The sequence below is a fragment of the Podarcis filfolensis genome (genome assembly GCF_964270895.1).
Source record: "Podarcis filfolensis genome assembly, chromosome: 12".
In the NCBI taxonomy this organism is placed as follows: Eukaryota; Metazoa; Chordata; class Lepidosauria; order Squamata; family Lacertidae; genus Podarcis; species Podarcis filfolensis.
Window position 1 is genome coordinate 55990041 of NC_139614.1, and position 274947 is coordinate 56264987.

Genomic DNA, 274947 nt, shown 5'->3' on the forward strand with positions numbered 1-274947 from the left:
ATCATTTCCCTGAAAGCAAAGCAAGGTTCTAATCTTCACGGTTCTAAATATAATCTTATTTTTTTTAATATAAAAAAGAAAGCGCCTAAGATTCCAGTCCTCATGATTCCAAATACAAGGCAGCTTTAAACAGGAACACGAATATCAAATATTAAATATGAATATATTTTTTTCACTTTTAAAAATCCAGTTTGGAGGAGACTCTTGAGAGTCCCATGGACTGCAAGAAGATCCAATCTCTCCATTCTGAAGGAAATCAGCCCTGAGTGCTCACTGGAAGGACAGATCCTGAAGCTGAGGCTCCAGTACTTTGGCCACCTCATGAGAAGAGAAGACTCCCTGGAGAAGACCCTGATGTTGGGAAAGATGGAGGGCACAAGGAGAAGGGGCCGACAGAGGACGAGATGGTTGGACAGTGTTCTCGAAGCTACCAGCATGAGTTTGACCAAACTGCAGGAGGCAGTGGAAGACAGGGGTGTCTGGCATGCTCTGGTCCAGGGGGTCACGAAGAGGCGGACACGACTAAACAACAACAACATGATGTAAGAGATTGTACTAGAGACAACAAACACAAATCCAGCTTGATTTCAGATTAAACGTCAGAATCGTCACAACAATTTACAGTGATTTCATCTTCATTCGTTTTTCCGGATTTTTTCGTTAAGCCACTGAATAAACTGCCACTCTGTGTGTTACAAAGCTACTATTGTCACTCAAAAGTTAAAAAAAACTATGCCAGGTTGTGCCTGCTTGCTTGTGTGATATATACGTAAGGGCAGGCTAACAGATAATGAGTGATGTCTTCCATCTAGCTCCGTGTGGGACCTTGTTGTAGCAGCCACCCAAGACTGCAATGGGCATCACTTGGAAGGGCAGTTCAATAAAGGCATTTCTTAAAGAAACTGGTCGGTTTGATAAGATAACCCACTCTAAAATGCACTGCTTTCAAGGATGGCTACCAAGGGGGAATTGGGTGTTCTAATTAGTTGCATGTCCCTTCTAGAGTCTATCCAGAAGAGTCAATCCCTTAGTTGACATGTACTCAATATCAAAGCAGAGCTCAGATTTGGAAAAGAATAATTGTCTAAAACATCTTGATAGGCTGCTTTCCAGAGTTGGTTATGACCCAATTCCATATATATATATATATATATATATTAATAATTTTTATTAACAGGCCAATCACATCACATTATCCATATCACATTGATTCCAAATTATACACCCAAATTTAAATTTTTTTGGGGGGGGATACCCATACATCAAGCTCAGCTCGAGTCCAAAACTATCACTTGTCTTACTGCATTAATTAGACAGTTCTGTCCAGTTTGATCCGGATAGTCCTTTGTTACTTCCTTTCTCTTCTTGTTGTTATCATAAGTTCCTTTCTTTGCGATCTCTGATGGTTTTCACAAGCAGGTTAGAAGCTGGCATTCTATGTGGGTTTTGTACTCTTCCAAAAATCATATCAATCCGGGACAGCCTCCATAACGCTTCCATAAACAAAATTAATCTCCGATCTGTCCTTTATTTTTCTCAGGCTTACCGAATAAATCAAATGATTCTGGGGGTTCTGTCAGGTCAAACTTACATTCCAACATTCCTTCTCATTCAAACAATCCTGAATCTCCTCCCCCAGTCCTTCTTCCTCCGGCAAACCTGTCATGGCAAGACGCCATTTTTAAACTGCGTCATAAGTAATTTTCCTCTTTTCTCACCGTTCTCCAGTCTTCTTTCCTGTTATGCTCCGTCCCACATAGTTCTTAAAATCCTGCCTGTGATTCATAGAAACGCGACGATCTTGTTTCTATCTGACCCAATTCCGTATAACACAGTGCAAGAAAATGCTCAGTAGGTGTTATGAGAATTGCAAGGTCTAAGATATAAAATAAATGTACCAGGCAAACACATACATAAATATATAAACCACATGTCTGAAACAGTACAGGAAAATAATCCTGAAGCCATGTGATTCTCCCAAATTGACCTCAAATATTTCTCTGAAAGGAGGAAGGAAATTGGAAAACCTCCCCATTGCCTCTTTGCTCACAAATCCTGTCTTAATGGGGTATCTGTATATGAATAGGGTGAGCCTGTGACCTGGATTCAGGAACTGAGTATTTACCATCACCAAAGAATGGCCAGACTGCTCAAGTAATACAATCAGTGACCATTATCAGGTACCCTGGCAAACAGGATTTCTGCTGTAGACCGCCTCCTCTGCTGTTGACCACCTCCTTCTGTGATGTATGTATGACATTTTAGTTGGGTGGTCTTGGGCTCCAGGGTGGGCAATTTCAAAAGTCTATATAAGAGCTTGCACACCAATGTTCTGGTTTCCTCCTCCCTCCTGCATGTGGTGAGGACCCTGTTCCAACAGTTTAATAAAGATCAGGCTTCCTAGCTGCTTTGCTTCTCAATATTCCCTGGTTGGCCTCTGTTATTTTCTCCTACTGATAGTGTGATTGGAATTTTGAAGTCTTAAATATAAATTAAATGTTCATAAGTGTACCAACCAAGCATGTATATAGATCAGCACAGGAATACCGACCTGAAACCATTTTGATTCCCAAACTGACCAGATGTTTTCTCTGCAAGGTCAAAGGAAAATGGAAAAGCCTCCCCATTGTCTTTCCTTCACAAATCCTGTCTTAAGGGTATGTCTGTGTATGAATAGGGTGTGAGCCTGTGACCTGGCTCAGGAACTAAGTACAGTATTTGTCATTACAAAAGACTGGCCAGGCTCCCCAGGGTATCCAGTCAAGTGACCATTATTAGGTAACCTGCCAGACAGGAGAAAAACAACACACTCAGATTTCTGTTGTAGACCGCCCTTCCGTGATGTAGGTATGATGTGTCTGGGGGAGGGGGTCTTGAGCTACGCCCCTTCTGTGATGTATGTATGATGTTTCTGAGGGTGGTCTTGAACTCCAGGGCGGGCAATTTAAAATGTCTATATAAGGGCAGACACACCTGGGTTCTGGGTCCTCCTCCTTTCCTGCATGTGAGGGGAGCACCTGTTGCAACAGATCAATAAAGATCAGGCTTACTAGCTGCTTTGCTTCTCAATATTCTCTGGTTGGCCTGTGTTATTTTCTCCTATCAATAGGGAACCTACGTAAGGACTCTATATGGGCTCTTGGATATCCCATAAGGGAAAGGGAGCAGTTTTTTTCTTATAACAGTAGGCATAGTAACAATTTTTAAAATATACTTTTAACTGAGTGCTGTCTGCTCTTGCCTTAATTGTTGGCTGCCTGCATTCTGCAAGCTGCTGGGTTTTGCTTTAAGCAGAATCTGCTGCTGTTCACGTACCGATAGAGCCTGAGGTTGCAGGTTGCACAAGGCCAGCAATGCATTAAGCCTCTTTAGGGAAGAGAAAACAAATCTAATCTCTCCATCCCTGTTTCAACTCTACCATAATTATAAAAAAAAATTCTTTTCTGAGTCATAATAATGGTGCAGCCCAGACAGCACTGCCTCTTCCTTCCACCAATTCATATGACTGCCTTTTTTCTTTTTTCTTTTTTTTACAGAATTAGATAAATTTAAGCCTTCAAAGGTGAGGCATGTTATATATCAAAAATGATAATGACTGGGAGAAAAAAAGTATGGTGAATCAACAGATTCCAATTTGTCGTAAAGAATTTCTTCTATCTGGAATGATCTCTTCTCTGAAACCTCAACCCTAGTTCTAGGCAGGGCAAAGCACAGCCACCAATGGCCCTCTTCTCCGTAATTTTTTCCCTCTTTTAAAGCCATCCAAACAATTTAAAATACAGGTTAATATGCAATTTAAAATGCAGCCTCATTTTAAAAGTAGCCCATGGATCAAAACCAAAAGGGGAGGGAAAACATAAGGGTCAGACCGAGTCCAAACCAAAGGCCAGGCGGAACAGCTCTGTCTTGCAGGCCCTGCGGAAAGATTTCAAGTCCCGCAGAGCCCTGGTCTCTTGTGACAGAGCGTTCCACCAAGTCAGGGCCAGTACTGAAAAGGCCCTGGCCCTAGTTGAGACCAATCAACTTGCGACTTGGGACCTCCAAAGTGTTGTATGATGTTTTAGTTGGGTGGTCTTGGGCTCCAGGGTGGGCAATTTCAAAAGTCTATATAAGAGCTTGCACACCAATGTTCTGGTTTCCTCCTCCCTCCTGCATGTGGTGAGGACCCTGTTCCAACAGTTTAATAAAGATCAGGCTTCCTAGCTGCTTTGCTTCTCAGTATTCCCTGGTTGGCCTCTGTTATTTTCTCCTACTGATAGTGTGATTGGAATTTTGAAGTCTTAGATATAAATTAAATGTTCATAAGTGTACCAACCAAGCATGTATATAGATCAGCACAGGAATACCGACCTGAAACCATTTTGATTCCCAAACTGACCAGATGTTTTCTCTGCAAGGTCAAAGGAAAATGGAAAAGCCTCCCCATTGTCTTTTCCTTCACAAATCCTGTCTTAAGGGTTCCAAAGTGTTGTCATTTGTGGACCTCCGCGGGGCATACCAGGAGAAGCGGTCCCATAGTTACGTCATACACTTCACACCCAGCTTCTCCTAGGTTTAGCTGTCTGACAATAACAGGTGGGGTTGGAGCCCTGTAGCAACTCTGAGTGTACACATCATTCCTGTCTTCCCACACTTCATTACTGAAGATGTGGGAGGTCATCAATCACAGCTGTCAATATACTTTCCTGCAGCAGGTCAGAGACAGAATGTCAACACCGGGTGTCAAATTATGGAATAATATTTATATCCCGCCCATCTGGCTGTGTTTCCCCAGCCACTCTGGGTGGCTTACAACATATCTAAAAACATAATAAAAACATCAGTCCTTAAAAACTTCCCCAAACAAGGCTGGCTTCAGATGTCTTCTAAAAGTCAGATAGTTGTTTATTTCCTTGACATCTGATGGGAGGGCCTTCCACAGGGCGGGCGCCACTACCAAGAAGGCCCTATATCTGGTTCGCTGCAGCTTCACTTTTCACAGGGAGGGAGCCTTCAGGAGGCTCTCAGAAGAAGACCTCAGTGTCTGGGCAGAACAATGGGGATGGAGACACTCCATCAGGTACACTGGGCCAAGGCCGTTTAGGGCTTGAAAGGTCAGCAGCAACACTTTGAATTCTGCTCGGAAATGTACTGGGAGCCAGTGAAGATCCTTTAGGACCAGTGTTATATGGTGCCGGCGGCCACTCCCAGGCACCAGTCTAGCTGCCGCATTCTGGATTAGCTGGTTTCTGAGTCACCTTCAAATGTAAGCCCCCATAGAGCGCATTGCAGTAGTCCAAGCAGGAGATAATCAGAGCATGCACCGCCCCGGCGAGACAGTCTGTGGGCAGGTAGGGTCTCAGCCTGCGTACCAGATGGAGCTGGTAAACAGCTGCCCTGGACACAGAATTGACCTGCACCTCCATGGACAGCTTTGAGTCCAAAATGACTCCCAGGCTGCACACCTGGTCTTTCAGGGGTACGGTTACCCCATTCAGGACCAGGGAGTCCCACACATCCACCCGCCCACTGTCCCCCAAGAACAGTACTTCTGTCTTTGTCAGGATTAAACCTCAACCCATCCACCAACTGTATCCAGACCCTCACACAGGACCATCACTGCCTTCACTGGTTCTGATTTGAAGGAGAGGTAGAGCTGGGTATCATCTGCATATTGGCGGGCACCCAGCCTAAAGCCCCTGATGATCTGTCCCAGCAGCTTCATGAAGATGTTAAAAAGCTTGGGGGAGAGGACAGAGCCCTGAGGCACCCCACAAGTGAGAGCCTAGGGGTCTGAACACTCACCCCCAACACCTCTTTCTGGACACAGCCCGGGAGGAACTCTGTACTTGGCCCTTGGGAGACTCTCAAGCTGGGCTCCACATCCCCAAGCGAGACCCCTCACTTGTTCTGCTTCGAGTCCTCTAGTGCTTCTGTATGGTGATAACCGTTGGGACGTGGGTGGCGCTGTGGGTTAAACCACAGAACCTAGGACTTGCTGATCAGAAGGTCGGCGGTTCGAATCCCCGCAACGGGGTGAGCTCCCGTTGCTTGGTCCCTGCTCCTGCCAACCTAGCAGTTCGAAAGCACGTCAAAGTGCAAGTAGATAAATAGGTACCGCTCCGGCGGGAAGGTAAATGGTGTTTCCGTGCGCTGCTCTGGTTCGCCAGAAGCGGCTTAGTCATGCTGGCCACATGACCCGAAAGCTGTACGCCGGCTCCCTCGGCCAGTAAAGTGAGATGAGTGCCACAACCCCAGAGTCGGCCACGACTGGACCTAATGGTCAGGGGTCCCTTTACCTTTATGGTGATAACCATAAAATTGTAGAGTTGGAAGGGATACCAAGGGTCTTGACCAAAGATTATTCATGTATGCCACGACTGCTGCTAGAATCTTGATAGCCCAAAAATGGAAAACACAGGTATTACCAACCGTGAAGGAGTGGCAGACGGAGATGGTCGAATATGCGGAATTAGCAAAGCTGACCTAGAAGGATCCGCAATCAGGAGGAAACAAAGTTTCAAAAAGAATGGAGTAAATTTATGGAGTATATAAGTGAGAACTGTAGAAAACTGAAGATGTTAGCAGGGCTGAAATAAATCTTATGACATGGACTAGATATTACCAAGGAACTGTGGATTAGAGACTGGAATAAGAAAACCTGCTGAAGGGAGGGAGGGAAGTCAATGCTCGGTAGAGCGGAAATAATAATAATGATGATAATAATTTATTATTTATACCCCACCCATCCGGCTGGGCCTCCCCAGCCACTCTGGGCAGCCTCCAACAAAACACCAAAATACAATAACCTATTAAACATTAAAAGCTTCCCTAAACAGAGCTGCCTTCAGATGTCTTCTAAAAGTTTGGTAGTTATTTTTCTCTTTGGCATCTGGTGGGAGGGCGTTCCACAGGGCGGGCGCCACCACCGAGAAGGCCCTCTGCCTGGTTCCCTGCCTGTAACTTGGCTTCTCTCAGCAAGGGAACCGCCAGAAGGCCCTCAGAGCTGGACCTCAGTGTCTGGGCAAAACGATGGAGGTGGAGACGCTCCTTCAGGTATACTGGACCGAGGCCGGAAAATAGATGTAAAAGGATATGAAATATCAGTGTATCACCTAGCAGTTCAAAAGCACGCCAGTGCAAGTAGATAAATAGGTACCGCTCCTGCGGGAAGGTAAACGGCGTTTCCGTGCGTTGCTCTGGCGAAGCCAGAAGTGGCTTAGTCATGCTGGCCACGTGACCCGGAAGCTGTACGCCGGCTCCCTTGGCCAATAAAGTGAGATGAGCACCGCAACCCCAGTCGGTCACGACTGGACCTAATGGTCAGGGGTCCCTTTACCCTTTATGAAATGAAAACCTAATAAAAAGCATATTAAAAAAAAGGAAGGGATACCAAGGGTCATCTATTCCAACCCGCTGCAATACAATGCCTCTTGCTTGGATGGAGTGTGACTCTTACCTCTTATTCTCTTATTCTCTCTCTTTCTCTGTACCTCTGGCAGCTGGCTTTACACAGCTGGAATGGAGCCTCCTTTGCAAAGGCAACAGTCACACCCATTCCACTTTGCCTCTGATGCCGCTCACCTCTGGATTATGGTCCCCAGAAAATGGCTCAGCTTTCAAATGGTCCCCTGCTCCTGCTTCAGCAGAACCACTGCCCACTTATCAGTATTTTTTAATCAGTGGGGGGGCCTGTCTTCCATCGCTGCCTGGCTCTTCAGCTTCACTCTCTGGCTCCCAGGACCCAGAAGACAGGCACAGTAAGGAGATCTGAGACTGCCCTATTTGCTCCACTTGGCAGAGATCTTTAACTTAACGCTCCTCGCCGAAGGAAACACAGCAATCTGCCACCAGTGACTGATAGTCGGGGCAGGGATGTCTCCCCCTTCCTGTCTTTTGAGATGGATTCTTGGAGAAAAGGTCACTGCTGACTGGAGAGAGTTATTAAGCCCTGTCCCTATAAATGGGGAAATTAAGGAGATTAGAGCTGTTAGGACAGCAGTGGACAGCAGCATCCCAACATTGCAACATTGCAAATCCAAACTAAATAGGAGAGAATAGGTTTGGCTCAAACAAGCATGAAACCTGCAACTGGTCTTGAATTGCGTGTTTATTCAGCTGTCAAAAACCCCGCTGGTTTAAGGCCAGAGTTAAAGCTGTCTCACAATTCCGCTGGGTTAAGGTGGAGGCCTTAACAGACACACCCCCGCAATCAGAAACGGTGATGGGCAATGTCAGAGATTCCCCATGCTTTCAGGCCCAAATCCAGACGAGGAGAATGGAGTGCCTGGGATGAGCAGAGGTGTCCCTTGCTGTGCTGGTCCTCTTTCTTAAGCCAGGGATTGGGAACCGCCAGTCTGGGGGCCACACTGGGCCCCTGCAAGGCTCCTAATATGGCTTGCAAGGCTGTTTTCCCAAACTTCTGTTTCCCCTGACTTCTGATGCAACGTCAAGTACAGGTCAGGTTACAGTGACTTGGTCGCATGACCAAGTTACCCATGGGAAAATTGATGGTGATCCTTGCAGAAAGTCACTTTGAGCTCCCTGCCTTAAATACAAGGGGTACTCTGGTGCCCCTTTAATCAGACTGTGTGGCTTGGCTCACTTCCCTGAGTTATCTCATCTGCACACAAGTCATTTCCTGCCTTCCGTCCGTGGTATACTTGAAGGCTGGGTTGTGTTGGTATCTTGGGCGACCTGACAGACTGCGAAGATGGGAACAGCACCTGTACACAACTGAACACGGAGCGTTTTCAGTCGCCTTGGCCTCCTGACCTGCTTTGCTATCTTTTGACACCCGCTCGAGAGCCGGCGAACCTACTGAAACCACCTGGCACAACACCAAGGCTGGCTGGAGCACCAGGTTTTTTTAGTGACAGGCCCCAAACTACCGCAGAGCTGGTTTCAGTCGTTTCCTTGTTTTCGACATTGTCCGCAGAACAGCTCAGAACAAATTTAAGATCAGACAGAGGACTGCAGTGGTGGTGGGAAGCCAGTGCCCTGTTCTTCCCCGGATCAAACCCCAACAGAACACCACAGTGACTGAAATGTCACTGCAAAAGCCACCTCTGCATGGGAGAATCCTTCTGTCCCTCTCTCGATGCCTTGAGATCTTCCTGAGGACAGAGCCACTCCTTCTCCATCGCCCCTGAACCAAGCTTCCCCCAACCCTCACAGCACAGCCGCCGACATCCCGCGAGCAAAAAACACGACATTCCTGTCCTGGATCTTGTACTGGTAAATGCGCAGGAGGTCCCGCTCCGCTTTCCTCTCCCATGAACTCCGCTGGATGATCGATAACTGGAGCAACGAAAGAGAAAATGGGGGGGGGGGAGGAGAGAGCACTTATTTATTGCTTTTATATATATTAAAAAATGTGTTCTGCTAGATTACTAAACTTACAGGTGAAACTCAAAAAATTAGAATATCATGGAAAAGTTCATTTATTTCAGTAATTCAACATAAAAGGTGAAACTGATATAAGAGATAGACTCATGACATGCAAAGCGAGATATGTCAAGCCTTTATCTGTTAACACTGCGATGATCATGGCGTACAGCTAATGAAAACCCAATCTACCCACTCTGGAAGAATGGCAGATGAAAGTGATAAACTATATGGAATTGGCAGAAATGACTGGCAGAATCCGAGACCAGGGAGAAGAGTCGGTGGAAGAAGATTGGAAGAAATTTAAAGATTATCTACAGAAACATTGTAAAATTAATGAATGTTAAAATGATGTCGGAATGAAATGAAGCGGTTTTAGCAACAATGTTAAAAAGGAATATGTAAAAAAAAGGATTGTTAATAGATGAAAATATAAAGTTATAATATGTTAAGATAAAGAATTAAGATAAAAACAAAGAGGGAAAGGATTTCCTGAATTAACCATTCGAAATGGAATACAAAAAAGGGAGGTGTGAGGCGGTCAGGGAAACAAGTAAATGAAAGGCAAGACATTGAAAGATGGATTTATTTTTAATTGTTTCTTTTTTTTATTCTGTATTTTGTATTTTTTGTTTTCTTTTTTCTATTTTCTTATCACTTTTGTAACTTCTTTTGAAATTTTAATAAAATATCATTTAAAAAAAAAAAAAGCAAATCAGTCTGCCATATCTCCCAGCCTCTGCAGACGCCGGACGGACATGGCAGGAGGAGATGGCTTGTCCGCACCCAAGCGAACATTATTTATATACAAAGCAGCCTAGGCCACTTTGGCCAGGACCTCCCATCGCTCCACCTGCCCAGATGAGGGCATAGGTGAGAAAAACCCAAATCGTAGAGACAGCTCCCCTTTCTAGGCTCAGAGCTAGGGCTGGGTGATGTATCGCTATATCGTCCAAAACCGATTTGAAGTTCATATCACGATTGGTTTCGTAAGTTTTGACCTGGCAATCTATCACGAATCATGATGTGTGTTTGTGTGCTCTGCAAAAACCAGACCAGGGTTATCTCATGGAACTTTGAAGTGTCAGGCATAGCTCTAATGGCTTTAGCCCAAACGTAGCAGAGTTTTCCTGCACAGCGAAGAAGCTAGTTGAGGTGGAAATGACTAGTCAGCTAGACTCAGAATAACTATTTACAGGATTTATTAAAAGGAAAAATAAAACCAGCAGAGTTTCTGCATACAAAACAAAGCAAAATAAATCCTTTCTCTCTCTCTCTCTCTCTCTTAACCATACACAGCACTCCTACTCCTAACACACCCCTAACACACCAAACTGTGCTAGCAATCCCTAGATAACAGAGTTGAGTGCTGGTCGTTAACCAATCAGAGTAAGTAGTTTCTAGGTCAAGCTGACCTTGGCTTTCTGCCAAGAGTAAATTGACACGGCCTTGAGTTAATTGTGTGAAGCCAGAATCTGTAAGTTTCCCATGAGAACCAATTAACAGAAACTGAACATATCTTGACGATGAAGGTGGTGTTTGCAGGCCTTTCATCTTCATATTTGCTTCAACACACTCACCTGACCATGAACATCCTTGCAGTAGCCAGTCGCCAGTCCTTCTGCCCATAGGATCCGATTGCTCTGATGACGGACAGCCTTCACAAGCAGCTCGTTCTCCTCATCCTCTGAGTCGGCGCTGCTGTGCAGCATCACAACCAAGTTCCCCTGAGAGCCAGAAAGCACCACAACAGTTTCAGCTCCAATTTTAGATCAGGAGGTGCCGATAAGACACCCGTCCCCAGTCTCGTAACTACGTTGTATCTGCACTGAGTTGAATTTTGAATTTTTGAAGCTAAGAGGCAGATTACTATTCTATTTATATATACCCCACATTTCCCCTCAGACCAGCACTCAAGGCAGCTACAGTGGTACCTCGGGTTAAGAACTTAATTCGTTCTGGAGGTCCGTTCTTAACCTGAAACTGTTCTTAACCTGAGGTACCACTTTAGCTAATGGGGCCTCCTGCAAATTAAAACAACAGAGGTAAAATTTTAAAAAGCTAAATATACGTCCTCTTTAGGCTCCAGAGAGGGTCTCCTCATGAGTCACAAGGACTCTCCAGCTCTCTCCCACCATTTCTGGGTTTGAATGAAATTATTTACAGTGGTACCTCAGTTTACAAACTTAGTCCGTTCCGGAAGTCCATTCTTAAACTGAAACCCTTCTTAAACGGAGGCACGTGTTCCCTAATGAGGCTTGCCGCCGCCAGTACCCTTCCACCGTTCAGATTCTGTTCTTAGACCGAGGTAAAGTTCTCAAAAAAAAAGAGAAAAAGGTAAAGGTAAAGGACCCCTGATAATTAAGTCCAGTCACAGACAACTCTGGGGTTGTGCGCTCATCTCACTCTATAGGCCAAGGGAGCCGGCGTTTGTCTGCAGACAGTTCTTCCGGGTCATGTGGCCAGCATGACTAAGCTGCTTCTGGTGCAAAGGAACACCAAAACCAGAGCAGCACATGAAAATGCCATTTACCTTCCCACCACAGCGGTACCTACTTATCTACTTGCACTGGTGTGCTTTCGAACTGCTAGGTTGGCAGGAGCAGGGACCGAGCGACAGAAGCTCATCCCATCACGGGGATTCGAACCGCCGACCTTCTGATTGGCAAGCCCAACAGGCTCAGTGGTTTAGACCACAGCGCCACCCGTGTCCCAAAAACTGGGACACCATTTCCGGTTTTGCAGAGTTCATAAACTGAATAGTTCGTCAACAGGACTGTCCTTAAACCGAGGTACCACTGTATTCACCTACTTCCTGGCGCCGCACATGTACGTGATTGCACACAAGGAGAACGTGCGAAAGGGCTTGGCGGTGCCTGTATTAAGCACTTTGGAAATAGTTTTTGAAAGCCAAAGAAAGGGCTGCAAAGGAACAGGATTTCCTTCCGAGCCCTGCCTATGCTGGAGTGACAACAGCCGCTCGTTTTAGGGCAGGCACCTGTCAAAAGGGAAAGCAACCTGCGAAGCAATCACAGTACCTTAAGTTGAGCGTTCACCGTGACTCTGCAGTAATGGATGAAGTCGAGAATGTCCGTCAACCTCACACCCAGGCCCAGCAAGATGCCAAGGTTGTCCACGAGCAGAACTGGGCATTTCCACGAGTCTCCGCCAGCGGCAGGGCTCAAGGCACTCCGGACAAACTCATAAAGGGCTTTCAGGTTTGAGCCGTCACCACTGCCAGGGACAGACGGAGGAGAGGAGAGGTCTAAGTCCCTGGAAGATCACATCCACAACATCCCACCGCAAGCAAGAGACATCACCTCCAAACACATACCTATGTAACAGGTGCCAGGAAACAACTTCTCCCCACTCAATGAAATATACTATCAAAGGCTTAGGCTGCAATCCGGGGTTTTTTCCTTTTCTTTGGCAACAATTATTTATTGGTTTTCACATATTACATTACAATACAAATGTACCAAAGCCAACACATTTCCTCCCCATCCCCCCATACATTTACATTTATATTTCCTCAATCCATCATATTATTCTTTTCTCCTTCCTCCCACTTCCCTCATCCGTCACTCGATTTCCTCCACATTATACAATTTTTTAGCAGACAAAGATACCTTGCTCAGCGAAGTTCTGCCTGACTCCTTCCCTTCCCCAGGGCTACAACTGTTTTGCACAAAGATACGGCAACTTGGGCTTTCAGAGGATCTCCTGGGCGTTGTGGCTTTCCCAGTCGCCAAGACCATGTTAAAAACTAGGCTCTGGGACATAGATCGCCAGGAACTAATCTCAGCTGCGGAAAAAAACATGCTCCCCTCTTTATTTTCGACTCTCTTGGGCGCAGGAATTTAATCTCAATTATTTACAATTTTTGTTTAATCCGCAAGAAAGAAGGGCTTTTTCACTGGCTAGGTTCAATTCTAATCCTTCTAACCTCCTTTGGGGTAGGTTTGCGGGTTTGGCAGAAGGAGATAGGATCTGCCCATGTGATGCCCACCTGGTGGAAACTCTAGCTCACATGGCCCTTAAATGCAAAATGTACGATGATCTCCGCCAATAGTTTCAAGACCATCTATGTATTCCAACATGGAAACCAGAGATGGAGGTCATGCACTTCTTATTACAAGAGAGAGACCAGGAGCTCACCAAGACAGTAGCTAAGTTCCTCTATCTGATTTTTTGTCGTCAAAGCATGCTACAGGATCCTGCCCTTGCTGGAAACCCACAGAGATGAGGCGGATTGCTCGCCTCTTCTGCCCTTTGGTGGGTGACTGTGCTGTTGGGGTGGTGACGAGATTGCACTGGCCCATCTATTCTGAATGTTCTTATGTGATGCCAATAAAGGTTACTTGACTTGGCATTATAAAATTTACAATAATCTTTGCATTCTACAGTCTTCTCAAATCATCTATATGTTCTTATTATCTTTCCTTACTAATTTTTCTTCCATCCAGTACTTCACATTTTAATCTAGGCATATTAGCGTATCTTTTTTTGAGCAATATTTTGCCATATATTCATCAGAACATTTCCACTCCTTTTTTTAAGGAGTTAGGCTGCAATCCTAACCCTACTTAAGTCAGACTTACTTCTGAGTAGATCTGGTTATGGCAGTGATGCAAGTTACCTGAGGAACTGGAAAGGGCTGGCTTCACCCGTCTGTTCTTGATGCTGCTGCCCAAACAATATGTCGTTTGACAATTTCAGCCCTTCCAAGAACACAAGCTGGCCTCGTTCTTTGGCTGCAGCCAAGCTGACTCCCTGGAAAGCAATATTTGCAGGTGGAGAAGTGCAAGCATTGCAATTTTGCAAACAGGTGCCAGGCACATTTGAACGTCTCTCCTGCAGGTTTTTGGCTAGGGCGGCCTGCCTGCCAAAACCAACAAGCAGGAACATTCATCATCTCCCGTTCCACGTGGAGGCTGGCCCAGGAGTCCCTCACAACCCAGTTTCAAGTCCTTTTCATTGTTTATCAATGCAGACAGCTATGGGAATCCTTGGGAGAGACAGCAGACGCACAATCGCCCTCGATTGTGAGAAACCTCTGCACCAGTTCCTGTGTGTTGAAGAGTCACCAGAAACAGGATGTTGGAGTAGACGGGCCCCCTCTGGCGTGATCCAGCTGCCAGGCTCTTTCTTATGTACTTAAATTTATTTGGTCATAAATTATACCAAAATGAAGGAAATGGTCCTTCCTGATAAGAAGCATCTTCATAGATGGTGCTTAGTTGGAGACAGGACTGAGCAACGCTCTAGCTGCTTCCCAAAGTTTGTGGTACCTGCCCTGGAGAGGGCAGGGGGATTACTTAAGGGTATGCTAAGAGGCAAGGGGGGATGTGGGTGGCACTGTGGGTTAAACCACAGAGCCTAGAACTTGCCGATCAGAAGATCGGTGGTTCGAATCCCCGCGACGGGGTGAGCTCCCGTTGCTCGGTCCCTGCTCCTGCCAACCTAGTGGTTCAAAAGCACGTCAAAGGACAAGTAGATAAATAGGTACCACTCCGGCGGGAAGGTAAACGGCCTTTCCGTGCGCTGCTCTGGTTCGCCAGAAGCGGCTTAGTCCTGCTGGCCACATGACCTGGAAGCTGTACGCCAGCTCCCTTGGCCAATAAAGCGAGATGAGCGCCGCAACCCCAGAGTCGGTCACGACTGGACCTAATGGTCAGGGGTCCGGTTACCTTTAAGAGGCAAGGGGGCAGTGGTGTGGGGCTGGAGGTGGTCTTCTCCAAGTGCATTGATCGCTTTTCTATGACTGACCAGCTTAAAGTCTCAAGCAAAACACCTTCCACACTCTGCATTTCAAGTTCCGCTGCATTTCAAGTTCGCTATTTCCTTAGGTTACATTTATTTGCAACGATTCTGAGTTGTCAGAAGATAGCCGATTATGGGTAACAGCTATTGATTTTCTCCTAAATCCTTAACCGTACATCTGTGGCAGGTGAAGGTTTGTGTGTGTTTGTTAAGCAGTTGTACAGAAATACATTGTGCTATAAAGTCCCTTATGTTTCCGTTGTCTTTGTCAGACAACGGAAACATAAGGGGCTTTATAGCACAAAACATCACCTTGCTGACAAAGGTCCGTATAGTTCAAGCTATGGTTTTCCCAGTAGTGATGTATGGAAGTGAGAGCTGGACCATAAAGAAGGCTGATCGCAGAAGAATTGATGCTTTTGAATTCTGGTGCTGGAGGAGACTCTTGAGAGTCCCATGGACTGCAAGAAGATCAAACCTCTCCATTCTGAAGGAAATCAGCCCTGAGTGCTCACTGGAAGGACAGATCCTGAAGCTGAGGCTCCAAGACTTTGGCCACCTCATGAGAAGAGAAGATTCCCTGGAAAAGACCCTGATGTTGGGAAAGATGGAGGGCACAAGGAGAAGGGGCCGACAGAGGATGAGATGGTAGGACACTGTTCTCGAAGCTACCAGCATGAGTTTGACGAAACTGCGGGAGGCAGTGGAAGACAGGAGTGCCTGGCGTGCTCTGGTCCATGGGGTCATGAAGAGTCGGACACGATTAAACAACTAAACAACAACAACATGTTTCCGTTAGTCAGAATGCATGAAAATGCTTTTCATGCAATCCTATTTGCTGAACTTAATTGTGTTGTTATCGTCCTTAGTGGGTTGTGTAAACTGCTATTTTATAGGGTAGGGGCCCCTGGGGATGAGTTTATGGAACCAAGGGGATAGCAGCCTGCAAAGGTTTGAGAGCCGCTGGATTAAGATTCTGATGATGAAGATGTTGAGAGAGTCAGAACTTACAGGGTTAAGAAGTTCTGAGTGACGCCTCACATTCTTAGAGGCGTGTTTAGAACACTGACTGAAGTGGGAGTGGTCAGTATCTCTGAGAGAGAGAGAGAGAGAGACACACGCAGTGTGAGTCTAGCCGCACACAAGATGAGTGCGCTGTCACCGGGAGAGTAACGATTTGTTGTTTTGTACGAGATTAAAGCTACTTGTAAGATAAGGAAGACACCGAGCGTCTGCCTGAGTTATTGCTGCACACAAGGCTGCTTGCTTCTGACGCTGTGTTAATCTCTGCTAACTGGAGCTGTTGCCCGGAGGGTTCAGCAGAGTCACGCCACGGAAGCGTGTGGACTCCATGGGGCAAGCGAAGCTGCCAGTAAAGGTCCCCAAAGAAGAAGCCTTGGTATTAATTTTAATTCTGTATATTGCTGGTAATCGTGAGCAGTAGAGCTGCTGTATTTCCCTTAACAGTTTCCCTTTTGGCCCCCCTCGGCCTGATCCAACAGCCAGGTAGATTACCCCTGGAGGCCTGTCTCTGGCTTCCCCCACCTTCCAAAGTGAGATCTGTTGCTGCCAGAAACAGAAAGGCAGGACTGGGATGTTTTAATTAATACAATAAAATCAGCCTGGCTTACCAGCTTTTGGGCCACTATGTTGTAGTGGCTGAAGGACTGCAGAAGGCCCACGAAACAGACTTTGCAGCCAGCTAGAAAGACAAAAAAGGACACAAGGTGTTTTGCTGTTATGATGCTCTCACCATCAAGGCGATTACAACACAAAAAACGGCAGGAAGCAAACTGTTGCTCTGAAAATGCCCTTTCCCATTGTCATTTTCGTCATCACCTTTCAAGGCTTTCCCATCCTGCTAAGAAATGACAAAACCAGATTCACTGCAGATTCATTGCATTCACTGACTTTACCTGCCCAAATGGACAGTGGAAGGAAGGCAAAGGACTCTCCTTCACTGGAGGTCTTGAAACAGATGTTGGATGGCCATCTGTCAGGGATTCTCTAGTTGTGGTTCCTACATTGCAGGGGGTTGGACTAGATGACCCTCGGGGGCCCTTCCAACTTGACAATTCTGTGATGATTCTATCTGAAGTTAGGTGGGTCCCAACTAGTGACACAGTCTTCTCAGATGCAGCACTGCGTTTGCTAGAAGGCTCTTCTCACACTAACTGTGCAGCTTTCTGGCAGAAGGAAAAGACTATATATATATATATATATATATATTCAGTCCTTCCAGCACAGAATATAAACAGGCTGACTGCAGAGATTTCATCCACTCTTCTGAATCCTCCAGGCCACTGCTCTGCTTTGTGTTTATTTTCATTTAATTTTTACATTCACAGGTCTATCTTGTTGACGGTTTTATTCCCCCATTTACATAAATAAATAAATGAATGAACACATTCCAGAATTCTCCCCCTCAAACAGGTGTACAGATCACATACACACATGCTACGGTTCTTCTAAAGACGTTTGCATCCCATTTTGCCAATGTTTGGTTTTATGTAAGAAATATGGGGTGGTTGTTTTTTTAAAATCACCAGATTGATGTTGCTGCATACCTTTCAAATAAAAGGAAAGGAAATGGTGAAGCAGGAAGCTGGCGTCTGTCTTGTCAGCACACAGCAAGGTCAGCTTGCCCTGGAAAACGAAAAAATAGGGAGAGTTAAAAATGAAACGATCACATGAGACAACAGTGTGATGCAGCAGCAAAAAAACCTAATGCAAGTCTAGACTGCATCAACAGAGGTCTAGTGTTCAGAACAAGGGAAGTAACAGTATCGCTCTATTCTGCCTTGGCTGGACACCACTTGGAGTCCTGTATCCAGTTCTGGGCTCCCCAGTTTCAAAAGAATATTGACACGCTAGAATATGTGCAGAGGACGACGATCAAGATGACCAAGGGTCTGGAAACCAAGCATTATGACCTCACTGGGTCACGTCGGAGATTAAATGAGGGTGGGGAGAGAACTACCTATACCACCTTGAGCTCCTTGGAGGGGAAAAAATATGGGTGTGTATATATGTAGATATATATACAGTGGTACTTCGGATTAAGTACTTAATTCGTTCTGGAGGCCCGTTCTTAACCTGAAACTGTTCTTAACCTGAAGCACCACTTTAGCTAATGGGGCCTCCTGCTGCTGCCACGCCACTGGAGCGCAATTTCTGTTCCCATCCTTATTATTTCTGTTCTCATCCTTATCATCCACTTATTATTTAGGGGAAGTGCGTGGAACAGGTCTCGGTGTTTCGATTTCTGGGAATGGAGTTGAGAGACGACCTAACCTGGGGAGAGAACAGCAAAGACCTGGTGAAGAGAGCACAGCAGAGGTTATATTTTCTGAGAATCCTCCGGAAAAACAATCTCTCAAAGGACCTGTTGATGGCATTTTAGCACTGTGCTGTGGAGAGTATATTAACTTATGGTCTGTGCGTGTGGTTTGGGAGCTGCACGGTCAGGGGAAAACCAATGCTGTCCAGGGTTGTAAAGACTGCAGAGAGAATAATTGGGTGCACTCTTCCCACCTTGGATCAAATCTACGCTTCCAGGTGCCGTAAGAAAGCGGCAGAGATAGTGCAGGATAGTGCGCACCCCGGAAATGATCTCTTTCAGCTTCTGCCTTCTGGAAGAAGGTCCAGGGTTATAAAGACCAGGACTAGCCGCCTGAGAAACAATATCTAGCCAAATGCAATTCTGGTTCTAAACGCAGCATAAGGGGTTTCTATAGTAGAGTGTATTTTAAAATGGGGTTTTAGAGTTTTTAGGGGTTTTTGAATGTTTTATGTAGTTTTATGTAGTTTTTATGTACTTTTGTGGTAGTTTTATGCAGTTTTTATGTAGTTTTATGTAGTTTTTTCAATTTCATTGTCCTGCATGGGACAGTGACAATAAAGATATATCTATCTATCTATTCTGAAGCAAAGTTCTTAACCCGAGGTACTATTTCTGGGTTAGAGTCTATAACCTGAAGCGTATGTAACCTGAAGCGTATGTAACCCGAGGTACCACTGTAGTTCTAACTACATCAATGTTTAATTGTTTTTAATGGTTATTTTTCTCTGTGTTTCTAGCTGTTTTTTATCCATAAGCCACCGTCCCTATCATGGGAAAAAGTCGAAGAACAAATAAATATATAATAATAATAGTAATAATAATGCTAATATCAATGCAGTATACTAATTTAACTAATATTAACAAGAATAAATAGAAATCAGGGATGAAAAACAATAATTTTATATATTGCGTGTCTTTGTTTCTAATTTGATCCTTTTACACAGTTTTGTATGTATTGTGGTATTTTCTGCATTGTGACTTGCCATTATTTTTCTTGATTATACTTTAGTAATTATTATAATTGTGAATTTCTGTTTAGTCATTATTTGCTGATATTCTGGGAGTTGGTTTTGTAGTGTACCATTATATCCAAAAGAATTACTGAATGTTACATTATTTGATACAAATCACCCATTTCAAAGTTATGTTTTTATTATGACTTGTTTGCATTTAATCTGATTTCTGTAAGGTGTGGTAACACTGCTGTCTTATTTTGCTGTTTCTTCCATTTTGTAATCCACCTTGTGTATAGAAAAGCGGGAGACACATTAGAAGCCAAAACACCTGGAAGTTTCCAGGGCTCCAGAAAGAGGCTTCACTAGGGGGTTACAGATAGGTAGCCGTGTTGGTCTGCCATAGTCAAAACAAAACAAAATTTTTCCTTCCAGTAGCACCTTAAAGACCAACTAAGTTAGTTCTTGGTATGAGCTTTCGTGTGCATGCACACTTCTTCAGATACACTGAAACAGAAGTTGCCAGATCCTTCTATATAGTGAGAAGGTGGGGAGGGGTATTACTCAGAAGGGTGGTGGGAATGGGTGATTGGCAGATAGCTGTGATGAGCCTGTTGACGACTCTTAACGATTGCAATAGGTCTTACAGGAAAAAGCAAGGGGTGAGAAGGTGAAAAATGGCTTTGTCATGTATAATGAGATAAGAATCCAATGTCTTTGTTCAGACCAGGTCTCTCCATGGTTTTAAGTTTGGTAATGAGTTGCAATTCAGCAGCTTCTCTTTCCAGTCTATTTCTGAAATTCCTTTGTAGTAATCCAGCTACTTTGAGATCTTGTATAGAATGTCCTGGGAGATTGAAGTGTTCTCCTACTGGTTTCTCTGTCTTGTGATTCTTGATGTCCGATTTATGTCCGTTTATACATCACAGCTATCTGCCAATCACCCATTCCCACCACCCTTCTGAGTAATACCCCTCCCCACCTTCTCACTATATAGAAGGATCTGGCAACTTCTGTTTCAGTGTATCTGAAGAAGTGTGCATGCACACGAAAGCTCATACCAAGAACTAACTTAGTTGGTCTTTAAGGTGCTACTGGAAGAAAAAAAAATTTTGTTTGTTTTCACTAGGGGGGAAAGGCCTGGAAGGCCAAGGGTGGGAAGGACTACGAATCCCAGCATGCTTCGCTCCCAAACCGCGCACGCGCGTTGCATCCTGGGAGCCCTAGCCCCCCCCCACACACACAACCCAACAGCCCTCCGCCCACCGCTCCACGGGGGCCGGAGACTTCCAGGCGGCGGCCCCTCACCTGCTCCGGCTTCTCGACGGAGGCTCCGAGCAGCTCGTTCAGCTCGGCGAACATCGCGTCGGTCTCTTTCTCTCGCAGTACGGCGTCCGCCGAGGGTCGAAAGAGGCGCCGCTGCTTCGCGCCCGCGAGGCCTGCAGGGCCGCCGCAGTGCGCATGCGCTCATCGGCCTCCGATCAGCTCTCGCGGCCGCCCTCTGCCGTCGACTTGTCAAGAGGCGCCATGCGCATGCGCCCCCTGGGTCTCGGCTCCGCTCTCGCTGCCGCCGCCTGCCGTCCGCTTGAAAGCGGCGCGGGCGGGCGCGAGGTCGCAGAATGGAGCGGGCGGGCAGGGAATTAAACCTCTCGCAACGCTGACAGCTGAATGCTGGGAGATAAAATAATATCATGGATAGAATCACAGCGTTGGAAGGGATCCCCAGGGGTCATCTAGCCCAACCCGCTGCAATGCCTGGATATTTGCAGATGGTCTTCCCTAGGAGCTGTTGGAAGGAGACGATAGATGCATGTTTTTTGCAGTACTGTATGGGGAAATACTGTAAGGGACGCGGGTGGCATTGTGGGTTAAACCACAGAGCCTAGGACTTGCCGATCAGAAGGTCAACAGTTCGAATCCCCATGACGGGGTGAGCTCCCGTTGCTCGGTCCCTGCTCCTGCCAACCTAGCAGTTCGAAAGCACGTCAAAGTGCAAGTAGATAAATAGGTACCGCTCCAGCGGGAAGGTAAACGGTGTTTCCGTGCGCTGCTCTGGTTCGCCAGAAGCGGCTTAGTCATTCTGGCCACATGATCCAGAAGCTGTACGCTGGCTCCCTTGGCCAATAAAGGGAGATGAGCGCCGCAACCCCAGAGTCGGACGCGACTGGACCTAATGGTCAGGGATCCCTTTACCTTTACCTGTGGGAAAATTTAGTGATGTATGGAAGTGAGAGCTGGACCATAAAGAAGGCTGATCGCTGAAGAAGTGATACTTTTGAATTATGGTGCTGGAGGAGACTCTTGAGAGTCCCATGGACTGCAAGAAGATCCAACCTCTCCATTCTGAAGGAAATCAGCCCTGAGTGCTCACTGGAAGGACAGATCCTGAAGCTGAGGCTCCAATACTTTGGCCACCTCAGGAGAAGAGAAGACTCCCTGGAAAAGACCCTGATGTTGGGAAAGATGGAGGGCACAAGGAGAAGGGGACGACAGAGGATGAGATGGTGGGACAGTGTTCTCAAAGCTACCAGCATGAGTTTGACCAAACTGCGGGAGGCAGCGGAAGACAGGAGGGCCTGGCATGCTCTGGTCCAGGGGGTCACGAAGAGTCGGACACGACTAAATGACTAAACAACAACAAATGGGGAAATTGCAGACATAAATTTGGCAAACGACAAAGAGGACTGGGAAGCCCAAAGGCTTCTGTTTCATTTGCTATGAAGACGAGCGGATCACCGGCTTTTCTGTATTTAGATCCCACCTCTTTCTCCAATGGTTTCTGCCCTTTCCTCATTTACACAATAACCCTGTGAGGTGGGTCATGCTGAGAGGGAGCAACTGGCCCTCAAGGTCACCCAGGGAGCTCCATGACCCAAGTTGGGCTTTGAACCCTGGTTTCTCCCAGGCCCTAGTCCAACACTCTAACCACTACACTACCACTGTCGCTGCAACTCCCAACATCCTCTGCCGATTCAGCCCCAATTGGGGCTGGGGAATGAAATAAAAATGAAATTAAAAAAAATTAAGGTCTTTTATATAAAAATTAAGGTCTTCTATATCTTAAAATATATATAAGATGTCCCAAACTGACCAAATGTTTTCTCTACAAGGTTAAAGGAAAATGGAAAAGCCTCCCCATTGTCTTTTCCGTCACAAATCCTGTCTTAAGGGTATGTCTGTGTTTGAATAGGGCGAGCCTGTGACCTGGCTCAGGAACTAAGTATTTATCATTACAAAAGACTGGCCAGGCTCCCCAGGGTATCCAATCAAGTAAGCATTAACAGGTAACCTGCCAGACAGGAGATAAACAACGCACTCAGATTTCTGTTGTAGACCGCCTCTTCTGTGATGTAGGTATGATGTTTCTGGGGGTGGTCTTGGACTCCAGGGCAGGCAATTTAAAATGTCTATATAAGGGCAGGCACACCTGGGTTCTGGGTCCTCCTCTGCATGAGAGGTGAGCACCCTGTTGCAACAGATCAAGAAAGATCAGGCTTACTAGCTGCTTTGCTTCTCAATATTCTCTGGTTGGCCTCTGTTATTTTCTCCGACCGATGGAGAACCTACAAAGTAAGCCTCAACAGCAGGGGGTCAGTGGCTTCTCTACGTGCTTCATCGTAAAAGGGACATCTAAAAAAATATGTGTTCAGGGCTTCCTAAATCCCCCAATGGACAGGCGCAAATTCTGTGGTCATATGGGACTTTTTTAAAGGATCCATTCCAAGACCGGCGAGGGCAGAGCTGAGCTTCTGGCAAGTGTAAAAGCACTTCTTGCATTTTTAGATGCAAGAAAAAAGAGATTTCCTGCTGGTGCGGCTATATAGCTCTCGAAGGGAGAAAGGCCCCTTTGATCCTGCTATGGGTCCGAGAGAGAGAAAAACAGAGTTAAGTTTGTGCTCCCTGTTTTTGCATCCTTCATTCTTCTGCCAGCTTCTCTTTCTCTCTCTCTCTCTCTCACACACAAAACCCCAGACATGACTCCCTTTCCTTGGCCAACTAACCAAGCATTGAAATTTAATAGCCTTGCCATTTAAAAGTGATTAAACTTTCTGATTACAATGCAGGCCTCCCTGGTGCTGAGTGGCAAGTCCATTCATCGGATGCAAAGCAGGAACTGATGAGTGCAAACGGTCTGGGAGCACAGAGAGGGGGGCACCGTGGTCCGTCCCAGCAAGCCCCCCACCACAGGGGCACCCGCATCCCATTCGTGCCCTGGCCTCCCCAAAATGTGGTGGACCTCCAACACACGGGGCTAATTTTACGAGGCTGCAGTTTTGCTTCTGCAATTCCAAGTCTTTGGGATATCAACTGCAGAGTCCCATGTGCACAACCATGGGACGCAGGTGGCGCTGTGGGTTAAACCACAGAGCCTAGGACGGGACACAGGTGGCACTGTGGGTTAAACCACAGAGCCTAGGACTTGCCAATCACAAGGTTGGCGGTTCGAATCCCCGTGACGGGGTGAGCTCCCGTTGCTCGGTCCCTGCTCCTGCCCACCTAGCAGTTCGAAAGCACGTCAAAGTGCAAGTAGATAAATAGGTACCGCTCTGGCGGGAAGGTAAACGACGGTTCCATGCGCTGCTCTGATTCGCCAGAAGCAGCTTAGTCATGCTGGCCACATGACCCGGAAGCTGTACACCGGCTCCCTGGGCCAATAAAGCGAGATGAGCGCCACAACCCCAGAGTCGGCCACAACTGGACCTAATGGTCAGCTTTACCTTTACCTATGTGCACAACCATCCATACATAGCTGTCAACTTTTCCCTTTTCGTGCGATGAATCCTATTCGGAATAAGTAAATTTCCCTTAAAAAAAGGAAAACGTTGACAGCTATGCATCCATAAGTTGTTGTTGTTGTATATGCTGCTTTCCCCCCAGACCAGGACTCCAGGCGTCTTAGACAAAATGAAATGCAAAAAGATAAACATCCTATAAAAGGTACTTGTTTTAAAAGTAGTCAAACTCTAGTGGAATTAAAAGAATGGCAGATTAAGTTGATGGGTTATGCCGAAATGGCAAAAATGACCGGAAGAATCAGAAATCAGGAAAAACAAAATTTGAATAAAGAATAGGGGAGATTCATGACAGTCATACTTCACGTTACAGGTGCTTCAGGTTTTTGGGATATGGATGCAGCAAAACCCGGAAGTACTGGAATGGGTTACTTCTGGGTTTCGGCGCTCGCATAGAAACACTAACTCGCGCTTTGCACATGTGCAGAAGCACCGAATCGCAACCTGTGCGTGTGCAGACCCGGTGCTGCAGGTTGCGGACATGCCTTCTGCACGGATCACGTTCGCAACCCGAGCGTCCACTGTATTTATCTTAAAAACCATTGTAAACAGTTAAAATCATTAGTAGGACTGGAATAACACTTGTAGTTTAATGGTGAATTTTGGATATGATGGAGATGTAAAAGATTTGGATGATTATAAAAGATGCAGGAGGAAACGATTAATAATAGGACCTACTCCTATATGTCCTGCCTGAGGGTAGAAGATTAAAGAGGTGATGCCCGGGTGTGAATCGTCCCTGAGAATCGTCTCCTAAGGCAACGATCCCTTGTGATGTTATCTAGCGGGCTCCGGGGTCAGCCCATGATATCATTCGCTGTGTTCACCACCCTCTGTAAAGACTTTCTGTCCGTGGCTGTCAAGCCAACGTACCACACAGTGATACAATACGAGAGGATGCTTTCTATGGTGGACCGGTAGAAGGAGGTCATCAATTGTTGTTTAACACTGTTCTTTCGCAAGACCCTGAGGAAATGGAGTCTCTGTTGGGCCTTCCTAACCACCTGAGTTATATTGTATTTTCAAGTGAGGTCTTCACTAAGGTAAACTCCCAGGAATTTAAAGGAAGAGACTGTCCCCATACAACCCCCCTGATATACCGTATTTTTCGCCCCATAGGACGCACCGGCCCATAGGACGCACCAAGTTTTTTGGGGGGGAAATAAAGAAAAAAAATTTATTTCCCCCCCCCCAGGCGCTTGTGGGGCCGGCTGTCCCTGGAGCTTGCGGGGCAGGCAGCGGGGAGAAGCGCTCTTCTCCCCGCCGCCCGCCTGCAGACCAGGTCCGGGGACAGCGGGAAGACGCGCTGCGCCTCCCCACTGTCCCCGGAGCTTGCGGGGCTGGCAGCGGGGAAAAGCGCTCTTCTCCCCGCCGCCCGCCTGCAGACCAGGTCCATGGACAGCGGGAAGACGTGCTGCGCCTCCCTGCTGTCCCCGGAGCTTGCGGGGCTGGTGGCGGGGAGAAGCACGCGTCTCCCCGCCGTCAGCCTCCAAACCACATCGGGAGACAGTGGGATGCCGGCGTTCCGCCTCCCCACTGTCCCCTGACCTTGTGGGGCTGGCGCTGCGGCTCTCCTGAAGCCTGGAGAGGGAGAGGGGTCGGTGCACACTGACCCCTCTCGCTCTCCAGGCTTCAGCGAAAGCCTGCATTCGCCCCATAGGACGCACACACATTTCCCCTTCATTTTTGGAGGGGAAAAAGTGCGTCCTATAGGGCGAAAAATACGGTACAACAGGGCTAGTTCCCCTCTCTTCCTCAGAAAGTCCAACACCATCTCCTTTGTCTTGCTAATATTTAGGTGCAAGTTATTCTCTAATCACCATGTAGATACCATGTAGATTTGGAGTCTCTTGCTCTTCAGCTGAGCTCCTCCTCCTTATTATTATTTTTATTATTATTTATACCTTGCCTTTTCCCCCCTGACAGGAACTCAAGGTAGCTTGCAGATAAAAATAATAACCGCTAAAAACACAGACAAATCAATCATTACATAACTATTAAACTTTGATAAAAATTAAAAACTCTATCTCATATTTCAGGACAATGGTATTCAAATTATGTTATGTACAATGGAACTTCAAGGAAAGCACTGCTTAAGGTTTGGGGAGGCAGTGTGGTGTAGTGGTTTGAGTACTGGACTAGGACCTGGGAGGGCAGGGTTCAAATCCCCAGTCGTACATGAAGCATGGACCTTGCCAACAAAGGTCCGTATAGTTAAAGCTATGGTTTTCCCAGCAGTGATACATGCAAGTGAGAGCTGGACCATCAAGAAGTGATGCTTTTGAATTCTGGTGCTGGAGTAGACTCTTGAGAGTCCCAAGGACTGCAAGAAGATCAAACCTCTCCATTCTGAAGGAAATCAGCCCTGAGTGCTCACTGGAAGGACAGATCCTGAAGCTGAGGCTCCAATACTTTGGCCACCTCATGAGAAGAGAAGACTCCCTGGAAAAGACCCTGATGTTGGGAAAGATGGAGGGCACAAGGAGAAGGGAACGACAAAGGACAAGATGGTTGGACAGTGTTCTCGAAGCTACCAGCATGAGTTTGACCAAACTGCGGGAGGCAGTGGAAGACAGGAGGGCCTGGCGTGCTCTGGTCCAGGGGGTCACGAAGAGGCGGACACGACTAAAGGACTAAACAGCAACAACATGAAGCGCACTGGGTGACCTCCAGGGCCAGTTGCTGCCTCTTAGCCAAACCGTTTTTCTTCTTGTAAATAAAGAGAGAGAAAGAAAAAGAGAAACAGAACCTATGTAGAAAGGAAAATAAAGTGGGGAGGGGGTAAAACCCAAAACACTATATTTTACAAGGCTGTTATTTTCTTAACCTATTACAGTATTTATAAGAATGGATTCCAAATATTGAATTTGTCCAAGGCAAGTTTGCAATTATATGCAAGTTTTTCATATGTTGTGAGTTTGTATAGGTCTCCAATTCAATCATAGAAGAGAGCCTCATTTTTATTTTTCCAATTCAGCAGTATCAGTCTTTTCTGCCATGGTAAGTCCACTCACATTGTCCTTTTGTAAGGTTCCATGTGCTGGGTATATAATTCAAAAGGATATTTTGCTCTGTAAATGTAAGATTATTCCATGCAGTACTGTTGATGGTTTCAGTCACCTTCTGCCAAGAATCTTTCAGTAAAGGACAATGGAAAAAAACACCCATATGTTTTAGAGAAGCATTGTTCGTATTGCATCTCCAACAGGTAGTTGCAAGGTCGTTGTGGATATTAAATGAGATGCAGGCGAACCACGTCCCCCACCTGGAACTCCATGGAGAAAAATGATGGGGTGTAAATGCAATTAATAATAATCATCATCAAAATCAATTTCAATTAATTGATTGTGACTTTATGTAAACTGTGTTACTTCTATTGTTGTTAGCTGCTCTGAGCCTGGCTTCAGCTGGGGAGGGCGGGATATTAATAATAATAATTATTATTATTATTATTATTATTATTATTATTATTATTATTATTATTACAGTATTGAAAGTGGGGTCTTGTCTAAGCACCTGGATGCTATTCTGAGCAAAAATCATCCCGAACGCACCGCACAAAGGATGTCTCTCGGTGGGGGGCCCTGGGATAGTCAAGTCTTTGGCCCAGTAACCTGATCCAGATTCTCAGAAGCGACAAAACCGCAGCCAGACGAAGGAGCAGCAAAGAAATGGGTCAAGCTGTCTGGAAGCTCAAAGGGCAGCAGCAACTGTTGCGAAAAGCTCTTTCTCTCCCTTGGACACGTCACAAAAGCCTGGAAGGTGGCGGCCGAAGCCGCCAGAAAAGACAGCCCCAAAAGAGGCCTCTTTCTCTCCCTCCCCTTTTGTCAGGAGCAAGGAAAAGAGGGCAGCTTTCGAGCCCAAACCCTCCAAGATTTCTCAGTTGAAAATAGGGACGTCCTAAGGAAAAGCAAGGGTGGCGCTGTGGGTTAAACCACAGAGCCTAGGACTTGCTGATCAGAAGGTCGGTGGTTCAAATTCCTGCGAGGGGGTAAGCTCCTGTTGTTCAGTCCCTGCTCCTGCCCACCTAGCAGTTCAAAAGCACGTCAAAGTGCAAGTAGATAAATAGGTACCACTCCGGCGGGAAGGTAAACGGGGTTTCTGTGCACTGCTCTGGTTCACCAGAAGCAGCTTAGTCCTGCTGGCCACATGACCCGGAAGCTGTACACCGGCTCCCTTGGCCAATAAAGTGAGATGAGCGCCGCAACCCCAGAGTCGGCTAGACCTAATGGTCAGGGGTCCCTTTACCTTGACCTTTAAGGAAAAGCGAGACATTCCAGGATCAAATCAGACTGTCTCGCTAGGTGGTGCATGCTCTGGTTTTCTCCCACTTGGACTACTGCAATGCGCTCTCCGTGGGGCTACCTTTGAAGGTGACCCAGAAACTACAATCCAGAATGCGGCAGCTAGACTGGTGACTGGGAGCGGCCGTCAAGACCACATAACACCGGTCTTGAAAGACTCACATTGGCTCCCAGTACGTTTCTGAGCACAATTCAACGTGTTGGTGCTGACCTCTAAAGCTGTAAACCAGGGGTCAGCAAACTTTTTCAGCAGCGGGCCGGTCCACTGTCCCTCAGACCTTGTGGGGGGCCAGACTATATTTTTTTGGGGAATGAACAAATTCCTATGCCCCACAAATAACCCAGAGATGCATTTTAAATAAAAGCACACATTCTACTCATGTAAAAACACACTGATTCCTGGACCGTCCATGGACCGGATTGAGAAGGCCCTCGGACCTTAGTTTGCCTACCCATCAGCCCAGTATACCAGAAGGAGCGTCTCCACCCTCATCATTCAGCCCGGACACTGAGGTCTAGCTCTGAGGGCCTTCTGGCGGTTCCCTCCCTGCAAAATTACAGGGAACCAGGCAAAGGGCCTTCTCGGTGGTGGTGCCCACCCTGTGGAATGCCCTCCTGTCAGATGTCAAGGAAATAAAACAACGACCTGACTTTCAGAAGACACCTGAAGGCAGCCCTGTTTAGGGAAATTTTTAACGTCTGATGTTTTATCGCTTTTTAATTATTATAATTAATTCTGTTGGGAGCAGCCCAGAGTGGCTGGGGAAACCCAGCCAGATGGCAGGGTGTAAATAATAAATTATTATTTATTATTATTATTAATCTGCAATGACTTCTGTAAATCCAGGGCTGTCCCTGGAAAATAGGGACACCTGGAGGGTCTGTACCCAGCCAAGAATCTGAAAGAACCTTTGCTTGTCTGTTATTCTTCCAAATGCTGATATCCTAGGGGTTACTTGAGGAGAAGCCTGCCCTGTAGCTAAATCCTGTGCCCTACATTCAATCTGTCTTCCTCCCTGCCCAATATTGCTGCTCATCCGTTTCTCTGGCTGCTAAGATTGATTCTTCCAATAATGGGTTCTCCAGAGCAGGGTCAGCAAAAGGGGAATCCCTTTACGAGGGGCTGGGGTCAGGCCCCCATTTCTAAGTAACTGGGGAGATGGAGGAATAGGGCTTCAGCCACCAAGAATGGCTGCCTATTCGCTTGGACGAGGGAGGAGGTCCGGAAAGGCTAAGGTTCAAGAATGGGCCACCGAAATGATAAAAGGGATGGCGCGACTCCTCAACGAACAAAGAATGGTTGCCGCATTCGGGACTTTTCAGTTTAGAGGACAGGTGAGTAAAAAGGGAGAAGCTTATAAATGATGGAGGTGCAGGTCAATTCTGTGTCCAGGGTGGCTGTCTACCAGCTCCATCTGGTATGCAGGATGAGACCCTGCCTGCCCGCAGACTGGTGCACGCTCTGGTTATCTCCCGCTTGGACTACTGCAATGTGTTCTACGTGGGGCTACCTTTGAAGGTGACCCGGAAACTGCAACTAATCCAGAATGCGGCAGCTAGACTGGAGACTGGGAGCGGCCGCCGAGACCACATAACACCGGTTTTGAAAAACCTACATTGGCTCCCAGTACATTTCTGAGCACAATTCAAAGTGTTGGTGCTGACCTTTAAAGCCCTAAACGGCCTCGGCCCAGTATACCTGAAGGAGCGTCTCCACCCCCATCGTTCTGCCTGGACACTGAGGTCCAGCGCCGAGGGCCTTCTGGCGGTTCCCTCACTGCGAGAAGCCAAGTTACAGGGAACCAGGCAGAGGGCCTTTTCAGTAGTGGCACCTGTTCTGTGGAACACCCTCCCACCAGATATCAAAGAGATGAACAACTACCAGACTTTTAGAAGACATCTGAAGGCAGCCCTGTTTAGGGAAGCTTTTAATGTTTAACAGACCACTGTATTTTAATACTCTATTGGAAGCCGCCCAGAGTGGCTAGGGAAACCCAGCCAGATGGGCGGGGTATAAATAAGAAATTCTATTCTATTCTATTCTATGGGAGAAAGTGGATGAGGTTTCTCTGCCTCTCTGATAACACTGGAACTCACGTGCAGCCAAGGAAGCTGAACGTTGGACGATTCGGGATGGATAAAAGAAAGCGCTTCTTTAACGCCAAGCACAATTAAACTGCAGAACTCCTTTCCACAGGAGACAGCAACCTGGATGGCTTTAAAAGATAATTATAGACACATTCAAAGACGAGAGGGCTATCAATGGCTCCTACCCATGAGTAGGCCTGGGTGATATATTCATATATCGCCAAGGACCTGTTGAAGAGGCAGACCACGATGATGGCTTCACTCAGCGGTATATTGCAGGTGAAACCACTGTCCTCCTGCTGCCAGCGGCCAGCATGCCAAGGGAGGAACAAGGTGCAGCCAAGCGCTGGAAGCTGAGGGACTCTGGCATGGTGGCATTTGGGAGCGGTGGGCGAAGCCGCCATCACACTCTGGGTGAGGAGCGCAAAAACGCCCCTTCCTCCAGCTTTGCAAAAAGGGATTATCTTCTTAGCGCTGTGGCGTAACGCTCCTGTGAGAAAATTCCACATCTATTTTTCCTCTGCAGCTGACGCCTTTGCAGCAGGGACAAAGCCTGTTAAGGAGGTTATTTCAGAGTAAATAAATGCAAGGTCCTCTGCTATAGCTGCAGTGGGAGGGAGCTGTCCAGGGTCCTGATTCCAGCATTCCTCTCTCAGGCCAGGAGTGGGGAGAGTCTGGGAAGTTCAGGTATTGCAGAACTACGACTCCCATCACGCTGACCACTGGCAATGCTGGCTGGGCGCTCATGGGAGTTGGGGTCCAGCAACATTTGGAAGGCCGCACGTGCCCCACCCGTGACTCAGGGTTAGTTTCCTACACTAAGAGGTAAAGGTAAAGGGACCCCTGACCGTTAGGTCCAGTCGTGACCGACTCTGGGGTTGCGGTGCTCATCTCGCTTTATTGGCCAAGGGAGTCGGCGTACAGCTTCCGGGTCATGTGGCCAGCAGGACTAAGCCGCTTCTGGCGAACCAGAGCAGCGCACGGATACGTCGTTTACCTTCCTGCTGGAGCGGTACCTATTTATCTACTTGCACTTTGACGTGCTTTGGAACTGCCAGGTTGGCAGGAGCAGGGACCGAGCAACGGGAGCTCACCTTGTCGCGGGGATTCAATCCGCCAACCTTCTGATCGGCAAGTCCTAGGTTTAGACCACAGTGCCACCTGCGTCCCTACACTACCTGCATGCAAAAGGTCCCGGGTTCAAACTCAGAACTTCCTAGTACGGCTGGGAATGCCCTCTGCAGGAAAGCTGCCGACCAGTGCAGACAATACTGACCTATTTCCCCCTGCTAAGTCAAAGCAGGCTGGCAAGTGATGCCGTTTTCAACCTTACGATGCTGTTTTTCAGTACACGAACTCCACGTCCACCGCCAGGCTGCATATACTTGGTTTTTTTTCTTCCCAGGGGAAAAAAAATAACACAGCAAGCAAAACGAGTATTTACTGGAAAAGCAGAAGGAGGCGGTCCTGTCTGTGTTATGCAAATCGTGCTAATTTGCATAAGCGCTTCATGCCGCCTTGCAAAATATCGTTTGCTAGCAAAAACGAAGAAGGGGAGAGTTAGGCTGGGAACTGAAGAAGCGCCATTCACCTCCCACCCCGCTGACAACGGAACTTTTCGCACTCCTGAGATTTCAGCAGGCGCAGCTGGATCTGCCCTTGAGGGCTAGAAACTTGGGGGTGTTTTGTTGTTTTCAAAACAAGAGAAGCAGTTTCTGGAAACTAACAGGGTGGGTTTGGAAGGTGCAATCACTGGAATACTCACAGAGACCCCAGCCATTCCCATACATGACAATGATGCAAATTAAAAAATGCATGATATTTTAGTGTATTTTTGATCTTTGTTGGAAGCCGCCCAGAGTGGCTGGGGAAATAATAATTATTATTATTGTTGATGAAGCAGGAAACTGGGCGTCTTAACTCCTCATGCCAGCTGCTACGCATCAGTTTGGAGATGGTAGCGATTTGTGACTGGACTACACTTGGGATCTTGATTCAGAGAAAACCAGTCCCACCTACAAGCCCCAATGAAATCAGAGCAACATAAGAAGATATTTAAATTTTAAATTCTTAAATTTGAAACTTTAAATTCCTAGGAGTTTATCTCAGTGAAGACCTTACTGGGAAAATCAATACAACCCAGGTGGTTAAGAAAGCCCAACAGAGACTCAGAGTATTGCGAAAGAACGATGTCAATCAACATTTGATGATCTCCTCCTACCGGTCCACAATAGAAAGTGTCCTTTCCTACTGCATCACGGTGTGGGATGCTGGTTTGACATCAACGGATAGGAAGAGCCTACAGAGGGTGGTGAATACAGCACAAGATATTATGGGCTGTCCCGTGAATCCGCTGGATGAAATAGCGGAAGAACGTTGCCTCAGGAAAGTGAGGAAAATTCTCAGGGATGATTCACACCCTGGCCGGCACTTTCTTGATCTCCTGCCCTCAGGCAGAAGATATAGAAGCAGGATTAGTCGCACCAACAGGGTAAAGAACAGCTTCTATCCATGGGCTGTTAGGCTGCCGAATGAAAAAATAACAATAGGGCAACTGACTTTTGGGTTTGGTGGGTGTGCATCAGTAAATGAGGGGAATTAAGACTAAGAGAGCTGAGTGGGGGGTGCTCGTGTAATCTCACTGTATACAAGTTGTACAAGTGACAATAACTTTTTTAAACAATACACTTAGTGAAGAAGGGCTTTGTCCACAATCTTCCAACATTCAGCTTCATTGCTGTTATCAGAGAGGGAGAAAAACCTTTCTCCATGCCAGGCATAATTTTATAAATTTCTATCCTGTCGCCTCTTCCTCGCCGTTTCTCTAAATTAAAAAGTCCCAAACGCTGCAACCATTCTTCATAGGGGATTGAGCTCCATCCCCTCAATCATTTTGCCTGTGTTTTCCTGAACTTTTCCCAACTCTGCGATATCCTTTAGGAGGTGAGGTAGCTGCACTGGTCCTGAAAGACCTACATTGGCTCCCAGTACGTTTCTGAGCACAATTCAAAGTGTTGGTGCTGACCTTTAAAGCCCTAAGCAGCCGCAGTCCAGTATACCTAAAGGAGCGTCTCCACCTCCATCATTCTGCCCGGACACTGAGGTCCAGCTCTGAGGGCCTTCTGGCAGTTCCCTCGCTGCGGGAAGTGAGGTTACAGGGAACCAGGCAGAGGGCCTTCTCGGTGGTGGCGCCCGCCCTGTGGAACGCCCTCCCAGCAGCTGTCAAGGCAATAAACAACTATTTTACTTTTAAAAGACAACTGAAGGCGGCCCTGTTTATGGAAGTTTTTAATGTCTGATGCTGTATTGTTTTTAATATTCGGTTGGAAGCCATCCAGAGTGGCTGGGGAAACCCAGCCAGATGGGCAGGGTATAAATAAATTATTATTATTATTATTATTATTATTATTATTATTATTATTATTACTGGTCAACGGCTGCAGCTGTTGACTAAGCAATGGCCCGGTGACATGTGGGGGGCAATAGCGTTCTTTCCTTCCAAACCTGTAACATTTCCGAAATCGCTTCCTCAACCTGAGCATCTTCAACTGTGGTCCTGGTGCGCACACCCCCTTTTCCCCACATCTCAGTATTTGCAGGTCACCTGTCGCTGTTAGGGCCTACCTTTCTCGCCTCCCCAAATCCTGGGAGTTGGAAGGGACCTCCAAAGGTCATCCAAACCAACCCCCTTTAATGTAGGAATCGTGCCTGGCCGTTTCCAAAGCGGCTGCCCCTCCAAATCCTGACCCCCCCATCACACCCCCCCCCCACACACACGCAGGAAGAGACGCACGGCAGCAGCTTAACTTTAAAAAAATGTTTTGTATTTTTTTAATTATTATTATTATTTCAAGGTCTTTTAATTTTTTTCACATTTTCAAACTCGTTTCTCCAAAAAAGGCTGGGTAAAATACAAAAAAAAGTCAGTCGAGTCACAGCAAAGGTTTAGAAATCACAGCAGTGAGAGGGGAGATTTGGGAAGGACGGAGGGGGGGGGAGGGAAGATTCAGGAGTGAGGCTAACCCAGGCATTATATAGACGGCAACGGAACACACAACCCAACACACACAATTCATTTGGGGGGGCACACACTTGATAGAGGAAGAGTTTCGTCTTCTTGTGTATTCTTTATTATTACCCTTGTTTTTCCCGCTGTACAAAAACACATCAAAGCATGCTATGAAGTCGTCGGGGAAGGGGAAAGCAAAGAGAATGAACGATTACGAGAAATGAGCTTTGTACAAAGAGGGGGCGACCCTCATGCTCTTAAATGTTTTATTCCGCCTTATTTCCGTTTCCCCCCTCCCTCCTCATTTCCTCTCTCTCTCTTTCTCTCTTTCTCTCTTTCTTTCTTTCTCTCTCTCTTTCTTTCTTTCTCTCTCCTTTCTTTCTCTCCTTCTGGCCTCTCATGTCAGGTTGTTCTGCAAGCAGTTCACCTCCGAGTCGTCCGGTTCCCCTTTGCCGTTGTCCAGTTTGGGCGACATGGAGTTCTGGATGTTGAAGGACTCCTCGTCTTTCAGGCACGACTTCAAGGGGTCTTGAAGCTTGTGGGGGGCATTGGGGTCGTCCTAAATTGGGGGGGGGGGGGCGGTCGGGAAGGGAGGGAGGGAGCAAGGAAGCGTGAGAGAGAAAAGGGAGTCAGCGCTGGAAGCAGCGATGGCAACAGAGATCTCAACAAGGAAGGCCTAGCATGGGCAAAGGAAGCTTGGGGTCAGATCCTGGCGCAAAGGCCGCTAGCTGGCTGAATCCTATGCTTTGAGGTAAGAAATCACAAGCTCCTGAATCGTACAACAGTAGAGCTGGGAGGGACCCGTGAGGTCATCCATTCCAGCCCCCTGGGCTTAATCCCCAGAGATTTGGCAAGATCCCTGCCCCTGATCCTGGAGAGTCAATCAGCGCAGAGAATAATGAATTGGATGGATCCATGCCCCGACTGGGTAGTAAGGCATCTTATGAGGTTCTTATTCAAACCAGACCTCCATGAGAACTAGAATCTTGTTTTTGGAGCTGGGCCCTAGTGTAGTGATCAGGTGGGATTACTATGAGGAATTATAACAAATATAGAGTAAGCCACCTGTGTCAGCAATGAAAGCACTGCACTGACTGGGTTTAAACTATTTTGATATGATTTCTGATCAATCCACACCTCTGCATCCCTGTTCCATTTCTCTTGCTTGAGCAGTCATGTACACTGCCAGTTGCTTCGCCAGGCAGGCATCCTGGGGCATCAAAGACAGTGGGCAGTTTCTTTGATGTAGCTTTTTCTGATATGTTAATCTTAGGGCCAGAAAACAGATCTCACCTGAAGGTGATATTGATCGCTGTACTCCTGGCCATCCTTACCATGTATATTGCTTGTTTATCACTTCCCGGGGTTGCCAAATGCACTCTTTTGTAGTTCTGCTTTATTTACCCCATGCTTAATTAGTTTTGGTAGTTTAACTTTGTCCCCACGTGGGGTTTGTTGAAATGCTCAGAGGAAATCTGATTGGTTCTTACGAACACTCTGTAAAAAGCTCTTTTGTGAATAAAACGACCTGGGCCAAGGGGTGGAGGGACAGAGATTATTATACACACCCTTCCCAGAGTCTTGCTGGTTCAAGCCTCTGTGTGTATTCTTATTAATCAGAGTTCAATCCTTCCTTTACTTTGGGAACGCCTCACCTTAGCTCACTGGGAGAGCACCTCCTTTGAATCCCAGGTTTAGTCCCAAAAGGCACCTCCTGTTAGGGCTGGGAAAGACACCCTGATGAGTTGATGGAGGGCAGCTGCCGGTCAGTGTGGGAAGTCGCTAGCTGGACCAATGGTCTGATTCTCTGTGCTCCTGGCTATGGAAGAGATCTCCACACGGAGAGGTTTTCCAGGCACCCTAATCTGGAATGCGCTGAGCAAAGATCTTTCTGCAAGCCCGTGCCTTTTTAACCAATTCAGCTGCCACTCCTCCCAGTTTTAAATCAAATTTTAAGCCCTAGGTTTTAAGTTTCAAGTTCTTTCGTTAATTTGCAACGGTTTTCCCTTGCATTTTAAGGTTGCTGGGTTTTCTCCTCCCCGATCCAATCAGGGGACTCCGGTTACGTGGGGCGACTATAGAAATGTAGTAAAAAGCAAACACAACAACGTGGTATCAACTACGCTTCTGAGGACAGCATCGGGATTCTGGCAATTAACTCCAGGATAGTTTAGAGTACCAGGGCGCTGATCTCAAATACATTATTTTTTTTTAACTGGGTTACTGTGCATTTTAAATAAGGCTGCTTTAATTCTCCAACGGCATTGTTCCTGGACGTTTTAATTCTGTTTGGATTTTGTGACGGATTTCAGTCGTAAAATTCCTTTGGGAGCCAACTTGGCAGATAAGTATATATATTAATACAGTGGACTCTCGGAACGTAACTTCCGGGTTGAGAACGCGGCAACCCCGGAAGGATATACTTCTGGGTTTCGCCACACGCGCATGCGCAGAAGTGCACTGTTCAGGTTGGCGGGCGTTGCTGCCTCCTGCGGAAGGGAGTTCCCTGGTTTAACGGCGCACTGCGTGTGAAAGTCCATGCCGACGACGTTTTGTATATGCTGCGTTTTTATTGTAGCGCAGTTTGAATACCACAGGATTCAAACCAAAATACAATTTAAAAACCCAATATATATAAGAAAGCTGGTGGATCATGAATTGGGACCTCCTGCTACATGAGCCAGCAGCAACTCCCTGGCAAATGCACATAGGATTGTGGTATTAATTTTTTTCTCTCTCTCTCTATCTATATCTGTCTGTCTATCATCTATCTATCTATCTATCTATCATCATCTATCTATCTATCATCTATCTATCTATCTATCTATCTACCTATCTATCATCTATCTCTATCATCTATCTATTTACAGTATATATATCTGTCTGTCTATCTATATCTATCATCTATATCTGTCTTTCTGTCTGTCTATCTATCTAACTATCTCTCTATCTATCTATCTATCATCTATCTATCTATCCAACTATCATCTATCTATATCTGTCTTTCTGTCTCTCTCTCTCTCTCTGTCTGTCTATCTATCTATCTATCTATCTATCATCTATCTATCTATCTATATCTATTTACAGTATATCTGTCTGTCTGTCTGTCTATCTATCTGGACTGAAAAGTCCTCAGAGATATGTGTTTGTGTGTGCTTTTTAATGAACGGCGGAATATTAAATGCCTACAATAAGAATACAAAAATAATGAAATAAATACCGTAAAACCCCCAGCTAAGGAGGTCTGTCTGTTGACACTCCCAGAGTGTCCCTGATGCTCTCTGCACATGCTCTGTGGCATTCCCATCTCCCCCCACCTCCCCCCACAGGCAGCACTGGAGAGAGGAAGCAGCAAGCGCATAGCAGCCTCGTGCCCCCCCCGAGACCCCCGTGGCCAGACGTGGGTGTGGGCATGTGGTTGTCGGCACGCAGACAAGCAGGGTCCAAGCCCCCGTGAGGATGGACACAAGGGAGGCGGGGGGGGGGGTTGCGGTAACATGGAAGGGAAGGAGGGGCAGGGAGCACATTCATCGGGGAAGCATCGCTCAGGCAAGCAACAGCAGGCTGCAGGCTTGACAGTCCCAAGGGCCGGATCAAGAGATTTTGGGAGCCACATTCGGCAACACCGCCTCCGCCCCCAATCGCTAATCATGCGCATTGCCAGGGCAAACAGTTGCTTTGCTGAAAGGCGCAAGACCTCCCTCGTTTCCTGCTTCTCGAAATATTTGCCGTGATTCCTCCTCTGCAGGGGGCTGGACTAGATGACCGCTGGGGGCCCCTTATGATATTTCAATTCTACGCGGCTGCCCCAAAGCTACTGGACATCCAGCGGGGCATGTTGGGCGGTCATTGTTCTGACTGGCTGACTTTCAGGTAAAGGCATATAGGATGGCAGCATTAATTTGTATAGTTGTTTTTTTAAAAAAAATCTGGATAAAAGTGCATTTTATGCAAATGTGGTTGACTTTCCCAAAGGCCCTGGAAGAGGATAGGCAGGCAGGCTCAGTGCACCGGATGAACAGAAGGGGTGCAGATAAACGCAGCCATGTGGGGGAACAGCGGCACAGCTCCTACATGGATCGGCCCCACCACTAGAGGGCGGCAGAGAGCTGCCCTTTTTAAAAGGATATAAAGGTAAAGGTAAAGGGACCCCTGACCATTAGGTCCAGTCGTGACCGACTCTGGGGTTGCGGCGCTCATCTCACTTTATTGGCCGAGGGAGCCGGCGTACAGCTTCCGGGTCATGTGGCCAGCATGACTGAGCCGCTTCTGGCGAACCAGAGCAGCGCACGGAAACGCCGTTTACCTTCCTGCTGGAGCAGTACCTGTTTATCTACTTGCACTGGTGTGCTTTCGAACTGCTAGGTTGGCAGGAGCAGGGACCGAGCAACGGGAGCTCACTCTGTCGCGGGAATCAAACCGCCGACCTTCTGATCGGCAAGCCCTAGGCTCTGTGGTTTAACCCACAGCGCCACCCACGTCCTTAAAAAGATATATTCTGCAGAAAATGATCAGTTGGGTTGCAGCAACTCCCTATGAGGGGAAAGGTTGCATTTTCAGCTTGGAGGAGGAAAGGCAAGTATAACGGAGGATGTGGCAGAAGTTTATACAGTGTGCGTAGAGGAGGATTAATTTCTCCCCCCTCCCTCTTTCATAATGGAAAAACTCGTGGGCATTCAAGGAACCTGAATGTTGGAAAGGGCAGAATTTTCACATGCAGTGCGCCGTTAAACTAGGGAACTCCTTTCCGCAGGAGACAGCGACACCCACCAACGGGGACTAGATAAATCCACAGAAAAAGGACGGCAGAGATGCTTTTGAACACATCCAGCTGCCTGGATTCACAAGTGAGGAGTGTGCAAGTATCGAACTCAGGTCCCTGCTTTGTGGAGCTCCCACTGTGCCGCTGGGATAACTGGCCACTTCTTAGGAACTTACGGGGTTCCTGCCAGGGTGTTTCCTGGAGGAACCTACAGGTGAAACTCGAAAAATTTGAATATCATGGAAAAGTTCCTTGATTTCCACAATTCAACTTGAAAGGTGAAACTGATATATGAGATAGACTCATGACATGCAAAGCGAGATATGTCAAGCCTTGATTTGTTATCGTTGCGATAATGCACAGCTTATGAAAACCCCAAATTAACCATCTCAGAAATTAGAATATTCAAGGAAATCAGCAAAACAAGGATTGCAAATTGAGCAAGATTTGGACCTCTGAGAAGTAGAAGCAGATCTCGCTTTGCAGGTCATGAGTCGATCTCATATATTAGTTTCACCTTTCAAGTTGAATTACAGAAATCAAGGAACTTTTCCACGATATTCTAATTTTTCGAGTTTCACCTGTACTGAGCCACTGGCTCTTCTGACATCTGTATGGAACTTCCTGCTCCAGGGGCAGTCTATCTCAATCCCTAGGTTCTGTGGGGCATTTGGACCCTGGGAAAACAGGGTGTCAAGATAGGTGGGCCTCTGGTCGAAGCCAGCCGCGCTGTTTTGGAGTTATCTCTGGTTGGGGGCAGCCAGACCCGCCCCCAACTTCGCTATTCCACCAGTGCAGGCGCCGGCAATTTCGCTCGCTGGTGTTGCTCTGAGCGAGCTCTGGGGCAGGCAGTGGGGCGGGAGACGAGGGTGGGGGGCAGGAGGCATGCAGCAAGGGGGGGAGACGTGAAGAAGACGAGTTACCTGACAGATAATGTTATCATAGTAAGCCAATGCACGAGCATGAGGGGAGAGGTTGGAGGGAGTGTCACAAAATTTCCTTACATTTGGGTGCGAGCCCTCCGCAATTGTGGACAGCGAGAAGTTGTCGTTGTGGAGCTCAGAGGGGGTTCGGTATCTGCCGGTGGCGGGGAGAAGAAGAGGGGGGAAAAACAGGAAGCAGAGAGAGGAAAGAAAGGAGAGAATCCGGAGGTCAGAAAGAGTAATCACAGATTTGGAAGGGAACCCAGAGGTCATCTAGGTCAACCCCCCATCCCCGCGATGTAGGACTCTCAACAAAGGCAGGACACAACTCGGTTGTCGAGCTGGCAGCAAACCATAGCAATCTTTCCAGGGAACTTTGAGCACCTGCTACGCTGTTCAAACACGATTACGGCCCCCAGTACGTTTCCGAGCACAATTTAAGTGTTGGTGCTGACCTTTAAAGCCCTAAACGGCCTCGGTCCAGGATACCTGAAGGAGCGTCTCCACCCCGATCATTCAGCCCGGACGCCAGGGTCCAGTGCCAAGGGCCTTCTGGCGGTTCCCTCACTGCAAGAAGGCAAGTTACAGGAAACCAGGCAGAGGGCCTTCTTGGTGGTGGCGCCCGCACTGTGCAATGCCCCCCCCCAGATGTCAAGGCAATAAACAGCTATTTTACTTTTAAAAGACAACTGAAGGCGGCCCTGATTAGGGAAGTTTTTAATGTCTGATGCTGTATTGTTTTTAATATTCGGTTGGAAGCCGTCCAGAGTGGCTGGGGTATAAATAAATTATTATTATTATTATTATTATTATTATTATTATTATTATTATTATACATGGAAGTGAATGGCATAGAGTTGCACAAATAGAGGGCAGCTCCTGCAACCACTCTCTTTTCTGCACACCCAACTGTACTCCCCCCCCCAAAAAAAAAGCCTTCTCCAAAAATGAACCAATCTAACCGTTCGTTCCACAATGTTTCCCACGGGAAAAACCAGAGGTCACCCACATTCACTTTGCAGAGCAATGGCTCACCACCAGAACAGGTGAAGCGCTGGGAAGAGGTTGCCTCTGAGCAGTTGCAGAGTGCCTTTCACGCAGCAATCTCTGGCCAAATTTGAACTTGCGGAGGAGAACTTCCCAGGAGGGAAGTTTCCTGCCTAAACCTCCTGACTGATTTTTGCTTAAAACTGATTTTTGCCTCATTTTTGCTTAAAACGATTAACATTCGCGGAATCCACAGAGTCAGAAGGGACCGACAATGTTGTGGCATCCCTGAGACCACCCATCTTTTTATTTTTCTTATTGTGGAGCTGGAATGATATTAATTATGACATCTTGCTCATCATTTCTTATGACAATAACGCAGGGGGCAGAAAACCCTCTTCGATAATGAATTTATTGATTGCCCATTCATTTTTTAAAAAATCACAACAACAATTAAAACAAATCAAAACAATTAAAAAACAAATTTAAAAATTGCAACAAAAAGACATAAAGTTGTGCAGTAGAAAATATACAGGGGAAAAGTTTGACCTTTTTCTGTTAGGCAAAGATCAGAAGACGACCCGGATGGTCGCCAGATTCTGTGTACAGATCTGCAGGCGCAGACCATCACCCGACCCAAACGAGTTCGTTAAGAAAATCCCCAAACTCGGTTCCATGGGTGACTCCGGGTCAGCTCCAAGCGGTAGTTTTAAGTGTCTATACGCTAATCGCATTTATAAATTTTAAGTTTATTGTTGTACATTATTTTAATTGTTTGTTTTCCTTCTGTGACTGTACCCAAGTGTGTTTTATAAGCTGGTCTCCGACCGGAATAAATTATCTAAGCTAAGCTATACAGGAAAGTGAGAAACAGATGCCAGTTAACAACTGTGGGAAGCTCAAGGGCCACATTCTCTGCCATATAACCTTCTGGGGGCCACATTCCAACGGCGGAGCAAAAGTGCTGTGGTTCCTGCATTTCAGCGGGGGTTGGACTAGATGCCCCCAGGGTCCCTTTGCAATTCAACCGTTTTACGATTCCACGGCCTCATTCGCAAGGGGGGCGCGGTGTGCTTGGTGCCAGGAAGACGCAATCTGCCAACTTTTTGCGCCATGCTGCTGGAGAGGGGGAGGCGGCCTATAGGAAGGAAGTTGAGCAGTTGGGGGAGTGGTGCAGGAAAAACAACTTACTCCTTAACTTAAAGAAAACAAAAGAGATCATTGTGGACTTTAGGAAATGTAAATTGAATATTCAGCCACTCATTATTGAGGGGAAGTGCGTGGAACAGGTCTCAGTGTTTTGATTTCTGGGAATGGAGTTGAGAGATGACTTAACCTGGGGAGAAAACAGCAAAGACCTGACGAAGAGAGCACAGCAGAGGTTATATTTTCTGAGAATCCTCTGGAAAAACAATCTCTCAAAGGACCTGCTGATGGCATTTTACCATTGCACTGTGGAGAGCGTATTAACTTATGGTCTGTGTGTGTGGTTTGGGAGCTGCACGGCCAGGGAAAAAACAATGCTATCCAGGGTTGTAAAGACTGCGGAGAGAATAATTGGGTGCACTCTTCCCACCTTGGATCAAATCTACGCTTCCAGGTGCCATAAGAAAGCGGCAGAGATAGTGCAGGATAGTGCGCACCCCAGAAATGATCTCTTTCAGCTTCTGCCTTCTGGAAGAAGGTACAGGGTTATAAAGACCAGGACTAGCCGCCTGAGAAACAGTTTCTATGCAAATGCAATTCTGGTTCTAAACGCGGCATAAAGGGTCTCTATAGTATAGTGTATTTTAAAATGGGGTTTCAGTGTTTTTAGGGGTTTTTGAATGTTTTATGTAGGTTTTCAATTTCATTGTTCTGCACGGGACAATGACAATAAAGATATTGTATATTGTATATCGTATCTCCCCAAAGGAAATTGTGCTGCTTCTCCCCAGCGCTGCCCCCCCACTCTCAGATGACCTCTGCCCCCCCCAAGATGCCGATGGAGGGAATCTTTCCCTTCGAAGACCCCCACCCCCGCCATACAAAGCTATCCCCCTCCCCACTGATGGACAATACGGCCATCTGCTGTTGCCAAGCTCAGGCGCCCCCATGCAGAGCGCCAGCTGCTCACCGCGCCCCCCCACAAAGCTCTTTAAGGGAGCTGGAGGGAAGAAAGGGGGGCCTTGTGGCTGCGCACTCAGGCGGCTTTGTTTTTTTTAAAAGGGGGGGGGGAACCAAGCTCATTTGCAAAAGAAAAAGCAGCGCATAGGAATGCAAGCCGCTCCCATGACCTCTGGCAGAAAGGGGCGCTCGGGAAGAGGGGTGGGGGCAGTTCCCAGGCTCCGTCCTTCCCCCCCCCCAATGTGTTGTTGCTAAGAATCCAGGGACCCATCTCTGCACATATTAAGCTTGGGGACCCCCGCCCTGCCTGGACAGGACCCAGCTGAATCACACATCACAGGGACGCAGTGTGGATGTCAAGGACCCAGAGAGAAGGGGCGAATAGCTGTCAGCTTTTCCCTTTTCTCGCGAGGAATCCTATTCAGAATAAGGGAATTTGCCTTTAAAAAAAGGGACACATTGACAGCTATGAAGGGGCGTCCCGTTCCAGAGCAATGTCTAGGCAACACGATGACCGTAAACATACGTAATAAACAATCTTTATAGAATTCCTTCAAATCACAAAAAGTTCAGAATGAAATCTTTAGTCTCAAAGTTTCTGGAAATCTTTAAATGAAGCGAGGTACCAGACTTTGTACGGTGGAAGACAAGCTGTGAAGCGTTGTGTATTCAACAACGATGTCTAACACTGAACAGTGATTCCGGATATTGACTACTGTTTCGTAGAATTCTTCGTCAGTATGGTGGGAGGATATAGAATTGCTTCATAAACCCATCTTATTTCGAATGAGTGTATGTAAATGAAAATATCAAATGCTGCAACTACATTATTACATGAGCACTGTTCCACAGCATTTGATACTTTCATTTATATACATTCATTCGAAATCATTCATTCATTCATTGTTAAATACACAAAGCTTGTCTTCCACCGTACAAAGTACAGAGACTTTGAGACTAAAGATTTCATTTTGAACTTTTTATGATTTGAAGGAATTCTATAAAGATTTTATAAACTTCCCCAAACAGGGCTGCCTTCCGATGTCTTTTAAAGATAAGATAGCTGCTTATATCCTTCACATCTGAAGGGAGGGCGTTCCATAGAGCAGGTGCCACCACCGAGAAGGCCCTCTGTCTGGTTCTCTGTAACCTCACTTCTCGCAATGAGGGAACCGCCAGAAGGCCCTCGGAGCTGGACCTCAGTGTCCGGGCAGAACGATGGGGGTGGAGACGCTCCTTCAGGTATACTGGACCGTTTAGGGCTTTAAAGGTCAGCACCAACACTATGAATTGTGCTTGGAAACGTACTGGGAGCCAATGCAGATCTCTCAGGACCGGTGTTATGTGGTCTCAGCGGCCGCTCCCAGGCACCAGTCTAGCTGCCGTGTTCTGGATTAATTGCAGTTTCCGGGTCACCTTCAAAGGTAGCCCCACGTAGAGCGCATTGCAGTAGTCCATTGAATTGGGTCCACAATGGCTAGAAACCGGCTTCTAAAGCAGGATTCAAGCAGAGGCGCCCTCAAAATGTTGCATTTTTGCATGGAAGACATTGCACCGTGGGTTTTTGGTCCTGCTACAAAATCGCAGCATGCAAACGGCCTCGGTGCTAAGTAGCTAAGCGGAACCTCCATATCCAAGAAGAGTCTATCTCTGGTTGCCTGGCGCTGAGCACAAAGCGGAGGGGGCCAGCCTCCCTCAAGTGGGAGACAACTGCATAGCCACTGCTACAGAAAGCGCATTGGGTCAGAAAGACTTGGGTGCTTGCAGCTTGGGTGGCGATTATTAGATTCTGCCATGACAGGGAGGTTTGAAAAATGGCTCATCGCAGCCAGAAGTGAGAGGTCAGCTGGGATTCTCAGAGAGGGGGAGAGAGAGGGGGGCCCCCAGTTTTTTGTTTGATGCAAACTCACTCTATCATTTTGCATCTTCCCAACAGGATACCACCGGGAGACTTTTGTTTCCCGGTGCCTGGGATGCAGTCATTCCCAGCGGCAATAACCACAAATGGCGTTGCCTTGGCGAAAAACAGCGATGCCCATGACATGCAAAAAAGCCCCGTATTTTGGAGTTGTGCTACTGAAGACGTAAGGGAAGAGCTCAAAGTGCATTCAATGCCCAGAAGCTGCTGGCAACTACCTTTGCTCTCCCCCTCCCATGGCCCCCACCCCACACCCCCACAGGTCTTGCCAGACAGTGCAAAGCACTCCTTGGTAATTACTGATGGCACTTTTGCAAAACAGCAATTAACCGCTCATTAGGGAGCTGGCCTGCTCAGACCCAGGAGGGGAAAGAGAGGAGAGCCAGGAGCTGGGATACAAAGCGGTAACCTTAGCCGAGAAACAGCGCAGGAGCTCTCCCTCCTTCCCATCCTCCAGATGCTAAGTGGGGTTATGCAGGGTGAGCAGGCCTGCGCTCGCAGCCCCAACTGACCGGCAGGCAGCAGTTTCCAGCCTTCAGGTTTAGCTCTACGTTGAGCATGAAGAAGAACAGGGACCTGTGACAGGCTACAACTTGTGGGCATCCAATGAGGACGAGGGCTGGAAGATTTCCTTAAGGTCCATGAATAACCATAGTTTAGAGGTCCCGGGCCCTAAGGAAGTCAGACTATCCTCCACCAGGGCCGGGGCCTTCTCAGTGGTGGCTCTGACCTGGTGGAATGCTCTGCCCCATGAGATCAGGGCCCTGAAGGATTTAACTTCCTCCGGCAGGGCCTGTAAGACAGAACTATTCTGTCTGGCTTTCAATTTGAACTTAGCCTGATCTTTTATTCCCCTTCCTCCCCTCCCTCTCCCCTTTTTATGAAGATTACCTGCTCTGGGATCCCACAGCTAATTCTCCCCTGGTCTCCTCGCTGGCCCAAATAGGATTAATTTAGCCAGCTAGCCCTGGTGATCATCTAATGTTTATTGGATGGATTTCCCCCCTAAATTGATTTTAGATTTTTGAATGTGTTGTTATTCACATTTTATACTGTATTTTATGCTGTTTTTATTGCATCAATTAAGTGTTTTAAATTTGTTGTTAGCCGCCCTGAGCCCGGTTTTCTGAACCAGGAAGGGCGGGGTATAAATAATAATAATTCAGGGTGGATGGAAGCAAGTTCTGCTGCATGCAAGCCCACGGTTAACCTATGGAACTCGCTGCCACAGGAGGCAGGGATGGCCACCTAACCTAGATTGCGTAAAAAGAGGATCGGGCAAATTCGTGGAGGAGGAAAAGGCTATTGGCGATGGAGGCTCGGCTCTGCTTCCACGTTCGGAGGCAACACTGCTTCTGAATCCGAGTTCCTGGAAACCACAGGAGGGGAGGGGGCTCTTGGGTTCGGGACTGGCTGGACGCAGAGGAGGGAGGGGAGGCACCAGCTGGAGAACCCCCAAGGGAAGAAGGCTCAGAGCCTGGGGAGTGGTGGTGGGACAACAATGGGTGGTCACAAGGGGAGGACTGGGAAGAGGATGTGTTGGAGTCTGAAGAGGCGACAGGGTTTAGTGAGCGGGGAGAGTCTGTGGCAGAGAGCAGTCCAGACTCAGAGGCAGAAGCAGGAGAGGAGGGAGGCCAAGAGGCAGAGATGAGCCTGGTTGGCAAAGAACCTGCGGCGCCAGCTTGTATGTTTATGTTCTGACAGTTCCCTCACCTGCAGGCAAAAGCAGTCCAGCCCAGAAAGAATTCTGCCCCACAACTGCATGAAGTGCGTAGCCCAGCGAAGTACCACCCCCTGGAGGACAATGGGATTCCCTGGGGGATTCCCTAAGAGGCAAGGGGGAAAGAGATGGCTGCGGAAAGTGGGGATTGAAGACTCTTGCTAACTTCTCCGCATTGGCTCCCCGTCTGTGGGATGCTCTCCCCAGGAAAGTTCGCCTGGTGCCTTCATTATACACCTTTAGGCGCCAGGCAAAAACATTCCTTTTTAACCAGGCCTTTGGTTGACCTGATCAACATCCCATACCCTTTTAAAATGTGGCTCTTTTGTGTGTGGGGGGGGGGTATAATTGAGTTATAGGGACGCGGGTGGCGCTGTGGGGTTAAACCACAAAGTCTAGGATCAGAAGGTCAGCGGTTCGAATCCCCGCGACGGGGTGAGCTCCCGTTGCTCGGGCCCTGCTCCTGCCAACCTAGCAGTTTGAAAGCACGTCAAAGTGCAAGTAGATCAATAGGTACCGCTCCGGCAGGAAGGTAAACGGCATTTCCATGCGCTGCTCTGGTTCGCCAGAAGCGGCTTAGTCATGCTGGCCACATGACCCGGAAGTTGTACGCCGGCTCCCTCGGCCAGTAAAGCGAGATGAGCGCCGCAACCCCAGAGTCGGCCACAACTGGACCTAATGGTCAGGGGTCCCTTTACCTTTACTTTATAATTGGGTTATTGCTTTTATTTTTATTTTATATACTGTGATCCTTTTATGTGAAGCGCCCTGAGACCTCTGGGTATAGGGCGGTATATAAATTCAAGAAATAATAATAATAATAATAAACAAGACATTGGGAAACTGGACTCGCTGCATCAAGCCCATCCGTCACGCTGGGAATTAACTAAGCAGTGAAGACGTTACTAAATGTGGCATTTAGGACTCTTGCTAGAGGACTTTGAGAAGCTGGCATCACGGATCAAGTTCACCAGGCTTGGCGGAGTAATTAAACTAAATAGTTTTAATTGGGTTTTCAGCGAATGCGCAATTAATGGTTGCTGTTTCGAATTTTATAGTCGTCTTATCTTCCTTAGTGGGTCATGCAAACTGCTATTCTGATAAATTCTTTTTTTATATAACGGGGGGGGGCAGTTCTGAAAAATGCCGCTGTGTGCATTTTCCAGAATGGGCTCCCCCTCCCCTTCCACTCTGTTTCACCTCTTTCTCTGATGTCACCTGGGAAATTTACAGCCCTGCGGAAGAGGCGAACTGACAGGCGCTCCATCCCGGGCACACACAACACTTGGCGTTTCTCCCAGCCGGAAAACTCCCGCCCCGTAAATCACAGGATGGGGACGGGAGCAGGGATACCACAAAGCCTGTCGTTGATGGAGGATCGTAATAAGGAAAGCCTGCCAGATCAGGCTGAAGGGGGCGCACCCAGTCCAGCATTCTGCTCTCACAGTGGCCAACCAGATGGGAAACCTGCAAGCGGGATCTGAGCGCAAGAGCAACTGGAATCCAAATAATAATAATAATAATAATAATAATAATAATAATAATAATTATTATTATTATTATTATTATTATTATTATTTATTTATACCCCACCCATCTGGCTGAGTCTCCCCAGCCACTCTGGGCGGCTCCCAGTCGAGTGTTAAAAACAATACAGCATTAAATATTAAAAACTTCCCTAAACAGGGCTGCCTTCAGATGTCTTTTAAAGAGAAGATAGCTGCTTATTTCCTTCACATCTGAAGGGAGGGCGTTCCACAGGGCGGGTGCCACCACCGAGAAGGCCCTCTGCCTGGTTCCCTGTAACCTCACTTCTCGCAGCGAGGGAACCGCCAGAAGGCCCTCGGCGCTGGACCTAAGTGTCTGGGCTGAACGATGGGGGTGGAGACGCTCCTTCAGGTATACAGGACCGAGGCCATTTAGGGCTTTAAATTGCTGTCTCTAACCACAGACACAGAGTATAGCTATCCTGGCTAGGAGCCCTCAATAGCCCTCTCCTCCATGATGATAAACATGTGTTGCTCCGCCCACTTTTGCCCCAGGCCCCGCCTACTGCTAGCATGCGGCCCTTGCGAGGTGGTCCAGAGACGAGTGTGGCCCTCAGGGGAAAAAAAGCCAACACACACACACACACACACGGCACCTCTGCAATAAAAGGACGGAGACAAAACCTTTTCCAGGAACGTCCGTCTCCCTACTCTTCCTTGCCAGTCAGCGATCACACCATTTAAAGATGGAGTTAGCTCTTCACTAGCAAAACCCCAAATTGGCTGAGTGTGCGGCTGAGCAAAGCAGCTCATTCCCAGGAGCCTTCCTCCGTGAAAATCAGTTGCCGAGTCCCGACCTCCTCTCCGGGGATTTCCCAAGCGATCTGAGACTGCGCCTGCATGAGGCCAAACTCTCCTCCACCCTGTTCATGCCTCTCTTGGTTCTGGGAGACAAGGCAGGAGGAGAGCTTGTCACAGCAGCAGGAGGAGACACCCTAAGCTTCTTCACCAGCCAGACCCATCTCTGCCTCTTAGCCTCCCTCCTCTCCTGCCTCAGCCTCCAATTCTGGACTGATCTGCCACAGACTCTCCCCGCTCACTAAACCCTGTCACCTCTTCAGATTCCAAAACCTCCTCTTCTCCCTCATAGTTGTTCCACCACCCTTCCCTGGGCTCTGCGCCTTCTTCCCCTGGGGGGTGTTCCCCAGCTGGTTCCTCCCCCCATTCCTCTGCGTCTAACCCGCCCACGACATTTGACACCCACCCACCCAAAAACCCGCCCGCCCAGCCCCGCCGCCACTCACTTGGTCTTGCGCAATTTGCTGTTTTCGGTTTTGAGCAGGTAGAGTTTCTTGGCGAAGAAGACGGTCATCATGAAGAGAAGGAGGACCACCAGGGCGGCCGAGCCCACGGCGATGCACATCACCTGGAAGTCGGTGATGATGGACTCGCAGCGGATGCCTTTGTGCCAGATGTAGTCCTGGGTGTTGCACCTGCGGGGCGAGAGGCAAAGCGAGGTCTCCTCAGCAAAGGGGTAGCCTGGGAAAGGCACCCACCCCAATAATAATAATAATAATAATAATAATATCTGGACTGCCTCGCCAGAGTGGTGCATGCTCTGGTTATCTGCCACTTGGACTACTGCCATGCGCTCTACGTGGGGCAACCTTTGAAGGTGACCCGGAAATTGCAATTAATCCAGAATGCGGCAGCTAGACTGGGGACTGGGAGCAGCCGCTGAGACCACATAACACCGGTCTTGAAAGGCGTACATTGGCTCCCAGTACGTTTCTGAGCACAATTCAAAGTGTTAGTGCTGACATTTCAAGCCCTAAACGGCCTCGGTCCAGTAGACCTGAAGGAGCGTCTCCACCCCCATCGTTCAGCCCGGACACTGAGATCCAGCGCCGAGGGCCTTCTGGCAGTTCCCTCCCTGCGAGAAGCCAGGTTACAGGGAACCAGGCAGAGGGCCTTCTCGGTAGTGGCACCCACCCTGTGGAACGCCCTCCCACCAGATGTCAAAAGGAACAACAACTACTAGACTTTTAGAAGACATCTGAAGGCAGCCCTGTTTGGGGAAGCTTTTAATGTTTGATTCATTACTGTATTTAAATATTTTGCTGAAAGCCACCCAGAGTGGCTGGGGAAGCCCAGCCAGATGGGTGGGTATAAATAAAATTATTATTATTATTATTATTATTATTATTATTATTAATTTCTTACAACCTGCCTGCCTGACTGGGCTGCCCCAGCCACTCTGGGTGGCTTCCACCAAAAATGCAAATAAAAAAGCAGAAAACCCAAACATTTAAAAGCTTCCCAAAGCAGGGCTGTGTTCAGATGCCTACAAAATTTTTTATAGTTCTTTAATTCTTTGACATTTGCCGGGAGGGCATTCCACCGGGCGGGCCTCCCCTGCTTTCCCCGCACTGGATCTTGACCACCAACCCAGCTCAACTCAAGTGGAGAAGCCTACCCACAAAGGCCAAAAGTGGAGCTTCCACGGATAGGGGCAGGATACCTTAGGAAAAGATAACCGCATGTCACCAGCTTGTCTGCTTCCCTGGTACATCCCTTGTCAGAGAAGGCGCCGATTTCAAGTGCTCAGAGCCCTTCTTGTTAAAGGGATAATGATTCAGAAAACCCTACGACGGTCCTGCAAGGTAGGGCAGTATCATTGTCCCTGCAATGCAGATGGCAGCCAGAAGAAGGGGCTTGAGGACGAAAGGGACAGATTCGTGACTCTTCGATAAACGCGGGGATTTACTCCCCTGAAAGGCCCATTATAATAATAATAATTTATTACTTGTACCCTGCCCATCTGGCGGGGTTTCCCCAGCCACTCTGGGCGGCTTCCACAAAGACCAAAAACACATTAAGATGTCACACATTAAAACTTCCCCAAACAGGGCTGCCTTCAGATGTCTTCTGAATGTCAGGTAGCTGTTTATTTCCTTGACATCTGGTGGGAGGGCGTTCCACAGGGTGGGCGCCACCACCGAGAAGGCCCTCTGCCTGGTTCCCTGTAACTTGGCCTCTCGCAGTGAGGGAACCGCCAGAAGGCCCTCCGCGCTGGACCTCAGTGTCTGGGCTGAACGATGGGGGTGGAGACGCTCCTTCAGGTATACAGGACCGAGGCCGTTTAGGGCTTGAAAGGTCAGCACCAACACTTTGAATTGTGCTCGGAAATGTACTGGGAGCCAATGTAGGTCTTTCAAGACTGGTGTTATGTGGTCTCGGCGGCCGCCCCCGGTCACCAGTCTAGCTGCCGCATTCTGGATTAGTTGGTGCCAACACTGGGTTCGAAAGCTATGCCTAGTTCAGCTCAGCCGCACAAACAGGTCATCAATGTGGGACTAGGCTCATATGCGAACCAGCCCCACACTGCAGCAGCAACCTATTTGCTTGTTTCGTCAAATTCATACGCCGCTTGAATGCCAAAATAAAACCCTCGAAAGAGGTTGACAAAAAGGATAGAACCATAAGAAAACTACAGTCATACCTCGGGTTACAGACGCTTCAGGTTGCGTTTTTTCGAGTTACGGATGCGCTGAAACCCGGAAGTACCGGAATGGGTTACTTCTCGGTTTCGGCGGCCGCACACGCGCAGAAGCGCTAAATCGCGCTTTGTGCATGCGCAGAAGCGCCAAATCGCAACCCGCACGTGTGCAGACACACCCCTGCTGGTTGCGAACGCTGCTGGTTGCGAACGTGCCTCCCACACGGATCACGTTCACAACCCAAGTGTCCACTGTACTAAGTAAAATTAGGAATGGTAATTTCAGACGTCGAAAAGTTAAAATTACAATTAAGGCTTGCACCAGCTTTCTAAACCTCTGAATGTTTTTATCAGGTGCAGAAGAATCCACAAGTGCAGGTGCTTGCTTAATATCAACAGGCAGGGAGTTCCACAGTCTAAGTGCCGCCACAGTCAAATATTGAGCTCTTACAAATATCGAATGGGACTTCTTCAGCGCCTGCCAGTTCCAGCAATCGAAGCCGGTTCATGTGGGGTGAGGCAATCTTGCGGGTAAACTGGTCCCAAATTGTTCAGGGCTTTATATACTGATAGCAGCACCCTGAACCTTGCCCGGTAACAAGCTGGAATCCAGGGCAGGTATCTGAGCACAGGTGAGATAGGCTGCCAAGGCCTCACTCCTGTCAGCAATCAGGCTGCAGCATTCTGTGCTAACTTGCAGCTGTGAATCGAGAGAAAGGGAAGACCCCAAGTACAGCGCCTTGCGCAATAATGTTAGGGCGGCCTCAGCTGCTGCACCACACAGAGGACCCTGGCTGGTGTTGCTTGGACTACAACTCCCATCATGCAGGGTGGATAAAAATTAATGATTTTATATATATGATTTTTAAAATTTAAATCGAATTTTTAAAAAAATTAATAAATTGGATTTTTAAAATAAAATGCTTTTGGAGGAAAAATCTTTCTAAATATAGTTTTCTGTTTAAGTTAGTCCAAATGCTATTCATCAGGAAATAAGGATTTGTTTTAAGTTTTTCACGTGTGCTAAAACTCAGTCTGAGTTAAAAAACATAAATCGTTTAACCACACCAGTTAACAAACATGGCTACATATGCTATAATGTTATTGTTTTAGTTAAATAAATGGTTTAAATTGTTACCAAGGAAATGATTATTTTTCTTCTTCCAATAAAGTACAGCAGGAAAGTTGTCCAAATATAAACAGCAATTAAACCGCACACTAATTTCATAATTATCAGTGTATTTCTAACAGTATAACCAGATCAGTAATTTTTGATATAACTGTAAAAACTATTCTGAAAAATTATTATTCCAGAAATGAAACTTTCATCTGGCTGTAAATATTAAGATTATACCAGCAAGAATGAGTCCTTCTGTAAAAAAAGAGATTTAAATCAAGTCTTACTGACCAGTGATTTAAATCGTTATTTGATTTAAATCAAATCCACCCTGCTACCATGTGTGTGTCCGAGTCTCTTAACGGAAGAGGAATGAGGGCAGGGAGAGAGAGTGGGCCCCCAGATGTTGCTGAACTACAACTCCCATCAGCCCCCATGCCCAATGGATGATGGGATTTGTAGTTCTGCAACACCCAGAGGAGGGACGTGGGTGGCGCTGTGGGTTAAACCACAGAGCCTAGGACTTGCCAACCAGAAGGTCAGCGGTTCGAATCCCCATGACGGGGTGAGCTTCCGTTGTTCGGTCCCTGCTCCTGCCAACCTATCAGTTCGAAAGCACCTCAAAGTGCAAGTAGATAAATAGGTAGCGCTCCAGCGGGAAGGTAAACGGTGTTTCCGTGCGCTGCTCTGGTTCGCCAGAAGCGGCTTAGTCATGCTGGCCATGTGACCCGGAAGCTGTACGCCAGCTCCCTCAGTCACTAAAGCGAGATGAGCGTCACAACCCCAGAGTCGGCCACGACTGGGCCTAATGGTCAGGGGTCCCCTTACCTTTAACACCCAGAGGGCCAAAAACTGCCCACCACCGACTTCTTTATTTCTCATGCTTCACACTCCCAGTATGGCTAATGATAATTTTACAAAATGCAGTACAAAAACAAAGTTTAAAACCCCGCCCCCCCACAATGCAGAATAAAACACTGTCATGCAATTCATGCAGATTTTGCAACGGCATCCAAGGCTTGCTGGGAAAAAGGATTTAGCTGGAAATGCTCATCCCATCAGCAGAGAAGGACCTAGAAACACACAGGGAACCCGCAGGTGTGTGTTTCAGCCTTAGCAACCTGCAACTCTGGCATTGCTGGGGTTGGACTAGATGACCCCCTTGGTCCCTCCAAAACTAGACAATTGTACGGCTTTATGAATGCACAGCACACACCACACCCGCTGAACCGAAATCCCTTCTCCTGCCTAGAGGTACAGGTCCGGAACATCAGAATCAATGAGCAGCGAGCCAGGATCCGAACTCGCCTCCCATTTGTGCTTCAGGATTTTTGCTGGATCCGCAAAGGGGTGCATCTCCCGCAGAGGACCCCTACCCAAGCTCTGCTCTCGGTGCACCCTGTGACTCGCACCCAGAATGCCATCTCTGGAAACAGCACGCCTTCTTCCCGCCACCGCTGTCTGTCAGAGCTGATTAGTGACTCAGGGAGAGCGTCCCGTCAGCGTGGCTCTGACCTAATTCCAGCTCAGCTGAGCAGGCAGGGTGCTGTGGGGGCAGGGAGCACCCGGGAAATCCCTCCCCCTTCTCCGCTCAGCAGGCAGCAGCCGAGACGCCTTCAGGCTGCCTCTCGCAACCTTGGGTCGGGCAGAGGGCGCGGGGCTGAGACAGCATCGGACCTGCCTCCCAGGGTCGTCGTAAACAAAGGACTCGGGGCACACCTTTCGGAGACCAAAGAGCATCGCCCTGTGAGCCCAGGGTTCGAATCCCGACTCGGTGTGTGACCTTGGGGGGCCAGTCCCTGCCTCGCAGGGTTATTGTTGGGGGGCATTGAACGAGGAGGGAGGGGAACCACACGTGCCACCGTGAGCTACTCAGAGAAAAAGGCGGAATGCAATAAATGTATAGGAAAAGCGGGGGGGGGGGCGAAATGGAAAAACAGGAGTTCGGGGGCAGGAAGAGGGAATGGCATGGGATATTTTTCAAGAGCCCGTGGTTGATGGGATAACTCAGCGCTGCAACACTTCGTTGCAGTTCTCGAAAATACAGTGGTACCTCGGGTTAAGTACTTAATTCGTTCCGGAGGTCCGTTCTTAACCTGAAACTGCTCTTAACCTGAAGCACCACTTTAGCTAATGGGGCCTCCTGCTGCCGCCGCGTCGCTGGAGCACGATTTCATCCTGAAGCAAAGTTCTTAACCTGAGGTACTATTTCTGGGTGAGTGGAGTCTGTAACCTGAAGTATATGTAACCTGAAGCGTATGTAACTTGAGGTATCACTGTACAGTAGAACCTTGGCTTACGTTACTAAACTTCGGGTTGCAAAAGCAGCAAACCCGGAAGTATTTCCCCGGGTTTCGCCGCTCGTGCATGCGCAAAAGCGCTCTGTGCGCATATGCGCAGAAGAGGCACCTCTGGTTGTGGAAACCTCAGCATCCGACTGGAGCTCCGGATTGGATCCCGTCCGCAACCGGAGTACCACTGTACTGTCTGTATCTGTCACCGATGGGCAAACTGCAGTCAGGATGATAGGCGGTGTAGTCCAATAACATCTGGAGGGCCACAGGTGCCCCATTTCTGCTTCAGGTCGATGAGGCCGTTCCCTAAAGCTCCATCACAGTCCAGTGTGACCCCAAACCCCACGTTACTGCATTGCAAGGGGTTGGAACAGATGACCTTTGGAGCTCCCTTCCCACTCTATAATTCTCCGATAACTCAGGATATGGGAGTCAGCAAACAGGAGCAGATTCCCACTTGGGGGTGCCGGATGAGATCTCCCAGATTTAGCCCGCATGCCAAGAGGGATGTGCCCCTTTTCTTCCACATTAAGTGGCTAACTGGCTCTCGGTGGAGTACAGGGTCAGATTTAAGGTGCTGGTTTTGACCTTTAAAGCCCTTCACGGCCTAGGACCCTCGTACCTACGGGGCCGCCTCTCCCGGTATGCCCCATGGAGGACCTTAAGGTCCATAAATAGCAACACCCTAGAGGTCCCGGGCCCTAAGGAAGTTAGATTGGCTTCAACCAGAGCCAGGGCCTTTTCAGTGATGGCTCCGGCCTGGTGGAACGCTCTGTCTCTTGAGACCAGGGCCCTGCGGGATCTGATTTCTTTCCACAGGGCCTGTAAGACAAGAGTTGTTCCGCCTGGCCTTTGGCTTGGAGCCAATTTGATTCCCTCCCCCTCTTTCTTTACTCCTTTCTCCTCCTGTGAAGAGGCTGCATTTTAGTGCTTTAATGTTTCAATATTTTAATGTTGTATTTTAATCTTGTTTTTAAGTTGTATTCATTCAACTTGTTTTTATTATTGCTTGCTAGCCGCCCTGAGCCCGGCCTTGGCTGGGGAGGGTGGGGTATAAATAAAAATTATTATTATTATTATTATTATTATTATTATTATTACCTCCCATTCAGTCCTATGGAGAAAAAGTGCAAGGCGTGTGACCTCTGCTGCAATGAAGGCTGAGCCAATCCTTCTCCTCGGCTCCCCTACCTCCCTGCTCTAAGATGCTCTCCTAGTTGGGAACCTTGCAAGGCAGCACATGACTTGCACATCAATCTCACCACGTTGGGTTTCTGGTTCATGAGGCCATAAAGCAGGCCACCTGCCCCTCTGGCACAGTTGCCATCCAAAATACGGAGCCTCGAGGTTCCTGGTACAACCAGAGAGGTTGCTAGAGCCATAAAAAAGGAACTTGAGCATTCTAAATAAAGATTAAACTTTGGAACTCCTTGCTGATTGACATCTATCAGGCACCTTCGCTGGACTCTTTTCCGCACACGTTAGAAACATTCTAGTTTAGACAGGTCCACCCAGATATTTAGAAAGGTGGCGCGAGTTTTAATCTGTTTTTGGTCCATTGCTACTTTCAATTATTGCGGCCGTTTTTCCTTATGGATAATTTTATCCCTTCATCTTTCTTGAGGGTTTTGCTTTCATACAACCAGGCAGCATACAAATCTGATGAAATAAATAAATAAAGCCCAAACTCCCTGCATTTAGAAAACTAGCTCAACAGGGAGCGGTCTAGGCTTACACCATCGTGCCTGATGCACTGGTCTTCTTACTTGAAGGGGAGCTTTGTGTGTTTTCACACAGGGGGGCGTTCGGTTAACAGCACTCACCCATTTGAACTATGAACTGGTACCATCCACTCTGACCAGCTCTGAATTCGAACCCCTCACCCTGTCACATGCGGAGACCAAGCTGAAGCCAGTGCAGTTTTGGGTGGCGGATGAATCTATGCTTCAAATCCAGGCTCAGCCTGGCTCATCCCAGACCTTTTAAGGCTACTACTCCCAGTGGAAGAAGACTCAAATTTCAGGGGCACCCCGGGTGTCGCTAAAATCCCCCCTTGCCTTTCATGCTCCCTTCCACGTCCCAGTTGTGGCGCCCCCTGCAGCGCAGCCACAGCTGCCTCTGCTGCTCCCACCTCACCTGCCAAGGAAGCCCCGCCCACTTCCAGGTAGCGCCTCACCTGCAGAAGGCCCCCAGGTTCTCCACCAGGTAGCACTGGCCCCCGTTGTGGCAGTAACTGGGGAACGTGTCGCACATGGATTTGCAGGAGTTGTTGTGCCGGACAAAACCACTACGGCATTCGGTGCCGTTCTCCACGACGCCCAACAGGCTGAGGTCCCGGCCAACTTCCGCCGGACGGGGTCTGGGGGTGGCCCTGCCGCCACCCCCCGTGATGACAAAAGTCTGCAGAGGTGGGACGACGTAGCGGCGGCTGGTGGGCTCCGCTTCCTGGACGGCGGTGTGGATCTTGGGCGTAGCCTGCGTGGGGATCCGAAAGCCGTTCTCGTCCTCCAGATCCCTGGCCAGCCCTCCTCCGCCATCTTCCTCCTCCTCCTCTTCCTCCGGCTCGTCCAGGTCTTCCTCATCCCCGTCGGTGTAGAAGGAAGTCGTGGGGTAGAAATCGGACTCGTCGAAGGGCGTGAAGTCATCGTAGAGGTCGTGCAGGGACCACGACATCCCTTTGTCGTCCACCGGTTTCCGCTTGGTGGAGTCCAGGCCGGCCCCGCCTAGCCTCTCCCCGTCAAACAGGTCATAGTAATCGATGTCGATGATCTCGGAGGCCAAAGGGTCCTGCGACGGCTTCGGGGAGGCCTTGACTGGAGGCGTGACGGCTGTCCGCGGGGTCTCGGCGCCCGGCCAGCTCCGGTCGGTGCGGCCTTGCGCGCCCTCGGCCGGCGAGCTGCTGGAAGACTCCACCCACAGCTCCAGAGGCTCCTCCTTCTGGGCGGAGTCTTGCTCTGGGACCGCCCCGCCCTCCTCGGGGGCTGGGACGTCAGCCCTCGTGGGAGACGCCAGCACTGCCACCCCAAACGTGTTGAGGAGGAGGTCCGTCTCGGCCGAACTGTGGCCCAGGCCTGCGGAAGAGCTGGCCTCTGGGGCAAACCTGGGGGTCGTGGTCCGTTCCGCCAACTCCCCTTGATCCGGGGAGGCCTTGGCGGGCTGGTCCCCGCTACCGGCTTCCTCTTGGCTTTCTTGGGTGGCGCGGGGGCTCCCCGCTGCCCCGTCCTTCCCGTCAAGTAACTTCCAGGCCCCCTCCTGCCCCTGCGCCGGCTGGGCAAATCCGGTTCCACCCGACAACGCTTCAAGGGGGCCCTTGCCGTCGCGTCCCCCCAAAAAGGGCTGGCTGAGAGTCCCCCCGGGGCAGCCCAGACAGAGGCCCGACACGTTTTTCTCCTCCATCTCTCCAGAAAAGTACCTCACCGTGACGCTTGCCCCTGGGGGGCTGCCAGCAGCTGGGATGTCAGAAGCGACGGCATCTCCTCCATCGCCGCCTGGGAGAACGGCAGGTGGCTTGAGTTGAGATTCCTTCGCTCCCGCTGCCTGTGAGGCTTTGGTGGTAGAGGCGTTCCCTCCTCGCCAGGCACTGGGTCTCGGTGGTGAGGGATTCTCCTTCCTCGGAGGCGGCGCTCTGCTCACAGCGGCCGGCCTGCTCTGCCAGGGGGCTCCTCGGACGTCAGTGGCGTTGGGGGATCTTGCAGGTTGCTCAGAGGCTGCAGGCAAGAAAGGTAGAAGCACTTGTGAGTGGGGAAGAACACAAGCAGGGAGAGGCGGTCCTTTCTGTGCACACAGAGGCGTTGCTAAGCTCCCTCCCCAAAATAAGAACCCATAAAGAGCCCTGCAGGATCAGGCCCAGCCAGCATCCTGGCCTCATAACCTGATACATAGAATCATAGAAAAGTCAGAAGGGACCTCGTGTGTCATCTAGTCCAATGCTGGAATCTTTCGCCCCACGTGCAGCTCGAACCCACGGCCCTGAGGTTAAGAGACTCATGCTCGGACAACTGAGCTATAAACTGCATCAGGGCAGAACAGGGCAGTTGTCTCAATGCAAAGCCCGCAAGCAGGACCCGAGCACAAGAGCACAGCCATTGTGGGCTGTTAGCCCTCGATGGCTTTAACCTCCATGAATCTGCCCAGTCCTATCTCAAAGTCACCTAGATTGGCCATCAGTGCCTCTTGTGGAAGGGAGTTCCACAGATCAACTCAGCACTGCGTGAAGAAGGACTTTATTCTATCTGCCCTGAATCTTCCAACATTCAGCTTCTCTGCTTTTCCAAACCCCAGAACCTCTTACGGACAATTCCAGTGCACCGAATGGTACTTTCCCTATTATATATATACGTATTCTTCCTTGCCGCGGTGTCAAAAATAGCAGCGGTCTCGGCTCGCGGCTCATTCCCACACATTCTGGCTGCCTGATTCAGCTTTTCTCCTTCCCCCTCTTTCCCAGTGTAGTAGAGCAGAATTAATCACTTGGAAGGTGGGGGGGGGGGGGAGAAGAAGCTGGCTGGTTGTAGCGAGGAGAGGGGTGTAAATATGGGAAATGTCTTTGGCGCTAACAGTCGCCTCGGGGTTTTTATTTACCAAATCGGTGGACCTCTCCCTGCAAGGAAGGAAGGAAGGCAGCCTGATCAACCTTCGGGAGAAATCCATCCATCCATCCATGGGCAAAGGGGTGGGCTCCCTCAGACAAGACCCCCACCCACCCACCCAGTGTTCTAATTTTGGCTTCCCTGAGAAAGATCTCAGGGTTTTTTCCGAGGCTTAAGACAAAAGCGAACAGAAAAAGGAAGGCGGAATGCAAGAGAAGCCAATGCAAAACAGAAAATAAGCGGTTCTAGAGGTAGGAAACACCCCTCCTCAAACCAGGGAAAAAATAAATACAAGGAGGAGGGTGTCTGTTTGGTTTTTGAGCATCCAGGACTGGGGGTGTGACTGAAGAAGAGGACTGCAGGCAAAACCAGCTGGAGAAGAGGGATGGAGAGATCCCAAAAGGGTGGACAGCACCTCCATGCCTACACACAGACGCACACACCTCAAGTCAGCACCTGTCTGATCCTGCCAGGCAGCTGAGGTCTTGCAGGGGAAACAATTCATTTTGCATTCCCCCCCTCTGGAAGGAAGGTCTGACTGAGTCACTGGTTTCTGTGGCCTTCTGACCTGAAAATCCATAGATTTACACATCTGAACCTGGCAGCAGCAGCAGGCAGGGTAATTCTCACTCCCTTCCAAGCGTCTGGGGTTTATTTACGACAGGACACGGTCAGCGGGGGACTATTCAGATAGATCTCTTCCACCATCGAGCAAGACCCGCATTTTTAAAGAAATAAAGGGACTCTCTTTTTGCATTCATTCGATCTTCGACAGATTTTTTTTTTTTTGAGAGGGGGGTGCAGCCAAGAAAGGCACAGGGGGTCTTCGATGTTGCACCACCACCCCTGACTCGTCTGCAACGGAATCACCAGGACGTGATCCGGTGCGATTCCGCATTTCGTTGCGATCTCCCGCCGCTGCCGCCGCCCGCCCCTCCCCCTGCCCTCCAGCTCTCCATTCGCCACAGCCTCCTTTTTGGGGGGGCACGGACACACACACCCCAAAATACATTTGCAGGGGAGGGGAAGCAGGGCGAGGAGAGTGTGTGGATTTTGTAACACGTGTCTTGCATTACAACTAACGCCGCCACCAAATCACTCAACAGACATCCCCGAAAGCATCCTACAAAATGAGGGGTGGGAGGGGGAGAGGAGAAAAAGGATGGGTGGGAATCATTTTTTTGGGGGGGAAGGGTCTTCTCTTCCCACCCCAATGTGGCCATTTTGCACCCCCCAGCCCTAACCGCCCCCCACCCACTTCTTGAAAAGGCTCCCCCAGTTTCCTTAACCATTGCCAAATAATAATAATAATGCGCCCTCCTTATTTTTTGCGCGAGGGGAGTGGTCGGGGGGTGGGGGAGAGATCAGACTGTCTGGGTTGGGGGGGCGGTTCCCCCGTTGCAAATTCCACCCCCCACCCAAAAATACACCCCCAAATATTTGCAATCCAGAAAATACCCAGGTAGAGAAAAAGGGTGGAATCTGGAGATGGGTGTGTGTGTGTTGGCGTCTCCATCCCACCCCCCAATTCCCCTCGCCCCCACCTACCCGCGAGGAGGCCCGCCAGCGCCATCAGGCCGGCGGCGGCGAAGGCGAGCCAGGCGCGCCCCATGCTCCGTGCACCCTCGGCCGCGTCCCGCCCTCGGCAGGAGGCTCCGCGCGCTGCTCCGGCTGCCGCTCAGCGCCGGCGGACGCCCCGCCGCATGGCGCGCCCAGCCGCGCCCCCCGAGATCAGCGCCCAGACGCCGCCGCCGCCGCCGCCCAGCCGGCCCGAGGAGGAGGAGGATGCCGCCGCCGCCGCCGCTGCCCCATCGTCCCCCGGCCGCCGCCGCCGCCGCCTCCAGCCCCAGATCCAGCGGCACGAGCAGCAGCAGAAGCGCCAGCCCCGCCTCGCCGCGCGCAGCGCCAGGAGCCGCGGAGCAGGAGGAGGAGAGAGGGAGGAGGAGGCGCTTCTGCAAGGAGGATTACGGTGCCCGCGGGGGGGGGGGGGGGAGACAGACACACACAGACTCACACGCACACACATGCACACGGGCGCGGAGGCGCGGGCGCGGGCGCGCGCAGCACCCCCCTGCCCAGATGCAGCTGCTGCGCTCTTGCAGTTGCAGGACGCACCGGGCGCTGCTGCAATGCATGCGCGCCCCTGGGCACGGTTTAGAGCTGGGGTGGGGGTGGGATGTACGGAAGGCAATTGGGGGAGACGGAGGCTGGAAGCGTTGGAGGGGGGTGGTTGCGCGAAAGGGGGCGCAAACCGGCGAGGGGGCGGCCAGAGGGAGGACCGTGGAATCGGAGAGGCGGAAAGGGACCCCCAGTCATCTAGTATTTGCAGTCCCGTGCAATGCAGGAATCCCAGCTAAAGATGGAAATTGGGAAGAACTGGAATGAGAACGGGAGAGGAGCCCACGGCGGATCAGGCCCCTGGCCTGTCTGGTCCCTGGCGCCGTCCTCCTGCCATGGCCACCTGCGGGAAGCCGAGCAGCAGGATTCGAACACAAGAGCAGCTTCCCTGCTGGGGTTTCCAGCAATTTGGAAGCACGGAACCGTCGAATTGCAAAATACCCCCAAGGGTCATCTAGTCCAACCCCGTAGAATGCAGGAATCTCAGCTAAAGCATCCGTGACAGGTGGCCACCCAACCGCTGCATAAAAACCTTCAAGGAAGGAGAGTCCACAAGGAGCGTGTTCCACTGTCAAACCGCTCCTGCCATGACAAAGTTCTTCCTGAGGTTTAGTCAGCAGAATCTCCTTTCTTGTGACTTGAAGCCTTGGGTTTAGGTCCTGCCCTCCCGAGCAGGAGGAAAGGACGGGGTCTTGCTTTGCTGCAAGGGGTGGAGGGATGCATGGAGGAAGGCCAGTGGGGTATGCATGTAAGAAGAAACTTGCAGGGTCAGGCCAACGGCCCCTGTAGTCCAGTGGCCAGCCAGAGGCTTGTGGGAAACCCTCAAGCAGCCATCTCCTCTCCGCTCCTGTGGTTGCCATTAGTAATATTAGTAATATTAGTAGTATTAGTGGCATTCATTAGTGTTGCTGCCTCTGACTGTGGAAACTAGTTGTAAAAGGTAAAGGTAAAGGTAAAGGGACCCCTGACCATTAGGTCCAGTCGTGGCCGACTCTGGGGTTGCGGCGCTCATCTCGCTTTATTGGCCGAGGGAGCCGGCGTACAGCTTCCGGGTCATGTGGCCAGCAGGACTAAGTCGCTTCTGGCAAACCAGAGCAGCGCACGGAAACGTCGTTTACCTTCCCGCCGGAATGGTACCTATTTATCTACTTGCACTTTGACGTGCTTTCGAACTGCTAGGTTGGCAGGAGCAGGGACCGAACAAAGGGAGCTCACCCCGTCGCGGGGATTCGAACTGCCAACCTTCCGATCGGCAAGTCCTAGGCTCTGTGGTTTAACCCACAGCGCCACTCACGTCCTGGAAACTAGTTGTATGTGTGTGCAAATACCATGCTCTGTTGTCCCTGGGTGTGCGCCACGGCTCACACACAGTTCACACACCTCTCCAAATCAAGTGTGAGAAGCTCGCCTCTGTGAAGGACTTCCTTGTATCTGACTTTTCATTTTTGGAGACGCATTGTCGCCCAGAGCAATTCCTAGGTGCATCCGCTTCTGACAAGTCACACACGCGCATCAAATACCATGCTATGTGCAGGATGTATTGCAACATCTTCCCTTCCAAATTTCCTTTCCATTCGCGTCTAGACCAGGGGTCAGCAAACTTTTTCAGCAGGGGGCCGGTCCACTGTCCCTCAGAGCTTGTGGGGGGCCGGACTATATTTTGAAGGGGGAAAAATTAACGAATTCCTATACCCCACAAATAACCCAGAGATGCAGTTTAAATAAAAGCACCCATTCTACTCATGGAAGAACACCAGGCAGGCCCCACAAATAACCCAGAGATGCATTTTAAATAAAAGGACACATTCTACTCATGTAAAAACATGCAGATTCCTGGACCGTCCGTGGGCCAGATTTAGAAGGCGATTGGGCCGGATTCGGTCCCTGGGCCTTAGTTTGCCTACCCATGGTCTAGACACTGCACAGCGGACCAGCCTTTGCTCTGGGGGCATATGGGGCACAGGCAAGTGCCCACGACACGTGTGCCAGCTTCAAGAAACCTCTCCTGCCAAGCTTCTGCTAGCTACGTTAGCAACTCCTCGCTGTTTTCTGCCCGATACAGAAAACAGGGTCAGAATTATTATTTCCCATGAATCTGGGGCAGCTGCTCCCCTCCCGTCCTCCCCTCGCCAGGGCCTGCTGCTCAGCCAACAACATCCATGTGGGCTTTTGCTGCTTTCCCCCACGCCCTCCAGCCAGGGTGAGCATTGATCTGAAATTCATTGTCTGGGAGTTGAGCCAAGGAGAAGGGTTAAAGCTCATATACAGTGGTACCTTGGTTCTCGATTGGCTTGGCTCCTGAACAAATCGGCTCAAACCCAGAAGTGAGTGTTCCGGTTTGCGAACGTTTTTCGGAAGCCGAACGTCCGACGCTTGCAGGAAGCTCCCGCAGCCAATCGGAAGCCGTGCCTTGGTTTTTGAACGGTTCCAGGAGTTGAACGGACTCCCGGAACGGATTAAGTTTGACAACCAAGACACCACTTTATAGGGAGGGGAGTCTGCTGGTATTCAGGGACCAGGAGGACACACAGACAGCAACCCTTAAGCTAAAACACAGTTTCCCATGATGGGAATCTGGTTGGCCACTGTGGGAACAGGATGCTGTACCAGATAGGCCACGGGCCTCATCCAGCAGGGTCTTCACATGTTCTATTCAGAGGAGCAGTGAGCTGCGCAAGGCAAGGGCGCCCTGAGAAGGAAGAGTTTCTGTTCGCAGCTAGTCTAAGATCCAGCAGGGTCTGAGATGGGCAGGAGGCATTTTGACCATGTTGCCTCTGGCTCCCGAGTGCTTCAGGCCAGCTGACCCAGGGGACAGCAAACTTTTTCAGCAGGGGGCCGGTCCACTGTCCCTCAGACCTTGAGGGGGGCCAGACTATATTTTTTTTGGGAATGAACAAATTCCTAACCCTATACAGTCATACCTTGGGTTACAGATGCTTCAGGTTGCGTGTTTTTGGGTTACGGACGCGCCGGAAGTACTGGAATGGGTTTCTTCTCGGTTTCAGTGCTTGCGCATGCGCAGAAGCACTAAATCACACTTTGTGCATGCACAGAAGCGCCGAATCACGATCCACCCGTGTGCAGACGCAGCGCTGCGGGTTGGGAACATGCCTCCCGCACGGATCACATTCGCAACCTGAGCGTCCACTGTATTTTGGAAAAAAAAGAATGAATTCCTATGCCCCGCAAATAACCCAGAGATGCATTTTAAATAAAAGGACACATTCTACTCATGTAAAAACATGCTGATTCCCAGACTGCCTGCGGGCCGGATTTAGAAGGCGATTGGGCCATATCCATGCTCTTACCTGTGTGCTAAAGCCTCATTTCTGGCTCAGCTGCACTCTCTCTTCCTTGCTTGCTAGGCATGGCCTCGGGAAGCCCTCTAGAGACCCGCCAGAACGGATCCTCCTCGATAATTAACGAGCTCATTGAAACACTAGCCCTGCGGCGGAGGCAGCACTCTGATTTCCGGCTGCTGCTTCCAGCTGTGAACTCTCTCCACAAGGTGCCAACCACCTTGGCTGCTGCACTCAAGAACCAGGTTCTCCTCTAGAACATGCGCAGAGGGCAACCAAAGATGGATCATTCTGACGGTGAGAGCTGTTCAACAGCAGGACAGACTCCCTCGGGAGGTGATGGACTCTCCATCGATGGTTTCATGGGGGGTGGTTCTCTGCCAGGGATTCTTTAGCTGTGATTCCTGCATTGCATTGGGTTGGACTTGATGATCCTTGGGAGTTCTTGACAATTCTACGAACCAAGCAGGTGTAGAAGCTATTCCAGGCTAAGAAAAGAAAGCAGGGCAATCCTGGAAACATTTACGGAAACATCCCAATTTCTTCCGAACACCAGAATTGCGGCGCAACACTATTTTCCAGCGTTTACTCAGGTGGCAAGGGGAACAATTCTTCCTTTGCCACTCTCTTCCTTTAAATTGCTCCTGGTGTTTGCAGAGAGGGCCCACAGCTCAGGGACACCTGCTGGGCATGCAGAAGGTTCCAGGCTCAGTCCCGAACAGAATCTCCAATTAAAAGGGTCAGGTAAACAGCAGGGGTGAGGAAGACCCTCTCCTGTACCAGGAGAGCCACTGATGGTCAGAGGGGTTGATATTGGGCAAGATGGACCAGTAGCCAGGGGGCAGCAAACTATGCTCCCAGAGCACCTAATGGCCCAGGGAATCAACAGATCCCAGATGTCTTAATAGTTCAGGAATTGCTTTGCTGAAGGGGATCAAAGCACCATCCAGGCCAGCGTTCTCATTCCTCAGCTGTGTCCCGGAAGTCCACAAGCCAGTTGTCAAAGATGGGTCAAAGAGTGAGCCAGCACACCATTCAAAGTTGGAGTCAACTATTAGTAAAATCACAATCTTCACAGACTTGACTGTCAGGCCTAATGAGTGCGGCAGCTCATCCCCGTTAGGGTCTTGTCCCATGAATCAGCTGTGAGACTGAAAGCCCCTGCCTTCCGACAACCGTCTTAAGTCCCATCTGCTCCAGGGATTTTTCCAGGCAATCTGAGACTGCACCTGTGTGCAGCCTGTCACTAGTCCGCCTGTTTCAGCCCTCTCCTGGTCCTGGGAGATGTGGGGAAGGGAGCTTGTCACAGCAGGAGGGGAAGACACCCCATGCTTCTTAACCAATCTGCCTCATCTCTGCCTCTTGGTGTCCCGTCTCAGAATCAGCATCAGATTCTGGACTTCTCTCTGCCATACTCTTCCTAATCATTAAGCAGTTACCTCTTCAGCTTCTGACACCACCTCTTCCCAGTCTTCTCCCTTTGACCACTCATCATCATCCTCCCACAAATCCCTTAGCTCTGTGCCTTTCCCCCTTGGGGATTCCCCAGCTGGTTCCTTCCACTGTTTCTCTGCCGGTCCACGACATCGGGTCTTAGGTTTGGTTTGCCCCAACTCTGGTAAAGGTGTAACGTAGGGATGGGCACCTTGTGGCAAACTCATGAAGCCTCCGGCGAAGGAACTGTCCTGAGCCCTTGAAAAGCGGAGGAAGAAGATGGCAGAGGCACAATGGGCAGTGCTGTTCCTAGAGAGCTGGGCAAGGGCTGATCTGGAAGGGGAGAGCCAAGAGGCTGCCTCGCTCCTGTGAATACCAGATCAGATGGCCCCCACTTGCTGCTTCCCCTCCCTCCCTCCCTCTTGCTCAACAGTGCATTGTCCCGAGCACTGGGACTCAACTCTTTCAAGGCAAAGGATTAGTTCTGTCCGAGAGCTGAGGTGCTCAGCATCTTAATGAACGAGGCCAAACAGAGTTCCAAGTGGAGGAAGAGACTGGGCCCTTTTAAGCGTGATGCTGCTTCCCTTTCTCTCTCTGCACATCCTTCTGAACAGCTGCCCTATTTATAGCAACCATTTGTAGAAGCAAGTTGGAGGCTCTCGTTTGCCCTGGGCCCTTGTATTACCCAACCACTTCCTCTCCAAACGTCACCCCTCCTCACCCAACGCTCCGTCTCAAATCACATCATGGTCTGCAGCAGAAGAGCTGAACACCAAAGACCTTTCTTGCTCGCTTCCATCCTCATCAGCCCCTGGCCAAGAGACTATCATCTAGCACTTACATCACATGAAAATGCTCTTTCCACCATCTTCCCCCTGCAACTTTTTATCCATTAAAATGCACTGTGCGTGTCGTTAACTATGCCTGATGGGAAGGGCAGATGGGTAAAGGGGTGCAACTCCCCAGTTCAATGTTCTCCTGGAGTATTCTGTTTATTTTAATATTTATTAAATTTCTAAAGCGCCCTTCATCCGAGGATCATGGGGCGGTCTGCAATAAACAAACACAAAGACATAGTAACAAACCAAAGCTATACCCCCTCTAGTTTAAAAGGCCCATCGATTGTTTAATTAGCCGAAGGCGGAAGAGGAATGTTTTTGCCTGTGTAACCAAGGAGCCAGGGTCAAGGAGCGAGGTGGACGGCACCTTCTGTCCATTCATCCCAGAGAGCATTTGAATGGAGGGCAGTCATTCATTCAAACCCATAGCAAGAATCCAAACCAAACCACTTCTGAGCTTGGTTCTGGCTAATGAACACACGGAGCACAGATGTGTTTTGTTTTTAAAAAAACCTGCATTTTTATTTCACAAAATTTAAGTGGCTGAGTTGCAAGAAACGAAGGTCTCCCCACTCCCACTCCCCACATACAGGACCAGACTAGAAGGGGGGGGGGGAACAAACCAACAAATAAAAGGTCATCACTCCCACCCACAACCCACCCACTTGTGTACAGAAACACCGTCGTGTTAACAATTCATATTATGCTGCAGGACACAAGTCAACAGTAGAGTAGAAAAAGAAGAAGACAAGTTTCTCCATCTAGAACCTTGACATTTGAAGTGGATCTCGCTAAAAACAACCTGAGGTTATTAGTCTAAAGAGGACCATGTTTGGAATCTCGATTCCACGCTGCTCCGAAGACAATGGGGTCCAAAGGGGGCGGGGAAACACGGCAGCGGGGGAGACGTGGGAAGCACTTTCCTTTCTGGGGGTGTGTGTGTTTTGGGGGGGGGGGACGCAGAGGAAGAGCTTCGGCCAGAAGGCAGGGCCTTTTCTTTTCCTGAGAAGGGGATGGCGTTATCCCCTAGGTGTCCTAAGTGAGAGGGTTGAGAGCAGGAGTCCGGATGGCCAAAACAAAGTTGTTGTTCTCCTCATCCCCAAGACTCCATGCCCAGAGCTTCCAGGCAGCAGGGTGAGGAAGGAAGGGGCAAGCGTTGCTTCTGTGGCCAAAGAGCTGGAATCAGACCAACCTCTACTGGCAACCCTTATTTGTGTACGGTGGTATTAGGAGGGGCACTAACCGTAGAGGAGCAGTGAGGCCTCACTTGGAAAACTGGTACACTGCCCCCCCCCCTGGAATGGCCCCTCCCCAGCCCAGTGGGGTGCAAGACTACCCATTTCCCTGGCATTGTTCTCAATCAAAGCCAAAGTTGCTCATTTACACAAGAACTCCTTTGCAAGTTGCAGGAACAAGAGGAAGAAAGACTGGCAACGGGATAGGGACGCAACGCCCACAATCTGGGCAAGGAGCAGGATACGGAGCAGCCCAAGTTGTAGGTTGAGGGCCAGCTAACCTGCAGCCTTCTATATGATGCTGGGACTACAACTCCCATCAGCTGCCGCCATCACGGGCAACGGTCAAGGGTGATGGAGTTTCAATTCCAGCAACATCCAGAGATCACAGCTGCCCCCAATTGTGGCTGTAGGTGGACAGGTTCCCTTGCTCCCTGCGCAGCCCCCCGGGGTTCAAGTGTTCCCAGCAAAGAGCTGGAAGATAAGCAAGCAGGGAGTGTGCAATGTACCTACGTGTGCTTGCAAATAAGGAAGATGTCAGTGATGTTTCAGAGCTCCTATTCGGACCGTTCCAGAAAGGAAACGTGTTTCCTTAATCTGCTCCCCTCAGCCCACCCCACGGCTGCCTGCAAGAGGTAGTTGGGGTAAGCACACACTCACACCCCGGCTGCTCCAGCACAATCCTGTAAGCTTGCGCTTTGCTATCTAAGGGGGTTTGATTGCTTGCTCGTTTTGAAAGAGGAACACCGCGATATATGCTCCAAGGATACAGGGGAGGGAAAGGAAGCAGGCTTCATTTACTCCTCCCTCCGCTACTGTAGTGACCTGTTTGATATGAAAACGAGAGGGGAGGGGGGGAGAATGGGATGCATCGACCCCACTCCCCTGGCGCTGAAAGGCTGGAGTGGGAAAAGCGAACATCGCTGCAGAGAGCACCCCGCCAATTGATCTGGCTCCCGGCTCTTCTCGGGCGAGATCGATATTTCCTTTTAATAATATCGCCAGGCAATCCCCAGGGCTCGACAAGCTTCCTGAATAATTGCCCACCTGCAGCGCCTGTGGTCAGCGTGAACCGAGAAGCCGAGGCCAAGGGGAGAGGCAGGCTGCTTTCCCCACCGCCCTGGCCGCAAAACGCTTCTACTCTTGTGACCGAGGAGCGGCGGCAACGCGATGCTTCGCCTCCCACAACGAAGGGACCCAACGAGCTTCTGGTTACGCTGCATCTCCTACCTGGGAAGGTAAAGAGGACCCAGAGGCTCAACATGCGAAGTAACAAGTTGGAGCGCTGTCGGCTCTGGCTGTGTTCCGGCAGAAAAGGAAGGCACAAACCGTCACCAAAACTGCGTGGGGGAACAGGTCTGGGTGTGGGCGCATAGGGGGCAAGGGCAGAGGCCAGGGAAGGAAGGAGCAGGAAACTGAGGAATGGTGTTTTTGGTTGCTACTGTCACAGCTTGAGAGACGCCTTGTTGCCGGACCGATCAGGGAGCCGCAGAGGCTGTTGCTGCTCCCGCAGGAGGTGGGGTCGCCCCGTCAACTGGAGGCTGCGGCTGTGGCTGCGGCGGCTGCTGTTGCTGCTGCGGATCTGCAGAGGAATGGGTGTGAAACCGAGAATTAAAAGCTTGGCAGGGACATTCCTCACTCCCTAAAACTGCCTGCCCTTCCAGGAGTCCAAATGGCAGTGCTTTCAGCTCCAGGATAGCACCACCCTCTGGCTGGGAGATGGCGCTGACCACCTCCCTGTCTTGCAGTGACACTCTCCTGGACCAGAATTGGGAGATCGCTTGCTGGGTTTTTCAACGTGAACATCTGACCCGTCTATCTATCAAGTTAAGAATTGGGGGAATTCCTCTCCCAGCCCCCACTCCCGGTGTCCAGAGGAGAGTCTTTATAGCTGGGATGTCCTCTCAGGAACAGATCCCTTTGGCTTGCAGCCTTCCAATTTAGGAAATCAGAGACCCCTCGTGTCCAACGGCTGAATCGGACAAGGAGGCTGCTGTGGCCTGATAAATCTCCTCTAGAGGAGACTGCCCCTCCAAGGCTGACCCACTGACCCTCTCACCAAGTGAACCAGTGACCCATGATCCTGCATTGAAGGGGGTTGGAATAGATGACCCTCAGGATCCCTCCCAACACTGCAATTCTATGAACTTCCTCTCTGGTCCTGTGGAGCACCAGATCAGGCATAATTAATAATAATAATAATAATAATAATAATAATAATAATAATAATAATAATTTATTATTTATACCCTGCCCTTCTGGTTGGCTTCCCCAGCCACTCTGGGCGGCTTCCAACAAAATATTAAAATACTGTAATGCATCACACATTAAAAGCTTCCCTAAACAGGGCTGCCTTCAGATGTCTTCTAAAAGTCTGGTAGTTGTTGTTTCTCTTTGACATCTGGTGGGAGGGTGTTCCACAGGGCGGGCGCCACCACCGAGAAGGCCCTTGGAGCTGGACCTCAGTGTCCGGGCAGAACGATGGATTGGCCTGACCCAGCAAAAGCAGTTCTGAGGGTGGTGGGCTGGGTGGTGTTGGGGGAAGAGACCCTTGGTGTCATAGGACTAGAGTGAGGTGAAGGAGAACTGCCTCTGTCTACAAAGATCATTCAACCACAATGACGAAGTAGTCAGAAGACGGACTGCTCTTGCTCTCTGTATGGGCAGACCAGTGATGTTGCACAGCAGCCCCACATGGGGCAGGAAAATCCCGGCAATGCACTCTGTGATTCTGTGGCAGTCTGGGAGCTGGGGTTGGGGAATGGGAAGGGGCGTGCAGTGGGGAAACACAGGTGACCTGTTCTACTTACACAAGCCGTTCGGAGAAGCCAGGGCCCCCCGGGCTCCCACGATATTTCCTGCCGCACCGGACGGGGGAGCGCTGCTGCTGCTGGCTTGGTGAGCGCTGGCCGATCCGCTTGGCATTGCCCGACCTGGCAAAGGCTGCCCGGGGATCATGGAGCCTTGCCCCAGGATCTGAGCTGTGGGAGGGAAGGTTGGTGATTAATGGGGGTGGGCATTCAGTGGTGGTGAAGAAAAGCAGCCACGACACAGCTCTGGACACCTATGCATGTCGCAAGCACCTCACGGGGATCTTTCAAGCAGATTGGCAAACACAAACAGAAAGGGGGGAAGAAAACCCACACAAGCTGTAAATTCACTGACCCCACCTTGAGCTTTGGGGAGCCCAGATGATGCTGGTTGCAGCACGATCCAGGAGGTGAAATCCCAGCACCCCACAGCTCCAAAAGTAACTTACTTTTCCTTCCAAAAAGGAGTTAAGATTCTACGGCCCACCCACAGGCACTGACGGTCAGCAATCACTCTTGCGGGCAGACGGGCTGGGCTTGCTCAGTAATTTCCCCCCAGTCCCACCCACAGGCCCCTCGACAGCCACTCCCTTCTGCTCGCATCCTGGTGCTGAAGATGGTAGAGGTAATGGAAGTTGCTTCTTACTGTGAACTTCTCGTTCCTTGGAGGTTTTTAACAATAATTTAATAATAATAATAATAATAATAAAAATAATAAAAATAATAATAATAATTTATTATTTATACCCCGCCCATCCGGCTGGGTTTCCCCAGCCACTCTGGGCGGCTTCCAACAGATTAAAAACAGAATAAAACATCAGACGTTAAAAACTTCCCTAAACAGGTCTGCCTTCAGATGTCTTCTAAAAGTCAGATAGTTGTAGTTTAAAGGTCACCTTCAAAGGTAGCCCCACGTAGAGCGCATTGCAGTAGTCCAAGCAGGAGATAACAATAGAGCATGCACCACTCTGGCGAAAAAAGTCTGCGGGCAGGTAGGGCAGGTAAACAGCTGCCCTGGACACAGACTTGACCTACACCTCCATGGACAGCTGTGAGTCCAAAATGAGTCCTAGGCTGCGTACCTGGTCCTTCAGGGGCACAGTGACCCCAATCAGGACCAGGGAGTCCTCCACACCCGCCTGCCTCCTCTTTCCCCAAAACAGTACTTCTGTCTTGTCAGGATTCAACCTCAATCTGTTAGCCACCATCCATCCAAGCAGAGGCTGGGTGGCCGCCTGTCATGGGTGCTTCAGCTGAGATTCCTGCATTGCAGGGGGTTGGACTAGATGACCCTTGGGGAACTCCTTCCAATTCTGCAATTCTATGCTTCTGCTTGGACCAGAGGACATTCAGCTGATGGGATGGTTCCTCCCTCTGGACTGAGGAGGCAGAGTCTTCCCAAGTCTTTCACCGCCAATTAAACAATTATTACAGAGGAAGAAGGCCACCATGCTATCCTGACCAGAGGCAGGGAAGATCTGGAGGATGGGGTGGCTCCTTAAAGGCTTGGGAAGACCCTTGGCTATTCCAGCCCATGGGAGGCATCGCCCTGTGACCCGAATGCCCTCCAGCCCACTCTGGCAAACCTCATCCCTGAAGGCAGATACACCAGCTGCCCAAAGTGCCAACAAATGCCTGCAGTTCAGTCAAGAGAGTGGCCCTGAGAGAGCAAACAGGTCAGGTACAACAGCAACAACAACAACAATTTATTTATACCCCGCCCATCTGGCTGAGTTTCCCCAGCCACTCTGGGCGGCTCCCAATCAAGTGCTAAAAACAATACAGCATTAAATATTAAAAACTTCCCTAAACAGGGCTGCCTTCAGATGTCTTTTAAAGATAAGATAGCTGCTTATTTCCTTCACATCTGAAGGGAGGGCGTTCCACAGGGCAGGGGCCACCACCGAGAAGGCCCTCTGTCTGGTTTCCTGTAACCTCACTTCTCGCAGGGAGGGAGCCGCCAGAAGGCCCTCGGCGCTGGACCTAAGTGTCTGGGCTGAACGATGGGGGTGGAAACGCTCCTTCAGGTATACAGGAATGTTTAGTGGCTCCAGCCCTGGCAGTTCCATTTAGGGCAGCGGGGAAGGCTTCTGGGCAAAAAGCCGAAAAGAGGAGTGCAAAAAAAAAAAAAAAAAAAAAAAGTCCCTCACCTCAAGACAGCTTGCAGTTGAATCACCAGATGGAGGCAAGACAAGGGGGTATGGGGAGAGATGGAGGTGCTGAACTGGGACAATTCCCTGTTTACTGGTATGGAGACTTTGCCTCTCTTAGGAACGACACTTCACAGAAGCAGCAGGACTCAAGGAGCGTTTGGAAGAAAGAGTGTGGCAATCCTAGAGTGGAGAATGGGTGGGTTCTTTTTGGGGAACAGTATTACCAGCCCCAACCCGTGGCTGCGGGGGACCGTTCCGCATTATCTCTCACAAACAATGAATTTACTTTTCAGAGACAGCAAGAAGTGAAGTGGCCTTTTCCTTGCGGCAGCTGCTGCTCAGTGAGGGGACTCATGGATGAAGCCGTCTTGGGAGAGAGCAAGGGCCACACAGCCAAATTATTTCTCATTTTGTGTGTGGGGTGGAAGTTGGTGAGCAATGATGGGCTGCAGCTGTTCATAAATTTAAACTTGGGATTAAAGAGGGTCCTTATCCTGGCCGTCTCCAGGAAACTGAGGGAGGAGAGGGGAGTGCAATTGCACAACACACACACACACACACACACACACACACACAAGCACTTTGGCCTCTCCAGCCAAGAAAGCCCATTAAAAATGTGTTACACAGCAGTGGTGGGAACTGAGGCCAAGGAAATTCCTAGCTCAGCAGATAAGGTGAAGGCTGCTGTGTGCCAAGTTATTGACTGCCACTCTTAACACCCACTTACAGCCTGTTACTGCGACAGATTTATTAGCATCTTGTTAGCATCAAGAACTACTTTTTTTTCTTCATTAAAAAAACTCCAACCCTTTCCAGACACACAAACGCTAGCGGTTTCTTTTTACAGGAAGAAACCCTATGTCTGGTACCTCGACTGCAAGTTAGGCAGAGATCACATTCAACTGCTCTGGATCCAGAAAACTCAACACCTCCCTGCAGGTGAGAGTGCCCGAAATAGAGGGCCCATAGGCCAGTTCAGGACCAGATGAATAAAGGATTCGCAGCCTGGAACTGATGAGGTCCAGCCGAGCTCTCCATCTTCCTTAGACCTTAGGATCTTTGTGCTGTGCCGGCCTGGCACACTTCCAAAGTACCAGCCTATCCTTATCAACTTTTGGTCACAAGTCCACCTTTCTGTCCAGCACCCAAGACCAGCTCTCCATAAACTCCACGCCAATGGAACCCAAATCCTTCCTGAGGGACATAAATTGCTCTGTAGACATGGTTCCAGTTTTAGGACGATTTTGTTCCATGCAAAAGACTGGAGTAATGATACTGGATGGGAGGACCGAGAGTACAAACCTTATGAGAATGGGCCCGGGGTGTGTGTGTGTGTGTGTGTGCGCGCGTGCATGTAGCAAGCAGGGAGAGCAGCAGCAGAAAGGAGAGAGAATTGGCTTCCCCATGCGTGGTGACCTACTGGGAGTTTGTACTAAAGGCGTCACAGTGATAAGGCATTTGCAGCGCAATGCTACTAAGAAACCTCACTGGCTGCACCTTTTGATATTTAGCAAAGGTGAGCTGAAACTTATGGCAGCTTCTCCATTTGGGAGTTATCTTCTGCAATCATTAGCAAAAGAAGCACTTTCTCTTTTTTTTAAAAAAAGCTGCCTGTACCCCTGAAACCAATTTCCCCACCACCAAAGCCCTCCAAATCCTAGCAGGCCTCATGGTTCAAGAGAGTAAAGTGAATTCAGTCCTCCACAATTCCTGCTTCTGTAAAAGGGAACTGGGAATCCGCTAACACCTTCAGGCTGGCAACCATGACATGCCACGTTTATGCTGAAGTCTCCTATTTGCATGATTTATTCAAAGACACCACACAGGTTCCTGGGTGGTAGGATATATCTATAACAATTTATTGAATACCATTCCCCTCTCTCCCCTCCAGTAACAGGGTTCAGAAACCGGGACTGTTCAGGCTCTTCAGTCTTGAGACAGCCAAACATATGAGCAAAAAACTCTGGCATGACTGCAGCACAACAGATGGGGGAAAAACCTCCAAACCCTGCCTGGGCAAAGGGTTCTCAGAAGAGTCTTCCAACCAGAGAGGAGAGACTGCAAAACCCATCCATGCACACATGGATGTGCACACAGCCTCCGGCGAGCACACTCTCCACACGCAGCTATGGCATTTCTGCCATTCCCTTAAAGAGCAGCAGCAGCAGCAACAACCAACCAGAAGCTCTCCCCGTGCAAAAGCTCCTCTACTCATCGGCCTGACCTGAGGAGACTTGCTCCCCCTTCCAAAGGAGAAACAGGGACTGCCCACAAGGCTTTTGCTGCTGGGGTCTCCCTTCGATGCTCCAGAGCACCTGACCAGGTGAAAGCAGAGCAGAGCATGGGACGACACCGCAGAAGATTTGCAGGGAACCCCCTCTCCCTGCCATGTTCAGCTGGAAGTTACCGCATTTTTCGCCCTATAGGACGCACCGTCCCATAAGGCGCACCTAGTTTTTTGGGGGGAAATAAAGGGGAAAAATTATTTCCCCTCCAGGCGCAGGGCTGGGGCGGGTGAGGCCCGAGCTTCCCCCGACCCCAGCCCCCAAACAGGCAGTTCTCTGCAAGCCGTGGGAGCCCAGCGCTGGCTCCCGCTGCTTGCGGAGAGGTCCGCGAAGCCTGGAGAGTGAGAGGGGTCAGTGCCCACCGACCCCTCTCGCTCTCCAGGCTTCAGCGAAAGCCTGCATTCGCCCCATAGGATGCACACACATTTCCCCTTAATTTTTGGAGGGGAAAAAGTGCGTCCTATAGGGCGAAAAATACGGTACCCAGCTTGGCTCACTCCCCTCCTCACAATGGGAGCAAAGAGTGCAGTTTTACTGCTGCTGATTCTGCCTTCTGCCTGTCTGCCTCCAGTTCCCTCTCTCATGAGATCTGAGGAACAGAGACCAGTAATAATAATAATAATAATAATAATAATAATAATAATAAAAATAAAATTATTTATGCCCTGCCCATCTGACTGGGTTGTCCCAGCCACTCTGGGAGGCTTCCAACATAATATAAAAACACAGCGAAACAACAAGCATGAGAAACAGGACTGCCTTCAGAGGTCTTTGGGAAGTCACATACAGTGGTACCTCGGGTTAAGTACTTAATTCGTTCCGGAGGTCCGTTCTTAACCTGAAACTGTTCTTAACCTGAAGCAGCACTTTAGCTAATGGGGCCTCCTGCTGCCGCTGCGCTGCTGCCACCCAATTTCTTATCCTGAAGCAAAGTTCTTAACCTGAGGTAATATTTCTGGGTTAGTGGAGTCTGTAACCTGAAGCGTATGTAACCTGAAGCGTATGTAACCCGAGGTACTACTGTAATTGGTTCTCTCTGACATATGAGGGGAAGGCAATCCATGGGGAGGGCGCCAATATGAAAAAAGCCCTCTGCCTGGTTCCCTGTAGCTTCCCTTCTCGCAGTGAGGGCACTGCCAAGTTTGCAGCCTGCCACAGGCGAATAGCAACCTCCCCCAATCAAAACCCAAACCAACTGGGGCAAAACATGCAGACATTAAGATCAGGGGTTAGCAGGAGACATTTGCCCCTATCATTTGCTCCTTCACTGGAGGTTTATAGGCAGAGGTTGGATAGCCATCGGCCGTGGATGCTTTATCTGAGATTCCTACATTGCAGGGGTTGGACTAGATGACCATGGGGGTCCCCTTCCATCTCTACGATTCTATGCAGGAGCTGTTTGATGAAGAAAATCCAGGTGGAGAGACTTGTCCCCAGGTATAGATGCTGATCATAGCCTGCCCTTAACTGGCTAAAAATGACTGCTTAGCCTCTGTGAAATTTCACCTGCTCGCTCCAGAGCCGAGGCTACCGCAGGCTAAGTTCTGCTGCAAGCAAATAGAAAAAGCAATGGTGGGCTCACTCCGGCCCTCTCTTCCTCAAGTGCATGAGGAGCGTTGTGGCAGGACTGCATGGCAGTTTGGCAACCACAGAGTTCGTCGCTCTGCTCATCTGGGAATTACCGTGAGGAAATAATGGAAGGAAGGTCAATAATCCCGCGGTCTTCATGGAGCCCTGCCTCTGATCGCTCAGATTCTGATCTTCAGGCTGAAAGAGGCATTTTGCTCTCGAAAGGCTCACGTTTCCCTTCGCTCGCCACTTTCATCCTCCCTCTCTTCCCTACAGTACATAAATAGCCACAGCCACCAGAATGGTCAAGTCTACTCCTTGAAACCCAACCGCATCCAATAAACAGGGAGCACAGGCAATTGAGTTTCTTCAGCCACAAAATGCTTCCCCATCTGCCCTGGTTAGATTTGCACAGGCCTGTTAAGCCTGAGATTTCTCCAGCAGAATCAAGGCACTAATGTAAGTAATTAAAAAAGGGGGGGGGAGGAGGACGACGGCAGGTGGAAAGAATCTACTTAATCCAGCTCACACTAAGCTGGGCTTTTGGGGAAGAGGGCTGCACAGGTAACCCATCCCGCATTAAAAACTCAGAAAAATAACCCAGTTGCCAAATGGCACCTTAAACCTAAGTTTTGGTTGCCACAGCAGAATGGCCACTGTTCCACCCCAACCGGTGGAATATATTTATTGTTATTCATTTCATTTCTATACCGCTTTATATTTTTAAAAAATCTCAAAGCTGTTTACAATACACCCAAACATCAAACAAAACAATCCAGGATAAAACAAATTCAAGCTTCAAGGAAAATATTTCGGATCCTTCGAGTGGCATTTGGCTTTCCCCATATTTATTCATCTGGTGCAGGGTCTGACCGTTTGAAATGAGCTGTCGGAACTCAAGATTCTGGGTTGGCACTTTGACTTGGATCTTGGCTGTATCCCATGAGGCACATCTGTATTTGTAAACCCCACATTGCCTCCAATAGTTATTCCAGGCAAATTCCAAAATGTTTCAGTGCACAAGTCTAGTTCATCCTCAATTGTCCTTTTCTCCCCGCAAGTTAGAAATGTTTCAGGTCTGAATTACTGAACTCCTCTTCCCAAAGACCCCGTCATCCAACTGGACTGAGTTCTTCTTCTGCCAAGCTTATATACAGTGGTACCTCAGGTTACATACGCTTCAGGTTACAGACTCCGCTAACCCAGAAATAGTGCTTCAGGTTAAGAACTTTGCTTCAGGATGAGAACAGAAATCGTACTCTGGCGGCGCGGCGGCGGCAAGAGGCCCCATTAGCTAAAGTGGTGCTTCAGGTGAAGAACAGATTCAGGTTAAGAACGCACCTCCGGAACGAATTAAGTACTTAACCCGAGGTACCACTGTATTTGCTCCAGGTAATGTAGTATAGTAAGCCAAGGTTTTTATTAACCTGGCAGATGCTAGACCACTGAGTGCTATTAACCTTATTCTGAAATAGCTACCTTCAAATACAAAATCATCATCACCATCAAGCTAGTTCTTGGATAATATTTAGATATAGGCTTTGGACTTGCAACAGTTGTTTGGCCTCCGCTTTCTTGGTGAATGTTATTAGCATTTCTCGTGAGACATTTTCAGAGTGAGTGCTTCAGTGGTGAGGGTGGGAATTAAGCTCTTGGCCTCACCCAGGGGATAATAATCATGGTCCTACCTTACAAGAATGTTGTAAGGATCACCCGTGCTGCGAAGGGTCTGAATGAGCCATTTAAAAGGTATTTGCCCTGCCCTGCCCCATGATCAGCTGAGGAGGGAAAAGCCTTCTGTGCTTCCATTGGCAAACTGCACCCGCTTTCTGCCTGCCCGTTTCTAAGCCTGCATTGTATTTCCCAAGAAAATGGCTTCCCACTAACATTATTCTTGCAGCGGAGACGCGGTGATCTGTTAAGGCAAGAGATGCTCACGGGCGACTCTCTGATCGCGGCAGCTTTCAGGCTGACAAATAATGTAGCTGAGACCATCCAGGGCGGGGTGGGGGAGCCTGTTTCAAAAGTGGATTAAGCATTTTGGGCATTCCGGTCAGCAGGAAAAGAGGGGGGGGGACATGCAGAACACAAAATGCTGCTCTTTGGGAGTAAGAGGAAAATACGGCTTGAAACTCAGAGGCAATGGCGGGGGGAGTGAAAGACAGTGATGTGTGACCTACATAAGGAAAGGGAAAAGCTTAAAGGGGGAGGGGGGGAGGCAGATGTTTCAGGAGGGAAGGTAGGTTCACTACTGTGAGAGGCAGCCTACTGAAAAAGCCTTGTACGTTTAGGTCTCTTCCTCCTCCTCCTCCTCCTCCCTCGGCCGGCAAAGTCACGCTGTGTGGCATCAGGCTCACATATGTTGCATGACACAGGCGTGTGCTTTGGGCTGTGCAGGGAAGCTTGAGTCTGGACAGGCCCCCGGGGGCTGTCCTGACACATTTATCGACTGCTCCTCCTCTGCTAATGGCGACCGATCACATTTTGTTAAGTGGAGAGTCTAGCATCAGCCTTTCGGGCTCTCCGAGTGGTCCTGGCTAAGGGGAGGCATGGGATGGAATTCATTTATTCCAAACATTTCTGTGCTGCCTTCTCAGCTTACAATTTTTTTATTTTAAAAAAGCTTGTTAGTGTTGCATAAATTTATGTATAGGTTGGGTGGGTGGGGGGGGTTGACCCTCCAGGAGATATCATGCACATGCAGCCCACTACCAAAACCAGCACAATCACTTTTGTGACTTTTGTGATTTGTCCCCACAAAACACCCCATCGCAGTTTCTTCCCATCTATTCAAAGGGCCTTTGCTGCATGATACCAAATGTAAGAATTCACTGATAAATGTATCTATGTACTGGCTCACTGGGAAAACTTCAGAAATTCATATAGACCTGTGAGCTCAGCTACTCAGCAGCCCCTCTGCCTGAGTGATAATTCCTGGCATCCTGATACCTGAGTGCCAGACAGGTAGCCATAACAAACCCAGATGAAGACAAAAGGGTGTGATTAACTTGGCTGGGAAACAGGGAAATGTAAAGATCTCCTTTCTTACACTTGAAGGGTGTTTGGTGGAGGGCAAGGAGAACCATGGGGCAGGGTCCAGGATGCTCAGATTACTGCCCCTTTCATGATGTAACCGTGATGTATGAGTGATGTAGTTTGGGGGTTGTAACATGGGGATTAGCAGCTAATAAATGTTTGGGGCTCTTTTGTTTGGGGCTTCCATCTTGTTCCACCGTGTGGCAGGTGGGAGTCCTGTCGCGACAGTCTTCAATAAAGACCAAGCCTACTGGCTGCTGTTTTGCTCTGGTATTCCTGGCTGGTGTCCTTGTTTTTTTTGTCCAAGGGAGCCCTCCGATTTCTCCATTAGCATTAGGATGAATTTATATTAAGCCAGAGCACTAAGGGCTTTTCCTGGGATCTCAAAATATGCCACATCGTGTTCTTTTGCTAGCCCTGACAAGTCCCCCTTCTAAGGTAAGCCCCCAACCCCACATTACGGGGTTTTTTTTGGGTGAGGAGGAAGGCTAAGGGGTTATCACTTATAGAGACGCACTTGCAGGTTGAGAGCTGCCAACAACTCCGTCCTATCCCCAAAATGGATGACGGTCTAAGGTTGAGCAGGAAGTAGTGGCTGTGTTGCCTGACTGCCACTTAAGAAAAATAAGAGTGCCAGTGTGGTTTAATGGTTAGAGCACCAGGATTCGAATCCCTGCCCACTCAGCCAAGAAGCTCACTGGGTGACCTTAGGCTATTCACCGTCTCTTGGCCTCTTGGCCTAACGCACACCACAGGGCTCTTGTGAGGATAAAATGGGGGAGAAGAAGTATGCACAGCACCTTCAGCTCCTTAGAAAGTGGGATATAAATGTAATAAATACATTTGTTATTAAATCAGCTGAATGCAAGAGGAGCTCTCTACAGTGTGCAGGATGTGTCTAGCAGAGAGAGCATGGAAACCAGTCCCTTCTGTGGGGCAACGCAGTGCCATTAAGCGTGCTTGCGCACACACCCGAAAAATTATGAATGGGTTCCATAAAGCTGGACTGAGAGTCTTAATACCACTAGGCAAGCGCTGGAATCTGCCCTTCCTGCCGCATGTCTTCCCCAGGAGACCCAAAGAATCGCAAAGCCAGGCACTGAATAATTAAGCACGGTAGCTAATTTAGCATCAACTCTCCAGCTCCCCATTCCTCCTGCCGCGAACATTTCCATCACTTCTCTCCAGCGTGATAATTCACTCTACGCCGGTCGGAGAGACGGCAGCCCCCCCCCCAAAAAAAACACCAGCCTAATGCACCGAGAGGGTTATTTTCTGGGTTAAGACCAATTTGGACACCAAGCAAGTGTCCAGGGAGCTTCTTCCGAACACATCAAGCAGCGGGCAACTTAGTTTTTCAAGGCCAACACTGCCCAGACATAAAGCAAACTAAGTGGCACGCCAGGACTGAACTGGCTACCTTCAAATATTTATGGCTCCTAAATAAAATATCTCTGTCAGGAGGCACCAAGCAATGAAACTCGCTCAAGTGTTTTCTGCAGGCATAAAAGGCCTGCACAGCTCAATGTAGTTAAATCATTTTTTGGCATCCGCAGGAGGAAACAACCCCTGTTTGACTCCCTTTACTGCCAGTTCCAGCACAGGCAGTCTTTTTGCCTAGCCAGGTTTCAAATCCAGCGGGGCTATGTAGCGACTGCTAGGGCCCAGCTTGTGGAAGCCGCCCTGGGCACTGGGCAGGCTCAAGTGGTGGCACTGAATATTCAGGCTGGAGCACCTCAAGACTCTTCGCAAAGGATGGTTCAGCTTAAGTCCAACGGCACGTAGACGAGTTTCTCTCCAGGGAACGAGCTTTGAACCAGCAGCTACCCAACAGAATAACGAGGTCTGGATTTGAAAGGGATTACATGAACCGTAAGAAAAGTCACAAGGGCGCGGGAGAAGCAGCTCAGCCAGCCCTGGAGGTCTCAATTTGTGGGCGCTACTTTTCAGCGCTACGTTAAGGTGCTGCAAGCAGGTGTGTTGCCTCCACCTGCCTTACGGCTTTTGCTACCTCTCAATTTCTGATTCATACGAAGGATTCCCCCCCCCCCCATGCCTGTTCTTCATCCGGTGAGGCGAAGGACGACATAGAAACATTTTAAACAAAACGCTCTGGACTGTAAACCACAGCTATGCACTCCCCCTTTCTTCTTGGCCAGTAAGCATTTTATGGGCCCCTTATCTTTTCTCTAGACCTGCCTGTCACTTCAGCAAGAGACTTCGAGCCCCACGCTTCCCTGCATGCTCTGCCGGATTAGTGGTTCTGCTTTTTTACGTGTCACCAGGGGGCAAAGGCAAGCCTGCCAGGGAACGGTTGCCGGGGGTGGGGGTAAGAGGCGCGCAACCTTTCCCAGGCCACTGTGACGGAGCCAAGGAAGGAGGTCAAGCTGGTTGGTGGCCTCTGTGTGTGCTTTCTGCCTTGGGGGCTCCTCCTCCTCTTCCTTTCACAGAGAAGTCGTTTGGGGATGGTTGCAGAGGCTTCGCAAGCCTGCCTATCCCTCCACGCTGCCAGGATCACTCTTGCAGAAATCCAACAGGCAGGCAGGCAAGCAAGCAAGTGCAAGCTGTAGCTTTCCTTTTGCAGATGAACAGGTGACACACAAATTCACCCTGCACAGACTAACTGGGGCACGGAGCGCACACCTGGTGAGCTGGAGGTCAAGGGAACTGCAGGCGGAGACAAAGCAGGAGAGCAAGGTGGGAGTCTGAGGACCAGTTGCTCAGAGTGCGGAAAAACAGAGCACAACGGATACAGGCAACAAGCATTTTACGCAAGGGTTGCGTTCTGAGGCACCACTCGTTTTAAGTGAAATTGTGTGTACTGGGACCACCACTGAAAAAGCCTGCAAAGACCCTCCAAGCCTCCTCCCTCAAACTCGCCACAGGCCTCGATTGCCAGTGCGAGGGCTCCTGGCATTGCACCTGCAAAGGCTCATGGGATTGCTAGGTGTCGTTCGTGCACAGCTTTCACCTTTTCTGCGCTCTCTTGGGACTGTTTTCGCCTTTTTCCTAGTCACTTCCGGGTTCACGGCAATGCACACGTGTGCAGTCATGCACATACTGAACGCACGTAAAATGGTCATTGCCTGTACTGAGTAAGAACCACCTGCTGGATCAGGTCAATGGCCCATCTAGTCTAGCATCCTGTTCTCACAGTGGCCAACCAGATGCCTCTGGGAAACCTCTCCCCTCCTGTGTCTTCCCGTAATGCTTCCTCTGGGAGGAGTGTGAGAGGACTCCAGTACAATTCACGGGTGTTCAGGGTGGTCTCCTTAATCCATGGTTGTACTGGAGGCCTACCGTGTGTCGTGCAGAGAACCACTGTTTAGCAGACAGATTCAAAACTTGCTGTGTCACAATAAACCATGGGTTACAAGCGCATTTGGTCACTGAGTGGAAGTTCCCCAAGAGACACTTGGTGTTTTTCAATAGCACCGGATGCTCCCCTCTCTCCTGTGTGTCCTGCAGCAACATTGTGCGGCTTTTGCTGCTGGTCGGGGTTTTGGAAGGGTAGGTTGAGATGCTGCAGCAGTCTTGCATTGGGTGTGTGGGGATAATACAGCGGTTGGTTTTAGATTCTGTGTTTCCCCCCCGTATATTTATGTAAACCACCCTGGGATCCTTGGGTGAAGTGTGGGCAGCAAGGACTAAAAAGAAACAAAAGTATGAGTCCCGGAGCAGCCCTGCTGGAGCTGGGCACCTGCCTAGCCTTGGGTATTTGGTTTCCAACACTGGCTAGTCACAGTACCTCTAGGGCAGCAGAGGTGGTGAGATTCTACTCAGATATCGTGGTCTAACATGTTTGAGGCTAGGACAGAAATCTCTGCTGGCTGGTCACATATATGGAGTTGTACATGCCGGAGTTGTACAACTGGGCAGTGGGAGGTAGAACCAGATAATAAACAACAACAACAACAAGCCCAGACAAGTTTACAGAAGGAAAAAAAAGGACTGTGGTGCTGCCTGCCTTTGATAGCTTCAAATAATGTCTAACACAGGGTGACTTAACTGCCTGTTCAGAGGTCTGATCTGAGACACACACACACATTTTTCTGATCTCCCAAGGGCTTGCTGATTTTGGCAGTGGCAGTGAACATAATAATAAATAAAGGAGACACAGTGCTGGGATGTGCAGAGTGTGTGCAACTGATGTGTACCACCAGAAAGAGCCTGAATGTGACCGGGTGGGGGTGGGTTTCTGACCAAACCCTCTATTGATTGGCAGCCCGCAGAGGACTGGCCAAGAGTGAATGTGGCCCTTGAGCATAACATAAAATAATAAAAGTAGAATATGATAAAAACATACTATAATATAATAAAATAGGTTATCCACCCCAGATCTAATAGGGTCCTTGCGACATTATCAATCTTCATGGGGAAGATTGTGACGGTTTGTGAAGCTGAGGAGAACACTTGTGCTTTCTCTATTGCGCAAGCATTTTGTACGGGGCTGGAATTAAAATCAGCTGCCCTAATTTTTTGTCCTCCAGTTATTTTGGACTACAATTCCCATCAGCTCCAGCCTGCATGGGGAAGGGTCAAGGATGACGCGAGTTGTACTTTAAACTAGGGGGCTCCAGGTTAAACTGGAGGTCACTGCAGGCTTGCCCACGGAGAGAGGTTTCCTGCCTCCCTCCTATACAGCAAAGAGCGCTGAAGCCCCCACACAATGGGGCAACCTTTGTTGCTCATTCCTTTGACATTGCTGTGAGGAAGATGCTCATCCCTGCCACTCATTTGGACAACCACAGACTACCATGAAGTCTGTGCCAGTCATTCAGGGGAAGGAGGCTGTTAACAGGTCATTTTCCCAACCATGCCTTCATTTCAGGTTTTAATTAGTTTTGCTAGAGGACTCGCATTTGATAAGAGGCACAGACTTCTGGGGTACTGGAGCAAAAGAGGTTGAGCAAAATAAATCCATCCGGCTTCAATTGCTCATGTTTTCTGGCACCGCAGGCCTACAAGCACAGCACCACTGATGAGAACGGACAGGTCTGGATTTCTAACAACACATAACAGTTTACCCAGAAAGTATCGTGTACCTGACAAGCTGCCTCTTCTGCTTGCACCTCCCCATCTGTTGTTGCTCCATCGGAACAGCCTTGCCATGGTGTTCTTTGCTGCTTCCTTTCCCCATTTTAACTACTTCACTGCACCATCCTTCTCCTGATCCCATACTTCAAACTACTGTAAAATCTACTCCTGCCTTCCCTACTCATGGATCTGTTCGTGTTTCTTCCCAGAGAACAAACTTCTTTAGGATCTTGAGGTTCGCAACTTCTTCCCAGAAGAGCATGCCTATGTTCAGGGCGAAGAAGCCCAGGCATCTGTTACGCAAGGGTCTAGTCCAACCGCCCCCCCAAACAGTAATTTAGATTAGGGTTTCCCAAACTTAGATCTCCAGCTGTTTTTGAACAACAATTCCCATCATCCCCGACCATGGGTCGTGCTAACTAGGGATGACAGAACTTGTAGTCCTGGAGACCAAAGTTTGGGAAACCCTGATTTAGATGAACATACCAACTATCAGCAACACTGATCCACTAAGTATTTTATCAAGGAAACAGTAGTGGTGAGGAGAGAGCGAGCGAGCGAGAGACTGCACTCCAGAAACCGAAGGTAGCATGAACTACACTCCTTTAGATGCTTTTGGCTTCTCAAGCAGTTTTTGGCGCACACACAATTGGCACATTAGAGCTGCTTGTCTTAAGTTACTTTCAGGAGGTTATGTGCTGTTTAATCCTCTCCTGAGAGGTTATGGGAAAAGGTTCATCTCAAGGTGATGCCTTGGGTTCAGTATTTTAAGATGGGGCTTGGATTTGAAGAAGTCTCCCTAGAGTACTTTCCACAGGGCGTCGTGAGGCACTGGTGCTAGCACATGTGTATCACGCCATGTCTAGTGTGGGGCAGCTGAGCAGACAGAACAAGCAGCCCCTGTTTAGAATGGCATTGCCCCCCCCCTCCAGGGCACTGTAATCTGATGGAAGGCTTGCCTTCTTTCATTCATCGGCCTCCAGAGTGCTGATGGATTGACAGGTGTGGAGAAGCGTGATCAAGTGGGGCTCTTACAAAAGGCCAGGAAATGGAAGATATAACATGAGGAGATGAAAAGCGGTCATGATGAAATTACACAAAACGGTAGTGTGCAAAGCCAGCTATGAGGAAAGGGGCTCTCTCACTCTCTCACACCGTTATCCAGATCGGAATAACCCTTTTTCGATAACAAAGTGTGGGGAAACGGCACGAGAGGTACTTAAGATCCAGAATTGCAGGACCTGTATATCATAAAGTGGCCTGATGTTTCCCAGCGCTCCAAAACCCAGGGCTCGGAGTGATGTGTGCCCCTTGCAGAGCAAACAATGTATTCTGGGACCATTACTCGGCTTCTTGAGAACACCTAGCTTTCAAATTAAAAGCAAACCCCTACACTTCTACACATGGATGTGTCCCAAGCGTGAAGGCACATTGCTCCCTCTCAGCTATTTCTTTGTGCCCCTTTTTTGCCATAAAGCTATGAATTTCTGGCAGCGGGAGTCTGCAGAAACGCTGCAGTCGTAATAAGCATACTTACCTGCTGAACCCGGCACATCTCCACAGTCCAGCCTCAGACCCATTTCCAAACTTCCACCAAAAGCACAAAGGGGTGTGTGTGTTTCCCAGCCCTTACCTGGCTGCGGTGGATGAGGAGGGGGCATCTGGTGGTGCATCATGGGATACGGAGGAGGCTGCTGGTGAGACAACAAGCCCGGGTGGCTGGGTGTCCCGAGAGGGTTCATGCCAGGGCCGCTGGAATGCTGGTGGGACTGCTGGACGTTCTGGCTGTGCTGCTGCTGCTGCTCCATTTGCTGGCGGGCACGGAGCTCCGCGTACTTCAGCTGCTCCATGTGGAAGTTCTGGCGCTCCGTCAGCAGCTGTTGCCTCTGCTGCTCCAGCTGATGGGGGAAAGGGAGAGATTCACAGCTGTGTATCGACTGAAAAGCCAAGCTATAAAAAATCCCTTGTGCTTTTCCTTCCGCATACAAGTCTGTACAGTACAGCATTCCTTGATACTCGGGTTAAAGATGCGGAACCCAAACCTTTCCAGGCCACCACCCCCTGAACTAAACCAACACATCCATTATGGAAAACGACACCGCCAAGGCTCAACTAGATCTTGATCGCCACCATCCCCATTTCTGGACTAATGCCCTTTTAAAGCCATCACCTCACCCTGAGGGGGTATATTCTGTAAATTGTGCAATTAGAACTTCAATTTTCTTTTTTTATTGTGTCGCAAAAGCTTTATCAGATAGAATTTTAGAGTTCGAAGGGATCCTGAGGATAATCTAGTCCAACGTCCCGAAATGCAGGACTATGCAGCTATCCCTTATGGGGATTGAACCTGCAACCTTGGTGTAGTCATCACCACACTAACCAACTGAGCTATCCACCTCATTTTATGCTGTAAACAGCATTGCCAAACGTCTTCTCTGCTTTCTTTTGGACTGCGTCCGTGGGGCTGGGGTGGGTGGGTCTTGTCGTCTGGGCAGCCCAGGACCTCCAGACACACTGCCCAGGCTTGCGCCCTGGAGAAGTCACTTCGGTGCTGCTAAGGCAGCAAAAACCCAATGTGGGAGGCTGCAGTTATGAGTTACCAGTCTCTGCACCCACAGCGGGCGCTGTTATTCTCCAGCAGCTTGACTTCAGTGCTGGAGGCGTACTAAGTTATCTCTTGAGACAGACAGGTGTCAACAAGAGGTATTTAATATGAAAGGTTTTAATTCATAAAGCATTTATAGATTACATTTCATATAAAATATTTAAACGCTATAAAACACCACTTGTTCCATCCTGAATCTGCTGCCAATTTCATTGGATGTGTCCAAGTGCAAGTATTATAGAAAGGAGGGGGGACTATTTGCTTCTTCCATACCTCTCACAAGTTTTATAACATTCCCCATTGGCGATCTCCCCCCCCCCCCCGCCCCGGACTAAAAAGCCCTCAACACGTTAGCCTTGATAGATAAGATGTTCTCCAAACCCTTGGCCATTTTGCTTGCCCCTTTCTGCCCCCAGTCCTGCTCTGAAACAGTCTTTTTGAAACAGGGCGGTCAGAACATTAAGTATAAAGAAACAGTAATCCTGCCCCCAGGTACCGTATTTTTCCCTCTATAACACGCAGATTTTTTCTCCTAAAAAGGAAGGGGAAATGTCTGTGCGTGTTATTGAGCGAATGTGTGGTCCCTGGAGCCAAATGGCAAAAAAAATCAGGCAAAAATCAAATCGAGCGTCTCGGAGAAGGGAAACCTGAAAAGAGGAAGTGGCTGCTTTCCTGCATTCTGCCTCAGGGTCTTACTGCCCACCTTCCTCTGTTTCCTTGCTGTGTTTGCTCAAACGGAACAAAGAGCAGGGAAAGCCCCTCCCCTCCAGGCAAGCAGAGGGGAAAGCAGAGAGAGAGAGAGAGAGAGAGAGAGAGAGAGAGAGAGAGAGAGAGAGAGAGCTGGCTGGCTTGGGTGGGTAGGTGAGGGAAAACTTTTGCCTTCCTTTCCTCCCTCCCGTTATACCCCTCTCCTGCATTCTTAGCCAGCTGCTTCTCTGCACACCCCTCTCGTGCTCCTTGTCCATTCTGTATTTTTCCTTCCTTCCCCACTTAAAATGTGGTTAAAAAGCATGGATCCACATGGATCCTCAGGATCTTTGCATTGGGTCACCCCAAATTCACCATCAGATCACATAGCATGTCCATGGCTACAGCCTGCCCCCCAAAAATCACACACGCACTGTTGCCTGGGGCTGCAATGGTGCAAAAATGTGGTTAAAAAGCATGGATCCACATGGATCCTCAGGATCTTTGCATTGGGTCACCCCAAATTCACCATCAGAGCACATAGCATGTCCATGGCTACAGCCTGCCCCCCCCAAAATCACACACCCACTGTTGCCTGGGGCTGCAATGGTGCAAAAACGTGGTTACAAAGCATGGATCCACAGGGATTCTCAGGATTTTTGCATTGGGTCACCCCAAATTCACCATCAGATCACATGTCTGTGGCCACAGCATGAAGCACAAAAATGATACATCCACCGTTTCATTCAGAATGTTTTTTCCCTTGTTTTCCTCCTCTAAAAACGATGTGCGTGTTATGGTCAGGTGCGTGTTATCGAGCGAAAAATACGGTATTCATTTGTGAGAAGCGGGGGCCCATTGTGCTGTGTCCGGCAGGCAGGTGCCGGCCCCCAAAGTAGGAAGCATCCTGGATTTCAATCCATATTGAGGATTAGAACAGGATAATTTGCCTGGCGCATTTCCCCTGCACTCCCATGTTCTCACTGCACCATGTGCTGAAAACCCATTTCAACCATGCAGGACACCATTCTTCTGGGAGAGTGCTCACAGCTGCCTTCCAGTACTTGGGGTGGTGGGGCGGCCTCTGCAGCAAGCAACAACTATGATGCATTTTATTTGTGCTAATACGCCTTCCTTTCTCCTCGGATAAACAAGACACATATTTCCAAGGATTCACCAGTGATAATAATGGTGTGTGGGTAGAAAAAAACACACGATTCAATAGCTGGGGGGCAATTTCACAGCTGAAACTGCTCCGAGAGGAAGGCTTAATAAAGCAACATTGTTGTGGCAGCTCTCTGCGATGGAAACACACACACACGCCTCTCCTTCCAACCGCGGCTCTTTGGAGCTACAGCACTGCCAAAATTGGCCACCTCATTCTTCCCTAGTGGGGCAAATAGCTAGCTAGCAACAGGCAGCAGCTCTTTATGGGTCATACAAAAAGCAAAGGCAGCCATGTGGGTTCATAAGGGGGGGGGACGACCCCCAAAAGGATACAACCTCTACCAGTACGTTCTCCAAGCAGTTTTGCCATGTGCAATCACTGTGGCAGGCAGGGGGTGGGGGAGGAAGAAACTGCAATTGCCACAGGTGCATGCATGCGTTTAGCGGGCAGCGTATTCAAGGTGCTGTACAAAACATGCGAGTCAAGCTCTTGAACAGAATTTTAAGAGAGAGAATTTTAGCAAGCCAGTGTTTCACAGCAGACAAGAGTGTTGGGAATAGAGTGTCAGGGTTTCAAAACCCCACTCAGCCATGAAGCTTGGGCGAGTCCCTGCCTCTTAGCCTAACCTACCTCACGGGGTTGTTGTGGGGATTAAATGAGGGGGCGGGGAACCATGTCCGCCGCCTGGAGCTCCTTGGAGGGAAAGGTGGGATAAAAATGCAGCAGGAAAGAAAATAAATTTTATGCCGCAGGAGTTGAATGGAGGAGACAATAAGAGAGGCTGGGAAAGGAGAAGCACGGATGAAGTGACTGGTGGCCAGCAGGAAGGAGGAGGCTAAGAAGAAGTTGGTTTGCTACAGTCTGAGAGGCGACACAGAACACAGCACATAAAGACATAGCAGAGGCAGAGCAGCCTTTCAGCCCCAAAGCCCTGAACGCCTCTCGGTCAGAGGCAGGAAACTTGCCCACATCCCCACGTCAGGGGCCACCTACAAGTAAATTACCTGGTGCAAATGACTCCAGGTGACCTGCCTTTGCCTGCAGTTTGAAACCAAGCTTCCGGGGCAAAGTTGTGCGGACAGCACCGCCCAGGCACTGCGCAAAGAGCTTTGCAGGCACAGACAACCAGGTGATCTGCAGTGCCTGCAAAGTCCTTCCTGTCCAAGTCCCGCCTTTGCCATCGACGGTGACAGGTGTAGGCAGGTAGGGCTTGCTTGGCCATGACAGCCCCATGGGTCAAAAGGGGAGGCCTGATGGGTCCACACAGCCCCGCAGGCTGGAGGTTGCCCGTCACCAGCTGTTTAATCAAGAACTGACTTGTCAACCTTCTTGGGAAGATAGCACCAAGACAGGACGCTCCTCATATTGACATTTTAACTGCAAATTCATCTCAGCACACTAGCCTTTGGCTTCCAGTTTTTGAGGTCACGTAGAAAACGATTAGACGAAAATCACACCGAGATCAAGCTCTGCACGGCACTCAGCGCATGACGGCAAAAGCTGGGCAGGAGCAGAGATTCTGCTCAAAGTAGTGACAGTAATCAAAGGGAGCAATCCAATTGGGCCAGGGAGGGCTGACAGTGAGCGAGGCTTTCAGGATCTGTAATTGGGAAAGGTTGCCTTGAAGCGGGCTTTATATGACAAGAATCAGGCTGCCTAACCCAAAGCTGCAGCAGAAGCCACAAATGCTACATGCCAAGCCAAGGATACCCAGATGTGGCAACTAGGTATTCGCATGCAAATGCCAAACGGAAAGCACAAACGCCTGCATCTGTTTGGTTTATACATCTGCTGTTTCCCCCCCAAAAAATATTGAGTATTATTATTTTGGGAAGGTATGACCAATGAAAGGAAGGAGGAAGGTCCAGAAAAAGAGTGTGTCATGTGGGAAGACAGATACCACCCGGGGTTTTCTGATACTTAATGAAAATAGGAAATAAATCAGGATCTGAGGTTGTAAAATTCTGCACGAGGTCCTGAATTCAGCTCACACACTCTGCATCTCCAAATGGTGGGAGGGAGGTGGGGCAGGTTCAGCCTGTTGTGCAGCCTCTCAAATAACAGCCAGTGGGACTCTGCTGCACAGTGTGCACTGGAATTCGGTCTCGGTTCATATTCACTGGGTGGCTTTACCCAAGTTGTAACTTCATTGTTTAAAATGGTATGTTGCAAGTGGAAAATTTTTAATCTTGGCACCAGGCACACAAGTGAAAATGCTGCTCCAGGAATCAGGAACGAACACCCCCACCCCCCACATGTCACTGTCAACTGTACGTCGTAATACACTCTGTCACAATTTCTGGATTAACAAGTGCTCTTGACTCAGAATACAATTTGGGCTGACAGCCCTAAAACGGCTTCGGTTTACAAATTAGATCATATTATGCACAAACCTGTTGACTCCCCCCCTCTGCTCCCCACTTCGAAACAACGAGGAAACAGGCTTTATTGTGATATGAGAGGTTTTGGGCAACTGACCCACAGGAAAAGACTAAAAGCTGCATTTTTTTTTTTTAATCGCTGGGAGCTTCTCGGAGGGAAATTTACAAATGAGAAAGTCTGCTTGGAAAGAGACAGAATATCAGATGCCTGAAGATGGAGTGAGAATGGCTGATGCAACAGAGGATTTTCCTTAAAGATATGGGAACCCAGGGAGAATCTCCCCCTTAGCAACAGCTCTTACCTTATCTGCCAATCAGCAGCGGGGTCTGTGAGCTGGTGGGGAGGAGCAAGGCAGAGATGCTCAGCAGAAGAGCTGAAGATACAGATTTTTATTTTTTGGTGTTGGGGAGTGGAAGATACAACACACCTCCTCACACGGGGCTGAGCCAGAAAGATGCAGCCTGTCTTGGCAATCTGGTACGTCAGGTGATAAATGCCAGCAGGAAAATGCAGTGGCAGAGCACTGCATTTTTTCATGCAGGAGGACCCAAACTCCCACATCTCCAGGTAAGGCTGATGTACTGCCAGGAATCAGGGAGAGCCAGTGCCAGTCATTATAGAGAAATTCTGATCAGCACCATGGCAGCAGGGGGAATGTGTTAAAGACTCCCTTCCCCACAGCCCACAATCCTAACCTGGCTTGGGTCCCCCTCATGCTGGCTATCTAAGCTGTTAAAAACCACAACCACCACACCGGCTAGGTAGTTGAGTGTCTCCCTAAAGGAGGGGAAAAGCTGACGGATGAGGGCAGAAGAACCTAGAAGGTATTACGCATCAGAATCCGGACGACACATATCCTTTAAGCGTTCCAATCGTCGAAAATAATTCTCCCTGCTCTCTGACAAGACAGCTGCCGCACCCACTGCTAATTTTCCCAGTCCAGGACAAAATGACAAGCGGGAGAAGCTCAGGATGTCCTGAGAGGGGGTGGGGCAGACAGTTGCTGGTTTTTGGTTCAGAATGATTACCATGCTCCAAGCCCACTTGCAGGTTTCCCACAGGCACCTAGTTAGTCACTGTGAGAACAGGATGCTGGGCTCGTCTTAAGTTCTTAACCGCCCCATTCAGTGCGAAACCAGGGGAGCAAGCTGTCATCATCCAGGCAGGCCCCCGCAGCAGTCAAGCAGAATTACCTGGCGGACCTATTAATGCCAACATCCTCTCAACATGGAGGGGGATGTCCCTAAGAGAACACAAGCTCCACCTTGCCTATTCCTTCCCTTGCATGAAACCCAAGGCCCCAATTCACTTGGCCTCCAGACCCCTTGATCAGGAAGAAAACAAGATGCAAATGTAAGGGGTTGTGTGATGAGAAAGAGAACAAGCCCTACACAGAATGGACAGGGGTTACCCATTTGGGGCTGATGGGAGCCATAGTCCTACATCTAAAGGGCACCAGGTTCGCAAATGCCGTCACAGAAACTGAGCTGAAGAGTATGTCACAGAATCGCAGCGTTGGAAGGTACACCATCTAGTCCAAACCCCTGCTCTGTGGGTCTGCTCTGCCCATACAGAGGGCAAGAGCAGTCCATCTTCTGACTTCTTCTTGAAGCAAATCAAAACACTGCAATTGACCTGGATTTTGAAGCCTGGGCTAAGCTCCTAGGTGGACGGTGCTTTATTGCACGATGTTCCAATTTAACTAGTTATACGCTTCCTCTCTAACTTTTACTGCAATGCAGAGGTGCTGTCCAAGACAGCTGTCGGATGTAAGAAGAGCCTATGCAGGTGCCCAAGGATTCCACCCATTAGCATCAGCCTTGCTTTGCCCTGAGTTACACCCTTTTGCAGTCTCACCAAGGTCCAATCCTAGACAACGCTCCTGCAACTTTTAAAGGGAATCTAATTAGGCTGGCATTTGAGGGTCCTGTGAGGGGTGGTGGAAGGAACTGCTAATGAGATATCCCAACACACACACACACACACACACACACACACACACACACAGCCAAGTGATCCAAGGGAAAGTGACAAGAGGCAAACCAACTGAATTCTGGGTGTTCAGAACCTGTTTAAGCAGCAGCCTGACCAAGGAGAAGGCCGTCTAGGAACCAAATCAGCACACTCCATTTTGAAGGAACTATCCTCAGGTACTCAGTGTCCCCAACCGTTCTCCAATTTTTCTTGCATCGGACAGGAAAAAACCAAGTCCACAGTGGTGCAGAACTGAGATAAGTAATCACTCCATAAATGCATATGGAATGAAACTTTCAAAACCATATGAAGAGTAGACCTGTACAGATGTGCGTTATCCAAAAGCAAGGAGGCATCATCAATGCACAGGAGAGATGCAGCATTTAAATGCTGATGAAAAGCTTAAACTGACACAGCCCCCAAAGTACCAACGCCGCTGAGCTTTCAGGGGGCACCATATAAAAAATAAACATGCCCCCTCCCCAACCAGTCTTACCGCCTCTTTCTCTCTGTCCATGATTGTTTCCAGCTCCTCAAAATGACGGAGTTTGATCTCCAGTTTCTTCATCTGTGTTTCCACCAGGAGGGCGACCAAGGACTTGATCTTCCTTTCCTCAACAGCAGCTAGATGCTGGGAGGAAAAACACAAACACACACACCTTACCTACATGCAGGAGAAACAATAGCAACCCCCCCCCCCAGCTTTTTCATTTGCACAAAACATTTTCTGACTTCTAACCTGGTAACAGTTCATTTTCCTCTAAGATTTCAGGGGCCTTATCAAACATACGGCATCAAAGTCCTTTGAAAATGTGAACTAAAGCTGGTGCTGAGACTGCATGAGGCAATAAGTGAGGTCTGAAGGTGCAATGGTAGCTTATTTTTATGCTATCTACAGTATCTGCTCGGGAATCTGTTTAATGCCAAGATTTATCAGAGGGCCAAAGTAGCCCGATATATCCTCCTCTGCCGCTCGCATGGAGTATTAACCCGTAGACTACTGAAATTGGAACGGTACAACTACTTTACGTAGGAGCTCATTAAAGGTAAAGGTAAAGGGACCCCTGATCATTAGGGCCAGTCATGGCCGACTCTGGGGTTGCAGTGCTCATCTTGCTTTATTGGCCGAGGGAGCCGGCGTACAGCTTCCGGGTCATGTGGCCAGCATGACTAAGCCGCTTCTGGCGAACCAGAGCAGTGCACGGAAACGCCGTTTACCTTCCCGCCAGAGCGGTACCTATTTATCTACTTGCACTTTGACGTGCTTTCGAACTGCTAGGTTGGCAGGAGCAGGGACTGAGCAACGGGAGCTCACTGCATCGCAGGGATTTGAACCGCCGACCTTCTGATCGGCAAGTCCTAGGCTCTGTGGTTTAACCCATTACAACAACCTATAACAAAGTAGTATGTTAAAATTTCCACTCATGTAATAACTTCATTTACTCCAATGTTTCTATAACACATCTTGAAAGACTGTTCAAGATTGGCTTTGACACTGAAGTTATGATTGTGGGAACCTCTGGGACAGCTGTCAAGCTGATCTGGCACTACTAAGAGTGCATTTTGATACATGGGACTGAGTCATACCCAAGACACAAACATGGCTGGCTAACAGGTCGCAACAATTCCCAGATTTTTCATGCAAACCAGGAGGGCGATTGGTTCATCTACTAAGGGCCTACTGGATCAGGCCAATGGCCAATCTAGTTTAGCATCCTGCTCAAACAGTGGCTGGTACCTGTAAGAAGCCGACCAGGAGGACCTGAGCACACCAACATCCTCTCCACTTGGAAGAGAAAAGCAGAATACGGTTGCCCCACGATCCAGCTTTGGAAAGCACCGAACTGCCAGTAATGACTCCCTCTTTTATGAGCGGAGGATGCCTATGTCTCCATGGAATTCAAACTGACCACACTGATTGGTAGCAACTCTCTAAGCCTCACTTAAAAACGCCAAGGACTGAACCTTGGGACATTCTGCATACAAATCAGATCTTCTACCACTGAGCTACAGGCCCTTCCCAAATTAGCCAGACACCTTTTCTCTACTCACACCTTAAAGAAAAGGAGGCTTGGCTTAGCTAAGGCAGAAAAGCCACCCCTCCTGTTTGCAGAATATTCATCCTTACTCGGTTTTGTATTGCTTGCTTTAATGACACCTATCAGTTTGTGATGGATGGGACACTTGCAGCAACGTATGTTATACAAGAGCCCTCTGCTCAGGCTGTAAGTCTCAAACACTCGGAGACGGTACAAGTCAGGCTGTGGGAGTATCTATGCTTGAAGGGGAAGGACCTCTCCACTAAGACGTATGACGGCCCCAAATTTCTTGAACATGCTATTTTGCCATTGATTTCTCCATTCGTTGGGTATATTTCTTTCCGTTTCATTCTTTAACAAGAGACGCGTCATACTACCATTCTGTGAAGATATCACTGTTCAAGATGGAAGTGATAGGCAAATAAGGCACAAGCCTTCTTTTTAAAGAAGAAGAACCAAAGAAGCGGGCAGGGGGAATCATGGGGGAGAGCCTTGCTAAAGAGGGTCTCTGTGTGCTAGCCTGGAAACCGGAAAACTGAGAACAGAGCAGGAGAAAAACATCTATTTTGCGCCAAGTGCCGAAGGCCAGAAAAATGAGGAAATTCCTCCTCCGGTTCTGTAAGATCCACACAAGGGCTTCCTTCAGCCACACTTTCTAAGTTCTGTTTTCAAATGTGTTAACCTCCCAAGGAATCGGTAATAGGCTTATGAGGAAAGGAATGCCTGGCTGAGTTCTTGAATCTTCTCACCACCAAAAGAAATAGCCCATCAAAAGCTGAAAAAGAAGCTGACAAACTTTGTGGATAGGCTCTCTCACTGTGCCTTTTAGTAAGCCCACAATGGCAGCCTCAAACCCATTCACAGGGAAACAAATTTCATTTAATGATAACATTCATACAGCTGAAGCTGAGGAGCACAGAAAGTGCATTTTAAAAAGGCATGAGAAGCAGAAACAAGCTCTATTGGTGCCTTTGCAAACAATGGGGTCATTTTAAAAGCGTTCCCTGAACAGCACCGGAAACCAGATGCAGTGGAAATCTGTGCCCGACAAACCTTGGCTTTGGTGGCAGCCGAGGCGAGGGCAGCAGCTGCAGCCGTTGCCACGTTCCCTTCAGAGATTTCGTGCTCCACTCTCTTCTTCCCAGCGTCGCCCTCCTTGTCTTTGCATACATCAAGGTTCTCCTTGTTCTCGTCTGCTTCCTTCTCATCTAAACAAAAACACTCCCTAGTTAGTCTTGCACATCCCTTTAGCGCAGCTGATGCCACCATCTCGCTCCTGATTATTTGTGCAGCGCTCAAACTTCTAGCATAAAATAAGACCATGAAGTACTTTCAGCTTCACTCTCGGAAAGACACCACTAGTTGGGAAAAGCTGTCATCTTGGGTGCCCTCCTTAGAACAGCCGAGAAAATAGACACCTCTGGCTTGGCCCGCCCCAAGAAGGACGTGGTGTGCTCAGTGCACCCATTCAGAATGTCCCCTTCCATTTGAGAAAGAGAAATATTGGTTTTCGAGTTTAAAGTCAAGGGACTGCTGCAGTGAGACAGCTTCCTAACAGCACCCAGAACCAGCTCACTGGATATACTGGCCTATCCATGATTTGCGAAATAATCATTTGACCGTCACCTTTCTCTTGTTACCAGGCTAATGATGCTGCTTTGGGCAAGGGGTTCCTCTAGCTCACCTTCTCCACCCCCCCCAACTATGCAAATCAACACTAAAGGTAAGAGAAATTATTAAAAACCTATCCCCGGCCCAACTATTTAAATTTCAAAAAAGCAGACTCAATTGTTCTAAAGGACATAAATGTTTTCATGATTTAAATTATCGAGTTTCTGTCAACTGAAAGGCAGAGAAGACAGCAAGATACTTAAAAAGTGGGCACAGCCTGCCCACCTATTCTTTCCGATTAAGGCTGAACCAACGGCTTAGCAAGAGGAAATCACACACCCAATTCCTATTAGGCAGGGCTGCTTCAGCTCAGCATTTGTTACCCAAAGTGTACAACCAAGTTGAAAAGAATTCCTGCCTGATGCATGAAAGGATTTCAAATCAAGATTTAGTGCCTGAGCCAGGCTTGTGAGATAAAGCCTGAATATGGACTACTGCATTCTATCCAAAGCAGACATGTTACGGTGGGGTAGGGGTTGTCGATGTTTATTCGCCCACGGACACATTCGCAAACTGGAGAAAATGTGGGGATCTCCATGGGAGCACAGGCCACAGCCGTAATCACTTGTGCACTGCAACCACTCTCTCCCCTGGCAGCTACTAGGCTGGGGAAAAAATATTTCTGCTTTTCTTCTAAACTAATCGGGGTATTTTCCTGGGGAGGGCAGCTGAGGCAGCTAGAGATAACCTTCACTTCCCAGCTCTAAACTCCAGGATGGTACGCCCCTGCTAATACACACACATAACGATTAGTCTTGAAAAAAGGCTTCCATTAAAGCCAAGAGATTTCTTCCCAAGCTAATTTCAGAGGCAGTGGTCACAGGGGCGCTAACTATTGCCTCCCCAGTTGTATCACCTCTGCAATAATTAGACTTGAAGAAGCTTTCTACTGGCTGCAAAAGGGTGTGTGTATGTGTGTGTCCACGTGTGCGGAGGACGGAAGGTGTAACCCTTTCCCCTCCAGCTGCAATTCCCCCCTCTTCTGCCCTAGAAATCACCCCTGAATTGGAAGGAGCTTCCAAACTGCAATAGGAATTCTTTCCCAAGCCTAACTTAAGTTCAGAAATAGGCTGTTTTCAGGATTCGTTTGTTACAGCCCTGGAGGGAGAGTTAAGCCTCCCCTTTTTACCAGCTATAACAGAAAGCCTTTTCAAGCCTTAATTTCACTGGCGCCGCGGGTAGGGAGCAAAGGGAAAGCCCTTGTGGGTGCCATGTTGGCAACTCATGCTATGGGGAATAATGCCTTCATTACAGCTTAATTTATGAGACATGCCTGGAACTACAGGGAAAGCACTTTAAAGCCTCTGTGCAGCTGGGAGAGCGAAGTTGCAGCTTCCTACCTGGCTTGGAGTCCTGGGAGACGTCGCCATCCTGCTCCTTTTCTGCGTTTTTCTCCTCGTCTCCTTCCTGTGCCTTGTTTCCATCTGAAAGTTCATGGTCCCCTTTGTTTTCAATCTAGAGCATATGAAAAGTGGGGGAGGCGCACTGTAATTAAACAGCCCAGGGAAACGAAATTTTAAGGTTTCCATGGGGGGGGGGGAATATTCCTCTTGACAACCATAGTTACTGAGCAGGAAACAAATAACTGCAGAAGTACAGACACAGCAGGCCATGAAAATAAGGATAGCTTTCCTGAAGAACATCGGTGCATTAGGAACACCGAGTGTTCACTTTAAAAATAGAAATAGCAAGGGATGTCATACCCCCCAAAAAGGAGGAGAAGGCAATTGTTTCCTTATTTAGAAATACTCTTGACCGATTCCAAAGCTCCAAACTAGAAAAGCCAGCTTAGAGTCTTCAGTGAATACTCTTGGCTTCAGTTTCTCTATGTGTTAAAAGGTAAAGGGACCCCTGACCATTAGGTCCAGTCGTGGATGACTCTGGGGTTGCGGCGCTCATCTCGCTTTACTGGCCGAGGGAGCCGGTGTACAGCCTCCGGGTCATGTGGCCAGCATGACTAAGCCGCTTCTGGCGAACCAGAGCAGCGCACGGAAACGCCGTTTACCTTCCTGCTGGAGTGGTACCTATTTATCTACTTGCACTTTGACGCACTTTCAAACTGCTAGGTGGGCAGGAGCAGGGACCGAGCAACGGGAGCTCACCCCGCCGCGGGGATTCAAACCGCCAACCTTCTGATCGGCAAGTCCTAGGCTCTGTGGTTTAACCCACAGCATACTGGACCTAAAACTCCAAATATTCCCTTCTAACAACAAAAGAGCATAGTGGGGAAAACAACATCCAATGAAATAAATCCCGTACTGGAAGTCCAAACTGGTGGATTTCATTGACTGCTTTAGCATGGTTTAACCCAGCCTTCGCCAACCTGGTGCTCCCCAGACGTTTTGTACTATAATTTCCATCAGTCCCAACTAGAGTGTAGGCTGACTGGGGCTGATGGGAGTTGTAGTCCAAAACATCTGCACGGCACCAGCTTGATGTAGGCTGATTTAGCTCAATATGCATAGGCACCTGTCTGCTCTGTAGCAGATGTAAACAAAAGAATCCTGTGTTTATTTTGGCATTCCTCAGATCTTCCTACTCAAGTCTCCTGCTTCAAGTTAGCAATATGTTTTAAAGGGATTACATATGTTTATATTTTAATGCTTGTGCAATTGGTTTTTATACCTGAAAACCGTTTAGAGGTGTTTTTTTTTAAAAAAAACAATGAACTGATGTATAAACTTTATGAAACAAATAAAAATAGAAGCCGATTTTTGCATTAAGCAGGACATAAATTAATAAATACATAATTTTAATTTAGGTAAAAAAACAAGATGTTTTCTTAAAACAAACTCTGAGCTTGTGAAGGTGGGACTTTATTTTCATTCAGAGGCTTCTGTATTATTATTAATAGTAATAATTCATACTCATGAAATGCTTGAAGCACTGCACAATTTTTTTAAAATGGCATTTGAAGCAGTCAGACCTTAACTTTTTCTGCCTGTGGTCCATCTGTCTCTGTCTCCATTTTCTCTTCTTCAGCTCCATCTGTAAGGCAGAATAATTAACACTTAATACAAAGCTGACCGTGTGGCAGCAGGAACAGTTATTGATAACCCATCAGACGACTAATGGAAGCCTCTTGTTTTGTTTTTCGGAGCACTTTCACAAAGCATCATCACATTGAACAAGGCGATCACAGCTCAATCCCTGCTGGCCATGGGTAATCAAACTTTCAAATCAGATCAGCATTACGAGTCATCCCGTCCCAGGAATCAATGCTCCTCTGCCCACCACCGGTCTGAGAATACACTGGCAGGCCTGTGCTACATATGCATATATATGTACAGTGGTACCTCAGGTTACATACGCTTCAGGTTACATACGCTTCAGGATACAGACTCCGCTAACCCAGAAATAGTACCTCGGATTAAGAAATTTGCTTCAGGATGAGAACAGAAATCACGCGGCAGCAGCAGGAGGCCCCATTAGCTAAAGTGGTGCTTCAGGTTAAGAACGGACCTCCGGAATGAATTAAGTACTTAACCCGAGGTACCACTGTATAGAGATTACTTTCACTTGCTTTCCAGAAGAGCAGATTGATTGGTCCACTGAATTATTATTTTTTTTAAAAAAAAAACTCCATTTCAGAGTAACGACCATCAAACCTAGAGGGGCTTACTTCTGAGCAGATCTGCATAGGAGAGGGAAATCTAATCTAAGGCAGACACAATGAAAACAGAAGCAGCAAAGCCTTTATTCCAGGTTACCTGATCCAGAACACTTTCGCCTCTGGCTCTGCCCCCAAACAGGAAAAGGATTGCCCATCCCTACTCTAGAGAGATGCTGTGACATGGATCCTGCTCTCAGAAGCCAGCCACTCGCATGTATGTGGCTCTCTGAAAATTAACTCTTCCCTGCGGTGGGTTAATTCTCCACAAGCTCCTCTAGCTCAATGGCAAGCATGGGTGCTGACATTTCTGGCGGATTGCTCCAATTATCATTTAGGCACGGAAATAACGTGTGGAACACTGCGATACGATCTTGCAAGAGTTCCTAAAACATGTGTTCCTAAACATCCGATTCCTGGAAGCCTGGGGTAAGCTACAGGGACCCATAATTATTCTTCCAAAGCATCAGGTTCCGGCTTCTGTTGGATGCAGAAACCCAAACTCTGGCAATGAGAATAGATTAAGCAAATTAAGTGCGTTTATGCACATTTTCTTAATTGCCATAATTTATGGGCCCAGGATTGAATGTCTTGGCGCAGGGTAAACAGTCCTAAGTAATTGCCACTCAACACCTCCACACAGCCTGTAAAACAAGTTAATTAGATATATAAAACTCTCACAGCGATCAATTAGAAGAGCGTCTCAAGGCAAAGACTTGTTAGTGGGTATTTTAGCAAAGCTTCCCTTTGCTTGTCCCACTGTGTTCATAAGGAGGTTTTATATTATGCTTGTAACAGAATATGAAGCGCCTGTGAAAACTTGCCCCCCATGCCCCCAGCCATTCCACTGGGGCCTCTGTGTCTTTTCAAGTTCTTAAAAAGTCTCCCTTTATATCCTTATTTCCACAGTTGCTCCAGCCAGCTGGCACTCCTCAGCAAGTGACTGCAGCTTGCTTTCCGTCTTCCCCAGGTGGCAACTGCTCACTCACTCAGTGGCTACTAAATCCTCTTGCACAAAACCACATGCCAAGACAGGACAACCCACACTGGACCGCGACGACACTCTGATCAAATACATCTCCTGTTTGCCGAGGCAATTCACTCTCAACTTTTGAGTGCTGTGCTTTTCTGCAAAGCCCTTCCTGAGGCTCTCTCGGTGCTGACTGACTCTCCGCTAAACTCTCATCCGTCTCAAAGCACTCCCTGCCTTCTGGATAAAGATCACGCAATTCTGCTTTAGCCCTGAAGGTTAAAAACCAAAGTACCTTGTCATCATTAGCCAATCCCCTACGGATCCACCCATCGCCGGCCTTCCTCAGCTGCAGAAGCACATCGCCTGTCCATCAGGGACAAGCTATTCCACCTGCCTTGCCCCATCCCCTACCTGAGGGAAGGTGGGGTTGTTGTTTTTTTGCTATTTGGATGTTCCCTATTTTATTGTTCGACATTGTTTCAGTGTTTACTAACATGAGGTCTTTGTCTGCCCTATTTACATTAGTGCGACTGTTTTGCTTAAATTGTGCTCTGTTTGCATTATCGTGAAATGTGGTTTTCATTTACTCTGCATGTTGTGAGCCACTTTGAGAATGCACCTGCCATGGGAAAGTGGCATGCAAGTGAAAACATGGCAACATGCACGAAGGAAGAGGAGCTTTGAGGGGTTGGACTAGATGACCCTTGGGTCCCTTCCAACTCTAAGATTCTATTATTCAACCCTCTAGCTGCCTTCACAGAAGGAGAGACGCCTGCTGCAAAAGGACCACCCCAAGGCCACTGCCTAGGGTTGCTTGGCAGCGCAGCTGGCTCCAAATATTCTACTTAGCCAAACAGGGTTGCCGCGCAAATAAAAAACCGCAAACCCCCACATATGCTGCCTTGGACAACTTGGGAGGATGTGTGCACAGGAGAGGCCCTGAAGTGAGGTTTTCAGCAACGGAAAACATCCGATCTGAGCAGATGTGGAGCTGCATCCACTGTAGCTCAAGCCTGCCATGCTCCATGGAAACAAATTTGCAGGCTATTCATTTCCCTTCCTAATAGAAAGCTGGAAGCTCATTGAAAGCCTCAGATATTGAACAGCCACTGGGAGCTCTGCATCCAGGAAAAAAATGGATTAGCATCTAGTCTTCCAGGATAGAACAAGCTAAGCTGCAAGGAAAGGAAGAAAATAAAAGATTTTGTGGCTCTGGGTGGGCACACTCAATAAATAAAACAGAGGGAGTGAGGAAGAGACAAAACCAATCCTGAAAAGGCTCATTTCAAAAAAATCCATTTCAAAAAATGGTTGGAAAGGCCAAAGTGTACAGCCATGTTTATCATAAGAATACAGTGGTACCTCTGGTTGCGAACAGGATCCGTTCCGGAGGCCTGTTCGCAACATGAGCAGAACACAACCTGCGTCTGCGTGGGTCGCAATTTGATGCTCCTGCGCATGTGTGTGACGTCATTTTGCGTGTCTGCACATGCGCGAGCGGCGAAACCCAGAAGTAACCCTTTCCGGTACTTCCGGGTTGCCACGGGACGCACCCTTAAGATGCTCAACCTGAAGCAAACGTAACATGAGGTATGACTGTAGATGATTGAGTCTTTCTTCTGCTATGATATACCAGAAGACTGGTGTGCTCTTTTCAGGAGAGAAGGGTCGCTTATTACCAGCTATTCTGTACTGAAGAAGATTTACAGCCAGAGTGGGCAACCGGGAAATGCTCCCGAGACTTGGGAAGTTTGCAACCTTCCCAGGGCATTTTTCCAGGGTGGCGGCAGCAGCAGCAGAGCGCAACCCTGAGATGCTGCATTTGAAGCCTCCAGCAAGTCCTAAGAACCAGTGAACGATGCGAGTGAGGATTTCTCAACTCTTTCAACACGAAGACATGGGAATGACAAAATATTTCGCTTAACCTTAGGGTTTCTTCATGCCTTATGCAGTGGCATTTTCTCAGCTACCTGCACATTTGCCGTGGGTGTGCATTACATACTCACTTGGTACATGTAAATGTGTGGTGTGACCTGCGGTCTACGCTGCTCATTATGGCTCTGCAAAATGATTCAGGGATGGGCGCTGGGACTACCAGCTAAAACTGCCAACGCAGTTGCTCATGCTGCAGTTTTACGGCTCAGCTATAGCAATTCCTACTGAGGGATCACCCTTCCCCCCAAGGAAGCGCTTTTAGCACTCTAGAGCAATAATGTTTTAAATCCAACCCTTCTGGTTTTAGCTGCCCAAATATATAAGCAGTATTTTCGGCAGGCATATACCATGCAACTTTGCTGTTGCACATTTGTAAACCGCCCCCCCCCCCCGCAAAAAAAAACACAGGCTTGGCGGAGGGCTTCTTCGCCTTGCACCCTCTGGTGAAAAGCTGTTTCAGAGCAGAGGCGCTGCAGACCGTCGAGTGACCCAATTCAATTTTGCCAAGCCACTCCCCCACAGAGAGCCATCTGCTCCTGCCCTAATTTATTCCATTAGTCACAGATCAATACAAATCACATTAACTGGCTAACGTTAACTGCAAAAATCCAGTTCATTTCTCTCATTCAGAAATAATCTGCACCTCACGTTTTATTCTCTGGGCCAAGGAAAGGCTTCAAATTCTATTATCTGCCGCTAGCGAGCGAAAGGGAAAACACGTGGCTTCTTACTTATGTCTCTGCTGTCCTTGCTGTAATTTTGCATGCTGTACACCCATTTACTGTATTTTTAATGGAAGCGGGGTCTCTAAATATTTCAAAAAGTAAATATTCAGCACTCAATACTAAAGAGCCCTATTCAGGTGCTTGTTCCTCCATCTGATGTTCATCACGTGGAGAACACAGTGGGGGGTGAGGGCGCTTGCCCTGCCATATTCATAGTTGCCCCTGATGAGCTGGAGGATGGCTGTCTGTAAGAGATAACCAATTATACAACCTTCCATAGACATCTGAAGGCAGCCTTGTATCGGGAAGCTTTTAATGTCTGCTGTATTGTGTGCTCTTTTATGTTTTGTTGGAAGCTGCCCAGAGTGGCTGGCGCAACCCAGTCATATGTGCTGGGTACAAGGATAAATTATTATTATTATTGATATTATCATCATCATCTCCACTTAAAAGCACAGAACTCAGCACAGCCAGGAAAAATCAAAACCTCGCCCTGGTCTGGTTCTCTGGGAGGAAGTTCCAGATCTATTGGAGCAGAGTATTAGCTAGGCAGCCATGAAGCTAATCACAACCTCAGGTGTTCACCTGAAACCTATAAGGCCTTGAGATTTGAGTTCAAGTGTCAATGCTTGACATTACTGCAGCTTGACTGAAATTCCCTGTTCTCACAGACTGGGGCAACGTGTGGTACTGTTGTTGTTATCGTATGTAATTGTAGGAAGGAAGATTACTGTAAACTGTGTGGATGCTGAAGGTTGATGGGTATAGGAGGAAGAGAAGAGCAGGAATCTAGGAAAATTAGTTTCAATAGACAAAATTGGTGAGACACTATGGTTCAGGAGGGCACAAAGTAACTGAATGTCCGTCAGCCGAACTGCGTGCTCCTCTGTATCTTGACTGGCACTGCCTGCAGAAACGTTAAAAGTAGGTAACATAACCTACAAACATTACAGTGTGCTGCAGACTAAGCACTGTGGCATTTTGGTCTTAGCAGGAGGCTGAATCAAAGGATGTATTCACCATGGTGCTCAGTAATTATATTTTGACAAAGCTGTAAAATTCTGCTTTATTGTGTATGCAGAAAATGGAAGGAACCATGCCCTAATTACTCTCAAGTCTCACACCAGAAGCAATATCTCTCACTCAAGGACTGCTTTCCATTGTGTTGTACAATCTGCTTAAATGTAGGAATTATCAAGATGACCCCTAATTTACTGTTTCCTGAACTTGCGCCTGCCACATACGGATCTATGCTGGTGTGGCATTTCGATCATTATTCCAAATGGGGAGAATAATGTTCAATCTCCAAGCATAAAACCAAACGTCTCATATTGTAAATGACTTTCTGGGAAATAAATAAGGCAGTCCAAAGCACTTTTGACACACTTTTGACACCCCACAGATTCTCAAGCATTGTATCAGGCATAATTCCAACTCCCCCATCAAGATCAAACATTTCATTTTTCTTGAGTTCATGAACGATGCAGGCAATAATGATTACAGAGTACGAGCTGTCATGTGACTCTCAGAGTCACAATTACATATTGGTTTTCTTCATCCCTCAATGACCAAAAATACGGTGGCTGATGTGAACAACCCAATCTCTAATTCTGCCTGCTTCCCCTACCCCAAAATAAAGCAAGTCGTGTTCTACTATACCTTTTCCTTTAGTTATGATTGCCTTTGGTTGACATAAACACAATAAAACACCACAAACTGGCTTATAAGTATAAAATCAAATTTACTAGAATAATAGCTAGAATAGAGATAGACTTGTGGCCATTCAAACAACAAACATACTAAGGTGCCATGTGCAAGACAAAGCCTGGAGATACTGTAAACATGGAGTGGATAAATGCACAACTCTATCTTAACTAGTTACATGTGCAGTAAATGTTATACAGACTGGATAAATGAACCATTCAACAAGTAGCGTAAGTCCAATCACAGAATGGCAACCCCGTGCTGCCACAATGGCAAGGGTAGCACACTGGAGAATATGACAAAGTTTTTCAACTCTGTTTTTCAAAGATTGAACTGGATGAGAAAAATGGAATTGAGAATTATCCTCAGTTGAGGTTATTGTCCCCAGGGTGGTGGCTTTGATTTGCCTTCCCGTGATTGATCTGTGTATACGGCTTTGTGTTTCCAACTCAAGACCCATTGAAGAACATCTCATCCAGTTCAATCTTTGAAAAACCAGCCTTGAAAAACTTTTTTCATATTCTCCAGTGTGCTACCCTTGCCGTTAGTATGTTTATTGTTTGAATGGTTACAAGTCTATCTCTATTCTAGCTATTCTAGTAAATTTGGTTCTATACTTATAAGCCAGTTTGTGGTGCTGTTGTTTTGTTGTATTATTATTACTGTCACCACATTTGATGCTTTGTGTATATACTTGACCTAAACACAAATCAGAGATAAGCATGATGGACAGGAGCACCAGACGGCAAACCCTAAGGACATACCAAGTTTCTCTGGCTCATCTGGAGCCGTTCCGGCAATGCAGCTGCTCTCTAGTCCATAAGTGGGATCCACTTTTCCAGAGACTCTGGCTGCCTCCTGCACCTTCTTGACATGGGCCTCAACCAGTTCCAGTGGGACTTCCTCTCGGACCCTGGAAAATTCCTCTGTAAAAAAAGTAAAAACGACAAAGCTTAGAATTTTGTTTTTAGGTGGGAGGGTTTTCAAAGTCATGTACCAATAGAACAGGTAACTCTGTAAGACAGCGGTTCTCAACCTGTGGGTCCCCAGATGTTGTTGGACTACAACTCCCACCATCCCTGAGCTCTGGCCTTGCTAGCTAGGGGTGATGGGAGTTGTAGTTCAACAACACCTGGGGACCCACAGTTTGAGAAAGGCTGCTTTAAGATGACCCTGCTGGATGATCTGATTGCACATTTTACACTATTGTAGTTACTCCTGTTTATTGGACCATTTAGCAAGGGAGATGTGAGTCACAAAGCCAAGAGCGGAGTGGGAGAAGGGGACAAAGGGAGCTGACAGCAGGACAGGCCAATGAATAGCAGAACAAAGGGAGATGTGGCAAGAGACTCGGGCAAGGCAGACAAGAGGACCCCAAAATTAATGGCCAAAAAGCTCAAAGCACAAAGCAGCACCAGCCTTGAGAGAGGAGCCATGAAAAAAGAGACATAAAAAGGAAGGTAATTTTAGCACCAGTACTTTGAATTGACTGATCAGGGAAGATGACATGCAGAGAAGCCTTTTGGGGAAGCTGCCTGCAGAATGGATAAGGCAATTTCCAAGTTATTTTAAAAACGCATTACTCTCACACAGTAAACTCTAATGCACATATTGCCATTGTGCGGCAATTAATAATACAAGGGCTGTTTTGTTCAGAAATCTTGAGAGCATCTTGGACAGCATCTCAGGAAGATGAAATCAAGGATGGGAGCAGACAGCAGAACCTGAAGCATTTGTAATAGGTTAGCAAGGCCCTTTTGAAGTTATGCGTTGAGCTACACAAACGACAAATTAATGCTTGGCGTTTAGGTACCACTTGGCTTAGGCGGTGCTTTACTAACATTAACCAATTAAAGGTAAGTGACAGCAGGCAGCAGACTGCAGGAAAGATGAAAGCAGGCTTCAATTTGCTTCTCTGGGCAGGTTTGCCAGCCTGTGTGCAGACTGTCGTGGCCACCCCCCCCAAACCCCCCCCCCTTATTTATACCAGCATCTTCCCAGGCAGTCCTTAAGTAGTTTTGGTGAATTTACGACAGATCAACCAAGGAGACGGTGGAGGATTTTCTTTAAGGCTAAGTCAGCGCCAAGCATGAAATTAAGACCTTCTCAGACAAGATTGAACTGGAAAGGGGGTGGGGAGGGAAGGTGATCCATACCTAAAGCTGCTTTAGCTGCAGCAGACGCCACCCGGGGATCCACGACAGATGCCAGAAAAGCCACGGTGCTCATCACAGGGTTTCCAGACTGGCTGAAAGGCACAGGCTGGTAAGCCAAAGGGCCCAGCGAGGCATCAGAGTTCTCCAAGTAAGGATCCTCAATGGGAAGCCTCAGGAAATGGAGGATGCACTCATCCTGAGTGCGGCTTCCGACATGCTCAGAAACTTTATTCCAGTCATCTTTGTACATCTCCAACGCCTTAAAAAACAAAGGGGGGAAATCAACTTTTAAAGAGACGCAACGCAAAAGTAGTTGGTTCACAAATTTGGTATACCATGAGAACAGCAGGAACTAAACATTTGTTCAGATAATATAAACAATTTGTGGTCCTATTGAGATTAGAAGAAGGTGTCAGTAAGCTGTGGGGAGGTTTGGCTACATGTGACCACTCTTTTAAAAGAAATACCGTATTTTTCGCCTTTTTCCCCTCCAAAAATGAAGGGGAAATGTGTGTGCGTCCTATGGGGCGAATGCAGGCTTTCGCTGAAGCCTGGAGAGCGAGAGGGGTCGGTGCGCACCGACCCCTCTCGCTCTCCAGGCTTCGTGCAGGTCTCTGCAAGCCGTGGGAGCCCGGCGCTGGGCTCCCGCAGCTTGCGGAGAGTTGCCTGCATGCTGAAGCCTGGGCGCGCTGAGCTCAGCGTGCCCAGGCTTCACGCAGCTCTCTGCAAGGCCGGGAGCCCGGCGCCGGGCTCCCACGGCTTGCGGAGAGTTACCTGTTCTGGGGGCTGGGGTCGGGGGAAGCTCGGGCTTCCCCCGCCCCAGCCCCGCGCCTGGGGGGGGAAAAATAATTTTCCCCCTTTATTTTCCTCCCCCCAAACTAGGTACTCCTTATGGGACAGTGCGTCCTATAGGGCGAAAAATACGGTATTTTGATAGATTTTTGTGAACGCCTTTCCATGGAGGTAAATAATAGCAAATGTGTGTAAAAAGAACAAATTTGAAGAGCTGGGAAATTCTAAGAATGTTTATTTCAGAGAAGTTGAGTTACCAGACCGGCAAGGCAAGCGTCAAAAGTGATTACACTGGACCAAAACTACATACATTCTGCAACTTGTTTGACAGCAGGATCCTCCTATTGTATGAGATAAATGGGAGCCTTTTTTCAGTATAGCAAGCAGTAAGAGAAAGGCCAGAACATTGGAGACAAGCATTTATGGTGTAAGCTTGCCCTGAAGTACCATCCTCCAGTCTTTGGTACCGCTGGGCCATCACTGCTATTTCTGAACTCTCCTAGTGGCAAAAAATGTCCAAGCAGCAGCCACTCTTGGGGATCTTTTACCACCCCTTCCTTCTACAACACTGACTCTGAAACATGAAGAGAAGGTAGCCAAGCGCTGTCATTTAGATCCTCTGACCTCAGAAACATGCCTAAAACTTCTGCTGCATTATTGGTATGGTATCTTCGATTCAGGTTCCCCACCCATATATTTCCCTGAACACAGAAACAAAATTCAGCAAAGTAAGGGCTACACCAGCCTAGCATTTCAGCTTTGGATCTGAGAGTTGCTACTTCAAAACAGCTTGGCAACCAGCATGTGGCTTTACCTTCTCTAGAGTGAGGCCAAGTGGTGTCCATCATCGTGGCTGTTGCTAATCCGACTCCAAACTCTCTCCTCCTTCCCTGGCCACCTCCAATCCCACAACCTGCCCCTTGACCTTAGCCTCACTGGTCTTTGCACCAATTTCGCTACTATAATCTTTCCTATCACCTTTCAAATGCATTGCAAGTCTCACCTGCCATGTCTCTTCCTTTGAGCAACTCAGGTCTCTGCAAGCTTTACTGCCTTCCATCTCTCTTTACCCATCTCCAACCTGCTTTACAATTACCTCTAATCTACTAGTCCATGCTACAGCGTCGTCTCTTGCCAAGATTATTATTATTGACATATTCTTTGTGTCCTTCCTTCCTGTAGTCCCTTTCTCTTGGCTTGATTCATATTGGCTCATCTAAATTGTCCCCACCCCAACCTGACATGACTCCACTCTCATGTAAACCATCATCTGAAGGCGTAGGCTTTCAGATTGTTCTCTTTTATTTGCTGGCTTCTAAGCTTTGTGTGGCCGAATTATCTCTTCCAGCTTGTGTTTTCTCCAAATTTTGGAACTATGGCAGCTAGAATAAGTTGTAGAATTTAATATAAGTATCTAGAGGAAGGCAGAATTCGTAGATGGAGGTATCCTGTTTCTACTTCCCATCTGAATGCAACAGATTTGCTTCTAGAGCATGTTGAAAAGGAAAAGGGAACTGATTGTCCTTAAGGCAAGGGAGGGTACCAAGGAGAATAGTGTAGTGCAAACACTTTGATTTTTATGGAAATATTGCACAAAATGATTACAAATTTTTAAAAAAGGAAAGGCAGTATACCTGTCAAATGTACTGGAGGGTACAAATAAAAAAAAAGGGGACTTCAACGGGTTCTCTTTCTCTGGAGAGAAACATGACCTCCAAGTCTTCTCTCCCATATGGATTGTAGGAACCCAAAAATTTATATGAAAGCAGCTGCTGACAATTTGATTACCTGAGCTTTCCTACATCAGCCATCGTGTCAACTGTTCTACAAAATCTAATGTCACCTTGCTCATTCCACGTGGAAACAGCCAGACTTGTATTGCTATCACAAGACGCAATTCAAGTTCCAGGGACTAGAAGTCCATAATAAAGACATCCTGGTTTTGCAACAGGAACAAATAAGGCATATATCTGTGTGCTGTATGTTACTGGCACAAGTTCCTGTGAGATTTATTTGCTGCATTTGGAATTTGGTGTTCTCTTCTGGGAAGGCCGGGGCAGGGAATGCTTTTATAACATGTGGTAGCAAAATGTACGCTTAGTCAGCAGCTGCAGCCAATCCCAATTTCTTCACCAATACACCCGCAGGATACAAATGTTAGAGAACATGTTTGTTGCCATTATGTTTTACACCTACACTACACAATGTGCGAAGCAGCTCTAAGAAGGAAGAAATGTGTGAATGGAGCTAAAAAACAACTGACACTGTAAATGCAAAGAGTCAGGGACTAGGAGAAGCAGCTAGGAAAGAACTGGCTTCTGTGCCAAATCACATTTTCTATTTTAACAACTACAGATACAACATGTTCTTGGGTTTAGTCAGTAACCAGGAGAGCCTGAAAGGCAAAGGATGCTGGAGAGGTCACAAACTGAGTAGGGGGCTTCCAAGAATCTGCTCCACCTGGATTCCACTCTGTGCTGCACTAATTCTAACCGGGCACATAAATGTTTTCCCCTATGGCAACCTTGATTTCCGCTTGTTTCAGCTGTCTTACTGCTTAGAAGAAAGCCAATAACATTTCCTTTTGTGTTCTGTGGAATTTAACATGTATGTAACACAACTTCATTTATCTGGCTGCTGAGATCTGACAGTGATTAACCTGCAGGGAGGGGAAAAACCGACTCCGCGCCAAAGAGATACAGGGCCGGCAGGCAAGGGACAACTTGGATATTTATTTTTTTGAAGCTTGTGACATATGCACTTCCTCAAAGGCACTCTAAGAATTTATAAAGGACGTGCTTCATCTATTGGAGGTTGAAACACAAACTGATATCCGCTTCGCTGCTTTATCTGGATGTTAAAATGTGTGAGAGAAAGGGGGAAAAAGCAGTTGTGTCTAGAGAGCTAAATTATAGTACAGACGCTGGGCTCTCTCCCTGTCAAAAATGAATTAGCAAGATGGTTCTCCTATGAATTAGCTGCTCAGAAGCTTTCTTGCAGTCTTGCATAGCAACAGTTCAGTTTTACCCAAGGCGCCACTGATATCATTGTCACCTCCTTTCAAATATGGAAGTATAAGATCAACTGACACCTCTGGGCTGCAAATAAGCCACATTACTGTATCTTTCTGGAAATCGCTGTTCCGGGCTAGTCGCACTATTAACGGGAATGAAAAGTGTAAGATATGCTGCCGCTGCAAATAACCTTATCAACACGACTGATTTACACAATCAGACACCGTAAGGTGCATTAAATGACATTATTTTATACACTGCATCCCAGTGCTGATAAGCAATGCAGTGTCAAACTCATCATCCTGAAGTAACACAGATGTTTTCATGTAAAATGGACCTCTGTATGGAAGCAGAATTCTGTTATGCTGCCCCATCCAATGAAGAAGAAGAAGAAGAAGAAGAAGAAGAAGAAGAAGAGGAGGAGGAGGAGGAGGAGGAGGAGTTTGGATTTGATATCCCGCTTTATCACTACCCTAAGGAGTCTCAAAGCAGCTAACATTCTCCTTTCCCTTCCCCACAACAAACACTCTGTGAGGTGAGTGGGGCTGAGAGACTTCAGAGAAGTGTGACTAGCCCAAGGTCACCCAGTAGCTGCATGTGGAGGAGCGGGGAAGTGAACCCAGTTCACCAGATTACAAGTCTACCACTCTTAACCACTACACCACACTGACAGTGTTCCTGCTACGTATTCAAGAAATCAGGGAGAGACAGTGAGTGCACCATTTATAAGACAGAACCTGCCTCCCCCTTTTGCTAGTACTCTAACATCCACACTGCTATTAAGGGGGAAGCTTTACCTAGCTACCTTACCATGAGGGAACAGGTGGCATGTGGAGACAGCAATGGTGACTGTTTAGTTGCTCAGGTGGTTGTGTGTTCCCTCCCTACCCCACTCAGGTTCAAGTTATGCCACTAAACTCCTCTTCAGGAAAGGCTGGGGTGGTTTCCTACGCAAGAGGAGAAAGTCTATCCTGGCTGCTTTCCTGAAACCGAAGGAGATTTACTTGGCCTGCCAGAGCTATTGCAATTCCAACGTGGGCTAGGCAGAGAAAGACCAGACCTGCACGCTCTTGCCGATTAGACAACTTGATTTACTCAAGTAAGCACAAGGCATGCTTTGCCGCCAAGCAGGAAACCGCCTGCGCTGTCAGAAACCAGCGGCTACCGTTTCCCTCTCGTCTGGCAAGAGGGCTTCTGGCTTGCTCAGACACCAAAGTCAGCCAGCACTTCCACGTTTATATTAAGCCACGACATATGCGAGCACAGATCTTGAAAGCCTCCGTGTTGGAGCAACACAGGGGGAAATTAGGCGTGCTCAGAGAAACAGCACAGCTGGTGTTTACTACAAACCCAGTGCTGAACAATGAAAAATCTGCAAGGGTCGTAATACTGCACACGTGGCCCAGAAGAACTTGCACCCCACAAGAAGGTGACAGTGACGTCAGGCAGGATGCATGTGTGAGCTCCTGCCAGGGTGGGTGCTGCAAATATGCAGGGCGAGCCCCCACCCCGCAACAGCCAATGAACACACCTAACAGACTAGAACATCACATGACTAGAGCGACCCCTTGCAAGAGCTTCCAGCTCAGCCCTGCCTCTTTGGTCTGAGCAACACTCAGCTCACCACGGCTCGCTGTCCAGTATTTCCTGCCTCACTTTTTATCCGTGCCTCATCCTGTGCCTTTTTACTTAATGCCAGTTGACCTAGCAGTAGCCCAGTCTGACGCTTCTCCACAAATGCTTGGGGAATACAAGTCAGATACAAGCTTTTTCTTTTTCTGCTTTGCTCCGCCCCAAACTCAAAATGCTATTAAGCTCTGCTTTTCAAAAAGCGAGACAAAAGCACAGCACGGCTACAATTAACGTCAACAGGGGAAAGCGGGTGATATGGAGAAAATATTGACTGGAAATACCATGGAGACCTCCCATGCAAAGTATCAAGACACTCTTATTTTCAGACTAGGGCAGGCAGTGTGCAAGGTTTTGTTGCTGTTGTTGTTCCATCGCCCAATGATGGAGTGGACGGCCTGGGTAGGAACAGAATACTATGGTTCAGTTCAGCATTGACAGAAAACCATGGTTTCCTGCTATGTGAATGAACCATGGTGAGCTTTGAGCTTGTACATTACAGCTAGGAGCCATCAGCGTATTTTTTTTCTAATCCTCCTATATTTATAATACATTTATCTTAACATCCAAACTTGGGAAACCCATGGTTTGTTTAAATTTAGGTGAGAACAAATCAGGATCAAAACATAGAGAACTGTGGCTAGTTTAAACTCTGAAGCAGAATCCTCTAATTTCCCCTGACATATGGAAGACTGGGGGGGGGGGAGTGAACACAAAAGCCCAAGCAGGCTCATTCATGTAGACGGGAACGATGACTGCCTGTTGTGCCTGAGAACCAATGGAGGACGGCCTTTTCCTACCGGAGGCTGCCTGAAACATTTGCTCATCAGAGGCTCTCCTCCAGGTCCCCTATCACCTAAAGCGAGGTGGTGGGTGCCTAGGAAGAAGACTTTTCCCATCGTGGTGCCTTGCATTAGTAACACCTACTCCAGAGCAGATCACCTGATGCCACTTTTGATGCTTCTTCAGCACAAGGAAGAGGGTCTTTTTCAGCTGCCTAGCCATTGCAGCATATTTTAGAGCATGTTTTATTTTCGTTTTTATAGCTCTGCTGGATTTTATGAGTGCTACCCTTTTGCACTTTTAACGTTTTATATAGAGATTTCATTACAGTTTCTTCATATAAACTGTACATCACTCAGCAGCCTTTGCAATGAAGAACTGCCGATAGATAATATTAAACAAATTCCAGTATGTATGTAAGCAGCTTTGAGACACAACCTAAGGCTCTGTACAGCAAGATTACAAAGGCCTCATCGCATCTGGAAACCAAGCCTTATGAGGAACGGTTTAGGGAGGGAGGAATGGTTTAGGGAGGTGGGTATGTTTAAGCCTGGAGAAGGGCAGACTGAGAGGAGATATGATAGCTACCTTCAAATATCTAAAAGGCTGTCACATGGATGATGGAGCAAGCTTGTTTTCTCCTGCTCCAGAGGGTAGGACTCAAACCATTGAATTCAAATTAGAAAAAGGGAGATTCCAACTTATCTGAAGAGCTTTTAGATGGTAAACCTGATCGGCAGTGGAACAGACTCCCTCTGAAGGTAGCAGATTCTCCTTCATGGAAGGTTTTTAAGCCATCTGTCATGGGTGCCTTGCAGGGGGGTTAGACTAATGACCTTGGGGTCCTTTCCAAATCTACAATTCTATTTTTGTAAGATTCTTGCATCGACTCCTTTCAGGTTCATCCACAGCTTTGCAACAAAACACCATCAACAATTCTATAGCCATACAGCTGACAACCAAGGACTCATGTTTTACTTATTGCTTATTATTATACTATTATTTTTTTATTAAATTTATGTACCACCCTTCATCAACAGATCTCAGGGCAGTTTGGAATAAAATACAAGATAAAACACAATAATTAAACCAAAACCACAAAACAATAACACACACACCCCTTCCCACAGGCACATGTAAAAGTCTGTAGGATATTAATCAGCCAAATGCTTGGTTGAAGAGGAACGTTTTTGCCCGGCGCCTAAAAATATCTAATGAAGGTGCCAGGCGAACCTCCCTGGGGGAGAGCATTTCACAAATGGGGAGCCACTGCAGAAAAGGCTCCGCTCTCTACTCGACAGCCTTGTTCTATACAAGAAGTCACCCAGAAACATATTAACTCAATTTAAGTCAGAAACTAGGTACCAATTCAAATGTCACTCAGCAGCCTCCTTTTCTCTGCATCCCCACCATCACAATTCCCCAATTTCCCCCCACTCAAAATTTCTTACCTCAAGTAGCAGCAGGGTCTCTTGTTCTGTCCATTCTCGCCCAGCGCTAGCACTTTTGCTCTGTATGAAGGAGAAGGGAAACAGTTCACTCATGTACCCAGTGCACAGGTGAGTACGGCTATTATTGTCAAGAGGTGGGATTGGCAATTTGTTCCACCACAGATGTGTTACTTGTTGGAAGGGGCCTCTCTAAACACAGACAAGCCCTAGTGGCACATGCCATGTCAAAGGAGAACCTGATAAACTCTTGCAAGTTGCATCATCTGCATCATCATCATTTCATTATTTGTATGGCACCCATCAGCCACTCTGGGCGACTTCCATCAATCAATCAATCAATCAATCTACACACACACACAAAATAAAACATCAAACTTTAAAAACTTCCCTATATAGGGCTGCCTTCAGGTGTCTTCTAAAAGTCAAATAGTTGTTTATCTGTTTGACATCTGAGGGGAGGGCGTTCCACAGGGCAGGCGCCACTACTGAGAAAGATGACTGCTGCTCCTCGGGGCAGCCTGACTCAGCAGTTGAGGCAAGAATCCCAGAAGCAATCAACACTCGCTCAGTAGGAAATCTGATCAGAATAGAGGGTTAACTATTTCTAAGGTTACGGATCTGTGTAATGGAAGAAGCGCTGCATGCAGGCACTTTCCCTTTAAGACAATGTTCGAACAAGTGAGGGAAAGTGCAAGAGCTCTCCTTTTAGCAACAGCCTACAAAGGAGAATAGTCCCGTGGGGGAGGAAGGATTGCAGAGAAGGAAAGAAGGCAAAATGGCCCTCATACAACACCCTGCACTGATGCTAGGATATGGCTGCTAATTCAAATACCAAGAGTAGATTAGCCTACTATCAGCCCAATTCTCTGCAACTAAGAGTAACAGGAACGCACAACCTGCGTCAAATTTTAATAAATGCAACATGCCAGCAAAGACTGTGTTCAAGTGACTGAGACAAGCTCAGCTAAATAAATGGGCCCCATTACAGGGGAAGGCTAACATGCCTTGTCCCAACATCTGCTTGTTTCCCTCCTCCCAAATATGGCAATCAAAAGCAATGCTTAGAATGCCCATTAAATCTCCCAGAATTCTCTACAGGTGCTCATAAATATTTAGCATTCTAGGAAAATATCACCCCAGCCTTAAAATTAGCATCAATTCTTGTTGCTAAAAAAGCCAGAAAAAGGATCAATAGGGTGTGAGTGTGGGTGTGGGTGTGGGAGAGAGAGAGAGAAACAGCTGTTCTGAACCAAACATACAGCATTTATAAAGATTTGACTGTGTAGAAGTTCTGTGCATGGTACACAAACATCACAGGGGCACAAGTCTGAATATTTAATGATGGCCATGTATTTCTGTTGAGCTATCATAAGCAGAGGGCAACAAGGAAATTCCTGCATTGTAAGAACACCCCTGCAGGACCAGGCAAAGGCCCATCTAGCCAGGCACCTCCTTCTCAGTGGCTGGCCAGATAACCTAATGAGGATCCCTCAAGGAGGACTCAAGTGAAACAGCATTGTTCTGCAGCTGCTGGAATTCAGAGGCATACTGCCTCCGATACTGGTCCAAGTTGGTGGTCATTACTGCATCTTTTGGTAGCAAATCCCATAGTTGGAACATGTGCTCTGTGAAGAAGTACGTTTGACTTGAATCTCCCAACATTCAGGTGCCTCCAGGAACCCCACAAGCAGGAGATGAGTGCAAGAGCCCACGAATTACCCCCAGGAACCAGCAATCAGAGGAATGCTGCCTTACATAGTCTTGACTACTAAGTCGCTGATGGGCTGCCCAAGAAACAGAAAACGTAATCTCTGCAAGTTCTTAATGTCTGACACTGTATTGTTTTTAATATTCGGTTGGAAGCTGCCCAGAGTGGCTGGGGAAACCCAGCCAAATGGGCAGGGTATAAATATCAAATAATAATAATAATAATAATAATAATAATAATAATAATAATTATTATTATTATTATTATTATTATTACATATATATAACACAAGGGGGGGCAGGCAGGGGTCTGGAAAGGAAAGAGAATATCTAGTGCCTTGCCTTTGCCAATGTTTTCTTTGAGTATATGTCTGTACGAAGCCCAAAGTTCTGCAGGTCAGTAGGTTTATCCTTGTTTTTCTCGGGGAAATTCAACATCTGCTGAGCAGCTGGGATCTGGGTAAAGAAATGTAAAAAGGATGAGAGCAGGAGGGAGGATATGAAAGCATCAGAACAGTCATATTAATCAGCCTATGTTACTGGGGAAGTGCAAGTGGAATGCTGAAAATGTGCTATTTATAGTAGATACTACTACTACTACCACCACTACTTGAGAATGCTCAAGAGGAGAATTTCTCGCAATCTGTCAGATTAAGAAAAACAGCTATAGTATCCCTTCTATGATCCATCTGCAGGACCACATGGCAACTGTGAATCCCATCTAATGTTTGCAAATAGTTTTTTTGTTTTTGTTTTAAAGGGACAATTCTCTAAGGTGCTAAAAATCAGGGGTGAAACAGAATTATATAAAAGTTCTTAGCATTTGCCCCTCGGTGTCTGGATGGTATCAACTATTTTGGAAAGCTGTTTGCTTGCTACGCGTTTGGGCCCCTCTTAATGATATTGTGACCAAATTTCAAGTTCCCCAAGTGCAACAGGTTTTCCTCTATGTTTGGATACCACTGGCCACCATTTTGAACAAGGTGGCGGACTGAACCTTCCAAAACTGCACTGGTTTTTTTGGGTCGCTTAGAATTCCCGAGTAACACCAAGAAGGAGGCAGCTGGCCCTGCTACAATTCGTAGGGGGCAAAGGCGTTCCAAGATGGCAACGGATCTTTACCTGAGGTGTCCGAAGGTGAAGAGGCATGAGTCCCGAGGGAGTGTCGGCAAGCACATTGAAGTGTGGGGTGGGAGGAGGCCCCATGGCCATGGGTCGGCTTTCGGGATCCACTTGGTAATTAATAAGCCCCCACTGTTCCAAAAAGGCATGTACCCTAGGAGGTGACATTAAAAGAGCGAAAGTCTGAATGAAGGAAAAGTTATCAGAATGGGAAAGGCAGTGGGTCAGAAAGAGGGAACATTTCAGAATAGAAGGACTTATGTAACTTCAAGACCAGTAACTGGGGAGCTAGCCCTGAAGCATCTTACAATAGCTCCACACCCATCTTTTCCTTTTACTCTTGTTCAGCTCATTTCAGTTGGGCTTGGGGAAAACTTCCCAGAATGCTGCATGCATGCGTGTACACACACACCCCTCTGCCCCCTACATGGCACACAAAGCCCATTACTCGATGCAGCTCTCTCATCTTGCCTCAGGGCAGGCTCCCCATCTGCTGAAGGGTGAGAAAAACCCTCTTCACTTGCCTTTAGGCAAATTAAGAAGCGGTTATTGTGCCAGGCAATTGGTTTGAACTGAATTTTAACTCTCGCTCTTTTGACTGGTTTATGCAACACTGGGTTTTTTGTGGCTTTGTGCTTTATTACGTTGGTCTGGTTATATGCTCTTTTGGCATTGTTTAAATTCTGATTTTGATTTTATAAACATTTAAAATTAAAATAACCGAGGAAAGCAAAATTATTAAATGAGCATTCGATAGAGTAAATCTGGCATTTCATAAAATGCAACCCTTCTGCAGGCCAATAATAGTAATAATGTGTAGTCACTGGATTCTGAGATGGCTGACAGGAGGTTGTGGAAAGAATATCAGAAAACACAACACATATTGAGGAAGTTCTTTCCCAAATGCTTGACTGACACCAATAAGTACTCAGAACTGACATCATGGCTGGGAATGAGTGGCTTGATCACATCATGTGATCTCTACACCTTTCCAACCAGTCTCTACTGAATCTATATTAGGCTATCAGAGGTTTTTTTAACCTAGACCACAGAGATGGGGATGGTGCCTGGAGCACCTTGTAAAAAAGAAAGAAAAAGGCAGCATAGGATATAAGCAAGAATAGCTTCTTCCTTCCATTTCCCACACTGCCTTAGAAACACTCTGCGCATGGATACTCTCCAGGTCAGCTGACAGAAAAAGCAGCAGGTAAGAAAATGCATGGCTGCATTTGGGCATAGAGTACATGTTCTTTGTCTTTCAAGCATTAATCTGCTCATCCCTCAATATTTCCCCAGCCCTGAAGTTTTGAACAATGGGATTTTTAGCTTGAAAGGGATGATTTTAAAAAACCCACTTTGCTGAGTTTAAGATCCTGTTCCACCTGCAGCCAAATAGAGCAAGACTTACCGCATTACTGCACAAACGTCTCCAGTCAAGTTCCTTCTGCAGGCAGTGCTAGTCAAGTACTCTTGAGGGTTTAAGCGATACGTATCAATCATGAAATTGCGGTAAGCCAAGTATCTGAAAAGAAATCCACAGACATAATATGGACACACTTTCCCACTGTGCGTCACTTGAGAATGTGAGGGTCTCTTTAACAGAGAAGGCTATTACGACGCTGAATTACTTGCCCTTCACCCTAAGGTACTAGGGCAGGTTACGACGCAATACTAAAAACAATTTAAAGCAGCTTACAGTCACAAAGGTGGTCCCTAAAAATATGCACCTCAAGTGTCAAAAGCCAGGGTGAACAGATGCCTCTGTGGGGGTGGAGTTCCATAAGTTAGGGGCCACCATAGAGAAGGCCCTCCCAGGCTGCTGCCAACCCTCCTGACCCCCGAACTTCTGAGGGTGAAGAAACTACTACAGGGAAGGAGGCGGTTTTTCAGGTAATATTGACAATTTAACTATGTGGTTGATCATTAACAACCTGTCTGAGGACAGGTCTATCGAGAAGCAAAACAAACACCTTCAATCTCCTTTTCTGAATTGAACAGACACGCTGACCTATTTCAAACCAAACCAAACCAATTCCTGTTATGTTCAAAACCAAGGCCTGTTTTAGGAACTGAAGCAAAACAAAGGGAAATGAGGGCTTCAATGTGCAGCTTTTACGCCATGTCTCATCTACTTGGGTGTCCTCGGTTTACTAATAGGACACATACCTTTAGTTACAACCCAGGTGTCAGAAGAAGTTTTGAGTTTCAGTTCAGTGGAGCCTTACAGAGGGGCACCAAGGAGGGCGCCTCTGGGGCAGGAAGGTGCCGGCTATTCCAAGGCCACTTCCCTTATGCAGTAAGCCTGAGAGGGTTTCACACATGGAAGAGCAGCTGAGGAAGACCAACTGGGACATCAGCCTGCTTCCTTCCGCACTCTTCCATGGTGAACCGGGTGGGGGGTGGAGGCGAGAACAAAAAGCAGAAAAGAAAAGAAAAATTGGAGAGAGAGAACAGCAAACATTAAGAAGAGGGATACAGGATAGAAACTACGGAGCTCAGGAGGCAGAAAGCAGGAAAATATTATCCAACAGCTATTTTCATTATGTAAGGGAAATACATTTTCTCTTTATCTTGTTGGCCCACTTAATGATTCATCTTCTAAACACTTCATTTTCGCACAGAAAAAATAAACTAATGCAAAGTAAAGCCCAGGTGAGCTGTGTCTCTTTAGTACTTTCCTTGGTGCCTCCATCCCTTAAAAAGTGCAGGTTAAAACTACTCTCTTGGATGTAAGCCAGATGCCTGGCAGCAAAACCTCTCAGCACTGGCTCCCAGGGAGGCAGGCCTCTTTCTCCTGCATTACTGGATTTAAACAGCATCTCAGAACCTACAGCCTCTGGCAAAATATCTTTTATTTGGAGCTCCAACCTCCCCGCCCGGAGGGCCAGGCCAGGCACAAGAACCCAAAGCCATCCAACTATTGTTTGGGGGGGGAGAGGGGGAGGGAATCAGGCTTTGGAAGTGAACGCTTTTAAAAAAAAATTCATTCTTTATTGATTAAAAATTTACATATCTATACAAACATTATATGGTATCTCTTTACATATGAAGAAAAAGAAAATTATGTCGAGAATAGAAAATTTCCAAAGGAACAAAAAAGAGGAAAAGAAAAAAAGATATAACGAAGATACGAAGTATAAAAAAAATCGAAAGAGGAAAAGACAAGACAAGATTATTTACACAATAAAAGTGTTCATCAACATAATCCTTCCCATCCGTCTCATTTGGAAGTGAACCCTTGGAAACACAGAAGCACTGAGGAAGGCTGCTTGGTGTACAATAAGGAATGCCCATAGGTCTGTTACACAGGACAGAAGAGGAGACAGTTTGCAGGTATAAAAAAAAAACCAAAAACCCGTAATGATCATCCAAAGTGGAGGATAGGGGCAGATGCCCCCCCCCAACTCTTGTGTCAAGGAAAAGAAGCCTCATGGCTCCTGCTTCTATCAAAATTCCAAACCTCAGGAGTAGATTTTGATGGTGGGAGAAGGGGCAGGAGAGGACAAAAGAGGAAGCTCTCTTCTGCTCATGGGGGTCTGTTGGACCAGCAGAGCTGCAGCTGGATACGGCCCAAAACACGCAGAATTTCAGCATGGCATGAAATCCTTATGAAATTGACACAAACTCCGCGTTTCTCCAAACCCGTCTTTCCAACACCAACTTTGTATTTACTTCCATGTCCTTCTATTATGCTGGATGCAGACTGCACTCAGCCCTCAAAAAACTTACTTGCCTCTGAGTGCGTTGCTTCTAAAGACAGTGTCCGCAGTACACGGAAAGATCCAAGATGGATTCCTTGTGCTGTCTCAGACAGGCATGCATGCAGGAAAAGCAGCTTATGGTGTCAGGGAACTGCCTAGCTGAAGAGCAAGTCAAAAGCCCCATTGCAAGAGGTCAGAAATTGTTACATCTGCACCTGGCTGTAATGGCCCTGGGAATAACCGTTGTACCTGTTATAAGCAAAGAGGGGGACACAATACATGCTTACATTGTTCTGCTTTTACTTACATTTCTGGGGTCTTAGATTTGTTTTTCCCATTGAAGAATTCTGGAAGAGCACGGCGCTCGATTACATGAATACTGTGTCAGGAGGAAAAGTGGAATGTGGTCACTATAGAACATGCCCAGATTCACTCAACACTGATCACACACTATGAACTAAGCAGCCACGGCCAACAGCATGACATCTATCCAAGACAAGCACCTTTTCTATAAATATAGCTTTAAAACAGTTATTTAACCTTAAGAGTCTCCAGATCACTAATACCAAAGGAGGAGGGAATAACATTCTGAATCTACATTTGCAGGAAAATAAGTTTGGAACGAAATGTAGTATTGGTCACAACTGCAGGAACCCATAGCTTTCGGATTTGCTATTACAGCATCACTATCGACTTCAATATGTTACAGTCTTAGAATTGTAGGACAGTCACAATGTCCACAGTAAAGAGAAGTGCTTGCTTTACACATTATGGGCTGTAGCAAACAGCCATGTCAAAGCTAAGAAATAAAGAAAACAGGAGTTTCTTTTTTAAAAAAGCAAAAAAAACAAAAAACCACCAACTCAACATATATGGATCTTGAGGTTTCAGCTCTGCTCCCAATTCCTTTACTATACAGAGCACTCTTCTGCTTTATCTGCAACACACCACAATGTGCAGTGTTCTGGATATAATCCCTTTACCATCAATTGAATTATGAAATGGATTTTCTATTTCAGAGAACGATCGAAAGGCTAGTTCATTTATTGAAAGATTAGGTCGAAAATAATTGGGTAATGTGAATTTTCTTCCACAAATTGCTTTAATAGCCTCCAAGAGACTCTGCCATTAACAGAAGTTCCTGACTTGAAGGTCTTCAAATGCATTTACTTTAATTGTCCTCAACTGCCCCCTCTCCCATAACAGAGCTGCATATATAGAAGGCGTTTCTCGGGATTTAGGCCAGAGCTGAGTGTTAGGACCTTCTCCCCCAAGAGTGCTTGACCACTGACTTTTAACACACAGGAACAGAAAAGCAGGCCCTGCTGGATCAGACCGGCATCCAGTTTCCGACGGTGGCAAACCACATTCTCAGGGGAAGCCCAACAGCAGGACATGAAGGTAACAGACCTGAGCATCATTTACTGATGCTAGCTGTGTTAATTTTATTTATGGTACCCAAGTTTTTATTACAAACGTTACTGTCACATGTTTAAATTGATATAGTGCATTGGAGGCTTTCGGAGGAAAAGTGACTCAAAATTTGTTTTGAATTAAAGAAAAACCCTTCTTCTCTAGCACTAAAAGCTGTATATGGAAATGGTTAATTGAATTAGCAGGACAGGACAAATGGCGAAGGATACCTACACATCCTATGCTTCTGGAGGAATGTTATCTCTGACATGTTGTGCCTGACTTGGTTGAAACACAGGATTTAACGGCTGAGAGATTCACCACGGAAATGAAGGGAAACAGGTGGACATGGATGTAAAAATACCTCCTCCTTTTTGGCAACCAAATGACGCAAGTCTTGGAACGGCAATTATACCAGGCCAATTTGCATTCCGTTTAGAGGGTAGTGTCTAGCCTAGTTACAAGTGCTTGGGCATGCTTTGGATACGAAAACACTTTCCCCAGACAGCCATTAGACAAGCTGCGTCCACATACGTCAGAGCAAGGCACTTCAGGGCCGGAAGAATCAGACATGATTTTATTCATATCTACAACTGCATGAGGACGATGGGTCCCATAGCAGCAAGGAAGGAAAAAAATGCGGAACAAAAATGGGGGGGGGGTATTCAGTGTGCCACTCAGTTTTCTTTAAAGGAATTAGGAATAATTGGGTTCTTATTTTTATGTGTAAAAGCTGCCTTGAAGAGTACAAATAAATAAAAATATAATGATAATAATAATCACTTCAATGGGCAGTGAAGGTCTAACTCTGACATTCAGAAAGCCTACATGTGTACAAAATTAAGTGCAGTCTACTATGAGCCATAACGCAGAAGATTTAGCGTTTTATCGAACGCTACCTGAGTGGTGTTCAACTTACACAATGGGACTTTCACTTCCTTTCCTTTCCCCAAGCCCCTCCCTCCCCAGATCGGCTCTGAGGGTCAACAATCTTCCGGGGCAGATTTTGAGGGTGTGTAGGGGGGCTGCAGGGGAGTGGAGTGGGGGGAGGATGTTCCATTGTATGAGCAGCACAGCAGTGATGGATAAAACTCTCAGGTTCCAGGGCCTGACACCTATTACATATTCGGCAGCGATATGGATTTATCTACTGTTTTGGCTGAGAAAGTGACCTCAACGCACACATTTAGGACATGCTGCCTTCATTTAGGGAGGAGGGAAGAAGCGGATGGGTGCACCCCATTCTTTATTCCTGCACTTCAGAATCCATTCAAAGGGAACAGAAACAGCTCATCTTGCAACCCAAGCACAACATCTATCCAACCTGGTTTGAACATCTGTAGTGCCGAGCTCTACAAAGAGGTTTGTTTCACTTATTTAACAGCCCTTCCAGGCAGGAAGCTGCTAACAGCCAGTCTACAGGCTTAAACTGGTCATGGCCCACCCTACTGAGGCAGAAGGCAAGGTTAGTTTTAACTGGGCATACGATTCCTGGGTTACACCTGGGCCAAGTTATCTAGCATCCAGAACGGTTTGCAACAAATGGTGCATAGAGGCCAGTTTAGCTGAGATAGTTACAAAATGAAAATATGTGATGTAGAGTGGAAAGGAAGGTTAATGTCAAAGGCTGCAACTTTCAGATTGAGGTAGTTTTTACTGCTGTGTAACACATCACAGGAACATGAGGGCAGGCTAACGTGCTAGTGGCTGTCACACACTGGCTCCCTATACCCTAGAACGTACCAGTTATAGTCAAACCAGGATGCATAGCTGGGGATAATGATGTGATTTGTCTGTTCTGTGACATTGTCTTCTCCAGTATCTATCGAGCGGCTCTGGTCACCTTTGTTGGGATCTTCATCTTCCTGCAGGAGGAAAGATATAGAGTTGTTTGGGAGGTCAGCTATTGGCTGTGCAGACCACAAAAAAAGGTCAAAAGGCCATAGTGATGTCAGGGGGCAGCGGTGGGAAACGTTTTCTGGCCACAAGGCCAAATCTTGAAACTTCTCAACTGCTGGAGGGCCCAATTTGGCAAGCGTGCAGGGTTACCCACCTGACATCACAGTGACATCAGTTAAATCTGCACTTTAGTTCATTTTCACTCATTCTTCTCTAAACGAAGAGCTAGCAGTTTACCTTTCCTCCCGTGGCAACCGTCTCCTCATCCTGCTCATCTGCAAAATAAATGAGCAGAGAGAAATAAGCACAACGGCACAACTAACGATCCTTTACACCTCGTGCCTTCCAGATGTTTTGGACTACAACTCCCATCAGCCCCAGCATCCCACAGCCACGTTAGCTAAGGCTGCTGGGAGTTGCAGTCCAAAACCCTTGGGGGGCGCCTGGTCAAGGAAGGCTGCTTTACCATCATTGCGCCTTAACGGGGCAATAACTGCAGCAAGAACAAGAGCAGAAAAATATGCACAAGCCATTGCTAGAGAAGTCGTGTGACTTGGCAAACATTGAGCCTGTCACAGAAGAAAGAAAAGGAGCAAGGGTGTATTCCATAAGGGCTAGTAAATGGGCACTCGCTTAAGCAGCAGCCTTGTATTATTATTATCTGAAGGAGTATCTCCACCCCATCGTTCTACCCGGACACGGAGGTCCATCTCCGAGGGCCTTCTGGCGGTTCCCTCACTGCGAGAAGCCAAGTTACAGGGAACCAGACAGAGGACCTTCTCGGTAGTGGCACCCGTCCTGTAAAACACCCTCCCACCAAATGTCAAAGAGAACAACAACTACCAGACTTTTAGAAGACATCTGAAGGCAGCCCTGTTTAGGGAAGCTTTTAATGTTTGATGCATTACTATTTTAATATTTTGTTGGAAGCCGCCCAGAGTGGCTGGGGAAGCCCAGCCAGATGGGCGGGGTATAAATATTTTTTTTCAATTATTATTATTCTCCTCCTGCATTTGTTTATATCCCACCTTTTTCCCGGACTGGGAAAGGGACCTGTGGCATGGGACGCAGGGGGCCAACTCACCACCATCATGCCTGTTCCTGCTTTAGCTGGGAGTGGCCCTTCACCTGCCCATTGTAAGGCTCTGTGGCCCTGTGGGGAAGAGAGGAGGGATGCCCAGGGGAGTGTCTGCTGGGACCATCACTGGGCAACTGTTTTTCCACCTGCCTTGCTCCATTCCCCTGACCTTAATAAGATAAAGATGCTGCTTAAGTATCCTTGATTTCCCTTAACGTTTTTGTTGTGAATACCTTTTTGGTAAGAACACGGATGTGCCTTGTTTTAAAGCACTGTTGGAATATATTGAATTGGTATCATTTGTATTTGCATTTTTGTATTTCTATGTATCTGTTTTTTCCTGCAAACCACCTTGGGAGCCCTTGTTTGGAAAGCATAATATAAATAATCAGTGACGTAAAAAGCAAGTCAGAGGCTATTCAACTCCTGGCCTATAAAGCCCTACTTGGCCTTGATCCACCATGTCTCACTCCATATGAGACCATCTGCCCATTAAGACCCCTTAATAAGAGGTCCCTACTTGGGGTTCCTTCCCATCTAAAGGTAAGACAAGCTGGGTAGCCATAAAAGCTTTTCGCTGGTTACAGCTACAAATCTATCACTACCCTGCTTGGAAAAGCATGCTTCAACCTGCAGATATTTAGGGGAAATAATCTAAGACCTTATTTTATTTTTAACCCACGAAATTACAAACATTTTTGGGACTCACACTGTTTCAAATGCATTTAACAAATAGCCAGTTTCATTTGTGAGGCTGTGATTTGTAACTGTCAGAAAAATTGTGAAGGTTCAGTTAACACTAGTGGCATTGTCTCGAAGAAATGTGAGCTTCCCTGAACATTGTTTTAGTAGGGCAGGATATAAAAAGACTTGCCATGGCACTGTCAGCTATTTTAGTGAAGAATCACCCTTCCCCTACCTACAGAGATAATTTTAAATGCCTGGGGCAGTTTTAAAAATAATAATCGTCTGGCAGCCTTTTGGAGGCTTCTACCCTCTGCATCCTCCTTCAGAATGAGAGCCCTCCAGAGAGTAAGAATAAGCCTCTACAGAAAATTGCTCTTACACACACCCCTGGAACGGGCTGAGTTACAAAGCAAATATAGATGCCAGCCTCAAAGAAGAGGGGAAAATCCATCATTTTAAAAAACCAACCAAAGAACTTACCAAGGTCTGCTACTGTTCCTCCTTTCACCGGAGTGTTTTCACTATCTTTCTTTGGATTTACTGCAAAAATTAAACGAGATTGAGAACGTCAGGCTGTGCCTTCTCTGCAGTAACACTGCATGGGTTGTTACATTATGCAAAGGTAGCCTAGCCATCTTTTCACTCCCACTCAATCATATGGTTATGAACCACATTTTCTCATTATCTGGCTTTGCACACAATCAGCCCCCATCCCAAGCTAACAAGCTTCCTTTGTATTTGTTGGTGAATTACACTTGATAAATAAAGAACTCAAGGTTAGGCTGGGCAAGGTTAGGATGAAAGGTAATGAGCAGTTCATTAGGATCATCCAGTTATGTTTCTGGTTCTCATAAAAAAACCTCATGAGCAAAGACTAGGACTGGCTGCATGTAAGTGTTACGATATGGATGCAATGCTGCTGCAAAGTGCTAGTTTGAAAACAAAACATGGGAAATGTAAAGAGACTGAAGGTACATTCTTTCACCTTTGGTGGACGTGCCCAAGAATCAAGGCTTTCTGGGAGATGATATATAATGAAATGAAAAAGGTATTTAAATATACCTTCCTGAAGAAACCAGAGGCTTTCCTTCTGGGCATTGTTGGCCAATTGGTGCCAAAGAAGGACAGAACTTTTTTTATGTACTCTACAACAGCAGCAAGAATACTTATTGCAAAGTATTGGAAGACACAAGATTTACCCACTTTGGAAGAATGGCAGATGAAGGTGATGGACTATATGGGATTGGCAGAAATGACTGGCAGAATCCGAGACCAGGGAGAAGAGTCGGTGGAAGAAGATTGGAAGAAATTTAAAGACTATTTACAGAAATATTGTAAAATTAATGAATGTTAGAATGATGTTGGATAGAAATTAAGTGGTTTCCAGCTGTAATGCTTTAAGAGAATATGGAAAAAGGGTTATAAATAGGTAAAAACATAATTAAAATGATGTTGGATTGGAAATAAGTGGTATTAGCAACAAAGTTAATAAGAATATGCAAAAATGAATTGATAATGGATGAAAATACAGATTTATAAAATGTTAACTTATAGAGATAAGATAAATGAAAGAGGGTAAGGATTTGCTGATTTGATTATTTAAATGGGAATACAAGAAGGGGAGGTGTGAGGAGGTCAAAGAAACAAGCAAATGAGTTTTAAGTTACGAAAAATTGAATTGTTTTTAATTTTTCTTATTTTTTCTGTGTGTTTATTTTTATTTCTTTTTTCTCTCTTTTAATATGTGTTTTTGTATATTTGTTTTTGTAAAACTTTAATAAATATTTCTCAAAAAAAAAATGAAAACAAAACACGATGGGAATGTTGGGACTGTCCGTGGGAAACAGAGGGACAGTCATTTCACAGTGCGAAGCACCGGAATTAGCTCAGGGTGTAATATGAGCTGTACAGGAAGTACAGTAAGTGTTAGTCACTAGACTGTTGGAGCTTGAAGAGAGCAGCCATGTTTTTTGTAATGCTGCAAAGACAGAAATAAAGGCATGTAAATACGTTTCTGTCTATCTCCTTCCCCTGCCAGGGGGGGCAGGAAAGAGGGGGTGTGTTCTTCCCACGTTTGAGAAGAATCGCCTATCGAGACCTAGCCTGGATCTTGCTGGGGAATGCAGCCAGGGAGGTCAACAGGGAATCAAGCCGGGTGCCTGGGAGAGTTGTCAGCTTCTCCTGATAAAGTCTTGATTTTCGACAGTAAGTTGAAGCCAGATGACCAAGGCCTCCTGATCAAAGCCCAGCTGACTGACTTGCTACTCTACAAACAGCAATTTTGAAGGACGCTGTCCTACTACCTTAACACTTGATGGAAGAACCATCAAGCCTTTCTATTCAGACTTGCTAGAAGCAGTTATTTCGAAAAGCAGGTTCTTGCCTGGAACATCAAGTCACTCTTACAGTTGAGTCTTATTTTAACAGGTTTTTAAGACAGAGACCACTGAAAATCTTTCCCCAATAAAAAGAACCAAAAGAAATGGGCCAGTTGCTGGACCTGGCCAAAGAACCATCTAGTTCAGCACTGTGTTCTCACAATGGCCAAGCAGATCATCGCAAGCAGGAGCTGAGCGCAACAGCACTCTCTCCACCTCTGATTCCCAAAGAATCAGAGTTACTTATTTCATAGAAGCTAGAAGTTACTTATTTTATAAAACTGATACACTGCTTGATTATTAGAAAAACTCATGAATCGGTTTACGAAAGAGATAAAGCAATACAACTATCTATAAGAATTATTATTATTAATAATTACTTTCAAAAAGTTAAAATAACAACTAAAAACAGATTAAAATCTGCATATACATAAGCCACCATGATGAGTAGCCAATGATAATTATCCACCCTGAGACTGTGTAGGACTTCCAAGACACAACTGGGAGAAAGACCTTTGCTTCAACAATAGACCTTCATTGTTTTGTGGCTTGAGACTGAAGTGCCCACGCAATGGGGAGTTAAGTAAGCTGCACTGTAGACATCAGCACTGCCTTTGTGCCTTGCCGCTCCTTCGCCAGCCTAATGAAACACTTCTAAAATTTCATGCTCAAGGCCTGTCAAGTGGGAGACCTGCAAGTGCACAGCCGAGGTGTTAAAATAAAACACAGTAGGGAAAACAGAAGCCACTTCCTTGTTCCAGTTCTGCAGGAGACCAAGGAGAAGACTGGCCAATAAACGTTGGTGCAAGATTCCTGCACCTGGATTTGTGCATTCACAGCTTGCTACATTTAACTGTTTACTTTGCTGATCTGCCCACCGCAGTTCAGAAGAGGATGACAGGCACCACGCCTGCTGCAAGCCCAAGAGGGCACTGCTGTCAGCTTGCAGGCAAAACTGATTTGCGTTCTCGCAAGGGTCCTTTGTGAGTAACTGCGGCGAGCTATTATTCTTACACATTCTGGAAATTACTCTCTTGCTCAGTGCTGAAAATGTTACTTTTTGCCCATTGCTTCTCATGTTTCTGACAGTCATCTGTCTAGCACAGTCTCTGGTGCCTTGTCTACATCTTGTGCTAAACATGATGATGGTAGATAAGGAACAGAGCCTTCCAATAACCGATCAGGCAGTTCCAGCTCCAGATCAGCAGAGTATTATGGCAGTATATCTTTTAAGCACACATTTTGCTGAGGAAACACACTCCTCTTTCCAACAGCTAAAAATGTACACAAAGCCAGCTCTGAAGGGGTTTATTCAAGATCAAAATACAGACTAGATATTTTCGATGCGCCGAAGCAACGGAAACCAAATGCACTTCCACAATATATTCAGGGGAAAACAAACATTTATGTTGGCAGCTGGGGATTTATCCATTGGGAGGGAGGGAAAAGATATCTGGGTAGTAGAGCTGATCACATAACTGTGAGCCAATTACGGTCTGCAAACACAGACAAAGGAGGCAGTTTTAGAAGGAAGAAGGAGGAAGTTCTGGATAGGAGAAGAATGTCAGGCTTGCTTCGGGAGGAAGGAGAGACGAAAGAATGGAAGAATTGGCGGTTGAGCCACCTCTTTTGCAGGTCAACTCCAGCAGGGGCTTGAACATATTGCCTTAAGACTTTTAACATGAACAATCGTTTTCACAAAGGGAAGCAAAGATTGGCCTTTAATTCTTGGGGCAGGGGGGACCCTAAGAAAACAGGAAATTCCTAAATCATGCTCACATTACACTGAGTTCCGGATTGGACACACACTCTCTCCCTTCCGCTTTGAATGCAGGAGAGGTGCAAAGAGCTTCTCTCTGTGAGTAAGCCTGATGGGTGCGCCATTGGAGCAGTGTTCGAAACTCCCATTGTTCTAGGCGCATTTTGTGACAGGGAAATGTCATTAGCACGAGCAGTTTCTGAGCCCTGGGCGCAGTACCGCACCTAAGATTTCAGATTTAAACTGCAGAATGGAAGGAAAGGAGGAACTTTTTCTGCCTCCCCACTTCCAGCTACCCTCTGAAGACTGGAGAAGAGACCCTCTTAAGAATATTAGGGGGGTGGGCAGTGGAAGGACTAGACTATGTGAAAAATGAACGTAATATTCATTCGTTTTCAGCTCTGTATTCTTGTTATAAAAAAGTGCGGCTAGACATTCTGTTGTTGCACTCATAATCTCGATTTAAGGTGCCATTTAGCTCCTAGCTTTCATATCTGTTTCTAACACTGCGTTGGAGAGATATCTCTGCACGCATGGCAAGAATGTGTTGTGCTCTGCAAGAGCAGTCACTCAAACCCAGGTTTTATGCAAAAAGTCCAGTTCCGTTCCATCAAGATTACCCATCATCAGCATCAACAAACAAGACATGGCAAAAGCCATGGTACTGAGACATCTCAGTCACGGGGCAAGTATTTGGAACACTGTACCATTTTTAGGAAGTACCACTTCTTCTATGTTAGGCACAGGGGTTGGATCCTCCATGTCCTTGGTAAGATCTTCTTGCTCGTCTTCTTCCTTTTGCCCTCGTCTTTTCCCATATAGGCTTGCTTGCCTGTGACAAATTAAGCACAAGCAACAGGTCACCTAATGGTTTCCTAACAGATGGCTGCATCAGCTACATTCTGTACTACTGTGATACTGCATCTCAAAAGTATGGGCAGAGCCCATGTACCTGTAAGAAACTTCTGGGCAGTGATATTCACTAGGTGAATAGAAACCACAATATTTCTGGTAGGATGGCCATCTGTCATGGATGCTTTACTTGAGAATCCTGCTTAGCAGGGGGTTGGACTAAGGTACTGGGTACCTTGGGACGCGGGTGGCACTGTGGGTTAAACCACGGAGCCTAGGACTTGCCGATCAGAAGGTCGGCGGTTCGAATCCCCGCGACGGGGTGAGCTCCTGTTGCTCGGTCCCAGCTCCTGCCAACCTAGCAGTTCGAAAGCACATCAAAGTGCAAGTAGATAAATAGGTACCACTCCGGCGGGAAGATAAAGGGCGTTTCCGTGCGCTGCTCTGGTTCGCCAGAAGCGGCTTAGTCATGCTGGCCACATGACCCGGAAGCTGTACACCAGCTCCCTCGGCCAATAAAGCGAGATGAGCGCCGCAACCCCAGAGTCAGTCACGACTGGACCTAATGGTCAGGGGTCCCTTTACCTATATCTGGTACCTTAGGAGTACCTTCCAACTCCAACGAATTTCTAACGAATTTCTAATTAATATTCTGAAGCTAACAGTAATCATTTTGTAGTGGTGTGACTCTCTGGGACTAGATAGATACGCCTGGCAGAAATCAGTGATTGCAGGCAAATGCATTCTTCTCCATTTTTCCTGCTTGGCAGGGGGTTGGACTTGATGGCCCTTGTGGTCTCTTCCAACTCTATGATTCTATGATTTGTGGCATAGGGTTTCAGGAGATATGGAATTGGGGGTAAGTCTAATTGTAATAAGGAAAGGAGGGGTAGACAATTATGGCCTCCTTTCTTCCCAGCTTCTCTCCCCACCCACTGAGCCACATTTGAGCCTTTTTATTGCCGTCAGTCCAGAACGGACCATTAATCATTCATAATATAATCTTAAGTGGCAGATCTGGTGTGTATAACAGAGACGTGGTTTGAAGGCCCAAGAGAGTCTGTCTGAATCCAGCTATTCCTGATACAAGGTCACTGAAAAGGAAGTGTGGGGCCCTGCTAAGGAGATGGTCATGATTAGCAGGGACTCAGTCTAAGGCACAGCCCATTTTGCATGTGTACACATAGTACAGGAAATCAGGACAGAATAAGGACTCTGCTTCAACCCACCATGAACAAGCGAAGATTAATTCACTAGACTGGATCTTTAGTGAAGACCCCGGCTTTCAGAATTTCAGGAATTCATTTCTGGAGAAAGCTGTTATCCTAATCAACAATGCTTCCATTTTAAAAATTATATACACTATGCTGCTGTTCAACTGTTTTAATTTAAGCTACGTTGAGGGGTGTATGGCAGAAAAGTCACACATAAATTTCAAATATGAATAATGTGTGCAATAGCTTAGGCTCATACAAGGAAGAAAACAGTTGTCGTTTTTTACGTTCAACAACTGCACAGACAACTGTATTAAAGAACAGAGTTACATCAGGACAGACTTTGCCATATTGAAAAGTAAATTTGCTTATTAATGGTCTCCGCATGTCAACTGTGAGGCGCTCATTAGATTGGAAGTAATGACTGCGTCAAGTTTTCTTCTACTGGCAGGAGGTACATTCCCCTTGGATGATCAAGGAATGAAGCTCAATGTGCAGCATTAAACATTCATGGACTCAAGGAGACGGCATCTTAGCAGGCTGCTGTAAATGTGGAGTTGAGCCGAGCTGCTGGCTCATCTCCCTCTCCCTCAAATATTTCAGAAATAAATTATTGTAAACTGCAGGAGCTGCAGACTACTCACCCTTTCTTTCCGGCTTTCTTCCTCGATTCTGCTGGGGTGGGAGGAGGTGGCGGTGAAGGGGAGTGCCGCCGTTTTCTGGCACCTGTGGCTGCCTTCCTATCCCTCCGTTCAGGGCTATGGACTGGCTGTCACGAGCGGGGGAAAGGTCATCAGCGATAGGCATAACCTGTCCAGAACTAAGATGCACTCTGCTACCTACCAGGGCCTAGCACTGTCAGTTTTTGCTTAATCTTACCCTGTTAGTAAGATTTCAGGGAGAGGCTGCCAACTACTTAAGGGTACTACTACCCAGCCCTTCAAAGATGCACTGCAAAAATCCACTTAAGGAAACAAGGTAGGCTAAAACTTCAACATATGAACTGCTGCATGTAAAAACTGACACATCACACACACACACACACACACACACACACACACACACATACACACACCCCATGGAAAGAACTAGTCAAACGGATTCAAGCAAAGTTAACAGGTCTAAAAACCCCTCTTGGCTCCAGCAGACCAGAAGACGGGAAATAGATGGGCCTGTGGAAGGTCAACAGAACTGGTTCCCGGCTCCTCCCAAGCAAGCTTGTTCACTTGCCATTTCAAGGAAAATTTGAGTCATAGAGCTAAGTCCCACACTAATTTCAAGAAGAATACTGGCATTTCTTCGAGAACCAGACAATCGGCTTAGGTATAGCAGCACTGAGTAAAACGAAAGAACACCCAACTAATGCAGTTATTCTACATTACATCCATCATATGAAATAGGTAAGTCTTACTTCTTCGTTTTTCATATAGATACGCTGGCGAAAGCTGACCAACTTCTTGTTCTCATCTACTTCATAATCTTCTTCATTCATCCATTCATTGAATATATCTGTGTCCAAAATCCACTTAGCATGAACCTACAAAAGCAAGTGCGACAACACACATGCACAGAGTGCACTTCAGACAGGGAGGCTCCTCTCATTTTGAAAACAAATGTTTAAAAAATTATTGCAACCCACTTTATGAACAACTGCAGCAAGCAAGAAAGTCAGAACTCCTTACTTCCACATTAATTTTTATTTGTCAGAATTTGTAAACTGTTCTGCATTCAGATAATAGCCAAGTAGTACACAGGAACAGAACACAAAACAGATCACAAAAAGCACTGCAACACAAAAACCACCAAGAATGAAGAACTGCAAAAGAGAGACTAAAATAATGACAATAATTTTATTGTTTATATGCTGCCCGTCTGACTGGGTTGCCCCAGCAGTTCTGGGTGGCTTCCAACAATGTACAGTTGCCTTCCAGGGGTACAGAGACATGCTATTCATGTAGGTCTTAAATTGAGTCTGCAAAAGCAACCGTTGAAATAATCTTCAGTAGCAGAGCTGAGAAGCATTCCCATGGTGGAAGTTGGAGCCCACCAAAATCTGGGGTCCAACAAGTTAGCCATTCCCAGTATACAGGGTGTGTTCATGAGATTTAGTTTGGCCTTCACCAGCCTGGTGCCCTCCAGATATTTTGGTGGCTGTGCTGGCTGGGGCTCAAGAGGGATGTAGACCAAAACAGCCCAGCATACTCAGTTCATAGGCAGAGAGGGGTCAACAAAAGGCAGGTGGAAGCAGCACCCACCTCTGTACAACTTGCCAGCCCAAAACTTTAAAAAGCTGAAATTTAAAACGGGTTCTTTTGCTTTTGTTTCAACAAGGTTAGAGTTCAGGAGCATCTTATGTGGCACTAGAGCTCTGAGCCCAGTCTTTCCAGCCCACTGACACAGCTCTCCTCTGTTCCTTCACCTTAATTCTCATCACGTAATACTATTATTCTGCTGACTGCAGGAAAATGAATTAATGAATCCGGGAATAATGTTTCATGTTGTCACACAAGTACAGCAATTATCTGAAAAGAAGCAGTTCTATTGAAACAATTTCCTTATTTTTCTCTCTCAACGAATGAAAACAGCCTCCACTCACAACTACTGCACACAGGCCTCTAATCATTCTGAAAGCAGAAATAAGGCTGCCAGTGTTGTACTGCCTCGAAGTTCAACAGACTCCAGAAATTACGAACCTTGTCATCATTAGCATGAACTCCAAGCCTTTAATCAAACAGACCTCCTTTGCCCTAACAAGTTCTCATTTCCAGCACTAGGGCTTTTTAATGATACATTGGCCCTTAGAAACAAAAGGCCCTGGCAATACAATAACAAACATTTAATCTGGTTAATGAAATAGTTTACGAAGGACCATTCCTGTGCTGTGGCAATGGGATAACCTGTGCTAGGAGCTGAAGTCCAGGCAAACCCCTCCTGCCTTACTTTGGGGGCAGGAGAGATGAGAGCCACCCACTGAATTGCTTAAATAAATAAAAAATTCTCATTTAATTTTTAAACAATTTGCAGCATTGAAGAGCTCAATTCTAAACAGTTTCTTTCCTCAGTTTCAATATATTTATTTCATGAAATTTACATACAGCTCAATTGTAAAAAAATAAAAACACCTCAAAGCAGTTTACATGTATTTTTATTATTTTATAACGTAGTCTTAAAATATTGGTTTTGGGTTTTTTCATACAGTGGTACCTCGGGTTAAGTACTTAATTCGTTCCGGAGGCCCGTTCTTAACCTGAAACTGTTCTTAACCTGAAGCACCGCTTTAGCTAATGGGGCCTCCTGCTGCTGCCGGGCCGCCAGAGCACGATTTCTGTTCTCATCCTGAAGCAAAGTTCTTAACCCGAGGTACTATTTCTGGATTAGCGGAGTCTGTAACCTGAAGCGTATGTAACCCGAGGTACCACTGTACTATTTGTACACCACTTGAAGTGTTTATGTTTTTAAGGAACACCTTAGTAAGTAAATAAATAAAGGGAGCTTTTCCTGCTGCCATGGGAAGAATTATTTTGGTTTAGTAAGACAAGTGCTTTGTCTATTGATATTCTAGACTTACTGCTTGCCCTCTTTCGTACTTTGCATGTGTGAAACAACACGCTGCATTCTTTCAAATACCATTTCCCTCTGGGAACGGAAGGCTGTGAAATTACGTCAGCGCAATTTCGGGAAGAGCACACACTCACCTTCCAAGGCTTCTCTGGAATTGGAGGGTCTTCGATTTCGGCATCTATATCAGTAGCATGAACCCAAGTGTCATAGCTATAAAGGAAAATCAAAAGCAACAATGTGAACTCATCCCTCAGGTAGTTTCATTATGGTAGCACTGCCATAATAAAAGCACCCAGTGATTTTGCATCACACTCATTGTAAAAGGAAGGAAAGAAGGAAGGAAGGAAGGAAGGAAGGAAGGAAGAAAGAAAGAAAGAAAGCAAGCCTTTTAAAAGACATGGTATGCTGAAGCTGGGAAAATGTGTTGAAATAAGTGTAATGAAATAGCAGGTCTGGTGGCAAAACATATCTTTGGGCAAGGCAGTAGACACAGCAGTTGAGCAAAAGGAGCCCTCAGCTACCATTTCAATGGAACAGCTGCTCAACACCTTAAGGAGCCCAGCAATTATTCATTTCTACAAGAATTACGCCACTTAATATAATCTAATCCGATTAAAAGAAAAACACCACAACACAATTCAACATTTCCTAAAAACTATTAATCAAAACACGATAAAAACAAAGCAATTGCAAAGCAAAGGCTGCAACAGTTGACCCAAAATAACATAATGTGTGTTTATGAAAGGATGTGGACAGTGTAACAGATGGCAGTTTACAGCCAGTTATGAGGAAGGAATATATTATGGATTTTTGGTGTGGGTTAGTGTTTCTCAAGATCACCATATCTGCTTCTCTCAGAAGATGGTGCAGACATAATGTCAAAACATCACATGCAAATCCAAAATGTGGTTTATTGTACTGCCTGAACCAACAATCATGGGGGACAAAACTATGGCTTGCAAACAGCCGTCAAAACAGGATCTGAACCACAGTCTGACGACAGCCTGCATAGGATGGTTTAGGAAAATGGCAGTTTGTTATGTTGGACTGCACTGAGGGGCTGCTGTTTGGGAGAGCATCTATGAATTATCAAAGGAGGTAAGGGGAAAGGAAACCACACAAACTGGAGTTTGCCTGTCTATTTGGAAGAGAAAATATGGTTTGGGGTCTATTCTACGGTTAGGGAAAGCCATGGTTTGGTGTTACTTCTGAACCAATTCTGTATTATCAAGGTGAGGATATTTCATGTATCTAATGATGGGTGGTCTTTTATAAGGGTCACAGCAGCAGTGCTCTTGGACAAACATCTGTGCAGACAGCCACCTTGAATTTCAAATGGTAGGGACAGAATGTATCCCTCCCACCCGATAAGAAAGGGGCAATACTTTTGAAAAATGGGTGCTGGCACTTCAATCCTTGTCATTACCTGTCTGGGTAATAGCCCCAATGCACAAGAACTTGCTTGTCTTTCTTCATTACAGGTCTTAGCCACTCTTCTGCAAAAGGGAAAAATAAAATGCCATTAGGGTCAGAAAGTGATCCAGCTTTAACACCGTTCCAGTTTCACAAGCTTGAAAACATTCACTTTTGTCATCCCAAAGGGAAGAGTTCACAAGAGGCTGGGTTGGAGATTCATTTTCTTAATGGAATGTCCATCTACAAAGGGCTCACACTAAGCAGCAAAGGTAGAGTTGGAAGGTAACTGCTGCTCAGATTGGCTCAGTTCTCAGTATCTGGGTAAGAGCTTTGTCAGCGTGGAGCAAGGAGAAAAGCAGTAGTACAGGACAGAATAGGAGGGACATTTAGTGGTACCTCTGGTTACGAACTTACCGTATTTTTCGCCCCATAGGACGCAACTAGTTTTTTTTGGGGGGGGGAATAAAGGGGAAAAAAATTATTTCCCCCCCAGGCACGGGGCTGGCGCAGGGGAAGCCCGAGCTTCCCCCGACCCCAGCCCCAGAACAGCCTGCTATCTGCAAGCCTAGGGAGCTGCGCCGGTCTACCCAGGCTTGCGGAGAGCTGCGTGAAGCCCGGGCGTGCTCTTCAGCGCGCCCCAGGCTTTGGAATGCAGGCAGCTCTGCGCAACCTTTGGTTGCGCGGAGCTGTGTGAAGCCCAGGAGTGCAGGCAGCTCTGCGCAACCCTCGGGAGCCCGGTGCAGCTTCGCGCCGGGCTCCCGAGGGTTGCGCAGAGCTTCCTGAAGCCTGGAGAGCCAGAGGGGTTGGTGCACACCGACCCCTCTCGCTCTCCAGGCTTTAGCGAAAGCCTGCATTCTCCCCATAGGACACACACACATTTCCCCCTCATTTTTGGAGGGGAAAACGTGTGTCTATAGGGCGAAAAATACGGTAATTTGTTCCGGAGGTCTGTTCTTATCCTGAAACTGTTCTTAACATGAGGTACCATTAGCGAAAGTGCGTCTGGCGCGCGATTTCCACTCGCATCGCAGAGCAAAGTTCGCATCCCGGAGCAACTACTTCTGTGTTAGCGCTGCTCATAACCCGATGCATGCGCAACCAGAAGCGTTCGTATCCAGAGGTAACACTGTATTTTTATTTCCAACATTTATACACTGCCAAACAGCAGTGTTTGCCTGTAAACAATAAAGTGTAAAACAGGAACAGATGATGACATCCATATAGCAAAGTTCACACCAAAATTTTCCACTTCTTAAAACTCCAAACACATACAAAAGACTTAGGAAATCACTAAAAGATGGAAATGCCCTAACACAGGTGCCCTAACCAGGCAAGTCTCTCTGGGCAGGGCATTCCATAACCAGGGTGCCATCCCTGAAAATGTCTTCTCTAGCTGTACCCACTGCATCACATTTGGCAGGGGCATCCGAAGGAGGGCCTTAGAGGCTTCTGGTTCCGGTCTGCCTTAATGGAGGCAGCCCCCACAACAGTGGGAGAGCATAGGCCATGGAAAAACAAGAACAGAGGGTAAATCATTCCTGGAAATTTCCCCCAGGGATGCGGGGGAATGGACTTCACAGTCCATCTCGGTACATGGAATGCAGGGGTCAGTGAGGCGTGGAGTGCAAAAGCACCTCGCCTGGAGAAAACCCTCCAACGCCGCCATTAAGAAGCAGAGGTTCTCCTGTTAATTAGAGCTTAATTGGACTAAAGTGCAGGTGCGTGCTAGAAGAGATGAGATCACAAACTGCGGAACAAAACCAACTGCAAGGACTTTAAGGTCTGAACTTGAGATAAGACTTTATTCGGTGCAAAAGACGGTTGGGGGGGGAGGGGAGCCTATGATTTCTTTATTTGAAGTTTTCTTCTCTACATTTAAGATTCGGCAACCCTACTCTGAATGTTAGTTCAGATTATATTTGTACAAGCAAGGATGGAAGAAATTGGATTATAAATATGGAATATAACATCAAATTGAACCGTGTGTGTAAAAAAGACAAGAAAAAGGGAAGCAAGCTATTTTGAAAAAGGTTTACAGTAGAAACTTAGAGCTGACTATTCCCCATCCTTTATTATCTATGAAGTAAACTGAACAACGTTAAGAGGAATTTAATTCGGTAACACCTCAGTTCCCGCTGTATGGGATAGCTGGCTAGAACTGATGGGAGTTGTAGTCCAAAACACCTGGAGGGCACTGGGTTGGCAAAGGCCACTTTATTCTTATTGCAGCCCTGTGCACAATTGGAGCAAAGGCTTTGGTCCTCAAAAGGTCCCTGTAGATTTCATTACTCCAGTGAAACTATTAAATCTGAGCCCTATCTATTTACCATTAAAATTTCTAGAAGTTGGAGACTGTATACATGTTGCTTTTGCAGTGATGAGGGTTGCCACTAATGGTGCATCTCAACACTTCATCCCCACTCCTTCATCCTACTCAGCAAGTTACTAACAAGCTTTTAATTGCATTTGAGAAACGTTTTATTCTGGTTGTTCTACGGAGTTTTCACAATGTTAGCCGGTTTGAGGTTCCTGAAGGGACATAAAACGTAAATAAATAAGTTTGCTCCATCATTTCAAGGTCACGGGAGTTTAACATTAGTAAATGAGGCCCTGTGGATATTGAGTACAGTGGTACCTCGGGTTAAGTACTTAATTCGTTCCAGAGGTCCGTACTTAACCTGAAACTGTTCTTAACCTGAAGCACCACTTTAGCTAATGGGGCCTCCTGCTGCCGCCGCGCCGCTGGAGCACGATTTCTGTTCTCATCCTGTGAAGCAAAGTTCTTAACCTGAAGCACTATTTCTGGGTTACCGGAGTCTGTAACCTGAAGCGTATGTAACCCGAGGTACCACTGTATTGTTCCTTTGTGCAGCTTTGTATTTTGCAGATTTGTCTCGAGTATGGCATTTAAATGTCGCAACTCGGTGATAATCACACATTTCGCGGACAATTCTTAAACCTGCCTTTAACCCAAATATGTCAGCATCTTGTAGCTCAAACCTATTTCATGCAAATGGAGGAAACTGAACGTGCACAGCTTTACTTGGCCAATGCTTTTTTGACGACAATCTTGCAACCAAGGAGTGGCAGAGGACGGGATGCTGTGGGGAAGCAGAGATAACTGAGGCTCAGGCTGGCTGAGGGCTGACAGGTCATGGAGAGTTCAGAGAGAGGAGAGGAAAGACAGTCGCCGCATGCAGCCAGCTTCCAAAAGCGTAACACAATTCTTGGCATAATTCCTCCCTCTCTTGTTCCCTCCCACCGCCCACCCTGGACTTTCTCAGGCCGAGAACCAGGGCAAAAGCAGCATTCGCACACAGATCAGCTTCTGCTCCCCAAGTTTGCTCCCTTCATTATGACCTCTGCGCATCCTGCCAAACACTATTCCTCCCCTCCCCCTTTTTCTTTCCTTTTTGTAATCTGCACTCAGCCCAGCTCAAAAGGATCGTGCTTTCTTCCAGATAAAGGAAGCGGAGCACAGCTTTCAAGTGATACTTCATTCCCAGAAAGAGGAAACGCTATTTTTGAAGTGAGAAATCCTATCCTCCCCTGAGGGCGGAGCGGGCTGACACGGCAGAATTTCAAGGCCGAGCAGATCTCACAGGAGTCTAGACCGCTGCCTGAGTGCGCTTGTCATTGGAGAGAGGGGAGGCTGCACCAGCAGAGAAGCTCCTCTGCTGAAAGACTTAGAAAAATGTAAGCTCTTTTACAAACACCGCACGTTAGCACAGATTTGGCATGCAAATCTATTCTGCTCCCTCCCACAAGCAGTAGTTGGATGCCACCAACTTGAGTGGCTTCAACAGAGGGTTAGACCAATCCATGGGGAGCGACTCTGTTAATGGCTACTAGCCAGAATTAAGATGTTCTCCCAACATGGTCAGAGGCAGTGCTCCTCTGAATACCAGCTTTTGGGAAGCGCAAGTGGATAGAGGTGCTGCTGAGCTCCAGCCCTGCATTTCTTGTTTCCCAGAACAGGCATCTAGTTGGCCACTGTGAGAACAGGATACTAGAGTGGGGCTATTGGCCTGATCCAGGAGATTATTCTTACATTCTTCACTCATTTTAAGAAGGTGGTGTCAGACGCATGGCTCTCCTTCACCGGTGTTCAGTTGGATTGTTTTCATTTTAGAGCCAAAACTCTAGTTCATGGATAGGCAAACTAAGGCCCGGGGGCCGGATCCAGCCCAATCGCCTTCTAAATCCAGCCGGGAATCAGCATGTTTTTACATGAGTAGAATGTGTCCTTTTATTTAAAATGCATCTCTGGGTTATTTGTGGGGCATAGGAATTTGTTCATTCCCCCCCCCAATATAGTCTGGCCCCCCACAAGGTCTGAGGGACAGTGGACCGGCCCCCTGCTGAAAAAGTTTGCTGACCCCTGCGTCTAGTTGGTTAGCGATTCTTGCCTCCCTGTTTTTATTCTGGCTTGCTTTTATAATTATTGTATATTGTTATTATAAGTCTTGTATTTTTAGCCACTGCTGGTCTATGACTGTAATAAACTGATTGATTGAGGATTGGGGCAGCTCAACTGGTGGAGCATGAGACTCTTAAATCTCAGGGTCTTGGGTTCGAGCTCCACCTGGGGCAAAAGATTCCTGCATTGCAGAGGTTTGGACTAGATGATCCTTGTGATCCCTTCCAACTCTACAATTCTATTATTCTAAGAAGAGGGTTCCCCCCGCCCAAATAAAGATGACCGGGGGGGGGGGGGGAATGTTGACAGCAATGGGAAAAAATACATCAATACAGAGAAAGCTGCCCAGATCAACCAAGCATATCCAAAAGCAGGGTATAGCAGAAGAGCAAGTTTCCCTTTTCCACAGTGAGTGGGTTGAACAGAGAAAAGAACCTCTTCCCTTCCAATGCAAATATGTTCTGTCAAAAATACTCGGTGACCCACATAAGGACAACAGTGTAAACAAGCAGGCACATGTTCATACATGCTTTTTTCACGATGCCATTTCAGCAGCTCTGCTTTGCGCTTATGCAGAAGGAAAAGATGGATGGACCAGAACAAAAGGCTACTAGCACAAGAGGCTACTTTAGGGTAGCACCTGAATTTTTCTCAATTTTTTCCAACAGCTAAATAAAAATGATTCGCTGCACCCTTTAAACAATCTCAGATTCAATACAACGCAGCAGAAAACACATCACAATGAATTAAGCACACAGGAAAATTCAACAGACACCACTAGAATGCAAAACACACACAGCACGGATGATGAAGCCACTGTGTGCTCAAAGATCCGCACAGATGAATGCTGCCATCTAGTGTTGCTCCGAAACAGATTGGGATCGGTTCAGGGGATTGGAGTGGTGGTGGTTAGAATAACCCCATTGTCATAGAATTATAAGAGTTCGAAGGGGCCCTAAGGACCCCCTACTATGCAGAAATATGCAGCTGCCCCATCCAGGGATTCAACCTGCAAGCGTGGTGACATTATCACCACACTCTAACCAACTGAGCTATCCATGGATAGATTATGGAAAGACATGGTGCTCTTCATTGGTGATTCTGATGCCTGGGAATTGAGGATGGCTTGCTCTTAATGGACTTGCTTTTGATAGCTTACCATTCATGGTTTGCTCAAACAAACAAACAAACAAACAAACAAACAAACAAACCACAATCTGAGTTTGTACAACACAACCTGCAATGCTGTTGTGTTTCTGCCACATTTGCAAAGCAGCAGTGGGATGTTCAGAAGCAAGCTGTGGTTCAAAACAAAATGGTGGCTTAGCATGACACGCAAACCAGCTCACAATATGCAAGGCTCAGAACATCTAATGGGATTTCTCATGCTAATTATTAGTTGGAAAGGTGCTGCTCTGTGAATAGATACTTAAGTGATTCCACCCCCTTCTCCCTTATGGCCTTTTTTTCCTGACACCTCCTCTCAGATTGGTAAAGGGACCCCTGACCATTAGGTCCAGTCGTAACCGACTCTGGGGTTGCAGCACTCATCTTGCTTTATTGGCCGAGGGAGCCAGCGTACAGCTTCCGGGTCATGTGGCCAGCATGACTAAGCCGCTTCTGGCGAACCAGAGCAGCGCCCAGAAACGTCGTTTACCTTCCCGCTGGAGCGGTACCTATTTATCTACTTGCACTTTGACATGCTCTCGAACTGCTAGGTTGGCAGGAGCTAGGACCGAGCAATGGGAGCTCACCCCGTTGCGGGGATTCGAACCTCCGACCTTCTGATCGGCAAGTCCTAGGCTCTGTGATTTAACCCACAGCGCCACCCGCGTCCCTCTCAGATCAGTAATGTGCACCAAACTGTTCCTGGAAAACCCATCTTTACTGTGAGACCCCACACCTTACTTCTCATCCTAAATTGAAACAAAGCCTAAGTACATCTAATCACATTTGCTTAGATTCATTCTGCTTACCTTTGACATTTCTCTACACCAAGATAATCTCCTCTACTGTCAAAATTAAAATACCCTACCCCGTGTGGGACAGGGTATTGTATTATCCACCTGTATTCATTCGTTTTGTGGGCACTGACAGCATAAATGAAGTTATATACAAACCTCAGTACCCTGAAACCTATTAAGATATTTCTCTGTGGTATCCCAGGTAATGCTCAAAAACCATTTCCCCCATTCCAAGGTCTGTAGACTGAATGAAAAAAGCTATGTTGATCGAACTACCCATTAGGTTTCAGACATATCTCATTTCACTCTTTATAATGCATAATTGATGCTTTCCACTCTCCAGAACACCTCCTTAGTATTTTTTTAGAAATCTGTTTTTTTATCACAAAACTGATGGGATTGATACAAAATATTTCATTTACTTAGAATACTTCTATATCAGCTTTTGGTCCAAAGACCCTTGAGGTGAGTAGTAAGAAATGAATGAATGAATTTTACCTTCATCCAATGAGGTAGGAACAGGATAAATATGGTGGGTGGCTTTAGACTTCTCATCTGTGACTGTGCCCTAGGAAAGAACAAAAACAGGTATTGCATCAGAAATATGTAAAGGAATAAATGCATAAAGAATCACCTTCCTTTCCCAGCAACATGCCATATTTGGAGCCTGGATACAACATGACACTAGATGGCATTGGAATAGTGATCTATAGGCCCCATTTCCTCAACTGGACTCTGGGCATAGTAAGAGCACACCCATTTTGGTTTCTTACCAAGGAAAACCCCTAAAAATTCCAGCCGTTAGTGCAAGTGAAGTAGTCTAAACTGCTTCCTCTTTCTTTCAAGATACAGGAGAGTCATCTATTAATTCAAATAAACTACGAGCATCACCCAGCACTGATCCCACCATGAATCTGCACATTAGATTTCTTATACACCAGTTTATACATAGATTGTTTTGTAAGCATCATCATTTGCAATTCAGATTTCCTACCCCTTTTAAATGCAGATTTGTTTTAGAAGTTATAGGCAAATGTTTTCATTACTTGCGGGGGGGGGGGGGTCTAAGTTGCTATCCCCTCCAGCTAACAATGGAAACAAAAAACTCCTGTCTGCTGGGTTCTTTTTCAGCGGACTCTTATAAATATTATATCCTCTCATCAATATATAATAAATATAAACCAACTGCATTCTATTAGTATCATTTAAATCAACTTGACCTGACGTTGTTTTCAGCGATGTGGAAACCTGATGTCTTGCATGATGTTCTTTCTATACTTAATCAATAAGCTGTTTCTTATATTTAATAAAATTTAAGAGCATATTTTCTACCTCTGCCAGGGCCCATTTTAGTGAATGCCATAATTTTAGATTAAGTGGACATGCTGCCACCTGCCCTTGGTGTTAAGACAACTTAACATTAATACGCTGTAATCCACTGCTGATTTCACAAGCTATATAAACACTAAGCTGCTTTTAGCGAGAAGCACAATACACTTAAGTCTATTCTTAGATACCATTTTGGTTGTGAGTCCTAGAAGACCTGCTCCCTGCCTTGCAGGCCTTTTCCCACCTGGCTTGGGAGGGCGGGACTCTGACTGACCCCAGCTACACAAGCTGAGGCTGCTGAACAGACTCTTGTTCTAGTGTACTGTGGAAGGATTTTGCGGGAAGAGGGATGCTGCTGCTGCTGTTGTTACGTATTTTTATTTTAGATCTTATGGTTTTTGTGGGAATTGCTCCGCTTGGGTGTGTATTTTTTAACGTTCCATTTATTGTTTAGGATGCCTGATGATCGTCTTCCAAAGCAACTACTCTATTCCAAACTTTAAAATGGAAAGCGTAATGCTGGTGGTCAACAAAAGAGGTTTAAAGACTCTTTCAAGGCAAATCTTTAAAAAATGTAGTATAAACACTGACGACTGGGAAACACTGGCCTGTGAGCGCTCCAGTTGGAGAACAGCCTTTAGCAATGATGTCACGGGCTTTGAAGACACTCAAACTCAGGACAAAAGGGAGAAACGTGCCAAGAGGAAGGCACGCTTGGCAAATCCACACCGTGATCAACTCCCGCCCGGAACCAATGTCCCCACTGTGGAAGGGCGTGTGGATCTGGACGTGTGGATCCAGAATTGGCCTCCGCAGTCACTTACGGACTCGTTGTTAAAACCGTCTTTATGGAAGACAATCTTACTCGGCTACGAGGGATCACCAAAGGAAGACTGTTTAGGACTTCTTCTGTTACATTGCAATTACATGTTTTTTCATGTTGTAAGCAGGCTTGAGGATGGTCTGAACTGTGGAAGGGTGGCATACAAATGAAATTACATATGTATGTATATATGTATGTATTCTCAGCTTTCCCATCAACTATTTGGGTGAGAAGTTAATCTCCAATAGGAAAACTAAAGACTGCTGGCATGTTCCCCTCATTTCCTTTTGGAGTAGGGGAGAAGAGGGAGCAAAGAGCCTCTTCCAATTCACACAGCTAATCCCTGGTGTCATTAAGTCAAGGATTGAATATTGCCATTACGACAAAAAGCTGACCAGTGCTTGTTCCAGGTTTATGAGGCCAGTGGACAAATGTCCCCAGGAGCCCCTTTTCAGCTGTGGAGAAGAGAAGACAGCCATTGCAGTTGAAGTTCTTCCCTAGCTGTTCTCTCGGAGAGGAAGGGCTTAGGAGGAAAGCAGCTCCTACTCTACAGTCCAGAGTAATGTGGACCCCAGATTGGAAGGTAGCAAATAATGAAGATATTACTAATAGGCACCTCACACCAAGATTGTAGCCTTTCAATCTGACATCATGTTGCACCTGTGGACACGCCTATGATGCCAAAGAGGTTTTCACAGGGACAAGATACATGTAAAATGGAATTATTACAGTTATATTGAAGGTGAGCAGGAAATACATTTTAGTCACTTGACTCAAGTCTACATCACAAGCTGAAGTAAATCACCATCTCCTTCAGAAAGTTCTATTAGCTAGAGCAGACATGGAGAATCTGTGGCCCTGCAAATGTTGCTGATCTACAACTCCCATAATCCTTGGCCATTGGTCATGCTGTCTGGGGTTGATGGGTGTTGGAAATCCACCAACATCTGGAGGGCCAGTAGTTCGCCAGCCCGGAGATCAGAGTCTGAAATAATTATGTTCCTATGTGCTGAGTCCCTTTGCAATTATGCTAAAAAGATCAACATTTGACATGCAAAATGTATGATGTGCCTGATACCTGGTGACGTTTGACAATGTCCTTTAGCTTATTAGCCAACTTCAGTTCAATTTCTGGTACGAGGTAGATGGTTGGTCTGCTCAGACAGTTATTCTGGAAGAGAAAATAAAGGAAAGATCGTTTTATTAAAAACAAAAACCAGTAATAAAGAGATTACCGGCACAACTAAGGTAATCCATTTACACACAACCTGGAAATGGCAGGAGAGAGCTGGAGAGTCTTCATGGCTTGCAAGGGGACCATCCCTGGAGCCCAAAGAGGACATCTGTGAGGGCAGAGGAAGCCCCAAAGAGGTGCAGCTGGGCTTTGTTTAGGCTGCTCAGCCTTTGTGCCTAACAGCTGGTGAGAGCGGTAGCAGCAGTAGCTGCTTTCCCGCACATCCTCCAGCCGACTCCAGAGCTTCCATTCTAGTTGTGAATATTTTTGTATACAGTATTCTTTGTCTAGTGATGCGGGTGGCACTGTGGGTTAAACCACAGAGCCTAGGACTTGCCGATCAGAAGGTCGGCGGTTCCAATCCCCGCAACGGGGTGAACTCTCATTGCTCGGTCCCTGCTCCTGCCAACCTAGCAGTTTGAAAGCACGTCAAAGTGCAAGGAGATAAATAGGTACCGCTCTGGCGGGAAGGTAAATGGTGTTTCCGTGCGCTGCTCTGGTTCGCCAGAAGCGGCTTAGTCATGCTGGCCACATGACCCGGAAGCTGTACGCCGGCTCCCTCGGCCAGTAAAGCGAGATGAGCACCACAACCCCAGAGTCGGCCACGACTGGACCTAATTGTCAGGGGTCCCTTTACCTTTACCTATTCTTTGTCTGGATTGGAGACAGTGTGGCAGAGAGGGCATTTAAAGGATGCTCCCCACTTATGCGCACGGGTTCTGGAATATAATTTCTGTCTAGGTTTTTTTTGGGGGGGGGACACCTGCATGCACTATTTGAATAAATACTTCCTGTTTGTATGTTCTGAATCTCTGCCCAGCTTCACCAGAGAACCTCATTTGGTTCCAGCATCACGAGGAGGAGAAAAACTTCTCCATCTACTTTCCCCACACTGTGCTAGTATTCAGCTGTAGCTCAGTGCACAGAGACACTATAAGCAGCCAAGAGTTCAACTGAGAAACCAAAAGAATCAAGGATCAAGAGCATTAAGATGCACCAGGGCTAGTTTATTGCACACTAGGGCTCAGTCCATCACAATTAATATCTCATTATTCCCACAACCAGGAAAGCAACAGTATCTGCCGTGTTTGTTTAGAATTAAATGTATATTTAATGTCAAAATTTATGATAATAGCAAGCTTCCAAAAACAATACAACATGTAAGGTGCTTGGAATTTCCTATGTCTGAAGCCGCCTCCTGCATCATGTGTCAAACCATGTGTGAAATGGAGGGGCTTTTCAAATCAGTATCTCATAAAGAATGGGGATCTGCTGTCCCAAGTAAACATCCCATTAGATGTGCTTTATCATGAGAGAATCCAGAGTGGCTGGGGTAACTCAGTCAGATGTGTGGAATATAAATAATAATAATAATAATAATAATAATAATAATAATAATAATAGTTGTTGTTGTTGTTGATGATGATGATCTCTATGGATCCCAGCCAGTATCTTTTATAAGGCTAATTTCTGCTGGTAGAGATGGAAATGTTCACATTGCAGAAGCTCTGTCAAGGTCAACTCGAAGACAGCTACGTCTCAGGTATACACACAAAGTGGTTAGTTGAACAGAATACTGCTCTCAGCTAAGTTTGTGCTGGTGACATCCCAGCACATGAATGATCATCAAAGCCCAGCAGGTTTGCTGGTGAAGTATCAACAGCCGAAGAGAAAGTGAGCTATAGGATCACCATTTGTGGTTTTCTTTGTCCATGCCTCCTTTGTAGTACAGTTTGAAATGTAACTTATTATTTTGAGGTTCATTCATGTAAGGTCCTATTATAACCAAGCAGTATATAAATTGTTTACTAAATTAAGAAATGAATTTTGCAAGCATAACCAAGTGCGCTAGCATGGGCACCTAGACCTGGCACCTCTGCCATACGGCTCCAGGAAAATCATGTTTGCTCTGCTGCAGTATCCCAAACATGACTGATCTGCCTCACAGGGTTATTGTGAAGGTAGGCAAGACTGAAGAACTTTGTGCCAATTAATTGTTCTACAAGTGATAATCCTTCTTTATAAATTAAAATAATTGCTTCCTTTCCTGAATTCTTAATTACATACACATTTATTCCCTTATCCTCCTGCTAAACTTTATTTTTAATGGGACGATATGCCAGCAAGCTACAAATGCAATTTTTACATACGTTCACAGGTGGGTATGTGACCACATTCACAGCAAGCCTTAAAGCTAGAAATAAATTTCCACACAGAAGACCATAAATTAATCATTATTATTAACAGAATTCTTGCCTGCACCAATGTTTTTTCAATATTCATAAACATTTCGACATTTCGATCCATTCGGGAAGGGTTCTGCAAATCAAATCGGCGCCTGCAACAAAAAATATTTATATAGTACTTAGAATAGATAAAAACCTTTAGACATGTTTGGGATAATTCAAGACAGCATTGCATGGAATTAGGGCTATACAGCATCTGATAATTATAGTGATGGTCCTGTGCATTTAATAAGGCAACACCTTTTTCCATCAATTCCATCAGAAGTTCTGTCCATAAATACAGAAACGTTTCCTAGGGAACCTTTAGACTTAGGGCACTCCAAGGAACCCCAACTTAATGGGGTGGAGAGAGAGAAAGGAAGATGAGGCCAGACAAAAAACAAAGGCAGTGAGAACAACCACAATTATCTAGGATTTGGGGGAAGGGAGATACCCCAGAAAAATGCTATGCGTCAAAAGGAAAATAAGCAGCCATATAATGGAATTACAGCAGTCCATTATCTTCACCACAGACCATATGTGCAACAGGAGAAGCATGTATGCATACAAGTGTATGGACTAAACTGTTTCCTTTCCTCCTCTTCTACAAGCCTTGAAAATATCAAGAGTTGCATCGCTGGCTCAATCCAAAGCCTAATCCAGTGTTTTGTTTAAGGATAGTAGCCAGCTGGATTATTTTCAAAGTTACAGGGAAGAATGAGATCTAATGCTCTTGCCCCGTTTGCTCCGGGCATCTGTTTGTTCCTTTATTCTCACTCATCATGAAGTGAATGCCAGAATCTGAAACACTAACAAGGTCTGAAAGGAAATTTGAGCGGTCAAAAGAAAAACAAGCAACTATTTAAAAAATGCTATGCCACTCTGCTTCAGAAGTTCTCTAATGGCATGTAAAATCACCAGATAGGATCCACAGATAAGCATGAAGCTAGACAGAGAAAGCAAACTTTCCTCTGCCTCCGGAAGTTGCTACAACATGATTCACACACACCCTGCCCCCTGGACATGCCAGACCACCTGATCCCACAGAATCTATAGAACCTCTCTCTCTGTGTGTGTGTGTGTGTGTGTGTGTGTGTGTGTGTGTGTGTGTTAGGCCTCGGTCCAGTATACCTGAAGGAGCATCTCCACCTCCCTCGTTCTGCCTGGACACTGAGGTCCAGCACCGAGGGCCTTCTGGCGGTTCCCTCGCTGCAAGAAGCCAAGTTACAGGGAACCAGGCAGAGGGCCTTCTCGGTAGTGGCACCTGCCCTATGGAACGCCCTCCCACCAGATGTCAAAGAGAAAAATAACCACCAAACGTTTAGAAGAAATATGAAGGCAGCCCTGTTTAGGGAAGCTTTAAACGTTTAATAGGTTACTGTATTTTAATGTTTTGTTAGAAGCCGCCCAGAGTGGCTGGGGAAACCCAGCCAGATGGGCGTGGTATAAATAATAAATTATTATTATTATTAGTAGTAGTAGTATTACTACTACTACTACTATTGGAAAGTCAACTTTGCCATGCTTATCTATGGACCCAACCCACTATATTACAAAATAACAACATACAGGAAAGAATCAAGAGAGTAATTTTCCAATGAAAAACCTGATTTAACTACAAGTTCTTTGAAATAAAATCATTTTCATCTGTCCACCTAAAACTAATGCAGCGAGTGCCACATGCTCATGAGCAGGACTTGGGAATTCTGTGGAAAAGATGAAAAGAAAAAGACTCACCATCCTTGCTCATTTTTGTACTTATATGCAGCACCAAGAATGTGACATAGTGTTCCTCCAGCTTTGAAGTCCATGAAGCACTTTGCCTAAAACAGAGAAAATATCAAGGTGACATTCATACTCACAGTACAAGCCTCCCAAGGAACCAGTTGCAAAAAAAAATATCACATTATTTGAACAAAGTATTGGCAGGCTGAAACTCAAAGTACACACACCTCACTGGTCTCCTGCATCTCCCACCCACCCCCCACAATGTTAGAGATTTCAAGTTACATTTGGGTCCTGCATACTGTCCTTAAAGTTCATGTGAATCTAAAATATTAAAGAGTACACTGCTTGAAAATCTGCAGCATTGCAAATCTGTAGTGCAAAAATTGACAGGCCATGTGTTCCACAGAAACAACTCCCAGAGTGTATGTGAACAGTTATTTCACTCCTACCCTCCTAATTAATCGGCACAACCAAGTAGGAGCAAATGATACGAACCCAAACAAAGTCAGGGTCCTAGAGAATTACTCAGCACCAAATCAGGGCCCCTTGAGGTCTAGTCAGTCCTCTGTGTGTGACTATCCTAGCTATCCCTCTTGTCAGGGGTGTAGTGAAATATTCTACAATAAAATACCGTATTTTTCGCCCTATAGGACGCACCGTCCCATAAGGCGCACCTAGTTTTTTTTGGGGGGGGGGGAAATAAAGGAAAAAAAATTATTTTCCCCCCCCCAGGCGTGGGGCTGGGGAAGCCCGGGCTTCCCCCGACCCCAGCCCCCAGAACAGGCAACTCTCCGCAAGCAGTGGGAGCCCGGCGCCAGGCTCCTGCGCCTTGCGGAGAGCTGCGCAAAGCCTGGGCGTGCTGAGCTCAGCGCGCCCAGCCTTCGGCATGCAGGCAACTCTCCGCAAGCTGCGGGAGCCCAGCGTGGGCTCCCACGGCTTGCAGAGATCTGCATGAAGCCTGGAGAGCGAGAGGGGTCGGTGCGCACCGACTCCTCTCACTCTCCAGGCTTCAGCGAATGCCTGCATTCGCCCCATAGGACGCACACACATTTCCCCTTCATTTTTGGAGGGGAAAAAGTGCGTCCTATGGGGCGAAAAATATGGTACATGGTCTCTCAAGTTGCTCCAGTACTGTGGCCAACAAGAACTACATAAGGAGGGGTAATCAAGACTGATCTATTTAATTTAAATCATAAAGACAAAAAGATCAATTGAAATGCAAGCCATCACTGAATTTGCCATCTTGAAGTTCACAAAAGGAATTGTAACTCCAAGATGCTGGCAATTACCTATGAAATCCTAAATGGCTTGGACCAAGCACATATTTGGGTTCCATCTACTTATGTATTAAAGTCTCAAAACAAAGCCCAGATTTAATCCTGCAGTATTCTTAGTATATTGAACCCTGCAGGGTTGTTAGCAGATATAACAGCACAAGAATTACAAAGAGTGAAGGCTAAATTGGTCAACTTGTGTTTCTGACACCAAGTGAAACAGGAAGAATCCTTTTGCTTCTGGGTTCAAATACAGTGGTACCTCAGATTAAGTACTTAATTCGTTCCGGAGGTCCGTTCTTAACCTGAAACTGTTCTTAACCTGAAGCACCACTTTAGCTAATGGGGCCTCCTGCTGCCACCGCATGATTTCTGTTCTTATCCTGAAGCAAAGCTCTTAACCCGAGGTAGTATTTCTGGGTTAGCAGAGTCTGTAACCTGAAGCATATGTAACCCGAGGTACCACTGTACAGCCTCCCACTCTTAAGTGTTGGCAGCTTTTCAGAAGGCAGCTGTAGACCTATTTACTTTGAAGAATATGGCAAACACAACAGCTGAAGAAACATTACAAGAGCGTTTTAAATACTCACAGGGAACTTTGTAAAGGCAGGATTGGCAACATGTTTTCCGAAGGCATCTTCCTGAAACTGCAGCAGCTGCACCACAAGCCCAGCCAGTGTTTTATTGGTAGGAGCATCTGCTTGAACATACTGAAAAGCAAACATTTCCCAAATCAATCTTTGTCTTTTCACTCATCTGGAAAGTCACTCACAAGCTATAGCAATTTTAATGCCACAAATTCAAGGTTCATTTCTGCCATGTTGGTGACTTTTTAATCCTGACTTTTAAGAGTTATCCTGCAACACAAGTTAGTAGCTAGGCAGTCAAAGAGCAGCTGTCATTAGATTTAAATTTGCCAAGTTCACTTAAGCTGCTGTTAGTTTTCAATACATTAAATGCAAACCATCAATGGCAAGGCCAGTACTACTCCTGTGTTCAACACTACAGTATACTACTACTACTACTATTGCTGCTGCTGCTAGTACTACTACTACTACTAACAATAATAATAATAATAAATTATTTGTACTCTGCTCATCTTAGTGGGTTGCCCCAGCCACTCTGGGCATCTATGAAGCATTAAGGGCACCCTATTTATATCGCATGGACTTCTTATAAACAGCGTCCAACAGTGGACAAAGCTGATAACCATTTGCTACCCAAGATTAGGTTCACATTTTTGTCCACTGTTCAAATGCATGAGCTTGCATCAGTAAGATAAATGCACATTGGTATGAACATTTCACAAATTAAAGTGATCCTCAAAACCCTCTTTCCGTGGAGCCTTTGCTTGACACCCCGTCTTCATACCCAATTGCAACAAAGTCTGTGTATTGACATTTGTTCACCAGTATCCTGAACTGCCATTGCCTCTCTCACATCCCTTTCCTCTGTCATCTCGACTGTCAAATTTAAAAGCAGTCACTTCCTTTGCACAGCAACCCAGTTTTTTCACTTATGCTGTAAACCACCATGTGCACTGACGGATGTGTAAAAGAAATGGTATTTCACAGGAATTTGAAAGTTTGGTCTAGGTAGACGTTGCTTATGGTCCCCACTAAGCCTTAACCCTCCCCACATATCTAGTCTTGCATTATCACAGGCAATGTGGAATAATCACACACAGGTGAGTGGGCACTGGGCTGCCATCTGCTGGAGACAAAGAAGTGTTGTATTTATTTCTATCATGGGCATGAAGGAAGCCAAGCGAAGTGCCACCTTCACTGAAACTCTCTGGTATCTCCCTGAATTTCTGAGCTAGGAACAAAGGGAAATTCCCTCCTCTGCACTCTGCACAGAAGCAAAGTCAGTCTTACTAGTCTCCTTTTTCCTTCATAAAAAGAGTTCAGCCTCTGCCAACCACTTTATGAGAAAAAATAAAACTGCAGGTTAGTAATTTCTGTGGGCATATTGGCAAGGCTGCATGGGCCCTTTGGCAAGAGATGGGGAAGTGTATCACACCTGACACTGTTCAGCACTTCAGAGGCAAAGCGCTTGGGAGCTCTCAGTGATTCTGAGTGCCTCTTTGATCCCAGGTAAAAGCTGGAGTGTGATTTGTGCCTGGTATTTTTATACTGCAAGCATCTCCTAGTCTGATATCCCCTGGCATTAATTATTTACTTTACAACACTGTTGTTCGCTTGAATGTTATCTGCTGCCTGGTGTTTTGTTAGAGGTGGACCAGGGGAGTTAAGTGTCGAAGACAGGGAAGGTGAAAGAGACTGCCATCTTTCTGATGACAGGAGCTGGGTGGCTGTCTCAGGACTTCACAGCATCCATGTCAACCATGGGGCTGTCTTGGTACTCTAATGACATGTGTGCATTGAAGCAGCAGAACGGACAGCAAGAGCACAGGTGGCATCAACCTTCGACTCTAAATGAACATGGGTGAGAATGCACTACTACACTAACCATGTGGCAGTGATAGCAACAAAGAAAGCTTGCTTCTCTGTCATTGCTGTGTTTGCAAACAGCCATTCAGCAGAGCTTTTCTGAGTGATGAATGCCCTTTTGAAATCTGGCCCACAAAGCACTGTTCTGACATCTTTAGCAGCCTCCTCTAAGTTGTGCTGTCCTTTAAGGATAAAGGGGCTCAGGTTTGGACAAAGTTGGACACCACAGTTACAGCGCAGTTACTCCAGCAGAGTTCTCCAGAGCACTACCTGTTCAATCTATACAGCATCAGTTCAGGTTGTAGCCAGGGGGTGAGGATTACTGCAGCCAGGCTATACCGAACCAGGAATGGCCATAGTTGGTGAACCAGTAGATGTTAGAAATACCACTGATGCTACTTTGGCTTCCACACAAAGAAAGATCTAGGACTACTTCCAAGGTATGCACCTGGCCACTTCAAGGGGATTGCAACTCCATGCAGAACAGGCCTCTTACCCAATTCCTGGACATAAGAGCTACAAAGCCACCTGTTTTGTTGGGTTTAACTTCAGTTTTCTGGCCCCCAACCAAAGCATTCCTACCTCAAAGCAACGATCGAGCAGTTATACAGCCTTAACTGATTAAGGGAGAAACAGGAGCTGGGTGTCAACAGCATACTAAAGACTCTGTTCCAACCCTACCCTGATAACCACTCATACAGATGTCAAAAAGCATGGGGGTCAGGAAGGAGCCCCAGAACCACATAGCCGGCTTGCTATGGGCTCACACAGCAGTCCCCCACTGCCACTCTCTGGAAACTGCCATACGGATAAGACAGAACACAACCACCATATCACTCTGCCTTCAACACACAACCAGCAGTGCCACTCCAGATGAATACCATGGAGAACAGTATCAAAAGCCACTGAGAGAAAAACCAAGAGGGTCAATCCTCTCCCAGCACAGGTCATCAACCAAGGCTTCTTCATTGCAAAATTAGGCCTGAAACAAGACTGAGATGGGTCCAGGTAATCTGATTCTTCCAACCACGCATGGAGCTAGATGGCAACCATCCTCCCAAGCTCCATCCTCAAAAAGGGAATAATAAAGCCATCACATATCTCTGGGTCTAGGGAAACACGTAAATGTAGTTTTAATTCTGTATCTATGCCCTGGGTTCCTGCATTGGTAGTAATTATTTCCTCATCTATTACATTCATGCTTTTAAAGAACACTTCCAACAGTTTCATTCTCTAACCTCTGAGACTTCAATAATGCTTTTTACTGCTATGTTAATAATGTTTTAACTGTCTCAGAGATTATATGCTGCTATGAACGTTATCCCTTTTACTATGCCAAGACATCTCGTAAAAAGGGGAAACAAGCCCATATTTGAAGTTCCACATGGTACGTAATTTCTTGGCCACACACAGAGGACCTTGGACACACTTCACGGTTTCACCACCACCTCAGAAATTAATGCAAAGACAGGTTCAGCTAGACTTAAATGAAACTGATAGCCCTGTCAGCTCACACATCTAGGCCCAGAAGTCCTCTTAGGACAAAAGACCACACTGAGCATGTGCCCCAGAGACCTTTACAAATGGACAACCTCCCCCCGCTTTTGTTCCATCACACATTATCCCTCTGACCTCTTATAGCCCCCCCCCCCTGCAGAAAGGCTGAAAATAAAGAATAACAGCAACCTGATATTTGAAGCAGGGACAGCTTTAACATAACAAGCCCCACAACTGCAGGGTGAAGAGGCAGCTGGCCCTTTGTTAGCTCTTCCCAGGGAAAGCAAAGACCTTGCCTCTTCCGCACAGAGCCCGCCCCCTTCGCTTCACACAAGAGCTCCCATTCAGCTGGAAAAGGCTATCCTCTTTCCCCTAAACCCAGGTAGGTAACAGGACACCCTGGCCAAGTCTGAACCAATTTGCACAAGCCACTCCCCCTTTAAACTACCATTCTCAGGAGACAAGGAGCCCAGGATTACACTCCATTCAGTTCCTTTCTCTCTTAAGCCACACACACCCCTTCTATTTATTCATTTCTTGAATTTGCATGCTGCCCTTCATGCACAGGTCTCAGGGCAGTTTAGAGCATAAAAATACAAGATAAAAAAATACAGAATATATAGTGAAAACAAGAACAAACCAACGACCCTCCTCCCCTCCAATACTTATTCTGTATGTAAACATCTACATACAGAAGATAAACACAAACCACATGACCCGAAAAGGGTCACCCTTCCGCCGGCCAACAATTCAGCACCTGTTTACAGCAAAATGCAACCTGCAAGCGTGTTTACATGCACCCCTATCAGTCCCAAAGGAAGTTGGCTGGCTGCAGTCCTGCTGATCCACCCCTCAAATACTCTTTATAATGGGAAACAACCCTCCAGAAACAACCCCTCGCATCCCAGTGTCGCTCGCCTACACCTGGCCCCACCTGGCTTCCCTCCTCCTTATTCTGCACTCCCTTACTCGGGAGTAAACCCCGCTGACTTCAGCCGCCCTTCAAAGGCAGACCACCTCCCATCTTGGGGCTTTTGTTTTCTTTTTGGCACTCCAGCCGCCTCCCTTTGTCCTGCCCCGCTCTCCGCCAGCCCCGCCAGAGGGAGGCTCCCTCGGGCAGAGGGTCCGGTGCCAGGGGCGGGAGGGGGCGGCTTCCCCCCGAGGCCCCGCCTCCCTCCCTCCCTCGCCGAGGGAAGGCAAGGGGCCCGTGAGGAGAAAGAGAGCGGGCGGGCGGGGCCCCCCGAGGGGAAGAAGGCGAGGCCTCTTTCTCCTCAGGCGACGCCGCCGCCGGGAAGCCCCTCGCAGCGCCTGGGCCTCCTCACCTTCTTGCAGTGCTTGCCGAGCCAGGCCCGCGCGGCGTCCAGCTGAGAGACGGTGTCGGGGCTCTCCCAGAACTTCCCCGAGGGGCCGCCGTCCTTGCGCCGCGACGCCGACAACGGGGCGGCGGAGGAGGAGACCCCCGAGCCGGGCGCGCCCCCCAGGACGCCGCCCACCCCGCCGCCTGCAGGCACGGCCGCCGCCGCTGCTGCTGAGGCGGCCGCCGCCGCCGCCGCCGCCGCCGCCATTGTCCTTCCCGGCCTTCCGCGCCTCCTCCGCCGCCACCGCCGCCGGGGCCCGACGCCTCCCACTCGCTTGGCCCCGCGCATGCGCAGAGCCCGCGGGACGCCGCGGCGGCGGCTGCCACACCGCCGCCACTCTCCCGCGCGCACGCGCAGCGGACCAGCCTCCCACGCGCTCTTGCCTCACGCGGCGCCTTCCCCGCCCGCCCGCGCGCCGGACGCCGGCTCCTCGCGCTGGCTCAGGAGGCGGGAGTGCTGGCCGGGCGCATGCGCGCCAAGCGCCGTTTCTACGCCCTCTCCGCGCAGGCGCCAGGTGCGGGCGGGCCACGCCTCCCGGAGGATGTGCGCATGCGCGAGGCTGGGGCGATTTCCCCCCCCGCCCCATCTCTGCGCAGGCGTGCCGGGAAAAGCTGCGCGCCTGCGCGCTGAGGGGTCCTTGTTGTGGTCGCTGCGTGGCGGGAGCTGGAGCAGCAGGCGGGCAAAGCCGATCTGCCAGCCCGAGCCTGGCAGGAAGGAAGCAGCAGCAGCAGGGTTTGGCGGCAGGGATCCCCAGCAATTACTCGGATCTGTTGCGCCCAGCTGAATCTGCAGTTAATTGAGCGTGCAATTCTGCATTGTGCAGAAGGGGCAAAAACAACAGCAGGAGAGGGAGGCTGCAGGAGGCTGGCTCCATCAGCTTTGCCAAAAGCCCGGCTCCATCAGGCGTCTCTTGCCCCCGAGCTGCCAGCTGGTCAACACAGGAACAGTTACAGATAGGTAGCCGTGTTGGTCTGCCATAGTCAAAACAAAAAAATTTTTTTCCTTCCAGTAGCACCTTAAAGACCAACTAAGTTAGTTCTTGGTATGAGCTTTCGTGTGCATGTGTGTATCTGAAGAAGTGTGCATGCACACGAAAGCTCATACCAAGAACTAACTTAGTTGGTCTTTAAGGTGCTACTGGAAGGGAAAATTTTTTTTTGTTTTGAATACAGGAACAACTCGCGAGAAATGGGGGCCTGGGTGTTGTGTATTGAGTCAAAGGATTTTATATCTGTATTATTATTGTCTGTATTTGCATTAGGGTAAAGTAACTGCCTTTTGGTTCCAGAGGGTACAGCTACTATTGGTTCATTTAAGCTGCTGTATTTGGATCCTCTGTCTTATTGGTTTCCTCCAAAAGGCAGGACTGTGATTGCCTGATATTGTTCCCTCCAAAATGTATCCTTTCTAGCTAGTTCCCTGTCCCTATAAATGTAGCTCTCCCCTCCTCAGTTCTCAGTCTTGTTTGCTTTAATAAAGAAGTGTTACTACAGAACTGTCTCCAGCATATTATGTCAAGAGAGCTGAAATCTCAAACCCCACGTCACAACACTGGGAAAATCCGACAACAGGGCGATGAAACATTTCAAACAGAACAGAAGAAATTTATGTTGTACGCGGGAAAGATTTGTGTGAAATAGAGAAACCGGCAGAATCGAAATAAACCTCATAATGTGTAATATAAATACTTTCATTGGAATAATAAGTATAATGTAATTAAAGTAACCAATGGTAGCTGCAAATAATATATAGATAGACAACAATAATTGTATATATAGAAGGGCTTATTTATTTACAGACAATCTATGGACAAATGCGTAAGCAGAACAATATATAGAATGGATAAAGACAATGCGAAAAAATTAGAAGCGACATAAAGAGGTCAAGAAGGAAGGAGGGAAGTCAGCTCATAGGAGCAAACTATAAATGTATAATGTAATATAATATGTATTTGAAGTATGAAGTCTGGAAAACTAATAAAAGATTATATTTAAAAAAAGAAAAGAAATGGGTGCCTGGAGGGTGGTCGTACCCTGCCTTCCTTGTTCCTTGTCCTTTATGTGATGTGTTTTCTTAGATCATAAGCCCACGGGCAGAGACTGTCTGCGTTTTCATTGACTGCAGCCCTTTTGGCTGACAGCAGGGTACAAATGCTCGAAAGATACAAAATAATAGCGGAGTAACTCAGTGGTAAAGGACCCAATTCAATCATTAATAGCGTTTTCTGACAGGGCTGGGAATGTCCCCTGGAGAGCTGCTGGCAGTCACAGGCAACACAGAACTGGGTGGTTCAAAGGTCGGACTCCTTAAAAGGGAGTTTCCTATGCTGCTATGGCACTGAGAAGGCTAGAGCTGAATGTTAGAAGCTCTTGAAGCTGAGCCATAGCTCGGTGGTACTGCTTTGTATGGATAAAGTCCCAGGTTCAATCCCAAGCACAGGGCTGGGAAATAGCACCCACCTCAGAAATGCCAGAGTTGCTGTCAGTCAGTGGAGACGAAGCTGGATACAGCTTTTATGCTCCTAACTTTTAAGATAAAATAAAATAAAAAATTGCCCGGTAGCATCTTAGAGACCAACTAAGTTTGTTCTGGGTATAAGCTTTCATGTGCATGCACACTTCTTCAGATACCACGAAAGCTTATACCCAGAACAAACTTGGTTGGTCTCTAAGGTGCTACTGGACTATTTATTTATTTATTTTAACTGCGTCGGACCAACACGGTTACCTACCTGAATCTTTGTTTAAGACAGAACAATTCTATTGAAGACCTCATCTGCCAGACTCCCTTCTTAGCTGATTCTGCTTGAGTACAGAACTTAAGTGTTATAGGGAAGACAACGTTATCACTACTTGATTAATAAGAGACCACCAGGAATTAGCTTTGAAAAGGGAAAACACAGGAAAACAGCACTGCTGGTCAAAATACCTCAATCGTTTCATACTCCTGTCACTTTTCAGACACCTTTTTTCTCCTGCTCTGGAGAGTAGGACTTGAACCAATGGCTCAAAGTTATAAGAGATGCCAACTAAACAGGAAGAACTTTCTGACAGTAAGAGCTGTTCGACAGTGGAACGGACTCCCTCATTATTGAGGGGAAGTGTCTGGAACAGGTCTCGGTGTTTCGATTTCTGGGAATGGAGTTGAGAAAACAGTAAAGACCTGATGAAGAGAGCACAGCAGAGGTTATATTTTCTGAGAATCCTCTAGAAAAATAATCTCTCAAAGTACCCGTTGAAGGCATTTTACCATTGTACTGTTGAGAGAGTATTAACTTACGGTCTGTATGTGTGGTTTGGGAGCTGCACGGTCAGGGGAAAACCAATGCTGTCCAGGGTTGTAAAGACTGCAGAGAGCATAATTGGGTTCACTCTTCCCACCTTGGATCAAATCTACGCTTCCAGGTGCCCTGAGAAAGCTGCAGAGATAGCGCAGGATAGTGCACACCCTGGAAATCTCTTTCAGCTTCTGCCTTCTGGAAGAAGGTACAGGGTTATAAAGACTAGGACTAGCCGCCTGAGAAACAGTTTCTACCCAAATGCGATTTTGGTTTTAAACGCAGTGTAAGGTAGTCTCTAAGGGACGCGGGTGGCGCTCTGGGTTAAACCACAGAGACTAGGGCTTGCTGATCAGAAGGTCGACGGTTCGAATCCCCGCGATGGGGTGAGCTCCAGTTGCTCGGTCCCTGCTTCTGCCAACCTAGCACTTCGAAAGCACGTCAAAGTGCAAGTAGATAAATAGGTACCACTCCGGCGGGAAGGTAAATGGCGTTTCCGTGCGCTGCTCTGGTTCACCAGAAGTGGCTTAGTCATACTGGCCACATGACCCGGAAGCTGTATGTCGGCTCCCTCGGCCAATAAAGCGAGATGAGCGCCGCAACCCCAGAGTCGGCCACGACTGGACCTAATGGTCAGGGGTCCCTTTACCTTTACCTTTAAGGTAGTCTCTATGGGAGTACATTGTATTTAATTATGGGGTATCAGAGTTTTTAGGGGGCTAACCAGGCTGGAATAGCAGGCTTGTGGGTTTTTGAATGTCTGATGTAGATTTTTCAATTTTATTGTTCTGTATGGGACAATGACAATAAAGATTATTGTATCATATCGTGGACTCCCCTTCCTTGGAGATTTTTAAACAGAGGTTCTATGGTTCATGCTACTTCTCAGGCTGCAATCCTATACACACTTGTGAAGCCCTTTGAAGGTGGTACTGTCCTTCATTCGAGGTTTTGAAACACAGGCTGGATGACAATTTGTCAGGGATTCTTTATTTGCAATCCTTGGATTGCAGGGGTTGGACTAGATAGCCCTTTGGGGGGTGGATCCCTTCCAACTCTATCATTCTGTGACTTCAGAGCCAACATGTATAGGATTGCCTTGTCAGTCAACAACCATAATCCGGGTCAGTCAAGCCACAGTGGCTGCCCTGCCAGGGCCAATGTCAGAAAAAGTTTCTCTGGTAGTGAAGACAATGGAGTTGTGATGCAGGAAAAGCACTGTAAATTTCTACTGAGCTACAGCCTCACTGTATATATGCAAGCAGAGTAAAACCTTTGGGTAGTTCTAAGTATTCATGCCATGGTTGTTGTCCTGATGATTTTTGTAGTCTCTTTTTACTTGGATGTTGACATTTTAAAGCAGCCTTTCTCAAGGTTCAGTCCCCAGGTGTTGTTCGACTACAATTCCCATCATCCCTAGCTTGCAGAACCCATTGGCCAGCGATTATGGGAGTTGTAGATCAACATCACCGAGAAAGTTAGCAGTTAAGGATTAGCAGTTAAGGATGACTTCCAAGTTCTTGCAGTTGCCTCAGCACCACGGACTAACCTGAGCATGCTAAGGAGGCAGGGCTGAAACAAAAAATGTGGGCTGATGAGCAGAAAAGGAAACAGCAGCCATTCCATCAGCGTGTAAGAGGGAGATGGGGTTGCAGGGCTTCTTCCAGTGAAAAACATGCAGCTTTGGGGTCAGTCTTTAGCATTTCCATTCCAGTTGGTCATTGCAAGAACTCTGGAAGCGTGTCTTGCGTTCACTTCTGCTTCCAGCCGGAGGCACTAATGTTTTCAAATCCTGGTTGCTGGAAACCAGAGTGTGGGGAGCGTGTTCTCATACTCAAGTTCTGCTTGCGAGTTTCCCACAAGCTTCTGTTTAGCCACTGTGAGATCAGGATGCTGCACAAGAGAGCTACTGACCCGATCCAGCAGGTTCTTACGTCCCACCCTCTGGATGAAGGAAATCTCTGGTATTTGCAAACTGATTTGGGGGCTGTCATGGTACATGGGCGATCAAAGTCCCGGCTGTGGACGTAGGGACAGGGGGGCAAGATGGCGGGATGGGAGCAGGAAGCCAGGAGTCAGAAAGCCAGGAGTCCAAGGGTCAGAGAGCCAGGAGTCAAGAAGCCAAGGGTCCGAGGGTCAGGAAGCAAGGAGTCACAAAGTCAAGGGTCCGAGGATCAAGGAGCAAGAAGTCACGAAGTCAGGGGTCCGAGAATCAAAAAGCAAGGAGTCACGAGGTGAGGGGTCCGAGGATCAAGAAGCAAGGAGTCAAACGCACAAGGCAGGGAACGTGTTGCTGTGGCAAAGAGCCGAAGGGTAATGCTGACTTTATATCCCTTCCCGGCTCTTGCCACCAGGTGCTGTGAGTTACCAAGCGGCCTCACCTGTGTGGCCGTTCCTTGCCTCTTCAGAACAAACTTAGGAAGGCCCCAGTCCTGCAAAGTCCTATTGGTCACAGTGCCTGGCTCCTGCACGCACACCTGACAGGGGCTTTCTTTTGGCTGCAGAGTGGGGTGAAATGCTTTTAAATATGAAAGAGCTGCAAGCAAGATTAAAAATGCAGGAGGGCTGGGTAAGACAGGCTCTGTTCAAGGCTGCCTTTGGAAAGTGCTCAGAAACTTCCAACTTGCTCAAAGAGCTGCAGCCAGACTCTGGAATGGGGCTGGTTTCAGGGAGCAGACTGGCTAGAAGTCTGTTTCAGAGCACAACTCACAGTGCTGGTTATAACCGATAAAACCCTACATGGCTTAGGCCCAGGCTATGTCAAAGACCGAATTCTCCCGTACAAACCTGCCTGGGGCCCAGAGATCTTTCTTTGGTGAGTGAGGCTTCTCTCAGTCCAGCCACCATCACAAGCAGGTGACATGGGAAGAGGGTCCCTTCCTAGAGAAGTTAGACTGGCTCCCTCTGGCATACAAAGACCTTTTCATTCCAACAGGCCTTTAGGAACTGGCTGATTTAAAGGAAAAGGGCTAGTGCTGTGAGGTTTTTATTGTTAGTATCTGTATTTTTAATATAATTTATATACATGTCGTTTTAATTCTATTAGTCTTTAATTACTGTTCATTTCATAAAATTTATATCTTGCCTGTAAAAAGAAATCCTCAAAGTGGCTTAAAAAAGGATTAAACAATAAAAATCGATTAAAAATTGTAATACTTTAAAACATACAAAAGTTAAAAGATTAAAATTCACCTTTACTTTCTATCAATAATCTGTTTAATTTTCTGTTTTTAGCTTTTCTACTTTATCCCTCTTTTTATATTTTTCTCTGCAAGCTGCTTTGAGTCCTTAGGTCTTGGGGGGTGGGAAGCAGAATATAAATAAATGTAATAATAATGCCTGATATCATCTGTGTCCTTTCCACACCAATGTGTGTGTCTCACCTGGTATGAGGAGTTTTAAAATATTTACTTCTGTGAAATGGCGTTTACATGGGGGGTGTTTCACACCTGCTTTTTCCAGTAAATTATGCAACTCCACGGCTACGACAAGAGGAAGTTCTACCTGCTAGGCTACCTTTCTTTTGTTATTCTCATTGTTTGCTTTTCACAAGACCTGGAGAGGTTCTCACCAGAACTCTTGAAAACCTTTGCATGAAACATTTATGCTTGTTGACTTTTCTCAGCTGTGCTCAACCCAAGGCAAGATGACCCGAAAAACAAATGCAAGTTTATGCAAAGGAAAAGACTTCGCTGCTGTGTTTGTAAGAGCCACTAGCTTTATTTTTTTCTCCTGTTTTCACAGGATTTTTGCACAACATGCTGTGAAGTCATTCCTGGCACATGAGCCTTTCATGACTCAAGTTATAAACAGAGCACAAATATGAAAATGCCAAAATGACAGAAGGGAGTCTACATACAGAACGACACAAAGTGTGTGCCTACTAGACAGTGCTGGCGCTAGCTTCGCTAGATCCAAACTTTGGAGGGGGTGCAAGTATGATTGGGTGGATTTTGATGTTGTAAAAAAAAAAAAAAAAAAAAACCTTAGAGAAGTGAGACATTGCCAAACTCCTTGAAGTTGAAGTTGCTCTAACTTTGACAACCACCCTGCACTGTCTCCTTGAATGCTGCCTCCTCTAGGCAAACCTTCCGGTAGCAAGTTCACTGAGCTAATCCTGACGAAGCGTCACAAGTGAAATGCCATGGAATTCAAGAAAATGGATTGTAGGTTATTGAGTAGAATGGAAATCCCTTTCTACTGGAGGCGAAACTGAATCCTCGCCAGCTTTGTTTAAAGACACACACCTATTCCATCAGAAAACGGATTTCAAAAGGTAAATCAAACTACCTGGGTGATTAAAATATTATGAAGTTCAATCCCATTTTTTTATATGACCAGGACAAACAACAACAAAACAGCCACCCAAGACATCCAACCTGTCACGTTTTATTTCATGTGCTGGGAGATAAATTCGAACATCCCATACAATGAACAAGATTTACAATTTCTCTGAAGGAAATGTAAAAAAACAAACAAGCTTTATCATGATTTATTGTTTATTATTAGCAACAATAGCATTTCTGCAAGGCCAAGAAAACATGATTTGCATGTTAGAGAATCAGTGATTTCAGAACTACATTTAAAAATTAAAAACCATTATGAAAAATTTGTAGGGGAAGCATCTGTCCTCCCCTACAGGCATTTATTCAGCGCTCACACACACACACACACACACACACGCACCAACTACCCCTTGGTTATATCCCTTGCTGCCATCTGCGGCACCGGGACAAAGCCTGTGATCTGTGCGAGTGAGTTTCCACAATCGATACTTTACTCCTGCCCCCAAAAGTGGCATAAAAACCTCATGAGGGCTACATGTTCAACTGACTGGCACCCTTTCAAAGAAGTGTTGCCTGAGTAACAGACATCCAAATTGAAACAGCTCAGCCTCCCCCTTCTTTTGCTGTGTCGTCCATCCTCTTTGCTGCTCCCTTTTTGGGTTACACCTTGGGCTGCTGCACTTGTGGCACCAGCACCTAACCTTGCCAGCGAGGCGCAAGTGTTCTTCTGCCCAGAAACAACCTGCAACTGGGCTTTCCTGGATGCCCCCCCCCCCTCTTACCACACTAGGGAGGCCCAGCACCTTGCCTCTGCTGCTGCTGCCTGTCCAGCCCTTACTGATCTAGGGGAGCAGGAGCTCCAAGTTCACAGCTGGACCTCTGCTCCAGGCACAGCAGTGCTCTCTGCCGCCACTGCCTTGCTAGGCCAACTCGTCAGCCAAGCTCTGTGATACCAATCTATAGAGTATGGGTGCAACTCTTCCACGGGTTATCATGGGGCCCAAACGCTCATCTGTTGTTGATGAGCACTGGCGGGACGCAGGGCTGGCCTGCAAACTCGTCTTGCTGCTTGCTGACGCCTGGTTGCACCTGCCAACCGGATACAAATGGCTCCCTAGGATTAGAAGCGCTGGAATTTATATTGTTAGTCCTCAAGCCCTGATTGCTCCTAGAGTTCCACTGCTGAATGGTACTCGTCTGCTTGCCAGGAGCTTCGCACGGTGGGTCCTGAAGCGCCTTACACTCTGTGTCGGAAAGGGGGAATGTGCGGGGTTCCCACGGCTGGACGTTCTACAACAGAGAGAAAGAGCAGCAGCGTTAACGGAATAGAATATATTATTGTCATTTGAGGAGGCGGCGCGAGAAAGAGAGAGATTATGCATGCTTCCATCTTGCTTGGGTGAGATTAAAAAACAGAGGAGAAGCTTTTCTCTTGAAGGAACAACAAAATCAACAGTAATCATCCTTTCAAGCCTTATTCATAGGTCTAGTTTATATATGCCTCTTTCTTTATCTTGATAAATAGGATGCCTTCCATAGAATGAGAAGCTGTTTTAAGTCACTGGCAACAAGATGTCAAGGTGCTCAGCTCACATATCATGCTAAGTACAATTAAAAGGCCACACTATAGAATAAGCATTTAAGCAAACCATGCTTTAGAGATGCATGTCAGCTGTCATTCTTCATCTGCTTAACATTCAGTTTCATTGGCTTACTCCTATTTCAGTGGGGCACAGATAGACACAGTAGGTGCCTTAACTGTCTTAGCTGTGTCTCCTTAACTGTGGTAAGATCAAAGACAACGTAGTTTTGCAAACTAGTTTCAATACTCTTGTTTGGCTGCCTTTACGAACCATGGTTTATGAACCTAAATAGGTTCAGAGGTAAAAACTATGGCTTGGCATAACAACCCAATTATTGTGACACCTTTTTGGAAGTCAGGTTACAAGGTTTAACTTCTGTTCCCCCCCCCACTAACCCACAGCACACAAATGCAAACAATCCACTAGAATGATACATTCAAGGTCCAAATATAGAAGGTTTATTTGCATCCCCTTCAGCCCCAGAAATGCTTGTGAGCAATTCTTTGACTGTATTCTCTTGTCTCTCATGGCAAATCCAAGATGGTGACATCATTTTATACTCCGAATGAGCAACCATGGTGGGCAATGAAGATGACGGAAAAGCTTCAAATATGTATGGTTTGCCAAGTAAACAGGCTGTATACGAGCTCTCCAAGTAGAAACACACGTCCTCACCTGAGTGTCTTCGTCCATTTCTGAGAAGGAGAAACTTGTGTCTTCACTAAAGGACAGACTGTTTCTGCCCCTGCCCTTTATGAGGAGGGGCTGCAGAACATTGGAAAGTTCTGGGCTGAGAGACCCCATGGGAGAATTTGCATACTGGAGATGGTTAAGATTATGGGACGTGGCATCTGGAGAGGCCGGCTGAGGAATCCATCGGCCATCTGCTCTGTTAGAGCTCCTAAAAGAAAAACACGCCACAAAAAAACAATCACGCTGCCAATGTGAAGTCACACTGTGAGGACAACTGTTACATGTGAGAACTGCAAAACTCAAAGAAGTGCAAGCTCAGAAGCAGCGAGGCCTACAGCCAAGGTATCATGCAGAATTTCAAAATGAACTCTTCACCCATACTGCGCACTCTTTAAAAATAGGAGCAGGCGGGGTGGGGGAAGAGAGTCTACTTGACTTTTCACTGCCATATTTACAGCCAGCACTTTCACTCTGGCAATAATTCTACTCATAGATTTGACAATGAGGCTCAACTACTAGAGAGGTTCTGCCTGGTTTAAGCAAGGGAATGTGGCTTAATACAGAGATCTTAGCTGCCACATATTGCAAGAATTCTAGTCCTCAGTGTTTGCAGCAGCACAGGATACTAAGGCTCTGAAATTAAAACGTGATCCAATGGTAAATCTTCCTGCAGACAGAGGGTGTGTGTGTGTGATTTCATTCATCCTGTTATGCTGTTACGATGCTTCCAAATCTTCATGGAAGCTCTTACTCCATTAATTTCTGAAAACACAGAGGCTCAAAATATGATAAATCTCTATTATAAGGGAAATTCCACAGCTGCTTCCAAGCCCGCTTGCATACTTTTGGAGCACCCTTACCAAAAGCTTATTCATTCGTTTTTTCATACCTGTCAACAGTTAGGCGGGATATGTGTGGGGATATGAACCGACCCAAAGCTATCAAATTATTTACTAGCTAAGGAGAAACTTAGGGACGCGGGTGGCGCTGTGGGTTAAACCACAGAGCCTAGGACTTGCTGATCAGAAGGTTGGCGGTTCGAATCCCCGCAACGGGGTGAGCTCCCGTTGCTCAGTCCCTCCTCCTGCCAACCTAGCAGTTCGAAAGCACGTCAAAGTGCAAGTAGATAAATAGGTACCGCTCTGGCGGGAAGGTAAACGGTGTTTCTGTGCACTGCTCTGATTCGCCAGAAGTGGCTTAGTCATGCTGGCCACATGACCCGGAAGCTGTACGCCGGCTCCCTCAGCCTGTAAAGCGAGATGAGCGCCGCAACCCCAGAGTCGGTCACAACTGGACCTAATGGTCAGGGTTCCCTTTACCTTTTAAGGAGAAACTTAAATCTTGTCTACTAAGGCTCAATTCAAAACTCCTAATCCACCCAACCACAGTTCACTGTACTCACTTCATTAATGCTTTGCTCACAAGTTATGCAGGAAACAAAGTTTTGAATATAATCTGACTTGGGAAGAGAACTACTCCACAACACACAGCTAGCAGCAAATGTTAGGATACCTGTTTCCTCGCCTGTGGGAAATGCTTCCTGCCCAGGAATCCCAGCGGGCCCTTTCCAGCTCTTCATATTTTTGGTGATGGTTCAGATATGTCTCATCAGAAATATCTTCCAGCTAGGACAAAAGAAAGTTATTTTTGACACATTCAAGAGAGTCAAAGCTGTTTCTAAATAGATACTGTCCGTCCACCCACCCCAAGATACACAGGAAAAATAACCACATAATCTGTACAGGCCCAGCAGTGCAAAAGTTTAATAAAAGTACAGTTTCCCCCTTTCTACAGTTGCTAGAACATCACAGGTGTACACAAGTAGATAGGACTGTTTTGGTAAACGTGGCTACCAAATAATGTACGTTAATTTTGTCCAAAAACGGAACCAATTCTGCACCTTAATAACTAAATTTATGGAATATGTGTATACAAACCTTTTGCATACACAAGAATGGAGATAACATTTTCTCACACAAAATAGGTTTTACACTCCTCCGTGGCAATGTTATTCAGTCTTGCAGTCTTGAATGAGAACAAACCAAAAGGAGTATGTGTTTGCTTTGATGACTGACTGGTTCAAGACACAAAATGAATGTACTGTGGAATCATATGACTACTGGCAGGATAAGCAAGGTAGGAATGGTGTTCTGTCACCTAAGGGAGTCAATTCTATGTAAAGTGACACTGTACACAGTAAATACAAGGCAAGAGAAGCCCTGGTCCACGCAAGCCTAGTTAAGACAGATGCACTGTTTGAGGCATGAGATAATGACCAGATCTGTTCCTCCTCACCTCTGAATCTACTTCTCCTGAGGTCTTGAGCTCTTTGAGATCCACCATTCTCCAGCTGCAGGAAGAAAATGACTCAGGGTTAGGGTAATTTCTGCACATACTGCAAACAACTGCATCAACCAAAAGTGTACTCCAGGGCTTGGCTTGCTATGGTGTTGCTGCTTCCTCAACAGTAGACACTGAGGCAATGCCACATTCTGAAGTCAAATACCTTCTCCAAAAAATCGCCAAAGGAGATGTCAAAACAGGCTATGCCTAGTTAGCTCTAGTGCTCACTTGTGCAAGTCCTAAAAACCATGCAGGTTTCACCTTTCTCATAAGCAAGTGGACCTGCTAAATATCTACTGCTGAAATAGGGTGGACAACGATGACAACAAGGTGGGATGCACGGAAGCCGAGTAAATGCACACACCATCCTCCAGCACCAGCAAATAAACCCATCACTTATTCATGGCTACCGGGCTTCTTCAATTCCACTCTTAAAACATACATTGATGTACAGTGGAACCTTGGTTCTCAAACTTCATCCGTTCTGGGAGTCCGTTCAACTCCTGAAACCATTTGAAAACCAAGGTGCGGCTTCCAATTGGCTGCAGGAGCTTCCTGCACTCAAGCAGACTTCTGGGTTTTTGGCGTTCAGGAGCCAAAACTTAAAGCGTACCAAGGCGTTCGAGAATCAAGGTACAACTGTACAGTACAGAACTCAATCACCCTCAACCTTACCACTGCTACTGACTGTGTAGCACGAACGGATTTATAGGGGGGGTCATATAATTATTGGGGAAACTGCCTTGTATGCTATATGGCAGAAAAAGGTCGTGTGTGTGTGTGTGTGTGTGTGTGTGTGTTTAAGAGCCTCCATCATGTGGAAGCAAACATGCATTGCTTGCACCCAATATTCCTCAAGAGCCACGAAGGCTAGAAAACTGCTCCACAGCTGCAAAATAACCTTAAAAGGAAACAAGAGTTGGCAGTGGATGAAGATGTGCTTTAGGGCCAGCAACCTGTGAACCTTTAGATCAGTGGTTCTTAATCTGTGGGTCCCCAGATGTTGCTGGACTACTACTCCCATCATCCCTAAGCTCTGGCTTTGCTAGCAAGGGGTGATGGGAGTTGTACTTCAACAACATCTGGGGACCCACAGGTTGAGAAAGGCTGCTCTAAATGGATGTTTCTGGACTCCAATTCCCGTCATCCCTGCCAACTGGCTACAACGGCTGCAGTTAATGGGAGTTAGGATTACAGGGCACCCAGGTCCTGCTGTAATACACAATTCAGCCACTGAGTGTTTGGCCAGTTCATGGTATTTTAAGTTCCTCCACACCTGGAAATACAGCTAATGCTTCACCAGGAGGTACAGTTAGGAAACTGCCACCGTGCCTCAGGGCACTTTAGAAAGGAGTGTGTTGATGTGACAACTTCAGGAGGAGTTGTTGTTAACTCAGCCCTCTCCTTGACTAGCAAAACGCCATTTGGCATGGCATGCTGTACGTTTACTCTTACAAAAGGACAACTGGATTTCTTGCAAAAATTATGAAAAAGAATGCTCTTATGTCTAAATCAACATGTTCCAGCTGCTGTTTAAATCTGAAGAGCCTCCAGGGGAACCCACCTTGGTGTCAAAATCTCTTTATACTGTAGCTTCTCCACCCGTGTAGCTGCAGCCATTGACATGGGGATCACTATATTGTTGATGTCGTAGGAACATTCCACCTTCTTCTTCTTGGCAGGCTGCTGGAACCAAACAAGGATCATCAGAAAATAATACAAAAACATAGTACTGTCAGTCGCATTTCCTCCCAACACATCAAGTACACAGCTGGTTAACAAATGGCGTCTAAATGTCCGCACAGGCAAATATAGAGTCTAGCAGCTGTTTCAACATCTCTCTGCACCAGTAAATTACCTGTGTAACACTATTAGCCTGAGATATGGTTACTGAGGTCCTTCCAACAGGGCAAGAGGTAACCATATAATCACAGTCAGGCTGTTTATTGATAAACACAGAAGCCATCTGAAATACAGCTTAAGGCTTTTTAAAATACAAAGAGAGCAAACAACCTCAGGATGAAAAAGGGTGAAGTAATATATAGAAAAACACCCAAGACAAGAAGCTGAAGGACACAGTAATGTTCCACCCAAAGCAAAAATGAAATGAGGATAAGTGGATAGTCTTTTGCCTCTATTTCCACAGTACATTTTATTCAACCTTCAAGGCTTCCTTTTTCTTTTGAAAAAACCCAGCAATGGTTTTTTGGTTTTTTTTAGTATAGTAGTCTGCATATCTAACCAATAATATTCCTAAAAGAAAACAAAAAAAGCCACCAGGAGATATGCTTGAAACAGCATAGCAAATGAGTTAGGAGACAATTCAAGGTTAAGAGAACAGCGCATCATTTAAAAAACGTTTTGCACTCCCAAACACGCCTCGCTCAGGGGAAAGATGAAAGAGGCTTAAGTTTAAAGGGAAGTCACCCAGCAACACTAATTCTGTATTTCCTCTTTGCAGTTCTGTTTGCCAGAGGGACTGTGTTCCAACTCACCAACGTCGAGCTGCTAGCAGTCATGGAATTGCCAGGGACTTGGTTGGAGTGGGGGGCAGGTGAATTTTCAAAGCACAGAGATGGCACATGATGTAAAGAACTGGGTTTGTAGGTCTGAGGGCTAGGAACAAAGAAGCTGCGACTGGCCGATCCTTTCAGCAGAGGACCTGGTAATGAAAACATGAAATTAAGAGGATATACTAACTCTGCAACTTCTGCTTAACCACAAGGTAGATGGGAGTTCATTTTTTCTGCTGTACTTTCTGGAAATAGTTTACCTGTTATTTTTTAAATAGCTTGACTGGAGGAGCAGCATCAAGTGGGGGTGAACCGCAAGTTTATCAATATGTATGTTACTCTAAAATATTGCTCCCGGTGCCCCTGTTTTGTAGATGTCCTACCTAAACCACCACCAATCCTACTGTTAAAATTGATGCACAATGATGGAGAGAGTGGACGGAGAATTTTCTTTTGCCTCTCTTGCAAAAAACAAGCTTGTGTTCATCCAATAAAATCAACACAATTGTTTTAGGAGAGGGAAAAGGAAAAACCTCCATTTAGATAATGAATAATGAACTTAGGAGATTCTCTGATACATGATGAGAAGCTGACCACTCAGATGCTTTTAAAAACCATTGGACAAGTTCATGGAGGGCTGTTATCATGACCAATAGCTACTGATAGATATAAGCAGAACTCCCCTGGACAGAGTCAATAGACCCCTGGTTTCAGATACTGGGGACAAACAACATGCTATATCCACCTCTTTCCGGCTGCTGTCAGTGGCCACTCTTGGAAACAAATGGACCTGACGATCCTTTGGTTTGATTTTGCCCATACAGTACATTTCCTCAGACAGAATGCGGCACCTTTAATGGGCACCTTTTATGCACTTTACTCAGGCCAAGAGCTAAAATAATGCTTCTCTTATATTGCATATAATTTACCAGATGCAGAGAGAGATGATGAACAAATGTTGTTGGTAAGGTCTTTCAAACCCCACTGGGGTATCTTGAGAGTCTTGAGTTTATGACTCAACCTGTGGTCCTCTCGCAGCAAGGCTTCGAAGTGTAAATGAAGAGGGTTGCCTATTAGCAGAAGAAAACAAGTTAACCCACACTTGTTATTATTCGTTATTCAAATTAATATCCTGTGATTGTTACAAATAATTCACAAATCATGATAATTGCATTGAATACTTCTGATAATTATAGTACATGCATATTAATGGTACAATATTTTGCTTCAGGTTTTTTAAAAAAGATGGGATCGGTTAGATTTCACATACTGTTCTGGTAGCTTTATGCACTTTACATTGTCGGGTATTTTGTACCCTGATGCTTTGTGTGCAACTATATTATGTTACTTAAAAAGGGAAAGATCTTAGTGAAGGCATGATTTATTTTCTTTGTACCTGCAACTGGTGCCAAGCTCAATACCGTCCATTTGGTATTTAACTTATATGGCTTTCCTGAATTACATTGGACTCCCAAACCATACTGACAGGGTTCGGCAATATATTGATGTATTGTCCAAAACTGGATTCAAGTCTATATTGTGGCATTTGTTTCATAATTTTTGACCTGGAAATGTGAATTTTCTCTCTCTCTGTGCATGTGCTTTGCAAAAATCACAACATGGGAAAACTGTGAAGCCAGCCAATCCCTCTACATAAAAAAGGTAAAGGGGCCCCTGACCATTAGGTCCAGTCGTGGCTGACTCTGGTGTTGCGGCACTCATCTCACTTTATTGGCCGAGGGAGCCGGCGTACAGCTTCCGGGTTATGTGGCCAACATTACTAAGCCACTTCTGGCAAACCAGAGCAGCGCACGGAAACGCTGTTTACCTTCCCGCCGGAGCAGTATCTATTTATCTACTTGCACTTGACGTGCTTTTGAACTGCTAGGTTGGCAGGAGCAGGGACCGAGCAACGGGAGCTCATCCCGTCGCGGGGATTCAAACCACCGACCTTCTGAGTGGCAAGTCCTAGGCTCTGTGGTTTAACCCACAGCGCCACCCACGTCCCCTTCCCTCTACATAGCTCCACCCTTATTTCAGACATTGGGATATATAGTTATATCACGATGTTTAGCTGGTGATATATCACAATGTTGAAAACCAGGTATCGCCCAGCCCTACACAAACACAATCCATTTCAATATTAACAAAAAGGAGATGACTAAGGCTTGTCACATGTCACAGCATGCTCAGTAAACTATGGTCAGCAAGGTTAAGTATGGACCTTCACAGATTTGGCTTTCATCAGCAAGATCTGGCTCACTTTAAACCAGGGGTGGCTAACCTGTGGCCTCTAGATGCTGTTGAGATTCCAACTCCCATCAGCCCCAGCCACCATGTCCAACAGTCCAATAGCATCTGGACATTATATAAATTAATGAGTAATTAACAAACAGCAACAAAATTTGAAAGGCCACAAGTTAGCCACCCATGTTTGAAACGAATGATAGGGACGGAAACGTTTGAGTGATGCTTTTACCAATGAGAGAATCACAATATAACACACCAGAATTTATACAAAGAAATGTGACTAAAGCATTGCTGAAATAAACTCAGTGCCACTGGTCATCTTGCAAAAACATCACCTTTGGTACTTACAAAATAATGGCAGCACACGGCTTTTATTGCTTTTGCAGATTTCCCAACTTTTGCATTCTAGTAATCTTTGTACATGATTCTCTTAAATCCCTTTAAAAGGCGGTGTGTTAATTCTTTAGAGAAGCTGCCCTCCATGGAAATATCAAGCAAAATAAAAGGAAACTCTGTTCTACGTTATAGAAATGCAGCCCCTACAAATGTGGCAGAAGACAGCGGTGCCAAAACCTCCACTGAGATATGATGGCGAAGACTCAGCTCATGCTAGTAGAATGAAGGAAAGCCACCTAAACAGGCAGGTTCTTCATTCCACATGAAGAGGCTGTTTATCATTTTACTCACCGTGGGAAAATGATAGAATGGGATGGAAGCCTGAGTCCAGCAGAGCTACCCGCTCCTCTAAAGACATTGTCTCTGGGTCTATGGTCTGGACAGAGGCCTTACAGTCACACAAGATGCAGGAATTGGGTCGTTCACAGTTACACTTCATGCTGAGAGGTTTCTGTGGCTGGAACACAAAGGAGATCAACAAAATAGTTATTTATCTGGAACGGCAAAATCGACCACTCTCTGTTTCAGGCACAGGTTAAAGATGACTGCAAACCAAGTAACCCAAAGGCCTAATACATCAAAAAGCAGAAGCACAACAAGATCTGTGGAAAACGTTGCTTCTTCCAGTGGGTACAGTAATGCTCCAGAGAACAAAGGCAAGCAAGAAGTGCCAAAACTCAGCAGTACGGGTGGGGCCTAAGAGTACAACTGTCACTTCCTTTCCAATCTCTTCCTGTTCAGAATCCTGGCTCTTCCCTTTGCAAACATTGCATTTCTACTTGCTGTCATGACTGAATACAAACAGTGAGCTAAAAAATAAATAAATGTGTGATATATTACCTGTTCCCATGGCTCTCTTCATACTGCTGAACCCGTTTTTTAGCAGAGCATTTAGCAATACTAGAATGACTACAACTGGGGGGCTCCAGGTTCAAACCCCTGCTCAGTGACAAAGCTTAGGATGCTAGCCAGACCTACTGAAATCAATTGCCTTAAGTAACTAGGTGAGCTATCCCAGTGGAGATGCTACCCCCCTTTTTTAAAAAAGGAGCCAATTTTCTCTTGTTAGCATACTTTACATGATTCATGGTGGAATAACAGTGCCAGAATCTTTCAAGCGCTCATCTAACTAACATTGCCTCTACTACTACTATTAAATTAGTAGCAGCAGTAGTACTAGCCCATAAGAATTATTATTATGTATTTATACCCAGCCTTTTCCCCTGACGGACTCAAGGCAGCTTACAGATAAACGCAAGAATCATTTAAAATGTAGCATAAAAACAATTAAACATCAATAGAACTAAAACTACATACATATAGTAAACATACAATAAAAACAGCACAGCACCGGCCCTTTCATTAAAGCACTCAATCCCCAAAAGCCTGTTGGAACAAGTAGGTTTTCACTTGCTGGCAGAGGGGCAACAAGGAGGCAGCCAATCTAGCTTCTCCAGGCAAGGAGTTCCAGAGTTGGGGAGCAGCCACCGAAAAGACCCTTTCCTGCATCCCCACAAAGCTTGCTTGTGAGGGTGGCGGGGCCAAGAGAAGAGCCTCCCCCATAAGATCTCAAAAGCCAGGCAGGTTCTTAGGAGGGAATGCCGTATTTTAGATAGCTTGTACTTAAGCCACCTATGGCTTTATAGGTCATAACCAGCACTTTGAATTGTGTCTGGAAACAGAATGCTATCTAGTGGAGCAGCTCTGGCAAGGGAGTCGTCTGCTCCCTATAACCAGCCCCAATCCAGTCTGGCTGCATCTCTTTGAGCCAGCTGAAGTTCCTGAGCACTTTCCAATGGCTGCCCAACGCAGAGTGTGTTACAGTAATCCAAATAGGCTGTAATCAAGGCATACGTCACTGTGGCCAAATCAGACACCTCAAGCAATTCTGTCTGGAATTCCTACAGTCCAGAACTCCAAGGTAACAAGGCTACCACAATTTGATTGCTGCCACCAGACAAAATTATGTCCTGCCTGTCTCTCCTTAAAGGATGGAATCGAGACAAACATTATCAGAACCTTCTTCAACAACAGCTGCAGAGGTGAAACATCGCACCTACCTTTCTGCTAAGGTGTGAGACTGCACTGACTCTCACCAGCCTGCGCTTCCTGTATCTGCAAATTGGACGGATTCTAGCAGCGACACAGCTGTTGTCAAGGGAAGACAGTGTAGCAGGCAGGCTGTTGTTGAGTTGCTTCGGTTTCTTGAGAATCCTGTTGGCATCCACATCATCTTGGGAATTGCTGGTGGAACATGTGTTGAAACTGCAGTTAAAAGGAAGAGATACACAAACTGAAAATTCTTCTGAAAGAGGGAGCCAGAAGATTCAATACTGGACTTGGGCAGATTATCCTATTACGTGTATTTTTGTAGTTTTAGTCCTCAATGGTCACATTTGACCTACCAAAAGCAACACAGAGCCTTGTAGCACCTTAAAGAGTAACATTTACTTTTAAAAAAATGAATTTTATTAGGGTTTATAACAAAAACTACTAAAATTATTGCCAAATATCTTTTTTGTCCAAAATAAAAGAGGTAAAGAGAAGAGAAAGAAAAATAAAAAGGAATAGAAAAGGAATTTAAAGAGAGAACGTGAGAGAAAGAAAAAAAAGAGAAAAGGTAAGAAGCTATATATAAACATTATTCCCTAAACCATTAACTTCAATTCTCAAATCCAAATGTCATTATTTCTCCCCTCCCCAATGCAAATAGTATATGAGAGGTTTCCAAACTCTTAAAGAGTAATACTTTTACAGCATCAGCTTTCACAGTCTTTCGTCCACTTCATCAGATGTGTAAAGTATTATCATGAGTTACAAGTATACATAAACATATAACTGTGTTGTTTTGTGGGGGGGCGGGGTTGTAAACACACTGTTGGCAAGTAAAGAAAAGCAGGAAGTATATAGTTCCACTTCTGGCAAGGCTTTAAAAAAACCCACAAAACTAACATTGATTATACTGTCCCACTCAGCTTTGCTTTACAATTACCAAAAAACAAAAGTGACAGCATAGAACTTCAGAGGGCTAGCAGGACAATTGTAGGACAATTGTAAACAACCTTGCCCTTCAAAGAGTGATGTAGGCTTTCCAGAAAACTTCTCAAAACCCTTTATCAAATGGTATCTGATTTAGCATGACTTGTTTGACATGCATGCAGTAAACGAAACTATACAAGTACTACACATTAATTTAACAAGCTACAGAAATCTCTCAAAAAAAAATCCATAAGCCAGAAAACTGATTAGGGGGGGAAATCAGCAAAATACGTTCCTGGCTGCATGGTATGGGTTTGAGGCCACCTTGCTGAAGCTAAACAGGCGTGGATCTGGTCAGTGTTTGAATTGGAGACTTCCTGGGAACATGTACACTGCCTTGGGTTCCATGATGGAAGCAAGGCAGGATATACCGTATTTTTCGCTCTATAAGACGCACCAGACCACAAGACGCACCTAGTTTTTGGAGGAGGAAAACAAGAAAAAAAATATTCTGAATCTCAGAAGCCAGAACAGCAAGAAGGATCGCTGTGCAGTGAAAGCAGCAATCCCTCTTGCTGTTCTGGCTTCTGGGATAGCTGCGCAGCCTGCATTCGCTCCATAAGACACACACACATTTCCCCTTACTTTTTAGGAGGGAAAAAGTGAGTCTTATAGAGCAAAAAATACAGTAAACACTTTCTTAAAAAATGAATGTTCTTTCAAGGTTAGATTTTTTAAAATTGAAAGCTCTAGAAATGATTTTTACTGGAATAACTAAACATTTTAAGGCATGAGAATAGTAGACACTTCCCTAATTCTTGAAGTTTTAAAGGGGGGATTGAAGACTCTTAAAACTGTTAACATTAATTTTAGCACACTCCCAAAATCAAGCATATAAATTTAGCTATGTGTGCATGTTTCCTAGGAAGAGTCATCTGAAACAGCTCAGTCTCACCAGTGTTACACCAATTTACATTATTTAGTAATGTTATGAAACTATAGGTTGGATCCAGAAAGTGGCTTGTAAAACTTAAGTCCCATCACTCTTCTCTTGAACTGCCTCTCCAGAGTGTCAAGAGACCTGCCTGAAGACGGTAAGTGTATAATTGTGCAGTAGGAGAAGGAAACAGCCCACACTGTTCAGGAATGATGCTTCAAAAGGATATAAAGGGGGGTGGAACAAATTTGCTGAGTGAGCAGCCTTTTGCTCAGGCAATCTTTGGCTGCAATCCAATAGTGTGGATCCACAGAACCATGAGTGGAAGGGAAAATGGATTAGCTCTGCTCTGTGAACTCACATGCCAGGAACAGAGGACATTTTCCACAGTGCAGAACCACAGTGTATCAGGAAGTTGAATTACAGAGCAACAGCAAGTAACAAAAACAGGGCGAATACACTCTAGTAGGCCTTAAGAAAAAGTCTCAAAAAAGAGTTTCTGCAAAGTCTTAAGTAAGAGGTTGTGCAAATGGAGCAACCTCTCTGGATTTAGGGTCATTTCTCTCATGCTCTTCTGTGAGCTAAAGAAGCACTTGGCTAGCAGAAAGACACGTTTGGATCCAATACAATGCATTTTAAGAAAAGCAAACAGGTTGAAAAATATGAGCTTTATGTTTCTCTAGGAAATATTCCGCCCATCCATACTATTGCCTTAAGAGATATTAAGAGGAATATGCAAAACCCATCATGCTTCAGTACATTCAAACACATTCCTGTTCTACAAACAACCTGAATCCACTGTCACTTAGGACAAAAGGCCCAAGAGGTTTTTCATACTACTGTGAAGTTTGCAAGTCCTGGGAAAGAGGTTTGGGTGACTGAACGCATATACACAGCCCAGAGCCCCAGGCCAGCAAATGTCCAGTTTGCGGGGGGGTGGTTCTCAAACTTCACCATGTTGGCTTCTGCAACTCTGAGGGAGGGGGCAGGGAGAAAAGGAAAAGGACAAGGGGAAAACCCAAACTCCTTTCATGTTTTAAAAACAACTGTTTCCCTTCTACATAGCAGTCACAGATTAACTATGCATTCCAACCCTGGGGGCGTGGGAGACCCAACCACCACAAACCAGGTTCCAGGGTAGTGACATACACCCAAGCCCATTTCCAACTACTCTTGGCCCGCCCATTTAACACAATGCAGCAGTGGAAACGCAGGGAAAACGAGAGCTCCAGGCAGACAGAGTGAGAGGGAAAGAAAAACACTCTCCTTCCTCTTGTAATTAAAGGATTAATCTTTACCAAATATTTGTGAGCAATTATGTTTTTATAATCTAAACTAGGGGTGGCCAACTCCCAAGAGACTGCGATCTGCTCACAGAGTTAAAAACTGGCAGTTGTTGAGCTTTTTTGGGGGGGGGGCGGAGGAAAGCCACATTTCTTTAGGGTGCAGGGGAAAAATGCAATGTTGTTCAGCTGCTTTGGGGGGAGCCAGTGATCTGCCAGTGATCTACCCAGAGATGTCCAATGATCTACCGTTAGATCACGATCTACCTGTTGGACGTGCCTGATCTAAACCAAAAAAAAAAGAGGCACCATTAAGGGCTATGGACACTGTTTTGCTGACACGCACCCACACCCTTGAATGCCACAAAGAAATAGTCTGGCAAAGAGAGCAACCCAAGCAGGGATTAAACCTTTTTCATCAACATTAAACATCTTCAAAATCAAAACCTTAAGAAAATTTTTTTCCTTCCAGTAGCACCTTAAAGACCAACTAAGTTAGTTCTTGGTATGAGCTTTCGTGTGCATGCACACTTCTTCAGATACACTGAAATGGAAGTCATCAGACCCTTATATATTTTGTTTTGACTATGGCAGACCAACACGGCTACCTATCTGTAACTAAAACCTTAAGAAGACAGGCAAAACACAGTTGTGTTTATTTTGTTTTATAGCCTGCCATACAGGGTCCAACTTAAGGCAGCAATGTGCTTAACGATTTAAGGCAAAGTGGTCCCATCAAAACAGAAGCAATCCTTCTCCTGGGAGGGAATCATTGTCCCAACTTGAACAGGGAGCCACAGAACTGGTGGGTGCAGCAGAGGCAGGGAGAACGGTTACAACACATACAGCCAACATTCAGGAGGAAGCAATGTTGATGCATTTTATATGCCCAGGTGTTCTGATCTTTTCTGCCAGCAAACAGACAGTACTCAGAACAAAGCAAGACAAAGTAGGCGTTTGCTTACCGAGACACTGTGGTACAAAAAGGAAGATTCGGAGGTTTCACGCCTTGCCGTTTTAGTCAAACATGCTAAAGGCACATGCTGACACTAGTGATGGCTGTTTCAAGATGCTGTATTGTGTTGTTGTTGTTTTGAAATGCCTTATTCAACCAACCTTCCCCAACCTGGCATTCTCCATATCTTTGTTTGACAATTGTTGCCATCATTCCTGACTACTGGCCCATACTAGCTTGGACTCAGGTTTGTCTACAGTGCAATAACAACTGGGGGTTGGGGAAGGCTTTTCTAGACATTTGTTGAGATAACTAGGCTTCCCAAGTTCTGGAAACAACTTGGTAATGTTCTGATTACCAAAGTGCACCCAACCAACTAAGGCGGCCAGTGTCAAGTGCTGCAGTGAAGCATCCTCTAAGCATTTGCTACTCCATGTTCATAGCATCAACCAGAGACCCCTCGCACAGCACCTAAGGAACCAAGAAGAGCCAGTGTCCATGGGATAGCAAGTAGGAACAGAGGCATGGATCCAACTGAATGGGACGGAGCATGCCAAGAATCTGGAGTCCGGCCACTTAGCATTCCATTCATTTCATGAGTTATCTGCTGCCAACAGACATTAAAAGATATTGATCACAATGCCCAAGCAACAGCCAACATGTAAAGATTTGCAATCTCTTAGGCAACACTAAAAAGTCACTCTAAATCTTTGGCAACTATGGCTCGTTGTAAAGCGCTGTGACATGCCTCAGGCTCACGCATTCCCCTCACCCCTCCTTTGTACACAAGAAGAGGATATTTAAAGGTTTCTGAATATAGTTCAGAAAGTAGTTTGTACAAACCACAGGCAGAAAACTTACACCGTCTTGTGCAATTAGGCTTCTGCCTCCTCTCCCCTGCTACTCCCTGTGCATTCTCCACATCTACTGCAGAGGATCACCCAAATCTCTGGAGCAGCTTTTGGAGCTGGGGGGGGGGGCAACTGCAGGGGGGAGGAGAGTCAAGATGCAGTCCTGCTGCACAAGTGAAAGTCTACTTTGCTTGTGCAAACTGCTTGTACAGGAACACTGTTGGATAAAACCCTCTATAAACGAACAAGGATCTCACATCAGGCTCACATCCTGGTTGGACATAATGGCTTTTTCATTTCAGTTTTTACAAGCCATGGTTTCCTGCACATGGAAGATATATTTATCAGTCACCTCATGCCAAAGCCTCTAGGCAACATATAATAAAACAGATTAAAAGCAGTGAAACACATCCAGATACCAGTTATTAATAAATGAACAAACCAAACAGCAACAAAAGCAACTTCAACCCTGGCTCAATTATACCAAATTTAAAAACCCACCTATATAAGCAAAACACAATCAGCATAAGAATTTGAAAATGAGCTAGAAGAGATGACACCATTTTAAATTCAATTTGAACCTTTAAAAGTAATTAAAAAGCTGAAAGAAGAAGAATGCTTTTGTCTGGCGCCAAAATGGCATTAAAATGGATGCTAGGCAAACGCTTTAATATGACAGGAAATTGCAGCTTGTTCAGAATAGGAGCTTTAAATCTCTTCCCCTCATGCATAGAGGGGGGCGTGAGTCAGGCTCACTAGGGTGCATTCCAAGTAGCTGAATGCAGCAAATGGCTTCATTTTCAGGGGTTAGCAATAGGATGAGCTGCAGCAAACCTTGGACTTGTGCACTACCCTCAACACAACCATAAGGAGCTTGGAAACATTTGTTTACATCTTGTTTTGACATCTGAACCTGGACAAACTTGAGTTAGTTTTACTTATGATTAGTGAAAGCAAGATAACCCCCAAACATTAGTTCATTCAGCCTTGCTGAATCAGACCAAAGGCTTATCTTGTCCTATTACTCCAAGGGGAGCCACGCAAGTAGGATACCATTACAGAGCACAGGAACTTCTTTTATCACATTACATTAATAGTCCCCATCACTTCAGAGCATTCTAAATGTGATGCGAGCAAAGGAGGAAGGGTGCGATTTTTGTATTCAATAAAGTTTCCAGCATACATTGCCTTTGTTGAATTTCGTTTCCACATTGCAATTAGTTTGCAATGGACATGGCAATGTCTCTTCAAATATTGCCACAACATGAACCTTACACCATTGCTCTGTACAGTGGTATCTTGGTTTACAACCATAATACGTTCCAGAGGTCCGTTTGTAAACCAAAACAGGTTGCAACCCAAGGTGCGCTTTTGCCAATGGGGCCTCCCAAAAAAATTTGTTCGTAATCCAAAAAAATTTGTGTTGCAATCCAGAAAAAGGTTGCAAATCGGGACACACACTGCCGGGTTTTAGGTGTTTGTAATCCAAAACGTATGCAAACCAAGGTACCACTGTAATTCCTTGACTTCAGGTCAGCCTCAAATATTCAGCAATGCTAGAGTGGGGCGGGGAGGGGTGGAGAGAACTAAGAAAGAACCCTTTCTATGAAGTTTTGAAAGTTCCAAAATCAACAAGAAAGCATAAAATGATGCCCAAGGTAAGATGAACCGTAACAAAAATACGGAAAGAGAGTTGAAGTGATTCTTCAGATTCCAAGCATGCAACAAGTTTTAATTGCAAGTCTGAACGAGGTCCAGTGCAAACACAAAGCCACTACTCTGGCACTGGGGAACAATGGGTTGGATGCAAATAAGCCATTGCGCAAGCGTCTTCCACAAGCACAATGGATTTTTTCCACATTACCACCAGCTAAACATCGTGATATTTCAATATATCACGATGTTTGAAATAAGGCTGGAACAACGTAAAGGTGAATGTGGTAATGCCCTGGCAACTGCTACTGCTTAGGGGTCTAACTCTAAAACTGATAAATTTTTACTTACCATTATTTAACATAGAGTCGTACCTTGGTTTTCAAGCAGAATGCAATCCAGAAGTCCATTCGACTTCCGAAACGTTTGGAAACCAAGGCATGGCTTCCGATTGGCTACAGGAGCATCCTGCAGCTAATTGGAATCCGCGGAAGTCGCACCGGATGTTCAGCTTCCAAAGCAAAGTTCGCAAACCGGAACACCTACTTCTGAGTTTGCAGTGTTCGAGTTCCAAGTTGTTTGTGAACTAAGCTGTTCGAAACCCAAGGTACAATTGTACTGTTAAAACTGTTATGTTATAGTATGATTGTACTGATAATGTTTAAATTAGCACATTTTCTCTAAAATTGAAGCTGTAGAAGTAATTCAGTAGCACAGGTATCAAAGGTAAGGTGAGAGAATGTTTCCTTAAAAAAATTGTTTTTGAAAGTTAGAATTTGCATTTCTTTTATAAACCAGGCAAAAAGAGAAAGAATGGATAAAAAATTACAGAATTTAAAATTATTAAGCAAACATAAATATTTTCACAAGGAAAATTTAATGCATGTAATTATATGAAATTTTACTACATAGCATGCTTGAACTATAACATTACAGATTTCTGGAGAATATATTAATGTTAATATATTAATTTGTCATTAATAATAACAAATGTGTGAGAAAGCAAAGGGGCAAGGGGAGAATTGATAAGCATTCTAGGGTAGGGAGGGGGTCTGGAGGAGCATAATGAGGGAGGCACACAGACATTTGCGCGTGTGCACCCACACCTAAAAAGAAGCACATGCAGATGGGAAAAAGAGGGAAGTGCCCAGAGCTTCAATGGAGTGTTTCTTTGCAGATTCCTTGGGAAAGGGGAGATGGTGGAGGGGGAGGAAACTACAGTGGTACTTAATTCGTTCCGGAGGTCCGTTCTTAACCTGAAACTGATCTTAACCTGAAGCACCATTTTAGCAAATGGGGCCTCCTGCTGCCACTGCACCGTAGCTGCACGATTTCTGTTCTCACCCTGAAGCAAAGTTCTTAACCCGAGGTATTATTTCTGGGTTAGTGGAGTCAGTAACCTGAAGCATATGTAACCTGAGGTACCACTGTACTCTAAAGTTAAGAAGAGGAGCTGCCGCCTGCCAGCAAAGAGAGGCTGGGTTAATTTAAAAACAAAACGCACTGCACACAAACACGGGAATGGGGAGGGAGACACACACAGAGAGACAGACAGACAATCACACACCCGCAATCAACAAGCACAGCAGGGGAAAGAAGGAAGCTTGCTTGGGACAGGGGAAGCAGAGTGAGGGTGGGGAGCTACTTTAGAGCAAGTCCTGCTGCCTGCCAGCATAAAGTGGCTGGGTTAATTTTTTTTTAAATGGTGTTCTGCTTTTTCACAAAAACAAAACGCACATGCACACAAACACAAACACAGCAGTGGGGAGAGAGAGAGGTACAGACAATCACATCTAACTGCAATAAACAAGCACAGCAGGGGAAAGAGGGAAGCCGCTCTTATGCTTTCTTTTCCTTTTTCCCATTACCCCAGTTTATATTTTTACTGAGAACAGCAGGAGAAAAGGGGCTCCAGATTCCAGAAGCCATGCATCTACCTAAGCCCCCTATCAGCCTGGTGGCTGCCTTTCAGTAAGAGCCTGGCGTCTCTGACGGAGGGAAGTTCCCGCTTGCAGGCTGCTCACCTCCGCCTGCTCAGGAGACAGAGCCCTTGGGCAGAGTTAGGCTGCACACACAGATATCTCCAAGGACGGTTTTTGCCTGCCGCCAAGAAGGCAGGCAAGACATACGGAGAGCTGCGGCAGAGAGTTACCCTGCAGTGCACACACGATTTCTCAAAGAGCGATTTTTGCATCAGCCTGCCACTGCCGCTACAGGAGGCACGGAAGAGCAGCTAAGGCACTTAGCAATTGCAACAGCTGCACAGGACAGGAAGAAGCATCGTGTGATAAGAATTTTAAGCTCTTAGATGTCTAATAAATGTTCATAAGTGTACCAACCAAGCACGTACATAGATCAGCACAGGAAGACCGACCCGAAACCATTTTTGATTCCCAAACTGACCAAATGTTTTCTCTGCAAGGTCAAAGGAAAATGGAAAAGCTCACTGTCTTTTCCTTCACAAATCCTGTCTTAAGGGTATGTCTGTGTTTGAATAGGGTGTGAGCCTGTGACCTGGCTCAGGAACTAAGTACAGTATTTGTCATTACAAAAGACTGGCCAGGCTCCCCAGGGTATCCAATCAAGTAACCATTAACAGGTAACCTGCCAGAGAGGAGATAAACAACACACTCAGATTTCTGCTGTAGACTGCCCTTTCTGTGGTGTAGGTATGATGTGTCTTGGGGGTGGTCTTGAACTACACCCCTTCTGTGATGTATGTATGATGTTTCTGGGGGTGGTCTTGGACTCCAGGGTGGGCAATTTAAAATGTCTATATAAGGGGCGGGCACACCTTTGTTCTGGGTCCTCCTCCTTTCCTGCGTGTGAGGGGAGCACCCTGTTGCAACAGATCAATAAAGATCAGGCTTACTAGCTGCTTTCCTTCTCAATATTCTCTGGTTGGCCTCTGTTATTTTCTCCTACCAATAGGGAACCTATGTAAGAACTCTATATGGGCTCTTGGATACGCCATAAAGGAAAAGGGCAGATTTTTGTTTACAACAATCAGCTTCCCAGTTTTTGCAGTATCGTGCTATTTGACTATCCCACACAAGCACACATCCGATTAACGATATATTGCCAGGTAATTAAAAAAAAATGGTTATCCTGATTTGCTCTCGATAGCGGTATAAAACAATCTATTAACATACTGCCTGGTCCTACTCTGGAGCATATCGGGGGCAGTGTGGAGGGGGAGATCGGTTGCACAAATGACAGTATATCTGCTTGCGTAATGACTTGGTTAGATTCAACCCAATTAAGGACAGCAAGACGTTCTCTTGCAAGGAGTCACTACTACTCTTTGCATGTGAACCATAGACATTGCACCCAGGGGACTCTCATAACGCACTCCTGCCTTGCAGGTATTTGTTAAAGAAAACATGTAGATACAGGCCAGGGAACTGGTCATGTGGGGTAATACAGGAGACTCAGACTAAGGCCGGAAAATAAACACCTATTCTTCCTACAATCAATTTAATGCCATTCTCTGCCATGACAGAACAGCAAGAATTAAAATTCCTAAAGACTGACCTCCATATGCTGGCTTCTGTAGATGCCAATAGCTTGCATTTACTATATTGTGGTAAAAAAAGTATAATTTCAATCTTGTTCTATTGTGATGAATAAAAATGGCAATGCAGGGGTAAACTTGACCAATAACGAAATGGAATCTGTTCTGAAGAAAGAGTCACTTTTCTTAAGAAGCTGGTATGGTGCCCAAAGGCGACATTTGACGGCTCTACAGTGGTACCTCCTTTTGAGTCTGGGATCCGTTCCGGAGCCCTGGATGCTCCATGAAAGGGACGCTCGACAAAGTGCCACTCTGCGCACACACGCGGAGCGGTTTGCGCTTCTGTGCATGCACGAGTGGCAAACCCAGAAGTAACCTGTTCCGGTACTTCCAGGTTTGCTGCAGATGTTCGCCGAAATGGATTATAACACAGTCGACAGGGCGGATGTTCGCGGAGGTATTACTGTATATGGAACCTGAAAACAGCTATGCAAGAGGATTTGTTGACCACTGACTGAGGCATCTTTCCACAACCAAAGGTTCTCCTGTGACTACATTCAAAACTGAAATTGTACAGAAGGAAGAGACACAGAAGGCCTTTGCTTCCCACACCAGCACATATGGAGCCACAGACAAGCGACCTGAATGCATTTTACAACAAGCTTCGCTAAACGATGTATTCTATTTTGGTCCAAGGACATTTAAAATTATGGTAATCCATATAGAATTATTTTTTTCCTCAAAAACACCAAATTAATTTTCTCTCTTTTAATCAGAGCCAGTGTAGAACACAATGTTTACTCAGCAAGACAAATTCCAGAACATCACACTGATCAACCTGAAAGAAAAGTAGGACTAACCAGTTACTTATTCCGTTGACTTGATGGGGTGATGTGCAGGCTTTGGGGGGCTCTGGAGACCCATTGATGGGTGTACAGGAGGGACTTTGACACACAAGGTTTCTTAAAGACTGCGCAAGGCGAGAATTCTGCAAGAGAAAAATGAAATCTCAAACTCAAGTAAGTCTTGTGACAGAATGAATCAGAAGACTCATTTGTTTTGTGCTCTGGAAGCAGGAAGAGGAAAAAAACAAAGCAAAAGCAGCAATTTAACAAAGTGCAAAGTAGTTTGCCATCTCAGTAGGGTTAATTCAGAACCATTTGTGCCTCTTTCCATATGTCTGCATTTGAAAGATCCATGAATACACACTCAGGCTCCAATTTAAACAATAAAAGCTGCTTTTAAATTTCATCCACAAACTAAAAATAAGACCTGAACATTTCCTTCCTCTCATTAATGATTAGCTCTCAACAAAAAATGCCAGTAAAGAGGGAAGTAATCCAATTATCCTCTACAGCTACAATCCTATGATGCAGTAATGGCACCTAACATTTTAAGAAACTTCTCAAGATTTCAGCTCTCATTGTTATGGTGCTTAACATATTTGGTAATTTCCAACATACTACTTCGTAAGCTCTTTGAGAATGAGACTCTGAAACACACAACAAACCCCACATACCTGCCATAAATGTCATGCCAAAAGCTGTCAGAAAATTTATCTCAAAGAATATTTAAAATCAGGTCACTTTCAACATCAGGTAGTCCCAACTTCAGATTTGCTACCTTCACTTAAGAAGGCAGCTAAGCTACTCATTAACAGGAAGCTTAGTTATCCATTTTAGCATTTAAGAAAAGAGGTCTTGCTGTAGGGAAGATGCACTAACAGTCACTTAACAGGAAACACAAAAACCTCAGTGAATATTACAGGAAAGCTATAATCAGGGCCATGTGTTTCTATGCCTCCAGGCATTTGCTGCACCCCTGAATTTGGCATCCTGAGTGTTGTTTATCTGTTTTTACATTTTAGGCAACCATATTTGCAAGTAAGCTAAACTGAAATAACAGAACTTACTTCTAAGTAGGCATGCACAGGATTGGTCTAAAATTTTGCAGAGAAAAACATGAATTCAGGAGCAAATGGAAGGGACAGAGGGAGGAAGAGAAAAGGGAAAGAGTGTGTCTGGTGACAGTTCAAATACCAGCAAATCAGCCAGGACAGGATTTCCAGCATCTGTTTCCCAAGGTTGACACACATCCTTCAGTCTACCCTCCCACCCCATCAGGAGAGGAGACTCCTCCTTAAAACCAAAGCCCAAACACACAACACTGAGTAGCAAAAGCATACTGTATACAAAGCCTGAACAATAAAAACCCTCACTCTGCCCTGTGGGAACAGCATGTTAAGTTCAAACAGGCCCCAAAGAAAGGCTCTTTAGAATACACTTATCAACATATCAGTGAAATTAAGATTAGAAAATCCACTCTGGGAAATCCATGGAGATTCCTCATCACTGGGAGAATTTGTTAGCAGCCAGCCAGGAATTTGGATCACTTCAAGGAATCATCTGCATGAGCCTCAATTTAACATAAAGTCTCAGCATCAGTGTGACAGTCCCCCACTACTCCTGAACCACTTTTTCCATGAGAAATGGAGCAGAAGCCCTCTTTATTTCTTCTTGGAGTATTCCCACCCATTTCTTGACAAGACTTGTTCTTCCAGAAGCAAACCACCATGACAGCCACTGCCAATGCATGAAGACATGTTTCAGTCATGCGAACAGCTTCCACAAAACTATGGAAGAACTTTCACTATTTCACCTAGCAGTATGTGCTCAGAAGAAGATCTCACTACAGACAACTAGGTTTACAGAGGGCTGTGCAAATCAAGCATTTTACTCCCAATTGCTCAGCTACCAGGATCAATTCATTCTATCTTAACTTGTGAACAGGAATTCATTATGTATCATATTAGACCTACCCCCTGCAATGACAACTAAAGCTACCTTTCTCAACTCCTGGCGGATAATCAGTAAAAAGATAACTTGAAAGAAGAAATACATTTTTTGTTTTGAGAAAAGCCATCAAGCATAAAGAATTCTAGGTCTCTGTGCAAGATATGGCAGGAGGAATGAGAAAGAACTGGAAGTTTGCAGGGCAAGAGCAATAAAGGCAATTAGAGAAACAGAATTACCAGGATCCCTAAAGCCATCAGGCACTGCAGCTGAGAAATCCAAATGAAAAATGAGCACATGGTGAAAATCAGTGACTATCAAAAGATGTCTCAGAAGAAATGAGGTAAACTCTGGATATCATGTGCTCAGGAGCTATAAGAGAATACCTACCATTCCCCAGAAAGCTAATACAGTATGGAAAGAACAGTGTAAGTTACTGGGAAAACTGTTACTTCTTAGTTCAAACCCCAGTTCAGTCTCCTATTTATGAGTTGTCCTGGGACAAGTTTCTCAGCCTTCATTTCACTGCTTTTAAAAAGTAGTCACCATATTATTACAAAAGCAGCAGGCTTTACACACTTTGTAAAGGTATAAAATCTGTTTAAAAGATGCCATTGGGGAAAAGCCTCTTAAGATGAAATCTATCACTGTTTGTCCAGAACTCTTTTATACTTATATCCTTTTTATTGTATTTAGCAAGAGAAGCAGACCCCCCACTCTATGCAGCCCCTCCACCAAGAACACAAATTCAAATCTGCCTCCTCCAAGGTCAAGAGCAAAATTTCCCAGGAGCCTCACCCATGTAAGTCCTTTCAAGAACACTCCCAGGGGACTATATCACAAATAAAACTTAAGATTCCATTTCTGTTTTATCTGGGACATAATATCTGGTAAAAGGAAGGCCAGATGAATGAAGAGAAGTTGTTTGTGAATACAGTATCCACCAGGACTTTTTAGCAATTTCTCTAATGCAGGTGTGGGGTGGAAATCCAAATCCTGTTTTCATTAGAAACCAGCACCAATTTAGTCACTTCCTCAATACAGATTTTAAAGACTGGAACACACAATGTTAAGCAATATCTTTGCACAAAAGGAGACTACTGCCACACTTTATACACTGACCTGCTTCTCTGCATTCTGCAGGAGGTAGGAAGGGATACAGGGAGACAAGTCACACTGCCTGTCCCCAGGAGGCACCTTCAGGTGGGAGGAGGGTGGCGGCAGTATTTTATTTTTCCTGGAGTTCACCACAGCTGCAGAACCTAGACGACTCTGTTGTCTCATCACATCCTCATGCTGGAGATCACCCAAGACAACAGGGCCCTAAAGAATAAAAAAGGATAATACTGCATTCACATGTGTGATTTTTAAGACATCTGAAAGGCAGCCCTGCTCAGGGAAGTTTTTGGTGTGTGATGTTGTATTTTGTTCTTTTACTATTTTTTTAGGAAACCCAGTGGCATATAAATTCTTATTGTTACTATTACTACTACTACTACTGAATTACTGTATATTTGTTTATTATTTATCAAAGATAGCAAAAATGGGACTGGGACTTGCAAAGGTGTTTGGCTGCAGTGCCCCTAATATTTTGCTAAGCCATGCACATGAAGGATTGCACAGTTGGCAGATTTTTATTCACTCAAGATCTTTCCCTTCCTGCCTCCCTAAATCTTCCATAAGCAAAACTGTTTGGTAGCAGTAGGGGGCATGCAGGATATCTGCTTTTAGATAAACTTCCTGTAGCTTTGCCTGTTAGCGCAAAAGAGCTGCAGACAGTAAATGCCCTTAATCAGGTCCCAGACAGAAGCAGACTGACCCAGATAACCACCACTGTTTGTTTTACCGGGGCTCAGACAGCTTTCTAAATGTCCTGTGTTGTCCACTTCTTCAGCAACAGTGTAGAAATATTCCATGTGCCCAGTTGCAGCTGACATGTTATTAACATAATTCTGATTGCTTTAAAAATCATAAAGTTGCAGGAAGAACTGAGACGGAATTGGACCTCACAACAGACTAAAAAATAATAACAGCTAGCCACAAAGCCCAGCTGCAACTTGCAGTTCTAATTATACCACACTGAGGGCCTTGCCTTACAGCGTGCGTTAACTACATCATAGTCAACCTGCTCCTGAACTCCCAAAATAAACTGTGATCCAAACCTTGGTATAGTTCCTGAATAAGAGGTTAGAGAATGAAAGGGATACTTCTCAAAAGAAGAAAGCTGGCCTACCTTATTGGCACGGAGTTGCTTGTAAACATCAGTCTGCTGCCTTATACGATATTCCAAGTCAGAAACCTGAGCCTGCAGCCATGTCCATCGACATATAATGGCCGCTCTTTCCATTGCCCACTGGCGCTCTGCTAGGCGTCGTCTGAAAAACAAGCATTTGCATGTTGTTAGTACAACAACCTATGAAATCACTGGTGCCAAATTCTAGCTATTAAGACAGTTAAAACTGTTAAGGAAAACAAATTCCAGGGTGAGAGACTACTCAACAGCCCAGCTTGTCGGGGTGCAAGTCCCCTGCAGGTCTATGTGGTCAGTAAAAGACGGAAGTTCCAGCCAAGTAATTTGGAGCAAAACAGCGGTCAGTAGACCATGGTCTTTCTTGTTGCGCAACAGGCGCCCAAAGGAGTAAGAACTCCCAGCATGGGGTGACATCCTCTTTTAAAACTTCCCTCTTTCCCCCAGAATACACTTCGAGAGGCATCATTGATACATCATCACTAGCATGTCACAAATGGGAGGGGTATACAAGGGTTACAGAAGTTCAACATTAGGTTACTTTATCAGACACCTTTCCCAACACCTCTTAAGTACCCATCACCAAAAAAACAATAAAACTCTTTACATATCGTTGCCCTCAGGACTTGTCAGGAGATGGGCTTTCAGAACACCTGACTTGCTAAACTGCTTCTTGTGTCCCCTTTGGTCACTCCCGGGGTGGGGGGCCCTGTCTCACACTTGGGGAATTATGGCAGGATGCCCTGTTCCTGCTGCTTACGTGACTTCCTGCTTCTTGGTTCATTGGGGGAGGTGGAGCCCAAATTCACCTTTCTTTAATGGTTAAAATGGCGTTGGAATGAGGAGTCGGTTAAAGTATGGATTTTCTACAAATTTATAAAGCTAGGTATCTTCCCTGAGCTGTCAAGTCGAAAGGATACATTTAGGCATATTTGTAACACTGAAATAACTTTAAAGATGTGCTCCCCACATGTCATTTCCGCAACAAAACTATGGTGTTCATTACTATAGAATGTGGTCACAGTCACCATCTTAGATCTGCCTTCTGTGAATTTCCCAAAGCGCTAGTTAGCCACTGTGGGAAATTAACGGACCCTCTATCCGATCCAGCAGGACTCTTTTTCTTAAGGGTCTATTTAGGGCTGCTATTAAAGCTAAACAGAACCTCCATTTTCAGATGCTGTTATGTTAATGAATGGCAAATGCTGGTGACATAACAGAGAGTTACTGCCTTTGTGCCACTGCCTGCAAGCATCTAGTTTGCCACTGTTGGAAGCAGAATGTTGAACCAGATGGAGGCTCTTTCTGATCTAGCATGCAGAAGCGACCCAAATATTTCTGTCACCTTGCTCCTATAAAAAGTAAATTATAGAAGGCACCTAGATGTCTTTTTCTTTGAACAGTAAAGGCAGAATATGGGGTATCTAGCTACAAAGCACTTAGCTCCACCTCCAACTTAACGTAGCAACAAGGAATAAAAAGGAATAAAAAGCGAGACCCAGGCTTTTCAAGCCTTCTTTGGAATTACGAACAAGTAAAAAAGCAACATTACTTAGCCAAAATTGTTCACTAGACTACAGACTTTTAAATCAAAATAACACATACCAAACTGGGGGGATGGTTGAGAATCAGTCCATAGCTTTGTTCGGTCAAGAAGTGAACTCAAAAAATTAAACATTCAAGAGATTTTTAATGTGGTTGTTTCCAAGCTTCCTTCATTGGGGAATCAAGTTATATCATAGCTCCTCTCCTGCATGTTACTATATTCAATGGCCCTGAACCAATGACTATACCACACGAAAGTAACTATAACCATGCCAACCATCTATGAAAGGGTGTGAGCATTATTTTCTTGGGGCCACAGAATACATGATTTTCTGGCTATCTATCAAGCAGGCTGCAAAACTACTCAGATAATTATTATTTTTGCTCCTCTGAAACGCTGTGTACACTAATGGTGTCAAATAAAACATAAGAATATCACACCATCTGCATCATCACTATTCTTCTTTAATATGAGTAACTGTTTTATCCTATGTAGGTGTTAATTATAAAACTGTTAGTGCTTTTCAGATCTGCAATTGCTATTAGAACAACACTTTGCTGTGTTAAAATGCCACATTGATAGTTGTCTCGCTATGCCTTTATCATGGGTCAAATATCGTAAAGAATTGCAAAAAGTCAAGAATGCATGTTTTAAGTGGTAGTCCAGATTTAACTGTATAACTGGGGTGTCAGATAGAAAAAGCAGGGGCAAGATGTGACACCCTATCCTGGCAGCTGGCAGAACCCCACATGAGAATATTTTCCACTTAGGGCTAGGCACCTTCTGCCTGAGGATTCCAGACTTCTGGAACAATACAATGCTTCTTTTCGAATCCCTGCGACGGGCTGAGCTCGCATTGCTCGGTCCCAGCTCCTGCCACCCTAGCAGTTCGAAAGCACGTCAAAGTGCAAGTAGATAAATAGGTACCACTCCGGTGGGAAGGTAAACGGCGTTTCCACAAGCGGCTTGGTCATTCTGGCCACATGACCCGGAAGCTGTCTGTGGACAAACGCTGACTCCTTCAGCCAGTAAAGCAAAATGAGAACCGCAACCCCAGAGTCATCCGCGACTGGATTTAACCGTCAGGGGTCCCTTTACCTTTTAATGAGAGGGACTGCATTTCAAGTCTTCTTGAAGATGACGTGTGAATTTAACATAATTATATATTACTGCTGTTAAGAAATTCATGGTTGGTAACTATTTGACTGTCCGTTGAAAAAGGTATGGAGGGAGCACATCTCTCATGTCAACCTGGCTGGAGAAAATATTTTGAGGAGCAGGGGCAATGCAATTGTTTTGGACATACTGCATTTCCTCCCTTCATTATGCTGTAAATGACCTAGCATCTTGGAATGTAAGGTAAAGGTACCCCTGCCCGTACAGGCCAGTCGTGTCCGACTCTAGGGTTATGTGCCCATCTCACTTAAGAGGCCGGGGGCCAGCGCTGTCCGGAGACACTTCCGGATCACGTGGCCAGCGTGACGAAGCTGCTCTGGTGAGCCGGCACCAGCGCAGCATATGGAAACGCCGTTTACCTTCCCGCTATAAAGCGGTACCTATTTATCTACTTGCACTTAAGGGTGCTTTCGAACTGCTAGGTGGGCAGGAGCTGGGACCGAAAGATGGGAGCTCACCCCGCCGCGGGGATTCAAACCACCGACCATGTGATCGGCAAGTCCTAGGCACTGAGGTTTTACCCACAGCGCCACCCGCGTCCCCAGCATCTTGGAATACAATGTATCAAAAACTTCACCATAATCCAAGAGGGCTCTTCAGAACAGCTCGTAAAACAGAACCATCAACAGAAGAGAGAATCAGAGCGCATATTGTGGGTGTCCTAAAGCCATCTAATCTATGCATCTGCTCCTTTTATGAGTTAGCATTATACCTATATGGCAGACAGCTCTTTCAGCCTATTAACATTTGATTTCCATAGCCCTGGAATGACCTCTAGGTTACTGGAACTGAGCACTGCTAAGCCAGGTCTTCACTTTATTTGCGAGTGCTAAATCAACTAGGTCTGCAAAAGACACAGAACGATACTACAATACTGGTGACCAAGCAGAAGCACAGTCAACACAGCCTGAATAACTACAGCTTCGTGAGCAAGAATGTGCCTCAACAGCACCCGTACTTAAAACAGTAAGACCTAGCTAATTCAAAGAAGCAGACTCGCTTCCACGTTGGTGACTATCATAGTATTCATATATATGATTTCAAAGTCTTAGATAACCGTGTAGGAACAAACAGTAGAAGAAGTTGCTGCATTATGCAATATTACTGATTCAAACCATGTTCACATAAGCAAATGTGAACAGAATTTGAGAGGGAATAATCAGAAGAACACATGCTAAAAAATGGCACAAGTAAATCAGGAAATGTGTATCCACAGAATTCCATCCATCTGTAAATGGCACAAGGAGACATTTCTGAGTTAACCACTTCACACTCATCAAATGAGCTTGTGCTGAAATTTGGAACAATAATCACTTTTCCCAACTACATTTGATACAGAGATGCAATAGGACTGAGATCTCTGAAGAGAGAAACTCCGGCGCTCAGACAAGCCACATTTAATACTACTGCTGTGCCTGTCCCCCACGGCTGCAATCTGGTGGTCTTTCATCTTTTCCCTCTCCGTCACTGACATTTAGTCTGGAATCCTACACACACAACAGAAAGTAAGTCCACTAATTTCAGCTGTGTGTACTTATGAGAAGAAACGACAAGGACTGTGCTATTTAAATTATATACAGTATTTCTTTGTGCCAACTTTGATTTCCCAGGTATGAAAATGTTTTTCTAAATCCATCAAGCCTGAAGTCGGGGCGAGCCAACTTCAGACTTGATGGACGTACTTTGTTTTTGTTTGTTTTTTTTGTCTAGAACTTTTGTGGTTCATCAACTGAAACAAGAACATCAAGTCCTGGGAGGGGGGCTTCTGTAAACTCAGAAATAAGAAACAGACTAAGCCCAACAATTTGTTTCAAATGTCAGAACTGGGCCCAGAAGCCTTGGACAAAGATTCACACAAATATTAATGCTTGCTTTTCCTCCATGCTTGCTTTATCAAAGGCTAATTTATATTTTTCTAAGCCTCTCAGCAGCTGCTGTTGCTAAAACGTTGCAAATTGCCCCAAGATCTACTAGATCTCAATCTATTTTCTGCCCAGTCCTACTCCAAAATATGAATCACTATTATTCAGTCTCCAAACAGAACACATCTTAATGGTAAATAGTCTAGTAACACCTTAGAAACTAACTGATTTATTGTGCCAGATGCTTATTGGATAGAACCTTCTGAACTGTAAGTTTACTGTAATGGAAACTAATACAATTTGGCAAATTACCGGCACACCCCAAACCTTTGTACTAGAAAGCATGCTCCATTAAAACTTTGAAGGACAAACAAGAGCTTTATCCATACAATGTTAAAATTCTTAACAATATAATACCTGAATTAAGCAAATGTATTAGGGAAGGACCATAGCTCAGTAATGTTTTGCATTCAGACAGTCTCTAGTTCATTCATTCTGCAGCATCTCTACAGTAGGAATGTGAAAAACCAGTCTGAAAACATGGACAGCTGCTGCCAGTCAGAGTAGGAGTGGGAAACTGCAGGCTCAAATACAGGTCTCCAAACAGGTCTCTTGGGACCCTCTCAGGTTACAATCCCTCACTAGCTCTGCTCTGTACCCTTCCTGAGTACTATGAAAATACCTCTTGCTTTCCCAAGAAAGCAATTTTCTGTGCACACAGAAGCCTCTTGACTTTTGCATGGCTCCAATGCTCTCTACCTCTGCAAAGGAAAAAGCTACACCCATTGTTCCACTCACTTTAACCTCTCGCCCTGCTCTCCACAAGTGCACAGCCTCTGGAAGGTTGCCCATGAGAGAATGGAGCCCTCAGACTGAATTGGTGCCCCTACCCCCAATGCATACAATTTTGAGCTAGTTGGGCCAATGACCTAACGACTGGAGTAAAGTGATCTCCTACGTGCCTGTCTTTATTATTCTGGTAAACTGAAGAGAGTTTTCCAGTCAGATGGATAAACATTTCAAACACACTCAACAAAATAAAAGGTCATCTCCTTTCACCTGTAACTCTCTTCCACATTTCATTATATAAAGAAATCAAACTAGGACATCGTTCCCACACCATTAATCCACAACTGAAACCTTCTAATCAGCCAGATAAGATGTAGATAAGGAGAATTCTGAACCTTCAGAGGAGCAAATGAAAGCCAATGCACTGTGCCTGAAAATTAAACTAAGGTTAACAAACCGCATAAACGAAAACAGAAATCCCCATTGGGGGGGGGAATGGTTAATCTGTTCCTAGTAAACCTTGGGATCCTGTCTCTTTGACACAGGAAGATATATTTTCCTAACATCATCATTGCACAGGCTGAATTTAGGCAGTTTTACACACAATCCTCCCACCCAACCCCAAGCAACAAATGCTTAAGGTCACTAACTCTGGTATCTGTGGGGGAGGCCACTTCTCAGCTATATTAAAAAAGAAAGCAGCAGCAAACTTTCGTTTTTAAGTAATCTGCTTTTTGCTCATAAAAAGAAGTCGCTCTTCTCCCCGTTTCTCTTCAGAGTGAAGACCAGGCTAGTAAATAATAGAATGCAAAGAGTAAGGCTACCATAACTTCCGTCATAGAGCTGCAAAATGCTGATGACAATGTAGTGTGTGCACACTCACAGGATGACCTCCAAACCATCCTAAATACCTTCACATAAGCTTACAGAAAAGCTTGGTCTATTCCTCAATATAACAAAAAAAACCCCCCAAAGTGCTGCACCAACAAGCACAAAACAACCCCCTCTGCAGCACCACAAATTCAACTTAACGATGTGATGTTGGACAGTGTTGATCATTTTTCCTACCTGGGCAGTTATCCCTCCACAAGGGCTGTAGATGTGGAAATCCTGCATCGTTTGAGCTCTGCAAGTGCAGTTTTCTCCCAATTGAAGCACAGGAGTGTTTGAGGATCAAGACATCCACAAAATGGACATCATCCAAAATGCTGGTTTACAAAGGTACTGCACCACCAACTTTACTGTACGCTTGTGAAACATGGACCACTTATAAACTCCAACTCCTCAGAAGATTCCATTAACGGTGTCTCAGAAAAAATGTGCGTATCACTTGGGAAGACAGGCAAACTAATACCAGTGTACTGGAAGAAGCAAAGATGACCAGTGTCGAAGCAATGATTCTTCAACATTAACTTCGTTGGACTGGTCATGTTGTGCGGATGCCTGATTATCGTCTTCCAAAGCAACTACTCTATTCCGAACTTAAAAATGGAAAGTGAAATACTGGTGGACAACAAAAGAGGTTTAAAGACGCTCTCAAGGCAAATCTTTTAAAAATGCAGTATAAGCATGGATAATTGGGAAACACTGGCCTGCGAGTGCTCCGATTGGAGAAAAGCCTCTACCAAAGGCGTCATGGACCTTGAAGAAGCATGAACTCAGAAGGAGAGGGAGAAACAAGCTAAGAGGAAGCCATGTTTGGCAAATCCTCATCTCGATCAACTCCCACCCAGAAACCTATGTCCTCACTGTGGATTGGCCTCCACAGCCACTTACAGACACAACATTAAGACTGTGTTCATGAAAGACAATCTTACTCGGCTACGAACGATCGCCAAAGAAGAAGTAGTAACTGCTGGATAGTATGGGGGGAGCTTATTGACAAGGATAGCAAAATGCTATTTCATTATCACTTCTCAGATGAGACAATTTATTTCTGGTGTTTCAAGAGGAAGCCTAACCCTCAAGAGCTGACTTGCATGGAAGCTGCGGGGAAAGGGGAATGGCTGAAAACAGCCTCTCTCCCCATTCCACTGAAGGATGCATTCAATCAACTGAAGGTCACTTACTGGATATTACCACCCAAAGCAAGCAGAGGAAGGCACCCACCCCAGCTTCTTACTCACCACATTTCTATTTCAAAACATAATTTATCGGACCACCCCAAATATTGAAGCAGCTCTCTGGAGTTGCTTGTTCTCTGACCAATGAATGGAACCAGGCTGATCTTTCCCCGACTGTGGAGATCTTCTCGATGGTCATTTCGTCTTCTGGCGATGGACAGGGTATACTTCCCTTCTGCTCAACAACCTCAACTCTCTAGTTACTAAATATGAAAGCATTCAATGTAGTTTCATCAGCTATTCCATTAGCTCTGCTGGGTGTCTAGATGCCTTTTGGCTCTGCTTCTCCCACACCCGTCACCTTGTTCAGATTCCCTTTAATGGTTTCCATCCTAGGTGGTTGAACTGCAATTTTAAGAACTGGTGCCAGCATTTCCTTTTTTCCTCCTTTCTTCCCATCCATTTGTCTGTAGACTGGGATCATTTATCAGAGCCTATCTATCATGCAGCATTTCACTCACCTGACTAGCAGTAATTAAGTTCACTGGAAGTGAACAGCATCCTCCAGTATAGTCAGCCTCTCTCTAACCTGTCCTGAACATAATTTTACTTCCTATATTAGTTTAAAACTAGTCAAGAAAAATTATGAAACAAAGCTAGTATATCCAGAATGAGATCTAGAAGAAAAAATTAAACTCAAATTAAAAATGGGACTGGCAATACACAAATCATTATTCTGTTTTGTAACCCAATGTAGTTTTTTCATGTGCAGGCATCCAGTTGCCAGAAATGTTCCTAGAAAACAGTCTTCTGTGAACTGTGACACTAAATACAGGTTAAGACAAACAAACCTTTTCACTTTCTGTAATGACTCACTCAGAGTGATACAACAGACTTCCACGAGGACATGAAAAACTCAATTCAGATTACAGCATCTTCTAAATTGGAAAACAGCAAATAAATACACCCTTAAATGGAGCAAGCCAGAAATGTGATTTGGAATTCTAGCTGCTTTGCAACTTCCTAGACTGACGGCTTAAGATTTGGACTGTATCTTAACTGTAATACATGGGTTGCCTTTTCTACATTTTTGGCTCCTTAAGCTTATGACACATTTGTCCTTTGTCATCTAACTCTCTTGTTGACTTATCTGCATTTCTTTTTACATCTGCACACAGTGGCTTACTTTAAATAATGGAATTTCTATTCTACCTTTCTAAATTTCAATCAAAGTGGCTTACAAATAAAGAAAAAGCAAAAAGAGTTTTGAAGCAGTGATACATCCTTAAAAGCTATATCCTGAAAGAGTCTGCTGAAATGCAAGTTTCACTTCTCACCTAAAACTGAGCAACAGTACAGCCTAACTTACTTCTGGGTGCCAAAAATAAAACAGCCCACTCTCTGGTGCCCACTTGGTTCAGATTCCTGCGGATAGGGGGAGGCAGCAGAGCAGCTCTTGAAAATAAGTTTCTGGGGAGGCTCATTAGTCATTCCTAAGTGATTCCTCTGGTCTCAGATCTCTAGAACTTTAAAAGCTCAAAAACAGCATCTTGAATTGACACCGGAAGCCAACTGCTAACCACTGCAGCTGGTAAAGGGTCTGTTCCTCAGGAGACAATAGCTATGGTTTGCTTATGTTAGTCACCTTAAGTTTGCAAATATTACGCACCTAATATAAGGTCCCAGGTTCAATCCAACCTGGACCCTGCAATCATCCTGAGGCCCCTCTTTGTGTGCCCACTTTGTACCACCTCCACTGCTGGAAGCAACCAACTTAGAGATGTGAAGGCCTGGGAGGAGGGGATGGAAAGGTTTTTCCTGCATCTTCATATCTCTAAACCACAAGTGTTTGCTTATTCTGTTATCCAAACAGAGGCTCATGGTTTGTTTCTCTCCAAACCATGATCGGCAGCCAAGCTTCATTCCTTGCTTCCCACAAACCCAATTCAAATGATAGCAGTGGGGGAGGAACGAAGCAGGTAACAAGCACACTACTCATTCATGCTCAACCATAGCTAAACATGAATGCAATGTGCAGACATAACCACTAAGAACATATCCTGCTACATACAAAGGAATATGATTTTAAGTTAGAAGCAGTGAATGACTGCAGAATATATAACCTGAAACAATAATATTCTCTAGCTGCTCTGAAAAGATATCGAGAAATGTAACTTGCTGTAGAAGAGTTAATGCCATTACTCCAAAGAAACACACTTTTACTGTACAGAAGCAAGCTCTGAGAACCACAACAAACTGGAACATAATAGTAAGGTGGATGGTAACTTAGCTGCAAGTAACTTCTGTATGCTATACAGATTCTTTTTTCAAGACCTTTATTTATAAAGCACCAACTATTGTACTGGATGCTATATAAATTAAGAACTAGATAGATCCAGACAACATCATTTGCTTCAAGGCTAACTTCCAGCCTACTAAAATGAAACTAATAGTCAAGCTCAGCTTAATATCATTCAAGAGATAATGTGCAGCGGAACAAAGGAAACTCCCATGTCACACCATATTGGTCTATGTAGCTCAGGACTGTCTACACTGATTGACAGTGGCTCTTCAGGCTTTCAGAAATGAACCTTTCCCAGCCCTCCCTGGAGATGCTGGGGACTGAATCTGGGACCTATTGTAGGCAAAGAAAATGTGCTGTACCACTGAGATATGGAGCTTGCCATTTCAGGCTGAAATTAATCATGTCAGGCTTGTATTCAGAATACTGAGCTACTGTGCCCCTGAGTGGCAAATGGTTCTATACATGAGTCCAAGCCACTTCTCCCAAATAAGAAGTTTAACAGGAAGGTGCTTTGTGCAATTAAAGCGGCAAAAGCAGAAACTACTTCCTCAAATTTGTCTATCTTCTTCAGCCAAAACATCAACCGATTAATAATTGCTAATAGTTACACGACACACAAACACAGAGGCTGTTTCAGTTTCTTGGGGTTTTTAAATCAACACAAGAGCCTTATGAGACATTAAATTCCAAGTTAACAATGTACTCAATGCCACCAAGGTATTCCAGGTTCAAACTCAGTATGTGTACACTACACATTACTTGCCATCAGGATACATCAAACTCAAATCACTTGGCCAAACACAAGGTTTTTCCACCACTTTTGGATCATCAACCTTTTCCAAGAAGACTTATTTTTGCTTAGTTGTATGATTTTGAGTCTCTCACATGTGCATGCTGCTCAGGTATAGATAATTAATGTTCTCACAAAAGAGAGAGGATGCCACAAATGCCCTTTCTTTCCTCTAGAACAGACACCTGCCAGATTAATGTGTCACACTACAGCTACACACACGAAACCCTAAAGTATGCCAAAAAGTAGGGTTACTTTCTGAAGCTGTGGCATTTGATAACCCATCTCTGTCCTGTGCAAAGACTTCAGGACAATCAGATCATCATCAGCACAGAGCAAACTTAATAAACAAAAGGAAAGAAAGTAGAATTCATACCTGGGAGAACCTGATTCTAATCAACTACTATCAGTGCTACCAAGTGAGTGTTATTCATTATACTGATTGACTTTGTCTTGAGGGGTTATTGATCATGCAAACTATCATTAACTTGTTTAGTGCCTGATCAGTTTAGTGCCTGCTGCAATGACAAGAGGAAAGAACTCTTAGTAAACTGCGTGCTATTGGATTTCCTCTCTTTCAATTCAAGGAACATGCAAGGAAAGGATTGGAATCTTCCAGTGGGCTCACTAACTACACCTTTTCTATGTACTCTAGTTACCTAATTATTATAATGCACTCTTCATGATGCTAGCCTTAAAGGTGTTCGGAAGCTTCACCTGATACAGAACACTACAAGCAAGTTGCTCATTGGACTTGGTCACTCAGTAACTCAAATTCTGCTTGATTTACAATAAGCTAAAAAAAAAAAGTAGATAATCTATTTAAATTTCTTGTATTCTTTATTTCTGAATCACCCATAACCAAGATTCTCTGCGCAATGCACTGTAATAAAACCAATAATTAACTAGAAAACTGTTAACACAGCACACAGGTAAGTATGGAATTCGCTACCACGCGATGTTGCAATTGCCACCAATTTGGATGGGTTTAAAAGAGGTTTGCACAAATTCACAGGCTATCATTGGCTGCCAGCCATTATGGCTGTATATTACCTCTGATATCAGAAACTATATGTCTCTGAATACCAGTTGCTGGAAATCACAAGTTGGGAGAGTGCTATGTGTTCATGCACTGCTTGCTGGCTTCCCACAAGCCTCTGAGAACAGGATGTTGGGCTAGATGGGGCTTTGGTCGGATCCAGCAGGGCTCTTAGGTTCTTATGCAACACAGAAGCTTGGCTTATACAGAGTCAGACCACTGGCCGATCTAGTTCAACATTGCCTATACTGAGCAAAGAAGATGGTTACCACTGAGCTACTGCCAGTCCGTACTTCTGCTGCCATGGGAAGACTTTTTAAATCCTCAACACACTGGGGACTAAGAAACAAAAAGACCACCTTCTCTCACACGTTATCCTGTAAACTCTGGTCATCAGCATCCCAGACACTCATAGGCAGCAGAGCCTTTCCAGTTGTGATGCTAAGTCTACACTGTGGAATGTCCTCTCAAGGCAGGCCCACCTGGTAGTGTCTATAGCTTCAAACGATAAGTGAAAATCTGGCTTTTTGCTGCCCGTAATTTGTACTGGATTGATAACTGCAGCTGTGCTTATTTTATTTTATGGTGCTTGTTGTTTGTTTATTAGCCACAAGTGTTAGTGGCCCCAGGCACTTGAACACGAAGGACCAACTTTCTTGAAAAACTTCAAAAAACTGAGGCAGGCAAGGCTCCATGCAAAGAGTTTTCCAATTCCTTCAAGAATGTGAACAAAGGAATTTTATCTGAAATACCCAGAAAATATTTTTCTCTGAAGCATGGGCTTCCATTGGGGCAGGGAAGGGGAAGAGGAGATTAAGAACCATAATGCCAATATTTCACTTTTTAAAAAACCTGAGATATGGTTCAAAATGGGCAGGGATTGGTGTTATTTTTTGTGAGAAACTAACCTGCTCACTAAGAGACGCGGGCGGCGCTGTGGGACTAGGGCTTGCCGATCAGAAGGTCGGCGGTTCGAATCCCCACGATGGGGTGAGCTCCCATTGCTCGGTCCCTGCTCCTGCCAACCTAGCAGTTCAAAAGCACGTCAAAGTGTAAGTAGATAAATAGGTACCGCTCCAGCAGGAAGGGAAACGGCGTTTCCGTGTGCTGCTCTGGTTCGCCAGAATCGGCTTAGTCATGCTGGCCACATGACCCGGAAGCTGTACGCCGGCTCCCTCGGCCAATAAAGCGAGATGAGCACCGCAACCCCAGAGTCGGTCACGACTGGACCCAACGGTCAGGTGTCCCTTTACCTTTACCTAACTGCTAATTGCTACACTCTGGAAATATTACTGCAGACACCCTGACTGTGAAGGCAGAGGTTTCCTATGTAACCTATGCTATCCCCCAAATCTTGTTCTCTGAAGGCTGGAGCTACGAATTCTGGATAATAATCTCAGATAATGTATATTACCAGCGGTTGTATAAACTAGTCTATAGTGACATGCAGCATATTGTCTTTCACCTTCAGTTTCATTGTTTCCAAAGAACGAACAGAACCAATACTCTTTCACAAAGCTTGCTGCAAGGATGACTTAGACCTTTTCACCATGTGGGAACTGCTTCCCAACCATAAGAAACAACAGCAAGTGCCATGTGACTATTGCACTATTTCTCATGCCAATGTTGCCTTGTCTCTCAAAACAAGCGATTCAGTTGGCATTGGAAATAACTGCATCATTTGCTTGGCCCACATAATTGTCTATTTCAATCTTATCATCTTGCTCAGTTGTTGTTTTTCCCCACCAGCTTTTGTTTCCAGCATTTTAACTGTTTTTCTTGTTAGTCACTCAAGCAGCATTCGGGAAGGAAAGCGCAGTACAGACAATAACAAAAAAAAATATTTTTTTTTTTACAAAGAAGTCTCCTACAGACACCACCAAAGCAACCTGACACTCAGCCACAAAAGGAGTGATCGTAGTTAAGGACCAGCTCTAAGTTCCTCACCTGCATGCAGGTCAAAGCTGCCACTGAGCCAACAGATTCTTTTTCTTTCTTTCTTCCTTCTTACCCCGCCCCTTACACCAAGTAGCTCAAGGCATGGCATTTCGTTGCTCCATTTTATCCACACAACAACCCTGCGTCTTAGTTCAGGCATGACTCACCCATGGTTACCCGGTTAACTTCACATCGGAGGGGGAATTTGAACCAGGGCCTTCCCCATCCTTGTCTGGTATGTTAAGTGGTATACAGCCCTGTGCCGCCTTTAAACATTCCGGGGGTGGCCTGAGTTCGACTCCTACCCCTTCTGTCCACGTGGAAACCACTACTTACTGCGGGAGCATCCCAAGCACATGGCGCCTTCAACCCGCGATCCACACACCATATGGCCACGACATCTGCCACAACTGGCCAGAAATGCAGGGAAAGAGGGAGGCGTTGCGCAAGAGTTGCCTCCGCCCTTGGCCAGAGACTTCTGGCGCGAGGAACGAACTAGGCGCAGCCCCGAAGGGAGCTGCTCGGGCTCCCCACCTGGGCAACGGGAACAAGGGCGGCCTACCTCGCCGGGTTGCTGTGAGGAGGAAGCCCCCTTGGGAAACGAGGAAGTTGAAGCGGGCGCCTTCTGCTTCCTCCAAGGCGGCGGCGGCCGCCTCCCCTCCCGCCTCCCCGGGCAACTCACCCCACGTTGGCGGAGCGCTCCGGCGGCGGCGGCGGCTCGGCGCTCTCGCTGTCCGAGGCCGAGGAGCAGGAGGAGGCCGAGGACGACGACGCCCCCGAGGAAGCGGACGAGGCCGAGCAGGCGCTGGCGCTGTCGGTGGCGTCCGAGTCGCAGGCGCGCTGGGCGGCGCGGAGGCGGGCGGTGGCGGAGGCGGCCAGCTGCCGCAGCTCCGGGCCCAGCGCGGGCGGAGGAGGAGGCGGCGGCGGAGAAGGCGCCTCGGAGCCCGTCCGCCCGGCCACGCTCCGCGCCAGCCCGGCCAGCTGCTGCCGGACGTGCCGCTCCACCTGCCGGGCCTGCAGCGCCCGCAGGCGGCGGCACAGGCTCCGCGCCCGGCCCCACAGAGAGGCCTGCCGGGCCCGCGCTTCCGCCTGGCGCTGCCGGCGACTCTGCGGCCGCCACGGCGGGCCGCTCGCCTCAGGCGCAGCCGCCGCCGCCGCCGCCATGGCGGGCCCGGTCGCAGCAGCAGCCGCCGCCGTCGCCATGAAGGGAGCCGTCGCCTCGGGGCAGGCCGCTCCGCCTCAGCAGCCGCCGCCGCCGCCTCCTCAGCGCCTCAGGGCGGTCCGGGACTCTCCATGGACTCCCGGCCGGGACAATACGAGCTCGCCCGAGACGGCGCGCGCGCGCCCGACCCAGATATTTCCCTCCCAGCCCGCGCCTCAGCCGCGGCGCACGCATGCGCCTAGGAGCGAGCCGTCGCAGCAAGCCTCTCTCCTCTCTCTCGAGCGCGCGCGCGCGCCAAACCCTCGGCGAAAACCTCGAGTTGCTGACAGAGCGCGGCCGCCGCAGCCGATAGAGGGCGGTCGCCGCCGTCTGCGCCTGCGCCCCGCAGCCTCTCCCCCCCCGCCCCACTACTCGCCATCTTGTTACCACGTGAGCACTGGGCGTCGCTACCGCTCATGCGCCAAGGCGCGACCCTCCCACATTCGCTCTTCCGAGGCAGGAGGAGGTGGGAGGGAAGCTGGAGGGAGACGCATGCGTACAACCGGGGCCATGCGCGCCCAGCCTTACTTAACCCAAGAGTTTCCAGCGGGCGCCTGCGCAGTAGCCGCCACAATGACCAATCAACGCAGGAGCCGTCAATGCTGTTACTACACGTCCTGGGCTGCATTCTCACGAGCGTGTTTTCTAGTTCCAGGCGCGCCTGATTTCAAACCGCAGCTTAACAAAACACGCGGCTCCAGCGTCTCCCAGATGCGCACAACAGGCAGGAATTCAGCAGGTGGAGCTTACCCCAGAAGCATTTCCTCCTGAATTTCTGACTATTATGCATCTGCCAGTAGAATGAAAAATGGCTCTGCAGCTCCAAGGGGGACCTTATCAATATTTTAACCAATCAAACAAGACATATTAGAATCATAGAATTCATACTTTATCCACTATGGTAATGTAACCCAACCACCTGCAATGTAGAAATCTTTTGCCCAATTCGAGGCTCCAACCCAAGACCCAGAAAACGAGTCTCAAGGCTCTACAGACTGCACTATCCCAGCATAAAGAGGACAGGCATATCAAAGCCTGGAAACCAACCCAAACATTCAAGCTTTAAGCAAGCTAACTTTTTTTCAGAATACACAGTAGAATGGGGAGAGTTATTCCTGAAAATACATTAATTTTACCATTGAATACTTGCTTTACCTGTGGGCATCTTGCCCCTTTTTCAAAAAGCCCCAGTGTCTGGACAACCTTCTACTGCTTTTTAAATGGCAAGGTGTTACACGGACCCAAGAAGCTGCCAACTGCTGACCACAGCATTCAAAGGCTTTTCTTTCTCAGTCTTTACACTAATGTTAACGCATTAGCAAATGAGGTTAATGGCAGGTACCCTATCCTCATCTCTCAGGTTACAGGGACAAGCTGAAACAACTTTTATATTTCCAGGAGGGGAAAAGAAGCAAGGTTAGAAGTTAAAGAATATAGTATACAATTTTTCATATACATACTCAAGCCAAGTGCTTGTCTGTATTCAGGAAAAACCACATAGCATATATCTGTATGAAAGGCAATATGCAAACCTCGTGCTCATAAAAAATAAAAACATTACAATGTGATCTTAAGCACTGTTACTTGGAGGAAAGTTCAGTTGAATTCCGTGAATCTTACTCCCTGCAAAAAGTGGTTAGAACAGCAACCTTAGCCTTTAATATACTACAAAATTCAAAGGTTTTCCAAGTACTAAGAGCTCCTGTGGCACAGTGGGCGGTGTGGTAGTCTAGGCCCTTGAAGACCAGGGTTCAAATCTATCCTCAGCTATGAAGCTCACTGAATGAGCTTGAACCCCTCACCGTGTCTCAGCCTAACCTTTCTCGGGAGTGTTGTGAGGACAGAATGGAGAGGAACACCAAGGTAACAGTACAAGATTAAGATACAAGGTAAGTCCCATTTCTACAGATTCCGAAAACAATTTAAATGCTACTGATTAGCATTTATTAACTATGATTAGCAAAGCAGCAACTAATACTCAGCACGAGGTATATAAGCATGGTACATTGCCTGCACTCATTTAGACTGTAATAGTATGCATAACTTTTCAAAAATGCTGAAATGTGGCAGAAAAGTAAGAATGTGGCTCCCAAGAGTGCTTCATCTGGCCTCTTTCCTCACTTTTAAGTATATATTACAAGTTATATTCTGGCAGGCATTTCTGATGGAGGCCTCAAAACAATATGTTACTATATCGCTGCAGTTTGCTGGCGTATATAATTTTGTTCCCATTATTGTTTTGTTCCCATTTTTGTTAATTTTAGATTGTATTTTAGTTTGTTTGGTTGTTGTATCTTTTTAAAATAAGAGAACCTGTTTCAAATTAAGATTCCTGTAAACTTCACTCAATGCAGATGACATTAAAAATGAAGAATGTTCATTAGCACTGAGTGGAGTTTGCATGTTTCTTACTTAAATGAGTCTTGCTGTTTTGCCACACTCCTCTTCACACATCCCTCATTGTAACAGATATACAGTAAACAGGAACTCAAATCCACAACAAAACTCTCGCAGCAGAGGTATTCAAATTGCAGCAGGGTGCGGACCATTACTATGTCTACAACCTAAAACTCCAATTTGCTCATCCCAGGCCATCTGAAGGACTACATCCTCCCATACGAATCTGCCCAAACTCTGAAACCTGCTTATTTGGCACTAACTTCCCTTGAACTCAATGGATTTCTGAGTAAACATGCATAGTGATGGGCTGTACGAATGCATGCCAAGACCGTTAGGGAGACCTCTGGGCAGGGTCCGGTAGCAGGCAAAATGACTCACCTGCCTTCCCAACTATGGGCATGGCAGCAAGTTCCTGAGAGGTGGGGAGGAGAGTTCAGCACAGTGCAGGCACAATGGCAGGCGCATCAGATTGGCCTGCGCCGCCGCCACCACCACACTCACCCCACACTGAGCTTCCTGGGCTTCTCAATCATTGAAAGTGATGCTCAGCATTGGGAAGGCACATGAGCCTCGCTGCCCTGCAGCAGCAGTACTAAAAAGAGAAAGTGAAGAACCACCATGGGGCAGTAGATTTTGCTCTCTACTGCTCCTTTGCAGTGTCTGTCTGTCTGGACGTACGTTGCAGCTTGAATACATTATTTTGGTATGATTTATAACGGATGGGTAGCTCCAAAGGGAGTGAAAGAAAAGGGAATCCTGCCTTTGGTCTCTCCTTCAGGATGTGACGAGAAGGAGGGCACTTCCCATGGGTGACTGATTGAGGATAGGCTTGATAATAGTTGAGATATTAGAACTTGGCCAGGGTGAGGGTGGAAATGTGAATTAAGGTGGCTTCTAAGTGAGAAGGGGAATGCTGGGAAGCTGTATCCACGGAAAAGGCATGAATGCAGCACAATACAGTGGTACCTCGGGTTACATACGCTTCAGGTTACATACGCTTCAGGTTACAGACTCCGCTAACCCAGAAATATTACCTCGAGTTAAGAACTTTGCTTCAGGATGAGAACAGAAATTGTGCAGTGGCAGCGTGGCTGCAGCGGGAGGCCCCATTGGCTAAAGTGGTGCTTCAGGTTAAGAACAGTTTCAGGTTAAGAATGGACCTCCGGAACGAATTAAATACTTAACCCGAGGTACCACTGTACAGTTCATGATGTGGCTGATGGGTATTTAGTGTTTGTGTCACTTTATAGTATTGATTTACCATGTTTCTTGTATTTTTATTTTAACTTTGCTTTGTATTACAGTGGTACCTTGGTTTAAGAACAGCTTAGTTTTTGAACAACTTGGATTAAGAACGCTGCAAAACTGGAAGTAGGTGTTTGTGAACTTTGCCTTGGAAGCAGAACATGTTCCGCTTCCTGTCGAGTGTGTTCCATTTGTAAATTGAGTCCCCCGCTGCTATGGGAAAGTACGCCTTGGTTTAAGAACGGACTGCCGAAACGGATTAAGTTTGTAAACCAAGGTACCACTGTACAATGTTGTTCACCACATTGGGGGACTTTGGGCCAAAAAGCTCTATAGAAATAAACCATAGCATGTGACGTAGAAGGCATTCCTGTGAGAGGCTTAACATTCTTAAGGATTCTTACCGTCATGTTACTCCCCTTTCTGACCCGTCCATTTCTGAAGGTCTGGAAGAATTGCGGCACTGCACTGCAATCCAGGATGAGGCCGTCAAAACAAGCTCCTCCAACTTCAGGTGCATGTTTAATCTGAGGGGAAAGCGATTCCAGGGTTTGAAAGAAATGCACAGAACCATAATTTTTCTCAGGACCAATAAATATATAAAGAAAGTTGTAAGGACCATAATTTAATTAAAGCCATGGAAAATCCCGAGCTCAAAGAAAGAAGGATGCACAGCAAACATTTCAACACGAGCGAGTTCCAGAGTTTTAACTCAGCACTGTGTACAGTACTTCCTTCTATGTTTCCTGAACCTTCCAACATACACCTGAACTGGCCGTAACAATGTTGGAGCGTTAAATGTTACTGCTTATCTTCATGCCAATAAGGGGAATTTGTTTGTTTGTTTGATACAATTCATATGCCACTTGATTGTATAAAAAAATTACTACAGCTCAAAGTGGTTTACGCAGACATAAAACAATAAAAACGGGGGGGGGGGGTTTGCAGCTTTATTTTGAAACGTAAAAAAAATTAAAATACGAAAACAGATTAGAGCCGATCGACCTGCTAAATTTCTGCCTGCCACTGCTGAGGGACCTTCAACACCCCGCTCGGCCCTTACGTGCGACCTTCTCTCCGCCTCAGCCTACCTCACAGGGTGGTTGTTGCTGTTGTTGTGGGGGCTATTCCTGCCAGACTTTTATTTTATTTTATTACTACCAGACTTTTAGAAGGCAGCCCTGTTTAGGGAAGCTTTTAATGTTTGCTGTGTTACAGTATTTTAATATTTTTTGGAAGCCACCCAGAGTGGCTGGGGAAGCCCAGCCAGTTGGGGGCTATAAATAAATTATTATTATTATTATTATTATTATTATTATTATTATTATTATTACTTTTTTTAAAAAAAGAGGTTGGGGAGGGGGGCAAACCCACGCACGCCGCCTCGCGCTCCTTGGGGAAGGGAAGGGAGAATATAAAGCGAAATAATTAAATAAAGGAGCAGGGAAAAGAAAGGGGGAAAGAGAAGCAGGCGGCAGCCCGTCAGGTGAAGCCCAGACAGTTGTAGGCGGGGGGGGGGAGGTGATAAGGCGGAGGGACTGAGGGGAGGCGAGTCCCGGGGGAAGGAGAAGGGGCGCCTCACTCACTCACCCACCGGCAGAGGCCCGGAGGCGGCACCGGCCTCCTCCTCCTCCTCCTCTCTCTCTCCGGGCCTGCCCGTCACCTTCCGCCTTTCCCCTCCAGGCCCCGCCCCCCGCCGCCTCCCATTGGCGTGCTCCGTTGCCTTGGAGAGACGCGAGCGCCCTCCTCTCGCCCCTCCCCGCCGAAAGCCCCGGCTGCGCTTCCTTTCTTCCTCCTCGTCTCCGCTTCCGCTCAGGGACCGGAAGCCGTATCGGCGGCGGCGCCGCGCAGGGCCTGCCGGGAGCCGTAGTCCCGGCGCCTGAGAGGGAAAAGAGCGAGCCGGCCGGCCAGTGAGGGAAACCAGCGACCCACCCACCCGCCGCCTTCGCCCGCGCCCGCCCGCCCGCCCGTTCCGCGCAGCCGCCGCGGCCTCGCGCTCCTCCTCCTCCTCGCCCGCCCCCCGGCAAGAGCGGCGAAGAGCAGCGGCGCGAAGGAGGTCGGTGGCCCGTGAGGGAGGAGGGAGAAAGAAGGAGAATAGGCGGCGGCGGCGGCGAAGGAAAGGAGCGGCCGCCGCCGCCGCCGCCGCCGCTCGTCAGGGAGGGAGGGAGAGGCGGACGCAGCTGCCGTGAGGCGCTTCGAGGCGGGGGGGGGATAAATGGGAGGAGGGGGATGCGCGGAGGAGGGGGGGCTGTGAGGGGGGGCAAGGGGCGAATTAGGGGGAGGGGTTGGATGGGGGGGCCGTGTGTCGTTGGGGGGAGCAGGCCGTGGGGGGGGGGGGCGAGGGGGACCGAGGTCTTGGCGGGGTGGGCGTGGAGAAGAGATGCTTCTTTGGGGGGGGATGAGAGAAAGAGAATCCGCACGAAGGATGGTTTTTTTTAGGGGGGTGGGGGGCAGTGACAGGTGTTTGGTCCTGCAATGGGACGACGTTTGTTTGCAAGGGGGGCGCTTTCTCCATTTTTCCGCCTCGCAACGACAACCCCGTGAGGTAGGCCAGGCGGAGAGGCAGCCGCTTAGCCCTCAGGGAGCTTCGTGATCGGATGCTGCTCCTCCTGGTTCTCCAGGTCTGGGATGCCACGCTTGGGAGAGGTGGGCAGGCTGGAGGAGGTATGGGGGGGCTTGGTCTGGGGAGAGGGGCCCTAGGGATGGGAGCGTTGTAGGTGTGTCTGGCAAAGGGATGTTGGCGAGTCTGGCATGGCGATGGAGGAAATCCTAAGAATTGGACCCAGGGTCCGGAGACAGTGGCTTGGCTAGTGATGGAGGCGAGGTGATGTTGGAAAGCTGTGCAGAACCGAAAGAGTGAGAGTAGGGTTGGTGGTCCTGATGCTGAGGGTGACAAAGGGATGTCTTCAGATCTGATTTAACAGCATCAGAGGTGGGGAAAGCCATGGTTCTGGTGGTAGTTTGGCAAAAGTTTGTTTGGCAGCTGTGTGGATTTCAGTGGGTTGTTGGGAGCGTAAGATTTTCTGGATACTGGGTACTGCCTTCTGGAGCAGAATTCTGCTTAAGGCAGTACCCAGCCAGGTGCGTCCGGATGCTCATGAGCCTCAGTGTTGTTTGTAGTCACAATTCCTCTGGGTGTAAGAGGAACAGGTAGATGGGTAACAGGAGGTAGTGCATCAGATCACAAGTAGGCATCGTTATAGGGGAAGAGAAGGGGAGTGAGGTTGCGTGGAATTGGGATGAAATTAGATTCCTGGGGTTCCAGCCTTATTTTAACGCTGGAATAAAAGCTTACAAGGGTCCAGCTGGTTTTGATGGCTGGCTGCTGCTGACGGGAGTTCTAGTCCAGAACGTCTGGAGGGCACCAGGTTGGCAAAGGGAGCTGAGAAGCAGTTCTTGTTCTTGGAACATCAGTTGCAGGCAAGTTCAGGTTGGCAGCATGAGCTAGCCTACACTTCTTCTGTTGTAACAAACGGACTAGGAATGAATGAGACATGGACGGGGAGAGGCAGACTGGGGTTAATAGCTGTTAAGAATATTCATTGGCAGAGCTCGCTTCTTGATTGATTGAATCAATGGAGAAAACCTAACTCTGGCATTGTGTGCCAAACATCCCAGCCTAAACAAGTGTCTTCAGCATAAGTTTGAAGTAGGCTAGGCTGAGATGTGTAGTGACTTGCCCAAATCTCCACCATGCTCTAGGTTTAGCAAGGATTTGAACTTGGACACCACCATCAGTCCCTAATCCACAGTTATTAGCACTAGTCTCTGTTTTATGCCTTTTTGGGGGTGTTCGCTCTCTATGTATAAAAAAAATGTAGTAATCGCATACTAAACTTGGAGTAGCTATGATGGGGAAACTGTGAGGCAGCTGGCACAATGTTCTTCACTGCATGGCTCTTGAGCAACAGTTGTTTTAAGTGCCCAGCATGTCCTGGGAATGTGTGGGCTTGACTCTGCATCGGCTCTTGGATGGGTTTGCAATGACAAAAGGGTGACATAGAAGAGGGCATTTCAGTGGGTACAGGGTTTTTATGCCTGCATGGTGACTCTCATCTGCCAAAACTCTTAAATGTCACTGGGACTGGTACATCCTTTGCCTCCACTGATACTGTGATGATCCTGGAAAACATATCTTTTATTTGACTGTTGTATGTGGGAACTCTCAGTGGACCTCCATGCGGTCAGCCTTCCTTGAGCACTATGAGAAAAAACTGAATGGACTAAATGTTGCCCAAACTTGCCCACGTCCTTCTGACCCTCCCAAGCAAAGTCCCAAATTGCCATGCCTGTCTTTGGTTATGGAGAACAGCCAGTAGGGATGCTGGCGTCTTTATCAGCCTCTGCTCTGGGCCTTTAATAGTGAGTTGATGACGAAGATATTAACACAGGGACTCCAACTCTCATCAGCCCCAGACAGCATGGCTAGTGGTGAGGGATGATGGGAGTTGTAGTCCAGCAAACGTCTGGTGGGCACCATGCTGGCAACCCCCCGTTTTCAGGTGGCACTGTTTTTTTATCTTGGTATGTCTTAAAAGGCTTCATCTGCTGGTTTCCTAAAAGTAAAGCTGCAGTTAAAAGTAGAGGAGCAGTCAGGTCAGCCTGGCTTTTTTCAGGTCAGTTGTGATCCCTGCAGCTCCTAAAGTCTTTGAATAATTAAGAATGTCTCTTGGGAATATCATGAGGATTTTTCAATCCCTTTGGTTACACTGAATCTTTCATCCTGATGATCAGCACCACTGGTTAGGACCAAACTGTGCTGCTTGGCTTTTCAAACTGTAAATAGCAGCTGGGGTGGAGTCAGAACCACAGCAAAGTGGGGAGGTGGGTTTAACACTTTCCTTACACTGAGATACTGCTCTTTCCCCCAAAGTTTTCTTTAGCACCAACTAGGAACTTGGGAGGGATTTTCATGGGTACAGATGGGGGATGGGGTTACCAAACACATACGCACTGCTGCTTCTAGTTAAAGTTCTAAAAGGGAAATGTGTCACCAAGTTAAACATTTGTGGTTTTTTTTAATGTGGAGCTTTGCACTTGGGATGGGGCATGGCTGAGTAGTTGGACAAAAAAGATCCCAGCATCAATCCCCATCATCTCCTTCTTTAAAGGATCTCTGTAATGAGGAGAGGGAAGTCCACTAGGAATTGAGATGTATGTGCTGAGATGATGGTGTCCTTGGGATGCTGCGATTTTGAAAAGACTGGTTTCATAGAAAAACCTCCTCCCAGAAGTTGGTTGAAAGGAAGCTGACAAACCCCAGCCAATAAGCCTTACTACATGTGATCCTGAGGCATTTGGCTTCCTATCTCTCTCAGAAACACAATATTTACATACAAGTTCTGGTTGGACGGTTGCTTAAAATTTTAGTTACAGGTAGGTAGCCGTGTTGGTCTGCTGCAGTCGAAACAAAATACCAATTAAGTTTGTTATTGGTATGAGCTTTTGTGTGCATGCACACTTCTTCAGATACAGTGGTACCTCAGGTTAAGTACTTAATTCGTTCCTGAGGTCCATTCTTAATCTGAAACTGTTCTTAACCTGAAGCACCACTTTAGCTAATGGGGCCTCCCACTGCTGCGCCGCCGGAGTACAATTTCTGTTCTCATCCTGAAGCAAAGTTCTTAACCCGAGGTACTATTTCTGGGTTAGCAGAGTCTGTAACCTGAAGCGTATGTAACCCGAGGTACCACTGTACTTAGTTGGTCTCTAAGGTGCTACTGGAAGGAATTTTTTTGTTTTGCTTAAAATTGGTTAGGCTCTCCTTGATACATTTCATCTCTCCTATCTCTTCTCCCTCTTGTTTTTCCAGGAACTGGACCATTTTGCTCTGCCAGCGATGTTCTCCCTGAATTCATGTAGAAGAGGTAAGAAGGTAGCTGGCCGGAATGGGGTGGGTCATGGAGGAATCACTATTTTTGATGACTAGGGGGAAAAGCTCTAGAACTGGTTCTCTTCTCAGTCACACCAGACCTTTGTGAGACTTGAGCTTCCCCCTGTGGCAGTGAATGAAATTTCCAGTCACTTTCTATTCACACTGGCTTCAGGTACTCATGTTGAGCTTCTGACAGGGATGGGGAGTCTGGTGCCCTCCAGATATTGTTGAACTACAACTTCCAGAAGCCAGCATGGCCAATGGTCAGCGATGGTGGGAGTCTGAATCCAGCAACATCTGAAGAGCTTTAGGTTCCTCATCTTTGGCTTACAGCATTGGCTAGGACGTATTCAGATGTATTACCTAGAAAATGAGAAAGAAGTTGTGGGACATTGTTGAGCTGAAAATCATCTCATGCCTTTGGCTATGAATTGGTCCATGATCCCAGGTGCATTTTGCAGATGTTACATCAAGGCTCATTTCAACCAGGCACAACCAAAACATTTGTTACTGAAGCTGCCCATGAGCATGTAATTGGCCTCTAGCTAATAATGACAAACATTCAACGATTCACATCTTTGCAGATCTCCAGTAGCTATTTCGATAGTGACCCTTTCCCTCTCTGCAATGATGCGGGTGGCATTCAACTGTCATGGCTTACCGTATATAGATCTCACATACCCTGCAAACCCAGTTTTCTGTCCATTCTAGCCTTTCCGTTGGTTATCCACATTAGATTAGGCTTTGGTGTTCCCCACCCCCAATCCAATTTGAAATAGCAATGTTCCCCCTTTTTAAACCTCATATATCCCTTTTTCTTAGTTGTGCTGCTTTGCACCACCTTAGTGAGACTGCTGTCCTTGGTGTTGACAACATCTGTACAACATGTTCTCATCTTCTATCATGTTGTCTCTTTCCTCTTTTCCCTAACCAAACTCTCCATTTAGCTCATTACTAGTTTTCCACGTTAGTTGCTCCAGCCATCCGCCATCCTTGTTGTTCTTTCTGAGCTCCTGGCCGTTGATTTTAAAATGAGGTGCTCATGCAGGAATAAAGAATTCCTGGGATTGGCTGAAAGAGAGATGATTACTGTGTCCGCCCGGTGAAGTACTATATCACCTTTGCAGCCCTTTGGCATAAAGACCCTGCAAATTTTCATCACCAAGAGCAATGCATTCAAGGATTCTTTTCCTAAACGCACACTTGGCTCACTTGTCAGGTGAGTTGGCACGATGATGACATTGGCAGTGGCCGAATCAACTGCAGAACTTGAAAAAGAGACCCCAAGCAGGGCAGGAGTCCTCAGAACAAGGCTAGTGGTTTGTCATGGACTCCATGGTGGTCCTGTGATGGGAGAGGAACACAGCAAAATTACCTTCCTGTCTGCATCAGAAAGACTCAACCATGGCTGGTTCATTTGAGACAAGAGTGGCAAGTTATGCCTTTAGCCTGACCTGGCAGGCTGCAGGACAAAATGTAGAAATTAAATGCTGTTAAAATGCTTTTATGTTGCTTAATAAAAAGTTTTGTGACTTCAAATAAGGAGACCGTTTAATTTTTGGCATCTTTCCTACACGTTGCGTGCTCAGAGCTGCAAGCTTTTGTATAGCTGTCCGTGACAAACCACTAGCCAGACTCGTGTAGATGGTTGTCCATCATCTCACCTTTCTCCTTCAGCTCTCTGTTACTGTGCTCTAGCTCTCTCCTCTTCCTGTCAAAGATGGGGTTGCAGCTGCTATTCTTTTCACTGCTGTGTTTTACATACCTGGTTCCTTTCTCTAGAAATACTGTGGAGAGGGGGGAATCCTATTGGTCCATCCTTCCAACCCTGACGGCTGATCCATTCCATGTCCACGGCCTGCTCCCTCCCACTTCTCTCCCTCATATGCCATATTTCTTTAGCCTCACTCTTTGCTCAGTCTCCTTCCACAGACGCAGTTGCCCTCCTTACGTAATCCCTCGGGGATAGACCCATCATCTCTTCCCCTGCCCCTAGTAATCACCTGCTTTGGGAAGCTCTCTCACTCCTTTAGCCTTTCCTTCAGTTGTTAGGCTGGGAGAAAGGGATTCGTTTGCTAGTGTGTGTGGTTGCCGCTGCCACCAAAGTACCTTTTTATGGTGTCTGGGATAAGCAGAAAAGTTCCCCTTTCATTTGTTACTAGGAGACTAAGGTATAAACTGTCCATGTCACCTGAAAACAGTAATGAGAGCAGAAACACAGGTGCCATTTCAGCTGCACAGCTAGTCCACGCAGCAGTGGCCAAACTGGACCACACCCCTTGCAGCTGCACAAGGGAAGCATTGGTTTTCATGCACCAGCAGCGCTTCTGCCAGCATTTGCCAACCTGGCGCCTACCAGACATTTTGCATCAGCCCCGTCACCGTATGGCCTTGCTGACCGGGGCCAATGGCAGTTGTCTACCAGATCTTTTGTACAAACCTGGTTGGCTAAGGCCAGTGCTCACATTCCTGGCAGCCGGGGCTGTCTTAAGTATATCCGGCGCCCCGCCGTTTCCCAGAGTTATTGACTTTTTAGGGAAGACGGCGCTGCCGGCGGGGCTGGAGGAGGCGGGCAGTGCTGGTGGCTCCTCCAGCAGGGAAGAGGCAGAGGCTGGACGCGGCACCTCCCAACTCAGCTGGCCGCTTAGTGCCACGGTAGCCATGGCAAATGGGAGCCTCCGGGCGTGGCAATGCTTGGGCATGGCATGCGGAGGTGGGCGAGGGTGGCAACCTGTTGCCTGGAGGCGCCACGTCCAGCCTCCGGCTCTTCCCTGACGCCCTCCAGAATTTGGCGCCACTAGCCTCTGTGGGTAAGACGCCCCTGCTGGCAGCGTTAACCTGTTCCCCCAACCACATTTATTTGAAATCCAATTAAAGCTATTTAATTAATTTAACAAAATTGATGCACTTGATCCAGTGATACCAGCTTTTCAAAGTCTGGTTGTCACTGACACCCCCGCCGCCTCCTAGCGCCCCCTCCCTGGGTAACCCCTAGATCTGTCCCCTCCTTTCCATTCCTGTGCAGTGAGGAGAAAGGTGTCTGGCTGCATAACAAGCCACCTTGTGACTACCCTAAAGCACTGGAATTCCTTGTGACTGCTCCCCCATGCTACTTTTCCAGACTCCCACTTGTGTATTTCAACAAAACTCTGTGTTGGTTCTCCCTTCATGTGTGTTACACATAGCCTTGGGGTCTTGTGCTGTGCACTTGGATATGATAACCTTACTTCAGCTTGTGTGACTACAGTGGCACGGACTTCAGCATAGCCTCGCACCCACCAGGGCAAGAGTGTGGTCATGACCCTGCCCTCCAATCCTTGCCTAGTGTCAGTAGGCACAGTTGTCCTCTTCTCTCTGTCTGCAGGCTTCTTGCACCGGGGTGGGACTTGATTTCCATATGTTGGTATTATTATACAAACTTAGTCATTAGCTTGACAAAGAGCAGAACAGAGCATTGAGGCCATGTTAAGATTGGGAAGCCTCCATTCTTACATGATTTAAAATTACCCTTGGATATGATAGGAGTTACTGTGTGTCATAAGACACATTGTTCAAGCGAACTTCCTTATGGGGCAGGGTTGTCTTCATTATGGGTTTAATAGGCACACAGTAGGTAAGTTCAACTGGGCCACGGTCTCTTCATGTCTCCCTGCTTGGAAGAGCTGCTTGTGTACCCATGTTTATAATTTTTTTTTTGCAAAGCACTGGCTCTTTATTTTAAACCAGTTTTTTTGTCTTATGAGCCAATCCTATTAACTTTTGCTCTAGCAACAAAGCATTCTGGACCAAGGACAGTTCCCACTGGATCAGTACCACCTTGCTTCTTGAAGCAAAGCTGTAGCATTCTGAGTTTTCCTGGGCTGTTTTGCAAGCCCCAGCATCATTTGCTCCGTGCTGCCTTGCTTACAAGGCAACAGCACTGCGGACAGACAATACATCAAGAAAACGGGCAGGCTTTGGCAGAGGCCATTTGTTCACAGAACTGTTGACCCACATTCAGGCTGTTCCTGCGGACCCAACCATGCCAGCAGAGCGGCAGCCATCTGAATTCTTGCACCTCTGCTGGCCTCTCTTGACAACCTTTGTTTCTTTTGTCTTTTTGAAAGCCCTGGTTATCTAAAGTGGTTGTGATCTGTGCAGTTTTTGAAAGAAAGCCACTAGGCTTCCAGTTCCCTTCGGAGCAACACTTACGTTGTCATTTCAATAGCATAACGGGTGTTTTAAGATCCTACAGGCCTGGGAAATTAGGGGGCTTCACCTTTTAGGCTGCAAGTATTGCAGCCCATTATGATGAGGACAGGGACACGAGTGGCGCTGTGGGTTAAACCACAGAGCCTAGGGCTTGCCGATCAGAAGGTTGGCGGTTCGAATCCCTGCGATGGGGTGAGCTCCCGTTGCTCGGTCCCTGCTCCTGCCTACCTAGCAGTTCGAAAGTGCAAGTAGATAAATAGGTACCACTCCGGCGGGAAGGTAAACGGCGTTTCCGTGCGCTGCTCTGGTTTGCCAGAAGCGGCTTAGTCATGCTGGCCACATGACCCGGAAGCTGTACGCCGGCTCCCTCGGCCAGTAAAGCGAGATGAGCGCCGCAACCCCAGAGTCGGCCACGACTGAACCTAATGGTCAGGGGTCTCTTTACCTTTACTATGATGAGGACACCCACAAATAAGCCCGGAGAGAGGGGTGAAGGCAGAGGTGAGGCTTGCTGGGCCCACCAGAGCCGCTCCTCAGCTCTTTGCCTAAATCCGAGGGGGCAGCGAGCACCTTTCCCCTGGCTCCGGAGAAGCGGGTCGGGGGCTGGGGTCCTGCTGCTGGGTTGAGTCCGCCTGCCTGCCTTTGTGGCCTCCCTGCGCTTCACCCCGCCGCCCTCCAGGGGGCGCGCCGCGGAAGGCGGAGGCGCCCCTCTGGGCTTTGTGCGCGTGCGCCCCGCTCCTGCGTCGCGGCCGGCGTGCGAGCGGGCCTCCTTCCAAGATGGCGGCGTCCAGCCGGCTCCTGCAGATGCTGCTCGACGGCGCCGCGGGGCCGCTGTGGCGAGCGCAGCCCACGCTGCGCCGCTCGTTGCGGAGGGGCCTGTGCGAGCGCGCGGCCGGCGCGGAGCAGGCGCAGCAGGCCGAGGAGGACGACGACGGGGGCGCCGACGGCGACATGGGCCGCCAAGGTGAGCCGGCGCCGCCGGTTGCTGGCTCGCCTTAGGCCGGGGGGCAGCGGGCGGAGGAAGACTCTCCCCTCGATACCCGGCCTCATGGGAGCGGGGTGAGGGCTATGGGCGAGGGGCAGGAGACCCCCGCGCCGGTCCTCCTGCTGGCCTTCCTCCCCGGTCCTTGGAGGGGGCCTCTCCCGCCCGCGCGCCCGCGCTTCGAGGCGATGCGGCGCGCTTCTAACGGAGCTGGAGGCGGTCAAGGTCACGCGCCGCACGTGCTCGCAGCAACCCCCTTCCCCCGCCAAGCGGGAAATGAACCTTAAAGTGGCGGGGGGGGGGAGGGACCTTCGCTTCGGGTTCCTAAAGCATGGGTAGGCAAACTAAGGCCCGGGGGCCGGATGCCGTGCATTCGCCTTCTCAATCCGGCCCGCCGATGGTCCGGAAATTACATGAGTAGAATGTGTGCTTTTGTTTAAAATGCATCTCTGGGTTATTTGTGGGGCATAGGAATTCGTTCTGAGGGACAGTGGACCAGCCCCCTGCTGAAAAAGTTTGCTGACCCCTGTTCTGTAGGAAGCGAGGGGCTTCCCTAGGCGTTAGGCCCGCCCTAGAGGGTGATTTCACTCACAGTCCCCCCCACGGATGCTCAAAATAACATCCCATAAGTAGGAAGTAGTCTTGGACTTTAGGGGGGCGAGGAGGATCGGGAAGGTGAGCAGACTTTCAGCCAGTATTGTCTTTTACTGGGGCCTCTGAGCTCCAGGGTTGGTTTTCAATGCCAAGTAACCTCCTAGAAGGCCACGGTCGAAGCAATGGGATCTGTGCTACTGTTTAATTCACTCTGCTGCTTTGAGTAAATTTGATGCTGTGATTTAGTGCAAAATCCTTGCAAATATTGGTTTAGCAGGTCGTTACCAGCCCACTTTTAATCTTAAGAAAAAGGATGAGTCAGTGGCCTGGGTAAGATGAGATTCTCTGCCACTACAGCACACCAGTTCAAAGCACAAAGTGCATTTGCAAATATAAAAAATGTTGGGCTTGTTGTGGTGATCTCTGTGGTTGTGTTGGTCCATACGGGGAAACTCCAAAGTCCACAGTGGTGCAGAATGTTAATTATGAGCAACCAAAATTCCATAAAATTGTGGCAAGCTCTGGAGTTCCCCAGAACTTTTTGTCGAGCAAGCAGGAAAAACTACTGTACTAACATTAGATGGAGGCCAGTCTGTAAACTCTGTTCCAAGCTGGTGATTGTAGGCTGATTACAAGCCAGACTTTTGAGTTCTCAGAGATGGGGAGCAACTAATAATTGTGGCTTCAAAGCCCACTACATGACACTTTTCCTGACGTGTTCTACCGCCAGGTGATGGGCTGCTGGGTGCCTTGCCAGGGTGGAAGCAGTTCCCCATCCTGATCTACAAGCTGACCTCTTGGCTACGCCGTCAATCTATATGTTTTTTTGTACTTTTTATCCTTGTTCCCCTCACCACCTGCTTTGTACAACATTGTGCCTGATGAAGGCTTCTGGAGAGCTCAGAAGCTTCCCACACCTTTGTTGGTCCCAGCTGTGGATTTTGAAGGTTGTTCTTGTATTTAAACCTAAATTGTGTCTGATGATTGGTGTTCTATTGAGAACTTCCAAGTTGGGAAATGACCTGAAATGAATGGCCCCATTGCGGAATTCTTAGTGGGAAGTCTCTGCTCTTTGTCATGGTGCCATATTTTATTTTATTTTTTAAAAAAGAAAACCCATAAGCTTCTGTTTTCTGGGAGTTTATGGGGTTCGCGCTGAAGGTACCATAGGGGTATATCCATCTGTTTAAGCTCCACCTTCTCAAACCTTTTTTTATTCTGGATCTTTTCCTTCTTGCTTTCCTCTTAGATAGGACAATGCAAGGAGGTGAGTCAATTTCACTTTCACTTCTCCTTCGTTGGCAAGTCTAGCTGCTGCCATAGCCTCACTCTGTGTGTGTGTGTGTGTGTGTGTGTGTGTGTGTGTGGAGGATTGATCTCTGTTATCTAGATATGGTTTCTATTGAGCTCTTATTGTATGAACACTTTAAAGATGTTTTTGCTGTCTTCAGCTCAAACATCTGAGCTAGCTAAACGCTTGTGCAAGGTGGTTTGAGCATGTGGAGTTCTCAAAGCAGAGGGCCAGTTGATGCAATGCACCTTCACCACACATCAAAAGCTCACTGTGCACCAGTGGTTTGTGTAAATCAGCCCCCAAGAGCAGCTAGCCCTGGGAGTTTTGATAAGACACCTCTTTCCTGGTGTCTTGAATCCTGGTAAACGGACCTCAAGGCTGAGTCTGCCGTCTGCAACATTGGACATTGCTGACCTCACATGGATGACAGATGCATTGCATGATTCATTTGTCTTGTGAAGTGTTCTCAGTTTGACAGGAGGTTAATTCTCCCATCCCACAATTTTCTTTCAGATTCAAGAGATTTACTGAAGGAATTTCCCCAGCCTAAAAATTTGCTCAACAGCGTCATTGGAAGAGCTCTTGGCATTTCCCATGCAAGAGACAAGCTGGTGTATATCCACACCAATGGGCCACGGAAAAAGGTAAACTGTCTGCAGCACCTAAAGCAAAGGATGGAAGTGGCAGGGAAGCAAGTTCTTGCTCGGTGTTCGAAACTCCCATTGTTCTAGGCGCATTTTGCAACAGGGAATTTCATTAGCACAAGCAGTTTCTGAGCTCTGGGCGCAGTACTGTGCCTAAGATTTCAGATTAAAACTGCAGAGTAGAAGGAAAGGAGGACCTTTTTCTGCCTCCCCATTTCAAGCCACTCGCTGAAGACTTGAGACCCTCTTAAGAATATTAGGGAGGTGGGCAGCGGAAGGACTAGGCCATGTGAACATAATATTTTAGCTCATTCATTTTCAGCTTGGTATTCTTGTTATTTAAAAAGCGCGCCTAGACATTCCGTTATTGGGCCCATAATCTCGGTTTAAGGTGCCATTTAGCTCCTAGCTTTCCTTTGTGTGAGAGCTTCTTGTGGGCATAAGATTACGGGTTAACACACTTCCACAACAAGCACACATCATAACTCTAGCAGAAGATCCCAAACCCTTCAGCAGTGTGTATATGAACATACATGAGTGCACAGGTAAGCCCAGGCACACACGTGGTAACAGGAGGCTGAATCGGATGAGCACCATGGCCCTTCACAACTCTACAGTTCACCTCTTAAGGTGAAGCTGCATGTGAGGAGAGCTGGTGCTTGCTGTGCGACTGCTGTGCTCTGTTACAGGATGCTCAGAAGCAGCATATATGAGCAGCATGCCTGACCTCTTGCCTTCTTTGTCCTTCTGCAGAAAGTCACGCTGCTCATCAAGTGGCCGAAGAACGTGGAAGTGGAAGGCTATGGGACCAAAAAGATCGACGCTGAGCGGCAGGCTGCAGCCGCTGCTTGCCAGCTCTTCAAGGTGAACCGGGGGGGGGTGTTGTTGTCAGGGGGTCATCCTTCATTTCCTGTCCCTGTCAAAGAGCATCCTCTCACATGCTCAGGCCTCACCCTGTGGCCAATTCTTGCTTTCATTTTACCAGCAACATCCTTATATATACACAGACACCTAGTATGATTCCAAAGACCACTAGGAAGACTTGCCCTCTGGCTGCAGGGGGTCCCCTGAACTTTTTCTGCCGTTTTGGGCCTTCCATATCCAGAGCCAGGCAGTGGGCGGGGCTGTAGGATTAAATGGGCTTTTGAGAGGTGAGTTGCAGTAGGCAGTTTTGGATTTGCGTTCCTGTAATGGTAGCCGTCCCAAACTTTGGGGGTTCAGCAAGCCAGAAGTGGAAGAGGTGCTGGTCTGTTTGACACCCCACTCCCAAGTTACATTAGAGGAAGGCGGAAGGGAAGTCTTGTTTCCCCACCAGTGCTTCAAATCACATCCAGTGAGTGACAGTTGCTGTCAAAAACTAAGTCAAGCTTCCATGCTGGTCATGCGTGTCAAAGGCACAAATCTCTATTATTGCTGTTATTATTATTATTATTTTATTATTATTACACCCTTCATCTGCAGATCTCAGGGAGGTTCATGACATAAAAATTCAATATACGTTATAAAAGTGAGAATGAAAACAAACAAAACAATACCCCCGTCCCCACGAATACATTTAAAAGGGATATAGGATATTAATTCTCATCCCAGGTGTCTCCACCTTTCTCCTCTGCCTCTCCCCACCCCGTCCTATGGACTACCATCGCGCCTACAAATTTCTGTGCTGTTTGCAAATCCTGCACAGTATCCTACTTCTGGTGGTCTGCATTTACAAATGCGCATTAAATGAATGAATGAATGTGTATTATTACGACCAAACAGCCAGCTTACAGATGTGCATTGTTGCACTATGGCAGCCTTCACTAACCTGGTGCCTTCCGGGTTTTTCGATGGGGGGTTGTGGTCCAAAACATACCGTTGGCACCAGGTTGGCGAAGGCTGCAGCATCAGAAGGAAATGTCTGCAATGGGATGCTAAAACCACAGTGAGCAAGAAATCTGCCTTTTTTAAAAGGGGAGTGGTTTTCAAATGAAGTTATTGATACTGGCATAAAAAGTTTATTTCCTCAAATGCTCCTAAACATTGCTGTTTTTACCTATGTCATCTTGAATCCATGTATCTGTATAAAACAATGTGCCTTTGAAACTTGGCTTTCCATTGCTCCTCTCTTGCCCACACGCCCTTCCTGCTCCAGAGCCTGAAATGCCCCTCTGCCATGCTCTGGGTCCAGACCAGCCACCTTAACCTGGTGCCTTCCAAGTGTTTTGGACCGCAGCTCCCATTAGCCCAAGCATCCCATGGCCGTCCTGGCTGCACCTGATGATGATCGCAGCCTGAAAGAACTGCAGCATCCCAGTTTGCGGAAGGCTCTGCTAGTCAGCCATCTTACTCCCCTTCTCTTTGTCCTTGCTGAAATCTGAGACACTGCATCCAGGCCACGCAACCCTAAACCCCCCGTTTGGTCCTTCGTTGCTCTCCCTGACATTGGCAGGTGAAAGAACCAGCTCAAAAGTGGCGAGAAAGACCTGCAGTTGCCGGTCATTGGGGCAGTACTGGGCTAGCTGAACAAAGAAGTCTGGCTTCTTTCTGACGCGGCTCTGTGTGGTTTAACACCCTTTTTCTTTCACCCTTCCAGCCACCTTGACCACCTTTCCTTTCCTCTGCACAGGGCTGGGGTCTGTTGGGTCCCCGAAACGAGCTCTTTGATGCCGCAAAGTACCGCATCCTTGCTGAGCAGCTGGGCTGCCCCGATGAGCGGTGGTACTCAGAGGGCAGCCGGTGGCGCTCCAAGTCCGGGCCGTCTCTGGCCGACCTCTCGACCTGCTGGAGGAGGATGGAGCCTAGCGAGCCCATCCAGTCCCTGGAGCACAACAGGCTCCCAAAACCCATCCGGAAGGAGGAGCTGGAGGAAGGGGAGCTGGAAGAGGGGGAGCTGGAGGAAGGGGAGCTGGAGGAAGACACTATCGACGTCTCCGATTACTTGTCCATGGCGCATCCAGGGGCCCGCACCCCACCCAGAGACATGAGGTAGGAGAACCTGAAGGGCATGGGCCTTTCATGCACACGTGGCATCAGCATGGGATCAGGCCTTTGTGTGCTGGCATGGCCCTCGGGACAGCATTGGATAATGCCCTTGGCAGGATCTTCTGAGAATCCTCCAGGCTCTTTCCTAGCTGTATTTATACACTGCCAGATTTTTTTTGGGGTGGGGCTCAAAGTAGTTTACAAAAAGAAAGATAGAATAAAATTACCAAGAAGTAAAATTAACAGCAATAATTTAGGACTTTGGAAAAGTTAAAATAGCAGTATTTTAGCATCACTTTTCCGAATATCTGGGTAGGCCTGTCTAAACAGGAGTTTTTAGCAGGCGCCGGAAAAAGTACAATGAAGGCGCCTGCCTGGTATCAATAGGCAGGGAGTTCCAAAGTGCAGGTGCTGCTGAACTGAGTTCTTACAGTTGCAGAATGGGCATTTTATGGCATCTGTAGTAGTGCCAGTTCTGCCAATCACAGCAGGAAGACGATCTCAAGAGGTGAACTGGTCCCACAGTTGTTAAGGGTTTTATATGCTAAGTGTAGCACTTTGAACCTGAGCCGGTAGCAAATCAACTCTGTTGCAGCTCTGTAGTTCCACCAGTCCATAGTGTATTTGTTTTACATGTGTGTGTGCCTAATCCTCAGGTGACAGGAGGAGCAGTGAGTTTACCGCCCCCTTCCCGCGTGCCTCACCTGCTGGTCTGAGCCGTGCTTCTCCTGCCTGCAAATGCAGCCTCCTCCTTCCCCTTCCTACTCGGGTGTGGGAAGGGAGGGAGGAGCTGGGTGATCCTGGCCACGTTCTGGAATGCCACGGGGGTTCTGGAGCCAGTGTGATGCAAACAATTTCCAGGGCACAGAACAGCATTGCCTTTGGGAGCAAGAGGCACCTCCCAGTTCACCAATCCTGCTCAAACGTGTCTCCATCTCTTAGGAACGTCGGCTCTCCTGTTTTACGTTTTTTAGAGGCTAGTGGGGAAGAAACGGAGGTCTTTTCCTGGTAGCCGCGTAAAGAAAACGGAAAGCCAGGAAGACACGTTTCTGCCTTGGAAGTGGCGTGTCCAAGTGTGGCTGTCCATGGTCAGGGAGAGGGCACCCTGTTTTTTGTGGCTTCTAGCCCCCCTCAAATTCTACTTCCCCCCGTATCAGTGTCCTGAACGCATACTCCAAGCCGTACTTGGCAGTCCATAATAAAACGGGGGAATAATCTATTTGATGCACCGTTGCATAAATCCCGCATCTCCCAGCCGCTCTTCAGTGGGTGGGCAGGTGTAGCTCTGAAGGCAAGACGGATGCCAGCTGATGGAGGCCACATGGCAACCTTTCGAACGAGAGGATCTAGCAGCCGCCTTCTCTTCCCTCTCCTGCTGCAGGGATGGGTTCTCTCTCGAGATGACGGATGACAACACAGCCCTCCGGGCTCTGACCCAGTTTCCTCTGCCCAAGAACCTCCTGGCCCAGGTGATCCAGATTGCCACTTCTTCATCCACAGTCAAGGTGAGTTGGAGAGGGTCACGTCGGCCAACGGCGCAGAGGAAGGAGGGAGGCGGGTCTCTTTGGAGAGGCTTGGGCCTGGGGCAAGCACCACCACCCAAATGGGAACTGCCAGACGTGAAGGGCAGATAAACAGTATCCAAAGGAGCTTGCAGAGCAAAGGGCCCCCAGGTGACTTTAGCCAGCGAGCCAAGCCACGTAAACTGCAGGAAAAAGCAGAATCTGTAGAGTTCCCAGCTAATTTCTGCCCCTAAGGAAAGTCCTCCAAGCAAGCGTCCCCCTATCTCTGTCTTGGCTCGCTACTGAATGGTCCAGCCTTCGCCAACCTGGTGCCCTCCAGCAGTTTTGGACAGCAGCTTCCATCAGCTGCAGCCACCACAGCCACGCTCCTGCCTGATGGGAGCCAGAGTCCAAAAGGGAACCAGGTCATCTCCAGGTGGACAAAACCTGGAAAAGTCACTTTCAGAATGGTCATAGTTGCCACCTCTCGCCTTCAGAACCAGGATGCTTACACAATGCTGCCATTACCTGGATGTTTCGTTCTCTATTGCCTCCAATTGTGCTTTGCTTTTAAATTGTTCTGTGTAGTGAGCATGATTGCGTGATACATTGGGGTTTGCTTCCAAGGGTTCCACATATACACAAAGCCTGGAAGCCTGGGGATGTTTGCACGAGATCTCGTGGGAACTTAGATGCCGCCATGAAATCTCAACATGAACATCCCCGAGCTGGCACCCTTCCTGATTTGGGCTCTCTCCATCCCTCCCAAAAAGAGAGCGCTTAAAAGCACTTTGCACACCAGGTACCCCTAAGCGGATCCAGTGTGCAATTAACTTTTGCTTGGGTTTAACTTGTGCAGTTTCAACCAGCCTTCCTTTCAATTGCATGCGGTTGAAACTGTACAAGTTAAATGTCTGTAAGATGCAATCGTGCTGTATTTTGTAAGTCTCCTTTGAGACGTTTGTGTGAAGAAGCTAACGATCTTAATCGATAATGACACAATACGGAAAGAATATGCAGCAGCAGCAGAGCTCAGTCTGGCGCTTTCTAGTCCTTTAGGCAGCTAGTGGGGGGGGTGTTGCTGCAGTGCCGCCTTAACAGCCGCAACTGACCCACTAAAGGTTAGCCTCTTCCAGTGTCCTTTGGGAGCAGTTGAGTGATTCCGGCTTCTACGTGAGTTGGAGGAAAGGAGGCAGCACATCCTGGCAGGTAGTGGGGGCTCCTCCCGCTGAGCCCTTCTCTTTTGCCTTGCACAGGAGTACATGCAGTTCCGGACAGTGGGCACCAAGACCAAGATCTGCAAGCTGACCCTGCGCTGGCCCTGCCCCATGACCTTTGCCGCCAAGGGGCGTCGCAAGGTGGAGGCAGAGAACAAAGCGGCTGCTCTGGCCTGCCAGAAGCTGAAGGTGAGACTTGGGGCTCCACTCGTTCCTTTGTTATTTTATTTGCATGCCGCTCTTCCACAAAAAGAACCTGCCCAAAGTGACTGACAACCAAGAAAACTGGAATCAAAGCGTTTCAAAATCAAACGGTGCAAAAACAATTTCGTGGTAAGACAGCGCCAAATAGCAAATAACAAAAAAAAACCCCAACATTTCAGTACAGTGGTACCTCAGGTTACAGACTCTTCAGGTTACAGATTCTGCTAACCCAGAAATAGTACCTTGGGTTAAGAACTTTGTTTCAGGGTGAAAACAGGAATCGTGCAGTGGGAGGCCCCATTAGCTCAAGTACCTCATGTTAAGAACAGACCTCCGGAATGAATTAAGTTCTTATCCCGAGGTACCACTGTACTATAAATATGACAAGAATGCATTACACTTCCCAACAGTAGCCAAAATAACAAGGGAGCTTAGCTGTTCCACCTTGGTCGTAGAAACACCCCTCCCACGATGATTCTCACAATCCCTGCCCTGCAGCAACTTCTTAAAAGCCTTTTAACTGCAGGGCGGTTGGAGGACTAGCTGGAAACACCTTCCATGATGATGTTCCTTCCCTAGCACTTCCCACTGAAGGCGCTCGTGGCTGGGCCACAAATGACCTCTGCCAGCCAGTCTCCTTTCCAGACCAAGGATTCCTGTCCGCGAGGTGGCCTTTTCCCCTGTCTCCCTGCCCAGGCAAGCCTCTTTCCCCCACTTGGAGACCCTCCTAGGCTGACGCACCCTCCTTCCTCCCTTCCAGAGCCTCGGCTTGGTGGACAAGAACAACAACCCCCTGAGCCATGCCATGTACAACATGACATCCCTCCGGGAGCTGGGCGAGAACCAGCGGAAGCCCTGCCACATCAAGGTCCCCGAGGCCACGCTGCGCAAGATCGAGAACTACTTGAACCATGTAAGCCTTCCCTTATTTCAAAGAAAGTGGGCTGGAGCTTGGGTTCCAAACTAGAACCAGTTGTGGGGAACTGGGAGCCGCAGGACATGGAACTCCTGTCACCAACTGGCAGAAAGTTGAAGAACCCTTGCCCTGGCTACTTGTTACCTGTATGTTCTCCTCCTTCCCTCTCCCCACATCATTGGCCGAGTGGCTGTGATGTCATGGAATGTTTGAAAGCGATCTAGCTGCTTGGGGTGAACGTATTGGAGATGTTTACTAAGAGCGCAATTTTGAGGAGTGAGATAAAAGGACAGTTTGGGACTTGGGATAGGAGAACAGCTTCCCCCAGGACCCTGGGGCTGAGGAAGGGCTGTGGGGCTCATGGACCAGGGGCCTGTTTAAAAACAGGCAAGACAGGTGGGGAGCATTGTGGAGGCTGGAGGTGCAAGGAAAGCTAGTTTCACATTTCTATGGATTTACAGTCATGGGGAAAAGAAAGTGCACCATCTTTGAATTCTGTGGTTTTACATACCGGGACATAATAGCAATAATTGGTTCCTTAGTAGGTCTTAAAATGAGGTGACTACAACCTCAGATGAGCAACGACATATGACATATTACACCGTGTCATGATAAAGATGTTAAAGATGGCGCTGAGGTAAGGCGCGCTTGTCAGAGCTCTCTTCAATTATATGTTGGGGCTCCTACTCCTTTTTAAACTTTTAAAAGCTGGAATCGTAAGGTGTACTTAGTTTTTCACACACGGCTTTTCCATTTTTGCTTTATTTCTGTTAAATAAATAATGACATGGTTCAATATACCATTCATTGTTGTTCATCTGAGGTTGAACCTATTTTAAACCTGCTAAGGAACAGATAATTGTTATTACGTCTTCATATGTAAAACCACAGAATTAAAAGAGGTGCACTTTCTTTTTCCCGTGACTGTAGCTGAACTCCAGATTTCTGCTGTTCCAGCTTTCTCCGCCTGGAGGATATCTTTTCCCACTCGGAGCTGCCTCTTAAGCGTCCTCATTGGTTTCTGCATCTGCTTTGCTGTACAGATCTTACCCTCCTTGAGATAACCTTGCCAACTAATATTCCAAAGAAGCAAGTTTAAGAGCAGGCAGCCTGAGGCCCTTGAGTAATTTCGTAGCCAACCCAGCACTGAAATTCAGTTCTTTGGTTGGGAAAGTAGTTTTGCTTTGGTGAACGATGGCGTAGACTGAACTTGGAAGCAAGACGAAAGCACACCAAGAACTCAGGCCAATGTAAGGTTCAACAGAGGGAGTGGTCCCTACTCGCAGATCAATAGTCAGTAATAACAAAAACTAATCCATTCAAAAGTATGTATTCTGACAAGGATTACAAACTCAAATAAAGATTACAAACTCCACGACGAATCTAACAATGCACTAATATGAACTTATCTCCACTCATAAACACTTATCTTTAATTCTGTAATGAATTATTGTGTTATACATATTTTTATAAGTTTGAGTTTGTAATCTCTGTTAGAGTTTGTAATCTCTACTTGAGTTTGTAATCCTTGTCAGAATACATACTTTTGAATGGATTAGTTTTTTGTTACTACTGACTGCTGATTTGTGAGTAGGAACCACTCCCACTGTTGAAACTTACATTGGCCTGAGTTCTTGGTGTGCTTTTGTCTTGGTATATTTAATAACGTGAACTTGGAAGCAGACCTCACCCTCACACGGGTTCTGCAGCAGTCAGAGGGCAAGGCAAACTGCTCCCTTCCCAAGGGGCTTTCCCCCTCTCCTCCCCCCACCCCAGTACTCCTGCCTGTTATTAATCTGCCACGGTTTCTCCCTAGGAAGCCTAGGGCTTCCTCCATAGCCGAGAGCCATGATGCTTAAGCAGTTGCTGTCATCGCAGCTGTCGTTTGGCTCGCCGAAGTAGGCAACAAAGGCCTGATGCTGAAGAAAAGGCTGCTTTTTCTCTCCTCCTTCTCAGTATCCAGTGGACACCCAGGAATCCCGGCCGCGCCTGGCTGACGACATGATGAACCTGAGCAAGGAGACGGGCACCCTCAGCGACGCCATCACAGGCAAGAGTTACATCCCCATGTCGGAGTCGGAGGAAGTTCGCCACAGCCAGAACCTCCTGGCTCTCTGGAAGCGGAGGGGCAGCTCCTGGCAGGAGACCCAGCCTCTGCCCGTGGACTCGCACCGGGAAGCCATTCTCTCGGCCATAGAGCAGAACCCGGTGGTGGTGATTGCCGGGGACACGGGGTGCGGGAAGACCACCCGCATCCCCCAGCTGATGCTGGAGCACTACATCCTGGACGGGCGCGGTGCCCAGTGCAACATGGTCATCACGCAGCCGCGGCGAATCAGCGCCATTTCGGTGGCGCAGCGCGTGGCGCAGGAGCTGGGCTCCAGCATGCGGAAGAACGTGGGCTACCAGGTGCGGCTGGAGAGCAAGCCGCCGGCCCGGGGTGGAGCGCTGCTCTTCTGCACCGTGGGCATTCTGCTGCGGAAGCTGCAGGGCAACCCCCGCCTGGAGGGCGTCAGCCACATCGTGGTGGACGAGGTGCACGAGCGCGACGTCAACACCGACTTCCTGCTCATCCTGCTCAAGGGCGTCCAGAAGCAGAACCCCGGCCTCCGGTTGGTGCTGATGAGCGCCACGGGGGACAACCAGCGCTTCTCGCAGTACTTTGGGGACTGCCCCGTGGTCAAGGTGCCGGGCTTCATGTATCCTGTCAAGGAGTACTACCTGGAGGAGATCATGGCCATGCTGGGGCGACACAGACACCGGCACTACGAGATCAAGGTGAGCCCAGCGCACGCACGCTCCCCCTCCTAACGTGGCAGGCAGTTCTCTGTTGCTCATGTGCACGTGCTCAATCTGTGCATCGTTACGAGGTCCTCTGCGGCGCTGGCCTTTGCACTGGACTGATGGACTAGCTGAAGGGTACCAGGTTGGCAAAAGGATGCAGCTCCACCCTTTTGAGCGCCCTTGCTTCTGCCTTTGTTGATGTTTTGTTAATTGTGGGTCAGTACCTTCACCCCCTTGTTCCCCAGCAGGGAGAGGTGGTGGTCCATTTGGGAAAGTTCAGTGACAGGGCGTTTGCTTTGCATGCAAAAGGTCCAGCTTCAGTCCCCAATGGCATGTCCAGTCCTGCCTGAAACCCGGAGAGCTGCTGCCAATCAGTGTAGGCAGTTCCACGCTGGGTGAACCTGTTGTTTGACTTGTCATCAGGCAGAGCTCTCTGTTTCCAGTATGCAAAAAGGCTTTCGCCCCACGCTAGAGCATCTGTTTTGCAGGCAGAAGGTCTCAGGTTTCATTCCCAGCAGGATTTGGAGACAGGCTTGCCTGAAACTCTGGAGAGCTGCTTCCAGTCAGTGTAGGCAATACTGAGCTAAATGGACTAATGGTCCAACTTGGTATGACACAGTTTCCTAAGTGAGTGGGCAGCAGAGAAAGGAGGGAGACACCTAAAGCCTTGCAGAAGCCCGCCTGCCCACCCCCAGCCCTGCTACGTGGTGTTTCAACAAGGTGTGGTTGAAAATGCACATTGGGTTGTATGCAGAGGCCTTCTTCAAATGCAGGACTGCATTCCCCAGTTTCCCCCTGCAAGGGGAGCCATGTTCATTGATACCATATGAGGCTATCCCACAGTCCCACTCACTGTGCTTTTATTTCTGGAACAGCCTTCGCTGATGACCTGGCACCCACCAGGTATCTAGGACTCCAATTCCCAATGGCCCCAACATCATAGGTCTGCACTGGCTGGTGGTGTTGGGATTTCCATGGCCCCCGTTGGTCTGCACCAACATAAGGCATCACCAGGTGTTACCCTGACAGTTGTTTTCATGCAGCTGCTTGCTTTGAGGAGTGCCTGCAGTTCTCCTGCACCTGGGCACACTTGGCTTTGTGCTCTCACTGTCTCTCTGCAGCACCTCCTGGCAGATATTCACTGTGCCTCTTTTTATCCCTCAGCAATCAGACGAGGAGTGCGTCCTTGACCTTGAGCTGATCACTGACCTCATTCTGCAGATCGATGCCCACGGAGAGCCAGGTAAGTGGTTGTCATTCTACCTTGCGCCCTCCCTCTCTGCCCTGGTGGATCAGAGGGTCTGGCATGCTTTTGCTGCAAGTGACACAGTTCGACAGTTCCCTCCCTCCATGCCACCCTGAGCTACCAGGTGGAAAGGTAGGGTGCAGATAACTTCACGGTCATGTGTGACTCTCAGTCTTTGTTGGTTGCAGGTGGGATCCTCTGTTTCCTCCCCGGCTGGCAGGAGATCAAAGGAGTTCAGCAGCGGCTCTTGGAGAGCCTTGGACCTCATAATAGCCGTTACCTTGTCTTACCAGGTGAGAGGGGGGCATTGCTCTGTTTCTCGCCTCACTGTGGGGTTTGTGGGAGGTGGTGGCTGTCCACTGCAGAAAGCCTAAAGCAGGGGTAGCTGCCATGGTGCCCTCTGGATGTGGTTGAACTACAGCTCCCATCATCCTTTAGCACCCAACCAGGATGGCTGCTGGGAGTTGTAGTCCAACAGCTACAGGACATCAAGCAGACGACCCCGGCCTAGATTGCTGTGATGCTCCTGTTGGAGGGAACGGGGGACAGGTGCTCACAGGTGTTGTTTCTCCCCACCCTCGCCAGTTCATTCCAACATCCCAATGATGGACCAGCAGAGCATCTTCCCACGCCCCCCTCCCGGCGTGCGCAAGATCGTCCTGGCCACCAACATTGCCGAGACCTCCATCACCATCAACGACATCGTGCACGTTGTGGACAGCGGGACTCACAAGGAGGAGCGCTACGATCTCAAGACCAAGGTTTGTCTGGGCCGTGGTTGTCTTGGGTGAGGCTGTGGCAAGCTCAGAAGCGAGTTTGATCTGGTGTGGGGGGCGCGGGCCTCAGGGGATGGGATGGTGACACGCCTCTTCCCCCAGGTCTCGTGCCTGGAGACCGTCTGGGTGTCCAAGTCCAACGTCATCCAGAGGCGAGGGCGTGCTGGGCGCTGCCAGTCGGGCTTTGCCTACCATCTCTTCCCGCGCAGCCGCCTGGACAGGATGCCCACCTTCCAAGTGCCTGAGATCCTCCGCACGCCCCTCGAGAACCTGGTGGTCCAGGCCAAAATCCACATGCCCGAGAAAACGGTAAGGAGAGGCCCTCCTGGCCACAGAGCCTCCAAGGATGCTCTTCAGTGCAGTCTCCCCTTTCTTGGGCTTGTTCTAATGAGCAGACAGAACTAAGCTTACGTGGTGCCTGAAAAACATGTCCCAAAAAGCCCGTAGCTTTTGTCTGAGTAGGGTTCTCCACTGTTGGAATTGCTTAAAGCCCAGACTGTGGAACTCGCTGCCACAAGAAGCAGAGATTGGCATCATCTTGGGTGGCTTTAAAACAGGATTAGGCAAATTCCTGGAGGAGGAGAGATGGCTATGGATGGTTCCTAGCCAGGATGTCTCCGCTCTGCCTCCACAGCTGGAGGCAGCAATGCTTTTGAATTCCAGTTGCTGGAAACCACAAGCAGAGAGAGGGCTCTTGCAATCATGTCCTGCTTCTAGACTTACAACAGGCATCTGTTTTGCCAGGGAGAACAGGATGCTGGAATAGATGGGTCCAGGTTGACAAAGAGCTCATTGCACTTGGTTAAAAAAACAAACCAGGGTCAAGAAGAGGAGTTAGCATATTTATGTCTCCTGGGTCCTAATCTCCCCCTCTTTTCCTTTTCTTCTTATCTCCCTCCCCCTGCCCTAGATGGTCCCAATTGTAGTGTGGGATTTTGACTGCAGGCTGGCCATGTTTTCCCTTATTGAGAATTTTAGCCATCTACAGGATTTGTAAGCTGCGGATGCAGAACCAAGACTGGGTTGATTTTCTGGTTCTGAGCTTTAAGGCTGTAGCCACAAGGCGTTGCTGAGCAATCAAGCCAGCAGTTTGTGCAGCCCAGCTTTTGCCAACCTAGTGCCCTTCAGCTGTTTTTGGATTGCAACTCCCATCAGCCCAAGAATCACAGAAGCATTTACTGTATAAGATTTGGAGTCATCAACATCACCTTGGCAAATGCTGGGCAGGCCGAAGCACTGAGAACCCAGAGGGGCTTTGAACATAGCTCTTATCTGCTTGACCTTCTTACTGTCCTTGGAGGAATGTTCAGAACTGGAACAGACCTGTAGGGTGTCAAGAGCCCCCTTCCCTTCCCTTCCCTTCCCTTCCCTTCCTTTCCTTTCCTTTCCTTTCCTTTCCCTTCCTTTCCTTTCCTTTCCTTTCCTTTCCTTTCCTTTCCTTTCCTTTCCTTTCCTTTCCTTTCCTTTCCTTCTCTTTCCTTTCCTTTCCTTTCCCTTCCCTTCCCTTCCCTTCCCTTCCCTTCCCTTCCCTTCCCTTCCCTTCCCTTCCCTTCCCTTCCCTTCCCTTCCCTTCCCCAGTCCAGTGCCCCTTTCCACTCAGCTGGTCTTCATACTGTATACTCTGTGTTGCTTTTGGCTGCAGGCTGTTGAGTTCCTCTCCAAAGCCCTGGACAGCCCTGACATCAAAGCTGTGGATGAAGCAGTCATCCTTTTGCAAGAGATTGGTGAGTATCCGGGGAGGCAGGCCGGGAAGTGGGTTGCTGGTAGGAACACAGGAAGCTGCTTTTATAGACCAAGATGATTGGCACTCCAGAGTTTCAGACAGGAGATGTTCCCAGCTCTGTCATGCCAGGGATTGAAGCTGCTGCATGCAGAGCAAATGCTTGACTACAGTCTTTCCACGTACGGCTGGGTCTGCTGTTGCTGTCGTCACCTTGGGACCACCGAGGTTGCCAAGCCAACGCAGAAAGCAGCGCCCTTCCCTCTCCTAGCCAGCCCTTCCAAGCGCTCCTCTGCTGCCCCCCCCTTTCAGGTGTGTTGGACCACAGGGAGGCCTTGACCACTCTGGGCAAGCGCCTGGCTCAGATCTCCACCGATCCCCGGCTGGCTAAGGCCATCGTGCTGGCTTCCATCTTCCGCTGCATCCAGCCACTCCTGGTCATCGTCTCCTGCCTCACGAGGGACCCCTTCAGCAGCAGCTTGCAGAACCGCACCGAGGTGGACAAGGTGAGGGGCCAGCGTTGTCAGTGCTTGTGTGGGGAGGCGGAAGAATCAAAGGTGCATATGAACACCCCGTCGTTCCATGTTTCCTAGGCCAAGGCCATCCTGAGCCGAGAGAGCGGCAGCGACCACCTGGCTTTTGTGCGGGCAGTGGCCGGCTGGGAGGACATCCTCCGGCGCAGGGATAGCCGAGCTCGCGACAACTACCTGCAGGATTACCTGCTGTATGCGCCCAGCCTGCGATTCATCAATGGTAAGCAGAACAGGCGGTGCCCAGGGATACGGGAAGCTGCCTTGTACCAAGTCAGAATCAGTGCTCCGTCTAGCTCAGCACTAGTCAATTCATCAGCCTGGCACACACTCTTTTCAGAGCGGAGGTGTTGGGGCTGCTGGAAGTTTCTTGAATACAGCTCCCATCATTCCTAGCCATTGGCTAACACTCGCTGGGGCTGATGGGGGTTGGAGACCAGCAGCGTCTGGAGAGACCCACAGGCTCCCCATTCAAGCTTTACAAAGGTCAAGCATCAGCCCTGGCTTGCCACGGACTCTGTTCTCCTGGCATGGATCCCCGCTGTGGTCAAGGAGCCTGAACCTAGAGAAATTCTGCCTGCTTCTGAAGGTGGAGACCAGGGCCGTTGTTCTGGAGCCAGAATGGAATATTTAACAGGGCTCTGTATGTGGAAGGGAAGAAAGCCACAGACCCCAGATTTCTCTTTTTGCCAGTACAGTGGACGCTCGGGTTGCAAATGTGATCCGTGCGGGAGGCATGTTCACAACCCACAGCGTTGTGCGCATGCACAAAGTGCTGAAACCTGGAAGTAACCCATTCTGGTACTTCCGGGTTTCGGTGCGCCTGTAACCCGAAAATGCGCGACCTGAAGCGTCTGTAACCCGAGGTATGACTATACTGCCCTGTTAAGAATCTTGTTGCAGCTCCCTTCCAAATCCCCTTCTGCCAACGTGGACAGAGAAGACCAAGAGGGAAGCCCAGGCTGAATTTGTACCCGGCACTTTAAGAACATAAGAAGAGCCTGCTAGATCAGACCAATAACCCATCTAGTCTAGCATCCTCTTCTCACGGTGGCCAAGCAGACACCTCTGCGAAACCTTTGCAAGCAGGTTTCAGTCACAAGAGCCCTCTTTCCTCCTGTGGTTTCCAGCAACTGGTATTCAGAGGCATAGCTGCCTCTCCCTGGAGGCAGAGCCGAGGCATCCTGGCTAGGAGCCATTGATAGCTCTCTCCTGCACAGTTATGTGGAGCCTGACGCTGAGCTTTGCCCCTGCCCCCCACAGGCCTGGTGAAGCAGTTCTCGGAGAATCTCTACGAGGCCTACCTGGTGCCAACCCCCTCAGACTGCCTCTTGCCCTCGTCTGTGTGCAACCAATACAGTGAGGAGGAGGAGCTGGTGAAGGGCGTCCTGATGGCTGGGCTTTACCCCAATCTCATCCAGGTAAGAGGCCCACCTCCCCTTCCATACTGTCTTTGAGTGAAGCAACAGTGGGGAAGGGTTCCCTTTCCTTGGGTGAGAATTTTGATGGATCCTCTCAAGTTTCTCTGGGTTTTGGAGCAGCAGACAGGGCAGAACGGGGTGGGGGGTGGGGTTATGCGCACTCTGCTGACGCATGCAGAGGCCGGGAACAAAACCCCTGCGCAAAATGATCACCATCTTTATTATGCACAATTTTAAACAACTTGCGACCATAAAAATAAAACATGGGTCCTAAAAACGTACACCTCAAGCGTCGAAAGCATTCGCTGGAAGCTGTGTAACAAAGGTACCAGACACATCTCTGTGAGCGAGGGGGCTATGGGGCTGCCACCCCTTCGAGCCACTGAGACAGAGGAACTGGAACTACCAACAGGGCCTCCTCTGTCGATCTCAGCACCCAAGAGCATCCATAGGGAAGCAGGTGGTCTTTCGGGTATTTGGGGCCTGAGTCGTTCAGGGCTTTGAACACTGTTATGTACATAAAACATAATGAGCAATACGTAAGTGTCAAATCATTCCTTTTGCCAACCCAGCAATTGACTCTTAGCCAAGCTTGTCTTGCTAATCCATCCCTCTTTTTTTGCCCACTCCTCTTCCCAGGTCAGGCAAGGCAAAGTGACCAGGCAGGGCAAGTTCAAGCCCAACAGCTACACGTACCGGACCAAGGCTGGGACCGTCCTCCTGCACAAGTCGACGATCAACAGGCAAGTGGGCCAGGTGCCGCCCAGGCCGGCGGGTGCTTATGACCTGGTAGGGAGGGACGGAGGGAGGGCAGTGGCAGCAAATCAGGTGTGAGATGACTCCTTCCTCTTTACCGCAGGGAGACCTCCAAGCTCTACAGCCGCTGGCTGACGTACTTCATGGCGGTCAAGTCCAACGGCGGGGTGTTTGTGCGCGACTCCTCACAGGTGCACCCCCTGGCCGTGCTGCTCATGACGGATACGGACATCCATGTGCGGGGTGAGTTCCGCGTTCTCACAACCTCCAGTTTCCGCTTTTGCTGCTGCTTCAGGGATCAACAGCAGTTGGTTTAAGCAAAGGGCTGTAGCTCAGCGGGAGAGTGTCTGCTTGCAGGCAGAAGGACCCAGGTTCATTCCCTGGCAACATCTGCAGGTAAAGATGGAAATGTCTCCTGCCTGAAACCCTGGCGAGCTGTTGTTGCCAGCCAGCATAGACAATATTGAGCTGGCTGGGTCATTGGTCTGACTCAGTATAAGGCAGATTGCCGTTTCTACGTTATGAAGGTCTAACACAGGCCTTGCATGCCCAGAGAACTTGCTCTTCTCCAGTGTCCTGGTAGGATCTTCAAAGACCATGTGATTATGGCGGCAGGGGCTGCTGGGAATTGTACTCCAAAACACACAGGGCACCCCATTTTGGGAGGCAGTTTAGGGATCACAAATCATTTGGTAGATAAATGTGATATCCAGTTCCTTCCAGCATTACCATATGTAGAACAAGGCAGGCATCCCATCGAAGGCAACCTTCTCTCTCCTAATCTGATGCTATTTAAAAGTTCACAGGCAAACTTAAGACAACAGCCTTTATTCCTGTTATTCCTCCCCAGTCTTGCAGAGGTGCAGTCTCTGGACATGGAGGTTGCGCACCTGGCTATTTATTTTATCTGAAGGCAGCCCTGTATCAGGAAACTTTTAATGTCTGGTCTATTGTGTGTGTTCTTTTATAATCTGTTGGAAGCTACCCAGAGTGGCTGGGGCAACTCAGTCAGATGGGTGGAGTACAAGTAATAAATGAATAAGATAATTGTGATGAGAGTGCAAGAATAAGTACTTAAACAGCAGCTCCTCCTTGCCTGGGACTCCCAGGCAGGAGGGTGGTGCAAGGGAGATGGGAGAACTGGTGCACTGATGGTTCAAGCAGACTCCCTCTCCTGCAGCCACTGCTGGCCCAGGAGTCTCCCTTGGACTCCCCTATAAGCTCATCTCCCTTCTTCCCTGCCCCAGATGACGGCTGGCGAGCGACCGTCTCCCTCGTTGACAGCGACCTCCTGGTGCTGGAGGGTGACTCCTACACTATCCGGCTCCTGCGTGACTTCCGCGTGGCCCTCTCCAGGATGGTGGAGGTGTGCCTTTGCTACGAGATGGCCGCCATCCCCGGGGACCTGCACCACCAGCACAGCCAGCTCCTGGACATCCTAGTGGACCTTCTCAAAGGGCCTCCCGGCAGCTTTGGAGCTTAGATCTCCCGGCAGCGGCCCAAGGATCTGGACACGGGGACTTGTAATTTGTAAAAAGATGTTGACAAATGTTTATTTAAATAAAGTTCTATTTATCCCTTGTGACATCTCTCTCCGTCCTGGAGGATTCCTAGCGCCTGCTCGTCCGCTGCAGCCTCTGGCAGCCCGTGGCGGTTGGGGAGAAAGCGCACCAGCTGCTTGCCTGCCAGCGAGGATGCCAGTCTGCAAATCCCGAGGCCCCGAAGGACAGTGCGGCGTATGGTGGCCCCTCACTCTTCCTGGTCTTGTGTGTTTTGCCCCCGTAGTGGGGGCAGTCCCACATAGAAGGATGGATTTCTCGCATGGAGGAATGGAGCATCTTCATGTGTCTCCTGGTTTTGAAGGTGTGAGAAAGCGAGCTCACGTAGACACTCCTCAAGTGTGCAGGAGCTGGTGTTGCACTTGGAACAGGGTGACACAAACACCCCGTCCTGTTCCCCTTGCCGGCCAGAGGATGAGTGGTCGCTCCAGGATGGGGCGATGGCGTGTCGCACTTGGGAAACTTTTGTCATGCACTTTTTGAAATGAAATGGAAAATCCCTTTTGCTCTAGGTGAACCAGTTTCGGTGCAGAGGTAACCCCACTTTGTGCTGGCTGACTGGGGGGGGGGTGCGGCCTTGTTGCCTCTTGTCCTCTCCTTCCTGGAGCTGCTGGTGGAATGTGGCTTTGCTTAGGTGTCAGGGGCTGCTTCGTTCCTGGGAGGAGATCCTGGGCTACCATATAGCGGGGTCTTGAAGCCACTGCCCGCCCACCCATGGTACACCAAGGGAAGCCTCAAGCTCTGGCAACATTGGCTTACTGAAAATGGGGAGCTGTTGTCTCTCCAGCTGTGGGGTGGCTGGAATCAGTCTGTTAATAGGAGCTCTTCCCCTTTCCTGACCTCTTCAGCGGTCAGCAACAACCACAGTCACATGGCATGAGCTCCCAATTCCCTGATCTGCTGTTCTGTGTCTCCCCTGCTTGCAGCTCTTGGGCTCACCCGGTGTCTCAGTCTACATCCCTTACGTTTTTAATGTATGCCAGGCAGAGGGCAAATGTGGCCTCGGAAGGCTAGCCCGGGGGCACTCTCAAGATCAATCGGGTTGATAGTCCTGCCCAATATCTCCTGCAGGGATGACCTGAAGGAGCAAGGCAAACTGCTGGGCAGGGTGGGGTGGGGGGGTGGAGAAGAGAGAGCTTCTCCCTGTTTCTGTACTGCTTGCCAGCTTGATGGATCAGTTGCTCAACTTCAGACAGGTGAACATTTCTCTCTCTGAAGGGAGCATGCTAAACCTGGTACCCCACCACACCAAGTGTACTATAGTCTTCAAAGACCCAGGCTGCGAGAGGGATGCCCAGCTTTGAGCACAGCAGAAGCAGCCACACCCAGTTTGGAAAAGGGAGCTTCCAGCAAGTTTGGGCTAGATTGTGTCCTGGGCTCTGTACCTATCTCCCACCCCACCTTGGACCACCTTGACATCTCCCCTCCATGACGCTCACTCTTGCCTTTTGACCAGTGGGAATGTGTTGCTTTTTCTTAGAGGAGAGGAAAGGTGGATGTGTTGGGTCCCCTTTCTATGGGAGGGGAGACCCCAAAAGCGGGGAAGAAATGGCTCTGAGCTGGTCTGTGACTGATGTTGGGGAAGTTCAGTGGCTATTAAAGATGGTATTGGACCTTTTTACAACCTCGTCTAAAGAAAATAAAAAGAGGGATAAAAACAGCCACTGCCTTGACTCTTTTTGTTGACTGGTAGGGTGAATGAATGTGTGCGTCCCCCACTTTTCCCTTTAGGTAGAAACCCCATCCTCTTCCCCTTGTCAATTGAGCAACAGTTTTTTGGGGCTTGGGTTTCTGTGAGGTGTGCTTGAGTGCTTTCAGTTTCCCAACCTTTCAGCTTCCATTTTGTCTTCCAAGGTGCCAGTGTGGGGCATGATTTTATGTGGTGTCGCGGTCCCCAGGCTGGGAATCCCTTTAGCTGTGGTTCCTGCATTGCAGAGGGTTGGACTAGATGGCCCTTGGAGACGCTTCCAAATTACAGTTCTGCGGTTCCATGTCTGTGATGCCAACTTTGCCTCTGGCTGCCCTTGGACAAGGAAAACACTTTGAGCCGCTGCAGTGCCCACTTACGAACACAGCGGGCCAGGAAAACTGGTCTTGGCCCAGTTCAGAAACAGATCTCCCCCTGGGCCTAGGGTCTTCTCCCAGACTGTCTCTGCCCCACCCTCACCTTGATTGCTCAATGCAAAGTAAAAATCACAGAATCTTACAAGTTGGAAGGGACCCTGAGGATCATCTAGTCCAACCCTCTGCAATGCAGGAATATGCAGCCACCCCAGACGGGGATTGAACCTGCAACCTTGGTGTTCTCAGCACCATGCTCTAACCAACTGAGCTATATGGAATGGTGGTTGGTGGTTGCCTTTTTACTCCTCAGCTAGGGAGCCTCTTTGCCCTCCAGATGTTGTCAGACTCCAACTCCCATCAGCTCCAGCCAGCCTGGCCAGTAGCCAGAGATTCTGGGAGTTTGGAATCCAGCAAAGATCTGTAAGGCCACAGGGTCTTCATGCCTGTCTTAGACCCTTACAAGAAGGACCCATCGTTGCCAGCAAGTTTGTTTTGCTTGTGACGATTCTGCCTTGTGCACTGCTTTGTGATAAATTGGCACCGAAAAGACTTCAAAGTGGGTGCCAGACACACCTTTTTATAAACGCCATTCCAAATCGGAATGGCAGAGGGTGAGGCAGCCAGATCTGATTCATGGGGCACAATGGCTATCTTTCTGCAAATCTGTCATCTTGTTGGTTATTTTTGCTACATCCCTGATGCAGGAAATTGCACTAGTTACCAAGTTAGCATGTCTTCTGTGCCCACTCTTAAAGGTGGAATTATTTTTTCTTTCCAAAGTTGGGCAGTACATAACACCAGTTGCTAGAAACTGCAGGAGGAGGGCAGATTTGTTCTTGTGCTCAAATCCTGATTGCTGGTTTTCCAAAATGGGCATCTGGTTGGCCACTGTAAGAATAGGATACTGCACTAGACAGACGCCTGGCCTGATCCAGCTGGCACTTCTTGAGTTCTGTGGTGCAACTTGTGCTGCAATGACAATGTTGGACCCAAGAATACCCCCAGCCTGCTCACTTGCTCCTCCTTCCAGCGGAGAGTAATCCCATCATCCAGAACAAGATGTATTCCGCTCGTCTGGGCTAAGTACCTTCTCAGGAAGAGCGTCTCAGCCTTATCCGGCTTGAGGTTCAGTTTACTGGCCCTCATCCAGTCAATTACAGAGGCCAGGCACCGATCCAGCGCCACACCTGTGCTGGAGAAGCAGAGTTGCGCATCATCTGCATGCTGATGACAACATGCTCCCAAACTCAAGAGCTTTTGTGCAGAAGTTAACTCAGTATGGGGGAGCAAATTGAATCCTGTGGAACCCCAAATCCATGCTAGCTGGGGCTGATGGGTCAGAGTCTCAGATATCTGGAAGGCTGTTGTAAAAGGTGTGACACACACACCAGCTCAGAGGAAACCTTGAGATAAACACGCTGCCCATTCACAGCAGCCGTAAACTGGGAGTAGTGCCTTCAAGAAAACATGCAACCTAAGGAGCATGCATAAGGTTCCTGGTTCAAGACCTGGTGGCATCACCTAGGCCTAGGAGACCCCTCTGCCTGAAATCCTGGACAGCCGCTGCCAGCCAGTGTAGTCAGTACTGAGCTTGATGGGCCAGTGGTCTGACTTGGTATAAGAGGCAATGTTGTGCAGTGGCTAGAGTGTCGGACTAGGACCTGGGAGACCAGGGATCAAATGTGCACTCGGGCCTGAAGCTCACTGCCAGTCGTTTCTTCTCAGACTAACCTACCTGATTAAATGAGGAGGGAAAACCATATACATGCTGCCTTGAGCTCCCTGGAGGAAAGGGTGGCATATAAATGCAATAAATGTATAAAATTTTAAATAAGGCCGCTTCCTAGATTCCTGGCACAGGGCCGCAGTTTGGTGGCAGAGCATCTGCTTGACCCCCAGAAAGTCCCAGGTTTTAATCCCAGGTAGATCTGGGAGAGGCTTCTTGCCTGAAACCCTGGAGAGCCACTGCTGCTGCCTGCCTGTGCAGGCCATAGCTGTCAACCTTCCCTTTTTTGCGGGAAATTCCCTTATTCCAGCGCCATTTCCTGCTGCTATACCATATTGTTAGATATCCCGTAGACTGTCCCCAGGACAGGTGAGGCTGCTGATCCCTTATTTTCAAATCTGAAAGTTGACAGCTATGGTGCAGGCAGTAGTGAGCTTGGTGGACCTTGGTGGAGCCAGGCTTAGTGTTAAGCATCTTCCTAGATTCCTATGTCCCGAGTCCTTTCACAGCACCTGCAATGGGAGAGGAAAGGGGCTGAGAGCCTCTGACAAACCCCCTCCAAAAAAACAGAGACCCCGCTTTCCCAGCGTTGCCTTTTCCCAGGGCCCGCTCCCCAGGCCGGACTCCATTTCCCAGGATGCTACGGGAGGCGAGGCTGGAAGGCCGAGAGCTGCTCTTCCTCCTCTTCCTCCTCCTCCTCCTCCTGGAGATTGCAGCATCCCGCATCGCCTGCTCTGGTCTGGACAGGCGTCCGGGGCGCCTTTAATCCGCCTAGCAAGAAGCAGCGGCGGCGGAGGCGTCCGCGGCGCCTCCTCCTGCTGCAATCTGCATTCTGCCTTTGTCCTGCGCCCCGCCATGGCCTCGGGGGCTCATGCACAGGTAAGGGGGCAGATGCCAGGCCTTGCAGCAGCAGCAGCAGCCACAGCTGGAGACGTCTTTCCCGGGGAGGGGGCGGCGCTCGCCTTTACTCTCCCCTTTCTGCACGGAGAGAGCAGAGTCCCAAACTCCACCCGCTTCCAACGGATCAGAGCCCTGGCGCTGCAGCAAGGGCGCCTCTGAGCACGTGCAGAGTGGCCCCACACTCTTCCCCAGTGGGCTTGGGAGGCAGGAAAGGGTCCCTCTGCGCCCCCAACCCTAAAGAGGTAACAACCCCCTAAATCTAAATAACAATAAAGAGAGGCTTTAAATGGGGAGTCGTCTTTTTGATGCACTGGGAATGGTTATTTCCCCCGTCCACACACCTGCTCAGCGAAGGTAGGTCCAGAGGGAGGCGAGGGGAGCTAAGGAATCCCGCAATTTCAGTGAGACTATTAAGGAGGGCAGCGGGGAGGGTATTTTTTGGGACCAGCTGCGGTTTAAATCAGGGCTGGAATATGATGGAGGCAGGCCAGCCCGCCCCCCAAAGACATGTCTGGCTCCTGGAATGGGTTGGTCTAGCTTTCTATTAGCCTGGTGCTTTCCTTCTCCAGATGTTTTGGACTACAAATCCCATCAGCCCCTGCCCACATGATGGTGTAGCTCATGGGTAGGCAAACTAAGGCCGGGGGGGGGGCGGATCCGGCCCAATCGCCTTCTAAATCCGGCCCGCAGATGGTCCGGGAATCAGCGTGTTTTTACATGAGTAGAATGTGCCCTTTTATTTAAAATGCATCTCTGGGTTATTTGTGGGGCATAGGCATTCGTTCATACCCCCCCCCCAAATAGTCTGGCCCCCCACAAGGTCTGAGGCACAGTGGACAGGCCCCCTGCTGAAAAAGTTTGCTGACCCCTGGTGTAGCTGATGGGGGCAGGCCTGTGCTGGCTGGGGGCTGATGGGAGTTGTAGTCCAAATATCTGGAGGGCAGTAGGTTTGTTTATTTATTAAAATATTTGCATGCTGCTATTTCATTAAAATCAAATCAAAGTGGTTCACAGTAGTACGTGCGAAGAAACCGTATAAAAGTGAAAATCAGGCATCAGTTGACTATTATGATAATACGTATTCTTAATTGCCTGCGTGGGCCTGGAGGAATAAAAAAGTTTTCAGCAGGCGTGTTTAAAGGTAGAAGCAGAAAGTTGGCCAAAATATTATTTATTTGTGTGCTGGGATGGGGAGAAAGATGTAACAGACAGGATGGTGAAAAATGGGGAGTGGCAAGCTGATTTCGTGCATCTTGCACATTCGCCCCTTGGAACTCACTGCTACAGGATGGTTGGGGACAGTGATGATATACATACCAGTACATAATAATTCTCTATGTATCAAGAGCAGATCTGATGTTTAGTTAGTCTGGCTGAGGACGACTGGCTTGCCAGGTGGTAGATCACCATGTTCCTTCCCTTTGGCTCCAAGAGAGTTTTCTTTGACGGAGGGTTACCTATGCTTGAGCAATGTAGCCATTTTAAATGCCAGTAAGGAAACAGGGGTAATGAAGAAGTGAGAACAGAGTTAGGCCTGAACAAAAATGTTAATGTGGGTCACATTAGAGGTACTGGAGAACAGAAGGTAAGGTAAGAAATAAGAACATTATCATCATATCATATCACTATGTTATTAAGATGATAAAGCATCTCAAAGATGATTGAAACCAAGCCTTATGAGAAATGATTGAGGGAATTGGGTATGTTTAGCCTGGAGAAGAGAAGAATGAGAGAAGATATGGTAGGGATCGTTAAATATCTGAAGGGCTGTCCCATGGGAGAGGAAACAAGCTTGTTTTCTCCTGCTCTGGAGGGTAGGACTCCAATCAATGCCTTCCAGTTACAAGAAAAGAGATTCCAACTAATATATCAGGAATAACTTTCTGACAACAATCCATCTGTTGTGGATTCTTTAGCTGTGATTTCTGATTTGCAGGGGGTTGGACTAGATGACCTTTGGGGGTCCCTTCGAACTCTACAATTCAATTATTCTATGACATCTTTGGAGAGACTTACAAGAGTTGAAAATGTTACAGTCTCCTATGCTATGTACCTAAATGCTCCCCTGGAACTCAACTGGGACCATTTTCGACTTTCGTGTTATGTTTTGTTGAGCTTGTTAATTGTTCTTTCAAAAATGTAATAAAAACGTTTATAAAAACAAACACACCATACAAATCAATACGGCTAACCTGATCCAAAACACCCACCCACCCCACTCACACATGAAAACAAAGACCACCACAGCCAACCACAAATGAACAGTCACACCCTAGGCCAACCCCAAAAGGAACACACCACCAAAGGAACACAAGCGAACAGCTGAGAACCTGCACAAGCAACGCTGACACAAAACCCCACACATATATTAAGTAAAATAGAAACATCGCCACCTGACACCCCCCCACTCATCTTCCCCCCTCCACCTCTTTCCCTCTTTTCTTCCTAATGTCTCAACAAATGAAACCGATTTGTAAAATAAAAAATAAAAAATGTTACGTGGGGGGGAAAATACGAGAGAGGGACATTGCACATACCTTTGTAAATCAAGAAAATCTTTAATAAAAATACATTAAAAAATAAAATAAAAACAAACACACAAACTTCAGTGGGTGATCCTGAAGCAGGAAGCCCTTCTTATTCTTCTTCGAGGCACCTTCCTATCCTACACAACTGCTCAGACCAATGTAAGAAAGCGCACCTAAGACTTTGCCCAAGCAGACCCACAACCTGTGGTTCAGATCACATGCTGCCCTGAGACGGGCTGCGTTTCGGTGCAGTGTCCCTGATGAGAGATGCCATTCAGCACCTGCCCCCGATGACCATGCAACTTCGTTCTAGATGAGCGCTGGCCCCTCAAGCTGTGGGATAGAAGCTCACTTCCCCATCTTCCCCGAACACCAGTGCTATCGTTGTTTTGAGTGGATCCTCTGCCGCTGAAATGGAAGCAGCTGATTGGAGGAAGGCAGCAAGCTGTTAAGCAACGCAGGAAGCTGTATCTCACCAGACTATAGAACCATCTAACACAGTGTTCCCTGACTGGCAGCAGCTCTCCAGGGTCTCAGGCAGGGAGGGTCTCCTATACATGAGAACATGTTGTTGTTTAGTCGTGTCCGACTCTTCATGACCCCCTGGACCAGAGCACGCCAGGCACTCCTGTCTTCCACTGCCTCCCGCAGCTTGGTCAAACTCATGCTGGTAGCTTTGAGAACACTGTCCCACCATCTCATCCTCCGTCATCCCCTTCTCCTTGCGCCCTCCATCTTTCCCAACATCAGGGTCTTTTCCAGGGAGTCTTCTCTTCTCATGAGGTGGCCAAAGTCTTGGAGCCTTAGCTTCAGGATCTGTCCCTCCAGTGAACACTCAGGGCTGATTTCCTTCAGAATGGAGAGGTTGGATCTTCTTGCAGTCCATGGGACTCTCAAGAGTCTCCTCCAGCACCAGAATTCAACATAAGGAGCCCCGCTCCTCCACCTGCAGCTGCTGGGTGACCTTGGGCCAGTCACACTTCTCTGATGTCTCTCAGCCCCACTCACCTCACAGAGTGTTTCTTGTGGTCGAGGAAGGATAAGGAGATTGTTAGCCACTTTGAGACTCACTAGGGTAGTGATAAAGCAGGATATCAAATCCAAACTCTTCCTCTTCTGCTGCTGGATGAGGCCAGTCGCACATCTCTAGTCCAGCATCCTGTTCTTGCAGCGGCCAAACAGAAGCCCCAGTAGGACCCGAGCACAAGAGCAGTCTCTCCTCCTGTGGTTTCCCGCAACTGGCATTGCTACCTGACCCCAGGTGCATGGAGAAGCCCTCCCTCCTTTTCTGTCCTGAAGCTTCCTTGGATGGCCTTGTTGAGTTCTAGTGTTTCATAGAATCATAGAATCACAGAGTTGGAAGAGACCACAAGGGCCATCGAGTCCAACCCCCTGCCAAGCAGGAAACACCATCAGAGCACTCCTGACATATGGTTGTCAAGCCTCTGCTTAAAGACCTCCAAAGAAGGAGACTCCACCACACTCCTTGGCAGCAAATTCCACTGTCGAACAGCTCTTACTGTCAGGAAGTTCTTCCTAATGTTTAGGTGGAATCTTCTTTCTTGTAGTTTGGATCCATTGCTCCGTGTCCGCTTCTCTGGAGCAGCAGAAAACAACCTTTCTCCCTCCTCTATGTGACATCCTTTTATATATATGAACATGGCTATCATATCACCCCTTAACCTCCTCTTCTCCAGGCTAAACATGCCCAGCTCCCTTAGCCGTTCCTCATAAGGCATCGTTTCCAGGCCTTTAACCATTTTGGTTGCCCTCCTCTGGACACGTTCCAGTTTGTCAGTGTCCTTCTTGAACTGTGGTGCCCAGAACTGGACACAGTACTCCAGGTGAGGTCTGACCAGAGCAGAATACAGTGGCACTATTACTTCCCTTGATCTAGATGCTATACTCCTATTGATGCAGCCCAGAATTGCATTGGCTTTTTTAGCTGCCGCGTCACACTGTTGGCTCATGTCAAGTTTGTATTTCAAGAACATAAGAAGAGATGCCTGTGGAAATGAGCAAGCACGAGTTCAAGCGCAAGAGCACCGTGGCTTCCATAGTTCTACCTATTCTGAGAGGGGATTTTTTATGTTCCCTTCCACATTAAAAAAAAATATTTATTTTGTCCATAAAATTTTCTTCTCCACTTTGTTTGATTAGAATATATGTATGAGATTGTATGGGGAAAATACGGAATAACAGATACAAATTTGCTTAAAATGTATATAGGAAGTGCAGTGTAAGCGATGGAAGTCAATCAATGAAATTTTATTATTGAGATATTTGTAGAATAAATTTGGAAGAAATTCTTCCAATTTTTCTTCTTCTTCCAATTTTTCTTCTTATTTTTTCTTTTCTTTCTTTTTTCCTTTTTGTTCTTTTTTATATATGTGTGCTTATCTGAAAAATATATGTATGTATTTGCAGTATTTTGCTTGTATTTTGTAATAATTATGTTAAATAAAATGTAATAAATTTATTTTTTTTAAAAAGATATATTTAAAAAAATAAACCACCTTGCAGATAGGAAAGTAGGACACCGGGGCAAGAATGTTGTCTCTGGTGTGATGGTTGCTGCAGGGATGTGCAGGTTTTGTCCCCCCACCCCATGCGAATCCTTAAAAAAATACCCCCCTTTCTTCCACTTGCGTGAGGCACCATTCCGCATCCTCATGGTCTGAAATGTGTTACGCCAGCCTTTGCATTTATATCTCACCTTTTCCTCCAAGGAGCTTAAGGTGGTTTACATGGTTCTTCCCACTCCCTATAGAATCCTAGAAGAGCAGACTTGGAAGGGACCACGGTGGTCATCTAGTCCTACCCCCTGCAACGCAAGAATCTTTTGCTCAACCTGGGGCTCAAACCCACAACCCGGAGCCCCATGCTTTACAACATATCCCCACAACAACCCTGAGAGGTAGGTTAGGTTGTGTGTGAGTGACAGGCCCAGGGTCACCTAGTGAGCTTCATGGCTAAATGGGGATTTGAACCCAGGTCCCAGTCCTACACACTCTTAACTACTACACCAGACTGGATCAGTGTTCAGTAGGTGAGGACTGTATGGGAGCAGACAGCAACTGGTGCTTCTAGAACAATACTGGTGGGTTGGGAGATCTGAGCACCCGAGTGCATTGCCGTTATTGGTCATGCAAATAGAATGAGTTTGCATATGGAAACAGTGGGTTAAACCACAGAGCCCGGGACTTGCCAGTCAGAAGGTTGGCGGTTCGAATCCCCGCAACGGGGTGAGCTCCTGTTGTTCAGTCCCTGCTCCTGCCAACCTAGCAGTTTGAAAGCACTTCAAAGTGCAAGTAGATAAATAGGTACCGCTCCGGCGGGAAGGTAAACGGCATTTCCGTGTGCTGCTCTGTTTTGCCAGAAGCGGCTTAGTCATGCTGTCCCCATGACCCGGAAGCTGTCTGCAGACAAACGCCGGCTCCCTCGACCTATAGAGCGAGATGAGCGCGCAACCCGAGAGTCGGTCACAACTGGACCTAATGGTCAGGGGTCCCTTTACCTTTATATGGAAGCAGATAGCAACTGGTGCTTCTAGAACAATACTGGTGGGTTGGGAGATCTGAGCACCGGAGTGCATTGCCGTTATTGATCATGCAAATAGAATGAGTTTGCATATGGAAACAGTTATATACTGCCTTTTGATACCCAGATAGCACACAGGTGGTTTTTTTTAATTATTATTATTATTATTATTATTATTATTATTATTATTGACTGCAGCTTGAACAGAGAAATTTTGCATTGCCGTTATGTCTTTTCTAATAATGCCTTGGACTAATAATAAAGGCAGTCTGGGACAATGACACCCCATCCTCCATCCAGCTATAAAAATCTGGGACAGATATAGATTAAAACAAAGTCCTGCAACCTCCTGACAATCGTCTAAGCCACCCTGAACAATTAAATTGGAATGGGGAACTAGGTAATTATGCCATCTGCCGAAAAGCACAGCTTATTGAGAATATGTGATCATATATGCGGCGGAGGGGGCAGTAGGAGAGCTCTCCCCTTTTATAAATGGTTGCAGTCGAAGTGTTTGCTGGATATTCAACAATTGCAGCAGCATGATACCCCCGGGGAGAGCCTATAAATCTGGAAGCCCTTCCTGAATGGTTAAAGTAGCACCAAACTCCGCTTTTAAAAGTCGACCGTAATATGTCCGCTGGAGAAAATGGAGGACTTTAATTACAGAAGGTTTTGTGCGAGCGTGAGATTGGAGGAGAGATTATGGAGAGAGCTCCATCCTTTCCTTGGTAGATAATATTCTGCCTCTGCTGACTTGAAGTAAAGCAGTTTCTCTCTTGGTGGCACCTAATGCCTTTAAATTTGGAAGGTATACTGTTGATCAGATCAGTGTTGGAAACGTGGAAGAGGGTTTCGTGGACCCTTTGCTGGAGCTGTGGGAGGATAGAAATACTTCACTGGGATTCTGCTTCCAATATCATCCGTGGCACGTCATGAAGCATTGCCAGTGTCTCCATCCTCTAGTTCTGCTATTTGAAAGGGTTTTTTAAAAAATGGAATGGCAATTGGATATTTAATTTGACAACAAATTAGGAAGGGGAGTCCTTGTTTGTTTTTGCTTTTGCTTTTGTTATGCATTTTGTGTTCTTATTTTGTATTTTAGTGTTGTGAACTGCCCTGTCATCTTCAGATGAAGGGCAGTATATAAATAAATAAGCAAATGAAACACAATGGAAACCATCAGGACTTCCTGACAACCAAGAAACTGGTTTTTAAGGATTTGGTGTCCTGCAGAGTTGGATGCTTAGACTAACTGCAAGCCATGTTTTGTTCTAGGGTGGAGTTCATGGTTCTGATCTCTTAACCAGTTACAGGTTTGAATTGCAAGTGCTGGCAATTCAGATACAGGTTTGAATTGCAAGTGCTTTCTGGGGAAAGAAGGTGTAAGGCTTCAAAGGATGGTCTGCTGTCTAATAGGAGCAGCTCACAGAGTTGGAAGGGATCCCAAGGCTCATCTCGTCCAACCTCCAAAGTCAAAATATGGACCTCCGGCCATACTCTGTGGCTCTGTTTTGTCTATGGATGCCTTTCCTTCTTTCTAGCCCATCCATCTTCCATCCTCCTCTCTTGACTGGCCCTAGCAAACACAGAGCGAGCCCTCAGTGCATAAGAGCTAGAATCACAGAATTGCAGACTTGGAAGGGACCCCAAGGGTCATTCAACCCAGTCCCCTGCGAGGCAGGATGAGGCCTGTGAGGGCTGTCGTCATCACACCCACTAGCAGCCGGAACTGTCCAGAACTCCATCCCAGGTTCCCTTTCTCATTGCCGCAGGTGATGTTTGAGGACGTGGCCGTCTATTTCTCCTCGGCGGAGTGGGCAGAGCTAGCAGAATGGCAGAAGGACCTCTACCGGGCCGTGATGGTGGACAACTATGAAGCAGTCACCTCGCTGGGTAAGGATCTCTCTCATTCCCTGACAGGTGTCCTTGGCTGTTCCTCAGAGACTGGAGACAGCAGATAAATGATTCTGGCTTTGCAGGGTTTGCTGTGGGGACAGGATCTCTTTGTTGAACTGACGTGGGGGCTGGTGTAAGATTTTGCAATCTGCAAACTGTAGCCCAAGCACCAGTCCGAAACTTTTTGTTTGACTTTAGACCAGTGTTTCGCCAACTTGGTGCCTGCATAAGAGCATCAGGAGAGCCTGGCTGCCAGATGAGGCCAAAGAGAGCACATCTTGTCTGCTATCAGATTCTCATGGTGGCCGAGCCAGATGCCTGAGTGGGAAGCCTGCATGCAGGACCAGATTGCAACAGCAGCAACCCTCCCCATTTGCCATTTTATTTTATTGCATTTCTATTCTGCTTTTTTCCTCCCAAGTTGCTCAAGGTGGCCTACGTGGTTCTCCCCCTCCTCCTTTAATTCCCACAACAATGCTGAGAGTTAGGTTAAGCTGAGAGGCCATGACTGGTCCAAGGTCACCCTGTGAACTTCTTGGCTGAGCGGGGATTTGAACCCTCGTCTCCCAGGGGACAGTCTCCAGGGGACAGTAAGGTTTCCCCTGAATATGTCCCCAGATGCTGTGGATACAGCGGGTTCCCTCACTTGACCGTCCATCTAGGAGGAGGCTGCTGGATAGCCTTCTGTAGGAGTCCTGGCACAGTATACAAGAACTGATAAGCAACCTGGTACCTATAAAGGAATGCTAGAGGGATGCTCTTATTTATAACCTTAGGTTGCTAGTATGATTTGTGGGAATGTTCAGGGTGACAGGAGAGGATATATTATTTGTTAATATCCTTCCTAACTTGCGTTAGCAAGTTTCTTTACTTAGCAGAGTGCATTCCCCTTTACACAGCAGAAAACTAGTTGCAAACTCGTGTGAGTTTCTTAAGACAATGCACAATTCAGTCTGGCTTGTCCTCATTGTGTTCCAGTATTTTCCTGGTAAGACCCCTTGAGTCCCTCCTAAAAGAATAAAGATACCACATTCTTATTCATAAGCGATAAAAAGAAAGTTTACTCATGATCAGGCAGAGCACAGTGTGATCCCTGAAGGCAGACTTAAGGCTTAAAGTTACAAACTTATACTAACAGGTTTATCCCATAAGGAAGATGACCTGAGGGACTGCTTGGCTGGCAGCCAGCAGTTCATTCCAGGAAGTTCGCAGGACGAAAGGAAGATGGAAAAGAGAGAAAGTGGCAGCATGCCTTGTCCTTTTATCAGGTCTGGAAAGATCACGTCCACCCACTAGTCACATGCAAGGAAGGATGCTCTAGGCCAGGAGGAACAGGAAATTTCGACTGGCTGGACCAAACATCCCCTTGCATGTCCACTCTAGCAAAACAAGGAATGTTGTATTTGACTGCTCCCAGTGGATTACACCCCACATGACTGATATATTACTCACGAATATGAATATTATTTATTTGTGTGGCCAAAGCCATTACAGAACAAAGTACGTAAAACAGAATAAAATACATTACGCAGTTAAAATAATGATGGAAACCAGGCATTCTGTCAATACTGTTACATGCCCCCTAAATCTGTTCTGGGGGTTCCCCCAACTCTTTGGAGCAGCTTTGTGGAGGTTGCGGGAGGAAGGGAAGGGCAGTGCCATCACCCAGCCACAAATCATCTCTGTAATGCAGTGTGCTCCCAAAGTGTGCTAAGCGGACCCAGAGGTGCCAAAAAGAGTGCAGTGAAGGTGCCTGCCTGATGTCAAGAGGCAGGGAGTTCCAGGGTGTCACTACACTAAAATATAAAGAGTTCTTACAAATGCAGGACAGGTATTGCTATTTATTTATTTTATGACTTTCTTTCCGCATGCATCTCGAGGCAATTTATCACTATGTCATTAAGAAGAGCTAGAAATACCCTTATTTTCTAGGGTTTTAATTAATTAAGGGTTTTAATTGTAATGCTGGGAGATAAGGATTTGCTGGATAAACAATTTGAACTGGAATACAAGAAGGGGAGGTATGAGGAGGTCAGTGAAAGATGTTATTGAAAAATAAGTTTTGAACGTTATGGGTTTTTTATTACTTTTTCTTTTTAATTTTTTCTTTTTATTGTTTGTAAAAAATGGAAAATGCTAATAAATATCTTATATATAAAAAAAAGAGAAGAGCTAGAAATAGTTGTCGTCATTTCGAACCACTTTAGAAACCGGCACAATACGCCAGGCATGTCCAGCTCCCAAGAGAGTGCGATCTACTCCCACTATAAAAAAACTGGCAGTGATTTGAAATCTAGCTCAGTGGTTCGCGTATTGCAGTCAAGTCCGACAGGTCGATCACGATCTACCGTTCAATCGTGGGGCGTCCCTGGTCAATCGCGTGATCCTGATTGACCTCCCACACCCCAATAGATCACTGCCACATGCACCACCCGGAGAAAAGAATGCTATATCCTTGCAAGGAATGAAGGGGAAATAAAGATGCTGTCCTCTGCTCCCACAACAGGGCACCCGTCCGCCAAACCCGAGATCATCTGCAAAATCGAGCGCGAAGAGGAGCCTTGCATGGAGGAGCCCCTCGAGACCCCCAAATGGAAGAGACCCCAGAGCCCCTGGCTGGGTGAGTTGGGGTTTTTTTGGGGGGCTTGGGGGGTCACCTCGCTGAGGCCTTTCCTTGTCCCCCCCCCCCATAACTGGTCCTTGCTGGTGTTGCGGTCAGGCCTACATGGCTCTGGCCTCACAGATAACGCAAACTCTGACCGGCAGCATCTCGGGATGTGAACCAGGATGGGGACCCGGGTTCAAATCCCCTCCTCCAGCTCCCTGGCGCTGGAATGGAGCCGGTCCCCGTCTCTCCTCCTGGCCTACTTCGCAGGGCTGCCAGTTGCCATGAGGCGGCCATGTTTGTCACCCTGAGGGAAACTTGGGATACGGACATAACCATAAGTACAAAGATCAGTGTTTTTACCTCAAAGTTATCCTGTAGTTTCACGTAGTAGACTCATCCCGATCCATCCTGGAGGCAGACCCCCCAAACTCCTCCCAGACTCTTGAGGCGATTCCGTCTTTTTCAGATTATTTCGAACCGAAACTCGTGTCCAAATGCCTCCAGCTACCACCCTTCTTTTTGTGTAAAAAGCTTTGGGGCTTTTTTTTCTTCTTACGATCCAGCGTATATAATTTTTTATGAAATGAAGTAACTTCAAATTCTCATGGGGGGGGGTCTTCTGAGGGAATTAGGCATTCTACATTTATTTGGCCTTCTGGAGGCTGTTACCATGGAAACGCTCCCCTGAAGGAAAAAAGGCGGGAAAATGCCTCAGCTAGAGGACCGCTCCTATGTCTCCCATTTTGCCCACATCCCTGCCAATTCTGAGGAGAAACTTCTCCACAGGAAGGATCCCGGATCCCCTTAGATTCCTCACCAGATTCCTCACCCCTTAAATCCCTGAGGGAGATACAGATAACCTGAAGGCCAGAGAGAAACCACAAAGGCTGTGGTACTGAGGGAGGATTTTTTATTTTTTTTCCTCACAGAGGAAAAATGGGGCCTGCCAAGCTGACCAGAGGCAAGGAGGCCAGAATGGCTCCTGCCCCAGGGAGAGGAGGCACAAGTCTAGTCATCCTAGCGATAATGATAATAATATACTTATTTGGACCCTGCCCATCTGGGAGGCTTCCAGCGTAAATAAAAACATACACAGGGCTGCCTTCAGATGTCTTCTAAAGGTTGTATAGTCACTTATCTCCACAGGGTGGGCGCCACCACAACATGCCAAAAATTTCAAATCAGTTTTCCATAACCTTTCCCAATCTGAAAGCTGAATATTATGCCCCAAATTACTTGCCCAGGGTATCATTACAGATTTAACCTGTTCATCCTTCGTATGCCATTCCAAAAGTAATCTATACATTTTCAACAGTAATTTTATATTTTCTAACAAGCCTTTTTCAAATCTTGAGGTCTCATAGCTGAAACCTTTCTTTTTATCTATCTTAAAGATATCATTTAGATGGTGAAAACGTAGCCAGTCAGTTAATCCTTTATCTCTTCAAAATCTTTCAATTTCACCTGATGTTCTACTTCAGTTAGCAGCTCTCTATATGTTGCCCAATTATTTCTCATATTTAGTTTTTTTTTCAGAGATATCGCTTCCAGTGCAGAAAGCCACCAGGGCGTTTCTGTTCCAGTAGCCGGTTCTTTTTAAAAAACATGATTTTATTAAAGCTTTCTTCATAATGCGGTGGTAATAATAATAATAATAATAATAATAATAATAATAATAATAATAATTTATTTATATCCCGCCCTCCCCAGCTGAAGCCGGGCTCAGAGAGGCTAACAACAATAAAAGTAACACAGCAGTCCAAAATCCATTCATTCTAAAATCAATTCAAAATCAAATTGATGTCAACCATTGGGGTAGAGTTCTGTGAGGATTATCAAAGGAGGGGGTCAGACTGTGCCCTGGCCAAAGGCCTGGTGGAACAGCTCTGTCTTGCAGGCCCTGCGGAAAGATGTCAAGTCCCGCAGGGCCCTGGTCTCCTGTGACAGAGCGTTCCACCAAGTCGGGGCCAGTACTGAAAAGGCCCTGGCTCTGGTTGAGGCCAGCCCAACCTCTCTGTGGCCTGGGACCTCCAAGATGTTTTTGTTTGAAGACCTTAAGGTCCTCCGTGGGACATACCAGGAGAGGCAGTCCCATTGGTACGAGGGTCCTAGGCTGTATAGGGCTTTAAAGGTTAAAACCAGCACCTTAGACCTGATCCTGTACTCCACCAGGAGCCAGTGCAGCTGGTATAGCAACGGGTGAATGTGATCCCACTGCGAGGACCCCTAAGATCAAATGAAGTTCTTCTCAGGGACTGAACGTGGGGTTTCTCCCTGAGTCAGTGATGGTGAGACTCTCCCTTTCCCTTTCTTCCCTGCAGGAGATGGGATCAGGATGGAAGACGAGGACGAAGGCAGAGGGGCAGTCCCTGTCCGGCGGCGCAAGAGGAAGAAGATGGTCCACCCTTCCAGAATGGAGAAACCGGTGACCCGGGCGGCGAGCACACAGGACGAGGGTCCCCCGAAGTTGACGCTGAAGACGAAGCCCCCCGAGTGCCCCGAGTGTGGCAAGAGCTTCCTGAGCAATGTGGCGATGGTCATCCACATCCGGACGCACACCGGGGAGCGGCCCTTCAAGTGCCACCTGTGCCCGAAGGGCTTCCCCTCGCGGGGGGACCTGAAACGGCACATCAAGACCCACCTGCGCAAGAAGGAGGACCCCGTGGCCAGCGGCACCAGCCCCAAGGCGCGGAAGTGCCTGACGGCCAAGCTCCAGCTCCTGCGCCAGCTTGGGGCCACCCTTGGCCCCAGCAAGCCCCACACCTGCGCCCAGTGCGGAAAGAGCTTCAACAAGAAGCAGGACTTGCGCAAGCACCACGGGACCCACTCGAGCGAGCGGCCCTTCTCCTGCCCCGAGTGCGGGCGCAGCTTCCGGCTCAAGCAGATCCTGGTGGCCCACATGAAAGTGCACGTCGGGGAGCGGCCCTTCTCCTGCCAGCAGTGCGGGAAGCGCTTCAGCCAGAAGCACCACGTGGAGAGCCACCAGCGCGTCCACACGGGCGAGAAGCCCTTCTCGTGCACCACGTGCGGGAAGCGCTACTCGCAGAAGCAGCCGCTCATCAGCCACCTCCGGGTGCACACCGGGGAGCGGCCCTACGCCTGCGCGGAGTGTGGGAAGACCTTCCGCAACCAGGCCACCCTGACCATCCACAACCGGATGCACACCGGCGAGCGCCCCTACCGCTGCCTGCTGTGCGGCAAGACCTGCAGCCAGCTGCAGCACCTTAAGAGCCACCAGAGGGTCCACCGCGGGGAGCAGCACCTCCTGCAGGCGGGCGACGCCAAGGCGCTGGCCCTCAAGAGGGCCCGCGAGGTGAAGGAGAAGCCCTACCCGTGCCCCAGGTGCGAGAAGCGCTTCCGGGACGAGGAGATCATGCAGACCCACCTGAGGACGCATGAGGAGAAGCTGGCAAAATTTGGACTCCTTCCGAGCGGAGCCAGCCCTGGGGAAGGCCCTCCTCTTCCCGTTCAGCCCCCAAAGACCCTGCCGGAGTTTAAGTCCGTCGGCAGAGGGACGGGCGCAAGCAAGAAGCCTCCCTCTGCGCCCCAGCCTGGCCCAGCAACTGGGAAGAGGGCCTTTGCATGCTCCGATTGTGGCAGGAAGTTCACCCAGGCAAAATACCTCACCATGCACCGGAGGAGCCACACATGAGGGAAACCTGTTTGCGCTGGAAGGAAACCTGGTGGTGCATTTTAAGGGTGCCTTTGTGAGCAAAGGCTTTCTTTGGAGCAACTAGCGTGTGGAAGCTACACAGAAATCTTCCTCTGGCCCATATGTTGAAGTTGGGGGAGGTGGAGAACAAGGGGGCAAAGTATGTTTCTAGCTTGAGCTGAAATAGGTGCTGCAACAAAAGCAGTTATATTTCTTATCTTCCACCCTCACCCCCTTATTTTGAGTGTCTAGTCCGTGGAAGATTTCTGTGTAACTTGCAAGCCTGTATCAGTTGTCCTCAGCGAAGGGATTGCTTCGATTCCTTATCCCGTGGATTCAAAGGAACTGCAATAACTTTGAACTCTTTGTAGCTCTGGATCTAGTGGGACAGTATGCAGCATTCCTTGAGTCCTTGTTGCAAAGGCTTCTGGGTAGCTGTCCTACATGGGAAAGTGCCCAGGACAGAGAGAGAGAGAGAGAGAGAGAGAGAGAGAGAGAGAGAGAGAGAAGTAAAACTCTCCTGCTGAACCTGTCAGAGTTGGATTTGTCCATGGAGCTGGCAGTAGGAACAGGAATCCACTCCCTTAGGATGTGGCTACAATCACTAGGTGAAATGGTGCTTTAAGATGGATCTCCCAAAAGCTTATTGGATAGATTTTATAGCTAAGGTTGGGAGCTCAGAAGGAGTAAAGGAAGCTGTCTTATACAGAGTCAGACCATATGACTCAATATTGTCTGCCAGCGGTGCACCCGGGTTTCAAGCAGGGTGCATTACAGAAAATGACCCTGAGACACACTGTCGCTGAGCTATGACCCTTCCCCATCATTCAGAAGCAGTATGTCACTCACTGCCAGCTGCAAGGACAGGCAGAGGAGCAGAGGACCCAACTCCTAGGGACCAAGGTCCCTTTGTCTCCCCCAATACAATATTTGCAGGGCCCCGGCCCCCACAAAGTTGATGAATATTGGCATTCAAATGGTGTGTGTGTGCTGCATCATGTGATTGGTTATGTGGGGCGGGTTACATGCCCCCCATATATTATTCAAGTTGGCACCCCAGTGATAAAGGTTGCTTCTACGACAGAGCCCTTTAGCACTGCTGAATCAGCAGGATGTGGAATTAAGGTGGGTGAACCCGCCCAACACTTTAGCATAGCAGTGTATTCTCCTTGAGAAATTTGGCAATGCCATGGGCAACTGCCTAAATAATGTTTCCTCAGAAGCAAGTCCTCAATTCAGTGTTGTATTTAAGCCCTCGCCTGTGAGAGTTGCCTCTAGGTGAGTGCATGGGGTTACGACTTAATGTGCAGCCAGGCTGGTGAATGAGGGACAGCACAGAAATGTGGCAGGTTGCTGAAGGACTTTACATCCAACTGAGCTACTCACCCAAGTGGCAATCAGGCTACTAGCTCATGTAGGCTTATTTACAAGGCTGCCTGAATTATAGAATTTTAGAGTTGAAGGGACCCTGAGGATCATCTAGTCCAGCCCCCTGCAATGCAGGAATATGCAGCTGTCCCATTTTGGGGATCGAACATGCGACCTTGGTGTTCTCAGCACCATTCTCTAACCCTGCTTTGTGAGGTAGGATGAGTATGGGCTTAAATTACTGCTTTCCTCTTTTCAGGCGCAGCAGTTGCTTATTAATGTATGTTTTACTTCGCTATTTTAAACAAATAACATTGAAAGCATTAACAAAGAATCGCTCTGGCTGCAAAACAGAAAACCAGTAACTAAACCGCTGCTCCCTTGCAGGGGGACGGGAAATGATTGATAAGAGCCACCACAGGAATGCTATACAAGTGATTATATAAAACGCATCCCGCAGCTGCTTTGCTGTGGAGTTGCGATCAAATATCTGAGCTGGCTGTGGTCTGTGTTATCCAAAGAATTATTGGGTTGGAATTGGCAAGATTGCTGGACACAAATTAAATCCAAGTTTGCACAAAGCTGTCTACAATATTTGCTGTGGGGTGACCTTTTTGCAAATCAAAAGCGTTTGCAGTGAAATCCTGTGCATGTTTATACGGAGGCAAATCCCACTGAGTTCTATGGAGACTTTGTGTTTCTATGGGATTATAGCCTGTATTGGGGTTGTTGGGTTGATTTTTTTTTATTAAAATGTGATCATCTGTTTCCCGCAAGTGAACTTGCATAGATATGTATAAAACAGGATGGTAATTTTTGTGAATTACTAATTTCTGTGTGCTTTTTCCTTCTTAATTTACCAGGGTGAATTAATCCCCACTTTAATGGGGAACCACCATTTCAATTTGTTGTACACGGAACACACATGGTAGCAAGGGGAGGATGATGATTCCTTTTCTCAAGTGCACTTAAAAGGCTGATTTGGTTCTGGTTGACAATACTGCTTATTTCGGACCAATCTGGAGCCTTCCAGCTGTTTTTTAGTACAAATCCCATCAGTGGGAGGATATTTGCAGGACCACACCTTGCAATCTCTGCCTCCTGTAACCACCCCTTCCCACTGTCTCCCACTTACGTGAATGAAATTGTCAGAGCAGCACCAGCCCAGCTGAAGTCATCTGGAGAGGAACAGTTTAGGATTCTTCCTTATTATCCACATCAGTGGTCAAGAGAACTGAAGTATGAACTATTAGTTATTACAAGTCTCTTAATCTATTCTAATAAAGCAGTAAATGAAACGATGAACTTCTTAACAAAGTTGGGGTTACAGAAGGTCTCCCTTAGTCATACAGTACTTTCTTCTTGCAAAAGTATTCAAATTAATTCTGCCCAAGTTCTGCTAGGCAAATTTCTCCATCATCCATATTACCTATTTATTATAAAGTTTACTCTATACTGTGAATGGTTGCCTGTATCACACTTAAAACAGTTTTTATTATGGATGGTCATAGATTCATAGAATTGGAGAGTTGGAAAGGACTCATGGGATCATCTAGTCCAACGGCCTGCAGTGCCGGTATGACAACTAGAGAATCCCTGACAGGTGGCCCTCCAAACTCTGTTTAAAAACCTCCAATGGAGGAGAGTCCCGCCACCTTCTGAGGTAGTCCATTTCACCACCGAGTGGCTCTCACTGTCAGAAAGTTATTCCGAATGTTCAGGTAGAATCTCCGTTCTTGTCATTTTAATCCATCAGTTTGGGTCCTACCTTCTGGAACAGCAGAAAACAAGCTTGCTCCATCTTCCATGTGACAGCCCTTCAGATTTTTAAGGTGGCTTACATAACACCTCTCAGTCTGCTCTTCTCCAGACTAAACATCCCCAACTCCTTCAACTGTTCCTCATAAGGCTTGGTTGCAAGACCCTTCATCATCTTAGTTTCCCTCCTCTGCACACCTTCCAGCTTGTCAATATTCTCCTTAGACTGTAGTGCCTAGAACTGGACATAGGTCTCCAGGTGGGGTGTGACCAAGGCAGAGCAGAGTGGTCGTCCCCCCCCCCCCACAAGACTGAAAGCTCAAAGACCGCATGAGGAATTATGTGACAAAGGTAGCACTTGTACTCAGAACTTGAGCCTTGAGGACCAGCCTGCCTGGCAACTGCACTCATCCACAGGCTAAACTGTGCACTCTTATTGGTTTACTCTATTCATATGCCAAAAGGGTTCAACTGGATTTCTGTTTAAAATAATAGTTTATTATAACCTAAGGATCAACGCGGGTGGCGCTGTGGGTTAAACCACAGAGCCTAGGACTTGCTGATCAGAAGGTCGGCGGTTTGAATCCCTGCAACGGGCTGAGCTCCCGTTGCTCAGTCCGTGCTCCTGCCCACCTAGCAGTTCGAAAGCACGTCAAAGTGCAAGTAGATAAATAGGTACTGCTCCGGCGGGAAGGTAAATGGCGTTTCCGTGTGCTGCTCTGGTTCTCCAGAAGCGGCTTAGTCATGCTGGCCACATGAACTGTACACCAGCTCCCTCGGCCAATAAAGCGAGATGAGCGCCGCAACCCCAGAGTCGGTCACGACTGGACCTAATGGTCAGGGGTCCCTTTACCTTTACCTAAGGATCAGGAAAAGGAGATACACATGCAATTCTGAAACCACCAATGATGGAGAGAAGGTTCTGAAAATAAATGGCAGTTGCTGGATGAACTGATGGGAGGAGCCTGGCTTTCTCAGCTGAGTTTAATTGAGGAAGTCTCTCTTAAAGGTGCCACCATTACTCAGATGCAATAACTTGGGCTGAACCATTCAGAATAACGTGATGAATATACAGGACAGGAGCTGTCTGTGGTGACATAAAACTGCTGCAGATTCTTTCTAATGACGTAATGCACAGACTCTAAGCCCAGTCACAGTATCTGTTTTATTATATATTTCCAAACTGTTGACAAAAAGGTCAGTGAGCATCTCTTCCAGCCCTTTGAAAAGACAGGTTGTATTCCTACATCACAAGGTTTAGCACAGGGAGGCGGAGCCTGCTGCCCTCCAGATGTGGGGCTCCAGGGTCCCATTGGCCCCAACTGGCATGATGAGGAAGATCAGGGATCATGAAGCACAACAACATCAGGAGGACCAAAGGCTCTTACCACAATCGTGTGGAAGACATCTTGGATGTTGCCATGCTTTCATTTCCTTTTACTCTTAATTTTAATGTTTTTAATTGGTAATAAAAGAATAGTTCTTGGAAAGTGTCTATAGATTTTACTGCAATCTAGCAGTATAAAAATTTTGGTAATGAACTAAATGAATAAATCTTCCAAAACCAGGTCAGTGAACTGCCTCAGTTAGAAGAGTGACCACTTTTCAGGAACAATTAAAGAGCCTTTCAGCAATTTAAAGGTTAATTAAATAGGACTGGGAGACAGAGAAAACCTGTTCCAGAGCCCCAGACATTTCCCATCCTAGTTATCTTGAAGAAATCCACAGCCATGCAAGCAATGCACTGATTCTCACTTTTATTCTATCTTAGGGGAAGGGATTTCCAAAAACCATTCCCAGCGTTACTTCCCAAGCCCAAGCCCACTTGATCATGCTACAGCAACCTCCCCCCATCCCTGCCATGCTGGCAGGGGCTGATGGGAGTTGTAGTCCAAAACATCATGGAGGGCACAAACTTGGCAAAGGCTGTTGTACAGGTGATGATGATTTTTAATTAGTCAATGCCCCAAATGACTGTGTGGATACAGAGGGCCACACATGAGATTCAAAGAGAGCTACATTTGAGGTTGCGGCTCAGAGTCCTTCTTTGTTCAATTCTTTTGCCCTTAATACTTGCATATTAGCCAGAGACATTCCATGGACCACATCCTCCAGCTTGTAGAAGGTCTGGAAGACGGTTGAGGATACCGAGTGGCACTCAAAATAGCGCCTCAGTGTGGCCAGGCTCTCCATGACTTCTGCCTTGGAAGGGCAGGGCAAGTTCTGCGCCTTCTCTTCGTCTGCAGCTGCACAGGCTGGTTCTTGAACCCCTTGGAGCATTTCCGCACCCTCCTGGTCTCCAAAACACTCCAGCTCCTCATCGACCAGCACAAACTGTTCAAATTGTTGCCGGTCCTTGAACCCCAGGGCTTGGACCACGTCCATGGGAGGAGCTGGGATGCGGAGAGCCAAGCCAAAGCCCGAAGCTTGGAAACAGCTTGTGATGGTCTGTGGACAGACATCTAACCAGGCTTGGACTATCATATGAACAGCATCCAAAAGAGTCAAGTGCTTTGAGAGTTCGCTTGCAGGAACAGGGGATCTGCTGTCGAGCACGGCAAGGAGGCGAAGAAGCATCCTCCTCCGGTAATGGCATTTGAAGTTCTGGACCAGCCCATGCTCAAGAGGATGGATGCGGGAAGAGCCAGGAGGCATGAAAACCATCTTGGTATGAGAGAGCTCAGTGTCGGGATGTGCCGCACATGGGACCAAAAACAGCACCACGCTCCTCTCTGTTCGTTTCATTTCCTCGTTGAATTTCTGGAGCCACTCAGTGAAGATGGTCGCTGTCATCCATGCCTTGCTATCAGCTCTGTAGGTGACAGGCAACAGGTCCTCCCTGTCAACGCCTTGGAAGCCAAATGGCCTTTGTGCCTTGCCGACGATCAGGGCGTCCCTCTTGTCTGAAGCATCCAGATTGGTGCAGAGCAAGACAGTGAGCTGGTCCTTGGCTCCCTCTCCGCTGTCCCAAGCTAGGCCTTCTGGGGTAGCTCGAAACAGGATGCCAGCCTCCCCACAGGCGTAGATGTCACGGGGGTCGTATTTGTTTAGAATGTATCGCAGGACATTGTTTTCCCAGCCCTCATCCTCCAGATCCTCACTGTTCTCTTTCTCCTCCAGAGGTCTTCCATGCGCCGCTTTCTGCCTAGCTTTGAAACCACGCAACCAACCCAGGCCTGCCTCCAGCTCTGGCTTCCTCCTGAACATCTTGGAGAGATCTCCAGCCTTCTCTTGCAAATGTATCCCATTGGCAGGGGTGCTGGACACACACCTGTGCTCAAACCACTGTAGAAGGGCCACCTCACCAGCCATGGTCTTCTCCTCTAGCTTGCGCTTGCGCCCTGGGTTGCCGTTCTTGCACCACTCGGCCAGGATGCGCTCTTTGTTCTTGATGATGCGGCAGATCTGGGGCTGGGAGACCCCAAACCTCTTGGCCAGTTCGCTCTGGGAGACCTTGGGCCCTTCCAGCATCTCCAGCACCCGGACCTTCTCTTGTAGGGAGAGCTCCTTCCGCTCTTTCCTCTGCACGACAGTCTCGTTCGACAGAGGTGAAACTCTCTTCCTGCAGCTGGTGTGGTTGCTGGCATTCCCTGCCAGGCAGGCTCCCTGACCAGTGGCGAGAGCAACATGCTCCATCAAGCTCCTTCCGCAGTCCCCGCATATGTATGAGCATTGCCCAGTGTGGTTCAGACCGTGCTTTTCTAACTCTGCCTTTTGGGCAAAGTTCTTCCCACATTCCAAGCACCAGTGGGGCATCTCTCCCATCGGCGCTCTGCAGATCCCAAAGGCAGGCACACTGGGGCCACATCTCACTCTGTGGTCCATCACCAGACCCTCCTCACTGCCTGCTCTGGAGTCAGGCTGCCCTGGTTCCAAGTGGTTTTGCCCAAGTGCAGGAGGGCTGAGTCCATTCTCTCCACCTTTTTCAGGTGAGGCATTGGCAGGAGGCAAGACCTCCTGCCTCTTTCGATACATCTCCGGTTCCTCTTCCTCCTTCACTCTTTTTGGATGCTGGTCCAATCCTGGAAAGGAAAAAATGCAGAGAAGGTTAACTGAGTGAACAAAGGAAGTGCAATGGACTTCTATATGTTCTTCTATCTAACAGACCACCCTTCACCAGGTGACCTCTAGATGTTTAGGACTACAACTCCCATCAGGCCTAACTAGCATGGGGGTCCTTTGATCAGACTGGGCACTGCCAAGAAAAGCCCGGTGGCTGGATCAGGCCAACATCCTGAAGTCTTTCAGACAGAGGACTCATATTATTTCTGCTTTTCAGATTACAGTCATACCTCGGGTTACAGACACTTCAGGTTGCATTTTTTCGGGTTGCGGACCGCCGAAACCCAGAAGTACCAGAATGGGTTACTTCCGGGTTTCGGTGGTCACGCATGCGCAGAAGTGCTAAATCATGCTCTGCGCATGTGCAGAAGCGCCAAATTGCAACCCGCGAGTGTGCAGATGCACTGCTGCGGGTTGCGAACGTGCATCCCGCACAGATCACGTTCGCAACCCGAGCCTCCACTGTATCTGCAGATAGGCAAAATCCTGCTTAAATGGGGGAAAGTGTGGGGTGGGACTTGGATAAGAAGGGCATCATTGGGATGCTGCAAAACAAGGTGAGCACTGAACGGCTTCATGGTCACACTAAATTCCCCTGTGGAGAAGAATTCCCTCTTGAGAAGAAGGACAAGAATACAAGGAGAGTCTGCAGGATCAGGCCAATGGCCCATCTAGTCCAGAATCCTGTTCTCACTGTGGCTAACCAGATGCCCAGTATGAGAAACCCCCAAGCAGGATTCGAGCACAAGAACAACTCTCCCCTCCTGCAGTTTCCCGTGACTGGCATTCAGAAGCATTGCTGTCTCCAACTGTGGAGGCAGAACAGAAGCATCCTGGCTTGTAGGCATGGGGTGGAGATAATTTAGAAGGTGCAGGTGCCAGTGGGTGCTCTGCATGATGGGAGCCTGGCAGGTATGAGAGAGTATGCCTTGCTGGACCCACATTTGAACCATTAAGCCAGCCCTACTCTGGTGGAAGGGATGCGGGTGGCGCTGTGGGTTAAACCACAAAGCCTAGGACTTGCCGATCAGAAGGTCGGCGGTTCGAATCCCCGCGACGGGCTGAGCTCCCATTGCTCAGTCCCTGCTCCTGCCCACCTAGCAGTTCGAAAGCACATCAAAGTGCAAGTAGATAAATAGGTACCACTCCAGCGGGAAGGTAAATGGCGTTTCCATGTGTTGCTCTGGTTCGCCAGAAGCGGCTTAGTCCTGCTGGCCACATGACCCGGAAGCTGTACGCCGGCTCCCTCGGTCAATAAAGTGAGATGAGCGCCGCAACCCCAGAGTCGGTCACAACTGGACCTAGTGGTCAGGGGTCCCTTTACCTTTACTTTGGTGGAATTTGGTGCTCCCCCTCTGTTCCCTTCTTCTACCAGGACCCTAAGTCAAAGTTGCATGCTGCATAGCTGAGTGACAGGGCTAGCAAACATTTCCGCCCATTTGCAAGGCAGCATAAATGCTGTTGTGCAAGAGTTGCAGGTTCCCCCACCAGAATTCATGGCTAATGGGACAGGGCAAAAGCAATTTTCATTTGCACTGAACTTTTTTTGTGGTGAGGTGCATTGAAAGAATCCTTCTCCTCCTCCTCCTCCTCCTGAGGAACCACCCAGAAACTCACTCCTCAACCCCATGCATGTGTCCGCCGAGTTGTTGCTTCCAAGTAGGTGAGTGGAAATCACTCTGCACATGCCCAAGAGTACTCTCTACTCTCCCCCTTTTCTCTTTTTTGCTGCAGCTGTGAAAACAGCTTCCAGGACTAAAAGTCACCAATCCCCGCATCTAAAATGAATCCCTCAAGCTCTCTGCATGCAGCTCTCTGAGACTTCCTCAGAGCCATCCTTACCTGATTCTGTATCCAGTGGAACCTGGTCTTTTTGAGCCATCCTTCGCCAAGCCGGGATGGAGGCCCCACCACTGCTGCTTTGAGTATCCTCGCAGCACCCAGAGGCTTCAGAACTAGTGCTGGTACCAAGAGACAATGCAGGGAGGAGAGAAAGGCTGAGGATGGAGGATGCTGGAAGGACCAGAGTCCGAGCATCTCCCGGAGACGAAGGCGAGTGCAAGGCTTCTCCCACTCCACCAAAAAGTCACAGGACAGGTGAGGGTAGAGGCCTGTTTGCTGCTGCTCTTGGGATGCTGCTCAGCTTCTCCCATCCAGAAATCTCTCCACCGCCAGCCCCATCCTCTCTGCCTGCTCTATGTTCATCTCGCCAATTGGTGCTGTGCTTTTCTGTTTAGGATTTCTTCTTGGCCTGGATTGGACAAGGGATCCCTCCAATGGGCAGCAATGGAGCTAGAGGAGAGAGAGAGGGAGAGGGAGAGAGAGACTGAGAGAACAATGGTTCATTGGAAAAACCAACAGCGATATCCCCAGCAAGAGCGAGACAGCCTTTCCTGACGCAGCATCCCCACAGACTGGGGCAGGAGGGTGCTGGAAGAGGACTAGGTTGGGAATCGCTCCTCCCCACAGGCAAATTGCTAGGGCTGCAAAAGCAAGCCTATTTGCATTTCTCAAAACCAGGGCTTTAAATGTAGGGGAGGCCACCCCACGACCCACCTGCCTCTTTCACGGGCTGCTGCGGCAGAGAATGGGCACAAAGGAAATCTGTCAGGAACTTTAGAACCAAGGTTATCACCACTAGTCCATCTAGGTCAGTATTGTCAACACTGGATGGCAGCAGTTCTACAAGATTTCAGGGTGCGGGAACATTCCTAGCCCTATCTGAAGCTGCTACTGGGGCAGTTTGCATATAAAACTGGTTTGTTGTGGCACTTACCTGCCCCCCCTTTAAGATTGTAGTCCTCATGATAGAGAATAATGAGCCAATTTAAATAGGGCCACAGGAAGCTCCTTTATATCAAGTCAGGTCCTTATTTACACCAGTGGTTCCCAAACTTTTTCCAGCTGCCGCCCCCTTGGTTCCATAAACTCACGGCCAGTTCCCCCCTATGCTATATATAAAAAAGGCATCATTCGTAATAGCGGTTTGCACAGCCCGCTAAGGAAGATAACACTAATCTAGAACGCTAAGGAAGATAACAGCACGTTGAAATTCAAAACACTGACAATTCATTGCACATTTATTCAAAACCCTATTAACTTGATCCAGTGATACCAGCTTTTCAAAGTCTCCATGAGACTCTTAGTCTCAAGGTTGTGGGCTCAAATGAAAGAAATTTAATTAATAATAAAAATAAAAACCAGGGGAATGAAATATAGTAAAACATCCCTCTCACCTACTCTAAAAAGCTATAGGTAGCCCTTAATTTATTAATTGTTGTTCATTGTTTCAACCACCAAGATCGTATCAATCACTCTGTGTGTGTGTGACAGAGAGAGAGAGAGAATGCCAGAGTTTGTGGGTGCAAGACACACATAATTCCTGGATTTAGTAAGTGTTAGAATTTAATCAGTGTTTGGAGTATTAAGGTGGGCTGCCAGATGCTGAATTTAACAGTGTCAAAATACAAACCAAACAACTTTTCCTGCTCAGAAAATCTCTTGGGAGAAGAGCCATCATGGAGGACAAAAGGAAGGCGATTAGCAAAGCAAATACAGTGGTACCTTGGTTCTCAAACTTAATCCGTTCCGGAAGTCCATTTCAAAACCAAAGTGTTCCAAAACCAAGGCGCGCTTTCCGATAGAAAGTAATGCAAAATGGATTAATCCATTCCAGACTTTTAAAAACAAACCCTAAAACAGCAATTTAACATGAATTTTACTATCTAATGAGACCACTGATCCATAAAATGAAAGCAATAATCAATGTACTGTACTATAAGTTTGAGGAAACCTGATCTAAAGCCATGCAACCAGTCCGTGCAGAATGTAGGCACCCTATATAGTATGTAGAAATGAGTGATATTTGAGGGAGCAGGCTAGCAGGCGGGGCCCATGTCTTACATCATAGGAGCCTACACAACACAAAACACTGTTGCAGCTTTTATTTTATTTGCTTTTTATCATATATTTTGCAAATGTACATCCAGGTTTTTTCCCCTTTAAATTTTTTGGGCTGGCCTCCAAGAGAGTGGGGCCCTAAGCTATAGCTTGTTTTCTTGTTTAGTCGTTTAGTCGTGTCCGATTCTTCATGACCCCCTGGACCAGAGCACGCCAGGCCCTCCTGTCTTCCACTGCCTCCCGCAGTTTGGTCAAACTCATGCTGGTAGCTTCAAGAACACTGTCCCACCATCTTGTCCTCTGTCGCCCCCTTCTCCTTGCGCCCTCCATCTTTCCCAACATCAGGGTCTTTTCCAGGGAGTCTTCTCTTCTCATGAGGTGGCCAAAGTCTTGGAGCCTCAGCTTCAGGATCTGTCCTTCCAGTGAGCACTCAGGGCTGATTTCCTTCAGAATGGAGAGGTTTGATCTTCTTGCAGTCCATGGGACTCTCAAGAGTCTCCTCCAGCACCAGAATTCAAAAGCATCCATTCTTCGGCTACCAACCTTCTTTATGGTCCAGCTCTCACTTCCATACATCACTACTGGGAAAACCATAGCTTTGACTATACGGACCTTTGTTGGCAAGCTGATGTCTC

General features: G+C 47.3%; 7 protein-coding genes and 1 long non-coding RNA gene across 18 annotated transcripts; 2 read left to right on the plus strand and 6 right to left on the minus strand.

Moving 5' to 3' along the window:
• Positions 1–8071: 8071 nt before the first annotated feature.
• Positions 8072–20898, minus strand: ELP6 (elongator acetyltransferase complex subunit 6). The gene is made up of 7 exons (XM_083580036.1): positions 20734–20898; positions 17697–17775; positions 16761–16831; positions 14006–14139; positions 12405–12600; positions 10947–11093; positions 8072–9279 (listed from the first exon to the last, which is right to left on the minus strand). The coding sequence occupies exons 1-7, from the start codon at positions 20785–20787 to the stop codon at positions 9151–9153; spliced, it is 810 nt and encodes a 269-aa protein (XP_083436162.1). The 5' UTR covers positions 20788–20898; the 3' UTR covers positions 8072–9150.
• Positions 20899–34412: 13514 nt separating this feature from the next.
• CSPG5 (chondroitin sulfate proteoglycan 5) lies at positions 34413–61717 on the minus strand. 2 transcript variants are annotated; one of them, XM_083579599.1, is made up of 5 exons: positions 61570–61717; positions 57609–59139; positions 49827–50015; positions 40305–40458; positions 34413–35178 (listed from the first exon to the last, which is right to left on the minus strand). In XM_083579599.1, the coding sequence occupies exons 1-5, from the start codon at positions 61631–61633 to the stop codon at positions 35017–35019; spliced, it is 2100 nt and encodes a 699-aa protein (XP_083435725.1). In that variant the 5' UTR covers positions 61634–61717; the 3' UTR covers positions 34413–35016. The 2 variants fall into 2 exon arrangements, with proteins under 2 accessions (XP_083435725.1, XP_083435726.1); XM_083579600.1 differs by having other exon boundaries at positions 40386–40458; positions 61570–61716.
• Positions 61718–68206: 6489 nt separating this feature from the next.
• SMARCC1 (SWI/SNF related BAF chromatin remodeling complex subunit C1) lies at positions 68207–160588 on the minus strand. The gene is made up of 28 exons (XM_083579298.1): positions 160191–160588; positions 155509–155628; positions 153654–153739; positions 151948–152029; positions 149536–149628; positions 146804–146873; positions 139932–140001; positions 138640–138715; positions 136356–136481; positions 135589–135713; positions 133586–133710; positions 129222–129281; positions 127214–127251; positions 126821–126942; positions 123972–124043; positions 121372–121485; positions 119964–120117; positions 119184–119297; positions 117135–117194; positions 109466–109724; positions 108074–108235; positions 101289–101350; positions 99703–99817; positions 97745–97899; positions 95149–95283; positions 87470–87734; positions 71757–71927; positions 68207–70528 (listed from the first exon to the last, which is right to left on the minus strand). The coding sequence occupies exons 1-28, from the start codon at positions 160512–160514 to the stop codon at positions 70425–70427; spliced, it is 3459 nt and encodes a 1152-aa protein (XP_083435424.1). The 5' UTR covers positions 160515–160588; the 3' UTR covers positions 68207–70424.
• A 7396-nt stretch (positions 160589–167984) lies between these two features.
• Positions 167985–209603, minus strand: LOC310745990 (KAT8 regulatory NSL complex subunit 1-like). Of its 2 annotated transcripts, none has more exons than XM_083579493.1 (13): positions 208970–209603; positions 194765–194906; positions 193654–193854; positions 190600–190727; positions 179628–179832; positions 177859–178024; positions 175851–175991; positions 174904–175070; positions 173973–174094; positions 172361–172415; positions 171578–171690; positions 170048–170273; positions 167985–169079 (listed from the first exon to the last, which is right to left on the minus strand). In XM_083579493.1, exons 1-13 carry the CDS (start codon positions 209488–209490, stop codon positions 168798–168800), a joined length of 2469 nt encoding a protein of 822 aa, XP_083435619.1. In that variant the 5' UTR covers positions 209491–209603; the 3' UTR covers positions 167985–168797. The 2 variants fall into 2 exon arrangements, with proteins under 2 accessions (XP_083435619.1, XP_083435620.1); XM_083579494.1 differs by having other exon boundaries at positions 173973–174091; positions 208970–209602.
• Positions 209604–215124: 5521 nt separating this feature from the next.
• DHX30 (DExH-box helicase 30) lies at positions 215125–244333 on the plus strand. 5 transcript variants are annotated; one of them, XM_083579295.1, is made up of 21 exons: positions 215161–215189; positions 218946–219000; positions 226025–226042; positions 226583–226713; positions 227467–227577; positions 229322–229680; positions 231059–231182; positions 232436–232585; positions 233361–233513; positions 235472–236293; positions 237464–237542; positions 237734–237838; positions 238131–238306; positions 238424–238630; positions 239964–240045; positions 240354–240547; positions 240635–240794; positions 241835–241992; positions 242632–242739; positions 242856–242991; positions 243996–244333. In XM_083579295.1, exons 2-21 carry the CDS (start codon positions 218973–218975, stop codon positions 244229–244231), a joined length of 3537 nt encoding a protein of 1178 aa, XP_083435421.1. In that variant the 5' UTR covers positions 215161–215189; positions 218946–218972; the 3' UTR covers positions 244232–244333. The 5 variants fall into 5 exon arrangements, with proteins under 5 accessions (XP_083435419.1, XP_083435420.1, XP_083435421.1 ...); XM_083579293.1 differs by lacking the exon at positions 226025–226042 and having other exon boundaries at positions 215125–215189; XM_083579294.1 differs by lacking the exon at positions 226025–226042 and having other exon boundaries at positions 215125–215189; positions 242632–242735; positions 242852–242991.
• LOC310746264 lies at positions 218852–231059 on the minus strand. The gene is made up of 2 exons (XR_014540548.1): positions 230382–231059; positions 218852–219371 (listed from the first exon to the last, which is right to left on the minus strand). It is a non-coding gene; the product is annotated as an uncharacterized lncRNA (long non-coding RNA).
• Positions 244334–248740: 4407 nt separating the features above from the next.
• Positions 248741–265419, plus strand: LOC310746080 (uncharacterized protein). Of its 5 annotated transcripts, XM_083579785.1 has the most exons (5): positions 248768–248976; positions 254296–254442; positions 256610–256961; positions 259471–259584; positions 261894–265419. In XM_083579785.1, exons 3-5 carry the CDS (start codon positions 256751–256753, stop codon positions 263222–263224), a joined length of 1656 nt encoding a protein of 551 aa, XP_083435911.1. In that variant the 5' UTR covers positions 248768–248976; positions 254296–254442; positions 256610–256750; the 3' UTR covers positions 263225–265419. The 5 variants fall into 5 exon arrangements, with proteins under 5 accessions (XP_083435912.1, XP_083435911.1, XP_083435913.1 ...); XM_083579786.1 differs by lacking the exon at positions 254296–254442 and having other exon boundaries at positions 248741–248976; positions 256841–256961; positions 261894–265027; XM_083579787.1 differs by lacking the exon at positions 248768–248976 and having other exon boundaries at positions 254173–254442; positions 256841–256961; positions 261894–265027.
• A 2078-nt stretch (positions 265420–267497) lies between these two features.
• On the minus strand, positions 267498–273525 carry LOC310746030 (tigger transposable element-derived protein 3-like). The gene is made up of 2 exons (XM_083579604.1): positions 272255–273525; positions 267498–270372 (listed from the first exon to the last, which is right to left on the minus strand). Exons 1-2 carry the CDS (start codon positions 272292–272294, stop codon positions 268385–268387), a joined length of 2028 nt encoding a protein of 675 aa, XP_083435730.1. The 5' UTR covers positions 272295–273525; the 3' UTR covers positions 267498–268384.
• Between the last annotated feature and the right edge of the window lie 1422 nt (positions 273526–274947).

Excerpts from the sequence above, each read along its gene's own strand:
- ELP6 (XM_083580036.1), bottom strand. The coding sequence starts at position 20,787 with ATGTTCGCCGAGCTGAACGAGCTGCTCGGAGCCTCCGTCGAGAAGCCG. Across the intron at positions 16,832-17,696 it reads CCTTTCCTTTTATTTGAAAG|CTGGCTGCAAAGTCTGTTTC; the intron begins GTATGCAGCAAC and ends TTGTCTTTCTAG. Across the intron at positions 11,094-12,404 it reads CGGTGAACGCTCAACTTAAG|GGGAACTTGGTTGTGATGCT; the intron begins GTACTGTGATTG and ends TCTGGCTCTCAG.
- CSPG5 (XM_083579599.1), bottom strand. The coding sequence starts at position 61,633 with ATGGGGCGCGCCTGGCTCGCCTTCGCCGCCGCCGGCCTGATGGCGCTG. Across the intron at positions 59,140-61,569 it reads GCTGGCGGGCCTCCTCGCGG|CCTCTGAGCAACCTGCAAGA; the intron begins GTAGGTGGGGGC and ends TCTTGCCTGCAG. Across the intron at positions 35,179-40,304 it reads ATGATAACATTATCTGTCAG|GACGACCCCAATGCCCCCCA; the intron begins GTAACTCGTCTT and ends CCCCCAATTTAG.
- SMARCC1 (XM_083579298.1), bottom strand. The coding sequence starts at position 160,514 with ATGCGCGGGGCCAAGCGAGTGGGAGGCGTCGGGCCCCGGCGGCGGTGG. Across the intron at positions 129,282-133,585 it reads AGTGGTACTTCCTAAAAATG|TAAATCCAAAGAAAGATAGT; the intron begins GTACAGTGTTCC and ends TAATTTTTGCAG. Across the intron at positions 101,351-108,073 it reads AGATGAGCCAGAGAAACTTG|ATGGAGCTGAAGAAGAGAAA; the intron begins GTATGTCCTTAG and ends TCTGCCTTACAG.
- LOC310745990 (XM_083579493.1), bottom strand. The coding sequence starts at position 209,490 with ATGGCGACGGCGGCGGCTGCTGCTGCGACCGGGCCCGCCATGGCGGCG. Across the intron at positions 194,907-208,969 it reads GAGCGCTCCGCCAACGTGGG|ACGACGCCTAGCAGAGCGCC; the intron begins GTGAGTTGCCCG and ends CTTGTTTTTCAG. Across the intron at positions 170,274-171,577 it reads TCCCACAGGCGAGGAAACAG|GAGCTCTAACAGAGCAGATG; the intron begins GTATCCTAACAT and ends TTTTTCTTTTAG.
- DHX30 (XM_083579292.1), top strand. The coding sequence starts at position 223,977 with ATGGCGGCGTCCAGCCGGCTCCTGCAGATGCTGCTCGACGGCGCCGCG. Across the intron at positions 237,543-237,733 it reads CGATGCCCACGGAGAGCCAG|GTGGGATCCTCTGTTTCCTC; the intron begins GTAAGTGGTTGT and ends TGTTGGTTGCAG. Across the intron at positions 237,839-238,130 it reads CCGTTACCTTGTCTTACCAG|TTCATTCCAACATCCCAATG; the intron begins GTGAGAGGGGGG and ends CACCCTCGCCAG.
- LOC310746080 (XM_083579785.1), top strand. The coding sequence starts at position 256,751 with ATGAGGCCTGTGAGGGCTGTCGTCATCACACCCACTAGCAGCCGGAAC. Across the intron at positions 256,962-259,470 it reads TGAAGCAGTCACCTCGCTGG|GGCACCCGTCCGCCAAACCC; the intron begins GTAAGGATCTCT and ends CTCCCACAACAG. Across the intron at positions 259,585-261,893 it reads ACCCCAGAGCCCCTGGCTGG|GAGATGGGATCAGGATGGAA; the intron begins GTGAGTTGGGGT and ends TCTTCCCTGCAG.
- LOC310746030 (XM_083579604.1), bottom strand. The coding sequence starts at position 272,294 with ATGGCTCAAAAAGACCAGGTTCCACTGGATACAGAATCAG. Across the intron at positions 270,373-272,254 it reads TCCACTGGATACAGAATCAG|GATTGGACCAGCATCCAAAA; the intron begins GTAAGGATGGCT and ends TTTCCTTTCCAG.